This window comes from Anser cygnoides, chromosome 2 (genome assembly GCF_040182565.1).
Source record: "Anser cygnoides isolate HZ-2024a breed goose chromosome 2, Taihu_goose_T2T_genome, whole genome shotgun sequence".
Taxonomy (NCBI): domain Eukaryota; kingdom Metazoa; phylum Chordata; class Aves; order Anseriformes; family Anatidae; genus Anser; species Anser cygnoides.
In genome coordinates, this window is record NC_089874.1 from 82,654,629 (window position 1) to 82,942,986 (window position 288,358).

A 288,358-nucleotide genomic window follows, 5' to 3' on the forward strand; every position below is an offset into this window, starting at 1 on the left:
CACGGCACAGTGCGGCTGCTCTCCGCCGGGACCCGGGAGGCTGCGGGGCCGGAGCAGGAGCTGCTCCAGCTCACCCCACCGAGGCTCCTGGAATGGCCTTAACCGTGTGTTCTTGTACCATGTGTCTGTCTTGCCACGGGAGACAAGAAGGGCTTGTTTGGTCTAGCCGGGAGAATATGAAGACTGCTCGGGGATACAACGGCTGCCTGAAAGTACACTGGGGGTAAACAATCAGGAGTGAAAAAAGAAAAAAAAAAGGGGGGATTTGAGTCAAAGGGCACTGCTGGCGTGTATGTGAACACAGGGGTGTAGACCACCCAACCGTAAATGTAGACTGAAAACTGGAAGAAAGTTCCTGACCACAAGGGCAGTGCTGCTCCACTGAGAGCTGACGACAAATCCACTCGGCTCACTCACTTCCAGTTGATGTTCAGCTATTTTGGGAGACCTCAGTAGCACGCAGCGCTATAGGATGTGGTATCTCCAGTCAGAAGGGAGAAAATTTGGTGTCCCAGGGGACTTACCTTCCTGCTTCACGTTCCTAAGAAATATCTGATAATCTCTGGTTTGGATTTTTCTGTGTGTGTGCACAAACAGTCAGCTGTCTGAACAATTGGAGTACAGCTCCTCTCTTCCTGCCTCCCTCCAAGGAAAGACTGCTTTCAAGGGTAGCAAGCTGTTTTCTAGAAACAGTATTTTATTTCAAGTATTACTGCTAACAATAATGCCTCTCGAGCTTACCGAATCCCTCTTCTGAGTGTGTCTGTGTGTGTTTGCACATAAAGTATTTCTCTCACGCATTTAAATCAGGAGACCTGGAGTAACCTTCATGAAGTAGGTGGCATGAGGGTGGTGTGAATCAGTAGACATAATTAAAACGGAATGCACGAAGTAGACAGAATCAGGCTGCAATACACTCAACGCTGCACTTTTATTGTGCGCTGCTACTGTTAAAGGAGGTTTTGGGCACCGGTTTAAGCCTTTAATGGCCAAGCGTTGCCGTCATCTTCTGTTAGTGTGTGCTCTGGATCTGGTCCTGGGTCTCTCGCCCAGAAGGAATTCCAGTGATGTTCTTGCTGGTTACTGCAAATCCAGATACAGGCCAGCAAACTGCACAGTCAGAATGTAATTAATTTACAGATTGTTCCATTCAAAAAGGGGGTGGTTTCCATACAAAGGTAAAACGACAGCTTCATTGTTATAAACCTTATAAAAGGTAGACACGTTTCCATCGCGAGTTTCCTGGGGAATTCCTCTGTTTTCTGTGGTCTGTTTCACCTGCTTGTATGAGGTATAAAGAAAATAATGTGCAAGTCTGGAGGAGCGTTTTATTAGGAGACATAAACTTTTGTTTTATTATGGTTCTGGTTCATTTATATATATACACTAAAAAAAATTAAAAAAAAACACAACTAAAAGTTCTGCTTCATTGACACTGAGAGTTTGTCTCGGGGTTCTCAGCAATGAAGATTTATCTCCCCTAACACTGGCGCAACTGGTTAATTGCCCAGAACTCCCACTTTGCTGCAGCCCATAGCATTTCTGATGAGTATCTGGCAAGACGTTTCGCTGTGTTTTTACAAAATGTACTAAAAAGGAACAATCTCAAGCAGTTACAGCCCTGTCCAACCTACATTACTCAGCTAAAACATCCTCAGGAGCGTTAAGAGGATTCTCCGAATAAATACTGTTATGTCCTTAGGGTGTGAAAACTCATTTATCTGATTGTAATTTATCTTTTCAGTAATTAATTTAAAATCAGATTTGGGGGGAAGTGTTGGTATCTGGTCGCTGCTCCTAAACAATTTTTAGGAAGTATTTTCAGAAGTTTTAGGGTCTGAAATACACATTTTCAGTAGTTTTAGCAATGAAATACAGTGACAGGATAGCAATGCTGAAACTTTTTCTCTGTGAACCTTCTCACAAAGCAGTTCTCTGTGTGTGTGCATGTGTTTTATGTATAAATGTTCCCCATGCATTTTTATGTCCCCTTGCATCTAATCTGTGAGGAGAGATCGCCCAGGCTCGGCGCTCGGCTCCTGAGCCCACTCTGACTGAACCGAGAGGGGACGGCTGGTCACGGAACCACAGAACCACGTAATTACAGGGTCATTAGGGCCGGTGAAGCCGTGAAACCCCCTCAGCACGCCGAGGCGGACCGTTAGCCAACGGCCACCCTTCGGCACCGACGGAGGGCGACCTGACACCGGCCTCAGTCCCCCGGGCCGTGCGGATTCCCTAGCTCAGCTGCTCCAGCGAAACCTCCCGATAACAGTTCGGGAACGCGGCCACCGAGAGCAGGACAAAGTCCTGGAATGTTTTCTCGAACCGAGGGGCGGGCGGGCGGGCGAGCACCCCTCCGTCACGGCAATCCACCCTCCCCACAGCGGGCGCTGCCGGGACTCGTAGTCCCCGCCGGACTCCATTTCCCACCCCCCCAGCGGTGGCGTCACCGGGGCGGGCTGATAAATATTCATGAGGCGCCCTCCCCCCCCTCCCTCCCTCCCTCCCTCCCTTTGCCCCTCCCCTCCCCGCCGCCCTCCCTCCCGCCCTCCCTCCCTAATGGCGGCGGCGCCGGGCGGGGAGCGGGGCTGGGGCTGAGGCGGGCGGCGCGGGGGCCCCTGCGCGGAGCTGCGCTGCCCGCCGCGCCCTGAGCCCTGAGCCCCGCCGGGACGCGGCGTCCCTCCTTCCCCCGCTCCCTTCCAGCAGGCGATGGAGCAGCGAGCCGGAGACGCCCCGCCGGCCGGCGGCGGGCGGGCAGAGCCCGGCAGGAGCCCGCCGGGCAGCGGCAGCCGGGCGGAGAGCGGCGGCCCGCGGAGGAGGAGAGCGGCCGGAGGCGGCGGTGGCGGCGGTGGCGGCGGTGGAGGCGGAGGCTCGGCGCCCCCCGCCGTGCTGGCGACCCCCGGCGCCGCCAACTCGCTGCTGCTGCGGCGGGGGAGGCTGAAGAGGAACCTCTCCGCCTCCTCCTCGTCCTCCTCGGCCGCCCCGGCGGGCACCCGCAGCCTGGACAGGAAGGCGCTGCTGCTGCTGCCCAAGCCCCCCCGGCAGCTGCAGCCGCTGCAGCCCCCGGAGCGGGACTGGGTGCGGCGGGACGTGCGGCGGGGCTGCGTGCACGTCTACGAGCGGCACGCCGCCTGCTACCTGCGCCCGGTGCTCTGCACGCTGGACACCACGGCCGACGAGGTGGCCGCCCGCCTGCAGCAGCTGGGGCACCGCGGCGGCAGCGGCGTGGTGCGGGTGCTGGGCAAGCCGGGCGCCGCGACGCCCCCGCCGCCGCCTCCTCCTCCTCCTCCCGCTCCTCCGCAGCAGCGGAGACCCCCGCCCGAAGCGGCCGGGGAGAGGCCGAGGAGCCGCCGGGGAGCTCGGAGCGGGCCGGCCCCGGCAGCCGGGGGGAACGGCAGCGCCGACGAGAGCGAGGCGGCCGGCGGCAGGCCGAGCCCGGCGCCCTCCGAGCGGAGCCCCGCGGCGCCGCCCCCCGCCGGCGAGCTGTACCTGGCGGGGCCGCCGCTGTCCTGCCCGTCGCTGCTGGGCGAGCTGGGGCCGGCCGGCTCCGACACGGAGAGCTTCAGCCCCAGCGCCGAGAGCGTCTCCGACCGCCTGGACCCCTACAGCAGCGGCGGCGGCGGAGGCTCGTCCTCCTCGGAGGAGCTGGAAGCGGAGCCGGCGCCCCCCGACGGCGCGGGGGAGGCCGCGGGGCCGGCACGGAGCCCCCCGGGGCCGGGGGAGCCGCCGAGGGCCGGGGGGGCTCCGGGGGGCGAAGCCGTCGGCCGGGAGCCGCCGTCGGGGCCGCCCGCCCTCTACGTGCAGCTGCACGGGGAGACCAGCCGGCGGCTGGAGGCCCACGAGAAGCCGCTGCAGCTCCAGAACGACTACCTCTGCCAGCTGGGCTACCGGGACCTGTGGCGGGTGCAGGAGGAGGGCATGGACGCGGAGACCGGCTGCCTCATCCGCTTCTACGCCGGTGAGACGCCGCCGTCGGGACTGAGCCGGGGGGGGGGGGGGGCAGCCCGGGGCGCCCCGTCGGGGTTACGCCGGGCTGGGAGGGTGAACGGCGGCTGCAGGTGCTGGCCTGAGGCAGCCGTGGGGTTCCGCGCTTGTAGGGTTTCAGCGCTGTGCAGCCCTGCCTTCCCTGAATTGCATCGCCCCGTCGCCCTCCGGAGCTGGGCTGCTTAGGGAAAGAGGCTCCTCGCAGCTCCGTCCTGCGAGCGCAGCCCTCTGCTCAGCCTCCCGCGTCGCTCGCCCTTTGGGTTTCGTCGCTCGCTGTTTGTCAGAGGTGCAGGGCTCAACCCAGGGATCGAGGCTGTAAGCAGCGAAAGCGTGCCAAACGCGGGACGCAGCCTTTGGAAACGGGCTGTCAAAACCGTGAGCGTGAAAGGCAGGAGCTTGCAAACGCGGCCTCGCCGAGGCGACTTTGGGTACGGAACGTGGGGAGCGTGGGGTGGGAAAGTTAGCTCCCACGTTGCCGTTACGCAACGCTGCCGTTCTGTAGTGCTTTAAAAATATCTTCCCGGGCGGCTGAAGTGCTTAGTAAAAATACCTATTGTCATCATGGAGCTCCTTGGGTTTTAACCGTCTCGCCCAGCCCTCTGAGGAGGGGAGTGTTTAATGTCCAGCAAAGCGTTCAAATACCCAGCGAGTTTTCCTCTGGAATAGGTCAACGTAGTGCCCAAAGATCAGGTCCCGCCGGTAAAGCAGCGAATGACATTCCCTCGCAGGGCTGGCTTAACAGAGTGGTACTCCACTGAACCGTGAGAATTCAGCGCTTTAATGCTAAAAATACTGAGATTCCTCCCTCTAGTGAGTTCCTGTGGATGTAAAATAGAGGCGGTAATGGCAGGCCGGGAGGGAGAGCGGTACGCTGCGTGAGTGCCCCTTCTTATTCAGAGAATGTGGGAGTGACGGTGAGCGGTCAATTCCTCTTTTCTTCAGTTTTCTAGGTTAGCTGTATTAACGACCCCAGCACAAGCGGTGCTCGGTCAAGGAAACGACAGGAGAAGGTTAGGTATGCTGGGGTCAGAAAGGAGATAAAATCTTTTTTTTCAGGTGCTGAGGGTGGTCTGCGTGTTGCTTTGGCCGTGCCGGTGAGGGTGGAGTTCAGCAGGTGGTGTTGGAAGGAATGCTGCTTCCATTATTTCCATTCCCACAGCCCAGTGGGAATGCACGGGCACGTTTCAAAACGGGGCGACCGTGCGCCTCCTTTCCCAACAGGATGCATGCTAAAGAAAATACAATCAGAAAACATAGCTAAGCCTTCTATACAGTTAAGCCTGTTTGCATGTAGCCTTTATGCATTAAGTGATTAATTCTATCTGCTCAATGCAGCTGTTCCAACTGTCTTATTTTAGTGTCTCAACTTGACTGCTAACATAGTTCGTGCGTTCTGGACTTCCTTGTACAAGGCTTCTAAATAGAAATTTAAATCTGTAAGCACACATACAATTAAATGAATGCAAATTTGTTACGCAATTTCATATACTAAGCAGTATGTCTCTGCACTTCAAAAGTGCAGTGTTTTTTTTGAAATCTTTATCTCTTTGGGGGGATCTGTGATCAACATCTAAAACACCTGTGATCAGGTGCTTGTAGCAGAGTGGTTCCAGCATCTAATGTACCAGACCAGCCAAAAAGAGCTAAGAAAATATTATTGACGTGTCATCATACTGATTTTCTATAACCGTCTTGGCAACTTCTCGGCTTCCTTATTGTAATTTTTTTTTTCCTACCGGATGATGAAAGGGAGGGAAGGAGGAAGACTTAAAGAATGCACATCAAATTAGACTTGGAAAGGGGAGTGTGTTTTGGCCCCAAAGTCAGGGTGTTTTGGTTAGGAGAAGTACCTTTTTGATAAATGATCCTCCAGGAATACCCTAAGGAATGCTTTCAAACAGTGATTTCCTGTTTGCCCCGGACTTCATTGGTTTAAGCAGACTGGCTTGTCCCAATGGATAGAGAACAACTAGCATCTCTATCCCTGTAATTTCCTGCAGGCTGTCTCAGCAGGATTTGGTGATTCTGGCCTTGTACTGATGTAAAATGGCATAAACCTAGACTGGATTTATTGCACTGCTTCTAAAAAGAATTCTTTTGTCTAATCCCCTTGAAGTGGGGAGAGGAGAGAGCGTGTTGGTGACTTCTGGGCTTTTCTATTTCTGGGGAGAGACAGCTTTAAAACTGGAAGATTTAAGTACTGAAATGTAATGTTAAAAATTCCGATCAAGGTAATGCGATACAGCCAATGATTTCAGTGATTGCTGTATGTCGGTGATTTCTCTAGTTGTGTCATTTTTTTAAAAAAAAAGCATTTTAGAAAAAAATAACTAGGAGAACTGCAGAGCATCAGGGTTTTCACTGTGACAAAATAGCTTTCTTGATGTTTAGCTGTTCACAAACATTCTGTAAATGAAATGCCTGTTCTTTAAACGCAGCATTCCAAATTTAAACGGCCCAGAAAATAAAATGTGACACTAGGAATGTAAGAGTCCTTCTTGTATGCTGTTTTGACTCGCTTCAAAATGTGGTTAGCGCGTATTTATTTTGGTATCTCCCCTACTTTTCTTACTGTGAGCGTGCGGTTGATTTCTTCGGTCTCTTGACTGAGCCTTGCTCTGAGATGATGCTGTTGCTGAAACAACATTCCTTACAGATTTCAGGATCTGATTCTGCTCCCTCTAACATCAGTTTGAGCAGGATTGGACGTTAGTGGCTAATTGCGTGTGTCAACTTCTCCCTCTGTTGAAATCTGTCTCAAGAAAATATACCGTCTTCAAAGTTTGAAATGCCTAATCTCTATTTAAAAGGATATGGTTAAATAGCTTTCTGCTGAGATACTACTTGACTGGTTATGGAACTGTGTAGGAATCCATAGTGCAATTACAGCCGTGATATTGTAGCTGGGAGACCGATTAGGTCAGACTTACTAAACTATTCCTAAAACCATAAGAGTGGCTGTGATCCAGAAGGCCTCTCGAAAACAAGTTATAGTATTCCTTATTGCTCTGTAAAAATAATTCTTGTAAAACATAACTTCTCCCCGTGGCCTTGCCTTCTCTGTAATTTGCATGTCGAAGGAAAAACAGACTAATGCACCAATCTAGTCACTTAAAAACTGCTGGACTGCTTGCTTGTTTTGAGACTTCAGGTCAGAGGCGAGTGGGGAATTCTGTTCAGTGCTGTGCTCCGGAGCATTTACGTGGCGAGCCGCATGAGCAATTTGTTCTTGGTCTTGAAGACTGCTGCGGGACAATGGATGTTTGAGGCTTTTTTGTTTTACGACCTCAAGGTGATGTTATTTGTGATTCTGGCACTCGGCCGTCAGTAAATCGTCTGCTCTTTGAAGTGACATAGGGCTTCTGCACCTGCTGGTGTCATCAAATATATCACTTTGCAGGAGGTGCTTGCCTATGGGCAGAGTACTGAGGAATGCCAGATGTAATTAGGGGTGTTAATTTTGCAACTGGCTGTCAGGCTCTCTCTCGGAAGAGAGGCTTCTTGCTCTCCTCAAGCTGTGAGGAGAAACCCATCCAGATCTGTATTAGAGCTGGTTACATAAAATGTTGGTCTGTCCAGCATGGAGATAAGGGTGGGAAGATCTACCAGCAGGATCATTTGTGGTGGCCTAAGAAATTTTTTTAAAAGCATGCTTGGCAATTGGGGTCACGTGAAGGCTTCCAGCTGTATGGATGGAGGCAGGGTTTTGGATGCTTAGGGTTGAGTGAAAACACTGAAGGCCAGGCAGTGCTGAGCTCTGGAAGATGACATCTGTTGAATCGCCAGCCGTTTGCTGCACTACTTGGTGAATAGCTCAGTTCAGCTATTTAATACATTGGTAAACTCGATTCAAGATGACTGATGTTTAAGGGAGGGAAACGTGCCAAAGACAGACGTGTTTTTTAACTTGGGGTAGGACAGCAGCTGTGCTGCAGAGAAGCTTCTGCCTTTGGAGCTCCGACGTAGTTCTGAGATCCAGCATCCTGTTTAAAGTGAAAAAATAGTTCTCCTTATTGTGGCTGGATGTCTTTTTCTACAGCTGTGATTGGAAAGGTGAGGTCTTGGTGTGCAAACTGTCTGAAACCGAAAGGAAAAATAACCTCTGCCTGGGGCTGCCATGATCCTGATTTTCTTTTTCTTCCCTGCGTGACTTGTGTATACGCCCTGTTTACCTTGTAATCATTTGTGTGTTTGCATCTCCTGCAAGGGGAAGCAATACCGAAAACTTCCCACTTCGGGAAGTTTTCATCTCATTTCAACGACATCGAATCCGAGCAGGCAGTCTTGGCGTGGCCAAACCGGGGGCATTTCCAGCCCTGTTCCGCAGGGAAGCGTAAAATGGCTGCGGTGCTGGGCTTGCTGCACCTGCCCGTGGGCAGCAATAGCCTTGTGCTTATCGGGCCCCAGTTGGAAGGGGGTCTCTCGAAGGCAGGCGATTTCCTGAGGCTCCGGGGCTGCGAGTGCTCCTCGGCCGTCCTCCTGCACGGGAGGAGCCCAGCAGATAAAGCTGGAATGCTGGTGGGACTTGCAGCTGAGCCTTGGTATGTAACACCTGTTAAGCACAATGGGTCTCGCAGCTTTTAAATTCTCTCGTGCTCCTGGCTAGTATCCATAACTTAAGTACTTGTGAAGTATCAACATGGGAGATTTCAGTGTCATATGCATAAGTTACTATATGTACTAAATATATGGTACCTAAACTGGTGCACCCAGGAGCTGCATTTCCTCACTGCTGCAGCATGGAGTGCAGCATTCTCCTTCTTTTTTTTTTTCCCATCCTTTTTATGTGTTTTGATACTATCCCTCTATCTCACCAGCTATTTCCTTCTTTTTTTTCTTTCTGAAACTGTACATAAACATCCTCTTGATCGTGGCACTGTTGATATACCTAAAAGCCTTTGTGCAATTAAGAACGTCCATCTGTTCTGTTAGGACACTGGCAGACTGCTATGCATCTAAAGCGCTACATGGTTCTTGGAAGGTACTACTGAATAGTACAAAAAACCAAAACAACAACAACAAAAAAGCAACCGCTAATTTGAAACAGTGTTAGAAACTGGTGTGTGCTTCTGATCTACTTAAAATTAGTTTGTGGTTTAATAAAACAATGTAAAGAGAGATTTCTTTGTTATCCTGGTGGTCTTCTGGAAGAGGAAGAGGTAGGAAACATGCCTGAGAAGGCCAGTTAGAGTATATGCATATGCAATTTCACAGAACAGAAGCTTAGAGAGAAATCCTAGAGTGTTTCTTGTTACACTCCTCCATTTAATTTGGAGGGAACCTGTACCTTGAATGCTAACAGCTGTATTTTCCAGTGGGCTTAAGGGATTCTCATTGTGAATTAATTGTTTAAGTTATTAGTGTGTCAATTTGTAGACAAAAAAAAAAACAGGCAAAAATGACTTGTAGCTTTCTATTTGCCTTGGACAGTAAATGCAAAGATGCTTTGACTAACTCTTCAATGTTTCATTATTTCATTGCTTGTGGGATGTGGCACGCTGGCATTTTAGGTGAGATGGGTAAAATCTCTGCGTGTGTCTGTTTTCAGCTTCCCTCAACATAATTTTATTGCTGTATTTTAGAACCTTTACTCAGGTGGGGATTTGCACTATGGGAAGCTGTATGTCTGAAATAGACTGCTAATAATTTTATTTTTAGACCCAGAGCACTGAATGTTGCATTTATCTCTAAATTTTTTTTTTTTGTGAGGTCTGTTTTGTTTTTATTTTTATTTTTTTGCATTTCTGTGTATTCAAATGGAATAGACTTTGATGCTTGGAGTCAGTTGCAGTTTGTTTGGGTAAGCCAACCAAAGTAAAAGGGGCGGAAGTACAAAAGTTTGTTTTGTAAGCATCACTATCTTGGCTGTGTAACTCCGGCTTATTTTTTCCTTCTCAAAGATGTTTGAGAGAAATGCAACCAACCCTTGTAAAAAGCTGAAAAGATTTAAACTCAAGAGTGGATGTCTTAACATTTTTTTTCTAGATTTGGCTTTAAGACAGGAGTTCTGAAACACTTAGCTTTTAACAAGATATTTAAGAAATTTCACAGGGACACAACATCCTCATTTAAAAATAATCAACAATCTCTTCCTTATGATACTCATGAGTAAGATTGGAAACTGAAGTTGAAATTCCAGCTGCATGGTAATGACTGAATTGTGTATAGATCTGAGGTAGTTAAGCACTGCAAATCTTGTCAGAAAATGTTCTTGTGAAAATTCTAGATTTTTAGCTTTCTGCTTCACCCAAGAGTCCCCCTAGTTTTATTCTTTGTGTAATTTTTGCCCTTCAGATAGGTTTTCTGTTGTGTTAGCTGTAGCGCTACCTTTTTGGAGAGAAAAATTTTTATATTTTTCACTATAAAATAAATTATTTGCTGTAGAATATTTTTCCCAGTTGGGCTGGCATTTGACCAATTATGCTATCTTAATTTTTCCAAAAGTAACTAGTGACATTCTTGTTGAATGTCTTCCAATTAATTGCTGCTAAATACTGAAGCCATCTTAGGTATTAGATAATTTTAGATTTAAATCTTTTTATTTATGGTGTATTTTAATTGACTCTTTATTTACTTTTCTATGTCTGTTACGTGATAAAATGTTACATGCAAAGCATCACTTTTTATGATATGCATCACTTGCCTCTTGAAATGCAGCAGCTGTCCTAACAGCATGGAGAGGCGTATGTGGGTAGCAAATGAGTAGTGCTATTGTGTCCAGCTGAAATGCCAATCAGGATTTCAGGTAGGCAAAATTAATAGTAAAAACAATGTTCTGTGGTATTTGGTTGTCACACCCACTTCGGTGTGCGCTGGCAGTGATCATAGTTCAGTGTCTTTTCTCTGATAGTATGGGCATGGCGTCCCCTTCCATACCCCCTGCCGCTGTCATGCAGAATCCTTCAGCTATGTAGGTCGATGGTCCAGTTTTTGTGTGTTGGTTGCCACAATCTGGATTCTTCGTGCTTCCCTATTTAGCTAGCTAGCTAGACAGGCCTGCCCCTTTTAGTTTTACTGCTGAGACTTTCTGCTCTTGTGGTTGTGGTTAAAGTATGTGGAAGAATGGGAATGTTGCAGAATCTCTTGCGCTGTTTTTTTGTTGTTGTTGTTATTTCCCTCTACCCCCCATTATTTAAGGGGCAAAAATTATTCTTTGAAGAACATATTGTTTACCAATGACAACTGTTAAATCAAGAAAAAAGACCTCCTGGAGTGAAGAGTCATTTAATTTCACAACATTGCATAGCGTCTTTGAAGCTTTTTCTGTTGATGGGGAAGTAAAATTTCTTCCAGCTGGCTTTGACTTATTTGGAGGGATGCTCAAAATACTCATTGCCGAACTAACTGTGTGTTCCTTGATTTGACAGTTAGGAATAACCATTTACATATTGATTTAAAATATGAAGTTTCGGGGAATTTTTCTGTCCAGTCTTATCTAGCTTAGTTCTCAGAAGGAATATGAAATGAAGTTGTGTAAGAGACATAGATGCAAACATCCAACTGGAGTGGAGAAGTCTTTTAAAGTTTAACTCGAATTTTTCGTGGGCCAAAGGTACATTTGACCCTTTGAACTTAATAGGCCATTACCTGCTCGTTGCCTTGTCCAGTGGCAACAGGGATCTTCAAACCAACTTCAGCAGCCACCGAATTGTGTTCGTAATTCTCAGAAAAAACATAATTGCTGCATTAACCAGTTGCTCTCATCTGCGAGCACTGGGGGTGCCATGCCAACTTATTTAAATAAAAACAAAACAATGGGACTTGTTCCAAGGGAGTAATGAGGAGCTGGAATGCCTTTGAAGTTCAGGAGCCTAGGCTGTAGGTGCAATTTACATAAACCTAATTATGTAATCTGAATGCAGTTTCTCTTCCTGTTTGTTCAATTTTTGAATCTTTGTGCCCAAAGAGAAAGAGATAGTAAGACCCGCAATTAAGATAAGTAGCAGGCCGCTCCTCTTCTGAATGTGTGCTCTGGTGAGGAGAGAATTTTTGAAGCAGCATTCGAGGAGAACAAAACCTGTGATTCAGGCACCTTCAGCCGATGAGCATAAAACCAAGTCCTTTCCTTTCAAAAAGCTGCATGCTTCTTTAAACAATAACTATGCCCAGTTCAGCCTATTATTTGTTCTAAAATAAACGGTATAGAAAAGCTTGAAGTTCCTACTAGCAATGATTTTGCTTTCGTATAAGCCGTAGGAGGGTCTGTAAGGAGCTCTCCTCGGTTTTAGAGCTACCTTGAAACGAGTAAGTTTCTAACTAGACAGCAAGTTTCCTCATCAGAATGCTATGCGATGACATTTTGTTGTCTCAAATGCTTGCTTTTTCCTCTTGTCTGATCTTCTCTATCCTTTTAAAAGCAGATAATAGGCAGTAGCACTGGCCTGGTGAGGAGAGTCCTGCAAGCAGCAAATTTAGCTGTATGTGCAGTCTGCTCATTTGTCGGATGGTTGGTCAGATCTACAAGTGACTGTTTATCACCAGATATTTTATGATGCTTATTGACTCAAATTGTAAATGATGGAGGAACATATTTTTCCTTCTATTGTATATTACTTACTAGGACAAACAGACCTCTAGGGGACAACAGTCTCAGTGAGCAGTCATTTTATTTATGAAACTTAATTATATCTGAGACAGCCTAATATTGTGTGTCATTATTGGCTTACTGCATCTACATGTATTTGGCTTTCATGCTGTAAAGCTTGCCTGGTATAATACAAAATGTAATGACAAAGCCTGTTATGAATGAAGTGTGAAACTCCTGGAAGAAGGCTTGCAGGTATAATGTACTGAATTTAATAGGCTAGGAGCTTTTGGTTTCTTATACCAATACCACAAGGTTACAAACACAAAAGCAGAATAATATGCAAGTTGCAAATGGGATGCTTCTAAAAGTAAAGTTAATCATGTGTGCGGGAGCTGCAACTTAATGTTTTCCGAAATACCGTCAGCAGACTGTTGTGATTATATGACAGGGATTTTTTTTCCTGTTTCAGTCACAGAGTTGAGGATTTTTAATATACTGGCTTGGTGAAAGTGTAGAGCTCAGAGTGTGGTTGTGTCGATTAAAATTTAAAGATTAAAAGTAGACCAGAGCTTTTATCCTTTCCAAGCAAGTAGCTAACTTTTTTTTCCCTCTTGGGTGTTGTAGCTAATAAAAGAAAGGACTGGCTGAAAATGGGAATCTGAACTCTTTGAAGTGTCCAAACGCTGTGAAGTGGCTGTGGACGTGTCTTATCTCTTCTCTTTTGGTGGCATGAAAATCATGTCTCCTGTCTGTATCAACCAAAATACAATCCAAAGTCTCTATCTTCCATGTGAATCAACTGAAGATTAATGTGATACATTTCAGACTATTAAATACAGAAAGTTTTTCCATTTCATAACTTCAAGAACAATGGAATCATCTGTATAAGTGTCTTCATTCCACTTGAGATTAGACTATAGCACTAAGGACTGCTTGGTTCATGTCTCTTTAATCTTCTTAATCAAGTGACAACTTTAATTCCTGCTAATACGAGAAGACTACACTACATTATTTTGCTTTCTTTTGATTTGCAGATTCCATCTTGGGAATGTCTCTTGTAAGAAATATCTTTTGGGATGTTTGTTTTCTGAATCCATGCGATAAAAGATCCTCGTTTATTTATCAGGTTCCAGCTTTTTCCTTCATAAATAAAACCTAGAGTGAAAACACGCAGATCAGTATTGCTAGATATCGTAGCAAAAAGATTAAGAGGCTTTGTAGTCTGCAGTGGACTGTGTCATGTCCCTTTTGTCAGTGCCAAAATAAGTGTCCAGAGAAAACGGTCTACTAGAGCCTGGGGTATATGTTATATGTATTTAATTTGTGACACTGTGTGTTGTGATTCTTTGTGTAATGCACCACTGGAGTGTGAGCAGTTTCAGCATCTCTTGCTTCTTCAGTTTGGCATTAATAGGAAGCATATTTTGTACTGATGGCAAATAGCATATATTGCACCGTGGGAGTGAGGGATCCTTTTAGCCCAGAATATGCAGCTTAGCTCTTTTTCTGCAGGAAGTTTTGGGGCATTCTTGGCTGTATTTACCAACTCGTTAATTTTGTACAAGAAAACTTTTAGTTCTTAAATATCTTAGGGTGTTTCTCTGCAATAGCCACTTATCAGTATGGCTCTTTGTGTTTTTTTTTTCCCTTTTCCATGCATCTATGAGTCTATGTAAAAAACAGTGCCACTGAGTTATTGTGGAGAAGAGCGTTCATTATAGCGTAGGTAATGTGGGGCTGCCAAAACAAGTAAAATTTTCTCCAGAAAGTCACAGTACATAGCTACAACAAAATTGCTGTGTCTGTGTGTTAACAGTGTAGGATCTGGCAATGATGTAGCAGATAGAACAGACCTTTAAAGGAGTTTAAGGTATATTTGACCTCTTATTACAGAAACAAGCATGTGGAAAAATTCAAATATAAAAAAATTGTGTGTCAAATGTATGTTCTTTACACAGCAGTGCATCTCTTGCAAATATAGGATTTTGAGGCAAAGGCTGTAGCCTGCATATTGTTCTCAAAGTGCTCTTCTATGAGAAGAATTTGTAAACTGGTTAGAAAGAAAGAAAAAAGCTTAATCACGCGTAGTAAGAATTGTGGCTGATAGTAGAAGAATTCATGCTGTTAAAATCTTTGAACCTAAAACTGGGTGTATTGAATTTTTAACATCAGACTGACTTGTAAACAGTGGTATTACATACAGCACTTCAGAAATGCTTATACTTTTTAGGAGTGTGTACAACAACCAGGGAGGAGTTCGGGCATTTGGCAATGCTCTCCTACTTGCTGTCACTAGCTAAGCTGAGTACATTCAACAGGTCAAGTTAAAAAATGCAGTTAGCAATCGCTGTCCTTTCTGAATTGTGAAGGAAGGTGCTGCTGAGGAATATGCTACAGAACAAGTCTAGTCTCCTCTTGTAACTCTGTGAAAGGATGTATTCCTGGAAAGCAGGTTCTGGGAACTGCAGACTTCTGTCCAGGAGGAGATTGCGTATGTGTACTTGACGCTAAATGCAAAAACAGCTGTAATTTCAATAGGGGTGACTGTCCTTATGCCTATACGTCTTCATTTTGTTTCCTTATGCCTTTGTCTTCATTCTGCAAGGTTCTTAAGCATATCACGCTTAACGAGTTGGTGAATTGCCTTTCCAGACACGGTATTGTGCCTTCAAGTCTTCTCATATTGACAAGCCTTAATCAGAGGTGTTATTGGAGACTGTCTTCCATAGGTCCTTTGGCCATTGTGTCTTGGCACTCTGTGTGTTGTTGCTGGCACTTTTGCTGAGCTCTTTTGTAGCTCATATTCCCTGATTTTTCTAAACATGTAGGGCATATACTCGTTTGAAAATCCTTCGAACCTTTCTCTGTAGACATGGCTATACTGCTTTGTAGCAAAACGTGTAGGCATCCAAAGATGGTCGGAGATTGTCTAACCTCCTTACCTAATGTAGATGCTGCCCATACCGAAGCAAATGACATGGCGTAAAGTTAATGCCCACTAATCTTTTTGTAGTAGAAATGTCTGAATATTGTCGTGTCTTCATCCTCAGTAGCAAGGAGATAATGATACTATGCTATTTCCCTAATGAAAGATCATGCAGACCTTGTATTACACATAAATGTCCTGTTTTGGCTTGTTGGACTCTCTTGAGCATTTGCTTCTCAGCGCTGGAGTTACTCTGCTCCTTCTGGCAGTTCACGCTCAGAGGAATATACCCCAGTGAGTATCTGTTCACAGACAAGCATGCCTGGCTTTCTTGCTCTGAATGTGAATATCTGTTTGCTTCTCTTTCTTGCTAGGTTATGAAAAGCATGGTCATAGATAGTTAGAAGTCACATTAAGCAGTATCGTCATGGCCACTAGTCTGAGCATTTCCAATTGATGTGAGTCGGTGGATGGCTGGCATCTTTCTGGTACGGCATGAGGACGAGGTGCTGTTATCAGTAGAGATGTCAGGTAACAGGCTGAGTTCCTGAATCATAAGCAAGGCTTGCTGAACCTTGAGAATGAGTACGCTGTGCTCTGGGTCACCCTAACCTTTGCCTGCATGTGCTGTTCTCATCCTGTCTCATTCTCATTTTCCTGCATATGTATCACAGTCAGAGAACGGCTGAGGGTTGGAAAGGACCTCTGGAGGTCATCTGATCCAGCCCCCTGCTCAAGCAAGGCCAATTAGAGCAGGTTGCCCAGAACCATGTCCGGGCAACATTTGAATACCTCCAAGGAGGAGACTCCACAACCTCTCTGGGAAACCTACACCAGTGCTCAGTCACCCGCATCCCGAGCATCCTCTCCTCCAGGCTGAACAGCCCCAGCTCTTTCACGTCTGCTCATAGGAGAGGTGCTGCAGTCCCTTCATCTTGTGGTTTGTCCATATCCCTTCTACCGAGGAGCCTGTTCTGTGAGGCTGTTTCTGTGAGGCTGTTGAGAGATTTGGTGAGAAGCAGAGCCCTCAGTAAGGGAAGCTGCTGTGATTTTGTTTTCCAGTCACTTCTAAAGCAAATTGCAGAGTGGATTCGTTCCTTGCTAGTTACAAAGGCAGGGAAGATGGCAAGTACTTCCATTTTCATGGTTGGAAAGAAGTAGAGGTTTTAAAATCTCACTGTAGTTATTCCTGTTACCATGTGTGTGCTTTAATTTTTGCTGAGGCGAAACGAGGATCTGTTGAATGCTGCAGCATAAATCTAGTCAGGGGTGAAGGTGCAGTGCCGGCGTTGTAGCTTTGCCTGGAAATGTCGCGAGTTTCCCAGTAAATGAAGAGCAAAGGTGAAAATTGGACACGGTAAGGAAGCCTGGCTTGTCAGCAATCTGACTAGCGAAGACTGGTCTCCGCAGATGGGACAGTACTCCAACGCCATCGCCATCTCCTCTGGATGCTGGCAGGGCCCCGTGGTGGCTCACCCTGGGGAGAGGGAGAAGGCTGGGCCAAGGCACCGGGGCTGCGTGCTCCGCGCAGGCACTTGGGAAGGGGCTCCTTTCGCGTGCTGTCTAATGGATTCAGCCTTTTATTTTATAATATAATTAAATAACCAAGCCTTTGTGAGGCTCCTGAATTCCTTTAATTTAGCGGCAGCACAGAAGCTGAATTCAGAGCATTCATGGGCCTGTACTATCTCCCTGACTACTTGCCAGGTCTATTCATGCTGTTCTGAGTGCAGGAAGTTCTCACATTCATTCAGGACTGGGGGTGGGGGTGGGTGGGAGGCGTTGTGTGCTTGGCTTTTTTTTTTTTACTTCTTTTTTTCTTAAAGCAAGGGAAATGGTTATAAGGAAAATTCTTCAGTGATTCCCTGGGACCAATTTACCAACTGTTAATCTGTGAGTAAATAATGGGAACAGTTTATACACTTGGCAGCTCTTGAGAAAGAGCAAAGAATCATGAGAAGTTCACAGTCCACAGCCCCAAGATAGCTGAATGCTTTGGTATGTTAGGATTTGTCTGAACAGGGATAGACCAGTACTTTTCTGTTAGCACACGTAATCTAATATATTCTGAAGTACTAGGTTTGATGAGGAAAACGTTACTCTGGCATGTGCTAGCTGGCTGCTTATGCTTGCTCAAGTTAAATAATTCTTTCTCTGCTGGAGTCTTAATGCTCTAGCCAATATGTTCATGTTCTCTTGCAGACGGCTACTAATGCTCCCTTGAGGAGAGGGTGAGGAAGTGTATTTGCTGCCCGGTGAGAGCAGAGCTGGTGGAATATTACCTTTCCCTTGTCCAAAGGAAAGCCAGAGAGAGGAAAAGGTAAAACAAAACTGAGAAAGCAATGAAAAAAAATCAAAGCAAGCAAAAAGGAAGCAGAAAATGATTTGCAAGCTTAAGCAGTCACTTCACTTCCCAGGAACTGTCCCACATCTCTAATCTGTGGTATCTAATCTTTATAACCAGATACCACAGTGATAGACGTAATTGACATGTGTAAAGTGCATAGCAGAAAGGAAAGTGACTTTTTGGTGTAGGTTTTCTGCTGATGAAAATGACAGGTCTTGGGAAGTATGCAGGTAGGTAAATACAGCAGATAATCGGCAAGCAGGTTGCATTTTCACCAAAACAAGCATAATTGTAGTAATACAGACTCTGCAGATTTGGTGTTCGCTTGTAAAGTTCTGTGCCTGGATCCTCTGTTCCACACTTGAAAGAGAGGTGCTTGACAGTAAAGTTGGTATACAGCACTGAGTAGCTGTGAATGAGCAGGAAAGTCCTCAGCTGGAAACCTTTTAATGCATACAAGGCAAGCTGTATATACCGAGTTCCTGCTGGAAGCTGAATTGGAGGTGAGGAACCCAAAGTTCGTCTCTTAGGATGTGCCGAATTGCACCTTTCTGTTCTGGGGTATAAAACTTGCCAGCCAGTGTACCCTTAGAAAAAATGTTTTTAACTTGGATTATCTTAAGGCAGTGTAATTGCTTCATAATGTTCTGCTTTTACTGGGATGCTGGCATGCATAGGACTTAATGACTCCCTCTGCTAGGAGGCTTAATCTGCCACTGTGATGTTGACCTACAACTTCCCGTTCTCCTGAAAACCAAAATGGGTGTTGAGGCTGTGTTCCTCTCCTTTGTGATTTCTGTACAAGAAGGCATTTCCCTTAGGTTCTGGTATAGTTCTGTTTGTCCACAATAAGTACTTGGGCTCTTTTTGACCTTTTCTCTTTCCATTCTCTAGCTGTGTATTTTTGAGATCTGTTTGAAGTCTTCTTTCTGAGATAAGTTGTCATGAATTAAACAGTTTCTTATGGTGCTGTTGTTTCTAGAATCCCAGTCTGTTAAGAACATGTACTTGTGGATCATGGCATGCGTTACCACACGTGATGCCAAAGTGATGCCAAATTGTCTGGACTGTTCTAGCAAAAACAAGGAAACAAGGAGTGTGAAATCACAGTCACTGGATAGTGTCTTCATTGCTTTTTTTCCGCCTTTAATTTAGAACTCTGAGTTCTGATTTCTGCTTTTTATTACAAGCAATGGTGCTGAATATTGGTGGCAGTTTTTTATATTTACCATTTTAAGGTATTTTAAATTTACCATTTTAAACTGTGACAGCTTGGCTTTTTACATATATGTGCATGTATATAATATATAAAGCCTTCTGTTTCTCTCTCCATATAATTATATTTTGTATGTTCTCTTCAGAGTTTAGAAGGCCATTACACATACTTCAAGAGGCACATACTTTGTGAACCCACTTTCATAACAAGGCTTAAAAATATATGGAAGTACATGTTTGCTTCAAGGTTGTATTTTGGTGAATTTTTTTTAGCAACTTGTGAAAGTCTTTAGCAAAACAAAGATAAATAGCACCAGCTATTCCACACATTCTTGAGTAGGGGAGGAAGGGAGTATGTCGATTGAGGGAAGGTTTGCAAGTTAAATAAAACTGTTGTTGCCAGGCAGCCCAAGAAGTGAGTTGGCATCACTTGAAAATACTTGAAAATGAGAGTAGATTGTGGGTTGATGTTGGAGCAGTGTGGACAATGGAGAAATAGAGAAAAGAAAGAAACTTGAATGCTTTTAAATTAGCTTGTTTCTGCTTCCAGAGCACACAATATTGAAAGGAAGGTAGCTATCTTGGAAAGCCTATGACTATTGTGAGTAAGAAGAGAGCTGGACTACACTGAAAGTCTAATTCTCTTCATTTTTTTTTAATATAGTATGTCATGGTGAGTTAATGACTGCTATTACAAAATAGGGTGTTAGAACACTTGAAATTATACTCTGGCTCTGCCTAGCTATGAGACGTGAGTTGATTGATGCTCAAAAGTTACCCTATCTCCTGTAATGCCAAGTTTTTTTGTTTAGCTTCTGGTTTATGTAAGTGAGCATTTGCTGCAAGGTGCTTGGTGCAGTGCACAGCCACCTGTAAATACAAGTTTCATAGGATCCTGCTGTTCCTAATCTGGAGCTAGGCACCCCTTGCAGAGGTGACTAGGAGTCACAGACTTGCTGTGTGGATGAGCTTTATGCATAAAGACGTCTTGGTTTTTGATGAAAGCACTTTCACTTGTCTCCTCCCCATCAGCGGTGTAGGATTTGCTCTGCTCAAGCATATGCCTTTGGAAGATTAAACTTGCCAGTGTGCTTATGTTTAGCAGAATGTTGTAAGATAGTAATTAATTCTGTAGCCATCATGTGAATGGAAAATATTTCTGCAAACATGTCTATGTATCTAGATACTTAAGAGGATAAAATTAGGCTTTGGAATTTCCCTCTGGTCCTGTTCAACTTAGTTAACTCGTAGACACGCTTTTATTATGGTGATAATGGTTATCTGCCATTGCTGTTTTACTTTTAATGTCAGCGTTGCACTGTCCTTTGCAAGAGCGTAATGTGCAAACCATTACATGGTTGGGTTGGTGCAAATCAGGACAGTCAGCTGGAGGCTATGCTCTTATGTTCTAGCATCTGGCAAGCTTCCTTCGTTTCTTCAACTTCTGTGCAAGTTTGACAACTTGTGTAGCATCTTTCTTGAAAACTTTTTAATATTTATACCCTTCAACCCTTGTTGGAAAGTACAGCATTGTAAGCATATATTCCTTTAACTTGTCTTCAGAATTGGTATCCTTTGTGACTAATGAATATGGTAGACACTGATCTAGCTGGGACTCGAAATTGTTTTAGGATTATCAAGTCCATGCAGGATAAAATTTAACTGTATAATCTTACTGATACAATAGTACCATTTCTTCTTTTGTTCTACTTATTTTTGTGGAAAAAATCATGTAGGCAGCTCCAGGGGATGGACCATATTGTCTGCTTTTATTTATTTTTATTAAATTATGCTTTGCTTAACTGTCTTGAGGTTAGGAAGTATGTAGGAAAGCTTTTGGCTAGATGGGCAAAATTTGTGGCTTCTGGTCCTCCCCCCCACCCCCCCGCCTCAATTGCTGAAAATTGTGAATAACATTGTTTTAGGACATGCATTTCTTTCACAGTTATGACCTTAAAACTGCAGTGGGAAATGGTGAATTGCTTTTTCTGTTGCCTTTCTTTATTTCATCTCTAAAAGCAAACATTATTCCAAAACAAAAAAGGTAAAGTCATCTTCTTGAGCAATTGTGTAGTAGAGAAAGTGAGGTGACAAGGTATTGTTTTCTGAAGGCTTTATGTGAAAGAGAGAACGTGATGGCTTGAGCGAGCAGTTGCAGCCACAAGCAAGGTGGATTCCAGATGGCATTGGTAAAGCGTGACGGCGATGAAAGAGCCGTCTCTCTAGGTTACACACACCGCTCAACTTTGACTGCTGCAAATATAAGCATCAAAATCCTTTGTCCCGAGAGTGCTTGAGCGCAAAGTTCATTCTGCACTGAAGTTTCTCACCCGATGTGTATGCGGTCTGTCATTCTGTCTAGTGTAAGGATTTTTCACCCCTCAGTGTGGTATGACACTGTCTCAGAGTGGCTGCCTTTTGGTCCCTGCAGTATGCAGGTGGGCAATGCTGCAAGCAAGAGCCATTCACCTGTCCTCTGAGGAAGCCTTCTGACAAAATGGGTTGGGCATGGTTGCCTAAAGCAGTCAGACATCCTTCCATTTTAACCAACCTTGGTCCCGAGCTGCATTCACATTGCATTGATGCAGACACTTGAGGTGCCCCTGGTGCTGGAACTTGTAATAGCTTGAATTAGCAGATGGCTGGAGGAAATATCTGAAACTTCAGTGGCCATGAATCGCTTGTGTTAATAAAACTCTTAGCCTCCTGTTAGCTGCTAAGTCAGCGTGTGTTTAGCTGTGAGAACTCATTGGAGCCCTTTTCCTGAGTCTTCTGATTTGTGCAGGAATCAGGTTATTGCTGGAAGAACTCTGCTCTTCCTTTCCCTTCACTTCTTTATAAAAAACAGAATGTTTAGATTTAGGAAATTAAAAATTCTAAACGTAGAATTTAAATATTATAAATTTCAAAAATGGAGGGGGGGGAGGGATTTGAAAGGCGGAAATTGGTCCAAGACCCTAATTCAAGAGAAAGAAAATAAGTCTTGTTCTAACATCTTTATCTTAAAGCTCTATTTTGCCAAGCTTTCGTAACAAGCTGGGTAAACAATACTGATAAAGTGTGTTGTTCTAATTTTTGTACACTTTAAACCTTAATCAGACTTCAGAGTGTTGCTTTCAAGCTCAGAGGCAATTATCTAGATTACTGAGATTACATATTTGTGATTGTTGGAGTTCTACCACAGTTGTTTTTGGCTGCGTGTTCTTTCTACTGCAGAAGAAAAAAATAGTCCCAGGCAACTATGTTCCTGTTGTAGTGGTTTTTGGGGCAGACCCAGGGGGATGCGAAGTAGTCTGAAAGCAAATACAGGACTTCCTGGGGGGGAAGTCGTGCAGTGGCTCAGCCGCTGCTCTGCTGTCTTGATTGCTGTATCGCCTGTTAAAAATCACTAATTTTTAATTAACTAGAAGCACAGATCATCCTCTTTTTTTTAAATGCGGCTTGTTTTTTCCATCAAGGGAAGGGTTCTTGATTATTTTATTTTTTTCATTTCTAAAGAGTTCTTATGCACTGTGCTGACCTGCTGCTCATGGAGGCCCTAGGGAGCCTGTCAGTGTTTGCACAGCTTCAGGGAAATCTGACCCGCGAGTGCCAAAGGGCTGGTCTGTGCTGAATGAGAACGAAATCTGTTTCCTTTCCAAGGGGGTTCTGTACTGAAGACAGTGCCGTTGCACTTCTAGAAGACCTCGTGAAGCAGCAGCTTTCCTAAGGCCTGGTTTGAGGTGGGGCTTTTTTGTTCAACTCTTCTGGATAGCCGTGAAAACAAAATGGACACTGTCTTCTGTGCTCTAGGCTGTGACTTGAAAGAAATAATGAACACTAATGAGATTCTTCAGCCCACAGAAATAGACAGGAGCAGGAGAAGCCTTCTGGAAGAAGGCTCTTTGAGTGGGTGCATGTGGCAGTGCTTGCTTGATGTTTGCTGTGGTAAAAATTCTGTGCTCTGCTACCATAGTCTTTTTTCCTCTTCACTGTGGATTAACAAGAGATACTCTTTTTCCAAGATTGGTTGGTCTTTATTATGGATGATACCAGAATTCTGCATCAAGGAGTCTTAACACTGCCATGCTCTGGAGTCACCTAGAAGTGTTGCCTCTTATTGAGGTTGGTGCAGTTGAGCTTACGTGTTGGCATGGGTCCGACACTGCTCACTGGGGCATGCCACTTGTAGGGTTGCCTCTTACAGGCTCTCAACTAGAGGACAGCACTCAAACCTTGGAGTCTTGAAGTTCTTATATCCTAGTTTTTGTAAACGCTGAGGCTGAAAAGCACATTTTAGAGGGTCAAATGTGTAGCGTTCAGCAGGCAGCGCTTCTCTTCATCTCGTTTTTGCAGTATTGGTACTTGAGGGCTACAGAGAGATCCTAAAATAAGATCAGTGCATGTCAGTACCATTACCTGTGCCTGTGGACGTCTGCATAGCTGAGCAAGGATTGGTGGTGTCAGTGCCCTCTTGTGCGTGTACCTTTTTTTTATTAAAAAGGTTCTGTATAATGTGCGTTGTTCTGGGACTGCAAATGCACTGATGGTACTGATGTGACATCTTGTTCTTAAAATATCTTAAAATCTTGTTTTTGAAGTATCATAAATGAGTTTGCCTCTATTTCTAGCAGTTGCTGAACTCTCACAAGTTCTAACTTAATACTTCTTCAGAATAAATGTGTAAATATTTACGTGATACCTTTCCTCAGTGAGTGTCCTATGTCTCTTGCTGTATACTGTCCAACCCATGTATTACAGGCTATAGTTAGTAATGTATTGAACCTGTGCATTTATTATATATTAATTATTATTATGGTGTGATTTTTGCACTAAGAGCAGAAACTTCCAACTCCAGGTTCCTTCACCTTTGATTTTACTGCCTGGATGCTGAAAAAATGAATTGCATGCAGTTCTGTGGCTAGCTCCTGATCAGATACAAGGGACAAAGTTGATTGTTCATAAAGTTTTTGCTGCCTTAAGTTTGAGGCACCTGTGTTAACTAGGCCTTTTTTGCATAGGAATCATAAAATGTGTGTAAAGGCTGTACGTGAGGCTCCCTCCCTGAAACAAAGGGAACTGTATTTGTATATTGGGTAAACGAGTGTCTTCCTGTTTCTAAAACAAACAAAATCTCATCAAGGAGAAAGCTGATCTTTTCCTTCTCTTTCCAGGTGCTGTATTGTCACCTTGCACAGAAGTTTTGTTAGGTGTCTGATGAGCATTTTGAAATGTACTCAACTCTGTAGAGGGATTTCTTACTACAGAATGTAGTATGTGTTACAGCTTAAGAAGACACTTTCAAAATTCTTAAATATCAATTAAAAATGAACTAGTGCCATGGAGGAATTTTAAATAAGGAAGACTACGCTTTTAAGCACAAAAATTGAAGGTTAAGCCTGGATACCCTTACTTGCATAATTTTTAAAGACTTAAGCTCCAGGCATAAACAAAACAAACCATCCTACCCTATTCTTCTCCAAAGTAGCACTCTTGGTGCAGATTAGAGAATTGCTTTAGGGTAATTTACAAAGTAGTGGTAGTATCGTGTTTACATATCTGCTGGTGTTATCTGGATCTACAGTTTGGTAGAAAATACTGAAAGGTAGGAGAAATGGATAAATTAGGAGACCGATTAAGTGTTTTACGCTACTGCTGGTACCTCATTTTTCACTTTGTTTCTTCACTGTGCAGATGGCCATGTTTTGAAGAAGTCCTTTTGCTTTGTAGGGTTTTCTTCCTCAACAGGTCTCAGGGAAAAGAAAGGTTTTTCTGGCTTGCCTTGCTGAAAAAGAAAGAGCAGCTAGTAGATGGTTCTGTAGAAAGATAATTTGTCTCTATTAAATCTTCTGGAATTTGATATTTCACCTAGGATATGCTATTGTTTCCCTATAAACACGCATGGTGTAGCATTCAACTTCTAGGATGTTGTCTGTAGATCTCCAGGACAGATATAAGGTCGACTTTCATGGCTCTGCAAGGTCCAACTGGACAAAGGTGCAGATTTACCAATAAATGCTTCGGGTGATATTTGTGATATTTATGATTTGTAGTGGTGTTTTGTGTAGTTTTGTGTGGTTTTTCTGTTTGAGGGATTAAAACAGCCTTATCTTGATAAGTATTATCTTGCTGAGGTTTAAATTTCATCACTTTGTGCAAGCTGACCGTTTACAAAGTGGTGTTGCTGTATAAGATTAACTCCTTTTGCAGCAGTTTTGTTGATGTGCAGATGGGGGGAAGGTGTCACGTTGTGTCACATCTTCCTTTGTCTCCATCGTAAGCTCACTTGGGAAGTCTGGAAGCAAACACCCTCCTAAGAAAGTATTGGTTAGGGTGTTCACGTACAACAGGGGAAAAGGCACAAGTATACTGATCCCTGCAGAAGTACTACACATAGTGCTACTTCTGGGCCCTCTTCCTTGAATGCAGGTGACTGTCAGAGGAAAGGAACGCTTCAGGTAGTTGAGAGAGGAATATACAATGTGGGTCGGGGGTTACATTAGATGCTAGCAAAATGGAGGTTGAGGAGGATTTGATCTAAACCTAAATGCTTGGGGCTTTCACCCCATCTAGTATCATGTAGTTTCAGCCATCTGTGAACTGTGCTGAAACGTAAGCAATAAACATGGTTTGACTCTGGTGTAAGTGAACGCTTGTTAGGAGTACGTTTGTCTCAAAGTTTCTAAAGTTTCTCAGCCGTGTCTTGTAATGAGATCTTCAGAATTAGTCTGTCCTGGAGACAAGTGGGCTGCTTGTTCTCTAGGCTGAGGAAGCCCAGCTTCCTCAGCCTGCCATCACAGGGCAAACGCTCATGACCTTCATGGTGGCCCTCTGCTGAACACTCTCTCCCCTTTTATTTTAATTTTCAGCTCACAGTCTTTACTGGTGGGCTAAAAACTGGATGTAGTATTCCAGTTGCATCTAACCGTCCGTGATTACAGGCATATTGTATCTGCTGGCTGCACTCCAGTTAATGCAGTGCAGGATGTTGCTGGCCATCTCAGCTACCAGGATGTGCTGCTGTCTCGTTTGGTTTGTCTGCCAAGGTCCCCAGCTCCTTTTCAGCAGACCTGCTCCTCGGCCAGTCTGTCCCCAGTCTGTATCACTGCACGTGTTTTCTGGGAAAGAATAACCATGATTATTCCTTCTCTGGGCAGTGTTTTGAAATTCCTCCTTTGGAGCTTTATTAGGACTTCCTTGCTTAAACAAATCTCCTTGTTCTCCTGAGTACGGGGATGGACTGTGCTTGTGCTTGGGTGTGCAGCTGTTAAAGCCCTGCTAGCTTTCCTGAGCTCCTCTGCCTCCTGTGGCTGGTTTCTTGAATAAGTCAGCTTGCTCGCCTGAAGCCGAGGATCTGTACTCCGCTGCTCTCCTTCCTTGCTCCCATCAGGATCCTGAACTCAAGTGTTTCATGGTCACCACAACCACGGTTGCTGTTGGTTGCTGCCAGCTCTTCTTCAGTGAATCACACTGGTGAATGATAGGTACACGTGTACTGAAGCATCCCTGAAGTGACCGAATTTGGGACATCACATTTTATACCTGAGTTCCTTTGCAAGTATTTCTGATGCCCACCCCTCTCTGGAGAAACACCATTGGAAGCATCTGGATATCAGATTTACTTGTGAGAATTTAGAACAGAAATATTCTACTACTGTTGTAGATTTGCTAGATACATTTAGCAGTTCACTTGTGTTTCTTTTTGCCCTCCTACAGGCACTAATTGGTAACTAATTTCATGTTTTGCTTACTCCTTTCCCCTGTCCCCCAGTGTAATTTGCCTCTTGTGTAACAGTATTTTTTTTTAAAACCCATTGATCTTGATTAGCTTTTGAAGACTTTGTTCAGTCTTCTTATTTTGAATGATTGAGGGAGGAAGAAGGCAGCGTACAAAATGTCTTAACAGTTGAGTGTTGTGGGGGCAAAATGCTCCCTTGCTGGATTGGTATCCAGGTATTAGCCTGGCTTTGGTCTCCTGTACAACACATGAAGCCATTACATTAAAATGTACCAGAACTGTGATAGGAGGGTGAACTTAACTTCATGAAACTTAGTAATAGAGGGAGGTAGTGTAGCACCCTGCAACCCTGCGTATTTTAAAAATTTGTGTATATACATGCTTATGGAGGAATAAAAATACAAATATAAGCTTATCTGATTTTAACATCTTCAGTTGTCTTAGTAATGCCTTAGGAGCTAGGGTTACCCTGGGCATTAGACTTACTGTGAGGGAACCTAGAGCTCTTTAGGAAAAGGAGGGCAAAGGTTTTTTTTTTTTTTCTTCCAATAATACTTGTATAGGTATTAATATTTCTTGTGGCTTATACCATGGTTTGTTTAGTTTTTAACTTTTTTTAATCTAGGTGTCTACTATCTGTGAAGGGTAATAGATTTGGTGACATAGGCAAATACCTTCTCGACAGATGCAGAGTCATTTCCCTTGGGGTCAGAGGTGAGGGTCTGACTGTCTCAAGTTGATGCAGAAGAGAATGGGTTTAACTCGGGGGAAGTGAAGCAATGACAGGCCAGAGTATTCAGATAATGTGTGGCATCAAACTGGTTTTGCAAAGCTGGAAGTGCATTCTAGACTTGTTTTCGCTTTCCTTTCTTTCTCCTTTGCCTATGCTATGCTTTGTGGTGAGTCAAGCACTTAAAGCACCAGAATTTATGTATGATCATGCAGAATATTCTCTGCCTCTCTTTTCAAGCCAGGCAGGGAGAAAATGCTTCCTTCTGGAAGTGTTTCTCATTACACTGGATGTTCTAGACAGTGATTGGAGAAATGTATCTTTGGAGAGGTTCTTTGTAATATGGAGAATGGTGTTCTGCAAGAAAGCAAGACTGGAAAAACAGAAGTCTTTATGAGTCTTTATGAGCTTACTTGTTCTCTTGAACTAGTTCTGCTTTGCTTCCTAGGCCAACTGTGCCTTTAGTTTTAGAACAGAGGTTACTCAGATGCTACATCGCTATTAGCATCGAACTTGTGTGCTTGTTTCATTACGAGTTAGCTGGCTCTCTTTGCTCTTTCTTGCTGATCTCAAAGGCTTCATGCAGTGCAAGTCTTGTACTCATAGAATGTTAAAATCTGAAAGGCTTCTGAGGATCTCTGGATAGGTACAGTTCTGCAACTGGAAGGTTTCTCACAGTATCTTTCTCTAGTGAGGCTCTTGAATTAATTGTTCAAAGATGGAATGAAATGAAATATATTCTGTTGTCTTGTTTCTCCTTTATTTTATGTTTATTTGGTGCTTAAAAGGTTACCCTTTGTTACTAATGTGATAGGGCAAACGCATCCTTGAGGCCATCAGTTCAGGTGTGGACTCAGAAATACCTCCAACTAGATTCTAAATCACTGTTAAAAATACATTATTTTAAGGGGAAGGAGACTAATTGATATGAGTGGTGGATGTTGCTAGCTGAGGGGATGAGTTTACTACGTAGAGGCTGTACAAAAAACTCTAGAGCTGGAAGTAAATTGTAATGAAAGATTATAAAGAAGGGGTCCTGCACAGTGAAAGCAGATGGGCGTGATAACTTGGGTTTGTGAAAGTAGACTTACTTTTCAACTAACTCCTCACAAATGAATCGTGTGTGTATATGGAAGCTGGCTGAATATAATGCCAGAAGAATTGGAAGCAGAATTGGACAGACTGTTTTGAGAGTCTTCCAAGAATAGAAAGCAAGAGGAAAGAAAATGGTTTGTATCTGTGGAGCTGAGGGAAGACAGGATGCTAGATGAGAAGAAACTAGATATGAGGTGTCCTTAAAGGTCTAAGTCGTACTGACTAGTGGTGGGGCTTCTAACCTGGTTTGTACATGTAAACACTATCTAATGTTAAAAAATAATTCTCTTAACTGAGAATGTGGAAGCTGCATATTAGAGAGAAAAATCTTTGCCGTGTTACTCATGTTTGTACTGGTGATTTGGAAATGAAGTCTCTCTCGTGAATTAAAAGTTAAGATTCATTAGCATTTCTGCATGAAAATATATTTTCTGTCCAAGTTAGTCTGTATGTGTTTGAATGTGCAAAATTTCTTTCAAGCTGTTTTAAGCAAAACTGCCTATGTCAGTGGATTCATTTCTTGGTATTTTTAGAACATGGTGTTCTGCCTTAGGAAGAAATTAACTATTTCAGAGTTGAAGAGCAAGTATCGCGAAGAGATCTGAAATAAGTTTGTGCAACACTGACAAACCTTGCAAAGGCATTTGGGTTTGCTGTTTTTGCAGCAGTAATCTGCTGCAGAACTGCAGGGCTCATTCTCCAGCACGCAGGTATAGTAGGTCTTCTTTTATTCTGCAGCTGTTTTATTGGAGTAAGGGAGTTGAGAGGAACACTGTGAGTCATTTGTATATTGAAGTTCACCAGCATCTCCTGTAGAGCCCTTGTTCTCCATTTCTATTACTCAAAAATATACACAGGACGTAGGTTTAAATAGCAGAAGGTTCAACTGGAGAACCTAGACAAGTAACTTCTGTTCTGAGAGTACTACATCTTATGAAACTGATGTTTAGCTGCTCTAGATGACCCTGTTTAGATACTTTTAATTCATAAGATTAGTAGGGAATTAACATTTTTTTTAATGACTTCCAATTCTGTGAAAAGGATCCTTAGCAGAAACGGAAAGGAGATCAATGTGGACTGCAAATATAGTGTAAGAATCTGTTTCCTTCCAAGTAGCTACCCTTGGTTTTTCACTTACAAATGTTTGGTCTATTCTTCGGAATAGCTTGTACAACCCTTAATAAAGGGTTATCAAATCTTTAGCAGGGCTAGATTTCCTGTAAGATTTCTCTTAGGTAGCATGAACGGCATAGTCCCCTGTGTGAGCTGTGGTAATTAGATAAATAAGATGAATAGTTTAAAGAAAATGCATATTCACTGCAATAGAAATGGTACTGGATTGTTTGATAGATATGATAGTAATGATGTTTAATCTAAAAATAGGTGAATTCAGTCTAATTTTTTTCAAAAAACACTTGAAAACTCACAGACTGAAGGGCTTGTGTGCCTTCTTTCTCTAGCTTAAAAAAAAAAGGCCTCAAAATATGTATACCTGCATAGGTTGTCTTTGCATACATGACAAAGTTTGCATCTGTGGGACTGTGTCAGGAAATGCTCAAGGACTGGTGCTTGATGACTTCTGTGACTAGACAAAAATTTTAATTGTGATGCATGATCAAGTACAGAAATCTCTCTAATTTAATGGCGTTTTTGTTTATTTTGTGAGTTATGGTAACCCGTGTATCCCATGTGAAGAAGTGCAGTGGGATAAGACCTGATGAGAGCCCCCAACGTCCTGCTGCAGTGGTTTCATTCGATTTGTATCCATGCTCCCAAGCAATGAGACAATTTTACTGCAAACATGGAACACTAACCTCTAAAATTCTGTGAATTGCTATGGAATCTGCAGTAGTAACACTGCACGAAAATATTCCATTTGATGGGGGCTCTGAAGTAATGTCTGAGATGATGATGATTGTTTGCTCCTTGCTTTCTGTTCAGTCTTAGCAAAAGCTTGGATGTCAGTTTTATCTGATGCTGCCTACTGTGGACTTGAGATAGGGAGTCCCAGCTGCCTGACCCTAATGGGTTAACACTTGGATGTTCTTGGTTTGCGAGCTCAGGAATTTCCAGGAAGAGAATTGAATCAGCATCCCTTACTTATTTATTTTTTTTAAAGAGGGAGGGGGAGAAAAACAAACGGAGTAATTTGGAGGTGTCATTGCGCAAATCTTGAGCTCTTGAGAGAATACTTAAGCTTGTCTGTTTAGTGGTGAACGTAATTGATTCACCTTCTCATTGCACAGAACATAACTCAATTATGGTAGGAACAAACAGTGTCTCCAGAGATGCAAGCTTGAGTGGATATATGAGATCCTGGCCTCTGTCCAGCAAATGATGCCATGACTTCTCTTACTTCTGGTGCTTAATATCTTATGGTAGAGTTTTTCTGCGGGAATTAATACAAACAGGGAGGGGAAGGATCTGGAGTGGTATCTGTTCTGTTTTAGCTGTCCTGATAAGACACTGCTGTCAATTTAAAATGTAACATGGAAACTTTTTATCTGTGCCCTTTTAAGATGCTTAATTATATCTCTGGGTATGCAGTCAGTCAAGGGTGGTGTGTAGGGATTTCTTTTATGCATCTGTTTTGGGACCTTTCTGCTTTTGGGGGTCTGGACTGAAAACCAGGAGCTCTTTTTTTTTCTTTTTCTTCACAGTTTAAATATATTAAACATATATCTAACAAAACGGGTTTGTGTATCTTTCAAGCAGAGCTGTCCATTTCCACAGTGCTTTTTTTTCTCCTGATGTGGCTCTTAGTTTGTTTTGTCTGCTGAAACTAATTGAAGCTAATCGAAGATGCTATGGGAGACCCAACAAAAGGGTTTGCTTAAACTACAGCAAACACCATCCACTTTGTACAGACCCTAATCTTGACCGAGAATAGAGTCAGGATGTGAGTGCAGGGTCAGCTTCTCGGATGCTTTTTTTTTTGAGGTTTATTTTGTTATCTGTGAACTGGCTCTGGAATCGCAGAGCTCTTCTCTTGGGCATCTAATTTTACCAGTGTTTGGGTTCACTGAGAAGATAACCCTTGCACAGATTTAGTGTGGAGTCAGAGTTCTCCCATAAAACCTCTGGAGCTGAATTATTGCTAAATAGAAAAGTAGCTTGCTTTGGACCTACGATAAAGGGTATAGAGAGTGGACTTTGATCAAAGATCTATATGTGTATGCTGCTGCAAGTAGTAACTTGTGCTAGCTAAAAGTACAGTAAGGAAATTGTACCTGCACTGCATAAGGTCTTAAGAGCTGTAGCTACAGGTGGTTTGGCTCTGAGTGTATTTCTTCATAGGAAGAACCAAAACACAGACAGTTGTCTTCTGAAGCTGTGACCGTTCCCTGGTAGAAAGCTGTGAGCAAGGAGAGTTACAAGATCTCGGGACCCTTCTTGGGGAGAAGGGAACTATAACTGGGGAAGTCTAACTTCTTTATAAAAAATAAAGTGTATATTTGGTGACGCAAATGGAGTAACTGTCCGTTAGTGGTGCAGTTGATACAGTAGGCTATTAAGAAGTATAAGTGTTGGGAAGGGAAATAAAACTTCTGTGCCTGAGCTGAAACTTTTGAGATAGAGAAATTACCCTTGGCTAAGGGTACTCTGGTTTTGATTTTTCACGATTTGTAAGGTTGCTCTAAACTGTTTATATTTCTGACTATGTAGAAAAAATGGCTTCTCTTCCGTGAATGTAATGCTGGCTTCAGGGGTCGAACTTTCAAAGGTGAACATGAGTAACTTGAACAGTGCTAGTTTAGTCTGTATTGCTACAGTTGAGCTTGTAATTGCGTGTTCAAACCAGCGTGCCTGTTTGGAAAAATACATGTTGCTGTTCTGCAGGAGTCCAAACAAGGATCTGTATTCAGCTGATTGCTTTAGTCAATGTGCAATATCTTTTTTAAAAAGAAAAAGGTAGTACTACAGTAAATTCAGTAGAACAGTTAGTCTCATCATTTGGAACAGAGTAGGTCTAGAAAAATGCTTAAAAACGTTACGTGTGTTTCTGTACCAGAGGAGAGGGATGAAGTATTTATTGATATTATTTGAGGTTCTTACTGTCTACGTGGGAGGTTACCCAGGGGTGTTTCTGAAATCCTGTAGTTTCTGTCATCCTCTGAAGATGGGACGTGAATCCTTGTAGCGTGGGATAGGTGCTGCTTTTTCATGTTTCCCATGCAGTACCTCAGTGTTTTTGGACTGCTCTCCTTCGCAGATGCTGAGGCAGGCAAGTCTTGAGGGGACTGGCAGCTCAGGCTGGTTTACCTAGCGCTGTTTGGTCTCTTAAAATGTTATGTGCTCTCTTGGAAGATCAGTCTGCCTTCTGAAATTCTGTCTGGTGATGTCAGGTAACAGTTTGCTCAGTTTGAACTCTAGCATAGGTAAACCTGGTGATGCTTTTGAAACAACACGGGCTTTGGGAGAATTTGTACTAACGTGTGGAAATCTGTAATTTAGGAAAATCTCAATTGGCACTGCTTTGGGGTGCATCGACACTTAAGAGTGGGAACCCCTCGGGTGGGAAGGGTGTGGAAAGGTAATGTGTTGCTTTTTAAATTTGAGATTGGACTTCAGCGTGGAGGACTTGGCGAGGTACCCTAGTGGAAGGAAAGACTTGGGTAAATGCAAACTAGTTCCTCTGTTTCTTTTGGTTTCAGGCTTCTGAGTTCATAGTGGTAGTCCATTTCTAATGACAAAAGTGTCTGGATGCTCTTCCTCTTCACCAAGCCCGTGCCTCTCCTCAGTCAGACACTTTCCTTACTAGCAGTAAATTTACAATGATTTAAATGTTTTTCTGCTGCCCGTTCTCTGACCAGCTAAGTCCATTGCTTCTTAGATAAGGTTTGGATAAATATAGGCTCAATAAATAGATTCCCAGGTGGTTAAATCGTGAGTTGTGGACAGAGCCTCAGTCCTGGTACTTGTTTTCTTGGCTGTAATTTCTTACGGCTAATAGTACTTCCAGTTCTTCCTTAAGCGTTTTTGCACTGTTCTGCTTGTGATAGGCCTGGATAAATGCTAGATTGTAACACTGATGACAAGAAACAACTGTTGTACTCTGCTCTTCAGGATGAATGGGTGCTGTGTTCTGTAATTACTAGGGTAAAAGAGGACACTCGAGTTCTCAAAAGTAAGCCGTTTTCTGCTTTCTTTTCCATCCTCTTCCTGGGTAACATCATCCAGGCTGTGGAGGGAGCTAGTGTTGTCACTTCATGCAGAATAGTGTGATCCAGGTTTGTTCTGGTCTACTCTGCTCAATTAGTCTAGCAGAGACCTTGACGTAATCAAGGAAGTTTGTGTTTTGTCAATATTTTTTGAAGTGTGTTAGCTCGCAAGCTACATGTAATGTGCCCGTAAGAAAACTATCTTGTAACTTCTGCTGTGGCCTAGACCTGAACAAATATTCTTGTCTGAGTGATTCTGTTCCTGTGTCTTCCACATCGATGTGTGGTTTCATCTGGAGTTGCAGGAAGCCTATGATAGACAAGCACGGGACAACCTTTTGCTGCTCTGAAGGAATGAGATGTGATGATGCAAGAGTTCTGCATCAGGACAGTTGAAGTGAGCATCAGGACTTCGGGCTTATTATCTTCAATGAGTGTTGCTAGTCAGAATATCTTCGGTACCTCTGTGAAACAGTGTGACAGACCTCTCTTCCCAGAAGCAGTCAAGGTGTTGAGTGCGTGCATTCATCTTAAATCTTAGGCATTCGTTTGTACTTTCAGTTGAAAAAGGTATTGAGTGTGGTATGAGGGGAGGAGGGAAATGGCTTTTGACAGCATTCACAAAAGCTATTTAATAGCTGGGAATTTGGTTTTCTCCTTCCCAGTGTTCTGGTTTTTTTCTTAGCTGTTATCTGTGCAAGAACTAATGGGCATGCAGATGGCACAATGGATGCCTTGCACAGACCGAAAATGAATATTTCATCATGCCTCCCGAAAGATAATGTGTAGCTTGCTAAGAAGCTTTTTTTCTTTTCCAGCAAGTAGCTCAGCTCCTCTAGATTTCACAGTTTCCAAGTGCTCATCTAACTGAGGGAGGGCTTCAGATTCTGCAGCTGGCAACCTTAAGTAATCTGCCTCTTGCTCACCAGTCTGGCATGGTCAAGATGAGCTGTGGATCTTGTTCTAAAGCATTGCTTTGTTGCTGGAGGCATTTGACCTTAGTGCTTAGGTTTTTATCGTAGTTATTACAGGCTTTGGCAACTTAGCATGTAACTCAGAGGTAAAAGAGGTTTGTGGTGGTGGGTGGGTTGTTTGTGTGTGGTATTTTGTTTATATATATATATATACATTTAACATTTCGTGTTAATGGTGAGATGTCCATACTGGTAACGCTGTTTGTGAGCTACATTTGCTCTCTCAGAAGATGCTTCTGTTTTTATATTAGGTAATTAAGGGCTGATCCTCTCTTTAGGTCATCTGATTCATAAGTACTTTTTTCTATTTTGATTGATTTCATTCTGTAAGTTGAAGAGAAGGAGGGAAAAAAAGTAATAAAGAAGGCTTCTTAATAAACATAGACTATGACGTCTGGATTTACATCCTCTACAACAAAAGACAAAAAAAAAAAACTAAAAACAAAACAAAACAAACAAACAAAAAAAAAAAAAAAACCAACTCAGGGGTCTCTGAAGCAATTAAATGAGTAAAACATTTCCATTTATATGGCTTATATGATACAGCCAAAAATGTTAGAGATCCGGCATTTATTTCTTGGACAGCATTCTATTACAAGATAGACTAATGCAGTTGCTGGTAAGACGGTCAAACTGTTCGGGCTTAAAATTTCCATACAGTGTCTACTCAATGCTGAATTATTTTCAGAAAACCTCAAGAAAAATATTTAAATCACGTTAAGGAAATATTAAGGGAATTAAATTTTGCTCCCATGGAAGCGGTAGCGTTGTATGTGCATATGGTGAGGGGAAGAGCGTTAACAGCTTAGCACTTCTGTATTCTGGGGAAATAAAAACTTGTTGGGCAGTATGTATCTGACTCTTTCAGTGCAAATCTGCAGATTTCTTTCGTCCTTCAAGGAACTAAAAATCATACTGTGTGCATACTTGGAATAAGTGTAGCTTGGAAACTGTGTTCTTGGAAGATAGCAGCTGTGTGAAACATTTGAGCTTCTGGCCCCCTGAGACACTAAAAGGATTTCTCCGACTACATACAGGATATAAAAAGTGCTGCTTTGGTATATGATGCAAGAAGTGAAAACAAGGATATCCTCTTTTTCTTTTTTAAACTGTTCAAAGGCAATATTGAGAGGTTACAAGTTTGACTTGCTTACAATAGGTGATTAGAAACCATCTTGGTATTGCCTCTAAATTAGAGGTGTTTTTGACACGTGTTGTGTTTTTATGGCTGGTGTTCCATTGCAAGACGCTGTCAGTTGTACATCTTCGTTTCCAAAATGTGTATATTCTCTCCCTGTATTTTCATCTTTTTTGTTTACTTGAGTGTTCAGCAAAGGCTTTGAGGTGTAATCAGTTTCCTTGGATGAAATGTCTGCAGTACTGTGCCTTGCCCATATTGGAATCTCATTAACTGTGATGCATATTTTGGGGTTAGGAAATGACTTACACTACTTGCAGGCTTCAAACAGTGTGTCCAAGTGATAAACTCCTTCTCCTGCTGTAGCTGTTGGGCTCCGTGGAGTAACGGATGCTTCGGCCTAAAACAGGAGGAGTCCCTGTGTGATTTCTGGCCAAATACTTAATGCAGTGTTACAAAACGAGTGAGCTTGATACATGTTTATTGTGAGAGAGGTTCCCCTGGTACTTATTATCAGACTGGAATTTAAGCCTAGTTTTCTGTACCACAAAATAAAGAAGTCGGTGTAGGCTTCAGCTAAAGAAATTTCAAATGAGATTTTTTTTGCTAAGTTAGGCTATTTCATTTAGGGTATTTTTGGGTTTGTATTGTTGCTGGAGTTTCGAATTGAGATCTTTCATTTATGTTTTAAAAATCTCCTCTTGAGCTTTTAGGCTGTGGTAGTGTCTTGAGATCTTAGGGGAAGGGGAGGAATTGTCTTGCTATGTGAAATGTTTCAAACAAATTTAATAATTTGAGCACAGAGCAGTTGATTCCAGCCCTCCATAAGACAGGTGGTCCCGTTGAAGGTGATAGGTGGTTTTTCTGTGTTGTTTATTGTGTGGTACTCAGTGGAGCTTCCAGAAGTAATTTTCTTTATACACAAACCTGTAAAAATACTAGCGTATTAACCACAGAGTGAGCGGATTAGACTTCCGAATGTAACTACGCTCTCCCTGGCACACAAAATGAGCAGATTATATGGTTCTGTTTTTGTTAAATAATTGTGTGGTTTCTTTTCAGAGGTAGCTTGTACAATTTAGAAAATTGAATGGGACTGCTTTGAGAAATTGAGTCATGAAATCATGGAGAAGAGAGGTATGCAGGGAAAATCACTCCTTTCAGCTTCTCTGCAGCTCTTCGGTATGAAAAGAATCGTATTTGATGTCGATTGGAATTTTTACAGTGCGTGCTCGTGCTTGGTTAGCAGTGTACAGAATAATGGGGAGTTCTAGTAATTGGTACCTTTCCTATTTAGGCTTACAAAGACTGATGACAGGTTTTTAAATTTAATTGCAAAGCCATGTCTGAATGTTCTTAAAGAACTCTTTAGTACTGCAAGCTGCTGGGATAGTGGTTTCTCTCGTACAAGATGAAGTTTTGCCAACAATGACGCATTGACTGCTATGCAGAGAGTCCTAAAGATCGTATTTTATGAGCAGGGTGAGAGAAACTTGGATGGGTCTCAGCAAAATCTTCAGCAGGGAGTGTAGAAAAACTGTGTGAGCTCCTCCTAATTTTCTCCCTGTTGTTAGATTAGTTTTTTTCGTATCAAATAGTAGCTTCAGCTTTTGTTATGACATAATATAAAGACCAGATTTCATAGAACTTGCAAAGATGACTAAGCCAATATTGGGCAAATTCTTAACCCATTTCGTGGTTTATCATCTTTTACTTACTGGGAAGGCTGCTAATACTGAAAATGAAGAAATATAGTGAGCTGACCAGGCTTGGAAAGTTGTAAGCATAACTTTTTTAGGCCTGAAAGTGTTGTGGCTTGAATAGGTGGATGTAATTGTAAAGTGGAATTGTAAAGAGGAATGGCAAGTATAATTTACTTAGTCACAGATGGAAGAAATGTTGAAAATATGACTACTCTGGAGCTTGCTTGTAGCTCCAAGCGAACTCTGCTTTTGTCCAAAAAAGTACCTTAAGTCCTCATTTCTAAAACTTTGACCTTGTTTCGTAGGGCAGAGGAGCGCTGTGGGAGTGGAAGACTGCAGTTTGCTAGTCTTCCAATTCTACAAGTCGATTCTCAGACGCAGTGGCTAAAAACAGCTTCCCCTGCTTCCAGTCATGGACATAGGCCTTATGCAACTAAGCTTCTCTCTCCTTCTTTCATTTTATTTTTATTTTCTATGTTCCTTTTTGTTCTGTGTTCAGCCCTGCCATCGATTGCAGGAACTGGCTGTTTCATCTTGACAAAGGATTGCTTGAAGCAGGTGAGGAGAGGTGGGAGAGACCTTTTCTTGCTATGAATTATTCAACAGTGGGTCTCTAGCTGACACTTCTAATATTAACTTTTAATAGAGGCTTCTGTCCTCTGGTAATCCATCTGGATTGCTTGATTGGGTGACAAATTTTTTTCATGTAAGTCATGAAATCACTTACTAGGAAACCTTCTGCAGCCCTTTGTAGAAGGCTTCGGTCTGAGTGTCACCTACTTGCTCTTAAAGGCACATAGAGCTTAGATTTTCATAACCATTACACGGGCTGCTGGCACGTGGCAGGCAGACCTGGAGCGGTCACCCGGCGTCTAAAGGCACAACGTGAAGTAAGTACAAGTGGTATTTAGCAGTGTGGGGAGCACTGCCCCTGTTACTGGCTTTCTGTGCAGGGCCAGGTTGGCTTTTTGGCAAATAGGAGGAGACATGTCTCTGTGCCCATGTGTGTTTGTACTCCTGTCATGGGTGAGAGCACATGTATGGTCATGGCAGAGTTGAAGGAGAAGAAACAAGCTCCTTAAAAATGCCTTCACCCCTCTGGGGACTTGTGACTGGTATGCCTGCCGTGTCTCGTAATGCAGATTTTAACTGAAGAAAACCTTAATAGACCATATATGAAGGCAAGTTGGGATTGAAGTAATGCAGCTGACTTGTGTGGCTTGCTTGCTTTTAAACGTGCATCATTTGACTTCATCTGTTGCAAATAGCAAACGTCTGTTTGAGAAGTAGCAGGAGTTAAAACCCTGATCTCTGTTTAAGATGATCATCGTTTTTTTAACACACACAATGTTGTACTGAGAGCAGATGGGGAAAACAAAGGTTGACAGTCATAGCTGGAAGACTAGGGTAACTTCTGGTGTTTCTCTCGTAGCAGCTGGGACTCTAAAAAGCAGGAAAACTGCTACGAAGGGTATGGAAGAGAGCAGACAGGAAAGATGAAAGGGAACGGACGTAAGCGTGAAAATTCTTGCCACCTCTTCCCCCCCCCCCCCCCCCCCTTCCTCCAGTTGCACTAAATGTATGCGATTCCTGTAGCACAAGGGCCACACACACTTCAAAACCAACTGTAAATATTTAGCTTGTTGTTTGTCCCAAGTTGCAGCATTTTGCCTGACAGGCTTTCCTCCTCTTATTTTAGAGACAATGAAAACAGTTGGTACTTATTTTCAACTTTGTAATTTAAAGAGGGAAGAAGTCCAGTTTGCAGCGCTTTAAATACTGTGCATAATATCCCTTTTAAGCCTTTTTCTGCGCGCTGCCAACAGAAGAGTCTAATGCTGAGGAGGAAATCCTACCATGGAGACTACAGTTTAGAATGGACCAGCCAAAGTCTGCAGCTGAAGGGACGGACTCCTGCTATTTCTGTCAGCAGACACATCATTGTTGCACTCTGTCAGGGAAGCTCCTGTAGTCTGAGCCACATCAAAGCTGTAAATCAGCTGGTAAGAGCTTTACTGCTACATCAATGCTGCAAGCCTTGTCAACCCAGTCATATGCAAAACAATTGCCGTCTTAATGTGTGTTGGAAAGAGTGAATTGGAGTGCCATCTTTGAAGAGCTGAAAGCGTCTTCCCAATAATAGCGTATTTTACATCTTAAAAAGACAACAAAACCTTCATTTGAAATGTTCGGTGTTTGTTTAGAGGGAGGCTTTGCTGCTTTGTTTTTTAGTCCCCTGTTTCTCCACTGCAGAGGAATTACAGAGGTGCAAGAACTACGTATACAGACTTGCATGTTAAATCGTCACCAGAAAGAAACCGTTGCTGTCGTGGAGTGCTGAAATGCTCAGGTTTCTTCCAGTTATTATATAAGTGGCACTAAAAATATTACTGTTGCAGTCAGCACTTCGAAAGCTAAAAGGGAAGCAAATACTAATTTTTGGTTTTGGTGTGCGTGTTCCATCATTGTCCACCTTCTGTAGGTAGTGTAGAGGATCTGTGCACAGATCAGGCCTGTATTGTCAAGGGGATAGCTTGTAGAGCTGATATTTTATTTGTAATAAAGGTTAGAGATGCAATGACAGCTAAAACTGGGACTGCAGAGAAGAGAGTGGTTTTGTAGTTAATCAAATAGGAATGAATTCTTCTATATCCTTACTTTCTGTTAAGGCACTTATCGATTTACTTAAACCACTTTTTTTGTTTGTTTTTGCAGATGGACACTTGTTTGTTTCCTGCTTTCTAGATCTTTCTTTTTAATTAGATGCACTTTAGCAAGTTACAATATCAATTCTTAAGACAGTGGGAGTAGGAAAACTTTGCTGTCTGAAGGAAGGAGCTGAGAAATGAGAGATGAGAACCTACTTCTACGGCTGACTCATTGTGGCCTAAGGCAAGGCTGTCTCTCATCTTAACCATCTGCAGGATGATGATGATGATACTTGTCTCGTGGTGGTAATTGCAAGCATGTGAGAGTTAATGTGGTATTGGAGAAATGAACTGTTCAGTGCATCTGGGGAGTAAATAAGGCAGAGGCTGCTATCTGGAGGAAGATAATTTTGTCACATTTCCAGAGTAAGACCTCCCTTTTCTGAAGTTAGTGCCGTACACAGGTAAGCTCCCTCCTTCAGTGGTGTGAATGCTCTTTTTTAGAGTGGAACAATTTCTCCATGCATCCTTTCTTTTCCAATCTCTCCCTCGTGCTTGCATTAAGTTTTAGCTGATATTTGTAAGGGTTTTGAAGGCCTGGCAACGCAGCCTCCATGTGTTAACCACTACTCAGTATGGCGTGTGATTTTAATTTGAGTGTTTGTGGCATTATTTACAAGTCTAGTGGCTTCTGTTGATACTTAGCAAAGTTTGTGGTGATCTTTCATTGAGCAGCACATAACAAAGTTGAAGAACAGGGGATGACAGCTATGATCCTTGTGAGAGGAAGGAACTGTATGCAACATTCAGCGCGTAGTGAGAGCCTTACTGTTTCTGCATATATCAAGTCTGCCAGACATCTAGGTAGTAGGAAAGTTTTTTTTCCTTGATATCGAGAGAGTTGCTCTAAGAACAACTTTTAACTGACTGCTGCTTTGATGATCCTCATCACGCTGCTCTGACCAGAAGTTGAAATGAATGTTTTCAAAACTGTCCTCAGGAAGCATAACTGATGGCAGATGGTAGGCCACACCAGGTTTGTAGTGTATTTCTAATCTCAATCCAAATTCCAGCTCCTAAAAATGACAATTGACTCGTTCCAAGATCTCATCAGCAGCAACTTTAGAAAGTTGTAGTTGCTGGGAAGAAGCCTTGTTTTCTGAGAAAGGTGGACAGCTCTTTAATGTAATGTAGTGGATGAAAAGTGTGAAATGGTGTGTTTGCTTCCCCGCTGTTCTGGATTTCTCAGAATGCGTTCAGAGTGTGACCGAAGTCAGGGGATGTAAAAACAGTAAGTACAAACTAGGCTTGTTTTTGTCTGACAATTTGATGGTTCTGACATTCATGACGATCCAAGTTTGTCATGTTTGTCACAGGAGGCCTTCTGGGGAATGGGTGGCCGCATGGGAGAAGCAAGCTGTTTGGGACAGGTTTGCGCTGTGTGTGTGCAAGGGCCTTGTTTTTTTTTCTCTTTGTGGGCGTAAGTTTTCTGCCTGTATTTAGATATCACCTAGCCTAGTGGGTTCCAGTGCTATGACTAGGATTCCAAGGTGTTACAAAGAGAAATAAACGCATAGAAACAGTTGAAGCAGATGGCTTAGATGAGAACTGTTGGGAACAGAGGAGGCATCAGCAATGTGGTGAGAGTGCAGCGGGTAAGAGTAGTGAAATATCTAAAATTTCTTGCTAGTGTGTGTTTTTTTTCTTTGCTAAAGAGATCAGAAGAGTTCTGAGCTGGTTTGCAATTATTTAAAGTTACTTATTTCTATGGGATTCTGAATATAGAAACTGCATCCTCCAAAACCCTGTTGTCATTTTGTACACGATCACAGCAGTTTCCAAAAACGGACAATCTATGTAAAGAAAATTAGTGGCTCAGTGGAGTTTAGTCTCTGTGGCAGGGAGTATTGTTTCTTGGCTTCACAAAACCAAATGGAAAGGTATGAGACTTGCCTCGAGCTGTTTGGGGTTTCTTTTAGGCTCCTGGCATTCTTGCATGCTCTTAACCTAAAACACACTCGATAGAAAAGCACTGAGGAAGAGAGATGGAATGTAAATTCTGTTACATTAATGGAAGGCAATGTATTTACTTTGAATGAAATTTTACCTGGAGTATTCCGTGACTCTTATGGCAGCTTTGGTACTAGTTGTAAATTGTCTGTGTTACCTGGTTTTCCCTGGTTGCTACTACTGTTTTTCCTTTTCTAATCTGGGTTTTCAGAAAATGGAGTTTGTGAGACCCTGCTTTTCCACAATGTCCTTCACTTAGAAAATAAAGGAAAAAAATGCTTTGCTGATAACTGAAAGGCACTGGGTTCTTTCTTGCATCAGACCAATGTGATATGAAAGCAGAGGGGCTACTGCTATCTTCTGCTTGCTGGAACAAGAAACAGAAATGGTACTGTATGCTGCTTAGATAAGAAGGTTGATAAGGAGATTAAGTCTTCTAAATTCTAACAACATACCTGTGTGTGTTATCTTGTACAAAAAGATTTTCATTGCAGTATTTGAAAAAAAAAAAATGAAAGGGGAAATACTAGAAGTTATGAGTTGTGCTATCACCATTTTATTTAAGTGGAGTATTAAGTTCAAATCTGATTGGGGGGGGGGGGGGGGGGCGGAATTGAAGTGCAAAATCGTAATCAGCCATGCAGATAGGGCAGATATCACAGCTTGTTTCCAAATTTCAGTGACCTCCTAGATTGCTTCCTTTCAGTTATTTTAAGTTACTTTAAGTGGTATCTGGCTACCATTGCCATCACAGTTTGCAATGATGTAGGTTCCTGAAAGTAAGCATTCAGAGGTATGATAATCCAGATGTGCTTTGCGAATAAAGTTGTTAGAGCCAAATGGATGTTTTGGGGCTGTTAGGCATTATATGCTTGGGAGAATGCACATCTCCATACAGTGAATCTTTTTAGTGTGTGTTAAAAATCATTGTAACAACCTCAATTGTTGGTTTGGTTGGTAATGACTTTTAGGTTGAGATGTTTTCTTGGCAGCCCCTCCTTTGAGGATCTGCAGAGTGCCTGGACTTCAATTTTGTATTTGCATTAACATGACTTCACATCTTTTCAGCTCCCTGCTGATAAACAGGGTTCTTTGCCATGACACTGCAACAAGTGATCAACTACAAGCTAGAAAGAATTTACAATGATCTAGTCCACCTTGTTTAAGTTGTAGTACTGATTTAAATGTTTTTCTTCTTTTAGAAAAGAATATACCTAATACCTATATACCCGCTCAAAATTACAGTGCTTGTATATGTGGAGAAACGTACCTCTGTCCTCTCTGAGATTAATAAAGAGATTTTCAGTAATTTTGTTATTAAAAAGCAAGTATTTTGCTTTGTGTAGTCTAAATATGCATAGTTTCAACTTCCGTTATTTTAAATTGGTACATATTTGCTGAACTTGAAGCTAGTTCTTGAATTTTTCATCCACTATGGAGAGAACTTGAAGACTAAATAGCCCTTTTTACCTTTTAATGGACCTAAATAAGACAAACATACTAAATTGAACTTAAAGGTACATCTTCAATCTTCTTACTTTTGCATCTTTTCATGAATCAGATCTCATTTCAGTCTTTGAGCTGTGGATTCCAGAACTAGCTGTAGTATTTCAGTAGCAGTTGCACCAGTAATACAACACTTTTAATCCTATTTGTATTGTCTATTTATATTCTCAAGGATAAAGTCAGCCCCTTTGACCTAGCAGCACAGAGCTTTTCTGATTCAGGTGGGAAAACAAGCCAGACTCATGTGGCCAAAATCGTTATACAGGGATGTAAGAGCCCCTGACCTGTTGTCACGACCTCCATGTGTCCCTGAGGTTTGCTACTGCAAGTATGTTCTGTGCTAGTTTTTCCACAGCTGGATGGGGATGGAAGTCCTGGTCTTTCTGAATTGAAAAGCTTCAAAGTAGTTCATTTTACTGATTGATGGCTGGCCATCCTTCATTAGGCAAAAAGATCTGAACTTCGTCTAGATCTTTTAATGGTTTTCTGGAAGCCAGGATCTGTTACTTTTTGCAGAATTGTTTTTCAGCTGTACTGGTAAACTTACCCCTAAGAAACACCTTTTTTGTTTGTTTCCTCCCCCTTCATTCATTGCCTCAGCCCTCCATAGGCACCATATCTCTCCCTTTGGCTGGACTCCCCTCAGAATTATCTTTTTTGACTAGCAGAATTATCTTCGACTGTTCTTGTAAGTTTATCCCTCTAGAAATGCTGATATTTTGAATCCATTTTGATTAAAAACACGTTGATTTTGTATGAACGTGCTTATTTTTACCATGTCCCAAAGCAGTATGCATGGAAGCTGTTGATTTCAGCCTAGAAAGCCTTCAATACCTGGTTCACGTGGGTAAAATCGTGGCTTTCCTCCAGTGACTCAGAGCTTTCCTGACTCTTTCTTTAATTTCTTCTAATTCAATAGCATTTAAATAAACAATAGCTGTAAAAATGGGAGAGAAGTGGAAGAATCTTTAGAGCAAGGGGATTGATCTAAGACTTGGAGGAGAAAAGTCTTTTCAAGAAGCTTTACAGTGTAAGTTGGCATTTTCAATAACCAGTCAGGAATGTTGCTTTTGCGTTAATAGCAACAAAATCGGTACATAAGCAAGCTGACATTTAATAATGTATGCTACAGAAGTACTTTTGAGTAATTGGAATTGGGTTCCCATAATGTTAGTCATTGTGCAAAATATTAATTCCTGCCCTTGAGATCTCTGTATAGACAAGACAAAAACAAGGTAGTTGGAGCAGGCGTGAACAAGCAGAGTAGTAATGTAGTGGGGCAGGCATATTTGTTTCCCAGCTGCTGTACTTTCTGGCCTTGATGAAGTCTGGATTGACTTAATGGAAAGAGGTGAAGGCAAATTGCAGGGGAGCATGAGGGAGGGGTGGGAGTAATGTTGCTATCAGCTTGATGGAACGAGCTGCGGAGAAATCGCTGCTGTAGTTAAGAGCCAAGCTGTGGTCTTCCATCACAGTAGGAGAAAGGGAAGCGAGGGTCGGACTAACTCATGAGGCCAGCAACTTCTTTATGGTCTGAAATGCCTGTGCTGTGAGATGTGTTCCTTCTGTCCTCTGGACAGCGAGAGCTGTCTCCCAGCTTTGTTTGCTCTTCAGTGTGCATTGTGGCAATAAAAATATTTGCGGTAATTAGAAAAACTAATCCTTTATGAGAAGCAGAGGCAGCGATTATACTACTTACAAGTTGTTCGTATGCATTTCCTGGTGTGATTAAAAGCAATTGTTTATTCCCGTGGATCCCCTGCAACCCTTTCTCCATTTCCTCACTCTCTGAAATTTGAAAAAATAAATGTCTTCTCCCCTGCTCATTTTACAAGTGGTTTCTTTGCGACTAGGATGTTCCTAAAGCACATGCATTAACTGGCAGAGGTAGACCAATGTGATGTGTGTAAGGATGAAAAAAATGGAATTCTCCCTGCTGTCTGCATCCCCGCCTAGCTCCGTTGTACCACCAGTGAACCAGCGGTGCCTGTCTTCTGTAGGATGTGGAGATTTCCCTGGAGCATCTCTTCTTTAAGCGGGCTACGTCTGAATCACAACTGTCCCTCTTGTGGTGGCTGTGAATCATTATTGCCTTGCTAATGATGGAACACTGGTCTCCTGTGGTTTACCATAATAAGATGAGTCATTAAAATGTTACCTAATCGCTGCTGAAATGTCTTAAGGTAATTTTCTTATTTAACTTATTTATTCTGAGTGATGCTAATATTTATCATCTGTAATTTACAATATATCTAGTTAATGCAGCATCACTCGCTGACAGTGCAGATGCTGTGAACTGAGAGGAGCAAAGCCTGCTGACTCTGAATGCATTGGACAGCCTAAGTCTATTTTATTTAACTGAAGAGGTAACCGTTCAGAGTACCCAGAATAATTAGTGACATTTGCTTTTCTGTAGGTTTGTAGTAGCTTCTTTGTCTTTATGCAAATATGGCATGCACCTACTTGGGTGGTGAAGTCCCAAGGTGAATAATTGGGACAGGAGATGAAGTTTGAGCTTTTATAATCATCGGGGTGAGAAGAAGATTGTGAATCAAGGATGAGGAAGTCTCAAACTAAGGATTTCAAGGTCTGCCTTCAGTAATAGTAATGATATAATATGCAATATCTGAGAGATGACAAAATACCCACTGCATATACTTCTGACCCTTAATTTCCCCAAGAATGGGAAATGATGGATATTACACTACTGGGTGCATTTAAAGTAGTGTTTGAAATTGGTTTGTGCAAGCTACCTTGAACGTGACTGACATTTCTTATTTGAATTGTGTTCTTGAGAAGTGAGGCAGACAATACGCAGGGAGCCTTCTGTAAGTTCTGCCACCCTCTGCTCTAGGTTTGACGTAATTTTTCTGTGTCCGAGGCTTACTGTCATCCCAAAACTAGTGGGGAAGAGTGAGATTTCAGGACAGATTTCATAGGTGTTGGAAAGCAAAGGTGATGAGTTAGTCTCTAAAGAGGAATTGACTCCAATTTTAAAGTTATCTTGTGGAATGATTTTAGTGTAAGTACAATGAGGTAATTAAATATCTCCAGCTGTGAAATGACTGAGAAGCACCTGGTTAGTCTACGGAAGGAAGAAGGGAATTTCAAACAGTCCCCTTGCAGTTGTCCAAAATGTGCTATAGGTAGCAGTGCCAAGGATAGGCAGAGGGTCTTAACTAACAAAGCAGTGAATCTCAGAGTATTAGTAATGTTGCATTTTCCTTTTATTACTCATGCTTGTACCTTAGGTTGGGGGGGACGGCAGGGCAAGGCATGTGGGTAGCAAACAAACATCTGGTCACATAAGACGGTTTTTGGAGATGTATGCATTTTGGAGATGTCTGCAGTGAAAGTACTAATGCAGGTTCAGCTCTATCTTGCAACATAGGAGCGTGCTGTGGCTCTACTCAGGCAGTTTTGCTGCAGGGTAGAAAAGGCCTCAAAGTCATTGCTGTCAGCCTTCTGTGTGTTATGGGTACCCAAGCCTCTGGCAGAGAAAACACTAATCCTGATAAGAGTTTTTCTGCTTTTCTTCAGCCTGCTTGCTGTAGATCAGCCTGAGCCCCTTGGAAGGAGGAGTTACAGGAGTGTAATTGGCCCAAGAGTGTGTGTGACAGTAAAGCAGTCTGCTATGTTGTTCTGCTTGCACTAGGCTAAATTACAATAAAAAATAAAATATAAGCCCCCAAACTTCCCTAAGAATGGGATATACCACTAGGGAGCTGTGGCTGTTCCATCTGGCTTTTCTGAATTAATTCTAAAGCTGGAAAGCGGTTTGAGAGTGAGCAGCCTAGGGGCTCAAACAACAAATTGCAAATTGAGAAGTGATATTTTAAGAATTTTGACTCTTGGGGGAAGGGAGTTACATGCTTGAGCCTTGCTAGAATAAATGAAAGCCTAGCTTTTCTCTTGATATTGGCGTTAATTTTTGTTTGGCACCATGTCATTGGGTTTGGCATTTCAGAATTTTATCTGAATTCATTGGTAGTTTTTTTCTCATAATCCCAGCAATTTGACAACGAAATTATCTAGGTGGGAGAGAGAAGCTTTGGTTGAATTTCAAGGCACTTGGTCAGATTCCATGGTTTTGCACCATGTGTGGAAGACAGCAAGCACTTGTTTCAGGCTTTCTAAGGTTAAAAAATAAAAATTGGAGACTGACTTTGGCATCTTTTTATAAAGCTTCTGTAAACTGATTCACACAGAACAGTGAATAAAGTAAGGTGAGTATACCAGTGGAGGAAGTCATCAAGGTATCATCAGTGCTTAATTTCCATGACAATTCTTACCACCTAGCCACTCAGTTGATATTAAGAAAACCATTTTGAGGCTACAAGAAAAATAAGGAATTTAGTATTTTTGCTGTGTTTTTTAGCCTTTCTTCTTCCCTTGTCAAAGGACAGACAGTATCACACTCTTCCCTGCCCCTTTCAGTTTTTCTGGCTTAATGCGTCTCCAGACTGTGCAAAGGGCACTCAAGCACGTGTAACAAGCTTGCTGCTGTTCTTCTGTGGAGCCTGGAGCCAGAACTGATGGTAGGTAGCCAAACAGAATTGCAGACTGTATAGTTTGCTCCTAAGTGACTTAAATAAAAACCAAAACACAACAAAAACAACAAAACAAAAAACAATACTGAGCGTACAGTGCAAGGTATCAGTCATTTTGGGAGCTGTTACGTGAAACCAGCTGCTTTTCTACCGCATCAGTTTCTGAACTGAGACCAGTGAGCTCTAAACTCTTTGCAAGATACTCAGAACGAAAGCCAGCTTGAAGCAAATCTAGAACAGAAACGAATGTGTAAGGCAGCGTGGAGGTGCCACCCATGACCCTGCACGTGGGATGCAATGCATCTGTTTATAGGAGCGTGAAAGTATCCACGTCAGGACGCACTTTGCTATGGTGGGAGTGTATCTGCAACTCTGCCCTTTATATCATTCTTACGTGGACAGTACTTTGCCCTTTATATCATTTTTACATCGACAATATGAAGTTTCTGTTTATCTGAGAATATAAACCAAAGTTTAAACATCTCATACTTCCCTGACGGCCAAATGATGTCAAGCTACTCTGAGCTACCTGTTGGAGACAGTAAACTGTTAGGTTTAACTTTCACAGCCTCGCTTTTCAGTGACTTATATAGCTGTTGTTGTTTTTTCTCCTGGCCAATTAACACAGCTCAGGCACAGCACTCGTCAGGGCACTGAGCCTTTGGGCCGGGAGCCCTCAGAGCACTGACAAAGCAGGCCATGGGTTCCTTTTAGCGCTTCCATGCAGTGTAACTCTCTGTATCGCTGTTTTCATCACAGAGGCCTCAGCTCAGCAACCTTTTTACCTCAGAGCATGCTTTGACAGGTGCTTTAATGGGCAAGCTGTGGTGTGGCGTATCGGCTGGGGGGGTTGGCCGTTTGAGGAGAGGGATCGGGAGGCTTCGCTTGCTAAGGAGGGAAGCGACGCTGGAGCTGAGGCCTGGAATGCGCCGGGCCAGTTTTCATGCCCGCGCATTCAGTGATGCTTTGTTTCATAGGCAAACAGCTTGTTGAACAAGTTTTCTCAAATAAATGCAGCCTATAGGATAATGAAGAGCTGTGGTTGATTTCTTCCTTTTTGAGACACTGTGTTGCTTAGGTTTTGTGATCCTCTTGTATAGATGAGTCATTTTAATCTGAAACGTCTTCTGTGGAAGTGCTTGGGAGTTTCCCTAGCTGTAGTTTGGAGATCAGTGTGTGCTTTATACACATCCCAAGCAGTGTTTTGCCATGGGATAGGTTCAGATGTAGCCCACGTGGTTTGGGTATTCGGCATTCAACTGGCTGTTACTCTTTACCTTTTGTGTGAGCTTGTTCCCAGATCTTTATGATGTTATTTCAGTGGTGGAAAACAGATTTCAATGGTGGAAAACAGCTTTGGATGCTGACATGTGAATGTGTGACTAATTGCATGTACCTATAGAATTTCTTGCCCTGCTTTTTTCCTGCTACATGCCCAGTTAAGCCTCTCCTGCATCTTTTCCTAGTGTTGCCTCTTAAAACCGCACATTACCATCACTTCTGCAGCCTGATTGCAGCATTATAATTTTGTACGGTGGGAAGGGTGGAATGAAACTCCTTGTGTAGCAATTATGGTTTGTTTGGGGATTTAGTTCAAAAGTATTCTGTTCATATGTTTACCACATGACCTGTTGCTTTGTATCTGAGTTTTTACGTGTGGGAGAAGTTGCCTGCTAGCTTCAAGCTTGGAAATTACAAGGTGGGAAGGAGATGGGCAAAGCGTTGGATTATAAAGGATTCTACAAGCAATACTGGCTTAGAAAATTCTCAAAAGAAAAAGCTGTTTTACAGCAGGGTAATTGCATGGTCTGGCCAGCAGCACATTCCCACAAACAAGAGTGCTGTTGTGACTGGGTGTCAGGGAAAGGAACACTGCAGAAATGGGAGTGGAAGGGATGAGAATACCTTAAGACAATTCTATTTCTGAAGCGGGCACAAGGTGTATTAAAAGAAACCATGGTCTGAGGAGGAAGGTAAAGGGAGTGGTTGCTCATGTATTCAGGGTGCAGTGGCAGCGTGCAATGTAACATGGTTGTATGCTGTAGGGAGTGAAACCACTGCTTGCAGTCCTTTGGGACAGGAGGGGAAGGGGCAAGTGTTTCAGAGGTGAGTCTGGGAGATGGCAACCCTGTGGCGAAACAAAAGTGCTTGCATGGACGAGAGAGCCAGACACAAGTCACCTCTCTGCAGAGCCCACGTGACTCTGTTTGCCTGGGCATAAAGACAAGTGACTGCGGCAATTTCCAAAACTCCTGTTAACATTGTTGATGATGCTCTACAGAGACCTAGCTTGCATGTTTGACTGTTAAAACATTATTAGAAGATTAATATAATGCTTCATTGATGTTGACAAAACAGCCCTGTAGCAATGATAGAACAACCCAGACTACCAAATACATGCAACAGCATAAACATAGTTTTTTTCTTTGAATATGAAAAGTATTGAGTTGCTGGCATATTTTCTGTCAGCTATAGCTGAAGCTGAACATATCAAATGCTCATCCCTGCTAGCAGATGAAGAGTGGCTTCTCTATACGTTGCATTATAGTGAAACTACTTAAAATATTAGTTCACTGCTTCAGAAAAAATGTTGTCAGGAGTGTTAAGAGCATGTCATTTTAAAATAACTTCTTCCTTATATAGGAAGATGAATTAGGATGACTGTACTGTAAAAAAGAAAAAAAAAAAAGCTGCTAAATTAGTAATTCATTACCAGACACAGAGGTTTTTTAATTCCTTCCCTTCCTCCCTTAATGAAAATGATTTTCAGTTCAAGGGAGATGGCATTGTTGCTCACCCTGCAAGCTGTTACATGGATGTAGAGAACTGTTGCTATAAATACTGAGCATGCAGGATTTATTGCAGTTCTAACTAGAAGAAGTGAGACTTCGGTAAAGTTGATCAGCCCTTGGAAATTAAATGGGCAAACCCAAGGCCCAGGCAGAGTGCCAGAAGTAGTAACCTGTATTTTTTGAGAGACTCGAAAATGTTTAGCAGTTTTAAGTACCAAAGGAGAGCAACTGTTTAATGCTGTCTATTGGCATGATTTTTTTTGGCGTGGCATTTGGAGTAATAAATGTCTTATTTATACTTTACTTCTTTATCCTGTAGCCATTTACTGCATTTTTGTTAAGTTTGCAATTCATGTGACAGGGCAGAAAAACCTTTTCATTTAGACAAAGAACACAGCACTGCAGTTATTTTCCCCATCGTTCTGAAGCCACTGATGAACTAAAACTCAGGAAAAGTGTTTTTTCTTCTCCCTTGTGATTTTGCTAACCCTTGTTAAATCTCCTGAGACTTTGATACTTATTCATAAATATACCAACTTTCTCACCTTGTACATGAAGCATGTCTCACTAGTACTGTTGTTCCTGATGTTTGCCTCCGAGTCATGCTGATGCCATTTAATCGTTAATTTATATTAAGATATATATTTTATATAATATAAACTATATATTAACATAACTATTTTGACATAATATATATATCATATTGCAATATATACATATAAATGTGTAATATATATGATTATATATTTATAATAATGTTAATTTAATCAACAATTAATGGTGCTTTAATAACAAAGCCTGAAAAATCTATGAGATAAAATATCTTCAAGATGTCCTCTGGTCATGGAGTTTCTTTGTTGGATTTTAGGCTCTAAAAGGGAAACAACAGGCTATGGGACTTGCGGGATTTTAGGTCATGTGAAAACAATCTGCCTTTTTCCATCTATGAAAGCTGTATTCTTTCCCTTTGACATCAAGCCCAATGTTGAAGTTAAGCTGAAGCTGGTAGGAAATACCTGAGTCATTGAGGAAGGATTCCAAAGTAAAGGTAAATGGATAGCAGCAACCCAAACTTGGCAAAATTTTTGTTGTATTTGCTTCAGTGTACTTTTGTTTCCTGATTCGTAGCATTCAGGTGGGGTGTAAATAAGGATTGTATGCATTCATATCCTTGTAAGCTCTGGCTGCAATAGATGTTAACTCAAGTGTGGGAGTCATGTTGTCACTTCTCAGCTGTGAACTCATCTTCCTCTGCTGCAGAGGGGATCAGCTGTTTTTGCTGTGACCAGTTTGCTGAAGCCAGTTGAGTTGGCTCTGAAAATACTGAGCATCAGCAGCCTTCAGCTTTTGTCTTTTTTCCCTTTTAAGGTGGTGAAGTTGATCACCATTTTGAAGTTGCCAGCATAGTTTTAGGAATTTTCAGTTAGGGCTGTGGCTCACTACTGATCTTCTGGCTTAACAATGTGCAGGTACTTGGGGACAAAATGGTTTGTGGATGTTACAGAGGAACTTTATCTTCAGGAAACTATAGGTAAAGGTATTGGAGCACTTAAACTTGCAGATGATTCTTTTTTCTTGTGTTTTACTGAATAAATCAATTTCTAAGTTGGAACTAAAATAGCTTTATTTTCCTAATCCTTAATAAAATAACATGCTCCAAATGTTGAGACTGTGCTCTTACATAATCCCTAAACTCAGGCATAAGAGTTACACATAGGCTGTTTTTGGTACAGAAATGTTTTTTCTTTAATACAGCCACTTTGAGGTTCTGCTGCAAGCACATTTCATGCTCAGCTTTGAGGTAGCATACTTTAGGAAGAGAAATCTTATCTGAGCTGTGTTCTTAGCTGCTGAAGTTTGTCAGTGTCAGGGCCCTTTGGAAGACGGGCTTATCTGTCTCTAAATGACAGATTTACTCTGTTCCTCAAAACCACAAGGTGTACTGTGGAGTCTGGTCTGAAGTAAAGGCATCTTTCATCTAAGGATGGAGCTGTTTGATTCAGAGCTTGTCTTTTACTGGTATTTCTAGAGCAAGTAGAAAAGTGTGCAAGTAAGATGTAGGAGCTGTTCCTTGTGATTCTTGGTCAAGAAATAAGTATGTGCAAAATGACTTTAGTCCTTCTGGCTCTGTTTAATTCTTTTTGTGTAGGTTTTGCAAAAAAAATAGGTGACCGACCTTGAGGAGAGCTTTATTTCAAAGCAGGTGACTTCTCATTTTCTCACCTTCTTGTAACAGTTTAATATCTACTTCCATATGCCTGAGGAACAAGATAACATGTTAGTATGCCACACAGGGTAGAGTCTACAAATAGGTCTTGATCTGTGTGCTTTTCTGATAGCTGAAATCATGTGGGTGTTGTTACCTGTTGTCTGAGTGCCACTTCTCTCATCATGGCATGCATCTCCCGTTGTGTGTGGTGGGGGATTGCTGGCTCCTTCGTGCCCTCCTGGTGATCTCTGTGGGACAGTGACAGCACGATCTTGAACAGCAAAACTTGGGCTGTACTGAAAGATATGGGGTTTAGAAGCAAAACAAAGCTCATGTAAACCATGTACAGAGAAACTTAACCAGTGCTCGTAAATCTGAAGCAATGTTCTTATAATAGATCTACCTATAGCATCATTGAGCCCTAACAAGGGCATGGAACGTTACACCAAGGTGGCAGATCTTGGGAATTCCTGGTAATGCCAAGAAAGCGAAAAAAGGAAACAGAGGGAAGAGATCATGTTTATGAAAGGTCTATTGCACTGTGATTAATTTTGGTGTGATATTACTACTTTTGTCTTGGTACCACGTGATCTGACGCAGCATTTGTATTCCAGGTGCTGGGCTGTGTCCTGAGGCATGTGGAAAATAGTTTCATGTGCTTACGAGAATAGAGCATACCAAAAGGAGAGATCCAGAAATAGGCCAGGCTGGTCAGAGAGTCGGTATTTAAGATGCTTGTCTGGTGTACGTCTGTCTCTTTTACTAATTAAAAATAAAGTAAAATAGCGTGTTTTGGGTTTTTTTGTTTGTTTGGGGGTTTGGAGTAGGTTTTTTTGCTTTATTTGTGGCATCCTGGCTGAAGTTACTGAATTGACAGAGGCTGTGTATGGGTGCATTTAAACTGGGGAGTCTCGTGCTTTAATTGAAGCATCAAAAATTTCTTCAAGTTATGAAATAAAGTAAGTCGTCTAGTCTTGAATCACTGTCCACCAATTTCTGAGGCTAAGCCTTTTCTTGCCAAGTTCTTCATCCTGAACAGAAAGAATAAGCACTGAATATGGAGCCTTATTTTTGGTTTTTAGTATCACAGGAAGGGAATTCCTGAAACTGCGTGTCTTGCATCTTATAGATTTGGTTCTTTTTAAAGAGAACCCCTGGGATGTTGCATAGAGTTAGTGGGGGTAGAACCTTACTTCAAAGGTTTTAGAGGTTTTGACTTGCACACTTAGGCAGCTCTAGTCCTGTTGTGTGGGTAATAATGGTGGGAGCAGTGCTTAGTGCTTCAAGGGAAGGACTGGAGCCCCCTGGAAGAGCACTCCTTTGTTCCACAGTGTCATTTAATGTTAACTGTTTGCTAGCCTTATCTTCTGAACAGCATTTTCTTTCTCCGGTAAAAAACTGAAGCTGGAGGAATTTTATTCATGAGTACTGGCACAAGAGAGGAACTAACTCCTCTAAAGTCAGTAGGGATTCGTTAGGGAAAGCAAGTCTTTACTGGCAGTGCAGAGTCTTGTGTGTGGTTTATTGCATTGACCAAAGACGTATCACAGCCTTGACAGGGATGACTCCTGTGCAACTGGCACAGTAGGCTTGAGGGAGTTTTCTGATAAGCAGCATGCGTTCCTCCTCAAATACAAACCAACATGGTAACTTCCAAATCTTTGAACCACAGTATGCATCAATACGTGTATGGGAAACTCTTACAATGATAAATGGTGTTGAAAAATGCCTGTAGGCAGGTAAGTAGGTTTAGGCCAGGCTTGGGGCCCCAGTAGTCTTTGTGAGTCTCCTTGGGGAGCAGTGCAAGTGAGCCAGCATGCAGGGCTGGCGGGGCAGGAGGCATCGGCACTGAGGCTGCCACACGGCTCATGACAGCTAGGTTCACAGGATTATGAATCAGAAATCTTAGTGACTTTGAAAATACTGTTTGCTTCACAAATGGGCAAGGACAGGAATGACTCGGTTACATTTGTCAGTGTGGTTTGGCCCACAGCCAAACATTTTCTGAACTGGTTGCAAGAGCAGGTTTTCCTCTTTATATATCAGGTAGGGAACAACCACAGAGACAGTTTGCTTATTGTGTAATATATATACTGAACTATGGGACCCAGGGTTAGGATCCTGAATATGGTCACCCTATAAACAATACCACATTTTAATTTAAAGACTTACTGAAAAAACATTGTCTGGCCTACATACTGCAATGTACTGACTGCACATCATAACCTGCTTGGTTTCTCACAGGAAACAAGTCCAGAGGCTAACTTGTAGCTTGTTTTCTGTGGAAAACTTTCCATTTCAAATAGGTAAATTGAAATGCTTCTTAACAGAAGAGCTCTGAGAACGTACTCACCAGCTAAGGGAAGCTGCTTGCTTTCTTCAAATCCAAACAAAAGACCAGACAGTATATATTTGAAAGCCCCTTTTCATGATTCAGGTCACTTGTCCTAGTTTCCAAAGGCTGACTTCAATCCTGTGCGTTTGAGATAGACAATGGGGTATGTCAGTATTTGTTCTACCTCTTCTCTACTTAATAACATCCCAGTCCCATTATTTTATCCCTGCTCTCCTCCCATTGTTAAATAGCTTGATTCTGTCAGGTTGAATAAATATCTAAATTCAGTCCACTGGAGAATTGCTCAGTTTCATCAGCAGATATAAATGACCCACAATTTCTAGAAAATGGAGCAGCACATTGTTGCTGCCTTTGCCTGTCTGTGAGCTACCCCTCTGTGCAGAGCTACTAAAACTGAGACGAAGTGGTGAGAACTGCGGCTCCTGGTTTCTGTGGGCTCTGCACCTTTCGTGCTCTAAAGGAGCAGGTATTTGTGTCAGCCTGGCACCCATGGGCTATACTTTGGCTACCCATATCATGGACAACGGTAAAATAAATTGTTTTTAGCAGATTGCCACAGACGTGCTGAAGTAGCATGTTGTGTTTTTGCGAATATGATTTGGAGCTAATGAAGCACATCAGAGAAGCAGCCTTTTACATAATGCCATTGCTTCAGCACTAATATGACTAATCTATTTGGACAAGTAACGATGAACTCCTGAATGGCTTATTGCAGGATGCTTGAGTAACTCTGTTAGAAACAACAACCTTTGTGTTGGCATGATAATCTCTTTTATAAGAACAAGTGGCTAGGTTCTCTTCAAGAGAGTACTATTTTTGTTTCAGAGCAGTGGGATGTCAAGTCTTGGGGCAATGCTTAAAAAAAAAAAAAATTAAAAAGTGGGGGGGAAATCATCTGAACTTGATTATAATTGCAGGCTGGAAAATGTTATTTGGATGATCATCTGTGGATACAGAAGAGAGAGAGAGGATAGCACTGGGGATGCATGGTGATGCAGGAGGTGTATTGGGGGATAGATGAAACAGCTAATGGCCACATGTAGAAAGTTTGGCACCTTTCACCTGAAATTATTTAGGTTTGTGATAATTTACCCTTAAACTAATAAAGAAACAATGAATTAAAAGCCCTAAGTTTTAGTGCACTTGCTTTTTCACAGGCTCTAGGAAAACTTGTGTTAGTCCCATGCTGTGCAATCCAGGGGCTGGGTATTTTTCTGTTTTGTGAATTCAGACTTTTTTTAACCTTTTGTGTGCGTACTGCTGGTGCTACTCCTTTAGTAGAATAGGTAACATAGAAGATTGAGTAATGCTTAGACTGAATCCACTTTTTCCTCCACAGATTGGTGTAATACTGTTTGTGTGTCTACTGTAACATGTCACTTCTGATGTGTTCTGAGTGCTGGCTGACTCAGTAGAGGAGACAATAAAACCAGTTAACTTAGCATAAAAGTATGGGCATCAGTCATATCTACAGAATTTTACTAAACTGAAGTTCTCTCTTGTCAGTAAGAGTGGTACTGTTGCTTTGTATTCCTCTTGAAACTGAAGCCTCGTAACAAGACAACATACCGGATGGAGGCTGACTTTTCCTGGTTAGGTGGAAGCATGCAGCAGCACAGGAGCCTGCAGCATTCCCAATTTTTCCTGTCTGGTACGTCTCTTATTTTATTTTTGCCAGGGGTACATCTGCAGCAAGAAGCTATGTAAGTCCTGTACTTGGTAGCATCTTTTATCTGTCAGTGATACATGTAGGAGAAATAATCGTAAGTGGTTTTGTTTCTATTTTGTTTTCTTGGAGCATTGCTCTTCTTAAGCATAAGGAGAAAGTTAGGAGAGAACGCCAAATATTGTGTATTTGGCCTTACTCAACAGGAATATTATTTGCTTCAGAGTTGTGTAGGTAAAGCTGAAGGTGGCTTGATAAGGAGTCCTGTACTTTGAAAGGATAGACTTTCAGAATTCACTTTTTTTCATTATTGCAATCTTTTGGCCAAATCTGTCCCTGAAACTGCTGCTTGTAACATTTTTAGCTTTCAGCAGACTTCCTTTATGGAAGAGTTATGACTCTCTGATCCATCTCTGGGAAGGTTATATTTAGTCATGGGGAAACTGTCTGTTGCAACTATTTCCAAGAAACGTAAGAGTAATCCTGAGCTACTGTACTGGGGTTATCACTGTGACAGTTCCTAGTTAGGACTATTAAGTTTGCAAATAGATTTTGAAGAAAGTCTGACTGTGAGTTGAACCATATTTACTTTGCTCCCAAACAGGTTTTCCCCTAATGAGAGTTGGATGAACACAGCTGCTCTACTTGCAGCTTGTGTAGAAAGTTTTAAAAGTAATTTTGAATGTGGATTTCTTTTTTCGTAAAATGATGAATAAAGCATAAAATCTAGAAGGCAAGAAAAGCTGGGGATAGAAGTTTGCGTTTCAATCCAGTATCCTGAGGTCTAGCACAGTACATTCAGATCATTTCCATGCTCTCCACAAGCAAACTTTAGTAAGGGAACATGAGAATTTATTTTCCATGCATTAAATCCTCTGTGGTGAAAACTTAATACCACCTGTGGATTCAGAATGTCTTTTTTTGTATTAGCTTCAGAAGCCTTGGGAAAGGAGTACCTTTGTGCTTGTTACAAAGTAACTGCTTCTGGGATTAAAAAAAGAAAAAGTATAGGGATTTTTTTTTTTGTGTAGAAGTGGTCTACGTTCTTATTTTAAAATGACTAAGTTATGTAGATTTGGCTGTTTCAAATTGAGTTGGTAAGACCAATATCTCTTTCAGTTTAGACTTGGAAGAAGAATAAAGTGGCTTGATTAAGAAGCAAAGAAGTTAATCCAGTAAAAGCTAGGTGTTTGCTCTAATGATCAGGTGCTGGTGGATCGATGAGCTTGTTTTCCAAAGATGGTCAAATGATTTTGAAACTCTGTGAAGTCCTTGGACTCTTAACTGCCTCATGATTCAGTAAGACAAAACCTCATGACAGCTTCTAACTCATCACCTCCCTGGAGCTGAAATCTCCAAGTCTAAGTCAAACGTTCAGGCAATGCCCACTCTTTTTTTGGAGAAGTGGTTGGCTTTATCATCTTAGGAAGTTCTGGTTGGTTTGCAGTGCACTTTTCAGAGGTGTCTTACGGATGTTAGCACTTTTTTTTCCTCAAAGCTTTGCTAAATATTTCTGCTTCCTTTTTGTCTTGTGATGACAATTACAGCACTCTAGGTTCCTGACTGAGCAGTGGCCTAGTATTCATAATGGGTTTTGCATCATTTTTTCATAATTTTGCAGTAGCTTCAGGAAAACAATCTCTGCCATGTTAATTAACGGTGATCTTGTTTTTTATAAGCTTTACTTTACAGGACTTGGGTTGGTTCATTTCATCCTTGTAAAAAACATGAATGACTGCCGTAGTCAGCTTCTGGAGACAATAGTGAATTCATCCCTGAATCTAACAAAACCTGAGACAGAGGAATAGCGAAAGTGTTTATGGGAGGAAAATAAAAGTATTAACTAACCATAATCATAGGAAAAAGATTTCATTTTCCCTAAGAACAGAGGCTAAGAAACTTGTGTGAATGATTTTTGTTCAAATGCTGAGTTGTATAAATGGTTGAGTTCAGTTACAGTGCTTGCTCAAAGCCTCTCTATTTGTAAACAGTCAAGACAAGTGTGTGCTTTTATAGGAAAAAGAAAAATAATTAAAGTAAATGTGAACCAAAAGGTTTTTAAAGTCACCTCATGGATTTTCCCGCTATCTTAGCAATTCTCATGACAAATAGTTCAGTGGAGCAGCAAGACAAAATATGTCTAAACAGCTTTTTATGCTATGATTTAGTATGCAAAATGCAAATTGGATGAGGTAAACTACACAGTTCCTTTCCCTTAATTACATTCCAGGTCATTGGCTTACTTTGCTTCAAAAACCAGCAGGAGGCCAGTATAAAAACTCAGATTTGTGAGTCAGAATTTGAGCAAGACGAACTGGGGCAATCGGGAAGTGTTTGGCTTTTCTGCCGTGAAGGGGCATCTCTCCCTCCTGCTGTATTTCCTGCTAAATCTTTGCAGACCTTCCAGTGGTGTATGGATGTTTGGAAGTCTTCCTCTCGTCATCTGGATTTGATGGCAAAGCCAAAATATCAGTGCTAGCGTCCCTTGAAGTTGAAAGCAAGAATCTGTGTCCATAGTTGCCTTTTTCTTGTGTCGTCGAGCACGTGGCTCCCCAGCTTCTCATAAAAGATGCTTCAGCTGGTGGCAGCAGCACCAACCCCCTCCTTGAAACAGAGAAAGCATGCTTTTGGGGCCTGATCCTTCTCCCCATACACGCGCACACAAGTGCACATGAAGATGACAGCAGCAGTTCCCAGCCCAGTTATAACAGAGAACAGATTTGGTTATTTGGGCAGCAGTAGCTGCCTGAGCAGCTGTTCCCCATTTTCTTTGGGGAACTGGCACTGGCAGGGAGCTGGGGGGGGACTGAGCAAACTTGGCCTGCTCCCAATGCCACAAGATGCGTTTGCCAGTGCCGATTGAGCCTTGTGAGATTCCTGTGCGGGCAGAGTAATGGAGCTGCTCTGGGGACCTACTGGGTTCCCTGTGTCCCACAGAGTGCTGTGAGCTGCATCAGCCTTCTGGTAACCTTCTGGTAAGAGTGGAGGAGCAGGCTGAAGTTCAGCTGCTGCTGGTAAAAGAAGTTTGTCTGGTTCCTCTTCTTGCAGTGTCCTTTCTTGGTGTGCTATCTCATTCTGTGTATGCCTTCACATGTAGTGTGCTAGCCAGCGTGAATGATCTGAGCTGCTTTTCTCTTGCTTGTTTTTGCTTAAGATTTAGGGGAAGGTGCTTTCAAGCACGTTTCCTTCATTTTTACATTTGTGCATATCCAGAGTAGTGATGAATGCAGGAAAAACAAATGTGATTGCTTTTTTAGTCTTTCAATATTTCTAGTAAAAGCATTCAGTTGAACAATTTTGTGGTGTTTCAGCTCAAGTCTCCTTTCCATAGCCAAATGTGAACAGCTCCAGGAAATCTTTTGCTACTTCAGGTGCCTGAAAATCAATTAGATCATCTATTAACTCAGTTCAGCTGGCAACACCTTACATTAAAAAAAAGAATAAATAAATCAGCAAGATGTTATTACTGATCTGAAGTAAAATAGATTAGCATCAATTTGGAGATTGGCAACATGCTTGGCATTTTGTACCAATTCCCTTGTGCAAAGTAAATAGTTCAGTTGCAATCAATTTTAGTGATTGTTTTGCCCCAATAATAAATTTCACTGAACAGATTTTTGTTTCTCTAGTATTATAAATTAAAGTAAGCACTGACAATCCATAGGATTAAAAAAAAAAAAAAGAAATTAAAAAAACCAGCTTGCTAGCATAATACATCCTTGACCTCTTCCTTTTTTTTTTTTTTTGCTGGGGTGGAGATGAAAATATTTAGAACATAGACTCCGTCAAAAAAAATCTTCAGGAGTCTCAGTTCTGCCTTAAAGGAGTGTGACTAGGCAGAGAAATCAAAGATAGTATTTTGGATTATTTTCAAAATATATTCAAATGCTTTTAAAACTTAATCCTGTGTATGTCTGTGAATGAGATGACCTCGTGAACTTTTCCTGTGTGTTTTTTTCCTGACAGTGAGCTTCATACATGTTTTAGAGGCATCAGCTCTAGCAGTGATCTTTACAGGATGCCTTTATATTGTATTGTTGTATCCAGTAATACAGCAGAGCTGTGGAAAGGCAAGGCACAGAAGAGGATTCTGATCCATGGCCACTTCCTTCTCTCTGAGTTTAATAAATGGGTTGCAGAGCTAGCACAGGAGGGGATTTCTGCTGTTAAGGATATGTCTGTAAAATCCAGGCCATTTGCATTCCCCAACATCGAAATAACTTATGAAATACAACTTTCAGAAAAATAAATGTGATATGATCTGTTACTTTGTAAGAACCCAAACACTAAGAAGACAACCGGGCTGTCAGAGTGGGTGGATCAAAATAGAGAGCCTGCTTAAATAAGATCTTGCATATTTTAGTTTTTTTCCTTGATTACAGGGTGGAGGCTTCAATACAGATTTAATAAGATTAAAATATGTTGAACTTAAAATGCTGTACTTTTTTGGGGGGGGGATTTTTTGGGAAGTGGGGAGTGGGTGGTGGTTAGATGCCAGTATTAGACGTGGATGGGGGTTGGAAAAGTTCAAGTTGCTCTGCTTTTTGGGTAAACAATTTAAGTACAGTGTCTTTTCAGCCACAATATTTTTTCCAATGGTACAGAAAGCATTCATTTCTGTGACAGAAAAATGAAATAATATGGTCAGACCTCAATCAATATCCATAAACAGGCAGACTTGTGCTCTGTATCATACTAAACATTGTCCAGCTGGTCTGCTCTTCTCTCTTGGTGTTGAAACGTCTTGGATTCAAATGCCAGTGAAGAAGGTGCTCAGCATTCAGAACGGGTTTCTCAGGTATGTCAATGGACACTTCAGACTCGTGGGTGATGGCGTTTTCACCAAGAGGATGAAGCTTAGACAAGTAGCCCCAGCTTCAAATTGATCCTGCAAGTGTTGTGCAAAGTACTTGTGGGGAGCACTTAGGGATTGCTGTCTAAAATTATCGTGAGCCAGAGTTAAAGTCATGCTCTGACTTTTTAAGTTCCTGGGGTTGTTTTTAGCACACTCGCTTTCCTGTCAAAGCTGAATTTTGAACTAGTTGTGATATATATTAGGTAACTTCCTGACTTAAAAGTGGCTTCAGGAGCTCTAAATCAGAATTGTAAAACTGGACCCATGAACAGGCTTTTTCTTCTCTTGCTGTGAGCGTGGAAATTTTCAACTTTTTTTTTAACAGAGGAGTGTAACATGAAACAAGAATCCCTGTGTAGTCAGCCTTATTAGGTAGCACTTGTGATTGTCCTTTCACAGACCCTTGGAGTGCTGTGGACAGAAAAGTGATGGGTTTGGGATGACTCAGATGTGTGATAGTTGATTTTAATTTAAAGAAGGAATGGAAAAAGCTGATCTCTTCTGGTTTTTTTCCTGCCTTTTGTAATAAAAAAGTATGACATGCACTCCTAGACAATTCCCATATGCTATCCAGTTACTTCTAGTCTCTGTGGTAGAAAAGAGAAGAAAGTGTCAAACCTGATATCTGTGGGCATGCGATAAATCTTTCTGCCTCTGTTTCCAAGGGTAGAAAGGCATTGAGAAAAATGTTCCCTTTCATGTTTCTTCGTGATACATATCTTCCACTCCCCACTGTTTCCTTGTTCTAGTGCTTTAGAAAATCAGCTCTCCTTTCTTTCTTTCTTTTTCTCAGAAATGTGCTCTGAAGTACAGGGCTTTTATTTAAGTTGCTTTTTATTGGTCCATGTTTCCATACATTTACATAGAAATTTAATGTACGTTGACATAATCCCATCTTTGTCATGTAAAATAAAAACAAACACTTGAATTGACAAATTGATTGGGAGAGAATCAACAGGTGCGTTCTTGAAGAAAAACACCTTGTCAGCTCTGAGCAGGCAGAAATCAAGGTTGTGAAGCTTTCTGAGGGTATCTTGATCCTTTCCCTGCATTTCCATCATCTAGACTTCTGCACGACTCTTTAAAGCTGCTGTTGTGGTTAAGTGGAAATGAGGGGCTGGTACAGCTGCTAGTAGGAACGATCTCTAGCTGTGGAGTCATAGGAGAGAAGGGGGAAACGTGTGGCCAGCCAAAGTCCTGCCCTGCTGCAGGTCTTGCTTTTGGCTGAAGGTGTGCTCCATCCCATTTACTGAAATGAAAGCTGCCAACCAAAAAGGCTCTTAAATTTTGCTGTTTAAAATTTGCTGTTTAAAAAATAAATAAATAGAAAACGTTTGTAAAAACATGTTACAAAAATGTGTGCATGCACAAATGTTGGCTACTGTTATGTGGGAAGAAGCCACGGTATACAAAATGTTCCAACTAAGTTTATATAGCAGTTGAGCAGACTGGCTTATAGGATATAACAGTATAGGTTAGAACAAGATCGGTCAATAGGGTCATTGCCCAGCCAGAATTCCTTCTAGTCATAGCATGGAAATCTTGTGTTGGCGAAGCTGAATTTGAAATGCTTAGTTTTTAAGACTGACAGATACTCTCTAACGTGTTCATGCTATTTTTACTGGGTTTTGTATTTTGTTGTCTTTCTGTATCTTGAAGTAGTCACTTTTTTAATCTACTAGTTTCTTTTTTTGATTAGGTAATGCTTGTAGATGTTAACAATTTTAAATTCAGCCTTCTGACCTTCGTTTTACAGCCCTAAATTTTGAAGGGGGTTTACCAAACAGTGTATAACATCTTTAAGTATTGTTGCATATCAAAATTTTGATTTTTGTACTAGACCTAATTAAGCCATGCGAGTAATAGCTTTGTAATACTGTACAGAATTGTTTTGACATGAGCTGCTTATCAGCTGGGTCCTATAATAAAACTTACATTTAGATTTTGATCTACACAATAACGCTAGTACAGTAGTCTATTGTAGGAAATGTCATACTTAAAATGCTTTACCTTTATAGGAATGTAGATTACCATATTCTTTTAGATATGTTGTACAATACCAGATTTGGTTTCTTCTGATGAAAGAGCAAGGAGAAAAATCACTGTACTTACAACCTGAATACATTTGATGCACAAAAATAGCTTAATGATTTTGAGGTGGATGGCATTTTAGTCTAGAATACATTGACAAAGAGCATGTGTTATACATGAAATTCATATGAAACGTTCATTGATCTAGCGTGCACAGTGTGTTTGTTCCTCCGTAGCTTTTGTTTTTTTAAACATTTAACTATTGACATCTTCCAGCCTCAGGACCAGGCAGGTAGGTACAGGATCATGGGGAGTTTTGCTGGTAAAGAGCACAGGTTTCCGTCTTTCCGTCATAGTATTAAGGCATACAGATGAACTTCTGCCAGGGGCTGTCATTGTTCCTTCTCAGAGGAGTGTGTGTTCAAGTAGTTATTTTGAGCTTACATTGCTGCACTTCATGTTGAGCATCTAATGCTGATAAAACCTGAAATCTGCTGTTAACTTTAGTGGAGTCATCCGAGCAATTTTGTTCTTGAATTCCACCAAGACTCCAGCTTTGTCTAAAACGGTTGGTTAGCTCAGAGCTTTTGCCAATACAGCGATTACATTAGACAGGATAAGTATCCTTTGGGATGCCAGGGATTTTACTGTGCTTGTGGCTTTATTGTGTGTTGGGAGTGTGATAAGTAGAAGTCAATTTTGCATGACTTCACAAAAATAAATGTGCATTTCCAGTTTTCTGTTCAGCTGTGCTTTATGATGACCGAGCTGGGGGAGAAAGGGGAAAGATCAGTTGAGCAATCATTGGGTCCTATCCTGCTGAAGATGTATGTGCTCTTTTGCAAGTTGTAGTACTACTGGCGTATTTGTAAAGCATAACTTTCTCACCCTATCTGTTCAATTTTCACTTCATTAATTTTAGTGCATATGATTGTAAAATGGTGCAAAGTTGAATTTCCATCTTAGTAAGGGATAGTGTGAAATGCTGCTAAAATATTCTTATGAAATATATTTGAGGTGTGATCAGATAATGGCATAAGTCTTCTCAATGTTAGACTTACTCTGTTTAAAATTTACTTTTAAGCAAGAAAATTTGGTAGATCTCACTAAGGAACTTCTTCAGCATCTTCCTTCAGTGAATCTGAAGTTCAAGGTGAGAAAGTTGTTTTAGATGGTACTTCCAGGAAGCTTCTAGACCAATACTGTAGCTTTTTATAACCCTGTTAAAGAACAAGAGAAAGGAGATGACTTATTTTTTCTCTTGATGATTCCTTTTCCTTATGATACTGCAATTATTTTTCCCTGCAGAGGTGGGATTATGGTTGTTTCTGAAAGGAGTTGATACTGAGTTTTACTGCTGAAGGCTAGGAGACTCTCCTCCCCTTTATGAGCTTTCTTCAAACAAATATTTGTTATAACAGTAGAATTCAACTTGCACACCATTGTGTTTCTGATGCAAGTGAAAGTGAGGATATCAAGAGCACTTCTTTTTCTCAAACAGCTCTGCCTGCCCTCATGTAACTTGCTTAAATTTCCAAGTGAGGAATGCAAGTGCTTTGGGCTGAGAGTTTGAATGTGAAGGACCTGTTTTTCAACCAGAGGGGAGTACTCTGTAGGAAAAGATGGGAGGAAGAGATTAAGGACATGTGAGTTATAAATATGTTTTTGGGGTGTTTTTTGCGTTTTGCTTACACATGGTATACTTAACTGATATGAGTTCTCAAAATACATTGGAGCAGCTAGATCTGCAGTTCACTTGTTACGGTAACTAACAGTTGGAGTCCAATACTTGGGGTCTGCTGCCTCTAAACAGTAATCCAGATGAACTTCCATGATTGCTTGCTTTTAATTGCAAGCAGCATCCTATTCACCATTGCACGTCCTACTTTATAGCCTGTTACCTTCATTAAGTTGTCCCAGCACAGAAATTGTGCTAGGTTAACAATGAATCTTAAATGAGTTCTGCTGATTCACTGTTCTTTTTTTTCTTCAAAAGATTTTGGCTTATGCAGTTTGATATTTAGCTTTTGACACTGTTGCAACCATTTTCCACTGATAAACATGCAACAACTGATAGAAATGCTGTTAAATTTTGCCTGCAGTATCTTTTCAGGTGTTGATGCCATGTTTTCAGGCCCCTTGTGTGGAGGTGGTGAGTCTTGTGAGAACAAGATGCAGGGAATGATCGAATGAACATAAATTGAACTCTCAGTGGGGAAAAAAGAGGAATATTTTCTGCATTATGAAATTCATACAAACCTTTCCTCCAGAGAGTGTTTAATTTAAATGGAAGGCAAGATTATTGCTATAAAACCAGTAACTCTTTTATTGCATCATGTGATAGAGATGATGCCTCTCCTTAAGGATGATCTTCCTGTAAAGTGGGAATATGCCTCACAAAAGCTGGAGGCTTGTCTGTCCTCTACTGTTTTGTCTCATAGTGAATATTTCTTTGAAGAAAAAGCTGAGTTAAGGCAGTTCGATAAAATTCAACTGTTGTGTCTTTAAGTGTGAGAACTCGAACTGCTAATATCTAAAAGAAACATAACCACTTCAGAGCTTCCCCCAGCCCCCTATTAATACAGAGAACAGCAAAATGAGTATAATGAATGGCATCTATGCTAATAGTTATGTGCCCATAAAAACAGCATGATGGTGTCCGAGTCTCTGTTCCAAAGAGCAATACAGAATCAGTCAACAGCTGCGTGTAGACTCTTATGAATTCCTAAAAGAGTTAAAGCAGATTTGAGTGCAAAAATTGAAGTCCTCCTTTTCCGAATGGTTTGTTATGTAAAACTTTGCTTTATATATTCTTGGTCTGTTATCTTTTCAAAAACATCCTCTGACTGCTGGTAGAGACTACTAGATGAATCCTTGGTCTTAGTTAGATGTAAAACTTGCTAATTTTGTACCTTTGTTCTTAAATTATGTGTGGTACCTTCAGCAAGGAAAAACACTTCTAACAAGCACATATAAGTAGGCTTTCTTCATAAGGTTGAAATGAAAATGAGAGTAGTGCAGTAGTTTCAGGATTTTTTACTCACGTTTTTGTGCTTCCTTTGCTCTCTTCCTTTTTTCAATCCAACTTGCTGCTTTATTTTTACACATCTTGTTGCACTGGGGCCTTGCCTGAAGTCATCTGCGCTGTGCTTATTTTGACTTCAAAGCAAGGGGAAGGAGCCTTAAATGGCTGAAAAGCTTCAAAACCATTGCAAGCTATAGCATTCTCTGTTCTTAGTGAAATGTTTTGGACAAAAGCAGAACTCTGCAGCAGGATCAGCAGGGGCTCAGCACCATCTCTTCCTGTTCAGGTCTCCCGAAGGTGGATAAAGACACCTGAGGTCTTTCAGTGTGTTAATGAGGGGCCAGTCTGTGCTTACGGCTCATCAAGATGAGTGCCTTGGCTACCTGACCACAGTGTTGCGTGCTGGGGCCTGTGGGCAGGGCTGGGGCAAGGTCTCCCCCATTTCCCATCAGAGGCATGCCTGAGGTGCTGCTGCCACTAGGGACCAAGGCATCCGACTGCTCTGATGATTTTTGACAGCTTTGCCAGGAAACAAGCCAGCTTTTCTCTTCAATCTGACTGCTGGTCTTCAGTTTTTTCCTCATCTCCAGTGTGTATGAGTCCTGATGTTCATAAAGTGTCAGTGTGGGAAGTATCTTATTTCTGAAATTGCTTGGTGAAAGCCGTAGGTGGGCTTAATTACATATCCTCTCCGGCAGCAGCAACCATGTTGCGGGCCTGGCCCCCGCATGCCATTCCTCTGTTCTCCATGCTGAGCTGCTCGCCCTGAGCTGTCCCTGTGGCCTTTCAGTCAGAGGGAAACAAGAAATTAAAGCACTCGGGTTTGCTTGAAAGGGCTTGGGGACAGCTTATGGCGAACAGTTGATGTAGTAGGGTTGATGCGACGCTGGCCTCAGGCCAAGGGCCCGGCAGTGTGCAGATGAGAATGACGACCTCTGTCGCTGGCCCATCTGTAGCTGAGAAAGGACATCCCCAGATTAGGTGCTCAGACCAAGTCCTTTTGTCACTTGTGAAATGCCTTGGGCTCGGACATTGTTCCAGTTGAACAACCAGCGGCTGCTGTTCGTACCTGAGGGCGGTCCCTCCAGTTAGGCGGCTGTCTGCGCCGCACAGACCCCAGAGTTGTTAGCTGTTGTTCTGTCAGGCCAGTATTAGCAATTAAAATAAAACCCGCTGCACAGAAGTGAACGTGTTCCTTATGTCAACGCTTTTCCCCACTCTTATTTTTGTAATGTCTTAAATAGTTCTTTAGAGGCAGACTTTATTGGCTATACTTTTCAAACAGGGTGGAATAATAAGTACTTGCAACTTAATCAGCCATATAGCTTCAAGAGAGCTTTCTCTTCCAGATACTTTTATGTCCCATAATGAGCTGGTATTTTATAACTTCTGATGGTAATGTATTCCATATGTCTTCTATTGCTAGGATGAAGAGCTTTACTGCAGCATCCAAAGCAAGTGGGTGTGGGTATTTAGTAAGGTTTGAAGTCTTTGCACTAGGCAGGAGTCCAGTACGTTATGCACCCATAGCTTCCTCATGCTGCTCGTGGCAAGGACTTCGTGTTTTAAGATCACGGGAGGGCGGCTGGTGTCCCATACATGCTTCCTGTGAACGGCTCATGGTTCTAGACAGCAGTCCTGCCATTTCAATCAAATTCCTTGCTTTTCTCTGTCCTTGTTCTAAATACCACTACCTTCCCTCCAGGACTTTGGACAAACTAAAACCGAGGGGAATTCAACCATGAATGTCAAGATAGCCAAATGAGTGGTCTGTTCATAATTCCTTGAGGCATCTCCTCTAATGCCTTGTGCAGAACAAAAGTCCTGTTGTGGGTGTGCTTAGGAGTTGCTGTAGTCTTGGAGTCCTGACAAGAATGAAAAATAATCTTTTTATGGTTTCTTGCTAAAACACTTGAACTGTTCTGGTTGGGCTTAGCATTTGAAAAACATTTTCTGGTATGCAAGTCTTCTAGATGTTCTGGCATATTTGCCTCCACTCTGATCGAGGCAACAATAATTACCTTCAAGTTTTTGGCAGGATTTGAATTTGTGTTTCAAGTCACAAAGGATCATCATTACCTTTTTTATCTGCACAACTGTCAGCTTCAATGCAATATCACAGGCCCCACTGAAAACTTATCTGCCCCCTCTGGGTATAGTTAAAACTGAAGAAAAATCTGAATATGAATCTCACTATCTACTGAATCTCAAGTGGGAGGTCTGTGAGACAGATTGAGGAAGGTAATTTCAGAACTGCTGATCCTTTTACTGGAAACAGGATTTTCATCAGCACTGGTAGGTAGTAATTGATTTTTGGCGGTGGCACTCCAGTTATGGCGTAACTTGTGCTCTTCGATCCTTTGCCTGAAAACATTCAGATGAAGTTCTGATGGTCCCATCCCTTGTAAATGTTCAAGGAAAAGGTCATTTGTACCAATTGCTGATGCCTTTTCCTTTGATTATTTTTCGAGTTGTAAAATACGTAGGGGACATTTACTTTTCTTTTTCTTTCTGCTCCCTCAGTGGCAGTGATGCACTCTCTTGTAGGAGCCATGCTGTGGGGCAGCAACAGACTCTGCCACCTGTTGCTCTCCTTAGTGAAGTGAGGAGCAGTGAGTATTAGGATCACTTTGCACACTTCTCAAGTTATATCTCTCTCCTGTTGTCGCAGTAGCTTCCTAACTTAGTGTTGTTTCAGCTTTGCTTGCCTTTATGGTCTTCTGTCATCAAATTTCTGACCTCTTTAACACTGCATTCTGTTTAGGTAAGCTTTCAGTAGACAAGGTTGATTCATGTCAAACAGTCTTTGCACTGAAAAATGTGCAAAACTTTAGTGGGTTTAGGGACCTTTACTTACAACTGGAATAAGTCGTCAGTTTTTGTATTTTTTTTTTGCATGATAAAACATCTTGATACTATAAAATCTCAACAATTACAACCCTTTAGCAGGAAGAAAACTGAATGATTTGTGAGCAGATTGTGTCTTAGGCAACAATGTGATCCAACATTAAATGTAGATTTTTTAAAAGTTTTTTAGTGGTATAGAGAAGAATAGGAAGAGAAACCTTTTGCTTTTATAAAGTAGGCTCAATATTTTAGTGTTGTATGTTCTCATCAGGAATCTTTTAGCTTTCATGTAGCAAGGGGCAGTACTTGCTAGGAAAAAATGTCTTAAAGCCTTATAATTTGAATGGGTTGTTTAAAAAAAATCTTTGTAGGAATAGCTGAAGATTTTTACCTTGGTAATTTTTCCATCAAATCTGAGGTTTGAGAGAAAGTACAGTTCATACCTAGCATGAAGACTTAAAATGACAGCTCTGTTCTTGTTTTTCTAGTACTCGTTTACTAAGGATACTAATTCTTACTGTGACTTGCAACTTAGGATCTCTGTGAATTTACCTGAAGTTTGAAGAACTGCCATTTAGAGATTACTGGGTAGTTTTACAGGTCCAGCTGTACCTAACTTCATGGAGCTAGTCCAGGAAAGTGAACTGTTCAGTCTGGTCCAAGGAAGCAGGTTTTTCAGGCTCCTGACTACTTTCATCTAGCTTTTCTGAAGATTTGCTAATTTTTCTGCACCCTCTGTGAAGTGCGGGCACCTGGTACGGTATTCCAGTAATCATTTTGCCAGTACATTAGACAGGGTAACGTTAATTTTGTATTGCTTCTGAATGTTTTCATGTTTCATGCCAAGGCTTTTGGCTGCAGTGCTGCAGTGGGATCTCACGCTCTTTGTTATCCACCATAATCCCAAAGAACTTCTGAGGGCTGGTATTTTCCAGGACATAGGTCTGCCCCTATTAAGTGTGAATTACTGTTTCTTCCTAGATGGGTAAGGTTGCGTTTGGCTGTAATGAAATACACGTTGCTAAATGAACTTGGCTTTATGAGGGATAATTGTGCTTCGCCATCCTAAAGAGTTCCATCAGCAATGGGTTGTGCTTTTCCAAGGAAGTTAGGGAGCAGGTAGCCAGAAACAGGCGCTGGGAGATAACCTTATTTAAAACATCACTTTTCAGTTGAAACCGTACACCTGACAGCTGTTTAATATACAACCATACTTTTTATACATACCAGGCACATTTTACTCCATTACAGAGATTTGATTGTGTGGGTTTTTTGTCTGATTATTTAATCAATGCTTTGTGGTATGAAGTCCATTGTTCTGCACAGACTAGATAAATAATCAGTTACTTCAGCAACCACACTTTCCATATTCCAAATATAAAGTCTGATAGGGTTTCTGTGCTTAATTAAGGCTGAGTTGCTCTATTCTACTCACTTGTATTCCCTATCAGTCCTGTGGCTTTGTAAGGAATGGGTATTCTCTATTCCTTCTGTTCTGTTGGGCATGAGAGAAGTGTTTATCTGCAGCTTCTGTTGTTGGATATGAATTTGTTTGGCAGTGAAATTCTTGCTTTCTTGGGGCACCTATTTTTCACTAGATGCCAATACCCTGTGAGCACTGAAGTTTGTCTCTTAGCTTCAAGCAACAGTAACGTTCCTGCAGATCCAAACTGGCAGGCATTGGTAGCCTCAATGCTAGTGTTTATTAGAGCAGAGCAAGGCTTGAGGCTAACTATGCCAAGTCTTGGCTCATTAAACTGGCAGGAAGATTCAGGAAGGCTGCTTTTAAAGATAAGGGCAAGAGTTGGCGCGAGGTGCATGAGGGTGACAGAACTACAGTGGGTAGGCTGCGTGGTAGGTGTCTTCTGTCTGCACTTGGGTGATCTGGGGGCAAGAGCAGACTCATTGAGACAAATTGTTCTGAAATATTGGGGTTAGAAAACAGGATCAACTCCCTGCTTTTCTGGAGACCCAACCAGTTACTAGTTCATTGATTTCTGAAGAAATTTGTTAAAGATTAGTGTGGGAAAATGAATGATTTATCTTGCCTCATGATCAGGAAGCTACCCGAAGTTATCATAGCCTTTGGTTCTTCATCCAGGGGAACTCCCTTTCAAAGTCTCACTAGCACTGGCGTTCTTGCAGAAATCTCAACTGGTTTAACTTGAACATGATTGCCTTTTGTCTCTGTTAGTATATTTGGATGAGTTGGTTCTGGGCTGGGTTGTTCAGGGCTTGGTCCTGTCAGAATGAAGACGAGAAGTGCTTGTCTTTGTGTTGTCCTTGTTAATGACAGTTTCTATAGAGCAGAGTATTTTTAATAGATTAGTAGAGTCTGAGCCACTTAAAGACGAAAAATCATTTAACAAATTTGGTGTAATTGCTAGCCTTGCTAATAATCTGAGTTATAGTGAGTTCATTGTAATACAGGCAGAAGTAACTTTGCTGTTTCTGAAGCTCTACTCAGTCTGAAGCAGGGTCTTTGAGAGATTTCATCTGTTCACGTTGTGGCTTACGTTGGGTACTGCCTCTGCTGTGGGGTTTGGACCAAACAGGGTGGGCTGGAAAAGGAGTAGGAACTGTATTCTTTGGGTAGCTACTGAAGCTATTCAAATCAGGACCTTAAGGACGGCAGGAAGAGAAATGGAAGTGCAAAGGTGTGAGTGAGCATGCAGTACTTCCTCCTTTTGCAGTTACCAAAGGGTGATCTTTGAACTCAGCAGTAACCATGGTTTCTTACTGTTGAGGATGAATGTTTCCAGGTCCGGGATAGAAGACTGATACCACTGATTCGTACTTCTGCGACTATTGTGGATTATTTCACATATTGCAAGGCAGTCATCTGCTCTGTGATAGCAACTGGTCATATACTTCTACCCATGAAAGATACCCGTACTGAAGTTGATACTCCATTACCTGCTTGCATGGTTCTGAACCTGTTTCATTTGCCTCAGTGTGACCCATACCTTAAGAATTTGTTGATAAAGTCTTGGGATGGCTTGAGTGAAAGAGGCAATGATTTTCTGTGATTAAGTGGATGCTTTTGTTTCCATTTCAGGAAAGCCCCACAGCACTGGCAGCTCCGAACGGATTCAGCTCTCAGGAATGTACAATGTTCGAAAAGGGAAAATACATTTGCCAGTCAACAGATGGACAAGACGTCAAGCTATCCTTTGTGGAACATGCCTAATTGTCTCATCAGTAAAAGAAAGCCAGACTGGAAAGATGCATGTCCTCCCTTTAATTGGTGGAAAAGTAAGATTTGATTTTTACTTTTATTTTATGTATTTGTGTGCTTAATCCCTGCCTCTTTACATGGAGGAGATCACATTCAATTATGATGATTTCTAACCTCCCCAAATCTTCTTTCTGTTAAAGAGATAATCAGAGTATATAAATGACTTTTGATTGCAGTCAGATCCATACTTAATGATTTACAATGTTTGGATTGAAATACTAAGGAAAAAGTGAGGGGAAACACATTCAGTTTCCTTTTGTGTTCAGTGTTTTATATGCATAATTAGCATTTTATATGCAAAATGGCACACAATCGAAGGATACACACATCTGTATTGTGTATGAAATGTACCAAGCCTCTTCATCCAGTTTTTATCTGTGCTATGTTACTCTGTTCTCAAAAGTAAACAGTAAGGGGATGGTCTTATTTTGAATATCAGTTTGGTTTGATTTCTTTTGTTTGGTGGATTGTTCTTGTTTGTGGTTTGTTCTTGTTTTCGGGAGAAGGGGACTGTAAGAGTAGTAGTGGTCTAATGTAACCTAACAGCAAGAAATGTTTTTAATCGCAAAAAGCTGAAACAAGATTTTTTTTCTGACTAATTCTGTCTGAAACATAAGAGATTCTGTCAGAACACAAGGAATTTTTTTTCCACTCTGTGAAATTTTCATTTCAAAAGCCGTGTGGATGTTGTCCTGGGCAACTGGCTCTAGGTGGCCCTGCTTGTGCAGGGATTTTGGACCAAATGGCCTCCAGCAATCCCTTCCAACCTCAACTGCTCATTGGTCTGTGGAACTTTAATAAGACATTAAGATTTACACCATTACTATTTCAGCTTAAATAGTGTTTCAGAACACTATTATTGGCTTGATTAGCCAAGGTAATGGGAAGAGAACCATTAGTCTGAGGATGAATTTACACCTGAAATACTGCTGTTTTACTTTGCATGCTGATAAGTTTGATTCTTAAGAATTATTAGGAGAGGAAAAAGCTTGGTCATATATGCAGACTGGAGTTGATGCATTAACATTCTGTACTAGTAGTGTGGAAAGCAGTAATTTCTAGGAGTTTTCTCCTATACGATTCCACGATTCTTTGACTCTTTCCTGGACATGCTGAAGTAGAGACACTTTCCTCTCTTTTAGTAGTAGTGTGTGAACTCTGACAGTGAATTGTATTCCTGGCTGCAGCGCACTTGAGAGGTTCCCTGTTAACTTTCTCTTTAAGAGGAACAAGATTTTATTTAATTGAAAAGAATTCTCTTTTTTTAAATTGTTTTATATAGAATTTAAATTATTTTTCACAGAAACGCCTCACGTAACATAAAATATGAATACTGTTAAGCTGAAAGTTGACAGCAAATTTTAAAAGAAAAGGAGAACCAAGCTGAGAAAAAAATGTACTGAGGGCTTCTGCTGACAAAGCTTGGGTGGAGGATGCTTGGCACAGAATTAAGTGTTTTTTTAAATCATCACTCAAAAAATATTCTTCCTCAACCCCATAAATACACTGCACTTCCTGGTTTGAAAGGCTTTCCAGAATGCAGTGCTGAGACATTGAGACCATAAGTTGTGTGGGACTGCGCGTGTATGGTATCAGAATGATGTATTCTGGGGAGTTTTTAGCAAGTTGAGAAATGCCAAAGAATTAATTGGGGTGTAAGAGAAGCATTTTGTTAAGCCTGTTTTTAATAATGAGTATAAATCGTGCTCCTTTAGGTTGTATTAAAGACAGCCTGAGATACGTTTCCTTAGGAAACCTTTTATGGTGCTCAGTCTCTCTTAAAATGTTGTTGTTCTTGGTGTTTTCCTCCTTTGATGGATTCTTTATATCTTGCATACTGAAGATAGCTACCCAGAAGAAGGTTGTAAATACCTGGGGAAAAAAAATAAAGTTACAAGGAAGCAACCCACAGAGAAACCTTAAATACTGAAAATAGCAGCAACGTATTTTATTTCAATATCACCATCAACTTTCAGTTCAAACTCGAATTGTTGCCAAATTTATCTGCCTGCAGCATCTCCAATTTTTGCATACCTTTTGTTTGTATGACATGAGATTAAGTCATGCGGCTAGGAATTTTTGTCAGATGTGTTCTTTGTTTTAGAAGTTTTTTCTGGAAAATGGAGATGAGCAAGCTTAAAGGTTCTTGTTCTGTTCTAATGTCTTGCTTGTGTAGATTTCATGGATGTTTGACAGTCAAGACCTAGCTGAGTACTTGAGGGAGTTAGTACAATTCTACTTGAAGAGCTCCTCTTGGACACGTTTTATCTTTTCCCTGAGGAGTTCTGTAGAGAGGTTCTAGATTCTTTTTTGCTAACGGTTTTTGTGCCTTTATTGTAGGTGGAAGAAGTGAAAAAGCACCAGCACTGTTTAGCATTTAGCTCCTCTGGACCTCAAAGCCAGACCTACTACATTTGTTTTGATAACTTCACTGAATACTTGCGATGGCTTCGACAAGCATCAAAGGTAAGAAGAATATTAATTCCTGAATGGGATGTTGGCAGTGTTACCCCCAGTTCTGTCCTCTGCTGCAACGTAGTCCCTCTTCCAGGTTCACATTATTAGGAACTTCTGCTGCTGCTGTTAGTAGTGCACAAAAAGGCTCAATTTGGGAGTTCTTGATAACAGACAATAGCAAGGTGATTTTTTTTTGCGTTTATACTGAAACTTCTGTGTACTGAGGTTGTGTAAGCAAAGTTCTGTGTTAAACTTTCTCCCTTTTGTCATCTTGATCCAGCTGGACGGATGGAGTGAGATCATTAGAACAGAAATGGTGACAAATATAACTGTCAAAATTAGAATTTAAAAGGCTGTGTTAATAAAACCTAAAATCGTGTCGGATCTTTTTTAATTAGCTCCCTACACAGAACCCAAAGCCTACGTTGCTAGAATTAAGGGGTTGTTTCCTTGCTTGGTAAATGTTGCAGAATCACTCTTTAGTTTTATTATTTTTTTATATGCAAACATGTCAGCTATTAAAAATTTTAGTTTAGGAAGGGATTAATTAGTAAACTTCATACCACGTTTAGAGCACTTTTTAACTGGAATTTAGGTCCTGCATTATTTCATTTGACTTTTCAGTTCTCCTATATGTTGTTGAAAGCCTGTTTTTGCAGTTACCTGGTTTATCTCTTAATCCCTGCCACTTCTGGATAAATCCTCTCTTAAGTAATTTGTATATCTTGACCCATTGATTTTTGATTTTTACCGCACAAGTTCTTTTGTTGTGTTTTCAGCACTCTGATTTTCTAGTGGTGCCTAAACTATCCATTAGTTTTTACTTGACAGGGCTGTTCATGTTCTTTGCTGTGTTAAAGCAACTTGTTTTTATATAGTACTACTCAAAGATATTTATGGCACACTAGAGCTGTTCTGTCTCTTTAGATTGCACTAATGCATTATTCAGCCTACTGCCGCTGGTACAGCTGGCTTGCATGTTTTTTATTTTATTTTTAAGAGGTTTGGTTATTATGTCAAACTTTCTTTGAGCAATAACTACTGCACCTCCCAACACATGCATCATTTAAAATGTCCTTTGTGTTTTCTCTACTAAGTTTTAAATTCTTCTTAAAGACTCAGTTTTGGCATCCCTACTCGGGTCTGTTAAGGCTCAAGGTAAAAATCGCCAGTGCGTGTTTTATGAGACACTAAGGTATGGTCTGCCAGATTCTTGAGTTCTTGCAGCTTTGTGGCTCTGCCTGGGAGAGTAGTGTCCTTTCATCTCCAGAGGCTTTGACATTAGATAAATGAAAGGCAAATCTAACGAGTGAGAAAAACAGTGTAAAACAATGAACTTCAGAAGTAGAGATAAATGGCCAGAAAGTCCCTCTGAATTACTGGCAGCATAAGCTTATTCTGTGCCATGCTGTGCTTCTCTCTTTCTCTCTGGTTCACCCAAATGACTAACAGCATTGGGAAGGTAGCCAGCATGAGAACATATCCCCATGCACTCATGAGATCCTCCTATTTTTCTTATGTAAGAGTAGAAAGGAAATACATAGTTTAAAGTGTCTTTTCAGACCCTCAGAACTGAGGAAACTTGCTCTACTTGCTGGTAAGACATGCTTCAAGGAAAAAATGAAGCCTAATTTTCCCCAACTCACCCCTCCTCCAGCCCCCAAAACTGTGATTTGTGGATTTTGAGACTGTATGTTGCCACTTCAAGTTGCTTTTTTAATGTTTGGGTTTTCTATCCTTAGACTGAAAGACAGACATGAGCATGATTGTATGCAAGGCAGTTGTGTGGGAAGCACTGTGCTGTAACAGTTTCTAAAGAATAGAAACAGAGAAACTAGTAATGCTGCAAAGTAACTCAGACTTCTTGCAGCTGATGCTATCTATCCCTGTCCGAATTTTTAATTGTAGGGTAAATCATTCCTGATTTTCACGTACAAATAAGGAAGGTTCATTTTCAGTTCTGTAGTTCAGGCAAGCTAGAGTTCTCACGCGGGGGGTTGGGGGGGAAAGACATTTATATAAGGTAGTCTGCTTTGAGTGTTGTGAATGTGGAAGCTACTTGAGTTCAGCGAAATTGAAATCTTCTTTCTAACCAAGAAAACACTGCATGAAGTGTTGTATGTCTAAAGGGAAGTAAACTTAGGAATGGAAATGTTTTTCCCCAACTTTCAGTTTCTAGTTGCTTTCTGTGGGCTGGGTTACATGATACAGGTTCTTGTTTAGTTGTGGTTCTGTATGCAACACTTGCACTTCTATGAATCATATCTACGAGCATATTTTAAACATAGTTGATATTTAATGGCATTTCTCTCGAAACTGGCACTTACGTTAACTTAGTTATGTTCGTTGATAGCTTTTTCTGCAGTCCTTCATGCTCCTGATTGACACATGCTGCTGAAAACTGAGGTTGCTGATACTTACAAGTGTAATTAAAGCTTTGATATGAATTTTAATACAGAAGGCAATCATGGGTAAAATGTTTCATTAAAACTTCTCAATTCAGTTTTTAACTATGAAAAAAGTGTATTTTATATACCTCAAAAGAGCCAGATGACGTTATTTCAACTTTTAAATAACAAGCGTAATCTTAAAAGATTTTACAAAGAATGCTTGCTCTGCAGTCTTTCTCCCCACAGAATATTGGCAGTGTTGATTTTTTAGGAGTGTTCCAGAATGAGACAATTCTTAACACATCACTTCTACAATAAATAAATGTATGCTAGAAAAGATTTGAATTCATGTTTGCAGAGACTTGGGCTTAGTTTAATTAAAAATGAACATCACTCGTGTATAGTCTGATTCATTCTAACAGGCAAATGTATCTTAGCCAAGAGAAATCTGATGGTTTGCCCCAGTATATTTTAGGATGGGGCTTATGAATAGGTTTTTCGATAGGCTCTCTTGTATGCGTACGTGTCTTGAGGTGAACAGAACTCTTGTTTTCAGGACTGACTAAAATCATTGCACAAATAGTGACCTAAATATCGAACTTGGTGACATACTTACTCCAAATAGGTCACTTTTAGATATGCTGATTTATCCTCAAACAGAATATTTTTAAAAGCTGGAAATGTGGCTTGTTCGTTAATATTGATAGTTTTCTGTACCACAGCGCATTTTCTTTCCTTTTAACTTCCAAATACTGGAGTCCTAATTAAGGAAGCTCAAAAGGAAAACAACAACAACAAATTTGGTCCTTTGTGATCTAATGTGTTCATTCTGTTGCCAAATGTTGAAAAATAAGCTTATGCAACCGCAGGGGGGAGTGGAGGGGAAGAAAGGGACGTCTTCATGGCTTTAAAGAACTCCTTTTTCCGCGTAAAGTTGGCATGATGGTGCTGGAACTCGCGCAATTACTTGCAGAGTAATTCTGATCTGCCACTGTTTACTACTTGAATGTAAACTGCAGAAGGACAAAAGAAGAATGTGCAGTTAACAGTGAAGAATACATGATGAGGGCTTTCCTCATTTGCTACTTCCAAAATTGTTGAAGGTGGGTGCTTGAACAAAAGAAAGAATCTATGCCCTTAATGTAGTAGAAGAAAGTTTTTTCTGTATAAAGTGTAATTGAGTGGTGGAACTTGCTGTCACAAGGCTTGTATTTGTGGTGTGGTGACGTGCTCCTGCTGTTTGACACTAAAACAGCTAAACTAAGTTTAACGTTTTTCAATATGTGAAATTGCTCTGTAAGAGTTGACTACTACGTGACTAATGACATGGATTATTTAGCTAGTGGAAAAAGGATTATCAGTCCTCCACGTTCCAAGGCATACAATTAAAAGGGGACATCAACATCTATCTTGGAAATGTAGTATTGCATAGCTTAAGTAGAGACATAGTACAGGATTTTCTTTTCTTGGAAACAGTGAGCACCACTGTGCACACTGAGATGGGTTATCTGACTGTGCAGAACTAACCCCACCTCTTCTCTGGGAGACCAGGAAGTGTGTTGACAGCTTCTTGCAACAATTATTTCCTGATGTAGTGGTCTGCTCAGTGGGGCAAGTAGGGGAGGAGAGGTGATGAGAGACGAGGACTAAATAATGCACGACTGCTTCACGTAAGCTGCTTGTGCAAGGCCAGATGAAATACAGGTAGATCAAGATGTGTAGGCACATGTCACTTTACTGGTCCTTTACTGAGCTCTTCTCAAGCTGAATTGTACAACAGCTGCTGTAGTGACAGCATATTTAGTGGAGAATAAGCTGTTGTACACGGCTTAGATGCCAGGGTAGATTTGTACCTACACACACAAAAAAAAAAAGGCTGCTTAAAAAATTATGAATGTCCAAAGCGATCCTTGATTAATAAAGATTCAAATTTATGAGTTTTCTCCTCTGAGCCTTTGTGTTTTCCCTTCTCTGTTTCAGTCACCTTTGTCTACAAGTCTGCAGTGGAAATGTCTGTGCTGTTCCAGATGATCAAAGCCTGCTGTTAAAAAGGATAGAGTAAATGATGATGTCAGTGTACACGATGTTTAAAAAGTTCTAAGAATAGCAAATTCAAGGGAGAAGGGCACGCTGCCATATTGGTCTTACTTTTTTCATGTCAGTGCAGAACACGCTGTTCATAAATTCATTTGCGCTGTGAAACTGGCAGAAAACAAATTTCAATTTAATTTATCCTATACAAATAAGTAGTGAAGGAGCCCCTGCAGCAGTTGTATCCATCTTTCTTGAACTTGTTGCAGAAACTTATCTGAAATAGCAGTACAGAATGAACTTTTTAGCATTTTTATCTCTAAAGTTGTCCTGCTCTGACCAGCTGCCTTGCTCATTATTCTAGGTATTTTTTTGGTACAACAGTTTCATGATAGGAGAGTACATTTTTCAGTGTGAGTCTGAGCTATGTGATGCAGGCAAAATTGATCTGTTACTCCAGTAATACGATCTTATTTCTGCTGAGGAAAAATGGTTTGAGTTCTGACTACATACAATCTTGGTACTGTAGACAATATTTATATAAACAAGAAATTCTATAGAACATAAAGAATAACTCTGAGCCTGGTTGCAATTCTGCAAATGTATTTCCAAAATAGGAGAACAAAATGATTGGCTTGTGCGAGTGTTTTACAGGAATGGTGCTGAGGGAATGCAGTGAGCAGCAATTCAGTGTTACTGAGAGATGTACCCTCATCCACCTTTGAGGTACTGGAAGATAGTCAGTTGTGGGACTGCCTTTTCCTCCAGTGCAGAAGATTCCGCTCATTAATTAGTGATGTGTAATAAGCAACATCTGCTTGTGCATATAGCTCCGTCTTTATTTCAGATACTGCCAGATATTAACAGATTATTTGTTCATATAGGCATGGTCAACCAGCAGAAAGACTAAAGTGTGGATTCCAAGTTTAGGGTGGAAAATAAACTTTGTGGAGCTTTTTCATATGAAATATGGCCTTCAGCCTCTAAAGACTTGAAGCCAATAGTCTCATGGTTAAATTAGTCCTACATTGTACCTTCCTTGGCTTGCCTACTCTGAATGACCTGTTTCATATGTGTTCCTGGATACTCTAATGAGCTGTACCATCCTTACAGAATCTATCATTGGAGGGATTTTTATTACCAAACCTCAATTTTCTCTGGAGGTATTAAGGACAGGCATTTCTAACACTGTTCAGAAACAGCTCTGAATATATGCATCTAAATATAGATGTGTGTATATATATGGGAAACTCTACAGAGAACTGTTGTACACAACAAACACTATTCTTGTTATTCCTTTCTGACTTTTTTTTATAATTTTGTCTTGCTCCATGTGTTTGAGTATGCCATAATGATCTGGGGTTACTATGTTCATGTGCATGCTGGGGATGGGTTGGAGGTGAGGGATGTGCTAATCACTGAAAGGGCGACTGCTGTAGCTGGCTTCTTATGCCAGAAGTGCTTGGAGGCTTGAAAATGAGTCTTTCTACCCACATGACCTAAGAGTGAGTGTAGTATAATGCCAACATCAGTGACCCAGTCTGGAAATAGCCTTTCATCAAATCCAAGGCTCTGCAGAAGGCTTGTTTTAAGAACAACTATCTAGGTTTCTTTAAATTTGTGAGGCTAAGTAGCATTAGTAACATGTTTGTAACTGTTCGTTCAACTTAGGGATCTTTTTTATTCACTTTGAGAGTTTTTTCTCATTTTTTGCTGTGGCTGGTGGGTTTTGTTGTTTTCTTTTGTTTTCCCTTACTTATAGGAAATGTAGTGACTCTGCAAAAAAGGAAACCATTTTTCCCTCTAATACCATAAAATGACAATATTGAGATAATGCCTTCTCTAAAAATAGATCCCTAAAAATAAAACCACAGCTTCCTTTTAGCAGTGATTACAACTACTGTCATAAACAAACCTCTCATTTCTGTGTGGAATTTGACTTCCTTTTTTGTGTATGTGTGAAATCTTCTATATCTGGGACCTTTGCTCTGCAGTGATATCTGGGCATTCTTGCTGTAGGTGGCTTCTTGTCAACTCAAGCCTGAAAGCAGATGAGGCAATGCAAGCCTGAGGCCAATTTGGTTTCTCTTTTGATTATAACACTTGAAAGTATTCCTCCTCCTCTTTCCCTGCAAAACCTATCCTTTTGTGCCTTTTGTTGTTAGAGGTCAATTGTGTTTTGGAAGTTAACTTCTGTTCATTGTAGCATCTCTTTTAATAGTTCAGGGGGAAGCTTTGTACTTTGGCTCTGCTGGTTAGTTTTCCGCATTAAAGTTGTTCAGCTGACTCCAAAGTGGTATTACTAGTGACCAAGGTTTTCCCTTAATTTTGGTTCTAGCCAAGCTGTAGCTTCACTTTTTTGTGCTGAAATTTAGAGTCTGTGGTCCTTGTTTTGGACTTGTTGCCTTCAGTTAAGGGTAGCTATTGGAGTTTTGCAGCCACAAGTGAGAACAGAAAACTAGGTTTCGCCCACACATATGGAAATATCATTCAAGTAATGTCCTTTGAAGCCTCTAAATCAGGTTCTGATATTGAAGCTGAGTTTGTGAGGTTCCTGCATAAATGCAGGGAAGTTTAACCATGGCTTACAGCTAGCAGCTCCATGAGGTGTTGCAGTTGTTACCTTTTAAGGTATGTTCATTTCAGGAGGTTCCCAAATTATTTTCAGTAGCCTCTTGTGGTAGGAGGTGGGAGTGAGCAGGGGAGTGTAACTTAGTTCCCCGGAGCTTCATTAAGAGCAAAATGTCTGTGGTGGACAGATCCCATGAGACTGGGGGAGGCTGCAGGGACTGGCATACTGCGCAGTACTTCCTTACATACAAGGAACGGCTGAGGTCACTGGGCCTGTTCAGCCTGGAGAAGAGGAGGCTGAGGGGAGACCTCATCACAGTCTACAACTTCCTCGTAAGGGGGTGTCGAGAGGCAGGAGACCTTTTCTCCATTAACACCAGTGACAGGACCCGTGGGAACGGGGTTAAGCTGAGGCAGGGGAAGTTTAGGCTTGACATCAGGAGGGGGCTCTTCACAGAGAGGGTGGTTGCACACTGGAACAGGCTCCCCAGGGAAGTGGTCACTGCACCGAGCCTGTCTGAATTTAAGAAGAGATTGGACTGTGCACTTAGTCACATGGTCTGAACTTTTGGGTAGACCTGTGTGGTGTCAAGAGTTGGACTTGATGATCCTTATGGGTCCCTTCCAACTCAGGATATTCTATGATTCTATGATTCTAAGGTGATAACTAAGTTGGTCTTGAAAGTGAATGACTGTAGCACTGAGAGCCTTTCCAACCAAAGTCTAGCAGGGAGGGCAAAGAAAGGAGAGGCGTTACCAGCAAAAACTAATCTTAAGGATGTTTGGTCTCTTTAGGTGGCTTATGTTGTTCAGGGAGAAGGAGGAAGGTCTCCACGGAGAAGAGGGAATGAGTGCTGCAGACTAGTTTTAGGCCCCTGGGCCAATAGAGCTATATTCTTTGTTTGTATTACAAAATACTTGGGTCAGAAGGCCTTTAAAAGTTGCCATGGAATAATGGCATGAAAACAGTTTATCTTATTGTAGAATTAATCCATATGATAGTGTTTGCAGCTATGTAGCAGAACCTACGTCAGAAAATGGCGGCCTAGCATAATGGCTTACTTGACAGACAAAACCCAACAACAAACCCACCAAAGGCAAACGAAAAAGCCCTCTACTTGCGGGACGGGGGGGATGTGGGCAAGTGAAGACCTATGGGAAATGCTGACAGCCCCACTGGTGAGTCTGAAATCTGTAGCAAACACTGAAAGAAAACCTTTGCTGGAGAGCTGCTCATTGCAAAGCCTGCTTACTCTCTGTACGGCTGTTTGTACAGTTAAAAACTTTAGTCTAACACAAAAGAAAAGGAGGTATTTCTCAGTTTTTGTGAGAATGACCTGTTTTTCAATGTTTCCGTTGAGTAACAGATTGCTTTCAGTCAAGCTGTTTTAAGGATGTTAATATTCCTTGCTCCACCAAATGGAGATTCACATGCCTGAGTTATAAGAAGCTTAATGCTACAGCTAATTACTGTCCCTTAACTCTGAGTTGCATCTTAAGCCTTGTCCTTGCAGGGGTCTTATCAATGTGAACATCCTGGGGTGACTTACCACCAAGGTGGTGGTGTTGATATCACTGTGCAGTATTAGGGTCTCTCAAAGAAGAGCAGTTTTCCTTGTGAGGGAGCAAAAAACCACTCGTGCTCTGGAATAAATGACTTCAGATAGTTCCAACATACTGAAATGACAGGTGGCTAATGTCATCTTACTGACAAATTCTCACTTTCAAGGTTATGACGCTTAACCTGGGTCATTGACTTCCACATCTAAGAACCCTTTTTTCTGGGCTTGTATCATGCAGGATAAAGGAATGCAGCTTCTGCTTCGTTATCTCCATATATCCTCCCTCCACGCACACTCACGCTTGTTACTACTGTTTTCATTTAAGTTCCTACGGCTGTGTGTAATGTCCAGAAGTCAAAGCAAGCTGTTTCCGCATGCTGTATATGTCTTCGTTTAGAGGTAGGGAGAGGAGAGCGGGGGCGAGCAGAATGATTTTTGTATCCCTGAGTCTCATCAGCACGAGGAGTTCGCTAGAGGCTTTGGGCTGTGAGTTGTGCTGCTACTCCCATCTCGGTAGGCAGCTACTGCTCTTACCCATGCCATTGCCTGTTGGTTATGTGAATGACTGAGGGGTTCTCAAGCTTCTGCTGAGCTCCATTTTCTCTTTTCAAGGCCCTTAGCTTGAGTTGTTATGCATCTAGTTTGGTGTCTGAAAGAAAACAAAAAGGAGAGGCAAGAAAAGCTGTAATCTTCTCACCCTTTGGACTGCCTCGATTTTCAAAGTAGTCTTTTAAAAATGGAAGTATAAGGCTTTGAAGCAACAGGAAACCTTTTTATTCCCCCCCTCGTTAAGGTTTTTTGGCATTAGTTTGTTCGCCAGTCTGCGTGCTCCCTTGGCTCTTGAGGGTGCAGCGGGGCATGGATCTGCTCCCTTGCTGTGCAGTCGGACCCGTGGGGCCCTGCTGCTGAGTGGGGCTGTGGCACTTGAGCAGGGAGTAGGATTAAGATTTGAAACAAGGTCAGTTTTGAGGAGAACTTGTGTGCTCTAAGTGGTTAGCTTAGATACTTCAAGTGTATGTACCACTGTTTAGTTAAGCCTTACGCATGTGTTGGTGGGATGTGACGGTTATCAAGCTGTTTAAAAACAAATCTTAGAGGAGAAAAATTATGCTACTTCTGTATTAGCATGTCTATAGCAGGTGTAATTTAACATCATCAACTCAGTTCAAACAGACTGAGAATTTGGCTGCCTTTACAGTGTGGGCTGTTTAGTTATTTTAATTGTCTTCTGTTGAAGTCCTAAATAGTAATTTCTTATCTGAATAGAACTGTAGGGAATGGGCTGAGGGTAAACAGGAAAAAGACATAATTACATTGGTTTAAATTCGCACCACAGGTCACACCAAAAGATGGGCTTGTGTAAACAAGGCTTGTGTTTGTCCATACAGCTGGGTTCAGCTGCATCCATTGCTGACATCCATTGTCAGCGACAGATCATTTTTGTAATAAAGCCAAAGCTTTAAAACAAAGGCTGTAATAAGATGTGTTGCGTAGCTCGGTGACAGAGGTAGTATTATACTGTTGGACAAAGCAAAGCAGTTTTTTAGCCCTGTGTAGCCAGAAGAGGCAAGAATATTGGTTGATACAAATATTTGTCTGTATTTTTATTGCCAGCTGCTAAAGAGTCACAGTGAACCTACGCTACGTTTTCGTTAATTCTAAAATAGTTTATATTTTTAAAAATAAATACCTTGATACTACCTTTTTCCTTTAAGGTAGTGTTGGCAAACATGAGTTGTTGTTCATACTTGGAAGCACCATTGTGACACAAATAATGTGTTCAAAAATGAGGTTTTGTACCTGGGAGACTCCTAGTTCTTATCCACTTGTGCAGATCTCAGATGGGCAGCAGCGGGACACATGCAGGGGGCAGAGTTCTCCAGCAGCATCACTTGTAGTGGTGTTTGCAGAATAAAGCTGTACTTCAGTGCTGCTGGAGAAAATTTAAAATCGTGACAACAGGTTTTCGTGATAGTTGCAGTGTGTAGATACAAGGCTCTGTCATACAGGTACTATAGGTTGATACCACTAATTTGAAACTCTATTTCAGTATGCTGGACTCACATGGAGACCCAAAAAAGAACTTCAAATACTGTAGGCCAGGGCTGCACAACTGAGGTTGCACTTGGCCATACCGTATTACTACTACTCTAGTATTAAAATGGGAGACTTCACGATGAAGTGATTGACTGTAGAGTGTTTAAAAATCAGGAAATCAGGAAATGGAGAAGAGCCACGTGTTTGCTCCTGTTTCTTTGTATTTTCAATGATGAAAAATCAACAGAAAACTAGTACTTCAGAAGCACAGAGCTTGTGATGTGTTTAGGCTACACTGTTGTGAAGCTGTTGCAAGTCTTCCCTTTCTGGCAAAGACAGGCAAGGATTCTACAGCTTCTCTGGCACAGTGGCTGAGACGCTGTCACACACCATCATCAAGAAGGTCATTCCCCCAGCCACCTTCCCCATTTTATTAGTATAGGAAATGCAACAGGGATTTCATGTGAAAACAAGTGTCAAGGATGTATTCAGATTTGGATGTGTTTAGAAGACATTCCAGAGGGATTGGTCTGGACAACGGCTTCACCCTGCTTGGGGAAGCCATGAACTGTGCTTCTTGTGTTGGCGTTACTTATTTTTGTGCCTGTATGTGTACGCATACATCAAGTGTATAAAACAGTTATACTTCTATTCGTAAATTTTTCCCAAAGAAAACACCTAACAAGCCATAATGAGAGCTTTGTGTTTGTTCCCCATCTATCCAGAAAGTACTTCTCTCACATCGTGCTGTCACACTGACTCCACTATTTTTGTTAGAGCACAGGCCTGTTGAACTCAGCCCAGATAAATTGTTGGGGTATTTGTTTACAGTGGAACGTCTCATTTTTCTTTCTTCTAGTAGAAACCCTACTTGCTTCAGATAATGTCCTAAGGATGTTCCTAATGTTCCTAAGGATGCTCTTTATTCTTTGACTGTGAGGGGTATTCTAGCCAGAGATTTCTTACCTATTTTCAGCATTTCTCTGCAGTGATTCCCCACAGTGAGCTGGAGAAACCCAATGCTTTATTATACACTCTACTGTGTTTTAGAAGAATGCTTTGCAATAAACAATAGCAAACAAACACATGTGCTCTTAATAAACGATAGCAAACGCATGCACAGTCTTACTGCATTTAAGTCAGTTGAAAAGCAAGATTGAAATATCCCTTTATTGTTTTTCTTTGCCACTCCTTGTTTTTCATCTTTTTCCTCTGTTCTCTAGGAATTTGTTACAGAGAAGTACTGAGCAATGAGAAGAGTAAAGATTTATCTGTGCCTATGAGAATAACTGTATTTGTTTATATGACTGTTCCTTGTAATGATTCAGAAGTTAATTCTTAGCATACTGCCTTGGTAACAAAAAAGACTGCAATAAAATTACAGTTGATTTCAGAACTAACTCCTTTTAAAATATATTTAACTTTCGCAATTATCTGTGGTAGAGCCATCGTGGAATATGTATCAGTTTTATGATTAATGAAATTCTTTGTATAACAAGGTGATTGCTTTTAAAAAACAAAACCAACAAAAATAAAACCACACACAAACAGGAGCTATAACTTATAAAAACAAAATTACTTTTAACAGTTTTTTTTTTTCCCACAGAGGTGGAAGGCTTTAACAAAGTACTTGAATTTTTTTTGAGACCACAGCAGAATTTGGGTTTGTTGGCTCACTTGGAGATATCAGTTCTGGTATTTTAAACATTTTAGAGTGACAGGCCTTGCTGAGCTCTGCTGGGTTGCTTATTACTGTTCACACTGCATTCCAAACAAGCAGTTGAAGCAACAGTATGTGTAAACATTGCACCTGAAATTACACGTTCTCCTTTTTAATTTAATGGGTGTCAGTGCTTTTTCATCAGTTGTTTTCTGTGTGAGGAGAAGCGTGCCCTGCTGGGCAGGTTCTGGCACCGCAAATAGACCGAATACCTACCTTTCAGAAATGACGGCTGAGAATAGCCTATGAATAATTTTTGTCTAATACTACAAGAGGAAGAAAAATAGTAGCTACGGTGACAAAAGGACTGAACTAATTGAGTAACAGAAATTCAAGCATTTTAATGGATGTGGGAGGACTGAATTATTAACGGTCACATTAGAGAAAAACACTGCACCGTCTGTTCCTCTTGAAGCTTATGGCCGTGTGTTTGTAATAGAGCCCACTTATCCTGAGGCCTGTGTAGCTTGCATTAGAGAGGGGAAAAAAAGTCCTTGGCCTTCCTTTCAGTGGCAAGCTACTTCACTTATGCCAGAAAAAAAATGATTTGTTTCTGTGTTCAGGGTCCTTCATGGAAAAGGCTGTATCTCTGCCCACAAGATAAGATGATATCTCCTTTACTGGAGTTCCGAGGCTCTTATAAACTGCCACTGGGCTTTGTTTGAGGATTTCTTGTTTGTTTTTCTTTCTTGTCCCTTAGATGTGGTGTTTGTACTTCCAGAATCATAGCATGCGAGGCCAATCAAAGTGCCAGTGGCAAAAATGATTGCTTCTCTTGCAGTGAGCAGCCGACAGAACGCGTCACTGTTTGAGCCCTGGTTGTGCAGCCCCACAAGTCTAAGATAGTAGCGAACTTCTTTGCTTTCTCTCCTTTGATCTAAGCCATGTCTGCTCCAAAAGCATCTCTTACTCTTTTAGCACGTGATTGCTCCTCCTAGCCCACCATCCTCACTGTACTGTATTTCATACTTTCTGATGGAGGTAACTCCATGACTCCCAAGACTTTGAAAGGATTTGCTTAATAGTGTTGGACAGAAAATACAAGTAACAATTCTCAATGGCAGTGTTCTGTTGTTTGTTTTTTTTTAATTAAGTAAATAAAGTGGCAGGTTGTAGTTCACTCAGTCGTATCTTGGAGATTTGGTAAGGTACGGAGTTCCTGTTTGAATTTGCTGCCTATAGATCTCTGTGGAATGACACTAGCCCTTTCGTAGTGCTAGGTAGTATGATTTCTTTGGCATCTGCAGACTTCTGTCTTCTTTCTGGAGGAGTGGTAAGCTCCCAAATCTGTTTTGTTCTCATCACATTTTTATCAGTTACCCTTGGCCAGTTTTCTAATTTAGCGAGAAGAACAGAGTGCTCAGTGCTTTGCTGCTGGTCAGATACTGTTTTCCCAGTAAGATGTAAATGTGACGAATTGTTTTGTTTTCTGACGTGTAATACTGAGATAGGTTGATGACTCTTATCCCCTTACCTCTGCTCACCTTTTGCCTCGATATACTGACCAACCATAGCACGATATAGAGGACTAGTGCACGTACATTTTTGCTGCTGTTACTTGCTAACCAAAGGACTAAAGTTTATGTCAAATCTCTTACCTGTTTTTCTGGTCACAGAGTATCGCATAACTTTCATAGATGAAAATAAATTCCTTTTGCATATTAGTTTGACAAACCTTTGTGCTTTCCCCCTGCTGGCCATCTGTGGACCTGGTTTTAGCACTGAGTTGGAACAAGATTGTGGGTTAACTTCTACAAGTGATGTAAACGGTTGAATTAGCTGCATATGCTGACACTGAGTTGTGTTGTGGTTAAAACCAGTTTATCTCATGCTAGTAGGGCTGAAGGAAATGCTCTTGATTTGTTACAGTATTAATGTATTGGTGTACCTCTTGACTTCCAGGTTGCATCACAGCGCATAAGCTCAGTGGATCTTTCATGCTGCAGCCTGGAGCAACTGCCTGCCAACCTGTTTTATAGCCAAGACCTCACTCATCTCAATTTAAAGCAGAACTTCCTGAGGCTAAACCCTAGCCCATCTACAAGTAGAGCGCTTAATGAATTGCAAAGGTAAGGTCTACTGGTTCTACTGGTCTTCCTCTGCCCTTGGAGCCAAGTAACCACTGGTCTGCAAGAACTTTCCCAAAGTGATGCTGGTTTATAAAAAGAGTACCTCCTCTTGTGGAGGAATGGACAGACTGTAATGCTTCAGAAATCGGTTAACTGTGTGCTGGCTAGGAACAGACCAGCTTTCATAAGAAACTCAATGTTTTTCTTTTTTATGAAAACTATTTTCGATATAAAATGCAGAAATGCAGTTTTCAGAATGTGTTGCTGTACACCTACCTACTGAGGCTAGGCTGTAATCCTTCAATCTGTTACTCATGTGAGAGAATGAGTTGCTGAGTTGCCCATCAGCAGCATTCTAGGTAGGGACAATGCTGTGTGCGAGTTCACTTCAGAGTTTTTTTCTCTCAAGCAAAGAAAGCCCTGATTTAATAAATTAAGCCAGATTCCTGTCATCTGTCTTCTCTGTTCAAACCTCATCTTTTCCTAGTAACTGTGACCTTCCAGGTGTTCTGTCCATTGCAGCTCATCAAGAATGTAAGAAATGGATGGACAGCAGCCCTACTAGTGATCTGAATGATTTAATGTGTGTGTCCCAGAACTGTGAAATCAGCAGTCTTTCTGTATGCTGGAAGATTAATGTTTCCATAGTAAATATAAGCCTGTGATTTTAATTTCAGTAGTAACTGAATTGCAGAGTACCTCCGGATTGTATTTGTGCATAGTCCTGTTCAAATGAAATGTTTTCAACCACGTTTCTACATCCCTTCATCTTAGAAAAAGAACCAAAAAATGCAAGATGAATTATGTGGGCTGTTGTATTTTATATAATTCTAGTTTTCTTCTAGAAAAACAAAAATTTGGCATAATGGAAGATGAATGAACCCAGCAGGTCTGCTTTACAAACAAAGCAGGCAGTGCTTCCAAGTTTATGAACAGTCTGGAGAGGAATACTGGATTAAATGTTCTGTGAATATTGGTATAGATCTCCAAATAACAAGTGGAATTTTAGCAGAAGTCAGATGGTGAACACAGACAATGAATATTTTTATTTTAATTTTTATCATTTTCCTTTTTTAAGTATTAGAAATTGTACAGTAAATACTTAAATATTTCTGTCCATGTATATACAGCTAATTCTGTCTGGGATTTGAAAGCATTTATAAATAACATGGTTGATGATGTTCTTTGTTTAATATTTTCTTAGTGCTGCAATTGTAGGAACAGCAAATAAGTCTTGCTGAAAGCATTAATAAATTATTAAAATTTTCGTCAGTAATGTGGGCCTAAATGTGAAAGTGTGAAGGGGTTCAGTTTACCAAAAAAAAAACCCTCTCCTGTTTTTTGTGATTCTGCATAAGGAAATTCTGGAGAAATAGCAAAACAGGTAGCATGAAACAGATAAGCCTCTTTTTTTTTTTTTTGAAGAACTGGTCCCATTCTGTCAGTGTCTGATAGTCTGCTCTACCTCCACTGCTTTGACCTTGCCAAGAAGGCACTGGAAGATCCATGAACTTCTGGAGCAAAGGTCTGAGTGATTAGGAAGGGTAGCTGGGAGTATTTCAGTGGATCAGAGCAATGCCTCACAAGCTCTTACCCTTTGGCTCTGACCTTCCTTTTAGCACTGCTGATGTTCTCCAGCCTTATTTTCATCCAGCACAGGTGGCAGGAAGTAAGTTTGGAAGCTACTTAGCCAGGAAGTAAGTAGCTGGAAGCTGCTGCTGCTGTTCCCATTGCTGTGCAAGAGGAAAGGATTTTGTAAGATGATAGCTCCTGCTGAATGTTAGATTTTTCCAGTTCTTTCAGTGCTCTATCAGTTATCTTCCTCTTTGAGGTGGAAAAACTTGAGTTTTCCTTGTGCTGCAAGAAAGTTTTGAGCCAGCTTGTCTACTGCTGTAAGTCTACCTTAAATCAGTGAGTAAAACCACAAATACCTAGCAAGAAGGGAGCACTGCCTTTGAAATTATTAGTGAGTCCTAATAGTGAAAGCATGTGCAAAACAAGGGAAAGTCAATCATTCATGGAAACACAAGTTGCTAGTTGTCTGACATTTTCCCCTTTTTCCTCTAATTTAATAATATAATATTCAAACTGTTGGGGGTTTTCTGAGGTAAAAGTAGACTGGATAAACCAAAAATCATTTTTCCTCACTCTTGTTCTCTCAAACCATTGCAAAGCAACTGTAAAATCTCTGTTGTTCTGGTCTGGTACTGTTGGCTTTTATACAAAATTGTCAATTTTAATTGCAGCCACACACAGGGCACAGCACCAATGAATCAAGCCCAGAAGTATTTAAGGCTCTAGAAATATCCATGTGCTTAGATGTTGTGAACAAAATGTATTGGCATTTCATATACCTAGTCTTCCTGGTACAATTTTTAATAGAATCTGGTTGGCAAGGCAGTCTAGGAAAACTTGTCTCGCTATAACCAGCGCTCAGTGCTAGCTGTTCCTCGTAATAAAATACCTTCGGTGGCAATTTAGTAGATGTGCAGGGATGCTAAATGTCGAAACAAAAGGCATGTCAAAGAAGAAAATAGCAGCTTTTCAGTGACCCACTGAGTAAACTCTCAGAAGCAGCTTGGTTGTAGTAGTGAGGTGCTGTGAATTTCTGTGCTGAACTGTCTGAATGTTGAAAAGTATATACAGCATCTGTATTTTTTTTCTTACCAGGGAAAATACATATTTCATACTACATGTGAAAGTAGTCTGAAAATTTGTGTGTTTGAAGAACAACACAGCAAGTTTTGATCCTTGTTCTCCCTCACTGTAGTTTTTTTCTAAATAAAGTAATGGTGATTTTGGGGGTAGAAGAGGGGTCTTAGTTGAAAGATTCCCCAGTTGGTGACTTACTAGAAGTTAATGACATATTCTGTGATAATATCCCAACAGAGTCAGAGTTTGTCTTAAAGCCCTTGGGGTTTTAGCCACTGTATCCTACAGGTGGAACAACTGAAGACATTCTGTTGTCTTAAGTTGTCAAAAACTTTATTGGTTACACTTTTTTATACTGGTTGATACATTTTAACCATGAAGTTAAGAGTTGTGTACACTGTTTCCAAACTTTTTTCCCTAATCTACAGCGAAACTTCACATCTCCTTTTCTGAAACGTGAACAAGAATTGAGGATTAGTAGTTTTGCACTATCTATAGTACTATAGTACTATCACTCTAGGTTTCAAGCAAGTTAATAAACTGCAGTCATTATTTACTGTTGCTCTGTTTCAGTGGGCTAGGCCCATTTTATACATACTTGTTTCAGTCACTGTTGGAAAAGACCGTTTACATCAAGAGTACTGTTTCCTTGTTAATATTGAAAAGGAAGTTGCCAGTGTGTGGATTTCCAGTATAAGCCTATCACAGACTTCAGCACTGATTTAAAAAATAAAAAATAAAGAAAAAGAGGGGGATGTAATAAACCAAGAAGTTTGCTTTAACAATAACAAAATGATGCTTGCCAATTTTGTCAGAATAACAAATTATTCTTCTGATTGTGGCTGTTAATTATTAACAGTGATTATGTGGGTTTTTATCTCAAGATCAATGGGTACCTTTTCTTTCCTAGAGCCCCTTTAGAAATCATCTGTCCTCTCTGGCATCTCAGTTGGAATTCTTCTGGGCTAGTGGCAATAATTTGAAGTTGCTTCCATAGGGTATGAGAAGGCTAGAGAACTTAAAGATACCAATGCAAGTGTTTCTGAAATTCCTGCTTACTTCCAACCATAAGATAGCTGCTTTTAATCTGAAAACCCATAACTTAGGCATCCCCATGCTCTCCTTACAAACTCAGAGTGCAGTAAATAGGTGCTTTGAAATGCAGTCATCGCTCGGAGAACATTCATGTTCCTAGACAGTGAGGCAGGAGCAGTGTTAGCAACCTGACTGGTGTGAACCCAGCAGCTAGGCTTATCGTAAGTCAGGGTGGGACGTAGTTAAATCCTAGCTTGACCCTGGAGGTTGAGGAGTAGGGAAGAAATTTTCCAGCCTGCCAATTGCTTAGTCTTAAAGTGCAGTGACATGCTGCTTGAGATTATCACATTTAGTGCATGACACTGAGGTTACAGAATAGTCAAATGGTTTAATGATGTGGTGTTTATGAAGGTGGAAACTCGTAGTTCAGTGCCAATGCTTGCCAGGGTGTTGCTGGGCAAGTGAGCGCGATAGTTGTGCTAGTAAGCGATGCTGGAGCTGGGGGACAGTGCTGCTGCTTGAAATGGTGTTCAACTGCCACCACACCCTAAATACTGGAGATAGGACTGGGAAAGCAATTGCTTTCCTTCGGCTGAGCTCCTTATTGAGCCATGTGTTCTGTTTTGGGTGCAGTAATCACCAATGTTTAAATGCTTTTGGTAAGAGTGAGGCAAGACTGGTTTTGTCAGGCTAGGCTTTTATGGCTGTCTTCCAGTAACTGTGTATGGTCATCTCAAATACACTTTTTCCCCCCTCCAAGCATACTGGAACACAAGCGCTGTACTGTGTGTTTCCTCTCCTGTGTACACCAAGTAGACCTGAATCTGAAGTTGACGTATCAGCGTGTTGCTTTGCCATGATAGGAACTGCTCTTGTTAGCCCCTTTCCTCATTTTGCATATGTCAAACTAAAGCCACTCCTGAAGTGGCAGCTTCAGGATTAAGTTATTGGGCATTTTTGGGCTCAGTTACGGCAATTAGTGTTCAGTCATGTTGCATGTTTAAAGGAAAAGGTTGACGTGTAACAATTTGCTCTGCCTTAAAATAGGACTCTTTTATGCCAGAGGAGCGAGTATTTCTGTACTGGTCATTACAATAGAAGGTCTAGCAAGCTAACTGAACGTAACATGTCAAGCAGTGCTGTTCTTTTTTTTTTTAAAGGTTAACAAAATGTAGAACTAGGGAAGGTGGAAGAAGATTACACTGTCATGCCTCAAATGAGCAATTCTTTCCCACAAACAACACATGTGGGGACAACACTGATGTGTTCCCCTGCTTCTGGGAGGAATCAAGATTTGGGGGTGAGAAAACAGCAGGGATGTTGTTCTGTAAAATGATTGAAGCCCACCGCTGCAAACTCAGCAGCAAGAGAAAACTGGAGTCTGTAAAATACTTTTCTCGTACCTTATTTATATCCAAGCTACAAGTGCTACTGGTGCTACTGACTATAAATCTATCCAAATAGAATAAGCACTATAAACAATTCAGAATTTTAATATGCGGCATGGCAGTGCTCCATAATGGGACTACACTGTTCTGTTTGTGGTGTGGATAGCATGAAGTGAGTGACCAGAGATGAGAGGCAGACTAAAGATTTTAACTTCGGGCACGTACCTGCCTGTTCTGCTTAGAATAGTTTTGTAATTGACACTGCTCCATGAGAAGAAATGTGACTTCAACATCTTGCAAGTGAACATGTTTACAGAGTAAGAAGAAAATGTCCTGTCAGTTGTCTTAAATTAGCCATTTAATACTAACCAAGTTTAAGTGTCTGTCTTTCAGATTTCCTTTAAATATTATTATTTAACAATAAGTCACCTCTGTGGATTATTTGACAGAAGCATTATATGTGCATTTTCAATGAATACCCAGTACTGGCCGTACTGCGCATCCTCCCTTACATGTTATATAGATCAGTTGACCAGTCTGGTTCATGTCCTTAGTAGTCAGATTAACTAAAAGTTTAACATACAAATTAACTCACAAAAGACCCTTAATAAACACGTTAAAACATACACTAGGATAGTAAAGATGTAATACACAGACAAATAAGTTTTTTCCTTTGACATAAGATAATTTTCCACAAAAATGCAGAAAATCTTGAAGCTGAACACTGCATTGGAATTTCTTGATGTAAACAAATTTTTTCTTTAGCCTCCTCCCTTCCTATCTCTCCACCCCAAATCCTCTTTCCTCTGTCACAGCTTGATCTTTGGTAATTTTATCTCGAGATTGTATTTGGAGTCTTCTAGTAGCTTGTGGTTTTCACTTGTTTAGTGAGCAAAAGCCCTGAACTGTTCTTGAGACTCCAGAGTGGCACGAGTAAAGTCTGTAGTCTCAGTGCTGGTTATTAAATCAGTTAATTCTTTTTTTCATGGTTGACTTGAAAGCTGGAATGTTTGCATTTTGTGGCTTCTCCAGCAGCTTTTACTTATTTTTGACCTCGTGTTCACCACTACTTTTGCACTTACTTGAATACTGAAAAATTCTCATTTGAAACGTCGTTTCTATAGGCCCTCACTTCTCCTGCTTGGAGCACTCATACTGTATTTGAGCCTGACTTTGAGGAAGCTGTGGGACAGCTGTTCCGTCACAGAATCACCCCAGGTTTCAGAGCAATGATGCATCTTTGGCTGAACTCTACAGTTGTCTTCAAGATAAATGCAGTATTGTGAGCTTTAGTTCTAGGTTCAGGATTTTTAAGCCCCTTCTCTAAAATAGAGGAATAGGAAGGTATTTTATTCAAAATGTTTCTTTTTCTTTCTTTTTTTTTCTGGCTAGTACCCCTCATTAACGTTAGCTGGCTTACCCTAGCCTCCTTTTTTTATTTTATAGTTCTCCCTCTAGAGATGCATTAGTCATTGTTTCTGCACAGTAGCATTTTTTTCCCTGCAGCGGTAATCTGATTGCAGGATTTCATTTAGTTTCCGTCTAACTCTGTTCCAAACTTCTGCCTCCAGCATAGCACAGCTTGTTCAAAATCTGTGATAACTGGCCGTGATTTTTCCTTATTTTCTTCTCCCATCTTTGCACCGAAATAGCAATAGAGAGCACAGCATTCCCATGTTTGTTGGAAGGCTTTGTAAATATTAAGTGTATTTACAGTCTGTACTTTGGGGTTAAATCCACGCCCCCATTGATAAGAGATCCAAAGGCAATAATTAACATTTTCATGTTGAGTTTTATTCAGTGGCATGAGTTTGATCTGGCCGATACCGAAGGTTGTGTACCAGTTAATTGAAATAGCTGGTGAGGGTTTTTAAGAGTCTTCTTGTGTTAAAACTTTGTAACCTGTTCAACACTTGATGCGTTTTCTGTCCTTGTTTTCTGGCTGGGGGAGAGCAAAGTGTTTTGAGATGAGAATACGTTGGGCAATGCAGAGGCTGTGAATGCATTGGCACCTACTATCAGAGGTCACTTTCGTGAAATAAAAGTCTTCATAGGTACAGTTTTGCTTCCATTACTGTGTTATATAAAAGCCTGCTCGCACAAATAAAGGACTTGAGAGTTAATGAAGGGAAAATTAAGTCTAAATAAAATGTCCTGGCATAAACCGTGCCAGAGAAGAAACTTCCTCTCATCTATCGGAACCCGACACAGATCTTTTCATTCATCCATTTACTTGCCTTTAGGCATACCTCCAGTGGTTGTTAGGCAACCATAATAACGTTGCTGAACATTCAGGCTGGCTAATTGGATTGTCCTCTTCTTGTATGTGTGTTTTTTTGGTTCAAACAGTCTTTTTGGTCATTTCTAATAAGGCAAGCACATGCAAGTTACTTCTTTGCTACTAGATAAATCAAGGGGATTTTAAGAGTTCTGAGACACATTGAGGACAAAATTTTGGAATTAGTGTGCCATCCCAACGAATAGTACATAATCAAAACCCTAAGGATTTAACTCGATTGCTGTAGAAGTCTTGCTAACTATTGCTTTAATTCAGTACACTTTCAATTTCTGTTCGGACCAACCTATTCTGATGACATTTTTGGCTGAAAGGCAGTATCTATTTGCACAAATGGAGCTGAACTGAACCACAAAAATGTACTGTTGAAATAGGTGGAAAAGTTCCTGCACCTTGTAACCAGTGTTACTGTCTTACTAGCAAATTACTGTTAACAGTCTTACTAGCAAGGAATGTGTTCAGAGATACAGCAGTGTTTCAGTATGGGATCAGATGCAATGGAAGACCTCTTCGGAAATGACATACGTAGTAAGGATGGCAAGGGTCTGTTCTGTGTTACTTGTAGACATTTAGTTCAGGAGGGCCTGTTTCTCCTATGCCAGCTTCACATGAGTGAACTCTTGCAAGTGGCATTGAACTTGAGTGTCTAGAAGTTTCCATGCTTGTTCTGAGTACATAAACTAAAAATGCATGTCATTTTTATTTAAATAACCAAACTTACCTTGTATTAATTATTGTAAGGCAACTTGGTATGTTTTATGCTTCACTTCTTTCTCTTTTTTTCTTATCTCTCTGTAGATTCACTAAGTTGAAGAGCCTTAACCTCTCCAATAATAATTTAGGAGACTTCCCACTGGCGGTCTGCAGCATCCCAACCCTGACTGAACTCAACGTGTCCTGCAATGCCCTTAGAAATGTTCCAGCAGCTGTAGGCGAGATGCACAAGCAAGTACTTTCTTAAAACTTAACATACACTGCCTGATAGTAAAGGCAACCAACACTTTCATGACTCTGTATGTAATCTTGCTATGAAAAGTGATTTAAACTTAACTGGGTTGTGTCACAGCAAACTGTCTTGTAGATCTGTATTGAAGCAGTTGTGAGCTGCAGGTAGAGAGGAAGCACCTTTTGTGTCTTGAAGCTCTTCCAGTCCCCAGTATTTGACGCAAGTGTCACCTTTCATGGTGAAGAGGATCTTTAAATGTCCTTGATTATGTGCTTCAGTCACCACACAGGCCACAGTTGTGGGTGGAGATGTTTGAAGATGTGATGTTCCTACTAGCGTGGCCTGCATTTTGTAGTTACCAAGGCTTTTAATTGCTCAGTATTTTCTGTAGCAGATGTTAAAGCAGTATTCCTTTGTTTTTATTTCTTCTGCCTTTTTGTATATTTTATTTCACTGTAACCACAGCAGATTTGTGTGTTTATAGGAAGGAAATGGGATTTAACAGGTCACTCACTTCCTTCATTCTCCCTTTCCCTCCCCTGCCTGTAATAGCTTGCAGACATTTTTGCTGGATGGTAACTTTCTCCAGTCCCTTCCTGATGAATTGGAGCATATGCATCAGCTCAGCTATGTGAGTCTGTCCTTCAATGAATTCACTGACATTCCAGGAGTATTAGAAAAGCTGACTGCCATGGATAAACTCTGCATGTCGGGAAATTGTGTGGATACCCTCAACTTACAAGCGTTAAAAAGGATGCCTCATATTAAACACGTGGACCTAAGGTAGGTATTTGAAAATGAGGGAGAATAAGTGAATCTAAATCATTGGTGTTGAAACAGTTTCTCCTATGTCATAATATCCCCTGGGTATGAATCCGTTGTGTGAATCCATTGAACCGTGGACTGTGCTGTTAACTCACAGTACTTGCAGAGACTTAGCCCTCTTCTTTGAGGAAGAGGTAATATTTAGGGCAATTGATGGTTAGGCAAATGAATTTTGGAGGAAAATAATATTTACACTGAAAGTTCAAATGAAACAGAGCCTGGGACACTGTTGACTTCTGCAGTTCTAGTTGGTGCACTATTAGGATAATATAAATGATAGCCCTTGATCCCAAAAGCTTCAATTTGAAATATTACAGATGTGTAAGATGATGAAAAGGTAAATTGAGAGGACAAAAATAGATGGCTTAATGTTCCTTGGTATGTTACAAAGCCTAGTCCACAATTAGTATTTTATCGATGCTTTCAGCAGATTGTGAAGAGATCCTTATTGCAAAAGGCTCTGGTCTGTGTTGGTTCTTTCTTCTTACTGTCCTTGGACAAACCAGATTCTGCAATCAGCTGAGTGAGGCTCAGCCTGGACCCTGAGGTCCAAATAATAATGTATTTTGGAACTGTTTTGTTAAATTAAGCTGTTGAACCTAAAACTTAGTGTACTGTACTGTTGCGTAGACTTTGGATTCAAGGAAAGGCCAGCATAAGTATGTGTTAGCTAAGAAAATAGCTGAGATAGACTAATGAATTCTTAAGTGTATTTGGTGGGGTTAAAACATGTCTGTGAGCTTGTATGTTAAAAGAAAAGACAGAGTCAGCTCCCTTACAGTTTTAGCTTTTTTTTTGATTCACTTTCTTGTGTCCTTCATTAAAGTCCAGTGTTTAATTGATGCAGTTCACCTTTGTGCAGTCAAAGGCCATATATTGTGAAAGTATAAAAGCAGGGGTATGACTTCTTCAGGGTGTCAACCACCTGATTCTAGAGCGTGATATCAACGGTCAGGAGAAGCATAGAAGAAAAATATAAGAAACTTTGATTTTTATCCCTAAATTATCTTTGTTGTCTTTCTAGTCAAAATTAAACCATGTATGTTTTAGTTCATTTTGAACGCATTCAGAGACATCTGTGAAGCGCCTTGTGTTTTTAATCACTTTTTTTTACAAGCTGTTGTTTGAGGAACAGGGGACAGGAAAAGAAGCCCCTGATCACACAAGGGAAAACAGAAGCTTTCACATCCTAGGCCCGTTGTGGCATTGTGGTGTTGGTGCTTTTTTCAAAGATCATCTGCTTCCCATTTGTGTGAGGTCTGAAGGTTGTAAAAAGCAAAGAGAATCTTGAAATCTACACCAGCTATTTCAGTGGTTCAGCTTTTAGTTAATGTAGCAGTACTGATCAGGGTTTCAATAGCGTTAGCTTTTGGCCTTGGAGTAGAGATGCTGTGGTTGAGATTGCCTTGAGTTCCAGCTGTGCAGTTTATAGAGCCCTTTCATTGTCTGCCGCATCCTTTCTGCACCAAGCAGAGAACATTAGTTCTTTGTAAAGCTGCCCTGGCTATTTCATGTCAAATATGTTTGTAAACTGTACTTGCTGTACTGTGAAGTGTTTTGCTTTAGTGAAATCAGAAGTAAGCACTGCCTTGTAAATTGCAAGCAGAAAAAGAAGCCTGTGATGGTGGAGGGGGCAAATTCCCTGATTTATTTTAATGGAAAAATGTAGTTACTTTGAAATTATAAAGCTGTTATGCAGAGGACAACTTCTGAAAGAAAGAGCAACAGCAAAACCCTAGGTAGGTGCCCTCATCCTCACTAGGGAGGCATAATGGGCCAACAGAAGCTGATAGACTGATTTTAGTGTTCTGGTCAGATCTGAGAATTTGAAACGGCACTCTTTGAAGTGCTCTGCCATCTCAAATGTTGCTGTTACAAATAGTACTATTTCGCTTGTAACTTCCCCAGAAATTGCTGACTATTTGGCAGCTTTAATGCACTGCAGTGAAGCTATGATAAAACCTGTTCTCTCTGACGGCCTTGTCTTGGGTTTTTGCTTTTTCTTTCAACCCCCTTTTTCAGGTCTCTGAATTTGCTCACTGTGGAACATGGTGAAGCAAGAGGCAAGTATGGGAATTCATAAATCTCAGTTTGGCCTTTTAATAAGGCAGGAGATACCAATATTTGCAGATTTCTCATATCTACCAGACCTTTCCAGCTGACGCTCATGATACACCTGCAGTTTTATTTTCTTTTCCATACTATCAGGCACAAGTAACAGCCAGATCATCTTTTATTTTTCCAGACACAATAAAAATAATACTTACCTTCTTGCAGAGCTTTTTATCAATGTTTTTCAAAGTAGTTTAGAAAGGAGCTCAGTGTCATCGTTCGTTTGTCATGATGGATAAAACAACGGAACTGATCCATCTTGCTTTTAAAATCACATGATGTAGAGAAAAATATGTACGGTCAAACTTGATCAGAACCTTGAAGCATGCTAGTTTAATCCAATGCAACCAATTGTAGAGTGAGCATTAGTTTGTCAGCAGGGTCCTGTCATGTAGCTACATTTAATCTTCCTTTTTGTCTGCAAGACTAAATTCAATTAGGAGATTGGAGGCTGATGAAACAGACTTTCTGCACCATGTGACCCAGTTGGATCTCAGAGACAACAAACTTGGAGAGCTGGATGCGACAGTTTTTAACAATGTTGAAGTGTTACACTGTGAACGAAATCAACTGGTAACTCTCAAAATCAGCGGATATTTTCTTAAAGCCCTGTATGCTTCCTCGAATGGTAAGTGTGTTTCCAGGGCAGCTGTCTTCTCAGACAATTTCTGGGTTTCTGTAACTGGTTCTCAGTGGGATGCTTGTGGAGTACAATGCAAGTAATTGAGAGGAGTCAGGAGGCTCTTGACATGATTCCAGGATAAAAGTTTTACATATGGTGTGTCATGACTTTTGAATAACACTATGCTACTGATTTGGAGCTCTCAAAACTGTGAAATCTTAAAATTTAGACCTAAATTCCCCTCTTTGTCAGCAGGGAGGGGTCTTGAAGTTGTTGTTTCTTTGGGCTATATTAATATGTTGCTTTACCAAGGATAATAAGGAATTTATTGCTTCTCTCTGGACATAAAGTTTGAACAAGTGGCTGTTTTTGAGACAAATGAAAACTATATATTTTTGCTACTACTTCTAGGTACTTACTCTGGCCAGAAAGCTACAAAATCTATAATGAGTAACTTCATTTGTGTTGTATAATAAAAATTACGTGGCCTTTTCCAGTTGAATAAGTCCTGTGTTCCATTAATAGGATTTGTTTAATCTGTCTGTAGAAGCTGCTGTTACTTAAAATACTCAGTTTTCACCACCATTTTTATTGTTTGGAGTAGTTTGGTGTGGAATAAACAAAACACAAGCTCAGAGAGCTGTGAATTTGCTGAACAGTCTGCACTGTCTTTAAAAGGCTGTCATCCTAACGATATCCAGGCCTGTGCCTTCATTAAGTATTCATGCCAGGATCTTTGTAGCTAAGAAAAGTTAACATAATCTGAGCATGTGCTGTGCAATGTGAGCTGAGAACCCAAGTTGGCCTGGATCTTGCAAGCAACAGCCTGTTTGGTCGGATAGCCGGCAGGAAGAGCAAGGCACTCTCTTCTTTGCACCCTCAGCCACCATGTTTTAATCTCAACATCCATAGGGACTGTGATGTTCGTTACGTTTTCACTGTGGTGAATTTTCTGTAGGCTTAAATACACTTCTGCTGGTTTTATTTCAAGCTCAACGCTAAGCATTAGCTACCTAAAAGCTTAGGATATGAAACATTATTGAAGCAATCAAAACATATTATTACTACCTGTAGATGAGAAGCTCTGAGAGGTCTGTAGGGCTACTTGAGTGCAGAAGCTCCACAGCAATGCAAAGGCTCGTACAGTGTGTTGAAAAACCCTCCATGTCTTGCCATGACCTGGAGGACTCTGGGGTATTCTGTAGCTTGTAGTTCCAGAGTGGGGGATCTTCCTTCTTTGTCTGTACTATTGGTGACCCGGTCAAAAAAACAGAGTACTGACTGTTCTGGCTAAAGAAGACAAAGTAGGGTGACAGAAGTGAAGTTACACCTCTGGGACAAAAATGGAGAAATAAAAATTTGCTGTGAATTTTTTTAATTCTCCATTTTCTCTTTTCTGTTCAGTTATGTAGTGTCTGTCATAGCAAGTACAACCTGATGTAGCTGGCATACTCATATATAATAAAGAGGAAAAAAAGGCCCAAATCTTGAGAAGCTCTTTTAGTTTACTGACTGACTCAGAAATCTATGGGTGTTAGCTGCTTGAAATACTTTGTACAGAATAGCAAAAGTGAAAAGCTTTATCATCACGTTTGTTTATTTTTCGCCCCCTAGAACTTGCTCACCTTGATGTGTATCCAGTTCCTAATTACTTGGCTTATATGGATATTTCTAGGTAAGAGTTGTTTACTATTATTTTTATTTTTAAAACATACGAAGTTTATGGAATAAGAAGGTTCACTGGTGTTTTACTGAGTGGAAGTGGAAGCAGGAAATGGACCTTGATGTATGAGAGTGCTGATTCTCAAAGTCAGTCCTTGGGCTTTTTCCTACTGGCCAGCTCTTCCCTGTTTCCTTTTCATTTATTTTTATTTATTTTTATTTTTAGCATTAAAAGCATTACGTGCCTTTGTAGTTACCGGAAAATAATTGTCCTGTTTTAAAGATTCCCTGTCTTATACAGACTACACAGGATTATTCAACCGTGCACCGATGTGAGACACATGTAGAGAAGTTCCTTTCTGGACATGTCTGTATCAGTCCCAGCATAGGTGACAGTTTGTTAGTCTGCTTACTAGTTGTGTGGCTGCTGCAGCGCATCGTTGTCCACAGCCCTGGCTGTCGCAGGGCTGTCTGCAGTTGCTATTTGAATGTATGCATATTCTCAGCTTCAAAAGGGAGGTGGGGTAAGGAAAAAATGCAAAAGGAGCTATTTTAATTTGTGGCTTTTTTTTTTTAGGAAAGCGTTTTATACATGTGCTTAATGTCTCTCTTATTTAAGGAATTACTCATCTGCATATTGTGGTGTAATTTCATTCATTAAAAAGCCTGCTTAAAGCACTCTAACTGTCCAAGGTGATTGTAGCAATTACTGAGTTAACCTGGGTTAGTGGCCATCAGCTTCAAAGTTTCATTAACCATGAGTTACTCTTATTGTGCACCTAACTGTAACATACAGGTGTGACTAAATAAGTGCTGTTTAAGTTTTCTTTGTAAAGCTGTGTTCTCCATTTAGTTATAATGTGTGATGAATGTGTGATGTTGATCACAAAACCGTTTCTGTGCTTTGATGGCATTGTAACTAAATGGATGGGGTATCTTTAGCTTCTTGGCTCGCTTGGAATTTGGGAAATGTTTTTGAGATTAAAAAGGAAGCTATTTGAGGATGGGAGAGGTTTGGTTACTGTCACGTTTTGGTGGATGCCTACTGTATGAATAATCCAGAGGATACAAGTTACACGAATGAGCAAGAACATTGATTTATGTTCATGCTGTGCAAGGGTCCTATTCATGAACTTCAAATCTGCAAGTGCCTGATCATGATTTGCTAACTGCAAATGTATGCTAACTTTACATCTGGATTATGGTTTAGTATATACCTTGTGTGTTCTTTATTCATAGAAATTGCCTGGAAAACCTACCTGAGTGGGTATGTGACAGCAGAAAACTGGAAGTGTTGGATGTTGGCCACAATCGGATACGTGAGCTGCCTGCCCGGTGAGTTTTGCAGACCAGTTGCAAGATTTGGAACAGGATAAGCAATTCAGAAATAATTGCTGATTCAGTGTTTAGCTTGTTCCAGTGATCAGTCCCCTTTTATCTTCTGTTTTGATTTTATTTTTACCTTGTGGGGTGTCATTATACCACAAGCTTCCACCCAGCCTTTCTTCTTTTACTTTTATGCAAAGAAATCAGTGCCTTTGAACTCAGGTTGGAAATTTTGAAGCTGTTCAAGGAGGAGGAAAGCCCTTCATTTTTAACACTGAATATTAAATATTTACAGCCATAACTTTGCACGACAGTTTAGAGATCCAGGAGCTGTGACTTATTTCTGTTTCAGCAGTGCCTAGGTACTCTGCCTCATGAGCTTCATTTGAGTTGCAGATAAGAAAAAGGATTGAGAGTAGAAAGTAAAGCTGCATGAAACAAGTAAGCTTTTGCAAGTAGAGCAATTGTCTGTACTACAAGGATAATCTCCCTTCCAGGAATCTGAACTTTAAATTGATAAAGTGGTAGGAAAGCAAGCGAGTAGGAAGGAGAATAGGAGTTGGGTTTAAATAATGAAGGGCTGTTAGCAACTTTTGTCTAGAGAGACCCAGTCCAAATACCAGTCAGGTGGTGGTATTGAGAATTTTTAAGTGCCTGACTTAGTGGAAGAGAGCTGTCATTTCTGGCTGCTCCGTGCACTTCAAAAGGCATGTTGTGAAAGAGGGAGAACATGCTGGCCACAAGTAGGTAAATTACATGGGGAAGTACAGAGCTATTGAAAATTGTGGACAGCTACTATATGATGAGCTATTAAATATTTTCCTTCCAAAGCTGTACAGAACAGAAGAGCATCAGAAACCAAAAAGAATAGTTTTGTCTGGGTCTGGGGATTTAGTGTTGGAGATGGGAAGAGAATAGATTTCAGAAATACGGGCAGAACAGGATGTGAGGAGACTTACTAAGCAAGTTAACAGCATAACATGCAGACTATTAATCCCTCTGTTTTTTCCACACAAAATGAAACTTGCACCTACTCAGAAGTGGGGGGAGCCAAAGTTCATTTGCCTTTCATTTGCACTTCATAACAGCAAGGAATATCAAGGCATACCGGATATCTTTGGGAGATTAATGATTAGCTTGAAATTAGGTACAGTCAACATCCCACTTGTCTCTCCTGCCATCTTATCATTAACCTCAGGAAACAGCTTATCTTTGAAAGCCCTTCTTTGTAGTATGTGTCTAGATAGCTTAGCTCCTAATAAGTCAGCTCAGTTTTAGGGCCCAGTTCAAAACACAGGCTTTGAACATCCATTAATCTTTAGAGAAACTTGGGTCTGGGTTCAAATGCAAATGGCTCAGGCGTACAGACTTACTGTAAGTATCAAAAAAAAAAGAAAGTGCCCAGTAAGTGGATTCACATGCACTGTTTCTTGCTTCTACTTGTATATAGAATAGCACTCTGAAAATCTGTCAAGTAAATGAACAGCACTTTCCTAGGGGAATGCTTGCAACCTGAACCACTAAATGTTCAAGCCTTGACCAGCAGTATCCTGGAAGGCTGAAGGTTGCACCTAATCTAAACAGACTACAGTTGAAGCTGTTTGTATTTGCTTCTTAAACAGAAAAGCAGCCTTGAAGCCCGAAAGTTGAAGCACTTTTAGATAAAGGACTGTGTACTAATATTTTCCTCAAAGAAAATGGGAACAGTGTATACTGTTGGACTGTAATGCAGCCATTTCTGCTTTAAAAGTACTGAAAAACAACAAAAAGGGTACTTAAGTCTCAGCTATGCAGAGTAAACTCATTATCATAAAACTGACATTGCCAGGGAATTCCCCAAAGAAAACGTAAATGCTTCAATTAAAGGTTGCCAAAATGACCTTGCTGCCACCAATGAGCAGATGTTTGTATGTGTTCTTGGTTTTTTTGTCCATTTTTTGAACAGATCTATTTGTATGCAACGTGGTGCTTTTTTTAACAGTTGCTTACTGAAGGAATTGGTTGGGTGTTTTCACTAACCCATGTTTTCTCCCAAGATGCTGATGCTAAGTGGCATGCCTGCCCTTAGAAATTTTGATCCCATCAGAGCTTCCAGTGGGAGTCAGGCAAGTGGGAAAGCTGCCCATAGGGAAGAGAAGTCCTGGTGTCCTGGTTCCCTACCCAGCCTGAGAACCAAGTGTCCCAGGCTCATCAGGAGCTTGCTTGGTTGAACACTGGTGGTTCAAGATTTCTTCAGGGAGCCCAGTTCCTCTGGTGCTTGTGTAACTTGGAAAACAAGAAGAAGAAAAAAAACACACAACCTCCTAAGGACTCATTCAGTTTTTCTGAATTATTTATACAATGCATTTCCATAGAAAAGTGGCCTGTTAAGGTTTTCACTGTGATTTGTACTTCTCTGATTTCAAAATGTCACCGCCCCAACTCATCCAAAAAGCCCTAAATATGATTATTATTTTTTTTGGAGGTGTTCGCATCTAACTCTGCTTTTTCCTTTAATGTTTGGTTTGATGATACTGGCCAGTCTTGATTAGGAAAGAAAGTAGAATAGAAAAGCAAATCCATAGATGAGAGAGATTTTCAAGTAAATGCAGAAAGAAATAAAAAATGGTCAAATACCAAACATGCAATAGATATGCTTATCACTGGATGATAAATCTTTTTACCCTGTGTTGAGTCTTCTGGAATGATATGGCTGGCTGTTGACCTGTATCCATGGTCATAGTGCAGATGATCGAGCCAACTGAGATAACTGTTAACGCTGGCACACAGATACAGAGTATGACTGTATCTGTCAAGGGGAAAATAGTCGGCATACTTCATTGATTATTTTGGCACAATAATCTAATGACCTCTGATGTATTGTAGGGGGGGGGGTTCTTTGTGTATATAGTTCATTGTAACAAAGGGAAGGAGGTTTTTTGCATTACTGCTGAGTAATTCAAAAATCTTTGAAACTGGTCAGTAATATGCACAGGCTCGCCGGATTAAACAGTACAGTAGCAAGAATGTAAGACAGGTGGCAGATGAAGCTTTTTTCCTAATTTATTGAAAGGGGTTTCTCTTCAAAATAGACTTGTTCCTTTTTTGAGGTCATTGAGTGCAGATTTTTAAACTCCTTACTAAGTTCTTCGTACTGCAAATTTTAGCTTTACTATTTGATTAAAATAGCCATTCTTTCCTTTTTCCTTATATTGCTTTCTTCTTCCATCTCTCCCACTATATCCTCACCTCATACAGAAATGGAGCAGGGGGATGGGACTGTGGGTCATCTATCATTTGTAAAAGCTCAAGAAAGGAAAGCCGATTAGATAAATTTCATTCACTGTAGAACTGGAAAGGAGGCTTTATGTTAGTCTGGTATTAAGGGAAAAGGAAAATGGGGGGTGGGGAATTGCATTGGAGATTGAATCAGCACGTGATGAATAAAGTACAGTGAAGTTTGTGGGGTGACTGGTGATTTCACCCACACTTCTTAAGTTCTTCAGCTATCTTGAGGGATCCCACAAGTGCCATTTCTGCAGCCATTGTTAGTAATTACCTACTTCATAGTCGTGTTTCAATATTCATGTCCTATGCACTGCAATAAGATAACCCTTCCTTGCTACTTTCCCTCCTTAATCATCCTTAAGTCTCCTCCCCTGTCTCTGAACAACCTTTTTAAGAAGTTGGTGGAGAGTGGGAAGATGTTCTCAGATCCGTGCGTAACTAATACCATGTCTGCTAATCAGTTGGCTGAATCACTTTCTGGTAATGAACTGTGATATCACACTTAAATTCACAAAGCAAATCTTCAGCTGAGATTTTTCTTATTTTTGGTGTTCTTTCTTTTTCTCAGGTTGTTTTACAATAGTAGCTTGCGTAAGCTGCTGGCGGGACATAACTTGTTAGGAAGGCTACCAGATCGGCTTGAACGAACACAAGTGGAGGTCCTGGATGTGCAACATAACCAGCTTGTTGAACTGCCATCTAACCTGCTTTTGAAAGCAGACAGGTAAATGTAAAGGAATTTGACTTCAACTTGTGTGTGAGGAACCTTGCTTTGTGTTTTATTTCCTAGATGAAAGGGTAATTTGAGGTTCCCCTAATTTGAAAGTTGTCAAACCTTGGGTGATAAGAACAGATGTCTGCCCAAATCAGCAAAACACAAATTCTTTTTATTCTGGTTTTGTTGCCTTATATGGTTACTTTTTTTTCCCCTACCAAGCTCCTGCTGTACACCTACTTCTTGAAATCTAGCTGTAAAGTGAAGCACATGCTATTTTCTACTACATACACTGAGATGAGTTAGTGGCAGTTTCTTTAAATATATATTTCTTAGGTTTGCTTGATGAAGTGTGAAAGCTTCTCCCCCCCCACTTCAGTCATAGGCTAGAACTTATTTATACCTGTCAAACAAAACAAAATCTGTGCATAAGGCTGACAGAATAACTCAGTTATTCCTGTGTCCTTGCTTTGTGAATTTCTTATGCCTTTCAAAGGTTTGTCGCTAATTTAGCTGGTGTCACTGCTTGATCTGATTTTTTGGCTTCTTATTTTTATACTGCTGTTCCTTTAGTCTCAAAGTCTTCATAATCTTTCTTCCCTGATCTAAACATATCCTGTAAAGTGACTGTGATTAAAATACCAGGGATTCATGGCATCGCTGGGGTGGTGGATGGGCTTGCCACGCTTGATGTCAGTGTTCCTTGCACCTCTGCACTTCAACAAATTGTTGTGGGATTTCTGAATATTCTAACCCATGTATAACTTAACAGTGAGATTTTCTGCTGTGGGGTTTTATTTCTAATATTAATGGTGACAAAAGGAACACACAGCCCCTGGGTTTCTTGAGAGGTGAAGAAGCAAGAGGACTGGTGATCTCTGTCACAGATCATCACCTAGTCAAGAATAGTGCAAATCTCCTGCTTTTATACTGTTCATTCTGTTGTGAACCTTTGTTTAAACTTCCTGAGATTCAGGGCATCAGAGCTGCAGAATTGGGTTGGTTGAGATGGTTTCTGTGTAAACTTGGCTTTTGAACAGTGTCTTGGTCAAAGAATAAGAAGGAAATTATCTTTTAGTTGAAAAATTGTCTTCCAAAGCATGGACTTTATTAGGACAAGGTTTTGATTCTCCCAGTATGGCATTTCAGTCTTGATTTGCTTTAAAAAAACTTTAAAGTAGTTTTTGTACTTTAATTTTTATTTTATTTTAAACTATTGCATACCTGTCTGCATTCAGCTGTGGGTAGGGTACCACCTTTGAAAAAAAAAATCATCAGCAAAGTTGTTCTGATACTAATTACTGTTACAGTTGGGACTTTACATAAAAATGCAGTCAAAATGATCAAATTTAGCAATGCTGCTGTTGTAATAATTGCAGTTACTGCTTATGTTTCTGTTTAAATGTGATGAAAGTCATATGGGAAAGATGTTTAACAGCAGCGGCCGTAATCGTCTTGTGGATGACTTTCTCAAACTCTTGTACATTAGATATTGTAAGAACTTCAGAAGTCAAACCTTGTAGAAGTTTTTTCATGAAGGCTGCGAAATTAGGTCAATTTAAAATAAAACAATCCTATTTACAGGTCCTAAGTTGAAATTCCTGTCAACTTGGAAAGGAAAGAAACTCTTAAGTAAGATTCAGAAAGCTACTGGCATCTGAGAAAGCAAAGAGAGCAATACTTCTGTAAATTTATTTACAAGTTGTACGTCTTGAATGCAGATTAGTGCAATTCTGGCAGAGAGAACCTGGATAAAAATTCTTGGGCTGCAACTCACCTTTTTAAAATGAGCTACAAAACTGTAGACAGCTTTTCTTCCCCCCTCCCCTCCCCCCTTTTTTCATGATGCCAAAAGGAACAAGCACAGGCTAAAACTAGAATTGGGGCTAGACTTTCAGAAGTTGGCAAAATGTTGGCTGAAAAGAGGTAGAATCTAAAACCTGCTTTGAATAGTGTATTAAATGGCTGCTTCCGACTTGCAGATGGGAAAAATCTCCACCTTTGACATGATGCAGCTTCCAAGCAGTGCAGGGAATGTGTTTAAACTTTTCTACAGGTGTTAACAAAACAAGAGGTGAACACAGCTTCCCATTCTGGGATTTCATCACGGCTGCAGCCTCCCTCGTTTGTGATGATAACAGAAGCAGTTAGCTTGTGGAGCTTTCCCATGTCGCCTACCCTGTTACTGCTTTGGAAGACTTGGCTTAAAAACAGTTTGTCCATGCTGGTGCTCCTATTCCTGCTGCAAAAGTGATACCCGTGAAGGAAAATAGCAGTCCACAATGAAAGAGTTTTTAAGTTTGGAATTTTCTACCGCAAACATTTTTTCCTTCACTTTGCTTTCAAATGTTTACTTCTGTCAGGAGCTATGGGTCTGGGCTGGGGAAAGGTGTTTAGGGCTTTTGTTTGTTTGTTTTTTAGGAAAGGTAAAATGTTTCTCTTCTCAAAGCATTCCCTGGGAAGCATAATCTGTGCTGCCAGACATGTGAAGAGAACTGGGTTCCCTGAGCAGTCTGCCATGGTCTTTTTCCAGTGTGTAATGTTGGACAAATCACTTTACAAAACCCTTATCTCTCCATAAAATGACTTATCTTCTGCAACATGAAAAAATTAGTTTATTTTGGGGGAAATGTACTCAAGTCTATGCAGTTGGCAGATGATAATCGTGTCTCAATATGAAGTCTCACATTGTGAATTATAAACGCTTTCTCCTTCTCAGTCCTGAATATTTAACTATGTGTCTCTGAAGTGCATTGGGCAAATGTCAGTGCAAACACTGGTGAGCTTTGACATCTAGAAGACCCGAGAAAGGCAGGGAAACCAGGGCATTGGTGCGCATAGAGGGAATATCACTTTCACCAAAACAACAACAAAAAAAAAAACCTGAAAAACCTCTCTGTTCTCTTCATAAAATGTATGGACATCAGTTTTTCTCTCTTAATCCTTCAAAGACAATTAAAAAGTTTGATTCTCTGATGAAGAGTATAATTTACAGTTACTTTGTCTGCTTTTTTATTTTTCTTCTGTTTTAAACTGTTATTTGAGAAGAAATGGAGGACTTTCTGTGAAACATTGCTCTGACCAAGACTGAACTTGGTTCTGTTTATTCTGCTGAAAGTATGCACATCTTGATCATGTTAGCAAGGATTTCTCTTGTTGGGTGGGGATTTTCTTGGCAAGACGAGCGCCACAGAGACAGCCAGATAATCTGTTCATTTTTCATTACCAGATGCTGCGAAAATAGAGAACTCATGCAAGTGCTATAGCTGATGGGAAAAACTCCCAAGCAGAGTCCTTAACCTTTCTTTTTTTTTTTTTGCACACCTGCAACCCCACAGCCTTTTGTTTCTACTCGCTGCTTCATTTGTTGTGTTGGCAGATGCCTTTCCCACCCTCTCCAGTTCTCATACAGCCTTTTTGGTGCCTTCCTCGACCAGCTTGCAGCAAAACTAACAGTGTAAGGCCATGAAAGCAGTTCTACAAAATGTCCTTCAGATAAGATGGGCAGGCATTTAAGAGCTTCGCTGAGTTCAGTAGAAAAACAGTGGCAGTGGGTCAGGTGGGTTTAAAAGTGGAGAGACAGTGATGAAGGTCAAGGGTTTTGCTTCTTGCCTAAACTTCCTTTCCAGTTGCTGTGAATGTTGTAGCTATAGGCAGACCTTTAAAAGAGCCCCTGGCTTATTTAAAGCAGTTATATGGTGAAGATGTGTAACTGTGATCTGCCTGGATTAAATCTTGAGCTTTCTGTTGGTTTGTGGTGTCTGGCAGTGGCTAGCTGTGGAGGCTAAGCCAGTGTCAGGTATTCAGAGCCCATCCTCTGGGCTCTTTTCTGCATGATTCTTGTTTTCAGCTTTGTTCAGCTGTTCTTACCTGTTTTGATTTTGTTGTTGGTGGTGGTTTTGATCTGTTGTTTTTGTTTGTTTTTGTTTTTTTTTTTTTGCCGGAGTTCTGGAAAGTGACCCAGTTAAACTTGTTTGATATTTGCCATTTCCACCCACTGTGGCTGCTGCCTTTTTATGCAAGTACTCGTACATATCGTGGATACAACAAAAGTGAGAGAGGAAACAAATTCAAATGAATGCAAAGAGTGTTTGACGCACGTACTTTGGTTGCAGAAATGCTTACCTGCAGTTGTTTCATTGTTGGTAGGTCAGGGTTTGCAAGCAGATATATTAGAAACTGGGGATGTCTCAGTTAATGAAACAGCTGAAGATAGGTTAGAAAGTAAGAGCTGAGGTGGCAAAAGCAGTCAAATGTAGTTGGCTTGCTTTTTTGGCAGTTCATCAACAGGAAGGGGATTCACTTGAGTGTTTTTGTCCTTTTTTTTTTTAAGGAGCAGAAGTTCTTTGCATTGGTTTGCAAAACTTCCTTGGTCATTTTTTCCCCCCAGACACACCAATCAAGGTTTCTTCTCACACACTACTGCAATCGTAAATTATTTCAGGATTAGGCGATGAGAAATTGAGGGCATGTCTCTGCAGAAGGGACTGAAGAAGAAATTTTCTGTTTTGATTGCTCTGTGCTGATGGAGATCTTGGGGCACAGGCCAAGCTGAAGACTTTGATTTCTGCACGTATTTTATTTTACAGCTGCAACGTTCTTTCCAACATTTATCACTGTTTTTAAGCTAAGCTCAGTGGTTTTGACTTGCTGTTGCTTGGTCATTGGATACAGTTTTCTGTGTTGTTCTTACTAAAGTTGAACATTTGTAAGCATTTTGGAGTACTTAAATTATTCCTGTGGTGGCTGTGCCTTAATGGCAAGCCAAGTTTGCCAAGCTACCTCAGAAGATGTTGAGGAATTGGGAGATGCTATATAAGTGAGACCTAACAATTGGCTATATTTAGCCTTTGTGTGTGCTGGAGGTAGACATCGGTGTTAAAGGGAAAAAAGAATATTTTGAACCTTTTGCAATTTACCATAGATTTTCTTCCTCTGCTTTTGGAAGTTCAAATTCAGTTCAGAGTCCTCTGGATTTAAATAGGGAAGGCATGTGAATGCTGCATGCATATTAGGTCTGTTTTGTTGAATTAGATCCATGCCCTTGATTTTAGTGTATTCTTTGGGACAGTCTTTATTTTCTTCTTGGAGAAGTTAAGTCTAGCAAGGGATTTTATTTTAATACCCCGTAAAACTGAAGGTGACTTATTCCAGCCAGAGTTCAATGTTTATGTTATTACTCCAGAGGAGAATTTGCACCTTGTCAAAGCTGACGAATTCGGGCATCTTCCTGCCAATGCTTTTCTTTCTTTCTTAATCCCTGACACTCTTCTAGTACTTGTTAATTCATGCTCCCCTTGCTATATTATACTCTGGTATGTGCATGGGCTGCTGAATTCAGGTTTTTGTAGTGATGCTGTACTTTTTTCATGAGCTTGTGGTATAGTGTGTGGGTGGAATTGGAAGGGGAAACAATTAATTTTGGACTGAGCTTTAATACTTGACATTCTGCTTCCATCTGATAAGCAATACGAGTGGGATATCTTCAAGGAACATGAATCAGTTAAGGTCCATGCACAAGAGAGATGGGAACAATTGTGCCCAAGTAAATTTCCTCTCCTCCAGAGGGCATTTGTAAGATGCGCCTTCTGAGCTGACGGCTGGCACAGTGCATGAGGGTGAAGAAACAGGGGAGTGGAAATAACCCAGTGGAGGACTTTTGTGTTAAATCAGAGGGAAAAACTGATGGGCAAGTATAGATTTTTTGGACAGAAGAATCTAGCATAGAATCAACAAAGCTTTATGCAGCAGCAATCTGCTAGTTCATTCTGTTCTGTGCCCAGAGAATGGTGTCTCTTTTTTAATCCAAAGAATATATTGAAAAAAGGATCTTTGAGAGGTTGTTTTTTTTTTACCATTTTTAATGTAACAGCTGGTCAAAAGGAACATGTAAATAAGCAGCATACTCTTTTCTCAAAAGATAGCTGATATCATTAGAATTAAGCTACAGATGGAGATTACTATGTGACTATCCTGAATCTGGGTGCTGTGTGGCTGTGAGTGTGCACATGGAGGTGTTTGCTAGGCGTGGTGAGGGTGAGGTACCCTGCTACCACAGGGTTCCCATCCTAGACTGCTGGCAAGATGTTGCTAGCCACCTAAGCATTGTTAACATCACGGCACTAAACGGTAGGTCAGGATGCTGGGGATTTATTTCCTGTATTTTCATATCACTCTCTGGAAGATTTGGCAAAAGGTGGGGAGGTGGAAGGATACAGGGCAACAACTAACCTCTCTGCTTTCCCCATTGGAAAATGTGTGTTCAAAACCTGTTTTTGGCAGGAATATGCAAATTTCAACCACTTTTAATGCCAGTGAAGGGGACAGCTTAAGAATTCTTGTTGTATTCTACCAATGTTGAAAATCTATTAGAAACGGAACACTTCTTGATTAATTTTTCTTTTGGATTTAGGATGACTTCTGTATAGTAGATTGTATCATATAGTGGATTGTATCAATGTCAGCATTATCAGAACAATATACATTTTCTTGAAGACTTCATCTGTGTTTTGGACTAGCTGTATTTGAGCAAACCTAAATTCTTTTGTGCATTAAGAACCTCATAGCCATAGGATCCTCTATAGGTTATCCGTTAGGCTCCATTTGGTAATTAAAGGAAGGTATCTGTGAACCACTGCAATTTATTCTGCTGCATCCTACAGGAACATAAGGAAAATACACATTTCCTCTTCAAGTGGAAGATGTCTTTGGTGTTTTGCTGTTACGTTCTCATCCCTGTCATATTCCTGGGAAAGGCTTCCCTGCAGCCTTAAGCCTTTTTATTACTTAAACCTTTCCAGACTGAGCTGAAGATGACCATTTTATACTATGAGCAGTACAAAAGGCACCGTGGCTTTAATGTTAATGAAAGTGCCTTTTTGTGGAGAGAGAGAGATTGTCGTGGATATTAGAATGAAGTTGCCCAAGTAATAATTGTCTATACTTTAGCAATAGGTGTGCTTGCTGGTGTGTAATTAAGTACAGGAACTGATGTGGTATGCTTCAGTTTAATAATCCAACTTTGAAAGCGCTTAATATATTTTTAGTTTATACCTGAAGGGCAAAACTGAGCAGCCTCTTTTTTAGAATAAGTAAATAATGTTAAAAACCCTTTCAAATGCTTATTCCCTTCTCTATTAATCCTCCCTCTCCTCCCCTCCTCCTCTGGAGTTTTACCACCCTTGTGAATAATGAATGAGCCTCAGGATTAAACTGTTTCTCCGTAGTGGACTCCTCGGTCTGTGTAGAACAGCTAACCTAGTTTCAGTTCTGTGCAGTGCTGAGAGATTTTTGCTTCTAATGGAAATATTTTTAAATCCTTTGACATCCCATGTGACTTCTCTGTAGCATGCCTGACCCTTATTTGCTGCTGAGCAAGTTGCAACCAGCTGCAACTCATGCAAATCCATCTCATTCATTAGCAGACCTTAAAGGTCAGCATGAATTCCCGTGCACTTAGGCGAAGCGAGGGAAGAGCCATCAATATTTTATCACTTTCTCTTAAGATCGATGACAAGAACGCACATGCCTTTTGTGTCCTGATCGCTGGCGTTACAGGTTTCAGCCAGCTCATTTCTGAGTCCTGTGTCTTGAATGCAACTGTGACTGTTGCAGCTGCCTTTTGCTGTTGGTTGGTAGGAGCAGTACAGCCTGATTTCAACACGCTCACTGCAGGCTGGCAGCCACACATTTACTGCTGTACCACAAGTTCTCTAAGGCAGCCTTCTCTGAAACGGGGAGGAAGGAAGAGAGATCTTAATTCTCTTGAAAAGACATGGCCAGTTGGTTACTAAAGGCTAAATGGCCTTATTTTTCCATTTCTTTGGAATTGCCTGTTCTAGCCCTTGAGACGCTAACAGCGTGCATCCTTCCAGAAGTTCTGCAGTCACAAAACTCCCTTAAAGGAACGTGAATCGTCTGTGCAGAATGTCACCGGCTAGAGTGGGCAGTGCCTATTCTTCAGCAGGTCTTGTTCCCACCCTGGCAAGGATCCTCTGAGGGAGAAAGAGTAACTTCATTTCTATGCATCTTCAGTCCTTGCTGCTTGTAGTGGAGTAGCAGAAAATATTGACAAGGGCTTCTGCTAGGGGAAGGACACTCAGGATCTATAGAGAGATCTGGCTAGCTTGCTGCATAGGTCAGCAAGCATCTAACTTCTTTAATTTAATTGAGCATTGGCTCTGTTTCTCTTTAAAACATAAGAGGTAAATTACTGCTTGGGTCTCCGGGTGTGGTTTGTTGTGTGTGATCGGTATGTCTTTAGCTGTCCAAATATTCACAGAGAACTTTTTCATATTTTGTAGATGTTTTCAGGCCTGCAGGTTAAAACAAACAAACAAAAACTCTCTGTATCCTAGCCAGTATTTAAAGTACTGAAAAATTGGCTGGCTTTTTTACCAGTGACTTTTTTTAGTTATTTGAAGGGCAGCTATGCTCTCATGGTTCATTGATAATGAGTTCAGAATTCATTTTTATGTGGAACAAATACGGAAATGACGTGGTTTGTTATTGCTGTTAGCTGTAGGTACTTCTGTAGTAATGTCAGCAGTATGAGGTTTTCATAAAAGGACAGAGGCATTTTGACATAATTATTTTGCTGATTTTATGTTCATAGAAATCGGTTAATTTAAAAATGGGATCAGAAGTTTTGTTTGTATGATACTAGACTTCTGGTCTTTCTGTCCATCATTGTGCTTTTGATCTTTATAACTATCTTATAAACAGAAATTTTATTTATACTTTTAGACAAAACCTGCAGGATGTTTCACTGAACTCCCTTATGCAACATTTCTTTGCAGCCTGAGATTTCTTAATGCCTCTGCCAACAAACTGGAAATGCTCCCTCCAGCCACTCTTTCCGAAGAGACCCATAGCATCTTACAGGAGTTGTATCTGACCAATAACAACCTCACAGATAAATGCGTACCCTTGCTAACAGGCCATCCCCACCTAAAAATCTTGCACATGGCCTACAATCGCCTACAGAGCTTCCCTGCAAGGTAAGTAACTGGTTTTACTGCCGCTGGCCCACCAGTGGGCCGTGTGAAATATTTTCACAGTGAGAACTAAGTTGCACAGAAATCTGGCGGCGCAGGTTGTATTTTGAATGTAGTGATATTGGGTGGATGCATCTGCTCTGCCCTGTTGCACATTGCTACCCTCTCTTGCATTGCACAGCGTTTGTTGGTGCCTTCTGATTGCACTTGGAATTCTTTTCAGCTAGACTAATGTAGCATGGCTACAGTATGCTTCTGAAGTCAATCAAGGAGATCTGTTTTTCCCAGTTTGGTCACTTTGCTCACACCTGATGGACTTCTCCTTACAGGAGATTTGTAAGCATAACAGTCTGAAAATGTCCTTCGGCAGTGGACTAAGCTACACTGGGAAAAAATCCTCTCTCTCCCAAAGGAGATTCTCCCTTGGCAGCAATTTAGATGAACTACTGTACTTTCAATTCACTCTGGTTTAATCAGAAATCTTTCAAGTGTAAGATGTGCTGTAAAGCTGATGGGGTACAACCTTGGAAAGGAGATGCCAATAAATAAAGGAAGAGACATCTCTGTCCTTGTGGGATGTTCTGAGCAACTGGGCTTCAGTGGCAAGGAGAGATGGAGAGGGAGGGAGATGAATAACGGGGCTGGGGCTGAGCAGGATGCCAGAAGGTGGAGGGGAAATTCTGGGATGAAGTGGAAAGCTAGGGTTGGAAGAAAGGAGGAAAAAGTGAAAGCGAGCTGGTAAGCAGAAAGAATGTAGGCAAAATAAGTCACTTCAAAAGTAGAATTAACAAAAATTGGCAGAAGCAGCACAGATCTTGGTTCCACAGCTGTTAGCATCTGACGGGAGGAGAGGTGACAAGCACTGCTGTGAACAAGGGCCAAAGTCTGCCGTTGTATTTTCTTAAAATCATGAAAACCACTGCTCTTATCACCATTTCAAAATAAAACACGTATGCATATTAACAGCAAATTTCTCAAACTCTTGTAGTAAAATGGCCAAGCTGGAAGAGTTGGAGGAAATTGATATTAGTGGGAACAAACTGAAAGCCATTCCAACAACCATCATGAACTGTAGACGCATGCATACTGTAATTGCTCATTCCAACTGCATCGAAGTCTTCCCAGAAGTCATGCAGCTGTCTGAAATAAAGGTAAGACATGAATGTGCTGTGAAAGATGCAAAGTAATGCATGCTTTACCAATTCTGTTCTCCCCTCAGGTCTGTCATTGCTGCAGGATAGTATATTCTCAAAAATCGTGGAGATCTGACAGCTGCTTTTTTGCCTGAGGTCATATGTAAAGCATTCACCCCTGTGCTGCCTCATAGTGGAAGGGAGGAAGGTCCTCAAAATCTGATTTTTACACTCACCTTCACCACATCCCACTTTCTTTGCCAAATAAGTGCTAATCGTCTTCCTGTGGCAGTCTGTTATGATACGACTTAAACATTTGCCAAGAGCTATACACAATTAACTCTTGCTGCCTTGGCAGTTGGTTAATTCTGTAGGAATGGACTTTGTTTTCAGCATGTGTTTAAAAACTGCTGAAGCTGCAAAATAGGATAGGCCTTGGGGACAGAGATAAATTCCAGGAGCGCAGGATTTGAGTAGTTAGGCAAGCTACTTCAGTTTTCCTAATTGCAGTCATATTTTGCACAACTGGAGGAACGCTTAATCCGTCTCTTGTGTGTGTTACCAGAAATAATTCTGAGCTTTTCCTGACAGTTCTTTTTTGTGAGACACGTTCTTTGCTTGACCATGCCGAGAGCAATACCGCTTACCTTTTGTAAATTAAGTTTGTGTCCCTCCTGGCCACAATGCAGAATATTTCTGATTGCATGCTATTTCCACTGCTTGGAGCTGGGAGATGGTTAACTCACAGCGTACGAATCTTGTGGTACGATCAAAAAAACTATCTTTCATTCCCTGTGTTTGAGAACTGATTACCTATTCATGGGATCAAAACAACTTGTGTCCTTTGCACACTCTGCAGAGTCAAAAGGCTAAGTTCCCAGCTTGGTCTCTGTGCTACAGTGTCTGGGGTCATGCAGAGCAGCAGGAGGAATACTTTTTTTGGACAGTGAGTACACGTAAAGATGAGCTTTGTGGTTTTAGCCAGGAAATCTCAAACAAACTTGTGGCTTTTTGAATACTCCTCCCTCTTCGGAACAATGGCCAGAGGAAACTGAGGGCCATTTAGAATCGATTAGAAGTAAAGCTTTTCTTCTTAGAGGAAGAATTGGGGTGGGGGAGTGAGGCTCTGCACAGTAAACATTTCTTTAAAATATGAGGGCATTTTTAACCAAAAAAGGAGGATAATGTAAACGTGGATAACGAATAAGCAACTTTCTCCTTTTTGTTCTCACATCTTGGGGATAGCTGAATGTTTTGGTTTTTTTTTTTTTTTAGAAGTAGCAGTATTTAGAGTGCCTCTCTGTTACAAAGCTTAGCAGAAAAATGTTCATGGAAGACCTGGTGGTTTTTCTTCCTAATGGCTCCCAACAGTTATTTAGTTCTTTCTAGCAAAAGAAAAAAGGCATGGGTGTCATTAACTGTTTTGCAACTGGAGGAATAGTGTGCATGTCTTCATCAGAGAGGTTCCAGTGCTCTAGGGCTTCACCTTTGTGGAAAGAAAATGTCTCGTCAGTACCCACGTCTGGTTTTGACTTAGGTGAAACTTAGGAGTTCATACCGTTGCCAGATACCTGTGCCGTAGCCTTGGTGGGCACAGGGCGTCTTCTGGCCTCTTGGAGATTTCTCTGGGTCAGGGCTTGGAGCTTGTACAGCCTGGCTTTATCCATTACTAAGCGTGACTGGAGGTCCTCCTTGGATGTCTGAAAGCATTCAAAATGTGCCAAAGCAAGGTAAGAAACTGGAATTTGAGGTAGGGGTTGGTAGTTCGGTGAAATAAGCTTGCTTGTAGCAAAGCACAGAGTTGCAGTCTCATGCCAGTGATTGTCATACTTGATCATTAATCTTAATTGAGGTGGCATTCATATATTCTAAACTTCTTGGTAAACTGTTACCTGAGGTAATAGCTGCTCTGCTTTGTATTTAATTAGCCTGAGAGGGTGACATAGTACATTTTTTGAGTCAGTGATACTGGAACAGTTAGTAGTGGCAGTTACGATGTCTGAAATAATTTCAGAAGGAAGGCTAATATAAGAGATGATGCTTTTGTACTTAGAGTAACTTCAGGATTTCTAAGCACAAGGTCATTTTAGTGATACAGTTGTTTCTGAGCTGATTTTACACGCTACAGTTAAGGCTACAGAAGTTTTGTGGTGTTCTGTGCGTTAAAAAGCCCAGCGGATATCCCTGAGATAACTTGTGTGATACATTTTTAAAATTTTTCCCTAAAAATAAATTTTGAAAAGGCTGTTTTGTGTACATTCTTGTGTATTAAAAGATATTACGGGTACAAAGTGAACCAAGAAGATCTGGTAGCAATAGCATCTTAAGGCTGAAGTTCTCAGTATTTGATAGTTTTTCTCCTAGTTCGGTGAGTTTTGATACGCCCACCTTCAGTCTCAACTGGAGATAACTCAAGCCTCTGTCAGCTACAGACAGGACAGTTGCAATGCCATAAATGCAGCGTAAGCAAATGCTGAATATTAAACTCTGTCCACCACCTGGTCTGTGTCCTGTGTGCAGTTGCAGTTCTTCTTCTGGTGCTGCCTGGGTGGGGCTAGCCAGCTTACATTAAAATGACGCACAAGGAAATCAGGACCGGTTAGGAAATAGGCTTTCCTGCTTGCCTGGGGAGTAGAATACGGACTAAATTTAACATAGGTATACAGAAAGTCCCTGCTAACCTATTCTTCAAGCGGTACAAATGAAACCTGAGAAACCCTGACCTGATGAATAAGCTGTATTCCCTAGTACCTAGGAACCGAGGGATCTGCTCTAGACTGTTGCTGCCCTCAGCATATTGGGCATCTACTGAGAGCAATGAGATGATTTTACTGATTTTGTGCTCCTTATTCCAGCATTCTCTTACATCAAATTTGCAATGGCATTGGGGTGTTGAACCCAGCAAGGCCTGCTGTTAGCTTTGTTAATCTGAGAAGTAATTACTGCCTCTCTGGAAGCAGCAAGAAGTAGTGCAGAAGAAAAAACAACTCGCTGGAATAACTCTTCTGTTAAGCTGTCTACTGTTTAGTTTGTATGATGGATTTAAATTCTGATTTCTTTATCAGGCTTAGGTAATGTCAGCAGTTTGTTCTTCCTAGATAATGAGGCCTCCATAGCAGACGATGTTAGGATTCAAGATGTGGTCATTATCTGCATTGCATATATATAATCAAGTGTTAGATTTTTCTTTTCCAAATTTTACTAGGTTATCTTATGTCTTCCTCCAGCTCAGGACCATATGTCTTTGAATATACATAGAAAAATAAGTCTCTTGCTTGTATCAATGGAAATTACATATTGATCAAAACATGCAGCTAGGAAAGTTGTTCCCCCCCCCACCCCCTCCCGCAACCTACCCTAGCTGTTCAGACTTTGGTTCTACTAGAATTTTTGAAGTCTCTTTTCTTTCAGGGCTGAAAATAAGAAACTCCTTTCTGAAGTATGTGGATAATTCTTCTGTCCTCAGTTAAATATCAAGCTGTTCATGCTCTAATTTTTTTTTACTGTTTTTGGTATATGCTATACCTGTGGTCCTGTAATAGGGTTTGAAGAGTTGTTTTCTCTAAAATGTCGTGGTTTTGTGTACTGACTTTCGTCTGGATATGCAGCTTTAACTATGTTTGGCTTGGGATTTTGTCATTCTAGGGCACTTGTTCTAGCTAATTTGTGCTTAGCTGGAGGATAGCCAGCATGTTTTTCTGCTGGTTTAGTATCTCATTTTCTCTGAAATATTTCAGCTTTAGTTTTTTTACTTATTTTAATTCAGATTTAAATATGAATCCTTCTAAGATAATACAAATTAAAACCGTATTGAAAACTGCTCTGATATTTCTTTCCTTTTCCTCCCTCTACTCCTCCCTGCCCTGTGCATTTATAAGTGCTTATTTTTGATATCCCTCAGTAAGTATCAAATTCCTGAGTGTGTTTATACTTGTGCTGGCTTATATGGACTTCAGAGGAGGGACTGCTGTGATAGTGCCTTAGAATCCCTAGCCTCATTTTTGTTTCCTTTATCTGTTAAAAGGCTGGCAACTGTTTTCATCAGTAACATTTTTTCTTTAATACTTATTTGTTAATGAAAGTAGTGACCATCTTTCTGTCTGCAAAGAGCAGACAAACCTTACTGGTTTTGCAGCATGATTACACCTGGCTAGAAATGGAAATGGGATGAACATACTTCTAGGTGTCCCAGACATCTGTGAAGAAGGCTAAATGCCAGTGAAGAACCACTTACTTAAATGAATAATTTTAGGTTTTGGCTGCAGGCTCCCTTATTCATGAAATGTGCATTACTACATTTAATCACGGTTTGATCTTAATGACATCTGAATTCTCTTGCTTATTTAGTTGCTTTCTTTTTGCAGTGTGTGGATCTAAGCTGCAACGAACTGAGTGAAATCACGTTGCCTGAAAACCTGCCTCCAAAACTGCAAGAGCTGGACCTGACTGGAAATCCCAGACTAGCCTTGGATCACAAAACCCTGGAGCTGCTGAAGTAAGTTAATTTACAGAGTAGAGAGGGTGCAGAATGACTCCTGTCATTAATATGTGACAATATACAGAAGTGTAGTTTTGCTCAAGACATGTGACTCCTTGTTGACAGTGGATCAAAAAATAAGACTGTACAGTTCAGAAATTAACACTCATCCTTGTTAAAGAGCATGACTAACCTACTTCAGTGCGGTTGCTTTCAGCTCTAACTCCTGAAGGGGTCTGTTGGGCCAGTTGGATCTCCGTTTTACTTCTGACATTAGATTCAACCAAAATGTTCCACTGTTGAGATGCCAATAGCTGCTTATTTTTTTCTTACATTCATCTGTGAACTTCATTCACTGTGATCCTTGTTACCTCTTCACGTAACATTTTTTGTTATCCATCATACCTCTCTGCTTTTGTCCTTTTTTCTTTTTTTGCATATTAAAACATGTCCTGAAGGCTTGCATCTCCCACTCTGCTTGCAGCAAAGCCAGTTACCTAGCTTTGAGATGCTCTGTTTCCTTCCTGTCTGCCTGTTTGTTTCCTGCTCCATGACTCAAGTGCCATCCATAACTGAAATACACCAAGTGCCTTCTGCTGCCTCCCGTAGTGTGTTGTGATATTGTTGCAGTCAAACAGATAATCTGTGGATAGCGGTGCTGCCTTAAGCCTTTCTTATTTCCTGGAGGGAACTGCACCAGCTCTGAGTTTCATTCTGAGTCCCTTTGATGCTTAAATACTGAGTGATTCCAAGAAGGGCTGATATCCTTCCAAGGGCTGAGCAGTTGCTTCATGTGGTTTGCTTTTAAATGGTTAAGATCTGGCACTGAAGTATTAAATCTCATCTGTTGTGAAAGCAAGGGAATCTTGGTGTGAGTTTGCTTTTAGCTTGAATCAATGGATATTGTAAAATTTAAATGGAAATGTGAATAATGAGTTTTTACAGATAGAAAGCAAGAGTCTGTTTCACAGCATACAAGGAGGAAAAAAAGCAGGAGGGGTGTTTGTCTTTTTTAAGAGCTGCTGATTGTGTGTAGGAAACCTTCCTGAAGAAGCAGTGTGTAATGCTGCTCTGATTTGTAGAGTGTGTGTGTCTTTATATAAAAAATCAAAGCTAACTGAATGGCACCTGAACTTAAAGTGAAAGATCAGCTTTTCATGCTGTATGACCAGCAGACAAGGCAGGCAAACTAATCTCTTGCCCATTCAATATTCAGGCTTCATGCCTCATAGCAGTATTGCACAAATTTCAGTCCTAAGCAGTAGAAAAGTAGTGTTGCCCAGTGGCACGCTGTATTTTCACTGACATGTGCATTGTCTTTAATTCACAGAAAACTTTTTTCTTCTTGTATATGTTTTTTTTTAAATAAACAATTTCTTCTTACAATTTCAGGCCTATTCTCATCCTTGTAAATACTCTTTAGCTGTGGTCAGGACTTTCAGGTCTCCTTCAGGACTTCTTAGTGGTTGTCTCTATTGATACACTACAGTGACTTCCACAGTGTACTGCCACAACGGAATGTGAGGAAGGAGATGCTCCGTACATTTCTTTTTGTGGCAGGCACAAAAATACTTGTGCACTTGGTGCTTTTTATATCTTCCTTCTGCATGTGAAAGGCAGCTCTCCATCTGTGCCCTGGCAGGATTTAAGCTGGTAGTAGGTTAATATGTAGTCTCTGTTCTGCTGAGAAGAGTCCTGTCATGCATGCTTGCTTTTTTTCATATGTGTGGAGGTCTTAAGGGAGGCTTGCATGCTTACAAGAATGTTGCCAAGTGATTTATAGGATGTAAGAATTTCAGTAGCAATTATAATGAAAAAAGGAAAATCTGTGGTTGCTAGCTACTGTGAATTTTTGAGGAAAGAGCATCTGGTTCAATTATAAATTAGGAGGAAAGTAACCCATGCAGTATGGAAGCCCTAGCCCATCTTCCTTGTATAGGATGTGCTGCTGGATATCATTTCTTTCTGGGCGCATGGTCTAGTAGTGTAATTGTACCGCTGAGGAAGCTGAAGGCGATGCGCTGAGGTAGCTTTATTCACCACTGCTGGGAAGCGTTGAGGCATCTCCGGGTCCTTGACCTGCCCAGGAACAAGGGGTCAGTCAACCCAGTTAAAAAAGAAACAGAAAAAACCCTTTTGATCCAAGTTCCTTTGCCCTAGAGGATAAATGCCTTGTACAAGAAGCCTGTGAAGAAAGTGTCTTTGCTTGTGCATGCAGTGTTTTACATGACAAATTGAAAATCTCTGCTACTTTAGAACAGATCCAGTTTTCCAGTTTGATTCAAACTTCTTTTGTAATGCTCTTGGTGAGGTGTCTTCCTTATATTTGCCTCACAGAGGGCTGCAAAACCAAGGGCTTGAAACACCAATGGTTCTAACATTATTTATGTAATTTGTTTGCTTGTAATGTGCCCTAGCTGATGTATGTCCTGACTATTAGCATTAAAAGAAATCAATCTGGATGTGACAGTTCTTCAGGTTATTTGAGGAAGGCTGTGAAATGCGGAGAAGACTTTTTCTTGTGTGTTCAGGTCAGGTGGGGGGTTGGACAGAGAAAAAATGAATCCTCGGAGTGAACAGTTAGACCTTTCTGCCTGTGTCCTTTTATGATTCATTCAGTTCATGAAAGGTTTGGGTGCCTTTGAAGTTTCTGGAGCGTGTGGGGAGCTTGCTTTTGCTGCCTTTGGAAGAGAGCAGTGGGGAGCGCAGGGGAGGTCATTTCTCCCTACCAAAGCAGGGCTACGAAGAGAAGCACATAAACAGATAGGGTTGGTCCCTTTTTAAGTCTTTACTGTGCTATGTGAGATATTTGAAATTCAGGCTAAAGGCCATGTTGGTAGTAAATTGGAGGGTAGAGGATCAAGGGCCTCGGTAAAAACCGGACTGCAAAATTGCAGAAGGGCTGTGCTTGCTGCCTGGACTGCAGACCTGCTCTTGCAAGTCAGAGCAGCCCCAGGATAGAGCTGATGTCTGACTCGTGGGCATTTTCATGGAAGTCTGTTACTACATGTTGCTGTTTCTAAAGACTTTTTTTTTTTAATTTAGGGGATGGTGTGGCTCACAGAGTAGGTTTCATTAGAGTATAATGAAAAGAGCCCAGAGACTTACTCTTAACATGGGTGGGAGAGAGATGTAAGTTAGAAAATCACTCCCCATACCGGCTTCCATCAAGTCAGTGACAAATTTGCCTTGTATTCGCCCTGGGCCAGGGTGAAAATAAATAGCTCGGGGTGAGGGAAGGGAGAAGAAAAGCTGGGTAAGCAAAAGAGTGCAGCTGACACCCTCATAGAGGCTGTTATTTATTGCTTTTTTGTTCTTTGTGTACAGGCACATAAAAGTAAACCACTTTGGATGTCCTGCTTTTGAATGTGTTGCTAAAGAACTGGGAGGAAAAAAGCTTCTCTTTTTTCTATCTCTGTTTTATGCTGGATCATGTCAGTATGTTAATCCAGTGCATCTTTCCCTTTTCGTTTCTCTTTACAGCAATATCCGTTGTTTCAAGATCGACCAGCCCTCGGCTGGTGATGCTTCAGGAGCTCCAGCAGTGTGGAGTCATGGTTACACAGAAGCATCAGGAGTTAAGAACAAGTAAGACCTGGCGTTGTTTTTATTATACAAGCATCCTAGCAGCAGAGAGCCTCTATGCTGATACAAAGAAATCCTTTTTTTTTTTTTTTTTCAGTGAAAGTTTGGGGACGTTTTGGGCCTCACAAAGGCAGAGGCCATGCCATGACTCTATATTTGTATACTGGGCCCCTGCCTGGCTCTCAACTTTTTTCTTTGTTAGGAATGTTGCTAAGATACAAGTGTAACCGACACATTTTGTCTGTGCGAGCCTCCAGTACTTGCAAAAGATCTGAGTGTTTAAAAGCATTTTCCTCTTTGCAAAGCTTCTTTATCTTCAGCTAAAGGATGTTTACCAAGCAAAGCGGAGATACTAAAGGAAGAGGTAGAATGGCCAAAACTCTGAATATTCATAGTATGTGAAGCTTCTGTGACTAAGGCAGCACTTGACAAATAATGTACCAAGAGTCTGTGTCTCTGTGCTGGCAATGTGATGAATCTTTCTTTGTTCCCTAAATACCTCTTCAGAAATCTTCAGCTACCTAGGTTTCCCTAGCAAGTGCCAGCAAACTTTTGCTTACTGTTAAGTAATTTAACTCAACTTGGTCATCAGCAAGTTAAATCATAAAGATGGCTCTTGGAGGGGCAAGTGCCCCTCAACTGCTGTTGTTTCAGGCATACTTTTCTCCCCTAAGTTTGTTCCCCTTTCTCTACAAATAGGAGATCTGTTCGCATGCTGAAAAGGAGGAAGATTCCTTAGGGCTTGGCTTGAATTTCCAGCACAGTTCTCTCCATGTTTTACACTGCTAGATGGGTCTGACTTCCACACAGCTCAGAAAGCAGTTTTGAAGACCTTGGAACAGAGTTGGTTAAAACTGGCTCTCAGACCAGGCTGCACCTTTTTTTTTCTGAATAATATGAGAAATTAGTACTGGATAACAATCTTGATGTTCTCCTGTTTGCCTTTACCAGGCTGTGTGTGGCAGCACTCTCGGCCAATAACTTCTGCGACAACAGGGAGGCACTTTATGGTGTTTTTGACGGTGACCGCAATGTGGAAGTGCCGTATCTCCTGCAATGCACTATGAGTGACATCTTGGCAGAAGAGCTACAGAAAACAAAAAATGAAGAGGAATACATGATCAACACGTTCATCGTTATGCAGAGGTGAGTCTTGGATCTGAAGCATTTTTTTAACCTCGTGTATGCTTCCTGAGCAGTTAGCTTTCAGGTTAAGCGCTTGCTCTTTTCTTGCTTCAAAAATGGGAGTGGAGGGGGCAAGACTTAGTATCTGGCAATTGTGTATTCTTTTATTGCTTGCTTTGTGAAAAATTGCCTTCTGTTGCTTTCAGCTGTGAGGAGAAAAACCCCAACCCTTTCCCACCTATCTAAACAAACAAACAAAAAAACACCCTCAAAATCACTGAATGTTTATGTCTGAGTGGTTTCACTCCTATCTGGTATCTTCTTTAAGTCTTATGACTCAAAATTTGCAATAGCCAAGACAGTAGTGTAAATTTCTTGATCATCTTTTAAACTTCCCTTATTACTATTCCCTGCAAAGCCTGGGCTGATCCTTGCTGTTTTTTTCTGTACCAATACAGGTTATTTAAGGCCACGCAAATATTTAAAAATATATATTCTGACTTCCTGAAAAATGTCTGTTTCATGTCATTCCTTTGACCTTAGAATATTATTTGTGCACGACTCATCCAAAGAGATTGTGATACAATAGCTGTAAGTGTAATAGCAGCTATGTGTGGTGGTTGGGAGATCTGTGTGTATGCGTGCTGTTCTTGACAGAACAAGAAATTGTGCCTGGGGAGACACTGAGTGAGGAAGGAGTATGAAGGGAACTGAACAAAAGCGCACAAAGAGGTCAGGGAAACAAAGGAGAAAGCAAATAAGCAGCTCAGAGATGAAGGAAATGGATCAAGTTGAAAGTAGGATCACTAGTCGTTCAATGGCTGCAGTTTTGGAAGGGAAAGCATTCCAACTCTGATATTGGGAAAGAGAAGCATTAGGATGGTATTGAACCTTACAAACACAAGAGAAAAAAAAAGCTGATTTCCCACAATTACTTAGTGCCTTGGTTAGACTAGTAGCTGAGAAGAAGGTTGCCATATACTTAAAATCATCAAAATGATATAAATTTACATATTGAAAGTATTTATCGTGTTGGCTGTTTTTTTACTACTCGCAGGCTTTCACAGGAATGTGGTATTCCTGGAAAAAAAACCCACTGCATTTGAAGGGGAGTGGGAGGGGAGATTCAAATCAAAATAAGCTAATCACTCCCTTGGAGAAACAGAAATAATACTCATTCTAGTTGCATGTTACCATTCCTTGAGGAATTACTACAGATACTATGCAACATTCTTGAAGTGCCTTTAAAAAAATAGAAAAGCATATTGAAGCCTTGGTACGAGTTTAGTTGTGCATTATTTCCACACCATTTTGAATCAAAACTTCTTGCTAGCTATACCTAGCCTTAACATAAATTTTAGTAGCCTCTGTAATCAGCTTTCTAATTGTTCTAGTTCTTAATTACTCTAGGTGGAGGCCCTGATAAACAAGCAACTGGGAAAATTGACAGAATTTTCTTCACAGTCGTATTTCAATTTAAACAAGTAAAATGAATAGTATTAAAATAAGCGTACATTCTAATGACAAGATTCTGAAAACTTTAGTTTTATCTATTTTTTTCTGTTTCTGTTTTTACTGTGACCCCTGCTAAAACACCAGACTTAAATATTTCAAAGAACCTGTTTTACGTGATAAATGAAAAGTCTGCCTTCTTTTAGTGGAATTAACAACTACTGTGGTTTTTTTGGTCGTTGTTTGATACTTTAAAAGCATTATTCTGAAGGCATCACAAAACAATGAACCTCTAACATCTATTTTTGCTCAAAACTGGAATTTCTAGAGTTAAAATTACTGTTCGTCTCCTGAAGCTAAAGACTTTACTATTCCAAAGCTCTGTCTGGATAATATGACCCCCTTTTTAAGCCCTACCTGTACTCACTTAGTAGTCTTCAATACTTTTCTAACCCTCTTTGCTTCCCTGCAGCTGACCTTTAAATCAGACTTCTTTAAGATGTAGAGAAAGAGTGCTGACTGTGTGACTCTTACAAGTGCAAAGATTTTTCTTTCTAAAATTGAGTAGACTTGAGTATCTGCATCTTGCTGTAAATAGCACACTGCCTGAGAGTTGTACGTGATTACTCTGCAGTGTTGCTATCGTGTTGCAGTCTTCAGTGAAGACGTTTGTTTCTGTCCCAGTGATCCAGTAGAGTCAATGCCCTGAGTGCTTGTGGTTGCAGAATAGCAGTTGTTTCTCCTTAGTACCCATAACACTTGTTTTTCAATTAAAGAACAATCATTGTTTTGTTTAAATTCCAGGAAACTTGGAACAGCTGGACAAAAACTTGGAGGCTCTGCTGTTCTTTGCCATATAAAACATGATCCCATGGACCCTGGCGGATGCTTCACGTTAACCTCAGCAAATGTGGGGAAGTGCCAAACTGTTCTCTGCCGGAATGGGAAACCTCTGTCTTTGTCCAGGTGTTATGTGATGAGTTGTGAAGAAGAACTGAAGAGGATTAAGCAGCATAAGGCCATTATCACAGAGGTTAGAGAACTCGGATGTTGATGTGAAAGGAGGACTGCTGCAAGCTGCAGCTTCCTTTGAGGACATTTGCATGATGGTATATGAAATTACACATCTGTATTAGAAACCTCTAAGAGGTGTTGTTAATAGCATGGGTTCCAGAGTAGCACTTTTCCTTTCAAGGTGATTCATATCATGCAATCAAGTTGTTTTTCCATCCCATTGCCAAGCCAGATTTCAGTTAGCTTCAGAGCCTGAGCAGCTGTGAGCATGTCGTGGTGACACAGGAAAGCCGAGGCCCTCCTCCTGTTGTGGGGGAGTGCTGTGTTGGTGCTGTCATGAAGAGCCCCTCCAATCCAGAAAGATGAGGGCTGAGCACTCAGAACAATGCTGTCCTTCCCTTGGGAGACGACTTAATCCTGCCAGGATGACTTTGCTGTCTGAGCTCCTGTGTTCTCAGAGCTGTCCTCTGACAGACCGCTCTCGAAGAGAGCATTGCCCCAAAGGAAAACCCGTCCTATGCTCAGCTGAAGAGCCACGAGAGAGGAGGAAGCTATTTGCTCCCTTTCTACAAGCTTAAAGCCACTACTGTCAGCTGTGCTTTGCCTTGTGTGACACATGCATAGGAACAGAGAAATATTGTATCCTCTTAATGGGGGAGGAAAGGGCACAATACTCACTGCTGTACAGCCGTGAGGAGGTTTGTGTGTGTGTGTAATAAATCGTGTGCCCATTAATCTTGCCAGGAAAAGGTGATGATTGGAATCTCAAATGTGACAAGTTAGAAGGGAGTCACTCCAACATAGTGTGCATCACTGAGGCATGCTCGTTATGCTGTTCTGTAAAGGAAAAGGGAAATTTCTGCACAGACTCTTAAGATGACTCACTGATTTCATGCATGTTGATGGCTTATCACTTCTGTCAGGCTCCTAATGGGGAAGTTAACAAGCCGACAAGGTTTTTTTCTTTTGAGTGGCTTTAAAGGGGAAGCTTTTTTACTCTTGGTTTGCTTTTCTGTGTTTTTTTTTGTTGTTGTATAATAACCACTGCTGTCATCATCTGGACCAAAGGAGCATAAATCCTCACCTTTGTTGTTGGTCTCCAACACACAATTAGTAGGCTGCAGCTATCCCCAACAGGCTGACAGATAACCAGACCTGCTGTTTCAGATGCTTGCTCTGCTTATTCTGGCAGCTCAGATTCTAACCAGGACAGGAGCCTGGGATTTGGATGTGCAAGGGATTTACTTCTCAAATATGCCCATTTTTACTGGTGTTTTCCCTTCAGATATTACTCTGCCTCCCCTTGGAAATGTCATATCTAAGTGGAAGCACAGTAAGTAATTGGGGCATGTAAAACATTTCACTACAGTGCAGCTGACTGAGAAATGCAGACTTGCTCTCTGCTGCATTTGACTTGCATGCTTCATTTAAAGCCTTTTTTTTAAACGAACTTTTGTTTCCAGAGTGATGAGCCAAGATGAAACCTACAATTGTTACAGCTGCAAGAGAAGAGTCATAACTGAATGACCTGCCCCTATATCAAATGGAGCTGTGTGTGACTTTGCACTGCATAAAGCCAGATATCGTGGGTGGAGGAGGGATAAGTCTGACTCATGGGTAAAACATTAGTCCAGTTGGCTCCCACAGCTGCAGAAGCAGAATAGATGTTTCTTTGTTGCAGGCTTCTGCTTTGTTGGTCTGGATAGGTGATGCTGATGACAAATCAGTAGGGTGTAGGAGGCTCAGTGCAAGGCTGGAAACCAGCCATTGCTGTGTTCTGATCCCAGCTCTGTCACTTTCTTGCAAGTCACCTCTTTTCCATATTCTTACCTGTAAATGGCTGTGTCTGGGGTACTGCGGAACAGACACTGGTAAGACACACGGAGGAGATGTGAGTGCCATGTGTCTTTGTGTTGTTTTCAATTTTGTCTCCTCTCTCATTTCAGGATGGCAAAGTGAATGGTGTGACGGATTCAACAAGAATCCTGGGATACACGTTCCTTCACCCGAGTGTTGTGCCGCGTCCTCACGTCCAGTCCATTACCTTAACTCCGCAAGATGAGTTCTTCATTCTGGGGAGCAAGGGGCTGTGGGACAGCCTCTCGATGGATGAGGCAGTGGAAGCAGTCAGAAACGTGCCTGATGCGCTGGCAGCTGCGAAGAAGCTTTGCACTTTGGCCCAGAGTTACGGCTGCAACGACAGCATCAGCGCTGTTGTGGTCCAGCTCAATGTGACGGAGGACAGCTTCTGCTGCTGTGAGCTTAATGGGGTCCCACCCCCCAGCCCTGGCATCTTCCCCCAGTCCGTCAACGTGGTCATCAAGGACAGGCCTGCAGATGCTCTCGGGATGCCGTCTTCGAGCAGCGGCATGGCTTCTGAGATCAGCAGCGAGATCTCCACCTCAGAGATGAGCAGCGAGGTGGGGTCCACAGCCTCCGACGAGCCTCCGCAGGTCGCCATGAACGAGAACAGCCCAGCCTACCCCGGGGAGCAGCGCTGCATGCTGCACCCCGTCTGCCTGTCCAATTCTTTCCAGCGGCAGCTCTCCAGCGCCACTTTCTCCAGCGCCTTCTCCGACAACGGCCTTGACAGCGACGATGAGGAGCCCATAGAGGGGGTGTTCACCAATGGCAGCCGCGTGGAAGTGGAGGTGGACATCCACTGCAGCCGAGCGAAGGAGAAGCAGCTTCTCCAAGTGCCTGTGGAAGCCAGCGATGAAGGTATCGTCATCAGTGCCAACGAGGATGAGCCCAGTCTTCCCAGGAAAGCTGAGTATTCTGCCACGGGCACAATAGGGCGCCGACGGGGCAACGGCTCAGTGGCGCCGCAAGAGAGGAGCCATAACTTGATCGAAGTCGCGACGGATGCACCTCTCAGAAAAACAGGGGGATACTTTGCTGCTCCGGCACAGCCAGATCCAGATGACCAGTTCATCATCCCCCCAGAGCTTGAAGAAGAGGTCAAGGAGATCATGAAACAGCACCAGGAGCAGCAGCAGCAGCAACAGCAGCAGCAGCAGCGGCAGTATCAGATGGACCACCTGGCAGACTATTACGATACACCACTATGACCCACTCTACTGCTCGCAATTAAACTAACAAACAAGGAGACTTGAGTGCAGGACCCAGTGGGCTCACGCTACAGCAGGGGTTTTCCTTCTCCTTTTCCTTTATACACTTCCTTATCCTTATCCTGCCACTACAGATAACTGCAGCTTTTCGGTTTCTTAGGTTTAATATTCGTGGACTTTCTTCTAGAGACGCTTTACCAGTAAAGTTTAAAATAGTTAATATTCCCTTAACATATCAAGTGTAAAAACAAAAAAAAACAAAAACAAAAAAATAATAAAAAGGTTTAATATATTGCTGAGAAACAGATGATGATGTAATATTTTTTAAAATGGCTTGTTTGTTTTGTTTGAAAAGCAGGGCAGTAGCCAGTGCTAAATGATTTAAGTAATATTGTAATACTGTATTTCTTTGAGAGAAAAGGCTTTTTTTGGTCTTGAAAATGATAGACATTTGTAGAATATGGAGACTAACTCCTAGGAGTTGCTTTACTCTTTCAGGTGACTTAAGTCACTGAGATTCACTAATTTTCTCTGAGAGAACAGTTGATTGGGAAACTACTGTAAATAGCTCAGTGTTGTATAGTGACGCTTACATGTTTTGTAGCCTTGGCATTAAGGACACGACCTGAAAAACTGACCTTTTTCTTAAGCAACTCTTTGGGCCATGGTCATTAAACATAACGGACTGAGTGACTGCGTACAAGTTAGCTAGAGTTTAGATGGTATAGACCATTGAAAGAAACCCACTTTTTCCTCTGGTCTCTTTCTTTCCTTACTTTTGCAGACATGTTTTATTTGTGTTCCTTATTGCTGCCACAACCAGCATGATTGTATAGAGCTCATTTGCTGTAGAACATTTACATACCAAGAGTTATATTAAAGCCGAATGCACAAATGAACATGTCATAATTTTTGTTATAATAAATATGAAATTTACAAACAGTGTCTGTTTTTGTCTGAATAGCTGAGCAGCAGCTTTCAAATAGCTTGCTGTGGTTCATCAGCATGTTGCAGTCTGTTTAAACTGCGAAGTGTTAAAACTTCTTCAATTTGGTGTGCATTTTTACAAGAACCGCAGAAGCTCACGTGTACTCTTAGAATTTTTAGTAAGCAGTTCACCCAGTAGTTGCTCAAAATGTCAAATGCTCTTTAAAAGATACTAAACACCAAGGAATTAACACACTTTTTTTCTTTCTCGGTGTGAATTCAGCACTATTGATTTGCCCTTCACGGTGGTATTGACAATGCCAGAAGATTGAGGAGGAGCGGTGCTCTGACTCCGCCACTGGGACTGAGTGACTGAGGGTAGAAATGATGAAGGGATGATGTGGGCTAACAAAAGGGAGAAGGAAAACATTGGATTTGGAGAGAAGAGGAAAAATGTAAAGAGAAGGTGGAAAAGTGAACTCAAAGCTACCTACATAAACTAAGATGTGGTTGAACACGTTAAATGAAGATGAGTTCAATGGCAGTTTGACTTTGGTAGCAAAAGGGTGTGTTTTGCTCATTCCTCTGGGAAGGGACCCACACCCTTTCTCAGTATTGCCTCCAACCAATTGCTTCATTCTCCTTGTCAGTCTCTAAAAAGTTGAATTAGTGCCTGATCACAACAGTGTCTTGTTCCTTCATAACATTTGGTCTGTATTTTGGGAGCGGCCTATGGTAACAGGCAGTTGTCCTTACTCTGTTCCAGGATGCAACAGCCAAGTTAGGGCAGGATTGTCATTGATAAGACATTCTGAGGTTCTTCTTAAATAATAACAACAGAGGAACAAATACAGAAATACACAGTTTGATAAATGCTTATAGTACTGCCTACTATAGAGCTAGAAGATTGTATCGTATTGTAATTTGAGCTTCAAAATACCACTTTCTTAAAGAAAAATCATTAAATAATGTATTGAAAGAAAAGTTTTGTTCGCAAGTAACTCAGGTGTTCTTTAGTAACAGTTTCTATATTTCTAATTTTGTTGAATGACTTGTTTTTCCTTGGTGTCCATGGGAAGTGTTTTTTTTTCTTTTCAGTTGTTTTTGAGACTGAAGGTGATAATTAGCATGGGCACTACCATGGCCTAGGCAACTGATTACAGGTTTAGGATTTCCTAAGCAGGCTGGAAAATTCTCTGTGTAACACCCGTTGCTAGTAGAGGAGTAATCTTGCTGCTGCTGCTGTCTCTATTCATGCTAACGTGCCTCTGGTGTACTGAATTTGTGGTGCCTCTGGGGCACCATGTCATGCGAGCTAAAGTTTGTCCCCCTGCAGAGAAATTACTGAGAATTCTTACTCCCTGCTGTACCCCTTCCTTGTTTGAAGAGGAATATATGTACATTGGCAGGCTTCATAAAGAATTTCCCCTCCCTTCATTTGAAGGACTAACATCAGCCACGGCAGTAACAGGTTACAGGGAGCAATTCAGTTTTGCTCCTTGTTTCCTTTCCTTGAAGCGTAGATGGTCAAAACTCAGAGTCCATCAGAGCCTGCCACTTTCAGCATGGTCCCTTTTATAAAGTTAGCAACTGCATTCTGGACTCAGAGCTTTCATAGCATCGAAGTGACAGGACTTTGGCTGAGGACCTGTACGTTTTGGATTTCTGGTTTGTCTGAAGATATTTGCATTAGTAGCCTTCCTTACGAGTCATAATGTGAGGGATTGATGCATTCGTAGGGATGTTTTGTTCCCCCTACTGGGTTCCCTATAACCTACTGAACTGGATCAGTAGGTTGCCTGGCTGGGAGCATCTTTGGAAAGTTTAGCATTTATTTTTTAAACCAAGGGTAAAGGTTATTTTGTTCTCGCTTTAAACTGGGACTTGGAAAGCAAGGTACAGTTTTTGCAACTCATGACTTTTCAGGACATCTCCATCCTTTCACAAAGGGTGTTAGCATGCTCTTACCTTGCGAGGACTGAAGCTAAAGTCATTGATTTCATTTTGGTGCATTACTATCGTATGTGAGTTTATGATTAAGTGCATGGTATATTTTACACAATTTTGCACAACCAGGAACTATCCAACTCAAAAAGAGAAGTGGATTTGTTTGCAGAATTTGGCAGCTGTAGCAGGGGCAAAGGTTGCGGACTAAAATGAAAGGAAGGCTTTCAACTGAAGAAAAAAGAAGAGCCACACTACCTTTATAATCCAACCTTTCATGTCCTTTGAAACTTGCTGATAGCCATATCTGCGACTAGCAGAAATGCATGAACAGGAGGAGGTAGATAGCTGGTGGCAGAAAAATGAACGTATTTACATTGTTTTCTGGAAGGTAACTTCAAATAGGAAGCTGTGATGGTATTGAGGAATAACTCAGATGCTTAAATGCAAGCCTTTTTGGTGGCATAAAAGCTTTTTTACCTTGCTTTCTGCCCTAGTGCTCTTACATAATGCATTTTGTTGTGCATGAGCAACCCATTGGCATTCTGCTTGTGCATTCAGAGCATGGCACAACCTCCTCTGGTAACCAGTGCTGTAGTGTTACTGCCTTCCCGTGGCTTACTGCTTTTAGAATGAGCCAAATATCCGTGTAGCTCATCTCCCTCATTACCAGAATGCTGTCACGGTGCTATTGCAATGCCCCATAAGTTACCTTTAAAGTATTTCCTTCATAATGATCTCAGCCTGATCACTAGCTGTCGTGCTTTTAACTCAAGCACAATTTTCTAGCAAACTGTATTTATATATTTTCTGCAGTATGACGTTCACTTTGGAAGCCCATCCAGGTGGGGGTAGGTGTTAACAGAGTATCACACCCAACTTCCAAAGTTATTTCTAAGAATTCCCCTGGCAGTCAGCTGTCCCTTAGTTATATTTAAGTAGTTCGCCTCTCTTTTGTGTTGAGAGACACGTTCCCTGAATGACTTCAGTTAGCCCCACCAAGGCAATGGTGGATAAGCCAAGACGAAGAAAAATCTGGATTCTGACATAAGATAACATTGGAGAACAGTGGCATCCACCCATCTCTGTAAGAGGGTGTCTTTCCAGATGCAGTTACAGAGAAGCACATATACAGTGTCCCTGAGTGACCCTGTGCCCCTCTGCCTGCATCTCAGCACTGCTCACGGATGGTGTCTTTTGGGTTCGGCCTTGCAAGTCCAGGCTGAAAATGCTCACTTGTGTAGGTTGTTTGGAATAACCTAGTGACCAGCTTACAGATCAGGGCCTGAAATATTTCTAGCAGAGCAAAGGGATTTAAAGGAGTAAACAAAACAGTAACTTCAGCCTAGTCAGCCTGATTTGCCTGCAGTCGACGAAGAGATGAGCTTTTCTAAGAGGAGTAGGCCCTCAAGTCTTAAGCTGAGCAGGTCTGAGCTCTGCTCTGCAGTTAGGTCTCTCAGAGCTTTGGCTAGAGGGAGAGCTGCATGGCCAGAAGTTGGCCAAAAAAATTAAATCTTTTGCTGGCAGCTGCAAACAGGACTTCAAAGTGTCTGTTAAATGACTGCGTTTATGCTTTCCTTGGTTAACCTGCATTACTCTCCTGCCTCATTAATTGAATCGACTTGCTTCAGGGCCAATTTATTGCAGTATTGCTGGACTAACTGATTTGTTTCTCACTGATTTAGTTGCTACCTGCATGCTGGCACATGCTTGCGGTGAGGATCCTGTGGGGTGCTGCCTGAACCTGCCTTCCTTTGGTTTGCCTGCGCTTTGGTGGAGGTTGAGCTGCATCCCGTGCTGATGGTGTAAATGCCCAAATGCCCTTCCTAACAAGACTGATGCTTCTATGGAAAAATAAAAGTTAAAATTAAATTGCTGCCTGAGGGCAAGTAAAGCCGTCATAGCCATTTCAATCAAAAGGTGGAGGGGAAAAAAGCCTAAATATTATTTCGATTAACAGCAGCCCCAGGTCAGAATTGGTATACTGCTTATCTAGGACTTCAGCGGGGAAAACAGCTTTAGATAATTGATCCCTACTTTTCTCCAGTCTTTTGTTTATACTTCCCCTCCTGTTGAGTTCAACAGTTCATCCTTTGCACCTTTCTTTCTCAATCTGAAAAGTTGAGATTCACCTTCTGTTGACTCAGCTACCTCCTCCTACCTCTTCTGTGTTTATCTCGTGTGGTCAGCTAAGCCTGTCCTCTAGGTTATGACTGAGGCAGGACCTGAATGGGGAGGATGCCATTCTGTCGTCTTCCGTATTACCTTAACACAGTGGGCTTGAGGGAGATGATTACAAGAGCTGGTCAGGAGCCTGATGGCACCGCAGTGCTGAGGAAGCTGTTGTGTGGTAAATGGGATGGGACCAAGACCTGTTAGGTGCAAGGCAGGGCTCCCCAGCAGGGACACCTGAGAGAAGATGAGGGTGGTGAGGCCCTGGCACAGGCTGCCCAGAGAAGCTGTGGATGCCCCATCCCTGGAGGTGCTCAAGGCCAGGCTGGCTGGGCCTTGGGCAACCTGGTCTGGTGGGAGGTGTCCCTGCCATGGCAGGGGGCTGGAACTGGGTGATCTTTAAGGTCCCTTCCAACCCAAACCGTTCTGTGATCCTATGAGCCACTGAGCCTTTCTGCTGTAGGGGAACTGGAGAGCATGGCTCCCCGCGCCTCGGGCTATGGGGTGGCTGAAGTTGGCAGTGCCAGGGTTGGGGCCTAGTGCCTGCCATTGCTGCCCCCTTCCCCTTTGGTGTCTCAGTCCCGGTGCCGTGGAGCTTGTCGGGAGGTGGTGCTCTGAGCACAGCAGGCCCTTCTCCTCTCCTGTCAGATTAAGCACAGCTGCACTGGGAGACATCCGTGCGTTTTAACAGTGAAGTTGTCAGTACTGACTCACAGAGCAGATGGAGCTGTTTCGCTAATTAAATATATGCTGTGGAGTGCTTTAAAATTAGGACACAGAACTATGGAGGAAGCAGAAGTATGCGAGTCAGTGACTTGTAAGATGCTTTTTCATTGTAATCCCTACGAAGCAGAGAAAGGGAAAACAGTTTCAGTCAGTGCTTATCTTGATCCTGGAAAACTTGAACACACAGAATATATAATGGGGTACTCTACTGAAAACTGGGTGGCAAGGGAGAGCAAAAAATGCCGTGTCTTTTCAAAGACGAAAACAAATTGATGCTCATGCCCCAGGGGCCAAAACTCTCTTCTTGAATGCAAGCAAAGGTATCTGAAATACCGCGCTCAGAGCCCTGTTGACAAGTCTCCTGTGGTAGAGTCATTTCATCAGGGGTATAGGGATCATCCCATTCCCTCATAGTGGCCAAAATTTGACCATGAGGCCACTCAGAGTTAACTCGGGTATCAACAAAGTCTTTCTATGAGACTCTTGTAGTGCCTTGAAAGAACAAATGAGGTAAGAACAGGGAAAAATGAGACAGAAGTCCAGCTTCCCTCTCCTGGAGATCTGCGGCCTGTCCCTTTTCGAACCAGAAGTGGTTTCCTTGTGAAGAGGGTAAGAAATGGCTTTAAGGCCTCTCTCTCTCTCTCTCTTTTTTTTTTTTTTTTTTTTTCCCTTATTGGAGACTGAGCCTTTGCATTTGCGGTAGAAAAACCCGTACTACTGCTGCCTTTGTTACTTGAAAACTGCACGGGCTCCCCCTTGCGTTACCGCAGGCCAGGAAAACGATGGCCACAGCCTCCTCTTTCACCGACCCAAGTGAAATTAGTGATCTTGCACACACCATCCAGGACAAAAAAAAAAAACAAACAAACAAAAAAAAAACAACAACAAAAAAAAAAAAAACAAAACCGCGTCGTCTTTGTTTGGGTTAATAAATTGCCTGATCTTGACCACCAGGGCTGATCCGCAACAGTGTAAAAAGCTGAATCTAATTCAAGTTGCCAAGGACACGGGGCTGTCTTGTGGGTGAGTTATTTCTGTGATCTGAAGGAAGGAAAAACACCCTTTCAGCTGTGCACCCCTATGGTGACTACACATGGCAGCTAATTTTCCATCACCGGCTCTCCTAGTGTCACGTGGCTTCCATCGCCCTGTGCTGAGAATCCTGCCCCAAAATATTTAGGATTGGGAAGTCACTGTGTTGGGTCCTTTGCATTTGCAGATAAGGGCTGCTGTGGTGTAGGCGAGAAGTGTCGTGGGTGTGCAGATGACAGATTTAGGCACAGCTTTGTACTATAAATCTGGGTACAGTGGGAAGCCTATGAATAATGTATATGCAACGCACACAGTGTCTTCATAGCTAATGAAATTCCAATTTTCAATAAACAGCTGGGCAATGGAAGCTCTTAAATTTTTTCTTCCTGCACTTCAACCGTCCATATTTAACTTCAAAGACAGTATCGGATAGCAAAAAAAATTCAAGGTTTTCATATACGCATAAATGTCTGAACAACTCTGCTAAACAGTTTGTCTTGCAATATTGAAAATAATATACCCAGACCATAACTGAGCTTTTCAACGCCTGTTTAAAACATATGGTCCTTTCCTGGGTGTACCTGTCTCCTGAGCCTTTTTACATTCTGTTGAAAGACTAATTACCTGTAAAATGGCTGGATGCATTTCTCTCACTTAAGCTTTTCCACATGTCCTGCGAGTTTCACAAGTCCAGTAGCAGGTGCAGGTCTGGGTGCAAACGGCGTGGCTGGAAATCAATAGCCCATTTGTAGCAATGAAGGGCATCCTGCGACTTGCCAGTTCTGCACTGTCACGCGCCAAAACCAATTACATCAAACACACTGATGATCTGCAGACCTTGCACAGGGCCTAATGTTTTATTTATGATGGGTGATGGTGAGCATCTGTGACACTTTTATGCTGTGCTGGCATTAAGCTGCTGTAATGTATTGAATGCCACCTTTTCTCGGAGGTGGATGTTGTGAAAGAGGTGAGTAATGACGGGTGTCACGGCTGTCATAAACAATGTGGTTGTAGTCCCATTTAATAACTTATTGGGGCCTTAGAAAAGAAGACGTACAAGTTCTGCAAACGTAACTGAGAGATCAGAGTTACAGCAGGTCCGCTTTGTATTTAGAGCTCAACTTACGGTGAATCTAAGTTGCAGTGGAAAACTACAGGAAGACAAATCTTAATGAAGACAAAACTGCACTGGGAGTAAAATACGTGGATTACGAAAGAACAATTTCCCTTCAAACTGTTCTTTGGTACTCTAATCCCCATATGTATTCTCATCACTTTGAAGCAGTTTCTCACGTAAACTGAGATCCCAGGTTTTCTTAAAACTAAGCTTTGACTTCCGTTTCTGCTGTTGTACAACCTGTTTGTAGGTTTGTTTTTTTTTTCTCCACATCAGCTCTATTTAAACTGCTCTGAAAGGCGGAAAGAGGAAAAAAGGCCGATTCATGATAAAAGTTAATATATTCTGGGAACATTTTCTTAAACTTATTAAGAAAATAAGAAAACTCATTGTTTGTACCTGAAAATTTCCTTTCTGTGGGTGGATACAAAAGTTGCTCCTCTGTGTAGCTGGTCAGCAGCAGGAGGGTAACGCCCTAACATGACCAGCAGTGGCTTTATGCTTCCAGATGACTGAACTAATTGGTAAATGTAAAGGTTACGTGTATTTGGAGGAGTAAATACGTTCTTCCTCCACTGACCCTATCCCCCACAGTTTAACCTTTTATATTGAAACAGAAGAAGCCTGCATCTTGGGATGCTAATTTGCTCTGTTTTGGAAAAGATTTTCCCCAGACTGAAATACTTTATTCAAATAATAGTTCATAAAAGAAGACATTCAGGAAAATGTGTGTTCAAAGAGACAAAAGCCTACCAGGATGAAAATTTCACAGCAGTTTATGCAGCAGTGGGATGCAGAATCAGTGGCGTGGAGTTTTTCTTTTTAACATAATAATCCCAAATACCTTATGCCCTCCATTTTCCCCTCAGAACTAGGGCATGGAGAGGCATTTTGTCAAAAAAAGGCTTCACATTTCCGTGCTTTGATTGAGATAGTCTCTCTCCAAGTCTGCAAGTACGGGGTTCCTCTGTGGATGATGAATGCCTGGTGAGCTCAGCTGGAGTTTTTGCTCTTGGACTGACTGAAGCTTGTTTGCTCCCGCACCAGCCACAGGTGCAAATTGATGGTTTAAACCCAAGAGGGGCCGGCAGGAAACTGAGATAAATGAACTACTGAAGTCAGCCCAGCACCTTGCACTGGCAGCCATCTGCAGCAGGGCTTTTCTCCAGCTGGTCAGCTCCGGTTCACCCTGCCACCTGCATCTCCAGAGGTCGGGATAGCAGTTATTTTAATCCTCTTTTCTGAAGCTTCTGAATAGGCTTGCCAGAAGGCCTCCTACTGTATTGGGGGTGTTGCCCTCAAGGCTTTTTAGGTGGAGAGAGGCCGTACTGCTTAGTCACAACAGCCTCTGAGAAGCGCAGGTTTGACCTTTGCTATCAGTGCAGGAGGTGAAAAGCTGGTGGTGGTCACAACAGGCAGGCTGGATGTGCCCTGAACACCCCTCATACCAGAGCGACTTGGGGCAATGGCCACGTGCGGTCCTTGAGTTGCTAAAGGCCTGGCTACTTGAGGCAAAATTTGGCTGCAGGGACAGCTCCAAAGCAGTGAAGGGGAAGGGGTGATTTTACCCCAGTGCTGACCTTGGAAGCTTCACGCAGGCTTTGCATGCATGCATGCATGCACAGAGCAGGGAAAGGCTAAAAGAAGTGATGGGGCTGGCAGGAGCCCCGTGCCCTGCTTTATTTTCTGGTTCTCATGCGGCTTCTCATCCTGTACCAGCTGGCAGCCACTGTGCTGAAGCAGCGGGAGGTGGGGACACTCATCTGACCCAGAGGACACGACCACCTGCAGCGGCAGCTGGGGACGACAGCTTGTTGCAGCCTTTGTCATCTGTGCCAGGCAGAAAATCCGTCTCCCGTATGACACCTTCCCAGCCTGCACGGTGAGGATTGTCAGGGCGCTCACAGACCGCCAAGGCTCAGCTTGTTGCAGACAGGGCTGTTTGGTTCCTCTGGTGGTATATGGCTCGCCCCGAGGGAAAGGAAAGCTTCCTCTTCCCTGCCATAGTCCTCTGAGGAGCCTTTCTGGGATTTTCCACTTTCCTCTGCCACGCATCTCTCCACGAAGGCGAGCGGAGGAAGCAGAGCTGGTGTTTGTTTCCTTTTTGGCATTATTTCATAGGGGTCTCTCTTCATGGTGCCACGGTCTCCAGGCCTCTGTCGGGGGCACTTTCCTGCCGTGGGGACCTGGGAGGCCCCGAGTGACCCGTCCTCGTTCGTGACTTACCAGGTACTGCCGGGGCTGCTTGCAGGGCACGCTGCTTGCTGCAGCACTGCTGGCTGCAACCCAACCTGCTTCTTACAAGGGATGATAGAGGTTTTGTGGAGAAAATCTACTCAAAACAGATTGCGTGTCCTGGGACACAGGACACAGTGGGCCAAACCGCGTCTAGAAATTTGGGCCGAGACTCAAGAGGCATCCCCAGGCAAGTTCTGCATCCAAGGGAGCCACCAGACCCTGCAAATGCCATGAAAAATGGAGGAATCTGGGACCCTGGGTATTCCCTGGGCTAGAGAAAGAGGCAATCACACGGTGGCATTAATGAATTTACCGTAGAAAGTGGAAGTATAGCCAGAGCTGAGTCATTGCTAACCAGGTTGAAGGTAACTATTAAAAGTTGGTTCTCATTTGTTTAAGAGTTTAGCAAGCCAAATCATTTGGACTTTTGTTTTCAGTAGGTCTGGATAAATGAGTTTTACTAAGGGTCTGTTACTTCTGGCCAGAAAGCTGGATGAATAATGTTTGTCAGATTAAAAAAAGTTAAAAAAAAAAAAAAAATCAAACAGTAGCAACTTTGCTTTAGGAAGAACGTGTTTGTGCACATACAAGAGTGAGGACTGGGAGAAAAGACAGATATACAGCTAAATTGACAGAACAGCTGGGATTAGGGTTCAGGTGAGGATGGATGCAGATGGGAACCTGAGGCAGCCTGAGCCTCAAGCAGGAGGTTAAGCAGGAGGCCTGGAAGCTCCCAGGAAGCTTTATCACTTCCCACCTCTTGCTCTTTTAAAGGAGGCATCGGGGCTGGACTACTTGCAGCAGTTTTGAGTCCTGAGATTTGAAACATGGGGGAGTGGTGAGTGCGGGGAAGGAGCTGGGTGAGGAGCTGAGCAAACGTGACTGGGACCAACGGGATGCTTGAGGCAGGAGCCTCCAACCCAGCGCCTGTAAGCAGGCTAGGAGCTCCTTTCTGACTCTCTTCATAAAAAGTGTCAAATTGCTCCTATTATTAACAGGAAAGGGATGTGAAATGGATTGACTGCGGCGAACGCAATGGGCCCAGGGGGAGACACTACAGAAGAGTCCCTGGGGAAATTCTTCACACCTTTTTCTAAAGACTGAATTAACTTGCAACAAATGAAGCTGTTATCATGTACACAAGAAGAAAAAAACAACAGTGCTCATGGAGGACTGCTCCTATTGCTCAGAGATGGCAGGCAAGCATTCAAAAATGAATGAAATGGGGCTGAGTAAGAAGCCCCAAGATTAAGGTTCGTAACATACACGCATTTAAGGACTGAATTAAGATTTATACATTCTTTTCTGCAGCCTTTTCCAATCTTTTGAACGCGTCACTTCACGGTGCTTTTTTTTTTGTTCTTAAGTTAGTCTGCCATGTAACTAAGCCTGCACTCAACACGTGCGAGACGTGGCAGTGGTGCAGGAACAAGTGTGCAGGCAGTAACACCTAACGTGATTCTGAGCTGCTAGCGGTCAGCTGTGGCTCTAGCTGCGTGCCAGACATCCCTGTAGCACACTTCCCAGCCTGTTAGGGCTTACCAGTGAAGGCCTAGTTCTGGGCAAAGACCTGGAAACTGAAGCCTCTATTGCTAATGTGGGTCACAGCAAGTTTTGAAAACACTTTCACTCATGTCTCCTTATAAGCACAGTAATGCTCTGAAGCTTATGTTCAAATTATTAAAGATATGTTTACAGTATTATATCAATGCCAAATACTTATTGTAATCACATTTTCTTGCTAGGCTTATATAACCTCAAACATAATCCTTTGAGATATGTTTTTGTGTGTGTGTCTACATATAGGTATATAAAGTATACCACAAACAAGCTCTGTTACGGTTCAAAAGAGCCTCATCTGGGCAATGATTCTGAGCAGACAAAGCTGAAAGGCCACAGCCAGAATCAAAATTGCCTCTTCCCTCCCCACATGCTGAAAAATCTGAGGTACTTCATTAATAGCCTTTTTCTTCTCATTCTCTCATCGATGAAGTCCAGTGACCTATTTCATCTGCCTCAAACGAAGGACTCTTAAAAGATGGTCTCTTAAATTTATTTTCTCAACCCTGGGGCCATATAATTACTGCTGCTCACCCATGCTTTTCGTGTTTAGATACTGGAAGGATGCATGTATTCTTTGTCACTGTTACAACATTCCCATGAAAAATCAGTGGCAGCCATCATGTTCCTGACTTGGGTTCTGCTCACGGTCAGCTGTAGTCAGCCAGCCAAACCTTCTTGAGATGGTTACAGAAGCAAGAGGTATCTTCATTAAGCTGATTGATAGCTGACAAATGTGCTGCCTCTCAGGTTCTGATCTCTGCTCAGATCGGAACAGCAGAGACCTGGAGCAGGACCCAGATGCTGGTTTTGAAGTTGCAGCTAGTTCCTCTCAGCAACTTTCCTCAGGGAGTGCGTGATTACCTTGTGATGACCCCCATGACTCAACAGATAAAAAGCTTCATTACGCCAAGAGAAACAGGTCACAAGTGTAGCTCAGGTTGAGATTCAGAAAGGCACTTGCGTGTCCCCTGCTTTGTGAGTATTGTGGCTTAAGTCAGTAGGATGCATTAACAGGCACAGGATCTGTTCGAGGACTTCTCTGCGTAGATGGCTGTCTGTGCTAGCTGTGTATTCAGTTACTTAGGTCAAGGGAGACGAAAGGAAGAGGTTGTTAACACCAGCTTGGCAGCACTGTGATTGCAACCTGCTGAGAGCCCACTGTTGCTTAGATTTGCTCTGTACAGGGGGAAAACATTAGAATTGAACACATTTTAAATGCAGGAGTCTGTTTGAGAGACTGATGCAAAAAGCCCTGTTAGAATTTCCTCTCAGCATCCCTTTTATTACATCATGCTATAACAGTATTTTTACATTCAGTGATTTGATACATATTCCAGTACCTTGTTGGACAATGCACTTTGGACTCACTGCCTGTTAGGCAGGCAAAGTCCAGTGCCCGTCCCTTGCTGAAGCTCCTGTTCTTCGGCACAGTCCCAGAGCTGACTTCAGACTAACGTGGCAAGAGCCTGGATGTCGCGGGAGCTCTCAGGGGTCCTGCGGACGGCGTGGTCATTTCTGGTATTTCTGTCTCTAACGCTGCTATTGGGGCTGTACTGAGCCTTGGCCGCGTGGCTCCGGAAGGCCCGGACAGTTCGAATAGCAAGGATGCAGACCACAAAGCTAGCGAAGTACAAGCAGGCAGCAGCAACGCCAAAGAGGCCGACGGCTGCGTCGCCACCCTGGACCACGCAGTTCATGGAGGTATAGCCGCGGCGCGCGTACAGCCTCTCGCGCCTCTTGCAGGTTTCCGTGGAGTTCACCTGGCTGACAAAATGCAAGTAGAGGCCGACTGCGGCGACGTAGCCCGTGCCGGCCAGGAGGTTGAAGGCACATTCGCCAGCGAGCAGCCCCAGTTTGAGGCGGTGGATGGGCTTCACCCCCACAACAAGGAAGACGAGCGTAAGTGCTGCTGCTGTTAAGCTGAAGGCTACCCCGCCGTAGACGCACGGGGCTCTCATCTGGGTGATCTGCATGTCGAGCTCTCTCACCTCCTGGAGCTCTGTTCCCTCGAAGGGGCTGTAGGCTGAGTTCAGGTTAAAGGACCCGAGACCCAAACCGCCGAGGGAAGTGAAGCCTGCAACAGAGGCCTGGGCAGCGCCCACGCAAATCAGAACCAGGAGGTTAACTGTGATTTCCACGAACTTCAGAATGCCTGTAAGGAGCAGAAAGATGGGAACAGACGTCAAAATCACGTCTTGAGCAAACTGGGGGTGATAAAAGTACACCAAAACCATAAACAGCACTATTACGGAGATAGTCCTCTTGGCTACAACAACAGAAGGGTATTTCTTTAAAAGTAATAATGAAAAAAAATAGTGCGAGCTCTCATGGGTACATTTCAGAAGTTGGGCAAATTATTATTTTTTTTTTAATTTGTCAGTGTGCTTGATAAATGGATCTCCACGGGGATGGAGGGGAAAAATCCATAAAAATTTTACTGTGCTTGTGTGACTGCCAAGGAAAGTGAACGGTGATTGTATTTTGGCCTGCAACTACTTGGCATAAACACTGAACAAGAAATATCCAGTATGAACAAAATGCTGAGGTGAAAGCTGACAAAAACCTAGAATCTTCTAATGGCTTAAAATTTGTACAGTTATTTAGGTCCTTAAAAACATGTTTACTGCTTTAACTTACGTATTTTGTGTCTAATCAGATACACCTTCCACTTTATCTCTCACGAAATCTCTTCATAAATATTAAGAAGCAGTTCCTGATTGTTTAGAAAAAGTGGGGGACGGGGACAAAAAATGCCTTATATACTGGGGTAAGGTAGTGGAAATTTGATACAACTTTGTGTTCTCTTACGCATGCCCAGTTTCAGAAGAAAGCCTTATGATTGCTGAGCTGACTCTTCTCATGTTATACTACTGATAAAGGTAATCAAGATTTTTTTTAAGCAAAAAGAAGTGGATAAATGGCTTCTTTTTGTACTAGTTGCCTGTCAGGAAAGAGCAGCGTGGCTTAGATAAATCTGATTATTCTGTGACAGCTCACTAGGGGTCAGGCTAAGATTAGTAAACATGACTGTTGTTGAAATGTAGCATAGCTAGAGTTGCCTATTTGGGAAACGAAAACCCCCAGTGTATCACGTGTCTTGACCCTCTGGTCCTGAAATTAATTACTGAATAGTGAGTCGTCTTATCCCACTGTAGTCTGACAACCAAGAATGTAAGATGCTTCACACAGTGGTCCTATATTTGTCTTTAGAGTGGGGTGGGATCCTTGGCTTGCATACAGATGTTCATTTTATGCTACTAACGTTGATCAGCATGGCATTCTCCTCTTGAGCAATGGCTCAATTGCTGTCAAGGCTGTATGGGCTTGAAAAGAAATCCTCTCTTGTGTTGCCAGATGCTTCTAACTGAAGAAAGTCAGCAACAGCCGCTACGAAGGATCATTGGATATTCCTGTTCTGCCCTTTCTTAGTCCCTCCACAGAGGGCTGAGACAACAAATACCCTCCTGCTGCTGCTGCTTGCTTTCACTGGAAGGCGCTTCTGACAAGGTTTGACAAGGGCCTTTGGTTACTTCAGGAGTGCTTGCTTTCCCCCTGTCACCAGACTGCTCCCCTCACTTCTGCTAACACAGCTGTTGGTAGGTGCTGAGCCCCTTCGCATCACGGCCCTGTGAACCATCTGCTTAGCACACACAGGAGCAATGACAGCGGTGGTAATACCTGGGAACAGAATATCTGAGGCTCAGCATGTTTCAGGTTGTGGGTGTGTGCATGTGTATACATATGAAATGTACACACATTTCATATCCTAAGGAGAAATAACTAAAGCAGGCAGAGAAGACAGCGTTATCGTTGAGGAAGAAATAAGCATGCACTTCTATGCATGTTTTCTTCAGAGATGATGCCCATTTCTGCGTGAAAACCTGCCTTTTCCTTGACCCTTCTTCCACACAACCATTTCTGTGAAGCACGGCAATAATCATGCTGTTTAGTAATCGTGTTCACGAGGCTTTGTCATCTAAGGAAATATTTGTGAAGCTATATGTAAAGAGAAATTTAAATCTCAGTCAATGAGACAGGATCTGGGCCTCCTTGTACCAATTTCAAACAATGAAAGCAAAAAGACTTGAAGTTTTTAATGGGTACAGAGTCACTGCTTAACTAGGACTGTTCAAAATATTTTTAAAGAGTAATAGTAGTACAGGACATTCAGTGGAACTGGATCAGATTTTTTTTTTGTCTACCCACTTGATCAGTACTATATGCCTCCCAGATTCAGGGATTTGGCTTAGGTCCTCACGGTCCTTGAGCAGCGTCAGTTGCAGAAGGTGACTTTAAAGGCTGACAACTGATTTCACAGATGCTCTATCGGGAAGCAGTTCTGAAGAGTTTACAGGGAGGAAAGACCACCTGATGAAGGGAAAGCTAAGTTTTAAGTACGTACGGAAAACTGAAAGATGGGAATTCATGAACAGCCAGACTTCTCCTACCTCTGTCCTCAGAACTTCTCTGACCAGTGAAGCACTCTGACCTGTTAAGTATCAACTTTTCCTATACATCGCCTTGCTGAGCTTTGGAAAAGGCAATTTTCTGTTGCACCTGCTGCTCCACATTTATAACAGTATGAAAACAACTGACCCCGATCCTCAATGGCATTGTTCAAAAATTTCCTATGTATTCACACAAAGCCTTGACTTTACTGGGCTGACTGCTGGCACTACTGTAGGACTGGCATGATGTGATGAGAGGAGAAATATAATCAGCGTGGGCTGCTGTATTTTTAACTGCAGTAGTAGATGCTTTAATGGCATGCTTGGAAAATTTCTCTTGACATGGCATTCAGGTTGGACAAGTTTTATATGTACCTGCAGTGTTTTCACACACGCCTGCTGTAGAATTGATTGGAGTGACTAAGCAATGGAGAGAGGTTCATTAGCAGTTACTCCATCGGTTATTTGCAGTATCTGGATCAACTTTCAAACAAACAAAAAAACAGTAACAGAATCTCTGGTATTACAGAAAATCATAAAATGACGAACACTATGTAGATCAAAGCTGTGAATGTAAGGTCTCTGATGACAGCCAGCAGGGTTTGTGAAAACAGTAGACAAGATATTCCTAAGGCCTTGTACAATCTTAGGGATTTTGAAGGAAACTTTAAGCCCTACAGTATGTTCAAATCTTGACCCAGGCACCCTAAAAACTTCATACAACCTTCACCTGTTATCTGTTACAGTTAAAAGCTGATAGTATAGTATATGATAGTATAGTATATAGTATAGTATATGATGGTATAGTAGATTGGGATCTACTATACTAGTATAAACAGGATAGACAGACTTGAGAAATAAGGAGTAAAAGGACAGTGAAATTATTTGAGTATTAATGTCTGTCAAGGTATGCCAATTAACGCATCATAGCAGTGATCTATGTAAAGCGTTATACTACAGGCAAAAAGGACCAAGTTCGCATCCACACTTGACCTGAGTCTCCATTGTCATTCTTACTTTCACAGGCTGGTTAGCTAAGTCATCTTAGTTATAGCTGCAGAAACCACGTTGCCAAATTTCTTTCCAGAGTGGCAGCTGTTGATCTCTGCAAGTATTCCCTAATCCCATGCAACGACAAACGTGTTGCAAGACTTGAGCATAAAATGACAGGAGGCCTGAAAGTCACAGACTCATAGATTGATAGAATCTCAGAATGCCACTGGCTTGTATTTTTTTTCCCTCTTCCTTTCTCAAGGTCAAAATCTTGGGATCAATCTAAAATGTTACTGATTTATATCAGAATTAGCAAAGGAAATAGCTGGCTTTGGGAATGAGCTCTCTCCATCCTGAGCAAGTAATGAGACTGAGTTCTTGGTTCCTCAATTTCCATTTCCCCTCCCATACTTTTCTGCACTGCTTTTCAGCGCTAAAGGTGGGAAGAACTGATGCAACCCAGAAAGCCATGGATGCTGCCAGAAGCTTTACAGAGAATTGCTTCACTCATTCTATAAAATCCAAATCTGCAATGGGTGATACCTTCAATTTATTGCACTTGTAAACTTTGTCTGCTGTGTAAGCTACCTGCTGTAACAAACATGGTGTCTTCCACAAAATACAATCTTTCAATTTATATCATTTATCTATTATTCATCGTTTTCTCTCCCTTCTATGAGAACTGCATGCTTTGCCATTGCCATGGCATCAATGCACTGATCAGTAGCTTTGTTTTATATAAAATGGTGGGCTCAAACATGCAGCAAAGCAAGCAGGCAGACTGGAAGAGTGCAGAGCCATAGGCAGCTGACCTTACTCTAACAGGTCCTACCCTTGGTTGGGCAGTCATCATGTTCTTCCCTGGCCCAATAATAACCCTGGCCTAGTATTAAGCTCTTCCAAGAGCTGTTTTAATAAATTAAAAGAGCATGAAACAATTCAACTCTTCTCTTGTGTGCTGCTGTTTTTTCCTGCAACTTTAGCAACTTGAAGTGACTCACGGAGTATCTGATGAGCAATTGTGCTTGGCACGAGTTTAGCAGGGGAAATAACACAGCCAGGACCAGAGAAAGATCAGAAACTCTCCTTTTCAGGTGAGGCGAGCTGTTAAATCTGCATGCGTTGTCTCACAAAACGACACCGCGTGTGACTGTGTGGTACCCAGTAAACCCAAGGTATGTTCAAGTCTCGCATGCTGGAAGCTGTCAAGTCTTTTTCACCCAGGCACTGTGGCAGGATGACCCCAACATGCAGGCATCACCATCAGCATGGGTATGTACATGCGTCCACAAAGTAACACGGTCAATTCACGTTTGTTCCTATGTTTCCACAGCTGACAAAAGCCCATCTGTAGGACAGTCAGATCTGGCTGTTCCTCTTGAACTCCCCCTGACCCCGTGAGGGCCTGACTAATAGACGAGGCCTTCAGAGTGTCTTCCTCCACTGCGCCTTGGCACAGCTGTCAGTTTTTTCCCCTCTGTTGACTGCACGTGGGCTCTTCCTCCTGACTCTTTTGGTACCATTCCTTCCTGTTGATTTAACAACTCTAAGATACTTTATGTTCGTCTTTCTCTGCATGGCTTCTGGCTCGCTCTCTCCCTCTGCTCCCCTCGCAGGCCGTGTGCCATCGGGATCGGCGGTCCCAGAGGTGTCTGTCTGTCCCTCTGAGACACCTCGACCCTAGTGCCACGGTGCATGTGCCACGGCAGGCAGCACAAGGAAAAACCGCACGCTGACCCGCACAGGTAAGCGGTGCCTGTGTCACTTCCCATTAGGGGTCGCTCAAGGAGAAGGGAAGACAGGAGTTAACGGCTACAATACATGCAGTAAAAATAATTCTCCCTGCCTTTCTCACTAAAAGTTGTCTTGTTTTCCAGTTTGGGTAGCTTTCTGCTTTTCAGAGGTAATGTTTTTTTATTTTTTTTCCCCCCCTCCAAAGGAGCAGACAAGTATTTTGACCATATATAGCAACTTACAAAAGCTGGAGACAGTCCTGAAAAGGATTTCATATGCTGAACTTCTCCCGACAGTGCAGGTTTTGCATTCCACAGAGAGTAAGGACACAGCTCAATGTGCAGCTTTGGTCACCTCTGGGCTAAACTGAGTCGGTGGCAGGAGAAATACAATGGGTGGGAAGGGGAGAAAATGTCAAATGAAAAGGAATTTTGTTCCTCAAAAATGCGACAGAAGGGAGGAGGAAACAAAACAATGGAGGAGACCTAAAGAAGGGAAATGAAAAGGAGACAACAGTCGCAACAGATTAAAAATGTTAAATCTGGATGCAAAGTACTAAAGTATCTTACTAATGGTGTTATTTCCCTCATGTAGACCAGCATGAAGCATGATCTTACTCTTACTGAAATGAGCAACGAGAAGTAGACCAACTTCGTTAATGCAAGTTCAGGGCAATACACAGCTTTGCCAGAAATAAGCAAACCTTCCCCAAGCCCCCACACCACCACTCTTTGTGTAGGTCTCCGTGTTCTTTAGTCAGTGGTGGATTTAACTTTCACTGAGTTATGCTAAAATCTCCCTAATAGAGTAACATTCAAAGGATTAAAAAGACAAAACAAAACTCAGAACACTCAGAACTCAGAACAATAGTTACAAACAAGGAAAATTAAATTATTCATGTGCTCTGGAAAGAAGCACTACTACTGTCTTTTAATGAGTTGTCCCTCTTTACTAAAGACGATCGCTCTGCTAGGAAATCTCAAAGGATGATCAGCCTTGGTTTTAATGATTCACACAAGCCTTATATTCATAATTAATGCTCAAATTCAAATGTACTGCCCTGTTTTTCATGTGTATCATCTTCCCTTGAAAAACTATTGTCCCACCTACTCTATCCAATTTTCACAGAAAAGCATAGACTTGATTTGCAGAACTACTTCCTCAGCCTCTGTCCCCAGAGAGTTTCCCACCACTGTATGACACTGATTTACTTGCAACTGAGGCACAGTTTCAGTGTTTTTTCCCTGTCTGGGAACAACAGCTTTTGTCGCAGCAGTTCCTCAAAGCATCACTTGTAAGCATGACTTTAATTCCTCTCCTGTTAACCCAGCATGAGTCACCTTCTACAGTTTTGGAAAAGGTGGGAAGCAGAAGGTCTTGCATTGAACTGCAGAACTTAGTAATACTGATTTAAATACAATAGCTGTAAAAAGCCTTCGATGTATTTGTGTCCCTGGTAGGTCCCCGCATGAGAGACCTCATGTTCTGCATTTCAGGAAATGGCATTTTTTTTTCCTAACATACCCGTAGTTCAGTCAGGTAGTAAACAAATATCTTGGTATCAAAACTAACTTGCAGGGGTTTTATGCTTTTTTTTTTACTTAAAGTCCAGAAAACAATGAAATGCTCGTCTCTTATGCCAACTTTCTGTAGCCACTCCTTTCATTTAAACTGAAACTGAGCCGCCTTTAGAAGGTATAAAGATTGGGGTGTTACCGCTCTTTAAGTAACCATAGCCTGGCTGAAGGTAGGGCAGGTTGGAGGAGCCTGTGAACCGGAGCTTCTCATTCACTTGACAACTTGTGGGTTGTCGTACCTGGTGAGCAGCATTCCTGGCTGGATGTATTTTTCTCCTTTAAGTGAGCTATGATCCCTTGCTAAAGAAATACAGCTACGTTCAATATAGTCACTCTGCTGTATTAATCAGCTTGGAGAGCCACTTTTTGAAGACGACAGTTTTTCTTGGTTGCTAGAATTTGGGTCAGATGAGAGGCAGACAAACCCAGTGGCCTTGCAAGAAAGATGGTACCACTCTTATTTTACACTGGTAGAGCACAGACTTAACTAAGATTTCCCAGTAGGGAACCATGGACCACAGTCAAACATATGCTTAACAGCTAACATCAACTTTGCCTGCTTTCTTTCCCTGCTACCTCAGGTCAATCTTCTCAGCTGTAGTTCTTCCCTCTCTAAAAACAATAATGTACCTGTTAGCACAATCCCAAAAGGTGGGTGAAAACAACTGATATAAAAACGTGGGCAGAGGGGAGTCGCATATCATGACAGGGCAACAGTTTGTTAAAGGTAGAATACGTTATCTGCAACGATTGTAGCTCCCCTTCGCAGATTTATAGAGCTAATTGCTCATGGCTATTTGTATTTTATGGCAAAACCAAGCTTACCTCCAAATGAAATACTCTTCAGAACAGGAAGGTTACCTGCAGCTCTGCTGTGCCCTGTATCTTGTTAATGTGCAATATTAATTAAGCATTTCCAATCATTTGGACTATCCTCATTAGCTTAGCTCTATCCAATTCACACTATTAATGCCCTCTGTCTTTACAATTCCAGGATTAAAAAACTTGATGGCAAATTTCAGCTGTTATTCACACTGTATTTAAATATACTTTGTAAGAGATAGAAGGGGCATGCTACCTAATTACAAGTGAGACTACAGGGGAACTCGGTGCTCTGTTCTTATAACAGAAACATGTTGAAATTAACCGAGTGTCTACTAGCGTGATCCTTCTGCTTAGGGTGACTTTTCACCTTGTTATTTTTTCCACTCTATGAGCATTTGCCAGCATGTGTAGCTACAGGAAAAACTTAGACTGTGCTTTGTGAAAACAAAAGCCTATAGATGTTTACATTTGAATTACTGCTGGCTTGTTAATGCATGAGTATAACTTGGAGAAAGTCATTGTTATTCCCTAATTCTATTTCCTCCTTCAAATAAACTTAGTTTGATATTTCCTCCTGGCTATGTTTGAAGTCATAGACTTTTTTTGTTGTTACAAATCATAATGCTGTCTTCTTCTGAGAGGAAATTGGTCTGAAGGCTACAACAATTGTGAATGTTAGAATCTAAGCTAAAGACATCAATGTTTGGAAGCGCCTACAATATGCTTAAGAAATCTGATAGTGTTCATGGCGCCTCTTTAAGCCGTAATCATGGCAGAAAAGAACAGGGACTCAATTATATTTGTTCCATCACAAACTTTTTTCTATCCTTTTTAAGTGCTGTCTCCCTTAAATGCCACATGGATTGAAGTACTAAAAAAAAAAAAAAAAGTTAGCACTCAAGTTATGACTAGCATGGTACAATTCTATTCAAGGCAAAAATGCAGGCATTTCCTCAGTCAGATACTGACCAAAGATGATGGTGGAAACTTTGTTTACCTTCACCATTTAAGCAAAAGTAAAGAAAACATTATCCTGCAATTGCATTGCTCCACCTCTTTCACACCAATATACATAATGAAGTTATAACAAAAAGTTTTTGAGGTCGAGTGACCAAATATCTGTGACCAATTTAAGATCAGCAATTCGCTCTTGGTTTTGGCTCAGATTTTGCTCTCTCTAAGGTGAAGGAACAACCATGGCAGCCAGCCTTGAACAACTTCTTGTTCCTTCTAAGCAAAGCAAATATGATTGCTAACTTAATTTTCATAGAACTATAGAAACCTTATCCGTAGTAACCGAGAAAGCAAGTTCAATGTGATTGTCTAAAATAACTTTAGCTCTAAGTATCCCCAGGCCAAAAACTCTGTAATTTTCAACATGTGTTGTCGTAGCTGCAGAAAATGGTTATTCCAAGCACAAGTTCCTTAGCTGATGATAGGTTCGTCTTTATCAGAAGTTTATTTCCAATTCCTGTATAATTATAAAGAATACCTAGATAGCTTGACACCATTCTATAAGCTGTTGTGTACTACAGAAACAGAAGGTGGCAAACTTCTGTGTGTCTATTGTCTTCTGAACCTATAATCTGCAGATCCAAAAGTGTGACTTACCCTATGAAAAAAAGCATAGAAACTAGACATAAAGCTAGCATAGCAAAGAAAAGTCAAAAGTTCTGTAGAGGGGCAGGTGTTTGAAAGAATCAGCAGGTATATGAAGAGAGGCAATCCAAGTCGTAGTACATCTTATTTTTCAAAAAAGCTTATGATGAAGCTTCTAGCTAACAGCTCTTAAAGGACACAAGCTCCTGTGAGATAAAAGGGAAGATCCTCTCATGGATTAGCAGTTGTTAAAGGAAAATAAAGAGGAAATGACTGGCTTTCAAGCAGATGGAGTTAAGGGAGAAATCTTTGTTCTGTGCTGCCTGTCACTAGCTATGCCTGTATTAGCAGTGCAATGGGAGTGGATCCACAGAATGAAACAGTTGGAGACCCTAAAAAGTATTAAACACAACTGAAGTGAAAACAGTTATTCAGTTCACAAAATGGTACCTATTCCAGAGAACAACTCACTCTCTACTGGTCCAAATCCTTACATTTCTCCTAAATTTGCAGTCTAGTATATTGCTTGAGAGGATGTGTAAGTAGATGACTTCCTTACACAATCCAGTACTGCTACCCATGTGGTATTGACCTGAACAGCTTTGAAGAGGTCTTGCCCACAGAATTTTTTAACAGATCTTTTCCTTCTGTTTTCAGGATGAAAGGTTTAAAAAAGGAGCAGAATGGTATGAAGTTTCTTAGATAGCATCAAATGTTCCTAATGGTGCAAGAGTTTAGTATCAGTTGGCAGTTGTTCCTTCCATTATATTCATGTTGGGTTTATTTTCATAATGCAGTTAAAGGAAAAAAAAAAGGGGGGGGGGATTAGGGACAAAAGGAGAGAATAATAAACGATAAGAGAACAATGTATTTTTTTGTGCTGCTGCTTGCAGCTGAAGTGTTAGAAGGATCCCTGCAAAAGTAACAGTCTGTTTAGGAAACTTGACTTTAGCTTTTTGGATATTGCTGGTGAAGAGCATGGATAAAGAGGACAGTACTTAGGTGAAGCAAATACTTCACAGAGCTCTGGTTGTTTAGAATTCCTCTCTGGTATGCCAAACTCAACAACACGCACTGAAAACTTAAGTATAGTTGCTGGGCAAAAGCAAAAAATAGATTTAGTGAAAGAAGAGTGATGCGTGCTCGCAGACTTCACATTTCCTTAGAAAAGACTGTGCTAGATCACTTGATTTCTCAGCCTCACTTGATACTACTAATTTATTTTGGAATTAAGGCGATCAGGAAGGGGGATTTCATCAGAGTGCTGATAAAACACTGGCAAAAGGAAGATACTTAAGAAGCATTTTGAGGAACTTTCAATGCTGTAAGAAGCTGTACCTCACATGTACTGACTCTGTATTCAACAGTTCATGTAGTTTTTCATTTATAATGTTTGCTATCTGACTGACGGAAATACAGAATTCTGCAAAACAATTCTAGGAAATTCTGCTAAATCTTGGTACTTTCAAAAATTAAATGGCGTGGTAAAATTCTCATGATCTTATCAACCTCAAATTTCTTTTCATTTATTGAAATAAAACCCTTAACAAAGTGGTTTATTTTCTATATGATCTCTTTTCCCTCTTCCACTGCAAGCTCAGACACTATATTTTTTGGGAAATACTGAGCAATACCTAGGGGAGGGTGGGAGTGAAATCATCGTCGTCAACTGATGCATGCAAATCTAGGACATTTTGAAAATGTTAATGATGTTTAATGCGCTGAAATAATGAGAAGCAAATGGGGGGAAAAAAGCACAAGTCACATTAAGCTACCCATAAGTCTAAACAATCAGTGAAACTGGAAACTAAAAATAACGTGGCACTTCATTTTTCTAAACCTGTGAAAAAATAACACATGGAGTCTTCTAAGGTTTTTCAGACAAGTTAAAACAATCCAGCACTGCTGCAGGAAGAACTGCCAATACAATCTTATCAGGAATAAAATAATTATGGGTCTGTGTCAGTAAATACGCTCTGCTAACTGTTGGAGTTAAAACTCCTTGAAAAAAAACCAAACTGCATACAAATAAACAATTACAACATATTTTTAAGAGAAAATAGCTCAGCTCACTCTTAAAATTGTTCACACAGAGAGAAATATCAAGAGCAAATCAAGTGAGTTATTTAACTTCCCTTCATGGAGCAAAGAAATAATATTGTGTTATGTGTTTTCATTTCCTTGCAACAACTAAACTCTTCATTTGTCTCTTTAGCGGAGAACACTGCAAGGCTTTTTATACACTCTGCCAAAGACCTTGCACCTAACTGCATGTTTTAACTTAGACTGCAGTGGGCCTTTTTTAAAAACAGTGAGAATGCTCTCTGTCCTGAAGAGAGAAAATTTTAAAGGAGCAGTAGGCATTTCTGCTACTTTTTTTTTTTTTTCAGTTTACGTGAATGAGTTTAACTTAAGAGTTAAGGCTGATTTCCTCCCACATTCATGATTGTTTCTCTGTTTGTTGTAGCCACTTTCTAGGTATGAAAAAAAAATAATGGTATTTCTCAAGAGCTGTTTTCTACGGACACGAATCCAACAATAGTTTTGTGTCATGCTATGTTACTTTATAAAGATGCATCAGCGATGACTGGATTATATCCAGAGTTGATAAAAAGTCTGAGAAGAGTGTGTCAGAATGCTGAGGCTTTGATGTTGCATTAGTTATATTTAAATTGCCTGCGGATGCAAGTATTTATTTCATTCCTAAATCCCAAAGCTTAACTCTTGCTGCACAAACTGGCAATTATGCACATGACCCACGCTGGTGCTCTGGATGCAAACTCTGTATATGCATCTTCAGGTATCTAAATATCTCTGTAAATCTTGCTTTTCAATACCTAAAACTAGTTACTAACCTGCAGTTACGTCATTCATTCATTTTAACTTAGAATTTTAGATATTCCCCTCAGCTTTACATTGTTGTGCTTCTGAACACAGAAATCAAAACCAAGACCAGCCCTAGGAAGGAGAGAGGAGTAGATGGCAGGTAGTAAGAACCTCACGTACCTCTTGTTGTGCATACCTTTGAACACTTCATTGAGAAGGTTTCCTTGGGAGGATAATACTGAGGCGGTGGGCCAAAATATTCCCGTGATGCTCCTGAAGATTTAGAGTATGAGTCTGAGCAAACAGTGGAAGCCCTTGAGTGCTGGCCACCTCGGATATCTCTTGCTGACCTACAATGGAGTAAACAGGTAATGTATAGTAATTAAATCATGCTTTCTTGTGAATGTGAAAACATTAAAAACTGGAAGAAGCTCCTGTTAGTGGAACCAGCTGACTCGTTTCGTAAGTCTCCGATCTTTTTTGCTTGTGTGTTTTGGAAGCAAATATTGCATAAAAACTTGCATAAATCCATGCAAAAGTTGCATAAATCCATGTTCACAAGCATATTTGCACTCGATCATTCACTATTATTTTGGAAAGCTGTGTACTCACAGGCTGCACTTGGTTCGGTTACTCGCAAAAGGCAGCAAGAAGAGTGTGAGGGGAGAGTTCTTGTCTCCTTACAAATGAAGTAACAGATTTTTTTTTCCATGAAAAACAAACATTTTTAGCTAGTCCTGAGAATAAAACTTAAAATTATTTTCAAATTTAAAAAGCAGTTGAAGATGTTAAAACTGGGGAAAAACATTAGCCTATATGTCTTTCTCTCTTTTCTGAACTCCCTAATGACAGGTGAAGAAGAATCTAAAATCAGCCAAAATAAATGAATTTCATGGATCTCTGCTTTGAATCTTCATTTGTATACTTCAAATTGGAATTGTCTGGTTTGCTGCAATGACATACAGCTCCACAAATCAAGACTGATGATGTTTAAGGTTGGTGGGATTTAGATTATTCTGTGTGAACAGTACAATTTGCTCTTTTAAAACTGAGTTAACACTCGGGTTAAAAGAAACAGTGGCTGTAAATCACTTTGTAAATGCTTGGTCTAAGCTAAACGTTCTCCCTCATTTGAAAGAGAATTGGAACTTGCCTTTTTCAAGGTACAGCTGGATGATGTTGTTATTACAGGGTATTTTAAGTCTCATTCCACATTATTGTTTTTGTGTCTTCCTATTCAATTACTATCTTGAATTTCTTATCCACATATCAGTATTTACAACTGTAGTTTTGTTTCCTAGTATCACAGCACTTGGGTTTATCTTCATCCAATTCCAGATTCAACTTACAAAAATATTATCACATTCATCCACATTAAATCATGTTCTTTGTAATCTTACATTTTAATTAAGACCTTCAGTAACAAGACCAATGCTAACATCTCCGTGTGTAGTTGCCAACAGCTCTATTTGGCTGAAACAATCCTGATTTTTCTGACCTTTGTCCTGTGTCTTGTGCAACCACCAAAGCATCCTGCGCAGCTGTGTCACATAAATTAAATAAGCTGTGTGATTTATAAAACTTCCAGTTAACTTGAAAGCAATCCCTTTGGTACTTCTGATGCAGCTGCTTCTCTCTATTGTATCTTGCTACATGCCAAAAAACAAAACAAAAAAAATAAAAATAAGAAAAAACAACTCCCCTAATGTTCAGTAACTGAGTACAATTGGAAAAAAAAAAATCTTCTAGATGTTTTTTTTTTCCCTCATAATGGGCCTCTTCTGGCCACCTTTGCTCCTGTTTCTCTCCAGGACTTTCCAGTTCAGGGTAATGCAACTCTTTCTTCTCGGCAATGAGAAGACGCTTGCTATAGGAGTTTCAGACAGAAATGTACTGTGAAAGAGAAATACTGTCGCTAGAAAGTCTTTGCTCATATGGGAGTGCATTAGGCACCCAAATTACAACTCCTACAAAACTCTTCCCATCTCTTTAGTTATGGTATCTGGAGGTCTTTTGGTCAATGAACCTAAGATTTCACCAAAGTACTGTAAATTCCTTTCAAAATCAGTTGTTCTTGAGAGGTACACAGGAGAAACGCTGTTAGGTTATACCAAACTCCATCAAAACGATTAATGAAAGTTTTTTGATTAGTTGCAGTGAAGACTGGTGGCTGGAGTCTTGCCTTGACTCTAAGAATGATCTCCATGGCTGTTACAGATCTCTATCTGCAGCTTCCCTTTCTCTAATCCATGCTGTATACAGTGAAGGTCTGTTGGCCTTTCTGGTCCTTCCACCAATTTTTAGTCTGCGTCCAGTAATTTATTTGTAATGGCAAAAACAAGAAGTCCAGAGAAGTTGCGTCAGTGATGCTGTATGTGACACCCCCAACACATTTTTAAAGTGGGGTTAATTAATATATTCCCAGCAAATGCTGCTCTCCTTCTAACATGTTCAAGATAATTTAACTATATTCCCTCCTGATCTTTGCTTTTACTAAGGACAATCATACAGCCTCTGATGACGACTCTTCGGCTGATTTTTGTTCCCATTTCTCTCAAAATTTTCATAGCACGTTAGCTAGTTTTCATAATACAACAGGATTATCATCCATTTTTTTTTATATTTAACTGAAAGTACTCTTTCTAGTCCACACAGTGCATTTCACTACTGCTTTTATTCTTATCCTGTTTTTCTTGTTAATGTGTATTATTGGGGAGGACTTCAGCATTAGAGCTTTTCAAGAATCTTTATTACATTTATCTCCTCCCCCCTCCTTGCCTTTTTTCTTAAATTGCCTTACCTTACAAATAGGCCCCCAGAGGCTAAGCAGATGTGAGGAACACCTTACTGCCCTGGCTGATTTGCTACTGATGTTTACAGCTGCAGATCTCTCTCCAACAAAGCAACCACTGGCATGCCCTCAAAGAAAAACAGTCTAAGCTCAGTTCTAATACGCTGTAGGCTAGCCAGGCTGAAAGGAAGAGTACAATATCCTGAGAGTTTATTTGCCACTCCAACCCTTCTATTAGTTTGTTTATTGTACTGATAGTTGGCTGACCCACTATCAAGTGCCACGAACCGCCTGAGGCACTTAAATAAGTACTCATTTATTGACTGCAACTACTTAAATCAATTTTGTTTTGGATTAGAACTTGTTCGTAGCTGAGCTAGACCAACCTAAGAATTCCGTTAAGTGCCTGTGCTGGTCTCAGTCAAGTGATATTCTGGCTTAAACAATGTGTATTTAGCAAGCCTTGACTTGCTCTTGCCTGCTGACCAACTTTTTAACCACCTGTACAAAGACCCATGGCCACACTTCAACTGCTTGTGACCCAGCTTTATCCAGATAACCCTATGAAAGCCACAGCTCTGCCTGTGTCACACAGCCTCTCTTTCTGCCTCCTCTTAGCCTACTGTTACCCTGGAGCTCAATAAAAAATTAAAAATTGCTTAAAATTTCAGTGTAAAATAGTGTCCTGATTCTTAAAGCAGCATGCTCATGCTTCACGATTTCAAGGCTGAGAAAATACTTTGTTTACTACCCTAATATGAACATATTTAAAAGCAAAAAAGAGGGCAGGCATTGTAGACCTGCTGTGATATGTTCCTTTAAGGTGGTAAAACCTACCTTCCATTGTATGGGTATTGCTTTCTTGTTCTTCTGTCTTCCTCGTATCTATCAGATCCATGATCCTCATGGTGCCTGCGCTGCTTATCTTGGTATCGTCTCCCATCATGAGGCATCTTGTCTTACATGTATTTTTTCTTTCTGAAATAACTTCCTGCACCAGAAAAATAAAACTGTTTAATTTTACAGCTCTACTCAAAGTTATTCATTGACCAGCGCTTACAGAACACATCCATGTCATGCTGATTCAAGACTTGGTAGAGACTTCCTTAAGAAGTAAAGGAAGTAAAATCCTTTAAACTACACGTAAATTAAGTTCAGTAAAGAAGGATGTTTTTCTCTACATTTCCCTATCGATCAAGTAGTCATATTTTTTCTATATCCAACAGGTTTTGCACTGAGGTGATTAGGTTTGCTCTTACCCTTTTGTCTCTGCTGCAAGGACAAGGCACGGTGTCCGCAAAGAACATGGATCTCGACTTTGTTACTGTATTTTTTGTTTGTTTTTAAAGCCAATACAGCATTAAACACAGCAAATACCCACGTGAGCATGTTACCACCACCCAACCTGACAACCTTTATTCTGGAATTTTCAAAGAGGAAGGCACCCCTCGGCGTCAAAAGACGTGTTACCGAACATCGCCTCTCCTTTGGAAAAGCATGCTACAGGCAAAGCTGAAACTAACTTTGCACGAAGACATATCCTTTGTAATTTTCTACTAGCTATTTACAGGGGTGTCGCTTCCTGAAAGTGCCTTTGCCCTTTCGCTGTAAGAGATCTCAGCTCACAGCGTAAGCACCTAAGCGACCATTTGCCATCACCGCAGCCCTTCAGCGTTGCTCTAAAGCTGCCCCGGTCGATTTGGTTTTGACTGATCGACCTCAGGCCTCGCTTAACGACTCCCCTCCCGTCTCCTTAGGGTGCCATTAAAGACAGCAGCCGCCTTATTTATTTATTTTCACGGCGCACAAACAAAGAGCCGCTGTCTCCCCGGTGGAGGCTACGCTCCCCCGTTCGGGGCAGAGGGCACTCCGAATGGCGGCCGCCACCCGCTCCTACCCCGGGGCAGCGGGGATCCTCCCCCGAGGGCGGCCCGGCCCCGAGCCCGGCCACCTCTCCCCGCTGCCCCCGGCCCCTGCCGCCCCTCACCTGAGGGCAGCGCCGAGCTCCGGCTCCCGGCCAGGGCCGTCCTCCGGCGGCGGGGAGGCGGGGGCGGCCGGCGGCGGCCCGGCCCCTGGCGCAGGTGCTGCCCTGCGCCCTGCCCGCCCTGCTCGGCGGGGCCCGGGCGGGTGGCGGCGGCCCGCAGGGCCCCACAGGCATGGGGGAGCGAAATGCCGTGTCCCGAGGCATGTGACAGCCCTGGCTCTGTTTAATTTAATAAAAGAAGTCCTCGTTCTCCTTCTAAGTGGGGCCCTGAGAGGGTATGCAAGCAGACGAGTAATAAAGTAAAAATCCCAGCCCCCTGTCAGCTGCCCTTTTTTGGGCTGTTTTTAAAGACAATTCCATCTACATGCAGGGCTTGGGGTTGGAAGACCTGCAGCAAGAGCCATGGAGGCAAAATAAAATGGAGGAAATTTGTTCCCAGGTGTGGATGGGTAGGAACAGGCTGTTTTAAAGCAAGTACGATAGATGGCAGCTTGAAAAGGGAGGTAGCCACTTAACTCTCCTCTGGTGTAAAGGCAGGATTTAGGTAATTGAACGCTTGAGCACATACAGTCTGTTTTCCTGGTGCCCTGCTGAAAGGCCTTACTTTGATGAACAACACGTGGATCTTCTGGGGTTTTGTCTCCTCACTGCCAGCCTGTGATGTTTCCCTCACAGGAACAGTACGCTGCTCCCTTCGGGATGCTTCTTGACCATAGGCTGTAAAGAAAAAACACATCACCTTTTCAGAAGCTGTTGGGGATATATCTACTTTGTGCAGAGAACCTGGGCAGACCCATGAACTGGCACTGCTGTGAACTAGTCACTCATTGTGCAGTCCCATGTGGAAAAACTGTAAGTGCCACAACAGCGGGATGGTGGTGGTAACGTGGCACGGTGCCTGGCTAATCTGGAGCTTTGGAAAGCTTCCCGAGACTCATGCCACCCTGCAAAGGCAGAACCCGCCCTGTAAAAGCAGAGCTGGGACCAGAATATCCCTTGATTTCCAAGGGTTTATACAGCAACACACTTGGGGTGCCAGGTCTTGAATTTAGGCTTAAGATGTGCAGCTGTTGCAATGCAGTCCTATTATAGGGCTAAATGTGACATCCCCTTTGAGTAATCTGTGGGTATCAGAGGAACTGCTGCCTCTGAAATGAGAAGATATCTATGGGATCTGAATACTTAGACATGCGTTTTGGAAATTGCTGGAGCACAGTAAGACTGATTTCCTGCTCCAGTTGAGCTGTGTTAACAGCTTATTCTGCTATTTACCATTCCCACCTCTCCTAGACCTCTTTTACTGTTCCTGGTTTTAGCCGTACAGCTTGTCTTCTCTTTGTCTTGCACCAACTCTAGTGCTCACTTGATCACATAGTAAGCCAATTCAGCTTGCTTTCCAGCCAAAACCAATTTACTTTCTGCTGTTTTAGTGAGTTGAATTGGCTTTGTGCTTCAATCAAATGTGTGCTGGAATAAGGACTTGGCAAAAGCATGTCTCAGAGGGAAGAAAGTGGGGGAGGGTTGTGGGGAGAGGGCTACCTCTCTTGGCAGCAGTGAGCGGTAAATGTAACTGAAGCCTTAACGTGGAATTGCAGTTTAAGACACTACTATCTACCTATGGGTTAGTTGATACACTTTCTCAGTTTGGGGCTGTCATTCTGGTAGCAAAGACAGTATAACAGCGGGAGTGTTTTACTGCTCCTTAATAGAAGTTTCTAATTAAAGGTAGTGCAGGCTAGTTGGCCAGGTTTTATGCTGGAGAAGGTTAGGGTGCCTGTATGAATTCTCAATTCTCTTCCATCTACTTGATAAATCTTTGGGAAATCTGTTCTTCATTTGCATCCGGCAGAGGACGTCTATTCTTGATGTGAGGCCCGAGGAATAACGACTCCATTTAGGTAGGCACATTTCATACAAACAGTGGATGCTTCTTAGGGGGCCTGCTGAACGTCCTCCTTTGGTGGCAGAAAAGAAGCTAGATGGAGGGAAGAAAGATTGCAGGGAGACTTGACTAAAAGCAGACTGACTTTTTTTTTCTTCTTCTTTTTGGTGAGGGATGGGGGTTGATACATGAAAGTATCCTGGCAGCCACTCTCTACAGTTTAAGTAGTAGTTTTGTTAAAGCATTTCTTTTTCTGGGCTGAAAGGGGTTAGTCTGTTGCCATTTGTGTCTGATTGAAGACTGCATGCCACTCAGTGGATATGATTGTAGAATGGATAAAATTCAGTGAAGCTGACAGGCTAGATAAGAACCTAAAAAGTGGCTAAAGTCATCTCCACTGTGTGATGAAAGTGATTGCCCCTGAGAACTCATAAAGCAAACATAAGGTATTGAGGTAGTGTTTGGTCGGGCTGCTTATACATAAAAACCGATGAAACAACCCATGTTAAATGCTTCTGGTTAGGGAAAAATAAGAAGAGCTAATAGTACGAATATGTCTCTAAGGTGAAAAAAAAGTAGCAAGAGCTCGTGGAAGGATCAGATAGGAAGGATCAGATATGGTACTGACTGAATTTGGATGAGAACAATCAAGGAAAAAAAAGGTCTTGTTGCTTAACTTGTTTCAGGAAAAATGCCCCCCTTGTTGTATGTAAGGAAACAGTTTTGTATCAAAGATACACCTGATTGTGCCATCAATTTCTCCTTTTAATAGAAATAACTTTTGTGACTGAATTTTGGCTAGCTGCTGAGCTCCAGAGGGAGTAATTTACAGAAAATGAAGTGTGAAACATTTTGATTTTTTCCTGGTAATTTACTTGAATAGGTCACATCTGTGTCTTGGATCAATGCTGTCCTGGATACTTGCTCTAGGATAATAATAATAAAAAAATACTCTAAAAACCAATCTAGGTGTAGGGTACAAGGTGCCGCAACTAGACCTCCAGGGACAGATTTCTCCAGCCAGAGAGGCAGGGCACCACTGGAGTCTGTTCAATTTGACGGGAACACTAAGCTCCTGAGATCAGCAGGACTAAAATTAGCTTTTGACGTTTTTTTTTTTCTACCCTCTTGGTGTTGTTTTTACATGAAATCTGTTGTTTATTGTTATAAAGAAGAAGAAAAAAAAAAGAATTTGGGTTGAAGGCTTCCTTTTCTTTCTTTCTTTCTCACTTTTTTTCCTTAAAGGGATTTTGAAATCCATGGTCTTTTGGATGGGAGGTAAATTGAGTTTTGGAACAAAGCGGTTATGTGTTTGTCAATTTTTTCAGTTCTAGTGGGAAAAAGAAACAGCACCACACCAAACACTGCTTCGGCAAAAGAAACGTAAACAATATGCATGGTTTCATATTAATATTGCATTCTTAGTGTGTGTTGTGCTGTTACATGCTTATTTTTTAAGCAATGGAAACCATCGTTAGGCTTCTTTTATTGCTGTGTTGGGTGACTTGTTGGTTTGGTAGTTGTTTCATTTCATAGGCTAAGTCTTTCCCAGAGTCTGCTGAGCAATTACCTAGCACTGATGTAAAGATCTTATAGTACAATTGTCAGAGAAGTGGGATTTTGTCACACTGAATCTAGAGGCTGGCTGGGGAATAAACTGCTTCTGGGACACATCCAAAACAGCCTGAAGGCAGCGAGGATGTTTCTGTTGAAGCCTTGAATCCCCAAAGACTGTTATCTGCAGGCCCCTTCGTATTTATATCAGCTTGAAGTGCGGAGCTGCAACACCAGCCTCTGTAAGGCTCTGCATCACCACAGCTGTCATTGTCACGCTGACCTTCCTCAAGTTCTGCTGTTCCTGGCCACCCAAGCTGTATCTGAAACCTTATCATTCATTTTTTTTCTCCCTGTTCTTAAGCCGCGTTGTAGGAGGCTGAAGCCATTCTTCCCTTTCGGAAATGCTGAGCAAAACCAAAATGGCTTTTGAAATCTGAGAAACTGTTAGCATTGAAATTTCTCCCTCCTTTCTTAACAGTCCTTTGTCAAGAATTACATCTGTGTTGTGCTGAATTTAGGAGAACTCATGTCTGAGTAGATCTCGGAGACTATCTGCAGTCCCATACTCGGTTCTCTTTAATAATTTACCTCTTCAATGTAAAGGTATTTCAGGACTGAAATTTGCTTTCCAAAGACATTTAGGACTTGAGCAGATCTCTTTAGCCTGCCTTGCCATGGCGGTCACACTGGGGACCCTTGGTGAAGTGCCTTTGTCTTTACCTGTCCAGAGGTCTGCAGTCCCAGGCCTGTGATTAAAGGTGCCAGCTTGTAAAACACACAAAACTGCGGTAAGAGGAACTATCTGGGAGCTCACTTCACTGTCTCCTGGCATGAACACATTACATTCCAGGCTTTTACGTGAAATCGTTTGTATTAGTAAAATATTTATGAAGTTTTATTAACATGGTAGGAGCTCTTGCCTCTTTTACAAGAGGTAGAAATTACGAGCAGTCTGCCTTCTCTCTCATTTAATCTCCTCTCCCATCTAGTGTTTTTCTTTTCTCATCTGGACATAGATAAAATCCAACAACGCTGGATATTTGTTTTGCGGTCAAAACTATCTGGAGTCAACAGTCCTGGCAGGCATTGGAAAGACTTCTTGTGCATAGAAAATTTATGAACACGCAGAGATGCTGGGTTCAGTAATCTGGCCTTAAAAGGTATCCAAACATTTTGTTCGTGATCAAAACACATAATGCTGTGGAACTGAGCTATTTACATCTGGACTGTCTGGGGCTGTAACACTGACATATGTGTGCATTGAAGGGGGAAGAGAGGCATTAAATTTAGGTGTCCGGTTCACGCAAACAATCTGTCACGGTTTATTTTGACCTGCTGAAAAAGAAATGCAACAGTGGCATCCTGTGGCCTGAACGGTTCATGACAGGTGTGCCTGTCACTGAGCTCTTCCTTCACGGCCTGGGGAACGGAACAGATTATTTTTAGAAAGTTTACAAAAAAAGTGCATAGTATTTCACGCACGCGTGCTGTACATTTTCAACCTGAAGTTAAAATCTAAGAGCCACCGACATTTTTCGTCGGGGACTTTCTGCTGACTGACTGATCCAGCCACCAATTTATTTTACATTCTGCTGCTGATTTTGCTACCGAACGCTTGGTGTTTGGGACAGAGAAGATGACTTCAGCTGCTCACCTAGGAGACAGGACTTTGTGACACAGTCTTTGTTCTGCTGAACGTTTCCTCAGAAAAGAGGAATAGGCTGAGAGTGTCCTGTCTTCCAATAACCCATTGTTCAGTGCAGTATGCTTGGTCTAAAAATGAGCATTTCAGGAAAGTCCAGTGAGAAGCAGACTAGTAAGAGTTCTTTTTCCTTGCATCTACACCATGTCCAAGTGCTCGTTCCCACCTCCTGTGCGTGTGCATATGTGTGTCTCTTGAGTTTTTCAAAGTCCTAGCCTTTACTTGTTTAACTTAGACAGCCGACTGCAATTTGCTTGCCTCCTCACCAGCAGATATTGGCAGCTGTGACCAACAGGCTTTCTGAAAGCCTGCAGGCATGCCAGAAGGCACGTTAATTGGGAACATGCAGGCTCACCTGCGCTCCTGTGGGGAGATGTCAGGGAAGCTGCTGAAAGCCTCATTTTTTCCCTCTTCTTCTCTGATTTCTCTCCTCAAAAAGAGGAGATATTAAGATCTTGTAAAGCCTCTTCCTTTCTACTTCTTACCTTCATTTTGAGAGGTGTAAATACTACTGAATGCTCAGCATCAGGAAAAAAATGAGGGAAAATTTGACCTTACTGGTAAATGAAACAGTTTTCATCATTTTAATTTTGCTTTTTCCTGTGCCCAGAATGCTCCAGCTCTGCATGTTTTGTGCAAGAAGTGAAAAACAGAGTACAGGCAAGGATGTCCATGGCTGTCCGTGCATGGAAGAACCTGTGAACATTAAGTTTTCCATAGTGCTGTAAAGTTGCCACGATCCCATTCTTGGGGATGTTGGAGTGGGAGGCAGGGGAGCAGAAACAGCAGAAGGCAGGGGCTTAATTGTTGCCTTTAATAATGCACAAGTACTTTTAAGACTTTTGCAAAGTTGCTTAACTGAGCTTGCACCATGGTTTGTTGCCAGTATTAATCCCTGGGCTGTCTCTTAAAACATGCACATGCATGAAAACAAACAAATGTTCTGACTCGCTGTGGCTCCAGTAATGTTAAACCAAGCTCCTTTTTGTCAGTTAAACTGACAACGAAGATAAGAAGAGCCGGTGTTGGTATCATCTGTTGCATAACAAACCACTCTTGACAAAAGAAGCAGCCTCCTGTCAAACGAATTTCCTTTATAACTGCCGAGGGGACTATTTTTAGTTTCCTCTGCCATTCTTTGCTCCTTAATCGTCCGTTTCGCTTTTCTGTTTTTCTCTGCTTTCCCCTTTTCCCACCAGCTCTGATACCAGGTACTGCTGATAAGCTGCTGCAGGGAAGGCACTGGGCTCCTGTCCGCGCCGAGGGCCTGTAGTGTGAGCACTGAGGATACTGCCTGCCTCGCTGCCTCCGGGTGAAGGGAAGGATGAGCAAACCACCCTGAATCCACACGAAGAATTTCAAAGACCAACAAGTAAATTAAATGAGCTCTTGCCAGTGAAGCGTTTTTGCTAAGGCTGCGCTCTGAAAACATTGTGAGTTGCACGAGGGGAGCTACAAATGGTGTTTAAACATCACAGGCATACCGCACCAGGCAGCAAACTCTTCATATTCCATTAGCGAAGGAAGGCTGAGCCTGGTTTTTCCACTGCAGATAAAATTAAAGTGCTTTGGAAATGATGGTGTTTATTCCATAGGTCTTGACTCTATAGTACTGGCTGGGTTCCCTTTTGGTCTGTTTGACCCACTGCATGTTTTCGGTCCTTTGAGCAGCAGAACGATTCTTGTCTTCTGGCTGAGATATAAAACAGAAGTCCTGCCTATCTGTAATCCATTAGAGATTTTGCGGTGCTGTTTGCAGCAGTAGGAGTGTGTTAAGGCTTTGGTTGTTCTGGAAATAACACTGCTTTGCTCAGTTGCATATCATAGTTCAGTCAATCTAAATCAAGCAATCATCATCCTCTTCAGCCTCCTTCTAAAGCCTAATTCATGTGGGTTATTTTATACTTTATACCTTCTTCCCCCACAGCACACAAGAGCTTCACAGTAACGAGTGTTTTTTATGCCCAGGGTGCTTCAGTAAGTTACAAGTCACTGTAATACTCATTTTTTAGCTAGATTCAAGGAGCACAGAGGCCAAGTAAATAGCCTTAAGTCAACTATGAAGTCTGTGGCAGCACATTTGTGCCTCTGTTCTCCAAGTGAGCAAAACAGCCTTGAAGTTAGCATACTAACATGTTTCAGGAAAGTGATGCAGTTCTCGTGAAGAAGAAATTGATAGAAATGTCAAAAGTTTTAACCATTAGTATTTTCTTAACAAAATTGAGTTTTCAAACGCTACTTAATGTTTGCAGAAAACGTATTTCGAGAAAGTGAGAAAAAAATTTGTTGGATTCAAAACAAAATGAGTTGGGTTTGTGCCAATCTCTCTCTTTTTCCCAAGTGGGGAAAAAAAAAAAAAAGAAAAAAGAAGAAAAGTGTCTGATGAGAAAAGGTAAACAGGGACCTGGTTTCTCAAATGTAATGAGAATACAAATGTATTTAATGGAAAATAAAAAGTACACTGCATTTTTTCTTCAGGCTTCCCCCTCTCCAGTCTTAGTCTTTTCTTTTTTCTTCCGAATGTAAGTGACTGGTTTCCCTAACCCAAAAAAATCATGTACCAAAACTGAACAGCAGTCCTTAGCCAAGTAAAGTTAGAGAGAGTTGGGGAGAGTTCATGTGGCCGATGACAACAGCTCCTTACGTGTTTGGCTGCTCTACTGTCTGACAGGATTGGACAGGGATCTCCTCGGCAGATTTTGCTGGCTCACTTCCTTCTGCCTCGTGGGTCTGGATTATGCCATAGCCCCAAAATTAGTGCACCCATGTTGCGAGTCACCTGGCGTGATCCCAGTCCACACAGCAGAGTCATTGGGTGCCCCTCAGGAGTTATAATGTCAGCTACCCCTGACGTGGCATACACCTCTGTGCAGTCTACGGGCTGAGATAAAACTGTTCCTGCTTCTCTTTTCCCTTTTGTTCCATTCTTTTTATCAGTGTAACTTTTTAGTTTCTTTCAGCCTTATTTTTGATTCTGCAGTTTTCAATCCCCTGAATTAGATTTTGTTTTAAGAGCTGGAAGTGGGGGGAAGCACTAGAAGGAAGGCTGATTTTTTTTTCTTTTTTTTCTGAAAATGCTTGAAAGTCTGCCAGTGAGTTGTCAGGTTAGTGATGGCTTGTGACATATCAAAGCAGACAAGCATGGGTTCATAATAATTCAAGATCTGTTGAAAACAGCATTGAATGTGGTTAGCGGTGAGGGCTTTTTAAAGAGAAAATAATTATTGCAAGTGTATTTCAACCATTGCTGTAGAAAGAACCTATCATTTTAGTGTGTATCATCTGGATTTTGTGTGTCTTACTCAAATTTTCAGAGTTTTCATCCCAGTTCATCTGTCTCATTCCTTGCCCCGGTGCCTGGAGAGAACACTGCTCTTACAGGTCTGCACATGGGGAATCCAGGTTTTCAGGCCACCTGTGTTCGTGAAGCCTTTCTTCCAGCCATTTTATCCCATTGTTCACGAGTCCCATTTTCTGCCTTTGCAGACTTTCGTCATTCTACAGAAAAGGAGAGGTTGCATCTCCTGGGTCAGTGGCGTGAGAAGTAGCAAGAAACTTCTTGGTGAGGAGCCTAAAAAAAAATCATTTAGCTTCCATTGGGTGAAGAGGTTCTGGCCTTTAGAATCTCTCCCAACGTTTTAAGAGTTTTTGGGCAAAGATGTCTGGAAGAAATGAGAATTCCACTTTCAGAATGGATATGAAATGAGAAAGCCAAAGAAAAAGACAAATTTTCCTCTCACACTGTGTAAAGGGCCCCTGTGCTGAAGACATCACCAGCTGAATGCATATAAGAAGTCGCCAGCAACCATTAAGCTCAATTAATCTTATTCTTGAGCACATGATAACAGCTGTGGATTATTTAAACAAAGCAATGGTGGGCAAGCAGGAGAGGGAAATTAAAGAAAAGAGGTTCTGCTGTAAACACTCATACCACCATCACCCAAACTACACTGTAGTGTAGAAACTGGGTCAGAGACACCCTTCCCCCTCCAGGCTGTCAAAGTTATTTGAGCTTCTATTGAAACCATCACAATAGAAGAGTTTGGCTCATGCATTCACTGAGCAAAACTGATTTGTGTTTCTTGGTTCAGAAAAAGCTGCTGGGTAATTTTCCGTGCAAGTACAATGCAGCGGTTCAGCTGATCCCTGAAAGCTGATTTCTTGGTGATTTGCCTTTCGTTTAATAGAGCACTTCTGCTTTTATTCAGTCTTTCTAAATTCACATGCTGAATCTGTGTTTAGAAGCCTTAAACCTCTCTCTTGCCTGTATCGGGTTTAGGAACCGTACTCGTAGCCTTCATCCAAAGTTCAAAAGATTTCCGTAAGTCTATTGAGATGCCGCTTGCTCTGTTTTCTTACTGATGATATAAATCTAAGTTAATTGGTTTGTTTGCTTGTAGGGTAATTGAATTAAAATGTATTGTTTAGGAAGTATGGCTGGACTAGACACAAACACAGCTCTTCTGGACTATTCCCACTCCCCTTTTTAATCCCATATATAAGTCTTTTATCCTTGTTTACAGCTGTCTATTAGCAGTCTCAGCCTTCTGGTGTGCTCTGTCTGCTCTGGTTTTTGTGTGTTTTGTTTTTCTGGCTTCTTTCAGGGAGTCCCAGTGCCTCCACCTTGTCCTGAAAAGAAAACTAGCCTGCTCTTTATACCATGATGATGGGCTACACAGGTTGCCAGCAAGCACAGAACCAGAGAATTATGCTGTCAGACATGGCATGAGATGGCGGTGCTCATAAGACCTTATTCCAAAGGAGGCACAAGTGGAGTTAAACAACAGGTTGCAGAGTCTGAACCTATTTTCTAATGCTCAGTTAATACCTTCTCTAATGTCACTTCCCCTCCCTGCTGCCCTGCGTGTGCACTTTTACAGAATGAGCATGTGCGCTGTCATGTTTCTTTCTGCTTACATGAAATATCATTTCTTTCTTGAAAATCGCCTGACACGATGGTTGGCGTTGCCAGGAGGTGTCTGTGGGACCTACTCAGCTGTGAAGCCAAGAAAGCTGTTGTTCAAGGAGCTGCACACCCTAAGGAGCTGTGGCATGGTGCATTAAGGAGGCATGGGAGTGGTGGGGTATCAGGAGAAGCAACACCATTTCCTTGAGTCCGCTCTCCAGATGAGATGCTGGTTCTTATCAAGCAGCAGTGAGAACTTTTCTACCCGTACACATCCATCCCGGTTCCAATTCACCATCATATTGTGTACACTAACAAAAAAGAATTGGAAAAAATCTCCCAGTCTGTGTGCTAGTTTCAACAGCAAATGTCGCAGGCTACCTTGCTCCAACTGGCACACTTATTGAAGCTATGTATGTTGATATGTCTTCCTTGCATCCTCACTACCAAGAAGAAAAATAGAAATTCTTGCCATTCCACACAGCTGCCCAAATGAATAAACTAAAGAAATGGTTTTGAGAGAAACTCAAGCTGGGAAGCCATTTGCACCCTGAAGTTTGACAGCAGAATGCCTCCTGTTGTTATCAAGGCTAATCACTTTCCAGCCCTGTCTCTGGCAAATGCTCTATCTGCAATAATCAAGTCAGTGCATATGACATAGTTTTTTGACAGGACAATATTTCTTAATAATTTAGTAGCATCGCACACACACAAAAATAGAGTTATAATTAGCTCTCATCCCTGAAGTTGGAAGAGCTTTTCAGCTCGTTGGAGGCTGCTGGCCAATTCTCTTATCTAATTGGATGAAGTTCCTACTTTCTCCCATTTGTATGATGTCTGCTTTTACACAAGCTCATTAAGTGCAGCTGTACTCCAAGTTTATAACAACAGCCCCAGTGAAGCCTAGGCAGAAGTTTAATACCAGTTCTGTTCTCCCTTTCTCATCTGATTTCAATCCATTCTGGGGGTTGATATGTGCCCAAACATCTTTTCCTAGCACCTAATTCTCCCCCCTCCAGCTTTTTATTATGAATTATTGTAATAATTAGAAACCAGACAAATTACATTGGATTCATCTGTCTGTTCTGAAACTGGAGAGTTTACAGCTTGCTTTCAGGAAAATACATTTTAAGGCAATTTTTTGCTTCCATGAGGCATATAGAAGCAATTTTTTTCCCCTTTCATTTTAAAGCTGTCATTAAGTTGCAATCAAATAATTGCTACACCATTATTTAAATCTTCAGCAGCATTGAGCTGATTATACGGATAGAAATCAGTACGGCAGTTAACATTATATTAAACTTTTGCATTTATATGTGGTTTTTTTTTTGGCAAAATAAATACTTCTTTAAAAACAAATCACTTTTGTCAGTATAACTACATTTTTCTCAAGTTCTTGTGCGTAACTTTAAATCTTGAATTTCTACTTAGTAGAATATGTATAATAGAAAATCTTCATTTCTCAGAACTTGAATTTTTCTTACTTTATTGCCTACATATATTCAAGTTACATTTATGAGAAAAAGATTCACCATATACTTTCTGCGATACAGATATATCGGTTTTAGAAGTGATTTTATAATTTTTGTGGATACTTTTGTTCTTCCACCAGAGAGCTATTCCAAGGTTTCTTGGGGAACTTCCCACTGCATAATTTCCTTCCCCTGCCATATTCCATGAGAGAGATGGAAAAGAATCACAGTGAGACACCAGGGGGAGGATTCAAAGGGACTCCCTCCTAAGCCAAATTCCAACCATAAGGGAAATTTCCATCTGCTGGTGCCCCACCTCCTAGCATCTGTATTCCCCTGAGGTTGTAATGCTCTCCTGGCTCTGAAGGCCGACAAAGGCTTGACCTGTACGAAGTCCACAATACCCTTAGCTCTGTCTAAGATGTAAAGATGCAAACGTCTTGCAAAATCCAAAGCCCTGAATGAACAGGGAGGAGACAATGAAGGAGGGCACCCAGCACCAGCCTGACCTGAGTCCTACTTGAACTTGCTCTGTGCTTTAGCCCTCCCTTGGTTCATATAATCATAAAGAAGTACTGGAGTTGAATGTTTTGTTTCGATTCCTGTCAGAGTATGAAAAATGAACAGTGTTGTAACCGAGTCCATGGTCACTGCTGTCGATGGATCTTTATGGCAAAGTTTGTGCGTGCAGGTTGATTGTCATTCTCACTGATGACACAAACTGGTGGTTTAATTGATCCTTTTAATATAAAACAATCTCAGCATGAATCACAAATAGTTTTGACTGATACTTGACTTTACTAGAAAAATGAAATCCGTTAACGTCTCTCTCTCTCTCTCTTTTTTTTTTTATAGGTGGTTCCATGTTTAGACAAATAAAAATATGGACGTTCTTCTTGTTTAGTGTCCCATCGCTTCTGTAGTTTTCATATGGGGCTGCTGCACCACGTATGCATCAGGTAAGTTTGCCTGACATTTATAAGCAAGGACATTGAGGTCTCTTCTAACCAGTAGAGACAATTTTTGTAATTGACATCTACCATCCTGTTGTCTTCAAAAAATGCAGGCTTATTTTTATGGGAAATACTTTATGTATTAGAGGGGCTAATACAACACCAGAACATTTGTTTTTCCAGCTACAGTCGTCATGGGCACATCATTAAAATGACAACGGTAGCTGCTCCATGCTGTCTGATTTTGTAATGTTTTGACAGAATTTAAGACATGAATGAATGTTTGTGCTGCTAGTCATTGGTGAATCATACCACTTAACTGGAAGGGTCAATGACATAAATATACGTGGTCTTCAGGAAATGAAAATGGCTTCTTTCATCTGTGATTTCGAGCTTGTTTGTACACTGCTTTAGTTGGAAGTAGCATCGGTTGATGGAGACTAAGGCAAAAGCAGTGAGTTATTTTCCCAGCACTTGAGTGAGTGGTGATAGTTGTTGGAGGATGTGATGACAGAAGAGAAGCGGGTTTTAATTTTGTTTTTGAAGTGGGAGGGGGTGGGCAAATGGATGCTCAAGACACATTAATGAAGTTATGTTGACAACTGTTAAGTGTGAAGTCTGTCATGTATCTCATTGCAATGAATATGTCTTTATAAGCAAACTGTGCTAGAGACATCTGTGCAATTGTCAGCTGTAATTAGAGAAAAGGATGGTTCAGCAGTGGACATACAGTTGAAAATGAAGGACAAGGTTTTTTTGTGTGTGGATGTGTATACTTCTGTTTGCCAAAAGTGACTTTTTTTTTCACTAGCTATTCTCCCCAAGTAACTACTAAATCAAAAAAAAAAATCATTTTTTAAAATTTATTTTTAAAATTTCTTGTAGGATAGAATTTGAACATTTTAGGGCAAACAGGGACCTTTTTTCATTGTGCCCTTGTTGGTGGCATTCTGAAGATGTGTGAAGAAATGCATTCCAGAAAGACTTGGGAAAGCTTGAGGTAAAATGTCACTTGTCGAGTGTGCAAAATAAGCAAAGAAACTAATAATGCTTAGACCGGGGCATATTGGTGTTTGCGCACGTTGTGCTCACTTGCGATACACGCTGCAGCTGTGTGTCATGTTCGATTTTCGTAATACCTTTGTGACTGTATCATGGTGTTCCTTTCAAAGGTGCTTACGTGTATTGTACGGGGACAGCTGTTTTATTGTCAGAGTAAGGGATTTGCTCCCTGTTTTTTTTTCCAGCCATGGAGCTCTCCACCGCTCTAAGTCAATTTGAGCTTAAGACAAGAAAATATATTTGAAGAAAGGCCTTTGTCTTTCTCAGGTAGCTGAATAATCTCTTGTAGCTTAAAACCTTTCTGCAGCTATCAATGGTTCCACTTCCAGTGCATGCAGTAAAAGGTCTTTCCCTGGCTCCAGCTGATATTAACGGGAGTTTTGCAGTAGATGATGGTGGGAATAGTTCTTGGGTTAGTAGTGCACTTTGAAAGGTGTGTGATGAGAAGAGCAGCCCGGGCCTATCTGAACCCCTGATGCTGTCTCACCTCTTGCTGGAGGTAGCTGTATCATTTCTTTCCATTTATGCTTCTTGAATATCTTTCATGACCTCTGGACTGGCCTTACTTTCCCCCTCCGGCTTGGCAGAAAGCAAAGAAGCAGCCGCAACGTAACAGGACTGAAGTCTAATTCCAGATCTGGAAGCTGTGACTTGGATGTGACTGGAAGCAGCGCTGCCTATCTGTTCTTGGTTAAAGTCTGATTTTCTGTCCCTAATGAAAATACTGGGAGAATGTAGAGGAGCGCTGATTTAGACGGCCAGCAACTAGAGTTAAGGGTTTATTACATACCCTGTCTGTGAGGAGGAGGAACAAGGAGGAGCTATAAGTCAGCACCTTTGTTTAAAATACATCTGTTTCTTTCTCATGGTCACATTTTTTAAGTGTCAAATCTACCAGCTTCTTTTAGAGCTATGTGTTGGAGGAAGCTGTGCGTTCTGCTAGCAGTAAATGAATTACATAATGGGAAGAATGTTTGCAAAGCTTGTAGAGAAATAACAGCTGCTTTTTTAAGTGCAAAAAAACCCTATAACATTTCAAAACTGTAGCAAGAGCAAGGATTTTTTAAAGACCTGGATGAAAGGAAATCAGTAATGCGTAGGGGGTGATGAGTGGACCAGACACCTCACCTGTTTTATTCCTAGGTGCAGAGGGAATTTGGAGTTAGACGCCAGATGGAAAGCAAACTCAGAACCACATGAACTACTAGCCAGTTTCCTTCAGCAACATTAATTTACAGTCTCATGAGAGAACACCTTGGTTTTCTGCCAGCTTTGGCTTCAAGCAGGATTGTAAGAGGACAGAGCAGAGCAGTCAGCAGTCCCTTTCAGGCCACACCGTCTGTGCGGTGAAGCAGACGGCACAGGCTGTTAATGGGACTCCGCTGAAAGAATTACAGAAAACGTCTGTGCCCCTGGTCCCTGGTGAAAAGCTTCCAAGTACATTAATTATAATGCAGTACTGTGGCTTCTCCTCTGCCTGCCAGGCATTTTACAGGACGCTGGCATCTTTATGCTACAAAAGCTGGCTTGCCCAAACTATTGTTTCAGTTTTTTTGACATGTTTTGCATTGCTGGATCCTGCTGGTAGGTTCTTCACTGTTCAGTGGAAAGGTGGCTCAATGGATGTGGAGCAGGTCAGGAAGAGAGGCTTGAAAGTCATTTTGATTTGCCTTTGACAGTGCTGTGGGATCACATCATGTGGGATCACAGCGTTGTGATGCATCTTGGCCTTTTGGAGGGGTACTGCCTTGAAGGCAGTGTGTAGAAATACACTAAAAATTTATTTCCAAACTGCCTTGTCAAACACTGGGGCATCTCATGTGGCACTTCAGTTCACTTTCTGATCTCACACTGCTTTCTTTCCAAACTATCCAGGAGTTGGAGTGTCAATTGTTTTCTCCCTCCTCTCTACCTGGTAGTTCTGAGATGGTATTAGTATTTCAGGTATGTACGATTTAAGAGATGAAAGTGCAGAAAATGCTGCTCAGTTTGAATGTTGCTAAGCGTGCTTCAAATGCCTTGAAGCATGTGCTGTCACATAAGTGTCTTGGAGGGCTGAACCCTAGAAGAAAGCAAGAGGCTTTTTGACAAGTGAGGTATTTCTCATTTTTGTATGTAAACTTCTAATAGTGGATGGCTATTTCTACCACAACAATAATGTATAGCACAGTTTTTTGTTTGTTTTAGTGCTCAAGGCAGCATTTTCTTCCTTCACAATTTCAGATGTAATGTCCCAACAAAGACAAGGATTAAGGATCTATCAAAGCTGTTTCCACCCCAATGTGAATGAGTTAACCTTGCCATTGGCCCCAGTCAATGGTCAGTAACAGGCTATATGCATTGATCTTGCACAAACTATGGCTGCTTTGACATAAATGGGATCACATGTCTCTTCAGAAACTTGTGCAAATACAAACCAATAAATAGATTGGCTGGCTTTTGTTTTCTGTCACCTGTGGCTTTATAAGGATTTGCACCAGTACCGTGCTCCAGATGTACGTTTTTATCCGTGTGACCATGACCTTGTCTCAGTTAGAGCTGATTTCAGAGTTTCTCACAATAATCATTGCATTCCCACTCTTGTGGTCATGCATGTAATGGGAATTCTGGAGGACGCGTGCAGAAGCGAGCACACCAGTACCTTTCTCTCGCATTTCCAAGAGGCAACTCAACACAGTTTCAGTGAGTTGCACACGTCAGCGCTAGAGTAGATTGGAGAGGAAGTGGCACCTTCTGGCTGAACTTAGCCAGGAACACTTTTCAGTATATGGCAGGATAACAAGGAGCATACCTTGAGAGGTCCTGAAAAAGAAAATAGATATTGATGGTTTTTACTGTTTTTATTCCTTTAGGGTTTTGTAGAGCCATTCTGAACATTTTCAATGCTCACGCTACTTTTGGTGAGCTGCAGTAAACTAAGAGCTATGGTGGCATGCTTCACATACTCTTTTGTTGCTTGCCTGTGCAAGTCAGTTTCTTGCAATTCACAAATCTTGACTACTTGGTCTTTTGCCCTGAATATGGCTGCCTCAAAGGCAGTTCTTGATATCAAAATGTTACTTATTAGCAGAAGGCTAACGCCTGTTAGGGTCAGATGTGATGTGAAACTTAAATGGCAAGTAGTTGTTATCTGGCCATTCACACTGGAATAAATTCCACTTTGTATCATTTGCAATCTCTCATTATTTATTTAATAAGCTAGAGGGACAATAGCAGGAACTACGGGCATTGCCAGGCTGAGAGCCTGCTGTTTCAAAGGGACTGCAGCACACTGCTGGCAGTGAAACTTCAGTGAAGGTTTGCAGTGTTTGAAACCATTGGTGTGTATTTTGAAAAGGGAGCTTTCTTTGGCCCAGCAAAGCTTGTTTTAAAGGTGCTCCTACCAGTGTAATTTCCAGAGTGCCAAAACCCACCTCGGTTATCAGGCGTAACATTCATTTTGTCTTTATCCCAACCTCTTCTGTTCTCATCTGCTCCCTGTGCTTTGTCCCAGTAATAAGGTAGGCATTTAATCATGGGTGCTAGTCCTTCTGCTTTTTACAAAAACTTGAGTCAACCGTCCAGGCAGAAAGAGGGGAGTCACCAAAGTAATTTACCTGTTTTTGCTGCCTTGGTTTGCCTTCCTAGAGAAATTTAATCACTTCTTCCTTCCTTAGCTAGAAATACAACAGTGCTGAGGATACTTTCCTTCAAGTCCTTTCATTCTTCTTTCAGTCTCATGGAATAATCAGGGAAAAAATGGGAATACTTGCAGAACTGCAGATTTGCTTGCCTCCTGACAGTCGCAAGGAATTTGCAACCTCATCTGCTGGGCAGTTCGATCATGGGCTTAAGAGGACAGAATCTATTAGTTGTGTTTTTCTGCTGTGGCTGCTTTTTTTTTTTTTTTTCCGGAAAGCTTCATGCTGCTTTCCTCTGCCTTCTTTGCCTTTGGGGATGCAGATGTAGGGGTAGATGTTTTTGCACATGTGTCTCAATTTTCCTGGAAAGGTATTAAACTACTAGCTAGCTTGAGGCACTCACTACAGGTGCATTCATGACAGTACACTGCACATGCTAGGTTGCAAAACCCACTCAAGACGTTGGGTGTATTCATGGGGCAGTTAAATACTCATTACCTAAGCTAATCTAGCTATGTTCTACGTGAACTGCAGCTACAGAAGGTGTGTGGTAACAACCGCAATGTTGAGGGCCAGGTAATATGAACCCTTAAGAAGCAGAATAGCTAAACACCTACTGGAAACCAATCATAACGGTAACAAACCTTCAGCAGTAATAAAAAAGCTTTGCTTTTTACTTTTTTTTTTTTCTCAGCCCACTCAATCTTGCTGATATGCTTTTCCAGCTTCTTTCTACTAGGATGAAAAATAGTTCTAGTGAAAAAATGGAAGACTCTCACTGCACTTTCAACAAGACGTTGGATATATGAGACAGTAGAGTGGGTGGCAGTCAAGACAGTCCTTCAGTCTTGAAGTATATGATACACCTGTCTATTGTATTTCACACAGCAGCAGCTTATCAGACCTGTATTATTGTATTTTGATGCACAAAGGCCTTTGAGGAATGCTGGAGAAGTCTCTTTGCAGCTTTTTGGGGAGGTTTTTGTTTTAGATAATCAGTCTAGAATGCAGCTCCTCAGGGTTATGTCCATAGATGTAATATTGGCTGCTCTTTTTTTGGGATCCAGAGAAGGAAGAAATACAGTAACAGAATTAAACTGTTGAATGTAAGATAAATGCTGTCCTTTGCAGTTGCCAGCAGCACAGATACTTATGTATGGCTTTAGTGCTTAATTTACGTACTGTTTAAGGAATATACCTACTGATGCTCTTCCAAGTAAGTCCCATTTAGAAGTGATTTTGTCCCAAGGTCTCGTTTGGAGCTTGCTGTCCTCATTGAACCCACCTGGAAGAAGTGACATGTAAGTTGACAGACTTACTATATCTGTGATTCCTTCCAGTACAAGCTATCGTAAAAGAAAAACTTAGACTAAGGAAGAGTCTTCAAATAATCTCACTTGAGGTGTTGACTTGCAGACCTACAGCTCTGAATGCTGTAGTGAGTGTGACAGGATGCTGTGAGAGGTTGTTATACTATGGAACATTAAGCACCTGATTAACCAGTCTCCTAACAGTCAAAGCAAGGAGAAAGCTCTTCCATCTTCTATCAGGACGGTCCAGGCAGACCAAGAGCCCGCCTCAGCTATTCCAAATATCACCTCTTTCCCTGATATTATGGGAAGCCTGTGGACACAAGTTCATCGGACCTTCAAAGGTGAATTTTATCAATACATTCTTGCACAGTGCACGCTGGGTTAAACACAAACCTGCTATGCGTACTAGCTACCACACACAACTTTTAAACATTTTGATATTAGCTTGAAAAATAGCACAGCATTAAAAAAAAAAAAAAAACTAAAATTTTGTTTATGTGCCTCTGTTGCATAAACTTCAAAGATGTAAGTTTTGTGTGTATGTGTGTTCTTAAAGCTTGTTTTTTTTTTAAGACAGCTCAAAGACAGTTGCATTTCCATAATTCCAAGATCTGTGGCTTTACAAAAATCATCAAATACTTTGGATCTGGAGAAAAAGCATGGGTGAGTAGTACTTGTACAGTCTCACTGTAGCCTGAAGATGTTGATATCAAGCAGAACATGTCATCAGAACAATCAAGAAGGAAACATTATGTTTCATTTATAGGATTGCACTCGTGAATGTTGGAGTAGTGTTTTATCAACCAATCCTAAACAATTCAAATGCAAAACAAGTAACTCACAGTGTGCTTTATTATTTTTTCACAATATTAACTAGACAGACATGGAAAGTTTAATGGCAGCATGTTCTTATAACATTTTAAAGACAAAGAACAACATAATCATATTAAATGATGATAAACTGACAAACTACATTACCATACATACATCATCCAAAGGTACTGGGTAAACGATATCTGCTTATGTACATTTATGCTGGTGATAATTAAAATTCAAATATTCAGAAGAAAAAGAAAAAAATATGCTACTTAAATTATAAAAATATATAGTTCTGTGTGGAATTTTTAATGCTGTATAACTTGGTGAGAAAGATTTCATCACGTGATGAAGCTGCATTAACTTAGTATACGAGTGTGATTTAAAACAAATACAGATTAAATTGGCTCTTTTGTCTTCTTTTTGTGTAGCCTGGTTTGAAAGAGAGAGAGGAATGAAAAACAAAGCTGGGCTTTTGCAATGAGAAAGAATTTTTATGCTTATAAATCAAAAGATGTTTAATTTTTTGTTTAGTACTGAGCCATTAACTCACAATAAAAATGAATCATTTTGCTAGCTTGTTTAAAGACAGACAGAGGAAAAAAAGACAGGCTTTAAACATGCTACTTCACTACACTTTTAATTAATAGGACTTCTAGGTTTGTGAAGTTGAATGCAGGTGCACAGCTAAGCACAGTGTCATGCTTCAGGGTCAAAGCATGCAGACCTTATATATATCTGACTCCCACTGACTGAGCTAGGGAGACTTTGTGCATGCAAGGCTGGGGTGTCCTGGGTCTGTATTCTTTGAACTGTACCACATCAATGTTTCCTTTGCACATCTGCTTTCAAAGAAACATTTTTTTTTCATAATTGTTCTTTATTAGTGCAACCCTACTCAGACTGCATAATCTCAAATCATAACAACAAACCAATGAAGTTTTGTAATGATTGGATAATTTTATAATACTTATTAAAAAAATTGCGATTGAAAAATTTTAGTAATTATAGTCATGTTGTAGTGCATGAATTTGTATCCAGTTTTAGTTAAAAGCTATTTTCAGACCACCTTGGGTGCACTCCTGCATCATCTGAAACTTGAGATTTTCTTACATACCAGTGTCATTCTCCATATCTTCCAGCCCCCTTCCTTATCTGTATATTCTGTTACCTCCACAGCCTCACTCCTCCTTTGTTGGATCCAGTGCTTGTTCTATTGAGAAATTTCCTTTGTGTCAGCTCTGATTTCAGAATGCTTGCAGATTTTTTTTTCTTGTTTTTCCATTTGTTCCTAAGTTACTGATCTGTAACAGATCTTAGGTGATTGTAGAGAGATCTTATTTCAGAAGCAAAATATTTTCCTTCATTATTTTCTTAATAAATGGAGTGAAAAGGAATTAATGACAATTAAATTAAATTCAGCCAAATCAAGTATTTCTCTCAAATTCCTAAGGATTTTCTGTTTTGCAAAAGAATGCCTTCAGAATTAAGTTTTACTGTGCAGAATAATCATGGGGTCTCTGTAATCAGTTACTCTGCCTTTGTATCATCCTTTTTCAAGGGAAAGAATGAAAGATGAACAAATTCCATTTAACAGTCATCTTTAACCAGGGTGATATTTCAGTGAGCTCTCTGATTTCCTCTACTTCTTGACCTCTTCCTATGTTGTCCTCTGATCTTCCACGCCTAACCAACTTCAGAAGCGTCCCTCCTTTTTTAACTTTTGCTTTGACAACTCGGGTACACAGGGAGTGACCAGCTATGTGTGTTTGCGTAGTGACGGAGGATGGATTTTCACTGAAGTGTAGTCTTGGAGCATGAAAGTCTGTAAGGCATTTTGTGGAAAAAAATTCTATGTGAAAGTGTAATGAAGAATAGGAAAGACAGGAATTATTGCAAAAGAAATGCGTAAGTGAGAGGAGAGGATTTTATTAAAGAAGTTCAAGCTTTTATATACATTCAATGTTTCTACTATGTTTCTTAATAAATGTATTACCAACTACCGTTATAGCTAATGCAGCCACAATACTGTACTATTCTGCAGTCAGGATGGGAAAATTCCATTAGCTCTTTAATAAAATAAAATCATCAACAGTCATCACGACTCTTCTTTTTGCCTGGTATTAACTAGTACACTGGGAAGTCCAGTGAGTAGACACAACAGAACACAAAATCCTCAATATTCATTTAAATGTGTATCATGTGTCTTCTTCATATTATTTCTAAAGCAGCTTTAAAAAACTTTTGCCATTGGAAGGTATTAAAAATAAAAGCCATTCAAATTATCCTTGTAGTATAGCAGCACTGGAATTGATAGTTACTCTTTTATTACTTTTGACAATGTAAACCTTTAATAAAATAAACAATATTGAAACAATTTGAGGTCTAATAGTTCATGAACTTTAATGGGTGTATGGGCACAAATTGAAACGAAGACTAGATTGTGAAATGAAACATTAGCTCGATACCAGCCAACTCCAGTTTGGAAATTGGCTTCAAACAAATTCAGCTTTGTAGCTGAAAAAATACAAAGCCCACACTCAATCCGCAATACTTGGTTGCTCTCATTTAGAATGTTTTTCATATGAATCCTGCATGTATACGCTCACTTCTGACAGAAGCACTCTAAAAACATTGCAGGTGTTTCTGTTTTGATGTTGTTTTTTCTTTCCTTTTCTTTTTTTTTTTTTTAAATCAAGCCTAGTTTATATCACATTTTTGTGTTCTTAGAAACATTTCCTTTATATGCTTCTATAAAATTAAAAGTAATTTCAAATTTGAAAGGTAAGCTCATTCTGTCTTTGCTCATACAAAGTGTAGGTGCCATGACTAAATAGCAGTAAAAATGCTGAGATGTACAACTCTTAAAAACAAACAAACAAACAAAAAAGCAGCTTTGAAGACACAACATCAACTACAGCCTTAACATTGAACATATTACATTCCCAAGTTAATGGAGCTATTTTGCATATAATGCCACAAAGTTATCCAACTGAAATCTTGAGGTTGAATCTACAGTTTATTCACTGCATTTTTTCAGCCTTATAGCACTTCTGTATTGTACGGTACGTTTTATTCAGAGCTTTGCAACCTTTTCTTTCTCTCTCTGGATGTCCATTTACCCACAAATCCCAGACTTCAAAAGTTTCATAGAAAAAATAGGAGCGCTTGATTGAAGACGGAGATTTCCATTACTCAGAGCAGTCCGTGTGACACACTCAGATTCTTCTGCTTCCTCAGCAATTCTGGACCCCTCCGAGCACATGGAAAAGCCCCGCTCTGACATATATCGACACATCTGGTCTCAGAACACAGGTCTGTTTATAAAACTGTATATCAAGTAGTCTGCATTAATTGTACTTGAGTTGCATTTAAAATAGGGGCAGATGACTTCACCCTCCCCTTTTCCTCCACCCTGTTTTCGCTTGAAATGACAGTAGGCACCTGTGCGATCGAGGTGTCAGAGAGTCTCTGTCCAGATAGAGGAGTTGGAGTTTCTTCGTCATCTTTTCTTCTGTAGACAGTCTTAGGAATTTATTACCATGAAATAATTTTGGGGGTGAGGGGCAGGAGGATAAAGCTCACTTTCTTTTTTTTTTTTGTTATGAAAATGAGCTTGATTTTGGTGTCCAGTTTGATAAACAAGGATAGTCAGAGCTAATTTGTAACTCAGCTGAGGTCTGTTTCTTGCCGAATAAAATCAAAATCTTTTTCAACTTTCAGGGACTTAGAGAACCACATTTAATTGGTTTCAAACCCCTGGAGGAGCTCCGTAAGTAAACAGGATTAGTTGCAGATACGAGCCCACTAAAGTGGGACACAGGTCAGGTCTTCAGACTCCAGCTCTGCTCTGTCGAAGCAGGCACTTAAGGTCTCCTGATGTTTCTGTGTCAATAGCCATGAAAATGTTTTACTGCTGAGAAAATCATTGGAACAGTAATTTCCTGCAAGCCCCAAAGATATAACTTCACACTTCTATTAAAAATTATTTCAGTTGACACACATTAGGGTATTGGATGATACTAGTATGACTATGATGTGATGGCACGACTGGTAACTTGAAAACGCGTGTTTACAAGGCATAGGCAATCATATTTCAAACTGTAGGGATAGCCAAGTGTCCTTCAAGAAGTTGCCATTTTGACTGCACGTATGTACCATGTTGAACTGTTTACTCCGTCAGTTCTTGCTGGCAGGACAGGGTTAGAACTTCGTTCACACTGACCTTTTCTTTCAGATCCCTCCCAGCCATCCAAAAAAATGCGAGGAAGATCAACACAATTACGCAGCCTTTAGCAGCTCAAGTAACTGCCTTCCTAAGTGTAAGCAGGTAGGTCTTTGTCAGTATATTTGCTCTTCAGAGATAAAATAATCCAGCCAGCTGCATTAATTAAAAAAAAAAAAAAAAAGAACCTAAAAGACAATGGGGCTCATTAAAGTTAAGAATAACAACATGATGTGATGACAGATACAACTTGCAGAGTTTCTGAAAATAGCAGGTTAAAATGTAAATATCTTTTAATAAATAATTTTCCTGCAATGTAAAAATAAATGATATTTCCTTTGGCAGTAATAGCTGATTTAATCTTTAGCCAGGAAGTTGTTTTGCTCATAAAATACCATTGTGCTACAGAAAAAAAATATTATTTTGCTGTTTTGAAAGACTTTTGTAATCCACGATAAACTGGGTGACTCTACTTATGTCCGAGATAAGCGCCAAGAGTGATGCAAGCTCCCACCAGAACCAAACTCAGGATAGTCTTCAGAGAGATCCAGGAGAAATCGAACAAAGGCCTCATACTGTTGCCATACAACTCCACGAAGGCATCCTAGAAAGGGAAATAAAGCAATATCAGAATCCCAGTAACTTTTTAAGAGAGGGAGGGGAGCTTCTTCACGCACAGTGGTCATCCAACAGGAAAAAAAAAAAGAAAAAAAGAAAAACACACAAACCTTTTAAAATAGTGGTTTGGGAGCTATGTTTTTGTGCAATGCTTAGCGCAAAGTTCTCCTGCCTATTTCTTTACAAATATTGCTGTAATTGCTTACAGCCTGACATCTGCTATAGGCATGCACAGTCTAACAGAAAATACAGGAACAGCATTTTAAAATATGAGTACCTCCCTTTTGGCTCCTCAATGTGTAAATACAAAAATACACAAAGGAGGTAAACGGAACTTCATTCTCCAAACTTTTTGTTTCCACTGGACATGGGGCATCTATTTTGCTGGTCAGCGTTGCTGAAAATAAGGCAGTATTTATTGGGTTCCCTAGGGGTGGGTTCAGAAGACTACACATAGTAGCCACTGAGATGTTTCATCTGTGTGGATTAAAGCTGTTAAGGTGCAGTACTGTGTTATGCCTCTGCTGGTCTTTCATGACTGGCACCAGAAGGGGTAACATCTCGGTCCTGAGCTCCTGATAGTCATACTTTGGTCTGGCTGCAGGGTCAGTCGGGCCAACCAGCTGATCTGGCACAAGAGTAACCCAGCCCTGAAAAAAGAGTTGTTTCTCCATGTGGTTGTCTTGTCAGCCTGACTTGCCCTGGAGCTTACAGCCACTACCTTCAGCATGAGGAAGAGGAGGGGGAAATAGACAGTGCCAGAGGGTTGGCCACTTCTCACAGCTGCCCCCAAGTTGAATTGCGTGGGGGGGGGGGGGGGGGGGGGGGGGGGGGGGGTAAAGGGAATGCTTTCCCTGAGCCCAAAACATGTTGTGCTTCCTCCTTCAAGATGCAGTCCTGTATGTAAGGAGAGCTGCTCTGAGAATGTTTGGAGATGCATGCAGGTACCGAATGGAAAGCCTATTTAAATATTAAAGTTTTTGTGGTCCATATATACAGTCGGATTTTACTAGGCTGGTGATCAGACAGGTAACACCCTGCGGTTAATGTATTTCTTTCAAGCTGCCCATGATTCCTTACAAACATGAAACTTCAGAGCATTCTGAGAGGTAAATTATACCATGTTGCAAGAAAGCAATAAATAGTAAAGCTGAATGACTTTAAAAATAGGACACAACTCATAGCAGGGTTTAGGACAACTCTTTTATTTTGCAACCAGTTGAGGCCTGCACACAAACTACTGAGAAAAACCCATGAAATAGCTATCCAGTGTGGAGTTTCCCATCCCTCTTTTTTACTCTAGGCTTCCTTCCTTTTTTCTTTTTTCTTTCTTTTTTTTTTTTTTTTGGTGTATGTAAACGTTCTCTATTTATGTTATGATGCCGTTAGATGTTTTGTAATGTTACTAAGCTAGGAGGTAACCTGCCTTCTAAAATTGCACATATGTCATGGATTACTGCAGGAATTAAGACAGAAAGGTCTCCACCATTCATATAAACCTTTCAGCCAGGTGTATTTTCCATAAATTACAGAAGTTAAATTAGCCTTCATCATTAGCGTTCTCTAGTTATCGTAAAAATAAAAGCATTTGTGGTTACACCACGAGAGGGCGTGTAAGGTTTTTTTATATTGTGCCATTTGCCTGTTCACTAGATGCTGAGTGAGACTCAAATAAGTAAAATGTATGTAATTTCAAAACATGTCTTTACATTAAATAATATTGGTGCATGTTGTATATAAGAACGAGTGTGTCAGTAACAGAATAGCTATAGGATTTGGCCCACAGATTGACCTGAATCATGTTCCTCCTGTTATTTCTCAATGCTTGTTACTCCAGGCAATCATTTTCAAGCATGGGTATCCAAGGGTATATTCTTAAGTGAAAGCAGCTTAACCTTTGTGGGGAATGTCTTAAAGCAAACTGTTCATTCCTGAGGAAATTTGGCAACTTTCTCGTTGCTGCCTGGTTTTTGAAATAGACATTTGCAAACTCTGGCCTTAATATTCAGCTGTGCTGTTGCAGAGCTGAAAAGCACAGAGTTTGCTGTGCAGCTCTTTGGAAAGCTTCCTTTATTTCTCCTTAAGGCTATGAAGTAACACAATATCCTAAAATGTTACAGACTGGGCTAAATCCTGTTGCCGCCAGTGCAGGCTCACTGACTTCCATGGGAGCTTTGTCTGGATAGGGAGTTCAAGATCGGGCCTTATAAAAATGCAAGAAGGGTAAAGTTCAACACTTGGTGATATTATGGGTGGAAAAGAGAGGAAATGAAAAAAACAAAACAAAACATGGAAATGCAAGTCGTGAAAATATTTTAATATTTTAATAGTTTCTTTCAGTGGGCTGGGTCTCACTTCTGTATAGTTATGACAGCCGATGCACACACACTGTCAACTGCAAAATGAGCGTATTTTGTGCCTTCTTTATACCTCAGTTTAGGAACATTCAGCCCAGTTTGGTCGGAAGGCCATTTCCAATGATTCACTGATCTCCCGGTACTTGCCATGAGGATGGACAGAGGGTTATAGTAACATTTGAAGACCAGGCAAAAGTATGGCATAACCTATGGTTCAAAAGAGGAATGCTAACAAAAACTGTGCAGCATGCAGTACTGTTTCATCAGAGATTATTACAACAATAACATGAACCCAACCTAATGGTGTCTGCACTATATATTACAAGTAGCTCTTTATGATCATTCCTCCTCCCCTTCTCAAACATCCTGATTAGGCCTATTTCCGAAGCTTGTTTGAACAGCCTGTCACTATTTGTTTAAGTTTCAAACCTGTTTTAAATAAACACATGTCCATTTTATGTACTAAAACAAGGCGAGAGGGGAGGGAAGTATGACCCATTACTGGAAACTATTTTAGCACAAAGAGAACCCTAAGCAGAATCCTGACTGTTTCATAAGGTTTGTCTCCTTCTATAAACCCATGTATTTGTCACTGGATTTTTGTCACCTAAACCCGTCTGTTTAAAATAAAAGAATCTGCTCTAAAACAAATAAGATTAGCAAAATTGCTTGAAACACTTGATGTACTCTGAAAAGCACTCTTTATAATGAAAGCAAGGGTCCCCTTGGCAAATAGACCGAGGCAAGTCCTGGCTTGGTCAACCTTTCTGGAAATCTTACACAATTGGAAAGAAAACGCTTGTAGGCCTTTATTTTAAGACCTGCCTATTTAAAATTTAATGGAAAGTTATATCCTGGATGTAAAATTATATCAGGGCAGTTAAAAGTTATACGGAAAAGAACTCTTCATTCAGCCCCGTAAGTTTTTTGAAAGTAATTTCTTTAGAAGCTTTTATGAAGTCGAATCAGTCCGTCGCTGGTACTGTGCAAATTCACCTTGACCGTTTCCACCCAGCAGGAAAGATGGGAGTGTTGGAGGGAAAGATGCTCTGCCTAGGTCCCTCTTGGTACTACGCACCCGAGATGGCGGTCTCACCTCCTTGGGCCCGACTGGCAGGCCAGGGGCATGCCGAGAGCCCCCCTGCCTGCTGAACCACACGTGGGGAGACACTGTGGGGATGGCACTGACCATCTTTCCAGGGAGCCTGGGGCGAAAATGGAGTTTGCTGAATTTTGCTTGCGAGGGTGAGGAGGTGTGAGAGTGCCCTGCGTCAGGGCCGTCTCGAAGCAGAGGATCCAGATCACACTGCCCTCCCCTTCCGCTGGCCCAAATTTGGCAGCGCTGATCCACGAAACAAATGTCCTCTTTAATTACACAAACATTCTTTTCTTGCACTCGGAGTTTATTTAGTCTCGGTCCCTTTGCAGCTCGGCCTTCATCCCTGCCCGAGAGGCAGGCCCGAGCTTCCAGGCTGCAGAGGAGTAAATACTTCCCATATGCTGCGCCCGGCGAAGCATTAATGACACGACTGCTCCCTCCTGCCTATGCAAAGGGAAAAGCCAGCCTCGGCATGGCATTCTGCATTTGTGACTGAGGGGGTGGTGGGGAGAGCAAACACGAGGAAGTAAAGACTTCCTTTTTCTACCTGAATCAAACAGCTGTTGAGGAAGTGACTTTATTTCCCTCGTTATCATTGGTTTGACAGGATATCCTCTTGAGCCACATTGTATTGAATGAAGAGTCGGTGAGACTTCCATTTTACTGAACGGGAATTGCCTTGCGGCTATTTCATGCTGCCCTCTCCGTGACTCCAAAACAAACAAACAAACACACACCAGCTCCACGCTTTTGAAGAAACCTGCCCAGGTTTGAATGACACGGCTCTGCCATCTGTTACGGTGGGAGAGGGAATGACATCCACTCCGATGCCAAGATGTAGCAGCTGAATGACTTTTCACTCACCACTGCCTCAATATGAGCGACGTAAATTCTCGTAAAAGCTTTCAATCCTGCATGGTAACTCATTTCAGAGAGAGTTTGGGGAGGGAGAGAGCCGAGAGAGCTGCTTAAATCGTCCCCTGTTTTCTATGCAGTGAAACCTCATTAAAATGTCATCCTGAAGCTAATGAGAAAAGTTCTTGGAACATAAAAAAATAGATCTGTAGCTGTTATTCTCCTGAAGCGTCCATGGGTCTTTTATGCAAGCCCGAGTAGTGAGGACATGCAAATCAGGACAGCTCAGCCACAGACGGTGGTGTGCCGAGTGTGGTGTTTCACGAGGTCGGTATCTTTAGAGAGGCCGATATCTTTTTCTGCCTAGGAGTGCTGACATGCTGGCACTCCAGCCAGGTGCACTTTATCAAATTATAATGTGCTGGAAAAGAAGGTGTCACCACGCCACTCTGCTGACCGCTGGCAGGGGACCTGCCCAGGGACTGGCTTTAGCATGTGTACGCCCGATCAAATCCCCATCCAGGGTGTTTTTAGTTTGGTTGGTTGTTTTTCTGGTTTTGTTTTCTGTTGTTTTGTTTAATTTTTTTTTGCCCCTCACCATTGTCAGTGGTAGAAATGAATCTATTCTGCCTTCTGTTTTCACTATACCTCTTAGATATGCAGCTTAGATAAGTTGCTGCCTGCATACCCTTTTGTTTCTCCAGTGATATCTGAGGTTTCTGTCTTTGGACAAAACTGGTTCTCTTCACAGTGGTCTCACCTAAGTTCTTTGTTTGTTGTTCTTCGTTCTTGCTATCTTTTTGTTTAAATACTTGCACTGGTGAGCCTGTGGTCTTGGGGGGCATATCCTGCTGCTCCTACTGATGCCAGGCTCTCATGGAAGGCCATGTAAATTCGAATAAATGGAAATAGTATTTGGATTATTTTCTGTCTAAACACGGCACTCGGAGACATCTAAGGAGTAGAGACTAATTGCAGTTAGATTTGTTCATAAAAACTGATGCATATGCTTAGAAATATATTAATCTGACTGGTTATAGTAACAGGGATGACTGTTCCTGTTCACGCTTCTGGAGAATGAACCTGGCAGCAGACAGATTTGCTCCATAGTTGAGAGAGATGGAGGATCAACCCAGGCTATGGTCAACCCTTAAAATATGGGGTTAGTAAGGTGTAGATCGTTCAACTTGTATGGAAAGCCATGCAGTGTTCAGACAAGGCTGCATTCTTGTTAAACCAAGTCAGCATGAGAAATGTTTCAGCAATTTCGTCTTGGCATCTCTACTTAATTCAGTTAGACGTGGCTCTGCAATATGCAAAAGCCCAGACCTAGGGGAGGCTGCCTGGTTTTCTTATTCCTGGAAAGGCCCACATTAAAATGAGGTATTTCTGGCATCAGCTATAGTGTCACTGTAGCGGCTCATTGGTGGCATTTAATGGGTGCCACTTCTGAGGGAGCAATATTAGCATTAAGGAGAGAAACAAGTCAAGAAGGCAGTCTGAACAAACTCCTCTGTATTCAAACAACACAGTCAAACTCTACTCAGGTTCTACTCAGTCCTTGACAAGTTCTTCTCACAGCTTTTTCAGAGCTTCTGCAGGTTTATAAGCCCATTCAACTAATTTGGTATTTTCTTACATCAACATTCAGCAGTTTGGTTTTAGCTTCTGGAGTCATACTACTTGGTTGAATGCTAGACGCTGTATATAATTTGTACACAGAAACAAATTGCATGTATTTTCACTAATCTTAGTTGCACTGAGAACCATCCGGTTTTAGGCCATCTTCTTCTAGCCAAATTTATCAAATCACTTCTAATGAGTTTATACTTACATACAAACTTATCAAACACCCACAGTGATTTGTGGATCACTTTGGAGGACAGAGCAAGCATCATGGAGTTGCTAAGGGAACTCACACTGTACCATCACACAACCATATCCTTTGCAAAGAAGCACGATGTGTTGGGAACACTTACAACTTTTTGAATGGCTCAAAAATAAGGACAAAATGGGTCTGAATGGCAACACAGGCCTGTTCTCTCAAAGTCTGGTCTAAATTCTGTCTTGCTAGTAATTTACTTTCAATTTGAGTGCCATTACACTGGAAATAGCCTACCTAAATTAAAAAGCTAAATTTGAAAATTTGGAGCCGGCTTGTAATTTAGTGACAGAGGGAAATATGAACACATACACCATTATGTTCCCTGCATGCTCCAGCTGCCAGTGTCTGTTACTCTCAGGCTGCTGCAAAAGAGTTAAATCATGTAACAGTCTGAGAAATGGGAACTGAAAGTAGCTGCTTGTAGAAATGTTCAAAGTGCTTTGGCACAGCTTTTGTCATCAGCCCACCACTTCAGTAATGGAGGGTTTTGTTTAATAAATGTATCCAGCTGTGCTGTGAAAGGGCTTGAGGCGCAGGTATTAGCAGAGGTAAACAGGGAAAAGAAAGACAGAAAGACCAAGGGTTTGCCAAGGAAGGGCTTGCTTGAAGTGGTCTCTGCCAGAACAGGCAGTGCACGTGAATGCGAAGGGTGAAACCGAACTAGTCTGAGCAGGCTGTGCCATCAGCTGAGCCACGAGGGACCAGTCACGCATTTTTTTTTTCTGCTGCTTGTTTTAACATCTCTTAGGGAAATACTTGATCCCCTGTTTGTTGTCTAAACAGGGAGTTCTGATCCAGATACCTTTGGCTCGCCTGCCTTGCACTCAGCCTTGAGCTCCAGCAGCACAGAAGCGTTGCTGCAGCCGTAGCACTCCAGCCCCGTGCTGGACAACGCTGCTCTGCTGCAGCAGCCTCTGGTAAAAGTTCAGGTGAAGTGGCACCTTCTTCAGAGATGCCATGCATTCCTCACACAGCTTGAAGCAGGCTTTGGTTGTTGTTTTTTAAATCTTGTGACAATCAGCTGATTTACCGGGGGAATGAAACAAGCGAGGGTTACACAAAGTAACCTTACGATAAATCTGCAATTTAATGAATAAGCACAAAAAACCCCTTGAGCCAAATAAAAAATGCTGAAGACTTAAATGGGCAGCTACGCTTCTACCAGCAGCCACCTGGAACATATGAGCTTGTGCATGTATTTTCTTTGGCAAGCTACACTTCGTTAGTGGCCCAAACCATTTTTGCTCACCTGTAAAAGCCTTATTTGAGGAAGAGACGAGGTAGCGTGTTTTTTTTCTCACTGCTTTCTCCTGCCATTTCCTGAGCCAGACCCTGCATGCTGTACCCCGGTGGGTGCTGTGTGCCAGCATCAGCTGCAAGGCAGGCAGATGTGGCCTGGCAGCGAGGCAGCCCGGTGGAGCAAACTGTAAGCCCCCTTCCAGTACTTAGCACACACAGGTGTGAAGATCACCGGCATCAGTGTGCCTATGCACTTCTGAATTACCTTGTGGGGCTGTTCCTGAAGGCCTTTCAGTGGCTTGTCCATGTTTTTTTTTTATCATTTCACAGCTAAGTGGTAATGGGAATTTAATATAAGGGGAAGTTCCTGGTCTGCATTGGCTCAGAAAAGATTGTTTTTGGTGCGGGTGCCTCCTGTCCACTCCTTCTCCTCCTCCTTTCTGTTCTGCTCACCACTTGCACGAAACCACAAGACACGGGAGACTTAAGAAGGGTGACTGAGCAGGGAAAGGAGTTAGGAGAGTCTGTACGGGCTGAGACAAACGGGAATATCAGACAAAGTCAACTGTCTAAATAGTACACATGAAAGCTGTCTGTTGCCACCATGAGCTGAACCCTACTGAGCCCATGCTTGCTTTATAAGTTGCCTTGCCTGGCAGAGTGCTCATAGTTTAGGGCTGGCTATGAAATCTTCAATTTTTCTGTTCATCCAGAAAGTCCTTCGGCAAATGTTATCAGGTAACAGGGACTGTATGAAAAGAACAAGGAAAATCGGGATGTAGGGATATGATTCACAGATTGAAGGACTTTTGTTTTGCTATTCAAAACAGCTCTTAAATTCATTTGCATGCACAGTTGTAACCCGTTAGCTATGACCGTTAGATTTATTCAAATGCCACCATGCAAAAACAAAATATGAAGCCTTAATGAAATGCAAATAATCTCTGCCCCTGCACCTCCAAAACCAACACCAAAACAAACAACAGGCATCCCACTGCAGAAGTGCTAATTCCCTTTGCCAGACCCATCTGCTCTTTCCTCCTTCCTAGCCCTTCCTCCCCTCCAAAAAGCATCGGGATGTTGGAGAGAGACACACTTCCCACCCATATGCATGTTTTAATTCCTCTTAAAAAGGAAATAATGCATTGCAGATACAAGAAAGGGTGCAAAGTTTGTGTGTTTCCTTTTAGTGGAAAGCTTTAAAACTGAAAAATACTACAGACGAGTAGCAGGAGAAAAAGGGTTATTTTGTACTAATTTGAGTCTTTGCTGTTGTCACTGCTCTGGCCAAATCACTTGATGGAGACATGGTTTCTACCAGTTGGAGGAGGCTACCAGCATGGTTGAAATACCTCCCAAACAATGTGAGCTGCACTGGCAGAAGGACTCCACACTTTGGTGTTAAGTCTATGTAAGTCTGCATACTGGGGAGAGGAATCATGCCAAAATAGTTATCTTTGTAGGCTAGAGTTGTGATTTTTTCACCATGAGATAGTTATGCTGGCCAGATTTTGTCATGTAGACCCTAGGAAATTTTATTTGCAAAATAAGACTGTAATTTATATTAACCAGATGTTCAGCATTGATCTGCGTCTGTGCATTTACAGTACACTTTAAGTAGTTTTTACTGTGAAAGAGATATATACCTTGGGCACCGGTGAGATTTTAAAAACATAGTGCTGGAACTCTAGGGTTTGGTGGGCTCTTCTTTCCTTTTGGTGGTGATGTGTAGTTCCCAATGAAGTCAGCTGGTATCCCGGGTGTCAAGTTTTGCTCTTATCAGTCAGATCCCCTGCAGATCCTGAAAGGCAAGTCTCAGCTCTCCCGCGTATCAGACGCTCACATTAATCACCAGAGCAAGCCATGCCGCTCCTTACAACCCAGCAGTGCTGGGAGCTCAGGGTGAGGGCCGAGGCGACCTAGGATCTCTCCTTTTTGGTAAAGAGTGGGAGGTACGGGTGCCAGCCCTCTGAAACAACAGATCCCTCTTTGTTTTCTCTTGTGCCTGTTTTTTCCTGAGAGGAGGCGGGGGCTGGTTCTGCCGCAGGACGACGAACATGAGGGTGGTCACACTGCTATCACTGCCGCCTGAAGCACCACTATCAACAAGTTACACATACACGTCTTTGGGAACAGCTGAGATACAGCTTAGCCTGCATTCCTATGGCCAGTCATTCAAAACAGAAACTAAAGGATTTGGTTAACTGCTGTTTTTTTTTATTTTTTATTTTTTTAAAGCCTGCATGTCCTTGCAGATCCTTCACAAAGAGCTGAGCATTTATATTTCCTGTTGACATCCTTTGAAAGGGAGAATGCCAATGGAAATTGGATCTTTTAATGAACAATTTCTGTGGACAGCAAATTCGCGAAGTGTTTAAATCTGTTGTTGTGACCTTGAACTAACACCACTAGGAAGGAGAAGGCCCTTAACTTAGGCAGGAAAGACTGGTAATTACTTGATGTGCTGGTGTTTCCAAGTGAGCAGAAATTTCATGCAAAAGTTCAGATACTCAAAGGAAAGACTAAAAAACAAAATCAAGACTATCAGCCAAGAAAAAATAAATGCATTACCTATGAAATCAGTGCTTGAAAGCTTTCCCACTTTCTAAAATAAATAAGACTTCACAGATTGGAAACTGCAGATCAAAACTGCTATGATGTCCAAAACCTTTGCCTTTTACTTTTTCTAAATACTTCTACATGCAGGTGGGTCTATATGGCAGAATGCAGTTCTGTGGAGAGAAAGAGGGAGCAATCCAGGCAGCTTAATTATTCCTGCTGCTGTGAAACTTGTGCAACTACTGTTTAGATGAAGCTCAACTACCAGAGAAAAAGGGATAACTTCTGTTGTGCATAAAGACTTCGGACACTGTCTTTTCTGTACAACAATATGCACAATGTGCCCAAGCAGCTGCTGCTGAAACACCAGTCTGTCTTGCTCAGTCACTTCAAAGTAGCCTCAAGAATTTCATTAAAGCATTAATCTGCTGTTAAGGAGCTGCCCTTACTTAAGAGCCAGAAGAAGTGGTTGCAAGAGCTGAGGGATTCGTGTGTGGTAGAAGGCAAGGGACTAGATCTGGAAGTAGGTAAAGCAGTCACCTAGAGAATGACCACAAATACCTCCCGTGTACAACCACCTCCTGTGTCTGTCTGTCTTCACTGATGGCCTGTGGCCATCTTGACTCTCTTTGTGTCACACTTTAACTATTATGGTCATCCTCCTTCTTTTCCCCCAAGTCTTCCATCACCGATGTCTGCTGCTCTGCCTCTGAGTGGGAAGGCAAAAGGACTGTTTCCATCAGCTTTGCATCAGCAGGGGCTTTCTGCCACAGCAGTAACTCTCAGCCGGCAATTTCTGGCTGGAATTGAATGTATAAGTGACATAACCCACCCAGGAGTTGCCTTCAGAAACTCCTATAATTAACTGTTGCTGCTATAAGTTTAGACAAACCCAGGAAATCACATGCAAAATTCTGTCTGATTTGCTATCTAATCTTCCTCTATCTAGGTTCTTATACCACACACATTGCTGTGGTATCTGAGCATCTTGGTGCCTGGATGCAATTCAGTTAAACTCTTCAAGCTAGCAGCCTAAGCTGCCGTCCGAACACTTCTCCTGCACGCAGCCAACTGTTTTGCTATGAACAAGCAGCAAAGAAGAAGCTTCTTCAAAGGCTCCCCCAACGTACCAGCTTCTCTTGTCTTCCTTTCCCAGATAATGTAAGATTGGGAAATTTGCCAAGCATCATGCTAAACTGAAAGAGACATTCAAATTGCTGCAAGTATAAAGAGCCAAGGGAGCCCAGTCTGCCAGAATGTTATTGCAGCAGTCTCAAGAAGCTCACGGCATTAAGACTTCATTTTGTTGTGTGCCTGCCTGTCTAGGAGATGCACCTCCGGAGGCCAGAAAGTCATTGCTTCCTCAATATTAAAGACAAGCGTCTCGGACAACTGCAAATCATTCGTTAGCTTCAAGCTTTTGAGTCAGTTTTCTTTCTTTTGAGATTGGAGGCATTTGATCCTGTGGTTACTGTTGCTTGAAACAGAACTTCTGCTTTCAGGAGGGTTTTAAATACACCCCTTTCTGGTGAGCTTACAATCAAAAGCAGGAACGCAGAAAAGGGACCAACAGTCAAAAAGGTGATGAAAAGAAGCTGTGTTATTTCTGGATGAGAAATACTAGATATAGGTTTGACTGATTTAAGCCCAAGTAAAGGAAGAGAAAAGTTCAGAACTTATCTACATTTTAACAGTAAAGAAGCAATCCTCCCCCCAGGAGGAACCATTTATACTGATATCAAAGCGTATTCTGACTCATTAACTGAAATATGTTATGCTGGTGGAAGACAGTAATCTCAGCAAGATTTTTGTCTACACAAGGATTTGCATCAGCGTAGTTTATATCCCTAAAAAAGTCAGATGCCTAACCAACACTGGCATACAGTAGAGCGTGAACCAGGAGTGAAAGGTGGGGAAAACTGGGGGTGCCAATGTTTTGGGCTGTGTGTTTGTTTTCACAAATTTGTGTTTCAGAAGTTCCTGTATATCTATGATGACAACAGCTAAAATAAAAAAAGCATCAAGAAACTAAAAGAAACCTGAAGTCCCTTCCTTATTATTATTTTTTTGGCTATTTACTCCCACAGCTTTACTCATAGAGATGGAGGGCAGTGAAGGGGGGAGGGAAAGAAGCTGAGCTGAGCCTATGATCACAGCATTAAGTTGATTTGACTATTAGAAAACTTTAATTTAAATGTTCCCCATGGGGTTTCTGGTATTTATTTCCTTATTTACTTCTTGAGCCCATTTAATACTTTGACCTGAACGAAGAAGATTTTGCACAAGCAAGAGGATTAAAGGTTCAAATTAGTTAAAGATGAAACAAATCTACAGATTCACTGAAGCCCAGTGTTCTCAGCATCACTGATGATACTATCATATATTAAACTGTTAATATGCCTGAAGTGCAGAAAAAAGACATTTTCAGCATAGGCTACAGGACGCATTTGTTCCAAAAGATGTACTGCTCCATTGAATCCTTTTTGCCTAATTTCTTCTGTCCCACCCAAGTGGACATCCTGCATGTCTGTAACAACCATGGGATGCTCAGTGGGCCTCCTGTCATGCCTGCCTGTCCTGGTATATTGTTTTTACCAACTTTGTCATCTTTGTCCAGTCCCAGATTGTACCTCTTAACTTGCACCTCTTTCATATCTTGGTGTTTGGTTGTTCTTCGTTTTTGTTTTGTTGTTGTTTTTGTTTTTTTTTTTTTAATTCTTTCTACGGTTATGCAACCTCCTTTCATTCATTACCTCTCTTTTTACTATTCACCTTTATGCGTACAATACTGCCTTGTACAGTTTCCGCAAAGCATGCGTGCATACACAAATTACAGCTTTTCTCACTGGTATATTGCTTACTCCTCCTGTCTTTGGAGTTGAAGTTAGTGCAAACACAAGATTGTCATTGTGCCAGCTAATCGTGCTTAGGCTGTGGTCCCAGCAGGTTTTAACTGCAGCTGGCTGCCACAATGCTGAGTGCAACTTAGGTGAATGTAATTGCAAAGTCATTGTGGGCATCGTGCCAGTGGGACTCTTCAAGGTTGTGTTGTGACACAGATGGCAACTTGCAGTGAAGACCAGCCCTGCTTGGTGCTCCGCGAGGCTGCAATGCATGTTTTGTGTCTAGAATGGAACTAAGCTGCAGTGGTGTTCCTACAGAAGCAAGCAGAGGTGGGTAGGAGCATTTGAAACACGGCTTGGTGTCAACACCAGTTGTGGCTGGTTTGCTGTGAAGCCAGCATAAAACTGTGCTCGGAAAGCAGGAACACCTGGGCACTGTGTAGCTGTAGGTGAGAAAGTCTCTTGAGGGGAGTCTCTTTCAGTCTCTTGAGAGGAGGAACAGCTCATAAAGCCATGCTTTGTCCTTCTCCTCTGACCCTATTTTAAGGGTAGGTTTAGGAAGAGAAAGATGAAGTTGCGCCTTGATCAATTTCTTAGATAGTAAACTATGTCCTTATGTCAAGAGTTTTTAAAGAAAATAAAGTAATACCACCTCAAAGAGATTAAAGTTTTGATCCAGGAACATAGGAGCTGCTGTACTGAATAGCCTTGTGGTCCATCTAGACGTTAAGACTTAGTGAGTCAGCTATGATCCGTTTGTGATTAATACCTGAGTTAAGACTAGTTTCTTCCTTTTGGGTGTCACTTTTCCAAGATGCTGTTGCCTCAGGTGTCAAGAAATCTCTCTTTTAATCTGTATTCCTCCTGATCTATTTGGCCAAGCACAGGGGAGTAGCCAAAGTCCCTATTACTACAGTTTTGTTAGTAGTTGAGTTCAACATTGCTCACTCAGTTTCCTTCTCTTAAGCTGGCTATATAGCAACTAAGGCTTGCTAATGTCTTTACTTTCTGAAAGTTGTTAAAATGCTGTGGAATTTCTAGTTTTGCATTTCTGTATTTGTCTTTGGAGATTCAGTTGCGTAGTGCTTCCCACTTAAAGTTCATCTAAATAGTGCTTATGCTATCCTTCTATTCAGCAGTATCTCCTCTGCCTCTGTGGACCAGTCTTTCTTTCCTGAACATGTTGTATGTAGATAAAATGTTGTTCCACTATGTTTCCCTCCTGCCCATTATAATTGAAATCATCCTCCATGGCAAAATACTCTGATTGTTCTTTTGCTTTTAAGCTTGTTAAATTCATTTAAATACTTACACTCATTCAAATCCTGTATCTGATACCTTCCCAGTTTCACTGAATTCCCTTTTATGCATTTACCAAAATTATGGCTCTCTGTTGGTCATAATTGGCATGATGTTCCCTGAATTCACAAGATGCTGCCATATATACACATGTCTTTAATAGACGTATTTGACTAATACGTTCCCCAGATCCTCATAACTTCTGGCTTCTTTGCTAGCATTTACTTCTGTTCTGATCCCCACCATTTTCTAGGCTCTCCCTTCCCCAGGTTTTCTCACTCTATCAAAGTAAAATGCCATCTCACACAATCTTCTTGGCCACACAGGACTGTTCTCGCTGCCACGCCAGGCTTGTGTATGAAACTGGGAACGACTTAGTCAAAGCCTTGTCTCAGACCCAGAGTTTTCTATCTTGCCAAATGAAGCTAGTTCCCAGACAGTCTCTCTTACTTACTGATAGGAAAAGCTCATCCAGTGTCTCATGATATCCATATGTTTTGCTGAAATTAAAAAGCTTGCCAAGTTCCTTTTCCTTTGGACTGCATTCCCTGGGACGATTGGGGGCGTTTGCCTTGCCAGTCTCTTTCTGCTCAGTGGCAAACCATCTTCAGCGATGCCATCTTCAGTGATGGCACCTTCAGAAGAGTGATCTGACCCTCACCTCTGTAGCCAAGCTTCTTTTTTATCAGGAGACTGGCTTCTTAAAACAAAGGCTTGGCTAGGCTCTATCTAAAAGCCACCCTTCCCCTCCCACATGACCTTTCAGCCTCTGAGCTTCCTCAATTTCTCACAGACATTTCTGGGATTTCAGAACACTTGAATGTTCTTCTTAACAGAGGGTAAGATATGTTCAGCAGTTCCCTAGTCAGAGTTGCTATCTTTCTGCCTGTCTGTCTTTAGTTTTAATTAAAAGGTGAGCTTTTGGTTGGGCAAATAACTGTTGGTGGTTACCAGTGGTGTATTGGCCAAGAGAGTCCTTTCTCATTTTCACTATAATGTATCCCATTTCCCTAAATCTTAAAAAAACATGCTTTCAAGCTAGATTCCTAAATACATGCACTTAATAGTATGCACTTAAATAAACAGACTGATTTTCTTCTTTTGGTTGTCTGAGGACAGGTAGGTTCCAGGCTTTGAAACTCCCGGGCCAAGTAATACATTTCGAAGCTACAGTATGAATGGGGACATGATCCCAATTCTAAAATTTTAATATTGTGCACTAATGATCATTGCACTGATAATCATTTAATTAAAAATTGTCGGAGTTTAAAAAATATTTTCTGAAAACTGTGTTTGAAATTTCTGAACTACTTATTTAACTGAGATCAGAGTGGAGCAATGAGACCTTAAGAACAGAAACACTTTCCAGTAGAGAGAGGGAACTGGAACTAGTCATATTAGTAAATAACCAAATAACTGAACGAGGAGTCCATCAAATAATGAGTGACAGGGAGAGAGAATGTAGGTATGGAGACTGCAGTCCTGCCCCTCACGTAAGAAGAGAGATTTCAATTACACAAGGAAAGACAGAAATTCAAAGCTGGTAAGACAAAGTGTTTTTGCGCAGGATCCACAATTAGACCTTCAGATTCACTGCTACAGGACACTGAGACAGTGAGTTTCACAAGCTTTGGAGAATAATAAAGTATTTCTATGGTGAACAAAACCTGTCAACAGTAATCCAAAATAATGGTGATGATGATGATGATAAAAATTGGAAGCCTTCTGCTTGAAGGATTAAATCAATCTTTGAATTCTTGGGATTAGTGTGAGGTCTTCACTAGGGCTAGAGGGAAGCTAGGAGAGAGAAGAGATTATCCTACATCCGCTTCTTGTGGATTTTTTTGCTTTTGTCTGAAGCTGGTGGTGCTGAGCATGGGTACAGTCTCTGCTGGATCAATCACAATTTTGGTAAAGAGCAATTTTTAATACCTGTGTATTAGCTGGGCAGGGGATGTTTGTGTCCTTCAATTTTTAAGATTTTCTAAATATTTTAGTCTTTATTCAGCTAAAAATGGCTTCAATTGAGACAAAACCCATGAATCTCTAAATTAACATTAATATAGAAATTAAAAAAAAAAAAAAAAAAGGCAACATAGTACGTTTAACTTAAGGAAAAAAAAAAACACACAGTCTGTCTTTCTTTCCAGAAAACTCATGTTGCTATTTAGTATTCCAAAAAAAATGCTGGAAGTTAAATGCAAGTCATCATAAAAGGTTAAAAAAGGAAATTCAGGAGAGATTTTTAGAATGGACAAGTTATTTAATCTTAAAAGGAACTCTCTCCCAAAATATATAATGAAAACTAAAAAGTAAACTGAAACAATTTGGTTTTGTCCATGTACTTTATCCAAATGGGAAAAATGGAAATAAACATATAATGAAAGAAATGTAAAAGAAAGAGTCTGTATTAAGAAAAAAAGATACGCATGTTCCTTATTTAATTTAAAATAAAGCAGAACAACCTGCTAATGAATTGAAACCTGCACCAGGGCATAAAATGCTACTGTTCACACACGGCTGCCTTCACTTTTTTTGTCCAGCTATAGATGACTGTGATGTTTCTTTTTTCTTTTTCTTTTTCTTTTTCTTTTTCTTTTTCTTTTTCTTTTTCTTTTTCTTTTTCTTTTTCTTTTTCTTTTTCTTTTTCTTTTTCTTTTTCTTTTTCTTTTTCTTTTTCTTTTTTTTCTTTTTTTTCTTTTTTTCTTTTCTTTTCTTTTCTTTTCTTTTTTTTCTTTTTTTTCTTTTTCTTTTTCTTTTTCTTTTCTTTTCTTTTTTTCTTTTTTTTTTTTCTTTTCTTTTCTTTTCTTTTCTTTTTTTTTTTTCTTTTTTTTCTTTTTCTTTTTCTTTTTTTTCTTTTTCTTTTTTTTCTTTTTTTTTTCTTTTCTTTTTTTTCTTTTTTTTTTTCTTTTTTTTCTTTTCTTTTTTTCTTTTCTTTTCTTTTCTTTTCTTTTCTTTTCTTTTCTTTTCTTTTCTTTTCTTTTCTTTTCTTTTCTTTTCTTTTCTTTTCTTTTCTTTTCTTTTCTTTTCTTTTCTTTTCTTTTCTTTTTTTCTTTTCTTTTCTTTTTTTCTTTTCCTTTCTTTTCTTTTCTTTTCTTTTCTTTTCTTTTCTTTTCTTTTCCTTTTTTCTTTTTCTTTTTCTTTTTCTTTTTCTTTTTCTTTTTCTTTTTCTTTTTCTTTTCTTTTTCTTTTTCTTTTTCTTTTTCTTTTTCTTTTTCTTTTTCTTTTTCTTTTTCTTTTTCTTTTTCTTTTTTTTTTCTTTTTTTTTTCTTTTCTTTTTTTCCTTTTCTTTTTTTCTTTTTTTAAGTTGTATTTATTACAGTGGAGGAGCAGACTCACCCAGGCTGCTCCGAAGCCCATCCTTTGCCATCTTGAGAGGCCTCCCTGCACCGCATGGGGCCACTAGGAGACCCAAGGCTGCAGAGATATGGGTGGGCAGAGGGCCCCAGAGCCACCAGTGCCCCCTGGGCAGCCTGGTTGATGGCACCAACTGAGGACACCGGTGCAGATTAGGCTCCACCAAGCTTCAGATGGGCAACCAGGCCCTGTGGCTGGACCCAGGGGCAGAGGGGAGGCCTGAGCATGGCTCTTTGCCGGGTGTGGGTGTCCTTGTGGAGGCCACCCATAGGATCAGGGCCCCAGACTGTCTCCCTGCATGGGATGATGCTACAGAAAATAAAAAAGCCACGTTAAAGCCTGCAGGACTGCATCAGTCTTTTGCTTGTTCTCTACTCTCCCAAGAGAACTCCTTGGTTTATTTTTATTTTTCAGCCTTCCTTGAATCTCTTTCATTTCCTCCCCTCCTCAATTCTACATCACCATGTATTTTTAGATAGATGTATATGTATATTTTGAGTTACATGAAGTGTTTTAAGAGAAGAGAAAATCCTCACAAATCTTCTCTTAGAAGATTTCCAGTGTGCCACAGGTAATGTCCTGGTGCCTTTCTCACAGTCTGCCGTGCCTCGCCAGCTCCCCTCCTCCCTGTGCAAGTACTTTCACTCACCTCTTTTCAGACCACTAACCAACCACTGCCGATCACCTTTCACGCCCCGTCCCACCACTTTCGCTCTCAGTCACTTGCCCACTGCTGTCACTCGGGCAGGGTGCACCTCGCCGAACCCTAGCAGACGCCCACCCCTTCTTACTCACCCTTCAAAGCCTTTCATGCGGGCTGCGACACTAAGCAGCAGCTCAGCGAGAGCTGTGGGCACTGTGGTACATCCAGAAAATCTGAAGCACGCATGAGAGAGACGTGAGTGGTAGGGGTGCTAGGTGGGAAATTCCTCAGCCAGAAGCTTTGGCAGGTATAAAGGTCTCAGAGCAGAGGGCAGGAGATTCACCTGCTCCAAGCACTTCTGCGATGCAACAACTACACCCACAGGCGGGTCCCCCTCAGGTTCAGTAAATACAAGAACAGAGAGCAAGAAACTCTTCCAGAAGGTGATTAGAGAAGAAGGAGCCTGACGAGAATATCCCCTGTTGCCTTCTGGAGAAACCTCTCCCTCTGTTGACTGTACGGGGAAAGTCCTTGCCTACATACCTAAGTGAGAATGCCTCACGCAATCTCTCTATCTCGGTTCATCATCTGGGGATGGTGGTCATAAAAGGCTTGACTGGGGCATGTGGAGGAGTGTTCCTGGAAGGTGAGTGTTACAGCAGCTGTGGACCATCTCCCACAGTAGGAAATTACTAGTTTCTCTGCGTGTGCACAGAGCTGGGAAGTCCCATGCAAAAAGGCTGCCCATGCCTGCTTAGATCGATGATACATACTTGTTTCTCTGCTTTGCTGGTAAAAAGGGTCATCATTTTTCCTTTTGTGAGTTATATATTACAGTAAATCAATTTTAGCTGAGTTTATCTTAGGTGGATTTATACTCCTGAACTAGTTTGCTCTAGTAAAGTAAAGACTTCCATTTGCATTTGCATATCTCCTCATTATTGTGTGTAAAATGATAAAGAGAAGAAATTTCTCAGCTACTCTTCAACCCGAACACTGCTTATCTTTTGTTTCAGCCTACTGTTGAATGAAATATCGTTTGAAGCTGAGGGAGGCATTATTTGACAGAACAATAGGTATCTCTTAACACCTGTCAAGTTAAAGAGTAACTGGAAGGTACTATATTCTGATCTATTATATTATGGAAGTATTATGCAGATTCCAAACATACTTTTCTCTGCAAATAAATCTGAAGACTAAATATTGGAGATATATGTATATGTGCATGTATTGATATGTATGTATATATATGCATAAATATGTGCATTTGTATGTTTATTCCTGAATAGATTGAACAATGAAGTGAAAACTCAAGACCCGTGTAAAGAAGTAATTCCATTACTCTTTTCCCAGCTAATGACCATGCTCTGAAATGTTCTGGCTGATTAGTAGTGTTCACCATCGAGTGGTTATAGATGCAATATATCCATCTTAGACATTGTAAAGGCTGAGATCTGAGTGCTACAGCCAGCACTTTTCTAAAGCATTTGTTTCATCCACAGCTTTGAGGTCAACAGAAAGAGCTCCCCTGTTTCCATGTGACTTTGGACAGGTGCTCAACATGCTAAGCTGAACTTTTCCAGAGTGCAGAGAAAACTCCCCCACCTGTAAAGAGGACCCCAGAGCCAAGCTCCTTCTGTTAGCAGGGGTGTGAGGGTAGCATCAGCAAAGAGACCAGGCAGATCCTGGGAGAGAATCGTCTGGAAAGTGCACTGAGGGTTTCCATTACGAAGTTTGCTTAAACAAAAAGCTTGCTGCTGCAGGTGCTGGAGAGGTTTTGTTATGATTCCTTGATTCTTCCTATCTTTGCAAACATCAGAGCCCTCATGCATAATACTGGTTTATTCGAGCTTCCGCCTGGGACCGTGACCTGACCCCAGACCACTGAAGAGCCGATCTCATCCAGCTAGCAATTGCCTGTGTGAGACCTTACAGTTCTTGTCCTTCACAAATACTTCTTAAAACTATTGTCAATTAAATTTCCCCAGTGCGAAGCAAAGAATGTTAGCAGCATTTTGTATGTCCACACATTCTCTAGACTGATAAAATGCTCAGTATATATTAGGAATATAAGTGCTCTCAGTCCATTCACAACACACAATAAGTGTACAATTCGATTAACTAATGCAATTCATATTTCATTAGGACAGAAGCTGTTTGTGACCTTAAACGGACAACAATTTCATGACAGCATTGCAGAATTTTAATTAGATAGGAAAATAACAGAGAAAAATGAAACAGAGGGAAAAAGAACTGCCTGGCAGAATTGTTCCAAAGAACTTAAAAACAAAAGATGCGTTTGTTCTCCTAAGCTCTTCTCCTCCTTCCCCCTTACTAATGATGGAAAGAACAAAACATTATTGCCTTTCTTTGGCTCTGATTAACCGTTTGTAGAGAAGGCTACCATCTCAGCATTTATGGTTTGCACCTGGTGGCACCAAAGGACACAGGAAAGAGAAACCCAAGGGCCTAATGCACCTTTTGCTCATGGGTATCTAAGTGAAGAGAAACTCCCCTAAGAAGAAGGATTTTATACCAATTTTATATCTTTTTGTTTGTGAAGGAAAGTGGTAAACCAGCAGCAACAACAGATGCAATTAATAAAATTAAGTGTTAATATGGCTAGTACAAAATAGCACACAGATTCGCTGTACGTAAAGGGCTGTGATTAAAGTAGAGATGGATTCCAAAGTTAAGCTGCAGTTGCTGTAGTATTTCTTTTTGTGATACTCTTAAGAAAATGAGGAGAGATTAATAAGGTTAGTTGTTATTGTCCTGTAGTAATTTCATATTTAATCCAAAGTATTCCCATCTATGCTCACCCCTATGTGAGAAAAATGGCTCCCTGCAGACTGTAATTCAGTTTCATTAATTGTATATTGCCAAAACTGTGTCTTGTATTACAGAAACATAAAGGGAAGGGATACTTTGTTTTTGAAATAGTGCATTTAAAGAGACGATAGAAGAATGAATCTAGCAGATCAGAGTTCATGGTCTGTCAAACATGATCCCTTCCCCTTGCCCCTCTCCTGAACGATGACTTTTGTTTTTAAGACAAAATCAGTAAATAAATTTTGTAGAAAACTTGCCAGATTTTGTGTTAAAGGCAAGATGCTGCATAGGAAGCAATTGGATATGTAGGAAGATATGTCTGTTTAATCAGGATATTTGTCAATCTGGGTCAGTAACAAGATGGTTATTTGTCCCTGACCAGTGGGTGGCAATGGCAGCAAATGGCTTATAGTAGACAAGGATTGATTTTGATAAACATGTCCAGATGGGTATGATTTAAATCAGTAAATATATTGCTTTGTATAAAGAGAGATTTTTAAAATTAATTTTAAACCAATGTTTACAGTAAGTTGTTTACATCTACCAGTCACTAAACACTACATATTTGTCTTAAAATTAAATTTCAGCCAGCAATGTGATCAATGAAGAAGAAAATAGCATTGCCTTTTCTGATCCTAACACCTCTGATACTTTTCTTCTTTATGAAATATTAGGTCAAAGCCCTATTTTCTGTACCAGTAAGTCACAAATATCAATATTATTTAGTAGTGTTTTTCTCAAACTTACTGTGAGCTGAAGCTAATTTTACTGGACTGGATTCAGTTACTTTATTGGCAGTATTGTCAAATAACTTTTTAATGCAATGAAAGCATCAAAAAAGTACAGCTGCTAGATGAGAGAGATCATAAAAAGGGAGTTTCCAGAACTCACTGGTATTAGCTGCTCACCCATACATTCCCTTCCTCTCAAGTTTCAAGATGAGATTATTATTAAAAAAAGGCTGATTTGTCAAAAAAAAAAAAAAAAAAAAAAGAAAAAGAAAGAAAGAAACTGTCTGAACAAATCTGCAAATAAACCAGCTTGGGGAATTCCCAAGTCTGTGCCTGACCTCCACGATCAAAATAAGGCATCCTCAACGCAATAAAAGATTTTGCTATTTTCTCATCCATAACTCCTACCCTGATGCAGTATCTGACCATTACAGCTCGTGCTTTGCCAACACTGAACTTGAATTGTGGTCAGACCCCTGGCCCACCAGGGGTGACACCAGCAGTGCCCAGCTCGGGGACAGAGTCGTAGCAGCAGCTCTTCGCCTGCCCCTAGCACTGGCTATTTATTTGTCAGAAGAACAGCCGTGCAGCCAGATTGCTCCGTACACTTTCCTTGTGATCTTACTTGTGATCTTCCTGTTAGGTTTTTGGCTTCGCTGATGGAGGAAGTGCGTCCCAGCAAAACTGCCTCTTGGCGGACCTGCTGGCCAGGGGCTGGCCACACGGGAGACACCTCACGAAGGTGCCACGTTCAGCTGGGTACAAAGTACTGCACAGGCCCATCAGTACTGTGTTCTTCAAGTCTTTTTTCTTTTTAGTGTGTGTGCTTTTTCTACACTTGAATTTCTCAATTTGATTCCTGATTTTTCTTTCTCTGAGTGCTGCAAAACTGGAGTTATTCCCAACTGCAGCGTTGGGATCTACTCCGAACTGCCACCGATGCTGCCGACAGCTTTTAGATAAAAGGAAACCAAGGCTAGAGAGCAAAGAATATTTCTCGCCTTGCATTGTTCTTGGAGACTATTTCTGGTGCACAGGAAGGACTCACAAAATCACTGTCATACTTATTTTAGTTAAGTCCATACGTGACTTGAACTATTCCAGCGGCGTGCGTCAAGCTTCAGAGAACTGGTGGCAAATTTCGTTCCCCGGTTAGACATAGAAATAGAAGTATGGCACTCTAGGGGCTGGCTGGAAGTGCTTTATTATAAACAGGGGAGAAAACAGCCTTCAAACGCTATGAGAGAATATTAACGGGAGTGTGTCCAAATATTGTAGTCTAAAATGAACACTTTGATAATCATAACAATGTGGTTTGAAAAGCATCACTTTAAAAGGTCAGCTATACCACCCTCTGACTGCACATTGAAAGCATAGCGGATATATTGAGTCATACATATTGTTCATTGTCATTTGCATTTGGTGAAATCCCTCTATTTTACCCAATTTAGTAAGCAAGCACCGCCTTGGGCTCCCTTGGCAATACTTACATCTAAACGTAGTTACTGTTTGTTGCTCTAAAACATCTTGTCCCATCCCACACCAATAAATCACTCTGCGTTCTTCTGATAAATTTTTGTCATTTAGAGCATGTGGTTCGTTTTGCATTAATGGAGACAGAGGGAGCGGCACACTAAAGCAGTGTGGATATTTTCGGATCCACCTCTGGGATACTTCTGTGCATGTTACTCCGAACCAAGTGACCATCTATGTCGGCTTGTAGACAGCCGCTAGTGCACGACAGGGTGTTAACCTAACTTAGTACTTGCGTGGATAAAGACCTTCTGCTTAATTCTACAAACGCCACACAGCATCGTCGGGCTGCGTTTCAAGAAAAGGCCTCACCGAATTCATATACACTTTTTGCATTCCAACATTTTTCTAAAACTGTCCTCAGGATTTCACCTCATGCCCTTTTCCTAATTTTTGCATATCACCACGACTAGGGACTGCTCAACTTTCCAATCACCATGTGAGTGATATTTCCAACCAGAATATGGAGGAAGCTGTCCTCACCCTTCCGGGGGCTACACCTGAAGAGTAAGCAAATTTTGTGGGTGTTTAAGCCTTTTTTTATTTTCTATGAGCAACGTGAAAATGACTCATTTGTGCTTCAGCTGTAATATATAGTTGGTAAACACTGTTGGCAAGCAATCATATTTCAAGATTTGTAAACAAAAACAGTCCTGGCTGCCACCGACTCTGCAGTCGCATTACTGGTGGAAGTAACTCTGAAACCATTCTGAATGAAAAGAAAAATAAAAGACCTCGCAGAGATGCACGTATATGCAAAGCAACATGGAGCCCAATGCAAGGACCACTGACGCCAAAGGGAGACTCCTGTTGAGTGCGTTCTGGATTGAGCCCTGGGTGTGGGTTGGTCAACACTGTCTTAAAGTCATCAGTTTGAAGAAGAATTTGGCCTGAATTATGGAAAAGCACGTGTACCATGAACAAACTGCTCAGGAGAGAAATCACCTCTAAGTGCATTTGTTTCTGTAAAACACACGTTTTTTCTATCACCTCGGAAATCGTAATGTTGTTTGCAAGGATTACATGAGTGCTCTCCATACACAAGTCATATGCCTTCTCCTCGATAGGGACAGAAAGACCAGTGCTCAGAGAACTTAATTTAGACCCCTAACCCAAGCTGCTCAAGCGATTCAGAACGGAAATTTGGAAAAGAAACCTGCTGGCTTGTTCCTTCTCTCTGCTTGCCCCCAGGAGAGCACAGTAGGCTGTAGCAAGATGCCAAATGCCAACTGTGGCGTTCCCATTTCCCTGGTTTTGTTGAGTTGGGGCTACTCCAAGACCAAGCCAGCGTGGCTGGCTGTCCTGCCTGGCATGCTGGCTCCCCTCATCCCCGCCCAGGTTGCAGTGACCACAGCTCTCCATTGCTCCACTGCTGCTGGCCCATGCAAAGCACGTTTGAGACCCAGCACATCCCTCCGGTGACGCCGGCTCGGAGTTACCCGCTGATGAGTAATAGCATGTAAAATTCAATTACGTTCAGATTCATAGGCGCCTGCTACTTCAAATGTTAACAATGGGGAAACTTGCCCTACAGGGATGAGGATGGGGGCAAACTTTTATTAGCCCCACATGGGCTTTATCTGTTTTAAATGTTTCATTGTCACAGGGAGAGAAGTGCCATTGTTAACAGCATTACAAGCAGTCAGCTGCACTCAATTTAAAATTAAAAGGGGAAGAAGAAAGAAACGAAAAGAAAAAAAAGAGTCTGCCTGACATATTGCAGTATGGCAGGCGATGGTAACTTGCCCCAGAAATGCTTTATTGAATCCAGCCCTTCCATACAAAAGAATTTGTTAACCACTTCACGATGCAAAGTCTGCTAAAGACGTTACACTCCTTGGCCCAAGCGAGGCTGCTCCTGTACACCATAAGCGTTGCATTTGCTGATCAGCATTTAGTCCAGGGTTGCATCTACAAGTAAATATCATCAGGCCATGCAGACAAATTGTGCATCCCTAACAGAGGCTGTCCTGCCTAGGGCAGCATCACTGAGGTCAGGAGCAAGAGCTCAGCTGAGGCAAAGGCACCGTCTGGACATGTTAGGTGTGAAAATGGTGTTTGGACTGCATGAAGGCCACAGGTGATGAAAGAGACCCCTTCTCCTATCTTGCCCCAGCACAGTACTGGTGCTACGCAGGCGTATGTGGACACACCAGCCTGATCCCACATGGCTGACTGTACCTGCCCCTTGGGACCCTAACGCAGCACAGGTCCACTCCAGTAAAGTTAGACCAGCGTAAAGACTAGCAGATCCAGATGCATTCTGCATGAAAAATAATACGACATGAGCGTAATGCCTCTGTTGCTCAGGATTACCTTTGAAAATGTTCTTTTATTGGTCTTAAAAAGGTCGGGGGCAAGAGAAGCAAGTGTGACTCTGGAAACTGGCAGTATCTTCACGTCGAGTTAAGATTTCCACTCTCTGTCATACATTTTCCAGTTTGCACTTCATTGACGCAGACGGCACTGAACGAGGTGCAGCAGGGGATGTTTTTTGCTATATCTGCAGACCAGGTGGCCCCGACTGCCCGCACAGCACTTGCTGCCTGCTCTGCACCACAGTGGCCACCTAATGGCCAGCAATGTTGCTGGACGTCAACCAAGCATCCCGCTGGCCTCTCCAAAACACAAAGGAGATGCCGGTGGCGGTGTCACTCAGCTTTAAATAGCCCCTGGGTCCACTTCATCCATTCATCCCCCCTGCAGCCCTGGTGTGAATGAAAGAGTCCCCGCTGAGCAAACAGATAAGGGTTTGGAGGAACCGGTCGATATATTTAGATAAGGTGTGACGAGAATACGTGGCAACCCCTGTCTTTGTCGGCGCTCGGTGGAGTGAAGAGTACAGGAGGGGAAAATAAAAATCCCTGTGTTAGCTGCTTCAGGCTGAGACCTTCTCTTCCATACTGCTGTTAATCGACACCACTGTAACCATGGAGCCGGTGTACGGTCAGGATAACGCGGTGGTGGTGGCATTATTCGGAAACTCAAACACAGAGATACAGCCGGAAAGTCCTCGGCCTCCTCAGCAAATTAATCCTTTGAGCCCAGCTCAGCCACCTGCCCTGCCACATACGCTGTTCTTACAGAGAAGATGTTGGAAGTTTAAAAATAATTTGCGATGTGTTAGTCACGCTTGAAATGGTCAAATGAAGATTAGAGCAAAGCAGCAAAAAACCCCCAGCATCTTAACCGAACATGAGGTGACATTAAATGGTATGTAAATATTTATATGTAATTTTATAATAGCCTGCTATATACTGTACTTTCTTTTTGCCCACACACTGATTCCAGCACTCATTAACTGGAATTTCCTTAATGGGGGTGAGAAGAAAAAACCTAGGACAGCATCGACTACGAAGCAGCTTTTGAGAGAAGAGCCACTTCCATGACCAAGGCTGTATTCAATTGCTTCTGCTGTTTTCTTTCAGGGAAGCAGCTGAGCAGTTTTAAATAATGGAAGAAAAGGGTTTGTTTACAGAACAAACTGGAAATGAGACTCTACCTGCATATGCAGAATACATGGCCAAAGGCTCCTCTGGCTACACTTGTGCTTGAGTTTATTATGAAGCTAAAAAGGGCATGTTTCATCTTTGTCTTCTCTCAACTATGCATATATAAACACGTACATGGACACAAAGAAGACAAAAAGAGAGACTCGGTCTATATAAAATCCCCTCTATCTTTAGCAGAAAATTTTTCTGCTGTGTCAAATTCAGAACACAGTGCAAAAGCAAAATCTAGAGAAGAGTATTCTGAGACTCGTTTAGTTTTCAGGGGATTTTTTTTTCTTATAAACACAAAAAAATTCACCCTATGAACTTACCTGTGTCTGATGTAACAAGCTATTATCCCTCTTTCACTATGTGCTTGTAAGACAACGTATTTAGCGTTGGAAATTCACCAATTGTACCTTATAAAAAGGCTGTTGCTAATTGAATTTTACAGAAAATCTTATCAAATTGCTTATGGGGAAAAGAAACCGCCAACATCCCGCAGCATTTGCCTTTGTCCAAGTGTATCTGTTGGAAGCGCACGCCGCATTATTATCCACTAGAAAAACATCAACCAGCCTGCGTCCAAACACTGACGGGTGAGGCATGCTGACAGGTGCCTCCGTCTACTCAGTTCCTTTAAAAAAAAAAAAATATCTCCTCAGCACTTTATTTATAGCCTGGGCCAAATGTTCAGCTGTGGTTTTGACTTCGGTTTCCAACCACTGAGCCCCCCAGATTTCAAGCGGTGTTTTGGCCCGAGGCATGGCACCCATCCATCTCTTTGGAGGGCTTTCCAGTTGCCTCACACAGGTAATGCTGAGCACTTGAAGAGCCAGACCAGGTGTGTGGACCCACAAGAAGACGTATGCGCTCACACAGGTCGCTGTCAGGATCAGGCCTTACAAGAAGAGGGTGTTTATTATCCTTGTGCTACCGCCCCCCTTTTGGGAAGAACCAAGGTTCATTCCCCCCCTTTCTCTCTGACCAACATGACTACTCTGTAAGAGAGCATCCCTGTATAAGTGGGTCCCTCTCCTGTTGAAGCTTTCTCATTTTCTTTTAAATATTTAAAATTTGTCACTGGAAGAGGATGAATCCCATATCTTTTAGGCCAATAGCATGCGAAACAAAACGGCTTCGAGAGGAGATGAGCTTGCTGAGGGCTCGCTGTCCATGGGGAGATGCCTCAAAGGCAGCCCTCGGCCAGCTCTCTGTGAAGACCAGCCCAATTTGCACGGAGATGCTGTTCGCAGGTTGCAATATTTGCAGTAATTCCCAAGTCTAACATTCGGAGTTGTATCAAAAAGAAGCAGCTGATGGCCAAGCCCAGTTTTAAATGTGCTTACATTTTAGCAAAGCCTAAGTCAACTGTTAGATCCCTACAATCCAGAAAATGCTGAGCTACAATGTCCCTGCTTTGTCTGCCAGAGCCAGGGATAATGTAATAACCATGATCTTAAATGGCAATCATGCACTTTCTTCCCCCTCACATTTGCTTTAAAGAATCCTAAATTAACCCTAGACATAATAATCATACAACCAGGCTTGTGATCACCTAGGACAGGCACATATCAACTGTCAGAGTGTAACACTGTGCATTTTTTTTTCTCCAGGTCAAAAGGAAAAAACATTTTTTAGCACAAAGTCCTGTGGAGTGACCAGCAGCTGCGGTGGGGTGGTGGCAACACCGTCTGGTGAGCAAAGCCTACCAGCTTTAGAAGCATTATTTCCAGTGAGGTGGAGATTTCTGGGGCAATCCCCACACTGACTTTGAAACAGTGGCTCGTGAGAAAGGAAAAAGTAGCATCATGCTAGCGAGATGTCAGAAATATGCAAGAGCGAAGAGAGGACCAAGTCATCTGCTGTCCCTTTCCCTCACCTGAAACCCTAAGTACATCTCCTGACACCTGCATCCCAGGACAAACCCTTGAGAAAAAAAAAATAAATAAATAAAAGGAGAAGAGCCCAACTTATCTGCATCTGCAGAGTCAAAGGGGCAACTCGTGTTCAGAAAACCTGAGCGTTCAAGCAGTCTTGCCTCTGCAGCCCCTCTCTTCTGCCCAGGCTTTTGGTAGGGTCACCCAGGTAGTTGTGTGTTACTGCTTGCAGACAGGGAACACCATGCTGAAGTGTGTTTTACCTGCATATCCCAAATGCTCTGCATTTGTTCAGCTTGGATGGGTTCAGTCGTTCAGTTCACGTAAGCTCAGGCTAGTCTGAACCTGTTAAGTGCTCAATTACGCCCGATCCGCTGCACCCCTTGCTTTTATTTTCTGTGTAGCTGGATTCTGCTTTTTCCATGACACAAGCATTTCACCAGCCTTTTGGAAAAGGTGTTTAGCTGAAAAGCACGGAGCAGTAGGAAATTGTTTGCTCTCAGTATGCTTTGATGGAAATAAAGTCAACATGATAGATTAGTACTGAGCAAGTGGAAGTTATTTTTCCCAAGATGTCACACTTGTGCTTCAGAAATGAGTGATCTAGAGCTTCAGATAAAGTACCAGCAAAAACACTAAAATATACATAATTTATAGCAAAATAAATGCCATAGAGAAAAGTGTTATAAGCTCATGCTGAGCCATGCAAAGCCCAATAAACGTTTACTTGTCACAGTCCAAAGCAATGGTTACAGCACGCACAGGAAATTATGTCTACACCACAAGAGTGTGTGTCTGGACTTAAAACTAGGTGGACGGATCAGATCTTCATCTGGTGTAAGTCAGAAAAGCTTCAGAGATTTCAGTCAGGTTTTAGATGATTATTCCTAACGAGCTCCTGCTCCATAAATTCAGCAGAGACGCTTGGTTTACAAGGCCACTGCTTTGAAAATTCATAATCTTCCTTTTAGCCTTCTCCATAAGGAATTCCTTATACAGATTTGTTGTTTGATCCTCCACAGGAGGAAGAAAGCTGAATAACTCCCCTCTCATTTAGCTCCAGCTGACAAATTGACATAGGCACCAAAATTAAAATTCTGCTCAACTTAATTTGGAAACGAAGGAAGAACCTGATTGAGGGTGGAAAAAAAAAAAAAAAGAAAAAAAAAGAAATCCCCCACAGCAGATTGTCTCTGGCAGCTCTCACACGTCCTACGAGCTGCTGTGACCCAGACAAAGCGTGCCTCCCGAAGCAGGGATGGTGGGGGGAGTTTCCCTCGAGGGCTGTAGCTGTAGTTTATGAACGTGCAACTTCATTAGCAGCCAGTGACCCCATTAGATGGGGTTCTTCGTGTCTGGGCTGGAACAAAGCTCCCCAGGGACCGACACAGCTGTGTGCCACGCACAGGGACCTCGTGGCCGGGGTGAGGGAGGTGGCCTTCAAAGTCACCTTCAGGAAAGGCTACGTAACTCCAAGATCATCCCGTGAATTTACAGAAAAAAACAGCACTTTCTTTCTTTCTTTCTTTCTTTCTTTCTTTCTTTCTTTCTTTCTTTCTTTCTTTTTTTTTTTTTTTGTAAATTTTACTTTATTTTTCTGAATCCAGTTGCTGTAACTTGTAGAGATAGCTATTCTAAAGAACATAGCCTCAGTTGAACTCTCAGGTGAGGACACTGAAAATCACACGTAGACTAACAAGGCTCCTCTTTATAATTAGCTGAGACGCAAAAGGGTCCTTATTTCTACCATGACTTCATATCCCCCTTCCTTTTTTTTTTTTTGAAAAAAAAAGTGAAAAAGAAAGAAAATTCGTAATCAGCTAATGTGCTGATGACCTGATGGGTGTGGATCAGTTACAGAGGAGTAACTGTGCTTCTCACAAAGGACTTTTGATGTAGGCACCAGGCAAGCAGTGATTTAAGATGGTCTGAGGCTGCAGGGTGGTGGTGGCAGGGGACATTTGTGGCAGGCCTGAACTCTTTGCCAATTAGCTCAAACCACCACAGACTTCTCCGCAGGGCTCTCTGGGGAAGAGGGTGTTTGGGAAACCACGTCCAACTAGCTGGGGGATGCTGCCAACAGCCAGCACTGCCACCTCATCACTTTACAAAGCAGAGGAGAAAGAATAAATGATGCTGATGGGGTCCTGGTAGGACAGATGCATTGAACCAAGCGTAGTAGGCACCAAGACCTCTACCAAGATGGCAGAGGTTCACACATCCACTTACAGTAAAGGAGCTGTGAGAGTAGTGGGGAAGAAAAGGTCACACTGAATGTCACGTTTTTCACTATTCAAATCTGTCGGGTCACAGATGCATTTGAGCATCCTTTGGCTTGTTCGATTAAGTGCTGCTAAAGCTTTGACCTGTGTTTAAATCCTGGCCGGAGACATAGACGACAGCAGTAGCATTCAGCAAAAGCTTACAGTGACAAAAAGATGTGGTGAACCCTGTGCTGACAGAGTTTCAACAGCATGCTCTGGATGCTTCTGTAGGCTTCCTATACGCATCTGGGAGAGAAAGGGGATATAGATGTTGTCATTTGTACATGCTGTATCAACTGCTGTTTCCAATGCGTTAGTCTGGCATGATTTTCTGTTCCTTTCCTTCAAATTTCCTTTTATGGCTGCCATGCAGTAGATCTGTTATTTTTAAACTACTGCATTTTTTTTTCTCCCTTAATACTCATCTGATTGTTCAAAGCCCAGCCATGGATTCTCAAAATATACATCTCTGTTTTTCCACATTTTTGCGCCGAGTTCACTCCAGATTTTTATCAGCTGAAGGATTTCAGCCTGGGAGGTTTTGCAGCACTCAAGCCGGTGGCTACAGGTGGGAAGTTTTGATTCAGCCCTGAGCAAGTTCGAGGGCAGCAAAAAAACCTTCTGTTGAGGCTCCGGGGCTGAGCAGTAAGCTAGCTGGTATACTGGAGTTTCCAATGCACAACATGTTTCAAGAAGTATCAGCAGTTTTGAACGGCTGGTAAGAATGAAGGGTAGTTTTTAAACAGTCCTGAACTCTCCCCTCTTCCCACTTCTGCATTGCTGTTCTACTCTGGAAACTTCTGTTGCCGCTGATTTCTTCATGACGATGCTCTCATGTACGAGAGCTGCTCTTCGAGGCAGGGCCACGGCTGAGGTGAAGAGGTTCGGCTCCACTGGCTTTTGGCTGGAGATGTGCCAGTTCGCACCACCTGAGATGGAGCCCTCTGAGCACTTTCAGAATCAGATCTGCTGTATTTAGAAGCAAAAATCGATTTCAACAGTTTCTTAATCTTGTTATCTCTATAAAATCACGCAGCAGGGCAGGGAATGGCAGCTGGCAGGCATCTGTTACAGAACAAATTTTACCAGTGAATGGAACATCTCCTTAACCATCTGTTTGTAATGCATAGAAAGAGGAATTACCATCACTGGTGACTTCAGCCTCGGAGATATTTGCTGGATATCTCATGTGGTCATTCAAAAATACCTTAGACGGCTATGCACCCAGCATGCTTGAGATGAGTACTGACCTCATTCAAATGGCCAAAAAAAAGAGTTTACAGATTTAAGAATTAGCAGGTGGCTGTGCACAAAGATGACCATATTAGGATCAAACAGAATGAAGCATCAACCAAGGAAATATATGACAGAAACTTAAGTGGGTCTGTATCTCGAAGCTTGAAGTATTAGCAAAGCCAACTGGCAACACGCATTAGGAATAGAAAGAATTAACAAAAATACGGATTTACAATAAGGCATCCACAATTCCATAGGCAAGTTCAAACCAAACCAAATCAAAACCTAAAACTATTAGTCTAGATAGAAGGACATTTCTACTTAAAAAAAATAATAAAAAAATACAGAAGCAGTGATAAAAAACACAAGTGTAAAAGAACGCGAGGAAAAAAAAAACAACACAAACTAACAAACAAAAAACATAAATTCATTTACAAACAGGATTTAAAAATCAGGGCCTGTTATGGAAAGTCTAATGCCTGTGAGGGCACCTCGCTCCAGGATGGGAGCGGTGAGGCTCCTGCTCAGCCAGGCAAGTAGGCTCAATGAGTTAACAGTGGCTATGTCCCTAACCTCTACAAACCTAAGGAGAAGCCTACTCTTGGCACAGATCAGAAACACATTTAACTGCCCTTGAGCTAGCTCTCTCACGGACAGTTTGCAGGTGGCAGTCCAAGACCTGCCCTTCTTCTCATGGCAGGAGGCATGCAAGGCCGCACTGTGGTCTGTCCCGTGGCAGAGGAACCACAACAGCCTTAGCAAAACCCTAAGGAATGAAGGCTGGAAGGTATGTAGATACAGCTGCAGGTATCACATCATAATCAGGTAAGTTTTACTTGGGTGTTTTGCAAAAACAAAGTCCAGTATTTATGAAGTGCACGTGAGCACTCCAACAAGCTCTGCTGCCTCACAAAGCCTGTGCAGGGAAAGGAGGGGATGCTGAGACTCCTGCATTTTGGAAGCAATTGCTTTCTTCCAAAAAAACAAACCCAGAGGCCTGCACATTCCTCTTCCTTCCAAAATTACCCCTCTAATCTAACCAAAGGGGTCTGGACTTACCCCACACTGTAGGGATATGGGAAGACCTGGGATCGTTCCTCCCTCAGCCTGAAGGGACAGCAGCCCACTGTTTCACTTTGCTTCCAACTCAGCGTCATGGGTTATCCTGAGGTGAAGATGCAGCAAGTCCCTCCTGCTGTAGGGTTTCCACAGCTCACAGTTAATTTAGTGAGACAGGGGAGCCAGCCCTGTGATCCAGCAGCAGACGCCCTCACCCAGGAAGAACTGGGAGATCCAGCACGTAGAGCACTACGGCAGTAATGTTAGAAAGGTGCTGCCTCTCCTTACGAACCCTGCCTTCCTCTTACATTTGCGTTCACCAGGGTAGGAGGAAAACGCCAGATCTCTGCACTCCCTGCATGGCACCTCAGGCCATAGAAATGCCACATTATCACTGGAGCGGTTCCTTTAGAGGTGTACGTGCTGTGCTTTCCTTCCTTTCTTCGAAAGCCAGCACGAACGTTAAAGGAAAATAATTCCTTTATCCTTTGCTTTTGCAAATAGGAATTAACTTGTGTATCTAAAACTTCCTGTAGAACAAACACAAGCCCTGATTCCTAAAGCCGTGAAATGAGAGAAGGAGGTAAAGGAACTGACGGGGTATGTAAACCTCTTGCAAAAATTAACAATTTTCATACGTCTTTGAGAAAGATCATTTTATGTGTTTGTTTGTGGAATGAAAAATGTGTTATGAGCCAGTAGACCTGAGCAACAGGGTTCACTCTTTTTTTTAAAAAAAACAAACAGCAAATGTTCTGGATTTGTTAGGTCTCATGCTCCCCACTTCCTATTGCTTCACTTGGCTCGAAATTGGAGCCATTGCACTTTGACCTGGGACTGATTGGTTTTTCTAGACTGCTGCCCTAGATGTTTGTAATACAACAACCCAGGTTATCCAGTATCTAATTAAACACAGGTGGAGCTTGAATTTCTTAACAGGAAAAGAGTAGAAACCATTTTGAGCAGCCTGAAGGAGACAAGGGTGCATTAGTGGGGAAGTGAGGAGAACATGGGGGATGAAGGCAGACCACTTTTCCATTTAAAGTCAGTAACAGTGGTTCTAGCCTCTTCCAGAGCAATATGCAGTAGATTAACTTTGTCTTCTACTACCAAAAATATACTTAAATATTAAACTCGCATGTGAAATTTTTTTTTTTTTGCTAGTATCTGTTGCATTGAGAATTTCTTTATGGGTGAATCTGTAACCTGCAAGCATCCCAACAGCCCTCACTTACAAAACAGAGCTAGCTAATCCTCAACACCACCTGTTTTTTTCTGAGCCTTGAACGAATTTTGTATTAGGTTACTGCTCCTTGTAAAAAGCATTATGTTTCCCACCTGCTGCCTGCAACTTCTCCATCAGCGAAGTGAATTTTTAGGCCGATGGCAGAGAAAGCACAAAACTAGCGAGTCCTCTGAGCTCCACTTGGACATGCAGCTACCTCGAAGTCAGCAGTGCGGTGCCGGCCTCCAACAAGCCTGTCCCATGTGAGCACTTTCACGCTCCGGCTCCAGATGCGTCACACACAACACCCTCATCAAGGCTATCCCAATTATCCTCACGCCCTTGCCCCTGCCACAACCCTGCGGCCGCTCCACGCTGCCTTTGCTGGGGCTGCCTCCTCGAGGGTGAGGAGGCCACAAGAGGCAGCAAGGTGGAGGCAGCACGGCCTCCACGGCCTCAGCAGGCCGGTGGGCCTCGCGACTCGCCGTCACGACGAGAAGAGGGAGCACGCCGGCGCCGAGCGGCTGCATCCCCGCGAGGAAGATGGCAGGGGACATGGTTCGAGGCGGCGGCGGTGGAGGTTTCTCCCCTCGCGCTCCCCTCCGCCCACCGCAGGAAGCCTCTCGGATGTGACGGGGATGCGGCGCCCGCCCCCGCTTCTCAGAAGCCCGGCTCTCACCACTACCGGCCTTCTGCGAGGCTGGGTGCCGTGGCCCCGTCGGCAGGCACCCGCCCCTTCTTTTCACTGGAATCCCCAGCTTTTGGCTATTTACAGCCTTTTCTTAGAGAGAGGCAGGAAGCCGAATGAATCAGAGCCATCTACGGTTACCTCCCACGCCACGTGCTCGTGCTATGGGGCTGAGGCAGATCAGAGGGGCGATGCAGTGAAGCCTCCTCCATCCCGGGGCTGGGAACTGCAGATCCCTGGGGCAGGGAGAGGTGTGGGGCCCCCCAGCTCCTCTCTGCATCCCATGGGAGAGCGGTACCACCTCAGGTATCTCACACGGGAGGCAGAGCAGGGATGTCCTCAAGGGGGCACCTGCAGAGAGGAGAGGTCCATGCGTCCTCTCCACTGATTTCATGTCTTCATCTTGGGTGTGCATTAGCACAGGAGGGAGGGAGGAAGTGCTTCAGGGTAAGAGGGCTGTTTCCACGGAAAACTAAAAAGCACATCGTTCCTCAGAACGAGCGCACTATACAAAAACACTGTGTATCTTGTCAGAGGAAGCATATCCTTTGCTCTCTTCTCTTGTGATGCCGGGTTTACCCACAATGTGAAATGCTAGTGAGCCCTGCTGTACATCCCCCAGGGAAGGGTCCTCTTTGCACCAAAACCTTGAAGAATATGTGAAAAAGGTGGCAGGAGTTACTTAAAGCTACTGCTCCACAGTGAAGACACAAACCAGCAGAATGAGGCCTGTGTTCTTCCTTTGCATGAGGGAATCAGGGTTAACATCTTTGCTGCCCATCAGATAGAATAGGCTCCCTTTGAACTGAAACAGTGCATCTGTGTGCTTGCTTCTGACAGCCTCGCTGTCCCCATTTCACAGATGGGAAAGCAGGCAGGGGAAGGTGAGATGGCTGAATGGCGTCTGAGCAGCAGGGAAACTGCGCACAGGCATTGCAAAGGTGCTCAGCCTCTGCCACCCAAGCAGGCCACACGGAGCTGCAGGGAGCCCTCTACCACAAGTGCCCAGCCCAGTGGGGAACCGATGCCCACAGGCCTCCCCGGCCACGCAAGGGCTCAGGCCAGAAGCCTTACACTGCCACAACCGGCCAGGTCCTTTGTGCCAACACGAGAAACCGACCAGCATGCCAGAAGGAACAACACACCCTTTGTGCATCTCATTTGAAACTTCAAAACAAAGAGCACGTCTTCTTTTTTGCTTAAGAGGAGAAAAGTATCCGTCAGCTATGGCAATAGGGCATCCAAAAATAACCTCTCCGATCAAAAGAACATCAAAAATTGCAAAGGTCAATACTCCAAAGATAGGAGGTGCCAGAACTGAGATTGCCCATTCAACTCCAGAGGAAGCGGGCAATACAAGTGAAAGACGGACTCTGTGCCCTGTTGACAGAGGACTGGATTCTCAGGGTCCTCCTTTCCCCTGCCTTTTTTTTTTTCCTTTTTAGAGAAAGGAAAGAGGAAAGAGAAGAAAATTAACTACTCTCTACTGATAATCTGTTATGTGGAGGCATTTCACAGGAGTCACATCATTGCATAAAACAACACCGAGGCAATGTTTTGGTCTTCACTGAACGGATGCAGCAGAAGATGCTTTTTATCAGCACCACACATATCAAGCTATATTACTTAGAACTTGCACTTAAATATTTCTGCATTGTGAAGTCATAATAGCTTGCGTTGTCAACTGCTCGGCCCCAATACTAATTCTGAAACTAAATATCCGTGCTTACAAACAAACCAAAATATTCTGGCAACCCAAACTCACGCAGCTACAGAGTACACTCTTTATTTTCTAAATCTAGCCTGCCTTCCAGTAACCATCTGTTTCAGTAAAAAGGTGTCTTGTTTGGAAATTCAACGTGACTGTCCTTCTGGAAAAGTGTACATTCCATACATGGGTCAAAGGAAGGGTTTTGTTTTGAAGTTTCATTTGCTCTATGGTTTCAGTTTATCAGAGGGTGTGATTTATTAGAAAAATACAAACGGTGATAGAAATTAAAAATTGGTGACCTTTCACTGCAAGGAACAGCAATTTCACAATGCATTCCTGATTAGAAAAGAACATCAACTGACCCACATGCTGGTAGCTAAGCAAATGAAAAGCTGACTCTTTGCAATCTACAAAATCATGGGATTTTTTTTTTCTCTTAAAAAACAAAACAAAACATACAACACCATAAACAGTCTACATTCGTGTTCCCAAGTGGAAGACGTGTCTGAGGACCTTATTTACTGACTCAGAAGCACAGGCTAATCCCTTAGCCTTGTAGCCAGTTTTAGGAACTTTCAGATTTTTCTTGGCAAATGCTCAAATGCAACACTGATGCCTTGCTCAGGGTAGTTTTAGTCAACACGATTTCTGTTAGACTCACCTGCTGCGTGAATCGGGCAATTGTTTGGCCTTATTACTACCAAACAGTTATTTTAAATAGTAATCCTTACAGTTAACGAAATGACAGCAGAGGCCTTGGCTTAGATATGCACCAGGAAGAGAGCATTTTCTTAGAAAAGCATAGTTCTCAGTAAATGATAAACCACAGAGCTACTGCTGTGTACATTAAACCACAAAGCTACATTCATATAGAATTAAGGGTCTTAAATCCCACCTCCAACCCTGCCCCCCAGCTTCTGCCATCCAAAAGCAAGGATTTCCAGATGCACATCTAGCATTTTGACTCCCAACACAACCCCCTGACCCACCCTATCAGGCATCCACCTTCCAGCCATGTGGGATACAAGACCTTTTTCCATATGCCTGTTTAACTTAAGGCATCTGAAACATCTCCATAAAGTATTACTACTGATCTTCTGGATTACAGCTGTGCCAAGAGGCCCTGCTGTGCCAGCATCATAGCAGAGTCCCTGTCTGGTAGGACAACAGCCCAGCACGACCACAGAGACACCGGGACTCAGCCAGGGGAAGCAAGTGCTGTGACCCCAAACACATACATGGGAAATAAGTCATTCACAGAAACAAGAAAGCATCCCAGTGCAGAAACCTGTATTTGAAATGTTCATTCTTGGTCCTAATCAGATACGGGTGGGACTGGTGAGCTCCACAAGGCCTTGTTCACCTGAGCCATGTGCAGTGCTGCTGCTGGGCTGGCAAGGCCACCTTGGGTTCATTTGGAATTTTCCAATGGAGAAGCACGAACAGCCTGTATGGTGTGCTGGCATCCAAAGCCAGGTCCATGTGAGCTGAGTGGTTACAAAAAGCATTTGACAAAGCAGCTTCTGTTGTAGTAGGAGGGCAAGGCTCATGGAACAGGTAGCAAAACAACATGTGGAGATGTTTTGCTGTGCCTAACGCAACAAACTGCCAGTAACATTGCCTTCATGGGCTGTTTTCTATGTTTCAGGTAGGCAAGAAGAAACAGGACTTAATAGCGCTGCACCTGCACAGTGTGAACCAAATCCAAGCTCAGGAAACACAGACAGTCCTCAGGAGAAAGACACCTGTGGGGCACATCCTGTGCTCCTCCAGGCTCATGCATTTCTGTCCCCTTCCCATGGAAACCTGTGATAGGAGGAAAAGGGCACACGTCTTGCCCCAGCACAGCCTTCAGATACCACTGAGCCTGCTAGTATATGATCATAGTTTAAGAGCAATGCAGAGCTTTACTGGTCCTTAAAACCCTTTTTGTCAGTCTGGGTTTAACCCTGTTGTAATGTAGGAAAGATGGATGAAGGCAAATAGCACCTTTCAGTGAAGCTTTTATTGGCAGGGTTTCTTGGGATTCAAGAGGCAGTGTGTTTCATTGAGCAAGCTCCACCATGTATCCAAGGCTGCAAGGACTTTGTCCTCCAGCTGCCAAAGGAAAGTCTAAGGAGCCCTGTGTGGAGGAAGAGACTCAAGGTGACGACAGTCGGATAGATGGTTGCCTTTCCCATTAGATGAATATCAGGATTTAGTAATAAACCCAGGAGAATTGAAAGCTGTCTCAATACCAGTAAAAGCCATGATGCTCTTCACAGGGTAAGGTGGCCACGGGTGATACCAAAGCCTCAGAATGACTGCTGATGTTTTCCCTGAATGTATTTGCAGTTTTGGGCAACATCTGCTATAAAGTGACAACTGCCAGCACCATATTAGTATGGAGTAATTCAGACTATCCAGGTAGTTTGTATCATGATCTAGATAGGCTCTTGGCACCACTGAACTGAGCAGTTACTCATTACTGTCCTCCCTGGCTTCAGCTGGACAAAGATTTGATCCTCTAACCCTGTTAGACTGACAGCCTGGGAGGAAAATGGAAAGACTACAGTGCTGCCTAGGAAAAAAAAAAAAAACAAGCCACTGGGTGACTCACTTTTCCATATCCACTGTGATTATTTTGTATCTGTAAAAATATTTAAGCTCACAGTGACTCCTGCATCAAGTTCACTCGGTTCACAAAGCAAATAGTGATTTTCCTCCTCTCAACCCAGATGATTCAATGGGGCACCTGTTATCAAGGGAAGTCAAAACATTTGGGTCTGGGCTGAAGGTAGAAGTGGTTGTTTGACCAAGGTTGAACAAGGCAAAATGCTATGTACTGCAATTTCCAGACTGCTGAGGAGAGAGGCAAACATGAGTTAAAAGTATTCAAATGACCCAGTGTGGAAATAAAAAACTAAAATTCTGGTACTGATGATTTCTGTATTAATAATGTATTAACTGTTAGAAGGAGAGGAACATTTCCGTCACATATCTAAGGAAAGTGGGAAAGCAGCATTATACTGGAAATATAAATACTGCTTGAATAACCCTTGCTACACTTAAAGGGGTTTCCGTTTGGGCTAATTAACTAACTTTTCCCCCTAGGCACTGACTTACGTAAGTGCTTTCAATAACACAGAAAACAATGAGTGAAATAGCCATTGTGCTCTGTATGCTCACGTGCCCGATAACCTCCTACTATGAGACATTTTGGACATGTTTTATTCCCCAATTTGTACATGCAGCTCCCACTGAAGTCAGTGAAAGCCCCATTTACGCTTCTCAAAGAAGAATTTCTCCCATAATCAAACTACAATGAGCGTGAAACAAATCCATACTTTTAGAAACCTGGTGACTGGAAAAATGCACTAAGTATTTTTAGAAGGTAGTTTGGAGGACACTCCAAATCTCTGGGGTTACAGTGGCTCAGCTCTAATTTATGAAGCAAGAGTCTGGCAAGAAGAACAAAAGCACGTGGATTTACCTATTGCACATCTCATGATTAGTTTTTAAATGGAAAAACAGATGAAAGATACCCAAGCTTGGAATAATACTATTCCAGTCAAGGGTTTACACAAACTGGGTGGGTCTTGAAGTGTTTTAAGGCATTACTTAACACAAAGGTACTTCTCTAACACACCATCACTATATAGTAGACAATTATTATTATAAAAAGGAAAATAACTGTCTTTTTTGAGAGGTTATGGTACAAGGGAACCCACACATTCCATTTATTCAAAATAAATCAGAAGAAAAAAAGAAAACACCAAAGAGACCAGTAATTAAGAGGTGGGGAGAAGAAGATCTCTCGTTCATGGACCCAACATTGTGTGTTGCACAGAGCAGGCCACGGGAGCAGGCTTGGCTGCTGACAGCAGCCTCAGATGATGGAGTAACCACTTAGTGCTTGCCACTCTGATGAGCTGGCACCTAGGATGAAAAGTTTAATTGCTGCATAAAAATAGGGTGGGGGTGTTAGTTTATGTCTCTAGACTAGCTGATGATATACTCTTGGCATTTCTATAATCTCAGAAACTTCCAGATATAAATTTAATAGTGACTTACGTCTACAAAAGTGTCAAAATGCAAGTGCCTGGGGAAGTGATGAATCCCTTTTTAAGAAGGGGCTTAGGCAGAAGAAACATGAAGAAGTGTGAAAGGGAAAATACCAATGGAACTATAACGAAAACCCTGCTGATGAGATCAAGTTGGCTGCAGAAGGAGCAAAACCACTACCACTGGATGCATGTACAATCTCGTTAGGCTGTCATAGATGTCCTGCACCCTCGCTTGCAACCATTTCTCGTTAAAGCTTTCTCTGAAAGAGATGGGTATACATGAGGGAGCAAAGGACTGGTTTCCAAACGCTCCTACTACCAAAAGGTAAGGCATAACCCAGCAAGAAAGTTTTATTTAGCTCTTGAAGGAGGCACGTTTAACAAAATCCACCACACCACAAGCCTTTTCAGTGAACAGTACTGGTTCTGCACAGAGCGGAGGAGGTGATATTACTTCCCTGTTAAGGTACTAACGGAAGGGAGTACTGGGAGGAGAAGAGCTATAGAGACGTCTCTGGAAATTTTCATGGCATCAACAAACGCTTGGTTTGATCCCATGCAATAACCCAGGCTCTGAATATTCCTTCCTTAACCTTGCTGCTGGATGTTTGATGAAAAATGCATCTCTGTGAACCGAGGCAATCAAAAGCGCTGTATTTGTATTCCTCCCCCCAACTCCACTTTGCACTGAGAATACATGGCTTCAAGAGTGTTCACGAAGGGATTTTTTTCCTCCTCTGGCTTACACAGTGAATGGCAGAGCTCCGAGTCTGAATAAACAGTGTGGGTGGTGACTGCTCTGTGAGGCCCATGTAAAGGATGCAATCATTTTCTTACTCTGTTCAGCATTAAATCATGTGAAACTAGCTTGATTACCACACATAACATCAAGTCTGTTACAGACTATAACATACTGTGTATCCTTCCCTAACTTTGCAAGGAAAAAAATAACAATTAATTCTCCTAGCTTCAAGTGTTTAATTGTGTATAAAGTTCATTGACCTCACTAGTTGCTGTCAGATGATCTTGCTAAGGCCTGTGAAAAACATCCCAGGAATGCAGTGATGTGGGCAGAAACAAAGTGAGTTCATGCCACAAAATGCTTTAAATGGAACAAAATCAGCAACCATCCAGAGAGGCTGCACTGAAAACAGGACTTCAGAATAATCACTGGTTTAACCTCACCTAAGCACTGCTAGTCCTTGAAAAGGGACAGTTATAAATCATACCCTTTGAAAAATAAATCCTTTGGGGATCCTGCATGTGACTACATGAAGTAACTTTGTTTACTGGTGAATCTCCGCAGCTGACTGGGAGTCAATGTTTTGGAATGACTGGAGAAACTGGGACATACAGGAGATAAGCTGGGAACAAGGAACCTGTTTTTACGCTCCGTCCAGTTCCCATCAAATGTGACCATAGTTAAGTCACTCGGCCACCGTGAGACTCGATTTCTTCCTCTGTAAAAATGGAAATAGGACTGCTTATCTACAGGCAGACTTGTGATGCTTTTTTTTTTGTTGTTGTTTGTTTCTTTTCTCTATGCAGGGAAGCCACTGTCAACAGAAGGAGTTATCACACATTTGACACATACATAAGTTTTCATGTTGCGTTGTTTTAATGGCTCTGTTGAGCTGTAGCACAGGAAATCACCTCCTGAATGGCTCCAAAGTAGCTTGTTGCAATGTCTATTTCATATACCATTATGGAATGAATAAAATCAGTATAAATTCTGCTGTTCACATCCATTAAAATATGCTCTGCTCTCATTACATGGTTTTCACGATTGGCCTATGTGATTTCAGGATGTCACAGCCTAATTTTCTTGGGAAGCAGTGCATGAACCACTGATTAGATGGTAGCTTTCCTTAAGCCTTAAATCTTAGCAAAAGTTGAAAGCACATCTGCCAAATTTCCATTAGCAAGGTCTTCTGGACAGAGACCAAGACGACCTATGGGCTTGATGGCATCCCGATGCTCCCTGCTCCAGCTTTGGGCTGATGCAGGTGGAGGAGCAGTGTATCTCCCCAGGGCAGGGCTGGTGGCCCCCACCACACAGCTCATGGTACTTCTGGTGTTAGCACCTTCTGCAGAGCCTGACCATACCCAACGGAGTGCACCCAAGTGAGCTACCCAGCAGAGCACTTCTTCACCACTGTCGCCCTGCTCTCTTTCCTTCTTCTTCTCCAAAGGCTGATGGACACAAGGTGACTGCAAAGCTGGCCTGAAGAGATGAGCTAGGAAAAGGGCCTTGCAGGGAGATGGTGACAAACCAGAGGGCTGGGCGATCACCAACCGCATGAAGTTTAACAAGAGTAAGTGCTGGATTCTGCACCTGGTAAACGGCAACCCTGGCTATACGAACAGACTGGGGGACGAGATGCTGGAGAGCAGCCCTGCGGAGAGACATCTGAGGGTTCTGGTTGATGGCAAGTTGAACATCAGCCAGCAGTGTGCCCGGGCAGCCAAAAGGGCCAGCCATGCCCTGGGGTGCATCAGGCACGGCATTGCTAGCTGGTCGAGGGGTGGGATTGTCCTGCGCTGCTCTGCCTGGTGCGGCCTCACCTCCAGTACTCTGTGCAGTTTGGGGAGCCACAGTATAAAAAGGACATAAAACTATTAGACAATGTCCAAAGCAGGGCTACGAAGACGGTGAAGGATCTAGAGGGCAAGACATATGACAAGCAGCTGAGGTCGCTTGGCTTGTTCAGCGCAGCGCAGAGCAGGCTGAGGGGAGGCCTCATGGCGGCCTGCAGCTCCCTCACGAGGGGAGCGGAGGGGCAGGCGCTGAGCTCTGCTCTCTGGGGACAGCGACAGGACCCGAGGGAACGGCATGGGGCTGGGACAGGGGAGGGTCAGGCTGGGGTTAGGGAAAGGTTCTGCACCCAGAGGGTGGTCGGGCACTGGGACAGGCTCCCCAGGGCATCGGTCAGAGCACCGAGCCTGCTGGAGCTCAAGAAGCATTTGGACAACACTCTCAGACACATGGTCTGATTTTTAGGTGGTCCTGTGTGGAGCCAGGAATTGGACTTGATGATCCTTGCAGGTCCCTTCCAACTCAGGATATGCTATGATTCTATGATCCTACGATCACATTGCAGTATGTTGTCTGACAGCAACCCTCCTTAGTTTGCTGGGAGCATTGTGATTCAAAATATTTCCCATATAATTCTTATATTTCACATTTCTTGTTATGGCTACAGCAGATAAGCTCTTGAACACATAATTCTGGTGAGACTATGTTCCATTTGGTTATTTGGTTCATTTTGGTGGTCGTAACAGGCTTGGATTATAACTTCTACCATCTGGAATTTAATCTTCTTCACAGACAGATAAAACCAGATAATAGCCATATTAAATTGTAGATTATGATTTCTCTTGGTATTAAGTTCTAAAGTCTTACCTCAGGGGGGTACAGGATTAAGACAACCTACACTATTAAGTGCATTGGAAAAGATGTAGTTCATGATTTCTCAGATCAGTTCTATCCGCTCATTATCAATGTTAATAGTGGCCTTAATCTTTTAAGAAAATACTCCTATCAAACTCTATAACCAAAACAAAGAGTATGTTTATGCTGTCCTTTCCTCATTTGCAGGTGTTTGGGTGGGAGAGGAGGGGGAGGTAGAAAGAGGAAAAAAAACAGAAACTGTGATGCAACAATGTTTATGGGAAAAATATTCAGAGGACAAGATATCTATGAAATCAATGGGTTCCAGGCCACAGCCAAGTATTTCATGCTTTTCACAGATGCTGACATATTGGAATGTTCTCCCAAACAACAAGACTACAAAATGGGGTTTCCACAGCTGCAAATATGTAAGAAAACTGTAACCAAATGCCTCAAAAATCTACAAAATACAAAAGCAATTTAAAAATACATTTTAGAGAACTGTTTGAAAGAAAACTGTAATAGTTGATGACACACCATCCTTCTGGATTGTATTTTTGGTAATAATAGAGCAAAATACCTAAGTAGCAATAGTAAGACATAGGTTTCTGAGCAACACCCACATATGTGAAGGTACGACAAAGACTTGAGTTTAGTTCAATCATTTCCAGAGTTCAGGATAAATATTCTGTAACAAAGGACTTAATGTAAGTGCAACCCTATTTTATTGTTCAGAAAACTATGCCCTACTAAAATAAACTGAGAAAGAATTAATGGGTTTTACAATTTGTCAAAAACTGAGAAGACATTAAACTTGTCTTAGGGGAAATACACCTACATACACATATATGCATACACACACACCTATATTTATACATTATATACACAGACACACTAATCAGTAGTTGGGCATAAAGATTTCCTCTTACTTGAAAATGCCATTCTCTTTTGTTAGCGCCTAGGAATCTAAGAACAACTGGTGAAAACCAAATAAAGCTAGGAAAAGGACTGCATATTGATTCAGAAATTCCTGCCACATCACTCTCGTTCTTCATTTCAGGAAACCTAACTGATCTTGGAAGCAGGCGTTGTATCTCAAAAAGCAGTGTTCTTCAGTCATGTTTGATACTAAGTAACACCTTGAGTACTATCCTCCCATCTCCTGTCTGCTGTAAAAGCCAAAATGATTTTAGCATCCCACTAGCTAGAAGTTCATTGGACTATGCAATTGTTACTTTGTACCATCCAAATACTATGTTTTGGACTGTATGAAGAACGGGCTGTTGGATCTAATAGTTCCTGACACAATGGACGGCAAAAGCATGTTGAAATTTGAATTAACATGACAAACATTATCTGTATGTACATAGATAAAGGCCTTAATTTATATAAGTTTAGTACCCTTAGATATTATAGAGCTCGAACATTGTTTGGATACTGTTGCAACAGTATAATCTTGGCATTCCTGTGGGATACGGCATGTGTTTCTACCCCGGGTGATTTATGAGCTATTGGACTTCAAAACTCTCACTGCTTCTTTCCTCTAGCAATGTTTCGCTGGCACAGGTCCAACTCTGAATATAGCAAGTCCACAGCCTTTGACTGTTAAACATACTCCGTTTTTGCTCATTTTGAGGTAATGAACTAGGAAAGTCTGCACAAGTAACTTCACAAGGCCAGCTTCTGGACATGTGTGTGTGAATACAACTCTACCACGTTCAACATTGCTGTACTGATTTAGACCCCTTGAGTTTCTATGCCACAATCCCATATTAAATCTTGGTAGTCCTTTAACATTTTAAGAACAAACAATCAACCCTGAATTCCCATTAAGAAAAAAACATGAAATCACCATGAAATGAAGGGAGATATTGCTGTCACTTCCAGAAGTGAGGATTAAAGGACTCCTGTCTCATCAGATAAGACTCTGGATTTTCGCGTCTAGCACTCTCGTTTTAATCCATTTTCCAGTTCTATGTGAAATGAATTATGGCTAGATCTGCATAGTATTTAAGGACATAAATCTATCCTACAGTGTATTTGAATTTAAAATACACACAGACTAATATCTTTCATGTCTGAAAAAAATGGAAGCGAAGTCTCAGGAGGAACAGAGCAATTACCTATTTCAGTCAACGTGTGAAGATTAGTCAAATAAATGGGCTAACAGGCCCACCAGCTGGAAAAATTAAACTGAAAGCCTACTTCTGAATATATGTATTATATCACCCTTAGCCAGAATGGCTTTAATTATTCTTAAATATAGCAGCGAAATGAGAAATAGGAAAATCTTACAGCCCTTCTCTCCCACAATGGAGAAAGAGATGAAAAAGTGCTATCATTATAATTTTTACTGCCTTTAGATAGATGGGTAGTCTTCTCGGTCATGGTAATCCTTCTTGGTTTCATATAACTTTTATTTTGCCTGAGGATAGATTTTTTTTAATGCTCGTGAATTCTGTCACTCATCTGTCATCTGCTGGGAATATAAATAGCATTGGGCCCATTTTGCAGGTGGGAATAAACACCACTGCATTAGTCACAAAGCGTAATCGCCGGCCACGTTGTCAATGCCAGCTCCCTGCCCTGACTATTAGTCCACTCAAAAAAGTCAAGAAATGTAGGGTGGGATTCATTTTACCTAGCCTGAGTTGTCTTAAAACTACAAGTCTAGACTGAACTAATCACGTAGATTTTTTCCCTGGATGAATCATCTAGCTTCACCCTACCTATTTTAGGACAAGATGAATCACCTTCTGAAAGTGTCTGTCTGCTGGATGCCTAATTTTTAGATATCTCAAATCCATCCTCTGCAGAGAAGCACAATCATATCTAGCTACTAAATAGTTAATAAACGTTAACATGAATCTAGTTAGGGCTAGTAACATAGCGTCTTACCTTTTCTTAATTTGAATGTAATTACAAAATACTGAGCTCTTAATTTTCATAATCTCAAAAATCTCTCCTGATAGAAAACAAAAAGCCGCTAAATTTCAAAAGAATACACTGCAGAAAATATTACTTCGTCTGGCACACGACACAGTTGAAATGAAAACTCTTAGTCAAGATGGCGAGGAAAGGAAAACAAACACGTCATCAGACTTCACAGCAAGCTTGCCTTCTTCTGCACTTCTAGTTTTTTTTTATCCATGTTTCTTCTTCCATTTATTAATAAGGGGCTGAAATTATGTTTGCATTTTCTCTGCAGCCATTTGCTAGATGGGTTCTTCCTTGAATATGCACTGCCAAGAGACCTAGTTTTGCCTGAAACAATGCAGCAGAGTTCCTGGGTCAACTACACCTTGATGCTACAGCTGGACACAAACTTCTGCTGTCCATATAAACCTGTGCCTATTGCTCACTTACTCGTGGCATCCAAAGAAGACAGCGGAGCTCAGTACAGATCTAGCTGTAGGAATTCATTGCTTTAGGATGACAGAGATGACACAGAGTTTCCTCTCTCTGGAAAACTCCCTAGTGAATTCCCATGTGAGAGCCAAACCCATTCCAAGCCACCAGCTTAAAAATAACAAGTTGGGCTTCAGAAAAAATGCAATTCTGGGGGGGTTTATGTTGCCTCTGTTTTTGACCCTTGGAGGTTGCACGGGAAGAGGAGCTTTCAGAGAACTTCTCTGCAACCAAGAAACTTTTCTGCAACCAGCTCCAGGAGCACAGACCTTAAGAAAATCAGTCAGAGTGAGACAACTCAGTCCTGTAAGACATGGCAAAACTGACAACGTAAATGGCAGACAGAAAGGGCTCTGAAACCCAAGAGGCCTATCTGAGCAGAACTGCAGACAAAATGTGTCTCTGATCCCACAGTGACAAGTGCCTTGGAGATACCAATGACACGTACAACAGCAAGTCAACAGATAGACTGCATCAAATTCAAACTGATGCGTACCCATTTTATGACTGATTTCACTCTTACGGGTAATCCCCAGGGTAAAAACTTCTCCCTGTTTAATGCCAAACTGCTACCAACAGGTTTTAGGGAGGTTCTGTGTAGCTTGGGGATTTTTCTTCAAGTATTTTAAAGCCTACATGATGAAAAGACGCAGTGACTAAAACAGAAAGCATGGGCATTCTGCACCATATGCAATTGCTTTGCCATAGAAAATTTCAGGGTCTTAGGGTTCACAGCTGGTAAATGACAACCTTCTTCCCATGAAGTTGCTAGTATTTAGCACACTCCCACTACTGCACCATTCATTCTTTGATTTCATAAGCAGAAAGAACAGAGGTGGCTTTTTTTCTTCAGTCTGTTTCTCTCTCTTTTTTTTTTTTTTAACCTCTGAGCAGAAATGGATTTAGTGGATGTGTAGAGATCACAGAAGGACTTCTCGTCCGATCCCAAAATGTAGTTTCTCTGCTTTGAACCATCAGCTCTTAGATGGCTCACTTGCAAAGAAAACCTCACAAATGTGAACTGATGTGACACTACTACTCTCAAGCCTGCCAGCATACTGGCAGAAAAATGATCAAAGTATTGGGAACTGCTTCTGTTAAGCCAGATGGACAACTTAAATGATAACAGCAGCAAATTATTGCATTGATACTAATATTAATGGGATAACCGCCTTCACACGTGTAAGGGCAGAGCAGTGTTTGTGGGTAAGTTTGAATATAGTTGTACTTTTTCCAGCTGACCTCTAACCTTATAATATCCTCTCTATACAAACAACCGACAAAAATACTGAGGCTCTTGTATCTTCCTCTGCTTAAGCACTAAAATCAAGGCAAGAGATGATATAACATAGAAAGGAACTGTTTTACCATATGATGAACTAATTCCTTCTATGTCCATGCCAGAACCAGGCTTATGAACTGCACCCCAACAGTTAGAAAAAAAAAAAGGGGGGGGATACAGAACATAACTTACTGCTAAAGAAGTTACTTATCTAACAAGATAGCAAGAAGAGGGTAAAAAAAAATCCAAAATATAGAATGAAATTCCAAAATGTATGGAAGTAAAAAGCAAATAAAGACCGGTAAAATTGGAGGCACTTTCTCTATTCTGGGTGACAAGATTATTTGGGATTAACTTCTGTATTGGATGGATGACTCTGAGTACACTGTGGGTTAGGAGGAAATAATACACATTTTTGTGGCTACAAACACTAAACCAAAAAAACTAAACCGTCTGGCTTTGTATTGCTAAAATGCAGAGCTGTGGAAACACTGCTAAACTTTTGTTGGTACAGACCTTCGTACTGACCTCGTCTCTTTTGCAGTTTCTTTATCTCACGCCTAATCTTCCATTATACTTTCTGCTTTTTCCCCTTTTTCCTTTTCCTCCCCCTCCTCCTCCACTCCCCCTCAGCGTTTTGCTTCTTTCTGTCTCAGGTAGAGAAAGGTCAGTTAGCAAGGACATCCTGATGCAATCGTGATGCTTTCCTCTTACCCCTCATTATTGACTACAGCTATAAAACCATAATGAACGATATCATGATTACTAAATAATTTTTGCTCAGATTAGATTTCAATAGCCTAATCTTCCCCTTTTGTTTCACTTTTAAAAAAACACTTCCTTTTTTCAGTATGACATGCAGAGAGCACAAGAACATCTACAGCTGATTTTTGGACATCCTCTGCTTTTTCTGCACCGACCAGGCTGTGGTGGTGGCAGCCTGTGGGGCTACCCTGGTGCCATGGGGTGCTCATGGGGTGCACCAGCAGGGTGGCTCACCCTCCTGTGCCCCATCAGCACTGTCCCCTCTCGTAGGACACAGGCCATCGAAGTGAGCAGCTGCTTCCTGAAGGTCCTTTAGAAGACCTCCTGTGTCCCTCTGCCTCTGTGTGCCCATGAGAGGAGCAGGAACCACAGCTTTGCTGCCAGCACTCAACAGAGGTGACGTCTCTGTCCTAGGATGTTGATGGTGACAGAGCTGCCTTGTTTCCCCGGGGTATTTGGCAATAACCCAGACTTAGATAACCCAGACCTTAGGGCGAACTGTGGGTGGTGGGGAGGGTTTTGAAACTCAATCCTAGGCTTGAAAAAGCAAGTCCTAACATCTCCTCTCCATTTGCCACCTGTGCAAAGCCACACTAATGTTGGCAAGATAAAAGAAGCAAGGCATAAACAGACTTGGTCTACTGATTCCTCCCTGGCACGCTGGTGCCACTTCCATCCTCATTTCCATCTGTGCAAACTGCATGTAAAACAACTTAACCCTATGTTGGCTGGGCACGTAACCACGGGATTTGAGCTGTTCCCAGCTTCTGTCCCTACTGACACACACAAATGCTGCATACGCACCTCTGGAGGCCGCTGAATTGGTGCCTTTGTGTGCTGCACGCAGAGGAAACACAGCCCATCGGTGGACACGTGCCAGTCCCAGCCGGATGAGACCCGGCATTGTCTGCCTAGCGAAGCGTCCGCGTTGCTACCAAACACACTGAGCAAGTTTTCAATGGCATATTCAGGCTGTATACGTACTAAAACAAACGAGCCCGAGTTTCCTAAAAGCCCACAATCAAAATGCACAAGAGAAAGACCTGGATATCCAAGTCTGGGCAAAGAGCAGAGAGGGCAAAACTTCCACAGCATCTTTCAGCGCCAAGTTTGGGAGCATCCTCAGCTGCAGCACCCAGGGGTGCTCAAGGGGGACATGCCAGGCAGGCAGTGCAAGCAGACTAATAATTTGATGTTTAAATGGTTAGAAGGCCGAACAACTGCAAACAAGTCAAAACCAAACATATTTCTCTCATCTCCTTGTTTCCTCCCCCATGTAACAATTAATAAACAACTCTACGGAGTGGAAATATACACGCCTCCCTTGGAAAACCTGCAGAAAGACAAGGCTGGTGTTTCAGACAGCTTGCCACTTTTTCATGTACAAATCATCAAATGCTTCTGCAGTAAATTGTTATGCAAACCAATGCTTGATGGGGTTTGGGCTAATTAAACAGTCTTATGTCAGAGCCAGACTCACAGGAGGGCCTTATATGGGTACCGAGCATCTCGGCAAGCACACAGACCTCTGCCTTCCCAGCCCACGCTGCCCCTCACGGGCAACTTGTGACCACCATCACCCTAATGAGCCCACACCCTCCCAGCACTTCACAACTAATGACCGGCCGGGCTGATTAGAAACAGCCAGCAAGGGTTTGGGGGGGAAGGCTGCCATCCTGCACAGCGCGGCAGGGAGACGGGCGCGGGGGGAACGGGGCCGGACGCACTGCGGAGGGACAAGCAGGGCACTGCAGATGTCCCGCCGGCACAATGCTCCCCCCGCCTCCTGGCAGCGAGGGACGCAGGGCAGTTGGTGTGCATTCACTGAAATCGTTTTTGTATACAAAGAGGACTTCAGCTGCCGCAAGGCAGATGGAAGGCGCTTTTGGCCGCGTTGAAATGCCGGGTGCTGCCTGCACTCGGAAGCATGCACGGGGCAAGAACAAAATGCACTACTGTGCAATTTGGTAAAAAATTAAATCAGCGCAGGGCTGATTGAACTACAGGAAAACAAGGAGAAGCAGGTGGCTTATGCTGCTGCCCCTTTCTTTCCATTCTCCTAGAAGGGAGCTGCTCACCTGGCTGGTCAGGAACGGCAGAGCTCAAAGGAAGGCGAGGGCAGCGGCAACATCGCAGAGCTTCTTTTTCAGAGCAGAGAAGGGTCAGCTGTGAGCGAGGAGCGTCTGCCCAAATTCAGCAGGGCACTGCCACCTCCCTTAGCCATCGGTAGCAGCTCAGCTCTCTGGGATGGGACAGATCACAGCTTGTGCTCCCGTGCCGCTGCCCCTGTCGCCTGGCAGGGTGGCACAGACGCGGGCTTCAGAGAGTCTGAGAAACTCTTTGCTAACTCATATGACGAGGGTGATTGCATCACTGAAATATCTCGTTTCCTCAAAGTTTTAATTGGGCCAGTGTTTTTCCATTTAAATTTGCAGGTCTCCGTAGATTTACCTTCCAGTACCCCAAGCCTGTTAAAAATCTTTCTCCTGGTCCAGTTTTGTATGGTGCAAACGTCAATCCACATCAAAGTCCACAGGAATGCTACACATGTGAATCCAAGTTTAACCAAGAAAAAAAAAAAGGGGGGCTCAGATTTTTATTACGTGAATTTTATTGGAACATTCCCTTCATGTCCCTACATACAGGGGAGCGTCTGGATTCAGTTACAGCTGCATTTACTCCTGCACATCTGCTCGCTCATTGTTACAGTTACCTTTTCTCAGGAGATTTTAAGAACGTACAAAAAAAAAAAAAAAAAAAGCCCTTCACCTTTAGGTACACGATGATGAAGATCAAACAGCCTTCGGCATTCCTGCGCTGTGACATTCAGCGTGAATTATGCTTTGATGTTGTTTAAACATTGCCCCCGACTCCTGCTCTTCTAGCTGGGCTGCTGCCGTTTGATCACTGGCTTTCCAAAACCTGTACAAACAGCAGGCTGGTGCTGCAGAAAGGCTCTCCCTTTCTGCCCATGTAGGTGCCCGGCTTTTGTTTATACCGCACAACCAGTCAGTCCGCGAGCCCTGTTTCACTCCACCAGGCGTAGCACAAGGTATAGTGCAGTGCCCTAGCAACAAATGCAGAAACACCACAGTAAACTTTGGATGTGCCGGCCTCAATTTATTACACGAGCTGCTCAGCAGGCTGCCTCATCAGAAGCAATAGGAGCACAGCCCCGGCCCGGGCTGAGTCCGCCGCCTGATGTCCGTGGGCTTACAGGTACCTGGCACAGAGAAACATCAGGCCCCAGTGGTGCCACAATCATATTTCAATGTATTTCACTCAAATGTGGCCAGTTGCTACAGCATGATGCGAGATCTGTCCCTACTTTAAACGATGCCTGCGTGCAGTCCTTCTGTGAGGCTTTCACGACCAGTGCAGATCGATCCCGCTCCGGCTGAAGGTAGGAGGGAAGCTCTGGTTTATGTCAATGCTAACAAGGGTGGGCACTGAGGATCCCCACAGGGGAAGGACGAGGAGGATGCCAGGGCAATCGGGGCTGAGGCACCGCAGCAGCATGTGCAGCACATCCCCTGGGAGAGGGGACCAGGACAGAGCGGGGGGGTTCTTAAAAATGCCCAGCTGGAAAGGCTTGTGGCAAAAGGACAAACCATGGAGCTACTGCGGTGATGACAACGGGCACGGCTGTTACTGACATGGGCATGAAGCATGAAAAGCATGGCCTGTTCTTGATTGCTCACATAAGCCAGCTAAGGCCTGCTAGTGCATATTTGGGGTTGCAGCTCGAACTGATCTGGAGACCGGCACTGGCCATGTTTTCTATGCAGGAAAAGCATGATCCAGGTCCCAGCAGCAGTCATCTCCACGAGGGGCAGTTTAAAATGATTTTAGGTATGGATGGACATGAAGAAGCAAACTGGCGTATCAAGAATCGTGTAGGGATAAAGCTGAAGTGAAGAGGAAGCAAAACTTATCTGAACCACCTCCTGATAAGCACGGACCACTGGGACCCACCAGGACGTGGGAAGAGGCACTGTGGTTGTGCACTGCCCTGCTTGCAGGTGCCAGTCACTCTCGAGGACAATGTGTTTGCTGCCATCCCATTGCCCTTGCCATACAGTAGCAGTCCTATCCGAGCCCTGTGAGCAAGGAGAAACAGCCTACTCCCCAGCTTGTAAATTAATTTAATTCCTGGAGTGCACTTACAGAATAATGCCTGAGGCTTACAAACACAAAATGGAGCTAGAGACAGCACATTAGTCTCTGGAGAGACGCACCAGCTGTTTCACGTCCCGGCCCCTCTGAAGGGGGTAGGGTAGAAAACAGGGCTGTGTACAGCCTGCACCGTCCGTCTGAAAGGAGAGCATTTTCCCCTCACTTTCCCACACTATTTACTAATTGTGAACCTGAATAAATATATGAAAAAAAGCAACTTTGTGGAAATGCAGTACACTTCTGAGGTGACAAGCTGAAATGGGAACAGCAGTCTTTTCCTCTTACAGAGCATTACCAAGAAATAATGACTCTCTCTGATGAAGAAACAGATTAAAAGGGAAATTGAACTGCAGATTTAATGTCAATAGTAGTGCACCCTAGTGAGCGTGAAAATAAGCCAATCTGACCATCTAAGTTAGGCATCAATAGAGAATTAACGCTGACCTCTAAGGAAATTTTATGCCTTAAAAAAAGGAAAGGGTAGATGAGTGTCCCCTTTCAAATATGAAATCTACCATCAAACCTCTCAGAAATGAAAACTGTTAGGACCTAATGGTAGGCAAATTAGATTTAAGAAATATGTAAAGGGTTTTCATCTCAACTAAAGGGCAAGTGGGGACCCAAAGCTGAGACCCCAGTGCTCCTAAATTTTGCAGAGGTCTAAATTTGTGTCCAGGCATTACGAGTAGCCCGTGTATTTTTAATAAGCTTTACCAAGAACCTGCACTCAGAGAGCTTACCACGTTGAGATACCCCAGACCCAGAGCTCTTCTCCAGATTGCAGTCCTTTCCAAACACTGACAGTAAGTGCTAGGGGTCCCTGCTTTGGCATTCTCATTTCTGCCTCCCAGAGAGCGGTGGTTTGCACAACACTGAGCTGGAATATCACAGCTCCAGCTCGGCTTGAACCAGTCAGGTAAGGCACAATGCTGCTGATCGGCTGGAGCACATAATTACAGCATCCCTGAGCTGCTCAGAGGATGCTGGCACCGACAAAGTGGGAAAGGCTAAAAGCATCATATTAAAATGTCATAAAACATTCATTTTGCATGATTAGAGAAACTGGTAATTAGCATTTTTCTTTTAGTGCTTGACTTTTTATTCCAGCTGCTCTAATCCAGCTTCTTTCTACAGCAATTATTGCCAGGAAAGCTGAGTTTGGCATTCTTTTCAGGTCCACTTTAAAACCTGTTCTGTAATCTGTCAGCTAGGCAGGCCTCATGCGCTGTATTTGAAGAGAAATGAGGGATTTTTTTCCCTGTAGTCAAATCATGTTCATAATAAGCTTCAATTGCTAAGCATTGAATTGTAGGAATATGTCCATACTATATTAAACAAATCACATAAATATGTTTCTTCTCTGTTAGACTACATTTATTTTGCCAAGGCTGAAGCTTTGTGTGAAAGGACTGACCCCAGGAGTGCATATGTCAAGTGGAATTAAGAAAAAGCAAAAAAAAAAAAAAAAAAAAGGAAAGCCATATCTAAACTTCCCAAGAATAATAGGATGTTGATTAAATTGTTAGAAAGTTAAATAAACAAGTGATTTTTTTAACTGTCCTTTGAATGCCTCTGACTTTCACTCCCCCTAACTGTCTCTGGAGGTAGAGACGACACAGCCAGTTGCTGGAGGGCATGCAGGTTTCAGGAGGCAGTACCCTGCCAAAGCTTTCTGAGCAAAGTTGGGCAAGTCACTGAAGCCTGGGGCATTTTGACATCTCATTTCCATCCAAGTAATTGAGTTGTTGTAGGAGTAAACACAGAGCAGAGTGGGAGATGTTAGCGGCAAAAGGGCTTCACTAGGCACGCGGAGGAGTTGCAGCACCGCTCAGCACAGGGATGCCCATTGCCCACGTGTTGCTCTTGGAAATCAAATGCCAGCATGACCCTGTCAGAAGCACAGCTACAAAAGGGGGGATGGAAACTGCTGAAAAACTTGAACCATTGCAGGGTTATGGCTGTGTATCATTGCTGCTACATGTATCAAGAGAAAAAGACAAAAGCCAGCAGGTATCCCCATTTCTGGTGGCCATTTCTGACCATAGGAGGCCCATATGCTACTTGGCACAGACTTGGGTGACATTACCATGTAGGTACCACAGGCTGGGAACCACTGACCTGAGGTGTGGAGAGGGTACCTCCACAGGCTTAAAGCAATCACCCATCCCTCTCCTGCCTCTGAGGGTTTTTCACTTGGGTATCACTTTTTGGGTATCACTGGCTTTAGGAGAGCAATCCAGGTTAACATTTGCAAATATCTGGCAGAAGACAACTGCAAACCCTTAACCTCCAGGATCTTGACTTTTTTTCAGGAGCTGGACTTGATGATCCTTATGGGTCCCTTCCAACTCCGGATATTCTATGATTCTATGATTTTTCAATGGTGTTCTGCCCCTGCAAAGCCCTTGGCATCAGCCCTCGCGATCCTGGTCATGCCTACCCAGACTCAGTGGCTCAGGCCACCCATGAGCTGAACTGCATCCATGCTGCTGGAGAACCGTGTAGAATCACAGAACGACTGAATGGTTTGAGTTGGAAAGGACCTTAAAGACCATCTGGTTCCAGCCCCCCTGCCATAGGCAGGGACACCTCCCACCAGACCAGGCTGCCCAAAGCCCCATCCAGCCTGGCCTTGAGCACCTCCAGGGATGGGGCATCCACAGCTTCTCTGGGCAGCCTGTGCCAGGGCCTCACCACCCTCATAGTAAAGAATTTCTTCCTTCGATGTGAGCATGGTACCAGACAGCAGACACTGCCTCCAGGTTCTCAGCAACCTTGGGGAGACTTCTCACTCACATTTACATGTTTTTTCGGATGGGAACTGGCTCAACCTCCAAGCTGTTGTTGGTGGGTAAATGGGTGAGTGGTGGGTTGTCTGTACCCCTCCACCTTGACCAACAAACAGAAAAGCAGCATGCATGTTTCACCATAAACGCCTTTTTAGCTTACCTCAGCTAACATTTTTGTTCTCTCCTGAACCCCTGAAGCGCTGTCAATCTCTTTCTGGCAAAATGTGTCAATTTTTCCACTTATAGAAAAGCAATGCACACACAGAATAGTATTTCTAGGCTCATCAATAATTTCAGAGATGCAGCCCCATTTTTCCTCTGCTGTATAATATACAAATTGGTTTGTCATTTCACATTAAATATGGTACACAGGCATTAATTAACCAACTGTATTTCCCTAAAACAACACACTAGATATTTTATTAGATATTCATTATTATTAAATATTCAATTAAATATTCTAATCACCTTCCCAGTGATTAAATTCCTAATAAAAACAGTAACTAATAAATGCTCTTCTACAGATGCTAGTAAGAAACCTCAGTATGTTCACAGGTTGCCAGAGCTCCTTAATGTTAGATAAACTTTGAAAATTGCTCATATTAGTTTTATTTACTTACAAAAGGATCTCACCAGTGTTTGAGAAAGAAAAACATGAAAATCAATATCAAGAAATATAAACAGATGCAAGGAAGATATTAAATTAAGCCCCATTAGAGAAGTTTCCTATTCCGATGAGTACATGATGTCCAGCCAGAAACCTATTTATATACTACAACAAGTATTTAAGTGAGCACATCAGCAGTAGGTTTCTGTGGGAACATATACTGGGGATCTTGTTTACAATGCATACGCAGGTGAAGTCAATCTCAGGCAGCCAACTGAGCATTACGAGACACCCCTGCCTGCTGTCCACCTCCCCTGTGACACGCAGCTTTGGAAAATCATTGCAGGCTGAATTGCCAGCATTTTCAACACCTCCATACATATGGCCGTGGATCCTCCTATTTCCTCTCTGCTTTTGCTGGACTGCAATTTCCGACACACCCGTTTTCCCAGTATTTCACCACAGCAGGCAGGCAAGAGCATTTCTTGCTGCCTAGCTGCACCTTCAGCCTGGCAAGCCTATCTGAGGCCATCCCCTGATTTTTCAGGAGCCCCAGGTCCACTGGCACAGGGAATGGACACGAAGGGCCCTCATGTTGCAGACAGGTTCCCAACAGCTGAAATGACTCCGGCAGAGCTGATCGCAGTGCGGTGCTCAGGGGAAGGAGCCTTTCTGGACAGATACCATCTCCTGTCCTCAGGTGCAATGGCACGGCACTCTCCTTTATCTAGCAGGTGATAAGGTGAAGCAGAAAGGTGGCAATGGGCCTCACAGGAGAAACTTGAAGATCAAAACTTTCACGGGGCTTAGGTCTGATCTAAACCAGCCCTTTCCAGTCACTCCCCCCTCTAGCTCACAGAGATGGTGAGCTCTGTAAATGGTTTCAATAGGCTGCAATTCCTTTTGTGCAATTATAAATATTTTAACATATGACATCAGTACAATATGTTTTCATTGTGTTTAGATCTCTTTAATTAGGATGGGGCCTGAGTTCTCCTTGCTGCCTTTGGTACTTAGACTTGGCAACTAAATTTGTTTTGTCTCATCTCACTGTTCTTTCTTCCAGCGCGGGAGGAGCAATGTGCACTGCTTTTTTTATTTATTGTTCTTGATAATTGGCTTCATTTTCAGTCAGAACTGATCTGATCATCATGGAAAAAGAAATAAAACACATAAAAAAACCATTAAGGAATATTTATCTCCAAGTTAGACGGGTAGTGAAAATAACCAGAAGGATGAGATAAGTGGTATTGCTAATCTAAAGGATAAAATCCCCACTTAAACATCTACAGACGACGATACAGCTTTCAAATGCAAGTATTTATGTCCTTTTATTTCTGGACTTTGCACTTAATATGGTGGTTAATTTATAGCAAGCAAAGGCTTAATTTACAGGATTGCAATAAGCCAGGAGCACAACCCCGATACGGAAGAAGTCAACGACACGCCATCCGTTCCCCCCTCCATCACACGGGCAATAGCTGCACACACGGTCACACCTGGGCAATGTCATCGGCCACAGCCTTGGGCATTGACCTTGGGGCACTCCAGGAACCCAGCACTCCCTTCCCCTTGGGCTACCATCAAAAAAAGAGAGCCCTGTCCCACCCTGCCCCAGCAAAAAGCCCTCAACCATCTCCCAGCGCCAAGTTCTTCCTCCCCGCAGCGACGCTGGGAAATGTTGGGATTATTCACCCCGGGGCTGGAAGGCTTGCGTGCTGCTTAGTAATGTGAGAAGTACCAGCAAAGGGTACTTTCCATTGCTTGTTTAATGTTTACTGGTAATCCTTCGCCATACAGAAGGGGACGGAGGGGCCCGGAGGCTCTGCGGAGCTGCCTGGTTACCCGGGGGCTTGGAGAGCGGCGCGGCGCAGGCGGGAAATTTCTGTTTGGGTACGTCCAACTACCAGAATTAGTCTGCAACTTTTGCTTGCTCATTTGTGGTCATCGAAATTGCACTGCTACACCGCATTATTAGTCAAAGCAGATACTAAAACGACCGAATCGCTAGAACATGGAAATAAGCTAGTTAGAGTGAAAGATTACAAATTACTAAAGTACATGGAGTAAGAATGCAACTCCCTTTGTAAGCCAACATGGCAAGGACAGACGTTTTTTTCCCCCCTAAGCAAGCTAATAAGGAATGTTAAGCAGGGCTCCATTTGCTCCTGAGAGAGAGTCTTTTTAAGTAGATTTAAATGTATTAACTAACATACCAAGATGCTCTATGAGAAATCCTAGTAATAGAATTACAGAGGTTGACAGCAAATTTGAAGTGAAAAATTAAATCATAACCGGTATGTCCTGTCTAATCCCATTCATTTCAATCAGTGTGAGAGCAAAACTTGTCATCGGAAGAACAAGAACTAAATGAACAAGATGCCTGGGGACTTTCTGGTTCTTTCCTTGATGTCTGCCGAGGGCATGTAGAGGGGGTTTCATCCTGTGATTCAGCCAACTGGCCAAAGACTGCACATATAAATTCAGTACTGCATATTGGGCTACAGCTTGATACATCCTCACTACATAAAGAGGATGGCTGGCCTGGACTCTGAGCTCTGCTACAGGCTCCCAGTGTGACTCTGGGCATGCCAACTTCTGGCTAGATTGAGAAAAGGCAATTGCAGCTTTTAGGCAGGACAGAGGCACGACAGGTCTCTGCGACACTCACGGTGAGACTCCACAGGCCCATGCCAGTGCCGTGTCACCCTGGAGCTGGAGGAACTTGCTTGGACACCACAGTTTTACTTTTCAAAGCTGCCCAACCCAGGTAGGAACCTATTACCCGTGGAGCCAAACCAGCAGAGCATGCCTAACCCATGCAGAGGTCCAGCTTCTCCCACGAAATGCAGCTGCTTTCTTTCCTCTAAATGCACAGCAGTCGACTTCTCCAGGCTAGCAGCGAGTACTTACCCAGGAGGGGCTTTCTCAGCCTGAAGGGTTTCTAGGTTCCCACTGCCTGACATGGAAAGCATCCTAACCATCTGAACACGGGCTGTCCTCCTCGGTGGGGGACAGAGCCCCCCATCCTTCATGCTTGAACTGCCCCAGTAGTGAGCAGGAAGCACCACGGGTACCAGGAAGACCAGAAGATAAGTGGGAATGGGATTAGGGGGTTAAGCAGGACAGGGTGCCCAGGTCTCCATGCCAGCATCATACTGCTTTGGTTTTTAATCCAAGATCAATTGGATGTGCAAAAGCACACTTGGTTCTGGTGGCAGCAATCAGGTTCCAGACAAATGAGTTGGCTCCTAAATTCATGGGACAGTACCCACATCATTGGACAATTTTGTGGCAGCAGCCATCTCAGTTTGTGGACATGCCCCTGTTAGAAGAAGTTTGTGCTATTGCATACCTGTGTGCAGAGGCAGCGTGGACAGGGATGTGCAGCCCTCCTCGGGCACCCATCCCGAGCCCTGCTGGCTCTGCTGCCAGCACAGCAGAGGGGGACCAGCTTCCAGAAAGAGAGGATGGGAAAATGGAGAGAGCGCATGATGACTGCACGTCGGCACTGAGAGCCGAATTCTCTACTATGTACAAAGTGCTCGGGAAATCAAAAGTTATGTTTAAAAATCTCTGACTGTTATGCAACTTACATAAGGATAAAGAACTGTATACAAGAGAGAGAAAATGTTTGGAGGATGATAACCAGGAGGAGGAGCACCACGATCCTCAGTTCAGAAAGAAGCTGTGGAGGACGGCAAAAGCAGAGCTTCCAGTGATAGTTACGCAGCAAAAATCTTCAGGAACGCGTCTTTGAAGTACCACCGGGAAGGATCAATCCTATTACAGCCCTCCTGAGGAAGTGTTAATCTTCTAGACGAAGAAATGAAGGCTCACTCTGTGAACCGGCATGTATTTCTGATTGCTTCTGGCTCACTTTGTTTTGTTAAGGCACACAAACCCAATCTTTTTCCAAACAGCTAAACCAAGCTCAAGTCAAAGGCAAGTGGAAGCTGCTAGAAAACATCAGGCCACTTTCTTCTAGGAAGGGTGAATTTTTGGGCCTATATTTTTAACTGTCACTGACAAAATGCTGCCATCGTGGAACCAGTAAAATATCCCACGGACAACAATGGTACTAGGATTTTATTCTTGATTTAGAAATTGCTGGCTATGGTAGAAAGAAAAGAGAAAAAACCTGCTCTGAAGGTTCAAAAATGATGCAAGAAAAAAAGCAGAGTGGTAGGAGATAAGCTACGCTGATAAAATGTAATCCTTTTATGTTGGAATTAAAAAGGATTCAAGGTTTATGTATCCAGTGCTTTAGACTATATTTATCATAAATAAGCCTAAGTTAGTATAACGTAGCATAGTCTGTTGGGAAAAATTTACAAATCAGCCCCTTTATTAGGATTACTGTTACTACTTTAAGGAAAGGCACTCAAATCTGAACTCAGGGCTTTTTTTTTTTTTTTTTTTTTTTAATCTTCCAGGGACAGATGAACAGCATTTGGTTGGGGATTTCTTTTTATTTATTTATTTTAAGTATAAAAACCAATTACTGGTCTTGACTGAAGCTGAATTCAGTTCCTTTTTTGATGTTCTTCAGTGCACTTTTGAGCAGCTTTTGGAAGCTATGACTATCGTACAGCATTTGCAGTCCCTCCAACAAAACAGAAAATATATTTGTAAGCTCATTACTACGAGCACGGACACAACTCAAACAGTTTGTTCTTGCATTAACGGTGAAGAAAATTCCTAGTATGAGCAAGGGGAAAATCACTGCCATCGACTTCTGATTAATTTAATCCTTTTTTTTTTTTTTTTTTTAAACATTTAGTTGTAGATTCATTGTATCGGATGTTTTCCACCACTTGCACCTTCTTGCTGGCAGGTCCCAGAGGGCACCACCTGGCATGACCGGCAGGCAGCATCCTACAAAAGCCTGAGTTTGCTTTCCTATTGCAAGGCTCGGTGCCACATCACTTGCCGTGTTGGCCCTGGCTCCTGCTGACCAGCTTGCCCGCTGTTTTCCCCAGGCCCAGCCTTGCCTGAGGCCATGCATCACCCTGCCTGCCGTGAGACCAGCCCATGGAGAAGGGGAAAGACTTGCCACCTCCAGGCAGGCTCCACCTGGTATCTAAGGCTGGGATCGAGACCACAAACGCAGTAAATGCATTTGTTGCGGTGATAGCGCTGTTCTGCTAACGCACTGCAAGCTGCTCCAGTCGGATATTAAGCGGGAAAAAATGCACCGTGGAATTGAGTTATGGCATTAATTTGATTTTGTTGAATGGAAAAGGGGGATAAAAAGAGACATACAAGAGCAGCTTCAGACATAAACAAGGAGCGTATCCCGTTTGGACGGCCTCACGCACTGCGTATGGCACAACATGCAGTTTTCTTCTTCTTGTTTGTTGTTTTCAGTTTAGGTTTTATCCAATTATATATCTATTGTGTGACAGGCCTGGCATGAGAGATTCCATTTACAGGAAATATTTCTGAGATCACGGGCCCTGCAGGCTAAATGCAAACACTGGAGCAGATGGTAACTGATCCAGTAGAGCCGTACCTAGGGGTGCTGGAAGGGGAAAAGACTTGGAAAGTAAAGCTGCTAACAAAATAGCCTCGCGTTATTAAAACCTACAACCGCATCGGTCCAGCGAGCAGCTAGGGACCTCATTAGGGGTGCCTCCTACCACCGCCGCCGGCCCGCTGGTGGTGAGGGGCCGCTCTCAGAGGAGAGGCCTGAGATCAAAGTGCCAGCCCAGCCTCTGAGGAGACCCTTCCCACCCCGCAGGGTGCTGAGGCCTGTCCTGCATCGCAGCCTCAGTGTTGGGTGCGGGTGCCCCCTGGGTGCTCTCCCACATGCCATCCCTCTCGCCTTCACAGCAGCCCCGTCGGCACGAGGGGTGGATGACCAGAGCACCTGTGGTGATATATGGGCACCGGAAAGCTCACGCAGGACAAACTCGGGTGATCCTGGGGGAGGGTGGGGACGAAGGAAGGAAGCTTGCATCAATACGCTCCCGAGCACTTTTTCGCAGCAAAAACACCCTTTGCATGACAAACTTGCGTTACGCTGGGGCGCTTGCAATTATAAAAGTGCCGTGACAAGAAATCACAGCCCTAATGAACCGCACGGCAGCAGGAAAACAATTCAACCACAGACCTGCAAAAGCAGGTGCTCTGCCTCCCTGTGTATTTAAGTAGCATCTATTAAGGTGGATTTCCAGCCCTGATGCTATGACAGCATCTCAGTATAATGATGGTGAACACAGCTTTTAAACAAATGAGGGGAAGTTCAGGGAGACCGGATGATAAAAGTGAGATTCCAGACCAGTAAACTGGAACAGCTGACCAAAGCCCTTGAGAAACACTGACTCATTCACCATCAGTATTTTAAAGGTTGGTGAAAGTTACATCACTTCATAAGGCGGAGTGCAAAATATCAGCTCCAGTTACTTTACCTACTTTGTTTGCTGCAAAGGAGAGACAAGCCGTGTCTATTTACCTACGTTAATTGTATTGCCTCCTCCTTACTAAGTATCTGCACAAGCTTTGTTACACTACAGGTGGTCCACCAACGATGCCTACATCATTTTTGACACTGCTACTCTTGTTCTACCGCCTTCTGGCTCTGTGGCTGCCACAAGACTTATCATGTTATCTGCTAGCCTTCTGCACATCCACAGACCAAGAGGGCAGAGTTTGCTCTAATTTCTCCCATGGGCTATGTTCCCCAGCCACAGAGGAGGCCTCTGGACTCCCTCTCAGATCGGTGACCTCTTTTTTGTCCAAAACTGGACTCAGTCTCCAGCTGAGACTTCACCAGCGTGGAGCCTCTGTACCACGGTTTCTTCATCTCACTCCTGTCTATGCATCCCCGCATGTGACTTTTTCGCCCTTTGGAATGCAGCAACAGGCCTTGATTTACACTAGCCATCCAGTTTTACCAGGATCCTCTAAAATAAACTCCCGTGCTGCTGCAGAGTCCTGTTTAAATCAAGAGGCCTTCACATGGGTGAAGACGTCTTAAAGAAAGATTGGGATGTAACTCTGTCACAGTTATTATGATTTGGTAACATTTAGCAGCTGTGGTTTTTTGCTGTAGACATCAGTTTTATAGCTGAAACGGTTCCTTTAATTTTTTTGCATGAAAGTTTAGCTATTTTTTTTGTCGTTGTTGTTTCCTGGACTCCTAAATATAGCCAAGCGGAATAACTAGCACCTCTGTAAACTGTTGGTTAAATGCCACAGCAAGTTTCATTTTGCACTCTGGAAGGCCATTTAAAACACATCAGACTTGTAGAGCTCAAAATTTAGGAAATTATTTACATTCTGGGAATAACTTCTAACCATTTCCTCAGGCTTTTCTGCCTTTAATACATGTTAATGCTATTCCCACCAAATAAAAACGTGGCTTGAAAAATACCAGGTGTCAAAGTAAATGGCACTTCAAAGTTTAAAAAACACAATTGAAAAATGAAAATCTTGAGAGGTTACTCTGCTGTCACAAGGTGTTTAGTTGCTGTGATGTTAAACAGCAAGTTGACCGCTCTGGACTTCACAGATAATTTCAGGCAAAGCACAAGAGGCAAACTCACCAGCAGTAAATGAAGCTGCTGCGGCACTTAACCCTATGGAGCTGAGTTCATTAATATCATCACTATTTAGTATAAAGACATACTATTTGAAAACTAAAAACATCATGGAATTAAGCATCACATTTCTGTCCAAAATGGAAGTAAGATTTCCATCCCTCTAGTGTTTATATGCCACATGGGCTAAGATGGTGAATGCCACTGGAGGCAAGAGATGAATCCCTCACCCCAGCCTCCCCAAAAAACCCTCACACAACAGCAAGCTGAGATACAGGGGTCAATATTTAAAAGCACATGGATTCCTTGATGACCCAAAAGGCCATACTACATTCTTGACTCCTAAGTCACTCGAATCGAAGCTCTGGAGTTCCTTCTAAAATGAGAATGCCTGACCCACAGAGTGTAAAACTTGCTTATTTGTTCAGTTTACTGTCAACATTTCAAAGGAATTATCATCCCCATTTTGCAGAAAATAAGCTGCTTGCCTAAGGTCAAAGAGTGAATTAATGTTAAACTAGATTACAGAATATCGTGGTTCCCATTCCTGTGGTCAACCAGCTAGCATCTGATTAGGTCACCCCAGTACATTTAATTTAAAAAGAATGTTGAATCTAACACTCTGCCTAAGTGCTCAGGCCTTCAATAAAAAGTCATGTGAAAGTGAGAGAGGGAACAATAAACAAGAAGGCTCCCTAAGCCTCAGTAACTCACAGACCCAAGGAGTCAAAGAGCAATGCAAAGTAACTGTACTGAAATATCTGCATTTGCTGCAAAAAGTCCTACAAATACTCTTGGTCTTTGGGGCACAAAAGCATTCTGCAGGATCTGCTGCAGCATGGGGTTGGAGCGAGCAGCATTGGATAGGCTCAGCAGCTGTTCTCTGCCAGCCTGAGCAGTCCCATGAAACTACTTCCTCCTCAGCATCTGCAAAGGTATCACAGCCTGGCCAGAAGGAAGCATAATGAGAATTAGGTATCATGAATAGCCAGCAAATAGCTGCCTGCCCAAACCAAACTGCAGCATCTCACACACAAGCACTTGTACCCTGGTACATTTAATCTCCTCAAACTAACCCTCATCTCTGAATTTGTACTTCGAAGCAGTGGGGAACTTAAAAAAGATTTTGCTGAAAATATATCTTCGACATAATTTGTTGACAATATCAAACATCAAATAGCCTTCTGTACCTGTTTGGTTATTTAAACAAAGCTTGTTCAGTTTGCTTGCCAAACTAAATGTTTCTGAAGTCCCCATTCAGACAACCACTAGGTAACATAAACTGCGAAGACAGGTCTTCAGAAAAAAATAATCAAAGCATCAGCTGACTATCAATCCAAATAAAATACCATTTAGCCCAAAACCAAGCCCTGCAGCACAACCACAGAGCTAACTGAAAGAATAGAGCTTGTCTTTATGTGGGATTGCTGAGGAGCAGCTATTTCTGAATTCCTCCATGAGTTGACACTCTTGCTCTACAATAAGAGTGCTTTGTTCCTCTTTAGCCAAAACCAACTCTGCAATACACTAAAGACCGCTCAGGAGCAACGCGGACTCTTTCCAAAAAAGAAAGACTAACAGTTCATGGACTCACTCCTCCACACCTGTTTCTGAACAACATGCAAGTAGACAAACCCTGGGAAATCTGTGTCACCAAAAATGTGAAATTACGGACTCATGCGACATGTTAGCCACCTACGTGCAGGTTGTTGGGTACCAAATATGAACAGTAGATGTTAAGCTAACTGTCTTGGATGGACTGTATGAAAAGCTGTTGGAAAATCAGCAGAATGGTCACTACAAAACCTTAAAGGTCAAAAAGTAGAGTCTTTGCTGGCAGAACCACCGTTGATTTCCCAAAGAGTTTCTACGGAGCTCTCCCTGTGGTACCACATACCAGCTTGGATACAACCTCATAACTGGTGAATTTCATGGCCTATCTCTCTGTGTACACATAAGCCATCATGAACTTGCCTTTTGACACATAAAGTGTTATTCTCACATCAAAAACAAGCCATTTCTTTCTGCAGATAAATTCAGTCTTCATGTAAAAAATTTGGCATATGAACAAGCCCATGAAAATTAGTCTCGTGTTTTCTAAATTCACTTCTAAAAGTACATTGCACAAGAAAGAGCAAGAAGACAGACTGAACAACTAAGTACAATTCATACACTTTAGGATACTACTTTATTTTCATACTCTTGCCTCTCCAGTGATCTATCCTAATCTACCCTAATTCAGTGGAGTTAACCATTTATCCACTTGCCTTCAAAACATCCCACAAAGGTCTGTGAACATGTAATAAATGCACAAGATGTGCCTCCCATAAGTTGCACTAGTAAGGGTAGGGCTGCATCTCAATCAAAGGAATGATAATTATAACCTAAAGAAATCTTTCTTCATGGGCAAGTAGCAATGAAAAAGAATGTACTCATTCATTTGTGCAAGGAGGTCTCTGTCCTCGAAAATCCAGTGAGGCTCAGTAGTCACATGGGGAGGATGTGGGATGCATTTCTTCCTGTCGGCTTCTCCTTGGTTAGTGCACCTCTAAAATTACCAACATGGCTCTAGAGCTGTGCTGGTAATTTCACCAACCAGTTTTACCAGCCCTCTCCTTTAACTCCCACACAGTAGAATTATCCAGCTTGCACCCAAATCTTGTACGTTAGCATGGAAGAAAGCTTGAGAGCTACTGCTACACCCACAGCTGTTTTCCACGAATCTGAAGAACGCAATCAGCCTAATTGTTTCTTTGAAGATAGACCATCCTTTTCCTGTGGCCTAATTTAGATTGAACATTAAAAGCCTATAAAGCTAAAAATGGAAAATCACTCACAGTTGAACTTGCAAAATGTAGAATCTATTTTTCATGAAACAATTTCAAATTTTATTTTTTTCTTGTATAGATGGTTTCCTACCTCAAATGGAAAACACTATACTGATTACCTACTCCATTATGAAATCCTGCACTTAAGACCTGTAGCAAGTAGGACACAACACAAGGTGAAAAAGGATGGCTTCAGATCTGATTCAAAGTGTCGCAAGGTCAAGTGAGAGTCTGCTGGGACTGGGATCGTGACTGCAAGAACTGTGGGCCTTCCGAGACAAAGGCAGTACATGACAGAAGAGCACAGAGGCAATAGCAGGAGGCCAATAAACATTAGCCTTCCTCCAAAAATGAGCAGCTGTTGGGTGTTATGATAAGCCGTTAAAATAATACTGTTTACTGCCAGTGAGTAAGCAGCTTCAGAGCTTGCTTAGTACAAGGAATGTTATACTAGCAACGCTAACAATTTTGAAACAAAAGCACCTTCAATTCTACAGAAGCTGAAGTTGGGATACACTCAGAATCCCGTTGGGCTCAGACCTTCAGGCCCAGGTTGTGTCCAGCTGGCGAGACAGCCTCCAAAGAAGGACCAGTGTGCAGACAGCTATTAAAATGCCCCCAAACAAGAAGTCTTAATGGGTCCTCGCAAAATCCGGGAACTGTGCTATCCATTCTTCAGCACCATCTACTGGTACCGTACCTAGCGTCAAACTATTTATTCGCCTGCAGGCCATAGCCAGCTGTCCCTTGCCCATGCCAGTGAGAAAACCAGGGTCCCCACGAGGCGCAGGATCTCTTTGTCACTAACAGCAGCCTTTCCCTCATGGTGGATATGCCCCAATGACACTTCTGAGGCTTATCAAACTCCTTTCCAAGCTGAAATGCCTACAGCTTAGACTTGAACCAGCTCATATGGTACCAGGCGCCTATGTTAAGGATGTTCCTGCTCAAGAAATGAAACGATGCATTCCCACAATCAAGGTATTACTGACCATACCTGCAAGTGTTGACCTATGTACACCCTCAGATCTGCTGAGCACAAGAGTGCTATTTGATGAGTGCTAGCTTTGTCCCTCTTCATGCCTCTATCACCTTTTGGGCTCTGTGGTGTCCAAGTGGCATCCCCACTTGATGACACTCTACTCATTCAAGAGGACAAGAGACTAATCATAGCACAGCAGCTTCACAAAGGATAGACTGCACGTGCAAATAGGTGAGCTTTGCACAGGGATAATACAGAAGGTCCCAGTTGAGCCTCCCTGGAGCCGGAAAGGTGTTTGCTTCCCACCACGCGAGCTCTGAGTAGCACTCGCAAAACCAGCACCCAGCAAATACTGGAAATGCAGCTCGCAGCTGGTTAGGCTGCTTCTGGAAAGCAAAGGAGCTGAAGGACGTGTTCTCATTAATAGAAAGAGGCTTTCTGGGGCCACATGGACAGATCTGGAGACCGAAGCTAGTACAATGCCCAGGCTCCCATCCCTGCTTCAGTGTCTTCAGGGCCTATTGACTTCACTGCTTCAGCTGAATGTTGGGAAAGTGTTGACAGGGTTTTCAAAGGGAAGTTTTGAGTCTAAATGCATTGTCAAGTCCAGGCCCTTGGCAGTTGCTTTGTTGCACAAGAGAAAGGGGGGAAAACATGAAGAAAGAAGCCCACTGCAGGCACTTTCCCAGGGCACAGGCGCAATCACACAGACACCTGAGGTCCAGCCCCGTGCTGAGCACCGGGAGCTGCCGGTAACGCACCGTACTCGCACACCGGCTCCCGCACACCATCCTCCTGACAGCCCCCCCAAATGTCAACACAACCAAAAGGGTCAGTGCCATTTCACTCATTTAAACTGTAATTGCATGGGAGATGCGCAGTGTTGTTTGCAGCACATGCAAGGACAAAAATCATCTTTTTAATCTTCTTGCATAAGAAAGCATCTTCGGAGATTCAGAATGAACTAAATTTACCATTTGGAGGAGGACCCGAATACAGATGATAACCACTGACGCTCTATTTAAATCTAATTTTAAAGTCTGAATATGGAATTTAAATATACAACACATACTGTAAGCAGAAATTAATTTCGCCCTCTGCTACCCGTGCTTTTTTTCCCATTTGGCTCAGCTGTTTAAAGGAAAAACTTTCCTCTTGAACTCTAATCACTTTTGAATGAATTATTAAAAAGCTTGACTTTACAAGCAGTTTTCCTTTTATATAAAACAGCACACAAATAAAAGAGGAAACTGATTAAACGGGGAACATGGCAGTATTCACTTGACAGCATACTTTGTAAAAACCAATGGTGCATGTGTGGTGCATGTGTGCACATCTGCCTGGGTGAGGAGGGGTGGCTTTTTTCTGCAATCTTCTCATTTACAATAACCGTGTGCTGTTCTGGCACTTTTAGTTTGAAATCATCAGGTTAATTATGATTTGAAGTCGGTAGCACTCCTTAAAGAGAGAAAATATTTTAGCTTGTATTTAAATTTATTTGTATAAATTTATTTTAAATTAATGGAGTTTACCTTGCACACTTGAAAGGCTTGCAATTCATCTCTAAAAAATCCTGATAACTCTGGAATACCTAACTTCTTTCTTCTTGCTGCAAACAGAGTCTCGATTATATTCATCATAAAAAAGTGGGGATGCTGCCAGCTCTCTTTTGAAAAGCCACGGAAATAAGATGTGTATGCTTTGCTACTTCATGTACTTACTCGTGACTGACAAAAGACTTCTTTTGAAGTAAATCATAAGCACATAGCACCTTGAAGTGATTAAAAAGAAGTAAAATACTCAAATATGCCTATTTTTCATCAAAACAATCTCTTGTAACAGCTAGGATGTAGTGGGGATGGGAGCAGTTTTCCCACAGCTCAACAGGTTAAAGCAAAACCTTTCTCGGGATGGATGGGGACAGGCGCTGCGAGCCTGAAACACCCGCGGGAGAAGATGTGAGAGGGAGGAGGACGTGAATTTAGCCGCTATTGTGCCGGGAAAGACGGTGGGATCGCCCTTTCCCACAGCCCAGAGCAAAACCTGGGTCTGGCTGCAGCTTTTGTGCTCAGCTGAGGGCCATGCCCCGAGCAGGGGCAGCAGAGCTCGCCACCTTCCTGCGCTGCTCCTTGGGGCGCTTCTCACGCCTGCTGCCCTTCTGCCAAAGGCTTTGCCCATCAAAGAACAACTGAATACAGCAGGCAGCTCTTGAGCCTGGCAGATTTTTTTTTCAGATCCTCTCTGTCCATTTCTGTGGAGGGCATGCATATTCGATAACTTACACACTTGCCTACACTGTGATACTATTAGCTTCCCACATGAATCTCATTTAAAATAATAATCATAATAATCGGGAACATGAACCTAATTAGGTTCATAATTAGGAACATGAAAGTAAGGCAGATTACATTCAGAAAATTACAAATCCAAGCAAGAACATGACAACAAGATGATTTTGAATCAAAATATAACCAGAACAGTCTGAGCGTAAGGAATGACTCCTCTGACATTAAGGGCACAAAACACCAAAGCTGACGTTTCGGGTATGAATGGGACTGTGAATCTCTGGCTACCCAGAACAATACCAGTTACCTCTGGAAACTTCTCCTGCTCTTCAGAGGACCAGTGCAAGCGCATGTATCACATAAAGACCAGCTGAGACTTCTTAGAGAGGAGCCACAGTGTTGCTGATGCCTCGCCCTGAAACTCAGCACTGGGGGAGTGCTGCCCAGCACGCGTACTGGAGGGGACACGTTCCCAAGTGATTCGCCAGATACGAACCACGCAAATCATGCACCCTGTCGCTTGCTAACATCACAGAGGAGACAGCACGTATCCCCTCCAGAGAGTGATCCTGCAACCTCTAGTGACGCCGACGTCCGAAGACTGTTTGCCAAGATGCTGGATGCTGCGCTGGGCCCTTGGGCCGTACATCAAATGTTCACATGCACTGACAGATGTTTATGTTGGTCATCCTGATTTAGCTCCCATTACATCATTTACCAAGCTACTGATGTTATCACAAATGCTCAAACAAGCCGGCGAAGGAGACTCAAATACAAATTCGATTTCCTTGTGGTATGAGGGCATTACAGCCCAGACTGCATCTCACTCTTAAAGTGAATGACTGTACCGATTCTTTAATTCACTTGAATTCTGTATGGAAAAGAACCTTTTTGTTTCAGAAGACTGATTTCATTCATCATTTGGCTATCACAAGATGAATGAAAGGTACTAAAAGGTATGGGTAGGTCAGACTTTGAATCACAGACTTACTGATATAAAACTAAAAACTGTTTTGTACTTTAATTTAATTTTAATTGAGCTATTCAGGCTGGGATTCGCTTCAGCTATGCTAATTCCTAAACGTCTATGGCTTAGCACTTCCAGTCACTTGTTTTGTGTCTGACTGGACTATTTTAACATACTGAAAATCAACTGAAAGTTGTGAGGGAGCAAAATTAATAAGCACAGGAAGTCCTCGACCTATTGTGTGTGTGCATAACATGCTGGCTGCCTCACACAGAAGTACTGCCTTATTATCAAATGCAAGGGGTTAAACGTAAACTCTGTGGCAGCCTGTCTGTTTGCTTGGTTGTCATAAGTGTGGGGAGTGACTAGGAAACACTTCACACATCTTGTTTTCCGCTTCTAATGTATCTTTGAGTTTTCTGCTGCAGTCTTTGCTTGGATGTGTAATCACTGTGGAATGGCTACTATACCCTTGCTACACTGCATAATACTTTCCCTTCCTCCTTCTGTAGGATTCCTCATGAAAATAGGCACTTTGTGTTTTTGGCCCTAAGGACAGAACATAATGTACTGTCTCTAGGAAAAAAAAAAAATCATTAAAACATTTTCCACTACTTAAAAAAAAACAACACATGAAGTACTACTGTATTTCTTTTATGCACATGACCTCATAGATACATGTGTGCATCCACACACACACACACAAATGCATTCAATTTAGCTATTTATAGAGCTCTATAATTTTTCCTGGCTCAAGTTTTAGTGAGCTTCCCCTGATGGGGTTCGGTTCACACGGTTTCACAGCCCGTCATTTTGCTGCGAGTTCACAGCCGTGGAAGATCCCCTCCCGATCCCCGCCTCCTCCTACAATCCCGTTCTGCCGATTACACTGGCCGGTTGCTTTACTGAACTCATCAGGAAAAACAGAGGGTTTTTTCTCTCCCAAGGAGCTGTGTGTGTTTTCTCACTCTTTCTTATGATCTCCTAGCAGCAAAACTCACGCAGCCTTGGACAGCCACCCCTGTTTTGCTGATATAACCTTCGACACGCACCAAGAGGGTCTCAGCAGAGTCACGTAAAGCTCTTCCAGGCATGCTGTCGCTCCCTTGAGCAGGAGCAAAGCAGGTTTCAAGAACGTTTGCAAGCCACTGAGCCTTGATGGGCATCCACACTGCACTGAACTTTTTCTTGCTCCACTTTCAGTGAGATGAGCTCGGATACTTCAAGGCAGGGAAAACTTTTTCTCACCCTGGAGCTAGCCTGCCCTTTGGTCCCCCCACATTGCAGCAAATGGGCTTACCCCAGGGTGAAGGATGCCCCTGGCTGACCTAGGACAGTGGGGTCTGCTGGTACTTTGTCTCCTCCCAACCCCTTTCTGGCTTTCTGGGCTGGGGAGGGAAGGCTGATCTGCAGTGAAATCCAGCAACCTCATTGCAAGAGTGCCTGCTGAGAGCTAAGCACCAGCCTGCAAAATTCCCAGCTAGGCTCTACTCTCTTCTGGAAAGAAACCAGCCCCCAGCTGCACCAAGGTGGGATGCTGGAGGACACAAAACAACAATAACAACAACAGAGAAACAACCAGTTGTCCCCCTTTCCACATGACAGAGCTCAGCACAGTTGGACCCGATAGGTACAGCCTACACAAAGGACAGAGAGGCACAGCTCAGAGAGTAAAAAGCTATTAAAGCAAAAACCCATGAGGCAGATAACAGCTCACGCCAGAGTTTTCAAAATTTAAGTGTTGATTGTTCAAAATTTATGTCTAGATTTTTCTTAAGAATGCAATTTCCTGGCACATGGTACAGCTCGCTGTAGACCTGCATGTCAGCACAGCAGGCATCCTGTTGCAAAGGTTATTATGGAACTATTGAATGTTTTCATGCCAAATTTGTCCAAATTAAATCAAGGGGAATGGAAATACTTTCCCTGGATAGGTGGTGGTTGTATTAGGTGGGTTTGTTTATAAGGAGAATAAAAGTTACAGCTAAATATAAAAGCAGATATATCATAATATTGTCTGAGAACTTGAATAACATGTCATTCAGCCTGCGTGCTGTGGAAAGAACATTAAGGTCAAGTCTAAAATAAGATCAGTGACTGTTTGACAATAGAAACATGTAGGAGGTAGAACAGGAGAATTTTCCACATTTTTTTAAATGACATTTTTCTGTAGAAAAATATTCTTGCCTGTCTTGCTACGGGTCTGATGCAAACCCCATCAAACTCAGTGCAAAACACGCTGTTGAATTCAGCATGTGTTTGATCACCCCCCGACAAACCTGCATTAGTCATTTGTGCCAAGTGTTTACTTTTTGCATTATGCTCAATTTGAAAATAAAAGGAGGCTTCTCTGTTGCATTTTTGTTTTTAGAGAGTTTCACTTTCCGCTTCAGCCCTCTGATCCCGCTCCCCTGGAAGTCAATGACTTCAGTGAGGTTCCTGCTACATTTTAAAGGTAAGCACGTCTGTGTTTGCAGCGCTGGGGATCTAGCAGAATTCCTGGCAAGGTCAAAAAGAAGGGGAGGTAAAAAAAAAAAAGAAGAAGGAGAAAAAAAAAAAAAAAAGACCCACACCAGTACTTTAAGTACTTTATAAAATAAAGTGTTCCCTTTTCACTTTATTCATCCACCAAAACTTGGGGTGAAGATACAGCTCCAGGGCCCTGGTGTTCCCCATAGCAAAAGCACCAGCAGGAGGCCAGGTCCCTGGGCTGCAGCAGGGCAGCTCCAGAGACTAATCCAAGGCCAGCGGCTGAGGCCAATGCCCACTGCCACCATATCACTCCTCGGGACACTCCCAGGTCTGGGGCACAAGAAGGGGACACTGCCAAAATTAGTATCACACTGAGGGCTGGCACGCGATGGCTTTGACCCTTAACTATCCCGCTGGGAACACGGCATTGTTCTGGCCCTATTAAGAATAATTTGCATCTTGTCTAATGGCCCTGGGAGGAAAAAATAAAAGTAAAAAGGGTGGCAGGCCTTGAGGGAGGAGAAGAGGAAATGGGAGTGCTGCCATTTTCTTCTGAGAACTGGCAAAATAAGAAGGCTGACTTTCTTACGGAGCCAGAGGTAAAACCAGTCCTTGCAAAATTATTTAATATCTAACTAATCACTCACTCTTCGTTGCCACAATGCAGGGTTTTCAAAACCTCTCAGCTGTACAGAAGAGCTTTTGTCCAAGCGATCTGGCAGGGACCTTGACCACAGGAAGATTATTCTAGAGAGACCCCGAGCCTCACCCAAGGCACTGGTGGGGTCGACATCTTGTGATAAGGAGTTACTCTGAAAACAGGGAGAGAGAAAAGGGACCACTGCCCACCACGTTTCTCCACCACCCTTGGAGCCTTGCTTCTAAACAGCAGAAAAACAGCATCGCGTCGCCCTGGTTTCTGACATTTCTAGCTGAGAGGTGTTTCTTTAGGGATCAAAATGTCCTTAAAAACAAACAAGCTGGCTGTCCATCCCTTGCAAGGAAGCAGGTAGTTTATTCCAGCTGTCAGTGACGGCAAACCAGCTCCGCTCCCACTGTCAGTTTTAGCTCTAGGCCAGTTATTAAAATTAAACAGTTTCATTTGTGGGAATGATGTATTTGTGTCTGCAGGAGGGAGAGAAGGGAGCAGAGAGGGGAAAAAGAGAGCAAGCTTTCTAAAACAAACCCTAAGCCCATTTACACAGCGCAACGTCGTGCCAGCGCTGCGTCTTCACTCAGCCCATTAAGCTGTCACAACAGCCCCAGCCTGCAGAATGCGTTACCATACCCCAAAACATCCTTCTCCCTGGGTTGGAAAAAAAATAATAATAATAATAAAAGGAAACAGGAAAACAAATTTTTGATTTCTTGCAAAATAAATACACTATTTCCTAGTGAAACAACCACCCTTAGCAGATGAGAAGAAAGGTACAAAGAGATGCCTCATAAGGTTTCCCCACCTCTTTTGCCACCCAGACCAGAGAGCCCTGGTCCTCATCAGCTCATCCTTGGGTTTGAGAAACACTTCACTAGCTGAGCAGGGCCAGGCAAACCCAAGGAAGCCTTTCTGTAGTTTTCCACCGCTGCACAGATGTGCCCGAGCACCCACCACAACCAAGCCTTTGTACGGCACTTCGTGGAGCTGTGCCTGGGCTCTGCCCACATGCTGCCTGCTAGATGATGCTGGACACCACCGTGTCCTGGGGAAAGCTCTGCTGCACTGGAAAAAAAACCAAAAAACTATCGACTGCAATCAGGCCAGGATGCCATGCATCCAGTCCAGAGCCAGGCAGGCGATTTTTCTACTGCAGCATTTTTTGCAGACAGCTGTGAGCTACCGCAGAAGCCTGAGCGAACTCCAGGCTGGGTCATTTATTTGCAGCCTGATTGCCACCTGACATTTCAAATGAGGGATTTTATTTCTTCCCTTCCCGGTGTGCCCTGCTGCTGCATTCCAGCACGGGAACGAGGAAAGCATTTCCCTCTGCAGGCTTCAGAGCAGCGTCGCTATTTATTGCTGCGCATTAGTGGCTCTGGGCAAGGAAGAAGGGAACGGGCCAAGCAAGAACTTGAAAATAATACGCGCATTAGGCCTCCTTCTGGGCTATAGTCGGGACCTTTCGCATCAATCAGCAGACGGGGGATTAGATATTTAGACAGCATAATTTAGTGTGATTTGCCAGATGACTTCAGTCAAGGGTCTTTGGATGTGTCTAACTGAACTTAAATTCGCAGACACTTGGAGCACAACATAGCATTTACTTTTATTATGAACGAGGGAGCTTTTTACTTCAGTTTTTTTTCAACGTCATTTTTTACTTGAGCTGCGCATACATCCTTGATTAAGAAAATTTTACTGATAGGTAACACTGATCATCTTATTTTGCTAATTGAAATGCCCACTCATTTACTACTGCATATGAATTCTCCTTTGAATCATTTTTAATTCTTTTTTACTAGGAAAAAAAAAGATAGAAATAGGTTCCCTCCTACATTTCATATTACACACTGAATATATGATAAGTTTTCTTCAGAAACGAGTTCTTCCCTTTAAAGACAAAGTTGACAGAAGTTACTCCCTCCTGAAGACATAACACAGGACTTTCTGGGACCGCAGAAGGAGGAGTTTCGTTGGCCTCCAGTCCAAGGACCTGTCCTGACTTTCCACTGAGTCACCCAAGTCTTTCCAGAGCAAGCAGTTGGAATTTTGTCTCATAACCCACAATTCAGAAAGATAGTTTAAGCTAATGTTAACCTCATGGTCAAGCCCAAAGGTTTGATTACTAGACACTTTTTAAAAAATTATTTTTGTCTTAAAATTGCTTTTTCTGCCTATATCCGAATGGAAGCAAAGGAATTAAGAGTGCAGAAAGACACTTTGCATCTGTGCACATAACATAGCTTATTACTCCTTCCCCTGAAGTGCCACATCAGCTTTTACATGCACATTTTATGGGAATGGAAAAGGAAGGAAAATCTCCCCCACTAAACAAGTGCCTGATGAACTGTGCTGATACCTAAAGGAAAAAAATAAAGTTGCAAGTTGCCATTCCTCATGTTGTTCGCCCTTTTCCTAAATAGAAACTACAAATCAACAGCTGAAACAAATCTTTCTAACGTTTGCTTCACAAGTATTGCTAAACACATCCAAACAGCATATTGGAAATAGTTTAAGTCTAACTTCAATTTAATTTTTTTCTTCTTTCTTCTACCTCACCTCTTTTTGTTCAATACTGTATCTCGCATGACATTTTTTTCCCAATTAAAAACAATCAGCCCATCTCTTGATATCATGGGGGTCAACACATTTCCCAGACCTGTAATCATGCATAGCTAGCAAGATTACCCATTTAATAGGGGGCTGACTGAAAAAGAGAGCTGTTAATGATCTGCACCAAATCACGTAAGTGTATTCAGTGCTAGCGCCAAGGAGAGGCAGTTGAGTTTTGACTCTCAGCTGCCTTCTGTAACAGCTACGTGACAGCCTCTGAATCACTATGTGGGGAAAACAGGGCCTTTTCATTTTGATTGTAGCTGGCACATATACTTAAATGACTCACTGAACTACCCTGAAGCCCACCACCAAGCTGGCTTCGCAGACAGCAAAATGGAAACATCCTTTTTCTTCCTCCAGTAAAATAAAATAGCAATAAAATGATACATGCACTGAAAGATGTTGACTTTTTTTTTTTCCTTTTAACCAACTCTAAATGTGAGAATTGCATAACAAATCCTCAGTTACTCTGTGCAGGAGTAAATTCAGTGGTGTAGGGACTCTTAACTAATAGAAAACTACGAAACAACATACCCCAAAGAAAGGTCTACGCGCAGCACTTAGTGTTCTAATTTCAGCAGCTAACATTAAATATATCCTCTGTTTCATCAAGGTGTATGATTGCCTTTCAAAGCAGTTTTATTTGAACATAAGTACAGATGTTCTCCTTACCCTTATAAATACCTAAACCTTCCCTGAACCCAGCTTAGTACTTCCTCCCAGAGCTCTTCCATGGAAACAGCTACAAAAGGTTAATCGTGCGTTGCAGAAAAGACTATTTTTTTTCTATTAGTTGAAAACCTGTGGCTTTTTCATTTGATCTTATTTTTCTTGCCGCATATACAAAGTAAACACAACTACAATTGTCCAATTAAGTGCCTCTTCCTGTTCCTATTGAAGTCAATGGCAACACTTTCTAAAATCAGATTTGTTTTCTTACTCATTAGCTGTAAGATCCAGAAACCTGCAAGGAACTTTCCAGTGAGGGGAATTAAGCAAAGTCTACCAATATGCAATCATTATGACAGCAAACCAACATTAGTATAAAATAACAGAAATAAATTCCAGACTTTTAGATGTGTTTGGAAAAGTTATTTGGTTTCATAGTCTTTCATGAGCCAAAAAAAAAAAAAAAAAAAAGAAAAGCCATCAGATTGTTAATGAAACTGAAAGCCAGAGTAAAATAAAAATCCTTCAAATCTGTCATCGGCATTCATGTTTGCCAAGAAGGCCTGGATGCTATCCGGCTGCGGAAGAGAAGATTTATGGCACCGCACACCTTCATCCATCCTATTATTATAAATGAAATGGAAAATAGAGCTGGCCAGCACTGCCCTCAGAAATAATCAGTATTTTGCCGCCACTGAGGGACATGCGTTACCATCATTGCTAAATCACCAGGTACGAGCCACTCGTAAACGCATTAAAACAAAACCTAGAAGAGCAGGGCCATGGAGGAGATGAGCCGCGGGAGGGAGGGGAGGTGGGCAGGGTCTGGCCCCACACAGCTTGGCGGGAGATCATTAGCAGCCCTCCCAGAGGCTGCTACAGGATGCTCTTGTGGGCATCGCTTGGGCAATGGGGTGGCCTTGCCCAGGACCATGTGCCAGGCTCTGCATTCCATCATGGGGCATGACTTGCCCACCCCATGTGGACACGGCGCTGGTGGAGATGGGGTGAGCAAGGCTGCGGCTTTGCGTCACCGCACAAGCGGCGCTTACGGGAAGGGAGGGTGAGGAAAGCTTGGGACCACCAGCTGCAGATGGGGCAGAACAACGGAATGGGCAAACAGCCAAAAAAGAAAAAAAAAAAAAAAGCAGCCAAATGAAACCGTGTGTGAGGGGAGCTGGGAGCTCATCCTGGTAGCTCGTGATCAGGCAGGCAGCTGTGCTTTCATCAGCGCAGTCACGTGCTTCACCTTCACCTGGGTTACTAAAAGGGACAAAAACGCCATAGTCAAAAGGCTGGAATATCTCCACCCTTGGAGATCTTCAAAAAGCAATTGGACGTGGTCCTGGGCAGACTGCCCTGGGTGGCCCTGCCTGAACGTGGGGTTGGACCAGATGGCCTCACGCAGTCCCTTCACACCTCAACCATTCTGCAACAAACTCATTTTACGGTCAGAGATTTGTTACTTAACCCCATCTATCATGCTGTGTAGTAGTTACAACTGCCCTACTACCAAGGCTGCCGACCCATGCTGTGGCCACCCATGCCCCATGCCAGGAGCTGTAGCGGTGGCAGGAGCAGCAGGGTCCCGTGCAGCGTGGCCAGGCGGCGCTGAGACCTGCAGGCCAGCCTGACCAGGCGGCTGTGAAGCCAAAAGGAGAATAAAGACACAGAAAGGCTGGCTCACCTGCACGCCAGAAACCAAACCAGAGACCAAAACCAGAGGTTTCAAAGCGACACCCAAGCATCGCTCCTGTCTCTCCACCCACTTCTCTCCACCATCCCAGGCCCAACAGACCTTAGAGCAGTACGCAAGGATGAACCACAGGGCTCAGTTTTGTTTGAGATGTGGTATACAGTCCCTGAGCTGCATTAGGGAGCCCAGGCCTTGGTACCTGGCCCCTGAGAAAATGCTCCTGCTCCACACGCAGGCTTACACATCACTGTGCCAGTCTCAGGACTCTGCCCACTCCTAATCTGAAGTGACGTACGGGCGAAATGAAGCTACTTATTTTTCAGCAGAGCAGCAGCTCGAGGGGGCCTGCACTGACGCAGACACAGAGCTGCCTTCTTTCTCAATACTGAAAGTAAAGCAGAACTTTTTAATAGGATTGCTGTTTGAACTTCACGGTTCTTTGCAAGATCAAGGCAAATGACATCACCTCCATAACCAAGACCAGTGGTTCTGAAATTTTAAAGGTCATGGTCAATACGTGTATTAAGAAAAAAAAGAAGAAAGAAAAAGACTTCTGAGAAAATATGCAACCTAACATTGTTGTGGGTTATGTAGAAAGCTGTCACATTTGAAAGAGACTGGGGAACAAGGGTTATTTTCTTTCTCTCCTGGTTCTTCCCTCCCTGCTGCCACACAACTTCCCCGCAGAATGAATTTCTCTCTCTTCGGCAACAGCAAAAAGAAAAATATTTTGATAATATTTTGTGAATTCGATTATAAACCCACAAAGCCACAAAAACTGGCAAAAGGACCTAGAAGGTGCAACACTTGAAACTGCCAATTCATTTATTTCACTCGGTGGATTTCAGATCGCTTCCTTTCGACAGTCAAACAGTGACTTGGGGTTAGCCCCACAGGGGATTCAGCCGTGGCAAGGCCGCCTCTCACCGCCAAAACCCGTGGCGCCTGCGCTGCCGTGGGGGCACCCGGCTGCCGACATGGCCCTGCCATGCACAGGACAAGTGGACACGCAGGAAAAGCGTGGGCAGTTTTGGGAGGGGATGCAGTGCCAGTACCCATACACGGGCAGGCCCCTGCATCCCACCAGCATCTGTAAGCGATAGCGCTGTCCTGCTGTAGGCATCCACCACCCCTTGCTGGAATGATCAGTCTGTAGATTGCCACAGGGCAAGGTCTCTCTCCATGCTTCCTTCTCCAGGTGTGCCAGCAAGCCAAGTAGAATAGAGAGGGGAAAAAAATTAAAAAAATGAAAGGAGGAAGCTCAGTGATCGGTGCAGTCAACCCAGGAAATGGGAAACCCGGGGTCTAGCTGCTGGCCCAAGAAGCATCAACACGTTTGGCTTTAGATGGTCACCTCAGAAAGCACGTCAGAGAGTGGGAACTGGACACTCGGCTTCTTCCTCCTCCACCAAATGAAACCTCACCACTGCAGAAAGAGGAGCCCCGTTGACAAAATAGAGGACACCTCAGGGAAACCAGCTGCCATCCAGCAAACAAAGCCTCCTGAGATGTTGGAGGCAGAGTAAAATCCCTCAGGCTGGAGACAGACTCCTAGTAAAACCTTGGGAGCAGACTTTAACCATGAAGCTGCTAGGCAAAGCAGGGGCTTACCATGGCTACATTTGCAAGTGACAATGGCGCACAAGTGACAATGGCCAGGCCCAGAGGACACGTGCTGGGCCTGGGACATGGTGGCCCTCGGGAACAGCGTCCCTGTGCAAGGCAAGGCCGCTCCCAACTGGCTCGGGTGAGGACTTGCAGGAACGTGGGGACTTCTGCCTCAGAGGTGGCCGGGGACATTTAGAGGGGGCAAGCCCTAATCTTCCACCTGAGGCCCACCTCAGGTGCTTAAATCCTTCTCTATATCTGCCCTTAACTGTGGGACAGAATAAAGAACAGTGGTAACAGAACAGTGCTGGATGAAAGTGTACAGCTATCACATCCTTGGTTCAAACACTGATGTTCTCATTTAAAATGATGTTTTCTAGATTTTCAGCGAACAGACCTGATGTCGCGTGCCCCAAGAGGAATCTGTAGAACCTGCAGCTGCAAGACAAACGCAGTTATTGCCCCCACACCAGCTGCACCACATTTCATATTCCCTACATCAAAGTTTAACGTCGTAACGTGTGCTAGGCCACTGCAAAGCCAGCCGTCCTGCTACTAAAACATCAGGCACTAGAAAATAAAGTGAAGTCATTCAGGTGTCAATCAGAAAGCATACATTATACTAAGGATCACAAAATTGCAGAGATGAGCTGGTCCTCCTCTTATTTCTTTTGTCACACAGTTAAGATGTTATCAGGCCAAAGTACAATATTGTGGTATCCTGACCTATGTGAAAATCTTTGAAAGCTGCATTTACTTGCCACCAGAACCACAAGCTAATACTACAGCCTTCGAACAGGCAGTATCCATCTGTTGCTTTCTCTAAGTTTTGAGCAAAATATGATGCTTCATATTGTTATGGTGTTAATCCCCAGGCACCGCCAGCAGTGGATGTCTGGTGAGGGCTGAGGTATGCACTCCACCAGCTACATCCCCTCCCAGCCTGCGCTCCGATACGCTTCTTTCCTTCTCCATTTTCCTTATAACACGAAGGATTCACATCCTTCTGAAAACACACGGCCAACATATTGCCAAAACGGATTCAGAATAGGAAGGTTAATAACGAAGACACTTCAACCTAGCTTCAGACCTGGGGGTAAGCCCCAGGCCCATACAATAGCCTGAAAGCACATACGCGCTGCCCAGTGTGCTTGCTGTGTAATGCACACTCACGACTAACTGCAACACTCGCTTCCTAAACCATGTCCTGATGCTGCACGGCCTCTCATAAGCCCACAAATCCCCAGCATGCCAGGAAGCTAGACATGAAGCAGGAGATGGGGGTACAGAAGCAGACACCAGGGAGCCTGGGTGACACGGACATATTGCATAAGGTTATGCTGAGGTCCTCCAAAGCGCAGCCACCTACACGGTGATCAGCTGCTTAGGAAGAGCCACTGATGACACTGTCATGAGCTTTGCATGCACGGCATGGTACAAGTGCCAAGCTGAAGACTGAGTACTTCACAGAGTTGTGTTAAAGCATGCTTTTCCACTGATGTGTACTGAAAACTAGGAGGGGGAAAAAAAAGGATCCAGAGATCCACTGCCCCATGCCATCCTTGATTTCTTCTGGCTGAAGGGAGGATCCCAAGAGCTGCACTTGAAACTTCATTTAGTCTTTAACTCTTTGTAACAAGCTAGAAGGTTTTGCCTGTGCTTAATACTAACCAAATGACTCAGAGGTACCAACCATTCAGGCAAAAACCACCGTGGGGTACTACTTAGCACATCTTCTTCCATATGCATGTTGCAAATAACACGCAGCAGTAAGTGGCATCACATGCACCCAGCATCAGGAGCTTTTGCTTATAGGAAACCTCAATAAACAGCTAAATGGCTGTCGATAAGAGGCATCTTTGCCTTTTAAAGGCATTTAGTGATTCTAGTTTAAGTTACTTCTATTTCTAACCATCAGGAAAGAGCTGCAGCATTCACCTTATCTGGCCAATCATTCCTGGTAACACCTGTCCGTTTACATTCGCGTTTTTATTCATTATTTACGTTTCTCCTCATACACTACGCCCACAGGACAACGCATCTCCAGCACGCTTACAGATCTGATCCAAAGCTCGCTGGAGTCAACAGGATGACTTCACTGGCTCTGCAGCAAGCCGTGGGCCCCAGCTCCACAAACAGGCTTCCAGCCTGAAGTGGGACTTACGCACAAGTTAGGCATCCCAGCCCAGAAGAGCAAGCTGGAAATCCCTAACCCTTTCACTACTCGTGTTTTAACCAGCAAAGCTCTCCGGCAGCCTGAACTCTTTACTGATTTTTTTTTTCTTCTTTCCCCCCAACTCCCACCTCAGCATCTGCTTTGTGAAAAACAAAAACAACAGCAGCAACCCCCAGGCAGTGATCTGTGACACAGGGGATCAGAGCACAGATCTCCCTCTTCCCAAGCGTGGTCCGAACCGCTAGGTGCTGGAGTCACTTCCTATACATACGTGCACACGTATATATACACATGTACACACCCACACACGCCTGCCTGTATATATACAGACAGACAGACACGCACGTGCGCGCACACATTTTTTGCTCCCCCGCCTGGCCCCACGAGCCGTGAGTTTTTTCTTTCTGGGTGGAAGTGCGGGACAAGAGGCGGACGGTCCCGCCTGGAGCGCAGCTGGCAGCCAGGGACCTGCAGCACCCTCTGGGAGATTTCGGCTGAGAAGAAGACCCCGAAGTCTTCCTCCCTCCTCTGAGACAGCATGCTGATGTCCCCCACATCCCCGGTCACTCGCGCCCTCGGCTCAGGTGAGCTCGGCAGAGGGAAGGCAATGCCTTCATGTTTTAACAGACGGCCAACGTGGGCGCACGCCACCGAGCGTAATGCTAAGCTAGCGAGGGAACAAACGTTGAAAATTTAACGCTTTGCAAACGCCGGGCTTACAAACCATGCTAACTGGGAAACACACGCTGTATTTTCCATTCCTTCACACACACACCTCCCAGAGGCATGCCATGCAACCGATTCCTCTTGCTGCCTGTATTTCACAGGAGACCGAGCCTGGAATTAACGATCTCCTGGCCAGCACACCTCCATTTCCAGGTGACTGACGCTCGCTCTCAGCCCATACGTAAAGTTTCTTCTTTGGTACAGCTGTTGCCTGGTCTCACCCCAACACATTAATTTCGCAAGCTTTATATACGTTCAGCAGGTTTGGTTTGCGGGAGAGTGGCTGGGACCACATTTTGTCACAGTATGTCAATTAATACCGGAAAAAGGAAAGAAATACCCTTCCACTTCCAAATGTGGTTATTTATTTTGGAAAGAGAGAGAGAAAAAGGGAGGGTGCTTGACTGACTATGAGTATAAAAGCTGTCCATTTTCCACAAGTGGAAATCTTCCCTTTCTGGATGATGCTAAAACCAACCTCAGCCAGAGGTGACTTCTACCCCGGAAACGTAGCCGCATTTGACTTCACAACAAACACTAATTTTTCCGGAACAATCCCACGGACCCATCTCCCAGCACCTTTGTTTCATGGTGAGACAAAGACAGATTTTTCACCCCAGAAACATCCTCTGCCATGGAGCCCTGTTCCAGCTGCCACCGTGGCACCAGCAGTCACCTGCCCCTTTGGTTGCCTCTAGCACCATGTCCCCACACTCGCTGTGCCCGGTGCACCACCCCAGCATGCAGGGATGTCCACATGGTCCCCACATCCAGGACCTGCCACCCCCTGTCCCCATCCCCAGCCTCTGCAACCCCTTCCCATGCTGCGCTGGAACAAGCCGTGGCCAGGGCTGATGCCACCGGTGGGCGAAGGTGATGGGAAAGCGGAGCTCTCCGATGGAAAGGACACCTTGCTTGGCCTTTCGGCACCTGACGAGGGAGCTGCAGCTGCCCCCCTCCACAAAAAAAACAACACCATTTCACTGCAGCCCCACCATCAGGTGACACCCGACAGCAGAGGAGCCGGCAGAAGGCCCACACCGGTACAAAAGACGCAGCAGGCAAACCTCGCGTCCCGACGCTCGCACTGAGGTGAGCACACGTGGGCACCCGTGAGCCCCAGAGACACCCCAGAGCCCCCAAAGCCGTGGGCCATCGGAGGAGGAAAGCAAAGCGCAGGGCACGTACCCAGCCTCCGTTGTCCTGGATCCAGTTGTGCAGGTGCCGGTTCAGGTACTCGGTCATCCAGGCAGCGATGCTGTCCACCAGGGGAGACATCTCCCGGTTGACGCTCTCGACGCACATCACGCCGCCGAACTCGAAGAAGGCCACGATCCGGCCCCAGTTCACCCCGTCTCGGAAGAGCTCCTCCACCACGGCCACGAAGCGGCCTCTGGCCGTGAAAGGCGTCAGGTGCAGCTGGCCGGACATCTGGGCGAAGTCCCGCTGGTAGCGGCGGGAGAACTCGTCCCCGGCCTGGCGCAGGGCAAGGTGGACCACGGGGGGCGCGGGGCGCAGCCCCTCGCCCGGGGGCGCCTCGCTAGCAGCAGCCGAGCCGGGGGGCTCGGGGTGCGGGGACAGCAGCCCGGCAGGGCGGTGGCGGGAGGGAGTCCCAGCAGCAGCAACCGCAGCAGCAGCAGGAGCGAGAGCCGTAGGCGCGGGCGCCCTGTCCTCGCCGGCAGCCCAGTCGTATCCCCTCTGCGAGAGTTTATAGTGGATGTACTTCAGCACTATCTCCCGGTTATCGTAGCCTCTTCTCCCGGGATGAGCCATGATTTCCGAGAGGGAGCAGCAAGAGGAAGGGAGAGAGGAAGAAGAGGAGCAGGATGAACCCAAAAAAGTAAAGCAGCCAATAATAATAAATTTAATAACACCAAAAATTATAATCCAGTTACGGTATCGGGCATGGTTTCATTCATGGTGACGTGGGGGAGTTCCCAGGGTCTCGGAGGTACGTTTGTCTTCTCAGTGTTGCCTCCTCGCTTTGAGATGCACGGTATAAATACGGGTTAAAAAACGCTGTAAATACTTTACTTCCAGACGCACATTTATTACTTATTATAAACCTACTTTAGAAAACACTTCCTCCTCGGTGCTGAGACACATTTTAAAAAATATTATACTTATTCAAAATCAGGTGCATTTTCCCCTAGGTGCCGAGCTACCGGGGACACGGAGGAGCGGGCGAACGCACACCGTCAAAGCTGCAATTCAACGCGATCTGCTAAGCAGCCTTGGATGAACGTTAATCCAACGCCCTTTAAGCTAGAAACCTCGACACCGCTCTTTTAAGTTACACAAACTAAATTTCCTCTGTAAAGTACTTACTTGGGACTATAAATATGTTCCTCTGTCAAGTTTCCTCTAAAAAAAAAAATTGCAACGACAAAACCCAAACATCGCCAAGTCTTCAGAAACGTTAAGCTCCGGCCGCTTTGATGCTTCAAGTCACCGAGGGGATGGGAAAGGGGCAAAAAAAACCCAGGATCGCTACGATTTCCAATGTTTTTTCCCAGACTCCCGTTTAACAGGCATCTCCGGCGATCTGTCAAAGCTCAGAAAATCCCGCCTCGGAGCCCAGGGAGGCGAACAGCCCCGGAGAGACGGAAAATCCTGGAGACCAGCTGAAGCACATTTGAAGGCAGGCTCTCGCAGAAGTGCTCCGTTTTTCCCTCCAGTGCAACGTACGGGCATATGCATTTACGTAGTTTCATTCAGACACCGATCGCAGGAGCCCGGCGCTTCCACACACACACACGCACACATAAAAAAATAAAAAATAATAGAAAATACGTTTTTTTTTTTAAAAAAAAAAAGAAATCAATTCTTTTTCACCAGGAGGAGCGTAGGGCGGTTTTGCTTTTTTAAAAAAAGAGGCGAGCGGCTCGCGAGCGTGGCCCCGGGCAGAAATAATGCCATTTCCCGAGCAGCTTTTGTACCCGAGGAGGAAGGAGAAGGCGACGAGGGGCGCGGACGGGCCGCGACCGCCGCCGATGGGCACCGCTGGGCACCGCTGCCCGGCCGCCCGCCCGCCCGCGCAGCCTCCGCGCAACCTCGGCGCAACCTCGGCGCAAGCTCCGCGCAAGCCTCCGCGCGGCTCCTCCGGGCGCTCCGCGCTGCTGCTGCTGCCGGCGGCGGCTCCGGGAGGCTCCGGGAGGCTGGGGGGGGGGGGTAAGGGAGGGGGGTGAAGGGGGAGCGGAGCGCAGCGGGGGCGGGGAGAGGCGGGGAGGAGCGGAGCCCCGTGGGGGGGAGGCTCCGGCCGCGGTGGGTTGCTAGAGCTCCGCCTCACGGTTCATTCAAGAAAAGGGGGAAAGGTGGGAGGGCGGGTGAAGAAAAAAAAAAAATATAGGAAAAGGAAAAAAGGGTGAAAAGGGAAAAAAAAAAAAAAAAAAAAGGAAAGGGGGAGAGGGCGAGCAGCCCCGCGCCGCCCGGGCCCGCCCTCCATCGCGGCGGGCGCGGGGCTGGGGCCGGCGGCGGGGCGGTGGCGGGGCGGGGCGGTGGCCTCCTCCTCCTCCTCCTCCTCCTCTTCCTCCTCCTCCTCTTCCTCCTCCTCCTCCTCTTCCTCCTCCTCCTCCTCTTCCTCCTCCTCCTCCTACTCCCCCGAGGAAGCGGGCGGCGGGGGCCGGCAGCGCGGCGGGTGGCTCCGCGCCGCCCCCCCGAGGTTGCTGCGGCTGCACGGATTTGTTTCGAAATACGGAATTAAAATGAAAAAATAAAAATAAAAAATTTAAAAAAGCTAAGGGTGGTGAGGAGTAAACCGAAGCGCCCCCTTCCATAAAAGCCCCCGGGGGCTGCCCCCGCTGCAGCCCCGGCACGCACCTGCTGCCGCTGCCCGTGGGAAGGGGAATTTTAGGGCTTTTTGCAGGAGGGGGCGCCCCATGTCCCCCCAGCCGGCCCGGGGGGGCTTCAGGGGGGAGAGGAGGGCAAGGAGCTGCTCGGGGGCGAAGGGCAGGGACGAGCGGTGCCGGGCCGGGAGGTGGGGAGAAATCCCAGGGGAAAGGGGGGCGAGGAGCTGCTCAGCACCTCCCTCTGCTTAGGAGGTTATTATTACCCTGCCTGGTTTTGTCTTCAAGCCCACCCGAGGCTGATGGGGATGACAGTCCCGTGTATGAACCCCCCCCAGGAAAAAAAAAAAAACACCACGTGAACTAAGCCGTGACCGGGCGTTTGCTTCGACGGGGGGAGCCCTAGGGCAGGGATGCTGCCCCTTCACCCCCCCCTTTTCCCTCCGGCCCCCACTCCGAGAGCTGCCCGGCAGCAGGACGAAGCTCCTGGGGAGGGAGCTGCCGACGAAAAGCCCCCCACGCCCAGCAAGGACGCCTCCTTTCGCTTCAGGGAACCCCCCCCCGCACATCCCCGAGCCGGCACCCTGCGGCAGAGCCCCGGCGGGATGCTGTTGCCACCCAGCGGCCGCCGCTGGCCCCCCAGCAGCATTATTTTTCCTCCCTCCTGCCGGGAGAGGGAAGGAGGCGTCCCCTGTGTCCCCTGTGTCCCCTCCCGGCGTGGCCAGGTGCCTGGGTGCTGGGCGGCAGCCCCCCGAAGGGAAGGCTTTGGGGACGCACCGAAGCATCGCTCCTGACGAGGAGGCGTGGAAAACGCCCCGGGATTTGCTCAGGGCATTTCGCGTGAGGGGACACGTAAGACCACCAAAACGACCGGAGAACATGTGAACAGGAAAATAGTTTTAGAATTTGTAACCGATTGCTGATAGCAACAGGTACAGCAAAACTTCATGAGCTGCTCTGTTTGGAGTGGGTTTAGTAAGGATGCTTTTTTCCCCCACAACATACAGCACTTTGCTATAGCAATGAGGGATCCCAGCCTTTCTGAAAGTCTAAAAAAAAACCAGCAGTCGTGATTGACAGGAAAGCTTGCTAATACTGAACACAGCTGAGGCCAAAAGATGAAAAACACCAGAGAAAAATCCTAGGAACTGCTCACTTTAAACTCGGGTATTAAGGGTGAGTCATGGGAAACAAAAACTGTGCCTTGAGGAAGGACAAACTGGGCTCTGGTTTAAAAAAAAAAAAAAGTGCATTTAAAGTCTTTTTTTTTTTTTTTCTTGATGTGTCCAATGCATTGCAGCTGACCTGCATTTATGCCTGCAATTGAAGGGAGCGGCATCTTAAACCCAATTATAATGCCACCTGAGTGGGTGATGAGCGTGTATTAAAGTTTCACAAGTTTGCATTACAGTACTGGTTTTTGCCTTGTTTGTTTGAGCTCAGCGGGATAAAACAGCAGTTAAAAAGGCATCCAAAACGCAGGCAACATGTTTTTTGGGGGTATATAGAACAAAGCAGCAAGAGAGGCTCAGGATGTAACAAGGAACATGAAATGAATGCGTGGAGTCAGTTAAGAAATCACCAGTGTGCTTTCAGGCAGCAGTGTAACACGTCAGCTACTAAACATCTGATCCTGCAGAGCCTTCCGCACACGTCTATCTTCATGTGAGTGGGCCCACCGAAGTTTATCAGACGAATAAAAAGCAGCAGCTGCAGAAAAGATCGGAACTAAATTAGGAAGACGAGCAGCAGCTCGGATGAAAGCAGCTCGCCTGAGCGTTAACAGGGACAGGAGCATCGACAACAGGTATCAGTCAGGCCCGGCAGCATAAAGGACAGATAATTTTGGTGAGCCAGCTTCCTCACCTGTACTTGGGCAACTGACCAAACGGGGAGGATTCTGCAAAGCCTGCTGATTCTTTGATGCCCCCCCAGATGCACGACGTACAGTCGATGCCTTGCTGACAAGTGCTCTAGGAAATTTCTTCATGCCTGCTCCGTGACAAGCTGCAAGGGGAGAGCATCTTTTCCCTCTGTCTTTGTGTTAACATCAACAGGATTTCAACAGCAGCCCCGGTTCCTGGTGACCTGCCCGCCTTTTTTATTTCCCATGCTCATGAGCAGGCAGGTTGCATAAAAGCAATTGCTTAAAGGGCTGCCTGAGCAGCCAAAAGGTAAGTGGGGTGTATGTTTGCTCCGTGTGACGGGACTCCATCCCCGGGCTGCTCCCCGTACAGCCAGTGGCACTGTAAATGCCAGCTGGTGGCGTGTCCAGCGGGGCTTCTGCCTCCGTCAGCCACAGCTACGCTTCAGCTGGGTTTCTCCGTTCACGGCGTTCGGTGCTTCTCCTTTCCACGCCGGCCTGCGTTTGCTCTGCATACGCTCGTGCCTGCCGGAGCTGCCTGTTCTACCGCTGCGACTTGCCCTGCCTAAAAGTAGCTATTGACTGCGTGGCCTTGTGCATTTGTTTCTGCCCATGAGACCATGACACCCACAGACCTACGGTATCTTTGCCAAGCCGCACGAAATGCCTTGAAAAGAATGCTCTTTTAGAGACCTGCCTGCGTGCATTTAATTCCTTGCTATTGACTGCGTAGCACCATTTATTGCTAATAGCGCCTCGTCTGTTTTGCTCGGTGCCGCCTGACACTGCTATCCAGGCAGCAGCTAGGGGCTGTGGTACTTTTTAAAAAGGTTTTCTGTGTGCAAAATTAAAAGGAAAAAGTAGCATCCCTGAAGTTTGGATGAACGTTTTTCTCATTTTTACCCGGGACAGCAGCAGGTTAACTGGAACAAATGAGCACTTCTGCAGAGTGCATTCCTGAAACGGGAGACTGCCTTTCATCCTCCCGGTGCTGCAAATGTTACGGGTGCAGAGCGGATCCTTCTTGTCTGAAGTGCTTGCAGGGCACAGAAAGCTACTGTAAAAAGTTGAAAGCCCGCCTAACCTACAATTACAGTTTATTTCATGGGGCCTTCATTGTGCTTTCCAGGAAAGGCAGTGGCCTGAGATGCTGAGGTAGCATCCGTAGGGTCCAAACAGCTCCTGCCTTTCAGACCCCTCTCACTGTACTCATCCCTCACCCACCTTTACTTCTTGCCAAGATGTAACAGGTGGAGGGAGGCAAAATGGCCGCAGCCAGCTGGTCTAACAGGCCCGATGGGCACCGCTGGAAGTCCTTCTCCTTGACACCTCTATTTCACTACGTGGCAGTCGGGTCTCGTCTTCACGCTCCCTGAGCTGTCCCACCACCGTCTGCAAGCTACCGACACATTCTTGTGATTTCTCTTTCTGTTGTGGAGAAGGGAATCAACCAAACCCGCAGTCAGAACAGCAGAAGAGCAAAGGAGACGGCTCCTTTGCATCCCTAGAAGAATGGGAAATGGGAAGGATGTGCTGGACAAATGGCAACTTTCATCTCTGACCCATGAACTTTTATTTACAGTTGTTAAATTCTCTCTTAAAGAGGAAAAAAAAGGGAAAGCATTTTTGAATAAATGCCTTGAGATAAAGACCAGCACACTTCATTTTCACTACTTCCTTCAAATCAGCTTTAAAAAGGATATTTCACTAACAGGTAAATTGTGCCTAGAACATTTCAAAGTCTTTTGAGACTTACTGTTTTACACATTATTTACAGCTGGTATCATTACAGCATTTAACTCTGCTTTGGCCAAGGAAATCAATTCTCAGTGTTTGGTAGCACGCCTAGTATTAGGCACGTATGTGTTGCTTTACCCTCTTGGGTTTATTTATATTTCTCTAGCAGCACTACTACAGAATTAACTTCATAGTTAGAACTCGAAAGGTTTAAAATTAACATGGGGATTTCCCTCCAGACTGAAAACAAACTTGTTTTCAACTTAGAAAAATAAAATTTCAGACTGCCTGGGTGGCACCCTACCATACAGCAGGTTGGGTAGTATATTCCTCCATCCGAGGTTTCACCAAAAGCCAGCCTTCCCAAATCAGTTTTTCAAAATGCTTCCACTTTTCCAAGTTCGATATGCAACATCAGGGTTAAAAAAAAATAAAACCACACTTTCTACTTCCTTCAGTGCAAGTTTCTGTTCAGAACCTTAACAGCATTATTCCCCTCACCCCTTCCCACCAACAACAGAAGATTAGCATGGTATTTTATTTTTTACCAGTTTAGTGCCTGTAGAGGTTGGAAAGCAAGGAAATGAAGATGATGGGAGGTGTGGCGGGAGACCTCATTTAAAGTTTTCTGGCTCTCGTGAGAGTCTCCCCCAAGTGACAGAGGAAAGCAAGTGACTTGACAAGGTTTTACTATCAGCTCTGACAAACACCCACCTACTCGAGTGTGCTTGGTACTATCTGTGGAGAAAAAAAAAAAGTGGAACTACCAGGTAGTTTGGCCTTTTGACTGAAATCTATCTATGTTTTTTAAACAAAAAATGCTACATTTTTACATTTTAAATTGCCTACAGGAATGAAGAGCAATCTACTTTGCCCTGCTACTGTTATTGAAAGGGAAGAAGTCAACAGCTTCAGTTGTGAATAGAACTGTTAACTGTCCAGTGCTCTAAGATTAACATCAGGCCCCTTGCCTTGGAAACACCAACATCCTAGTTTTAAAACATTTCAGATAGCATAAGCTTTCCTCAATCCATTTTTGATTTTGGCTCTCCCATAATTCAGTAAGAATGACTTTATAAAAGATTGAACTACTGCAATTCTGGATGTGGCAGTAACCATCTCAGGGGTATTTCTCCCTTACTTATTATTTTCTTGGAGCTAGCTGTTCACCCAAGCACTCCTACCACAGAGCTGGAACAGCAATTTTATATACAGCTGCACGTTCACCAGTGGCACAGGAAGACAGCTACTGTGGAACTATTATTTCTATTGTTTTCCCACTAGGAAGAAGGAGAATCACTTGGCTCATCAGGATTCACAAGCAATTCCAGAGAGCACAAGCACCAGTTATATACTGGCGGCATCTCCTACAATAAAGGCAGATTTTGTCAATTTGGTGCCACATTCCACTATGGTTTGATGACAACACTGAGCGAAGGAGTTTTGCATCCTTCGCCATCTGCTATACACCTCTGCCTAGGCTGCCAAAAATGGAAGAACATATTGCCCCCCTGCCGTCCTAGAAAATTAAGAGGATCCTGCTGAAATAATCCCAGATTAAAAAAAAAAAAAACACCAAGCCCTGCAAATGAATTTAACCATTGCTCTTCGACCCTTCAAAGAACTCCAGAGTTAGAGGCATTGTTGATCCTCCATTTATTTTGAGAAATATAAAATATGAAAACTAGTTTACAGTTCCGGCACAAAAGTGATGAAGCAATAAGCACAAAGTTTCTTTTTACAAATAGTACTATATATTTTTACCATTTAAAAGTGCCTAGTTTTTCACAGCAAATAAAGTTTATTTACCTATATCTTTTGTCTTAGTAAAATATTAAATCTATTTAAATTGCACATGAACATCTTGGTAAAGTAAACTATACGTAAAGTTACAATAAATCTGTATTTAAAGCAGACAGTCATTAGAAACTACACGGAATGGAAGAGACTATTGAGGTCTAAATTGAATCTTAAAGACTGACCAAGAAAACAAGAGACAAGACACCGACTGATATGGCACAAGTGATTAAATTACTGACGGTTTGACAAAAGGTAGTAGTGGCTATTAGAAGTTCTTCACGGATTTAATACACTGCTAAAATGTTTCGATGCAGAGGTTTAACATTTAAACTGGCAAGATAGCTTTTTTGACTGTTAAACATTATTCCACAAGATTACATGGCATCTCCTTCACTTAATATTGGACTTTAAAATGAGTATGATGGTGCGTAAGAAAAGAATGAGTGTACATAAGAAAGTTTTACACCAAAGATTGCTGCAGTAGACAATTTACTACACCGTGACAATAAAACGGTTGAAACGTTTATCAGTTGAAATGAACCGTACTAACGTGCAACAACAGAAACTAGAACATTTAGAGAGATCATTCGTTTCTTGTTTCTTCCGAAAGTCTGCCCGGTTCAGATTTCCAGAACTGCTGCAGGGGTTCAACCTACAGTTTTACTGCCGACACAACTAACTTACGCTATGCAAAATCAGGTGTGAACTGAAGCATCTCTAGACCAGGGCCTTAACTTTTACCCAGTTTCTTATTCCACCTTTACAAACTCTTGTACTGAGTTACACTGTTCATTATTTGGAGGAGTCTTCAGTCAAGATTTCCTGAAAAGTGACTAGTGGTTTAAGAGGCCAAACCTGAAATATTTTAAAGAGGCCCAGCTGTCATAGCGTGCGCGCTCTGACCTTCTGGATTGTTTCTGAAATGCAAACACTAACATCCCAAGTTGAAGATCCAAAAATTCAAGTATCCAAAGTCTTACTGGTTTCAAGACCTGACCTTCAAGCCTGTGTTGATGTAAAGTCACCTGCATAAGCATTTCTTCCAAACTACTGCATAACTGATTCACCCCACTTTGGTATCTTCTTGCAGATGGTCAAAGGAGTATTTGATTTCTCAAAGTAAGAATTAAAGTAGATAATCAGGTCCAAATCATATTGTTACGTTGCTTTAAGAAACATATCAGTGTTGACAATGGATGTATGATAAATGCTCCATTATGTGTCATTCACATTATACAGCACAGAAAACATATGCAGACTAGATTTCTCTGCACTAAAGCCCAGCTGTTGAAAAATGCAGGAATATACTCTATTCTCAAAATTAATTTGATAGTATAGGCATGCACAGCTTCACAGATCTGAACAAAATCAAGAGGCAGGACTGAAAACATAGGCTTCAGGAAGAATTCTACAGTGCCTCAACGTCTGCAATCTAATGAAGGTCTAACCACTTCAAATGAGAGTGCCAGTGTGACTCCCCCAATGTGATCGTAAACCAGGTATTACAGCAAGTTTAGCCTATGTGAACAAAAACTTTTAAAAATGATCAATAGAATTCAGAGGGAGAATAAATAGCCTTAATAAGTTACATTCCAAAGTTTTTCTGGTTAACCACCTACTATTTTTCATCCCAGCTTAATTGAATACCTCTTCTTAAATAGGTACATAGAATATCTTAAAAGCAATCAATTTTGCTTACTTTGCTGTTAAATACTACTTTCAAGGAAGTGAAAGCGCTGAGTTTTAACAGTAATTTTAGATTCAGAGTACTGAGTGAAAATGGAAAAATTGACATTAAAACACAGCAGTGCTAACAAATACAAAATATGCAGCTTTTGGGAAAAAAAGCAGCTCACAAGGCACTTGCTATAGTGGTCCATTAAATAAATGGTGTATATAGTGCACCCTTGAAACATCATTGTTATGCATCAAGCTTTTTCAGTGTTAAACAATTTATTAGAAACAACCATTGGGTCCTATGTATTCTGAAGCAATTATGGAGCAGCCTTGATTCACATATCATGTAAATCAAACAAATTACAAGAGGGGCAGGGGAGAGTGTTTTAAATCATTTCTTGTCATGTTAGAAGTTCTTCTGTTTAGTGATAAAACTCATCGTGGAATGCCACCCTGATTCCCCTCCCCACCCCCCATTCCAAAAGCTACATTCCTGCTCCTCTAAGAGCCTGGTATTTTAATTACAACTGATTCTACCATCAACTACTGGTTTGGCTCATCATTTGCAGCTTTGAAAAATAATGTGCATAACAGCAGCATTAAGCTACCTTCCTTTTCAAAGCAAGAACTGGCAGATAAGAAAAAGTAAGTAATTGTAAGAGTTGTACTCTATTTCAATGGCTTAAAATGCTGAAAGTCAATCACACTTGATACTGGTTTCGTTTGTTGTTGTTGTTGTTCACAACATACTTCAAGGGCCAGAAGAGCTACAGACCCTGTTACATCTCCTAGCATTTCTCTCCTGGAATGGGTTCTTCATCTCCCTTTAGAAAGTATGTATGTATTTATTATACCATACTTTTTAATTACTTCCAGACTGAGAAAGCTTGGATCATATGTGTATCTGCCGTCTTAAGGTTTCCACAATTGCATGTTGAACAGAATAAGGAAAGCTGTCATTGACAGAAGGATCTGTAGATTGGCCAAAGGAAAATGTAACATTCTAAATTAAAAAACAGTCCCAAAAACATTAGCAAGAGGTACCAACTTGTTCAGGGGACTTCAATCTACTTCTGCCCAGTCTGCCATGGTACTTATTTTTTCCATAAGCACCAAAGTAAGAAAACTTAAGCATTTGTCCAGAATCACCGCACATAGTCCATTCTCAGGTTCTACCCTACAGATGACTTACAAATTCCGCAAAGTCTCTCCAACTCAAATCACCAAAAAAAGCTAATCCTCATTCACACTTTTGCATAGTTTGGCATTTTCTGGAGTTATACTTTTGTTTTCTTTCATTGCTTTTGAGGGGACTCATCTGTCACATATCCAAGTGCTTTCAGCCTAAATCCTTCAAGAGAGAAGCCGAGTCCCACTTGAGCAGCAAGCTGTTCAGGACTGCTTGACATTCTTCTTTCAATTCAAAGTTAAGGTTATTCAGTTTTATCTGCACTTTCAGATTTTTCCCTTTGCATCATGCAGCGACGAACTATGCTGTCAAAACTTCCTAGGTAAAACAGGCCAATGATGCGAAAAATGCCCATGCAAACAACCTGGAAACAGAGAGAAACATCTTTCAATTCATTTAGGATCCTGGATTGCAGCATATTTTTTATTTATGAAATAAAGGTTCCATGCAATACAACCAAGAAAAAAAAAACAACACATGAATACCATCAAAGCTATGTTACAGTTTGAGACTAAAAACCAGGCAGGCATTTTAGCTTTCTTGCCAACTCAAAAATATGACTTTAGTTTCCTAAATTCAAGTCTCCATAGTGTTGAGAGCCATTTGATGGAAAAAAGAATTGCTGTTTGCATAATGTTCTACATATTTTATACTATTTTAATCTAAGAAGTTGTGACTATGGTACTCTTCTCAAATCTTACCTGCTGAAGACCTTCAGTAATAGAAGTGACTGGTGACATTCCACTTGTCAATATTGATAGCATGTAACCGTCGGAACCAACTGAGCTGTTAAAGTTCCCTTGCTGGATGGAAGGAAAACAGCAATTAAGGGCAAAGTAATTTATCCAGTTGTGCCAAGTCATGACGTGTCTTAATTTTACAGCTATTCATGATAATTAACTTAATGTCACTCTGAATTAATATTTTGGTTAACTGCAGTAATATTTTATGTTAAAATATTAAAAAAGTGTACTATACAGCAGCATTCCAAAAGGCATTCCATTAAAAATGGACAAGGACCCTACCTTTTATAAAGCTACAGATGTGATAAATGGCTAAGTATTGCTTTATAAGCTGGGAAGGATCTAAATTTCTTCTCGAATCATGCTTACTAATGGAGAAAACACACGATGCTCTGTTTGTAAATATTTCAGAGAGAATTACACCCTACCTTTGTCAGATCGCCAATCACCACTATAACTGAAAAATAAAATACTGCTTGCCTTTTGTTAAAGTTAGGTTGCTGGGAGAGGTGTACTTGAGACGCTGTGTAAGCAGTACTCCTTCATTTATGTCAATGATCTTGATTTGCCTCCTCAAAACTGCAAAATACATTGCCTACTAAGCAATTCAGTTGGCAAAAAAAGGGGAGACAGAGCAAGATAAAGCACCATTTATTTATTTTCACCAGAAATATTGCAGCTCTATAGCTCTCACTCCCAGCCTTCTCCTTTTCTTTTTTTTCCTAGCAGATTGTGCTGGAGAAAAGACTTTCTGGAACTCTGCAGGACTACACCTATGGAATGCAGAAGCAAAAGGAGGAGGTGGTACTCCTGAATCCGGGTAGAGGGCGTAAGATTTCACAGAATCACAGAATTGTAGGGGTTGGAAGGGACCTTGAAAGATCATCGGGTCCAACCCCCATGCCAAAGAAGGTTCCTTAGAGCTGGCTGCCCAAGTAGGCATCCAGACAGGCCTTGAATGTCTCCAGAGAAGGAGACTCCACAACCTCCCTGGGCAGCCTGTGCCAGTGCTCCGTCACCCTCACTGTGAAGAAGTTCTTTCGCATGTTGGTGCGGAACTTCCTGTGTTCCATTTTGTGGCCATTGCCCCTTGTCCTGTCCCCACAAACCACTGAGAAGAGGTTGGCCAAATCCCTCTGTCTCCCACACCTCAGGTATTTATACACGTTGAGGAGATCCCCTCTCAGTCTTCTTTTCTCCAGGCTGAACAGATCCAGGTCTCGCAGCCTTTCCTCATAGGAAAGATGCTCCAGGCCCTGTATCATCTTTGTGGCCCTCCGCTGCACTCGTTCCAGGAGATCCCTGTCTTTTTTGTACCGGGGAGCCCAGAACTGGACACAGTACTCCAGGTGAGGCCTGACCAGGGCAGAGTAGAGGATTTGGCTGAGCTACTACCCAACACACACCTGAGGGGACTGAGTTCCTACAATAAAGGATTACTACTTTTAATTTCGCTTTTAGTCTCCCAGATGATGGTTTGAGTGCACAAATACCCCACCTGAACTACAAAATAATCCGAAGTGCTGGAAAGCATGGTATAGAAATATCAGATGCTTAAAGAGGTGAGATTGGTCTTCCTTAAGAACCAACATAAAATACCATGTGAGGTGGTACTTGATTTTAAAACTCACCACCCTAAAACCAGACATTATTTTGCACTTATGTGCTGTATTTGTGAAACTATTGTAAAAGCTTCACAAACACCTGCAAATGCAAATCATGTTGAAGATCACATTTATGGTTCTTGGAACTGTAAAATAATTAGTTTTTAGGATTCAATAGCTGTACTTTAACGACATGAAATTTCATGTTTATTTCCACTTTTATTTGGTTGTAGGCACCTCAGAACATCCTTGGTGCCCGTTTCTTCTTATTTTATTAAGAAGGAAGCATTCTACAGCACAAATTATTACAAAAATTCCTCAAAAATGCAATAATCCTTTTTAACTATGGCAGTCTTTTATGTATTTTAATCACTCATGAATCAGATACTTAAGACATTAAAAGCCAAAAAGTCTAGAAAGCCTCCATGTATTGCAAAATCATTTTGATATGAACTCATGTTCAAGAAAAATCAGATAGTCAAACAAGCTTTTGAGGTTAGACAAATGGTATTTGATACACGAAAAGTCAATAGAGGTTAGTACTTTAAAGAAAATTGTGATCTGCCTTTGAGACGTTGCATCATACAGGTGCATCACTTTGTTTTGTCTAAGGAACAACTTCGGGAACCTTTTAGTTCAAAGAGATCGTTTAAAATCATTTGTGGGCATGGTGGCAAAAGAAGAATAGAGAAAAACTTCCTGTTCAAACTAACCAGCAAAGAGTACCATTTTATCTAAATTGATTTTTTATTTAGCTGAGCCATTTTCTTAGTCTTAAACACCCATTACATGCCATCCAAGTCTCTTCTATGAAGGTCATACTTTAAAAGGATAATTTACTTACTATGGCATCTTTGACTATAACTCTGGCGACTTGTTCTGCTTGGCAAACAGATGAGGTTTCAGAAATTAGCTTCGTCTCTAAAGGCTTTAGTAGAAAAACACCATTGTAAGTTTGACTAACAACACACAGGAAAGGAAACACAATGGTCAACTTTTGGTTTTGGGCCTTTCATCGTGGATGACACTGTCATTGTTAACATGTAGTATCACACTGTCACCTAAAA

General features: G+C 42.4%; 4 protein-coding genes and 2 long non-coding RNA genes across 7 annotated transcripts in view; 3 read left to right on the forward strand and 3 right to left on the reverse strand.

The window, feature by feature from the left end:
* Positions 1 to 2,563: 2,563 nt before the first annotated feature.
* PHLPP1 (PH domain and leucine rich repeat protein phosphatase 1) lies at positions 2,564 to 134,730 on the forward strand. The gene is made up of 17 exons (XM_066992533.1): positions 2,564 to 3,961; positions 73,075 to 73,271; positions 75,595 to 75,720; positions 89,925 to 90,091; positions 98,261 to 98,407; positions 98,961 to 99,191; positions 101,771 to 101,973; positions 103,582 to 103,642; positions 104,869 to 104,964; positions 108,791 to 108,946; positions 117,736 to 117,936; positions 118,922 to 119,084; positions 123,431 to 123,561; positions 127,027 to 127,131; positions 128,080 to 128,274; positions 130,510 to 130,738; positions 132,666 to 134,730. Exons 1-17 carry the CDS (start codon positions 2,713 to 2,715, stop codon positions 133,788 to 133,790), a joined length of 4,782 nt encoding a protein of 1,593 aa, XP_066848634.1. The 5' UTR covers positions 2,564 to 2,712; the 3' UTR covers positions 133,791 to 134,730.
* A 12,043-nt stretch (positions 134,731 to 146,773) lies between these two features.
* On the reverse strand, positions 146,774 to 164,431 carry LOC106039936 (MARVEL domain-containing protein 3-like). 2 transcript variants are annotated; one of them, XM_048076131.2, is made up of 4 exons: positions 164,293 to 164,431; positions 163,143 to 163,296; positions 159,695 to 159,864; positions 146,774 to 147,664 (listed from the first exon to the last, which is right to left on the reverse strand). In XM_048076131.2, the coding sequence occupies exons 2-4, from the start codon at positions 163,256 to 163,258 to the stop codon at positions 146,958 to 146,960; spliced, it is 993 nt and encodes a 330-aa protein (XP_047932088.2). In that variant the 5' UTR covers positions 163,259 to 163,296; positions 164,293 to 164,431; the 3' UTR covers positions 146,774 to 146,957. The 2 variants fall into 2 exon arrangements, with proteins under 2 accessions (XP_047932088.2, XP_013042879.3); XM_013187425.3 differs by lacking the exon at positions 164,293 to 164,431 and adding an exon at positions 163,565 to 164,205.
* A 2,017-nt stretch (positions 164,432 to 166,448) lies between these two features.
* Positions 166,449 to 170,759, forward strand: LOC106039937 (uncharacterized). Its single transcript, XR_001209576.3, has 3 exons — positions 166,449 to 169,544; positions 170,041 to 170,154; positions 170,630 to 170,759. It is a non-coding gene; the product is annotated as an uncharacterized lncRNA (long non-coding RNA).
* A 2,897-nt stretch (positions 170,760 to 173,656) lies between these two features.
* Positions 173,657 to 182,834, forward strand: LOC125184287 (uncharacterized). Its single transcript, XR_010829506.1, has 3 exons — positions 173,657 to 173,751; positions 176,664 to 176,767; positions 182,693 to 182,834. It is a non-coding gene; the product is annotated as an uncharacterized lncRNA (long non-coding RNA).
* Positions 182,835 to 186,244: 3,410 nt separating this feature from the next.
* BCL2 (BCL2 apoptosis regulator) lies at positions 186,245 to 276,069 on the reverse strand. The gene is made up of 2 exons (XM_048076100.2): positions 274,081 to 276,069; positions 186,245 to 188,401 (listed from the first exon to the last, which is right to left on the reverse strand). Exons 1-2 carry the CDS (start codon positions 274,663 to 274,665, stop codon positions 188,267 to 188,269), a joined length of 720 nt encoding a protein of 239 aa, XP_047932057.1. The 5' UTR covers positions 274,666 to 276,069; the 3' UTR covers positions 186,245 to 188,266.
* Positions 276,070 to 281,917: 5,848 nt separating this feature from the next.
* The window catches only part of KDSR (3-ketodihydrosphingosine reductase), a 23,423-nt gene continuing 16,982 nt past the window's right edge, over positions 281,918 to 288,358 (reverse strand). Inside the window, exons 8-10 of the mRNA XM_013187418.3 lie at positions 288,136 to 288,219; positions 285,646 to 285,747; positions 281,918 to 285,308 (exon numbers count right to left, since the gene is read on the reverse strand). Of these exons, the coding sequence (XP_013042872.1) occupies positions 285,189 to 285,308; positions 285,646 to 285,747; positions 288,136 to 288,219 (306 nt within the window). The 3' untranslated portion in view covers positions 281,918 to 285,188. The remainder of the gene's footprint in view (positions 285,309 to 285,645; positions 285,748 to 288,135; positions 288,220 to 288,358) is intronic.

Coding starts and splice junctions, on each gene's coding strand:
- PHLPP1 (XM_066992533.1), top strand. CDS start 2,713: ATGGAGCAGCGAGCCGGAGACGCCCCGCCGGCCGGCGGCGGGCGGGCA. Junction 119,085..123,430: donor TGCAGCTGTCTGAAATAAAG/GTAAGACATGAA, acceptor TTCTTTTTGCAG/TGTGTGGATCTAAGCTGCAA. Junction 128,275..130,509: donor ACGTTCATCGTTATGCAGAG/GTGAGTCTTGGA, acceptor TTTAAATTCCAG/GAAACTTGGAACAGCTGGAC.
- LOC106039936 (XM_048076131.2), bottom strand. CDS start 163,258: ATGCCTCATGATGGGAGACGATACCAAGATAAGCAGCGCAGGCACCAT. Junction 159,865..163,142: donor CAATACCCATACAATGGAAG/GTAGGTTTTACC, acceptor ACTCCATTGTAG/GTCAGCAAGAGATATCCGAG. Junction 147,665..159,694: donor AAAGGTATGCACAACAAGAG/GTACGTGAGGTT, acceptor TGCTCCTTACAG/GCATTCTGAAGTTCGTGGAA.
- BCL2 (XM_048076100.2), bottom strand. CDS start 274,665: ATGGCTCATCCCGGGAGAAGAGGCTACGATAACCGGGAGATAGTGCTG. Junction 188,402..274,080: donor TCCAGGACAACGGAGGCTGG/GTACGTGCCCTG, acceptor TTCCCTTTCTAG/GATGCCTTCGTGGAGTTGTA.